This window comes from Mytilus californianus, unplaced genomic scaffold (assembly GCF_021869535.1).
Source record: "Mytilus californianus isolate M0D057914Y unplaced genomic scaffold, xbMytCali1.0.p SCAF_6, whole genome shotgun sequence".
In the NCBI taxonomy this organism is placed as follows: domain Eukaryota; kingdom Metazoa; phylum Mollusca; class Bivalvia; order Mytilida; family Mytilidae; genus Mytilus; species Mytilus californianus.
In genome coordinates this window covers 47,347,417-47,635,774 of record NW_026262712.1, presented here as the reverse complement: position 1 = coordinate 47,635,774, position 288,358 = coordinate 47,347,417, and the positions used below count along the sequence as shown (strand labels likewise).

At 32.8% G+C, this 288,358-nt stretch overlaps 3 protein-coding genes, 3 long non-coding RNA genes and 1 pseudogene across 9 annotated transcripts; 4 read left to right on the top strand and 3 right to left on the bottom strand.

Annotated features, from left to right (window-relative positions):
• The first annotated feature begins 40,332 nt into the window (after positions 1 to 40,332).
• On the top strand, positions 40,333 to 40,836 carry LOC127705749 (putative nuclease HARBI1; annotated as a pseudogene).
• Positions 40,837 to 49,989: 9,153 nt separating this feature from the next.
• Positions 49,990 to 65,482, top strand: LOC127706386 (uncharacterized). Of its 2 annotated transcripts, XM_052210966.1 has the most exons (8): positions 49,990 to 50,078; positions 53,144 to 53,494; positions 59,302 to 59,574; positions 61,187 to 61,477; positions 62,025 to 62,333; positions 62,907 to 63,017; positions 63,745 to 63,793; positions 64,990 to 65,482. In XM_052210966.1, exons 1-8 carry the CDS (start codon positions 50,042 to 50,044, stop codon positions 65,180 to 65,182), a joined length of 1,614 nt encoding a protein of 537 aa, XP_052066926.1. In that variant the 5' UTR covers positions 49,990 to 50,041; the 3' UTR covers positions 65,183 to 65,482. The 2 variants fall into 2 exon arrangements, with proteins under 2 accessions (XP_052066926.1, XP_052066927.1); XM_052210967.1 differs by lacking the exons at positions 49,990 to 50,078; positions 53,144 to 53,494 and having other exon boundaries at positions 59,260 to 59,574.
• Positions 65,483 to 89,913: 24,431 nt separating this feature from the next.
• Positions 89,914 to 92,630, bottom strand: LOC127706391 (uncharacterized). The gene is made up of 3 exons (XR_007984443.1): positions 92,584 to 92,630; positions 91,322 to 91,365; positions 89,914 to 90,041 (listed from the first exon to the last, which is right to left on the bottom strand). It is a non-coding gene; the product is annotated as an uncharacterized LOC127706391 (long non-coding RNA).
• Positions 92,631 to 106,862: 14,232 nt separating this feature from the next.
• LOC127706390 (uncharacterized) lies at positions 106,863 to 128,201 on the bottom strand. The gene is made up of 5 exons (XR_007984442.1): positions 128,092 to 128,201; positions 120,153 to 120,263; positions 115,959 to 116,045; positions 108,051 to 108,125; positions 106,863 to 106,895 (listed from the first exon to the last, which is right to left on the bottom strand). It is a non-coding gene; the product is annotated as an uncharacterized LOC127706390 (long non-coding RNA).
• A 6,933-nt stretch (positions 128,202 to 135,134) lies between these two features.
• LOC127706392 (uncharacterized) lies at positions 135,135 to 150,746 on the bottom strand. The gene is made up of 3 exons (XR_007984444.1): positions 150,618 to 150,746; positions 139,392 to 139,444; positions 135,135 to 135,455 (listed from the first exon to the last, which is right to left on the bottom strand). It is a non-coding gene; the product is annotated as an uncharacterized LOC127706392 (long non-coding RNA).
• Positions 150,650 to 200,726, top strand: LOC127706387 (uncharacterized). Of its 3 annotated transcripts, none has more exons than XM_052210969.1 (13): positions 150,650 to 150,699; positions 151,665 to 151,720; positions 169,446 to 169,508; positions 171,578 to 171,868; positions 172,957 to 173,328; positions 177,701 to 177,784; positions 181,995 to 182,078; positions 187,705 to 187,761; positions 190,911 to 190,961; positions 193,890 to 193,976; positions 195,186 to 195,272; positions 197,145 to 197,249; positions 200,129 to 200,726. In XM_052210969.1, the coding sequence occupies exons 2-13, from the start codon at positions 151,690 to 151,692 to the stop codon at positions 200,197 to 200,199; spliced, it is 1,383 nt and encodes a 460-aa protein (XP_052066929.1). In that variant the 5' UTR covers positions 150,650 to 150,699; positions 151,665 to 151,689; the 3' UTR covers positions 200,200 to 200,726. The 3 variants fall into 3 exon arrangements, with proteins under 3 accessions (XP_052066929.1, XP_052066930.1, XP_052066928.1); XM_052210968.1 differs by having other exon boundaries at positions 150,651 to 150,699; positions 172,954 to 173,328; XM_052210970.1 differs by lacking the exon at positions 197,145 to 197,249 and having other exon boundaries at positions 172,954 to 173,328.
• A 25,750-nt stretch (positions 200,727 to 226,476) lies between these two features.
• Positions 226,477 to 272,654, top strand: LOC127706385 (uncharacterized). Its single transcript, XM_052210965.1, has 15 exons — positions 226,477 to 226,525; positions 233,660 to 233,711; positions 240,907 to 241,236; positions 244,970 to 245,320; positions 246,334 to 246,423; positions 250,071 to 250,160; positions 251,614 to 251,703; positions 255,352 to 255,444; positions 257,284 to 257,376; positions 258,265 to 258,357; positions 259,541 to 259,633; positions 260,018 to 260,110; positions 261,862 to 262,300; positions 262,872 to 262,944; positions 267,982 to 272,654. Exons 2-14 carry the CDS (start codon positions 233,669 to 233,671, stop codon positions 262,921 to 262,923), a joined length of 1,950 nt encoding a protein of 649 aa, XP_052066925.1. The 5' UTR covers positions 226,477 to 226,525; positions 233,660 to 233,668; the 3' UTR covers positions 262,924 to 262,944; positions 267,982 to 272,654.
• The last annotated feature ends 15,704 nt before the right edge of the window (positions 272,655 to 288,358 follow it).

The window sequence follows — 288,358 nt, the reverse complement described above, 5'->3', positions numbered from 1 at the left end:
TTGTTGAAATAAGGCCTTTAAAAATAGTGGAATTAATTACTCTTAGAGTGTCAAAAATTCGTTGGAAGTACTTGATAAATTGCATGCTCATATTGTTGATTTCGAATCTGTTCAAAGTTTTGATTTTTCTACCCTATATATCACTTTGCCCCGTAAACTCAACAACAAAAATTCACACACCTAATTAAAAGGACATTTAAAAAATATTTTTAATAACAACAAACAAAAGAACTGTGTCAATTGGACCTGCTTTGATACAATAACTGCACTTGAATTTTTACTAGATAACATTTTTATTCGCTATGGAGATTCCGTATATCGTAAAGTTATCGGAATTCCAATGGGGACTAACTGTGCACCACTTATTGCGGACATGTAACTGCATTGTTAAGAGTTATGAATAGAGTCAGCAAAGACCCATCGAAACAACATCTGATACAAAAATTCAATAACACTTTTAAATATTTGGATGATATATTGGCTCTCAATAATGATGACTTCAGTATTTACACTAAAGAGATTTATTCTGCTAAACTGACTTTAGATAAATCTTATACTAACATTGAATACTGCCCTTTCCTGGATCTTGATATCTATATCTTTAACGGGAAGCTTAATACCAAAATGTACGATAAAAGAGATGATTTTTCATTTCCAATTGTTAATTATTAATTTTTAGATGTTGACGTTCCCTTGTCGCCATCTTATGGTGTTTATATATCTCAACTTGTTCGATTTGCTCGTGTATGTAACAACGTATTTGATTTTAACGAAAGAAATCTTTGTATTACTGAAAAATTATTACACCAGGGTTTTCGATATCACAAGCTTGTCAAAACTTTTACTAAATTTTATCATCGGTAGAAGGACACCGTTCGTAAATATAAATCAACGTGCACACATCTTATACGTTCATGTATTTCACATTTAAACATTTATGGTAATATTCCATACAAAGTACAAAAATGTCGTCATTCACCTCAAAAGCTAACCAAACCTTTAAACAGACTTATTCAGACAGGATATAGTACCGATATTGTTGTCAGGTCATTAGAGATGACATTTTGTTTTGATTAATATTGATTCACTCATATGGTCTTTGCATCGGAAATAAACACATATATTGTAAAACCAGTTGTTGGCATGATGCGGGTTATGTTCTTCTCGTATATTTTATGATGGTATAATACTAAACCCCTGACGGGAGGATTTTGCTTGATTTTTATATAATGAAGACAATATCTTTCAGTCAGTTTAATTGAGGTCTGGAGCTGGCATGTCAGTAACTGCAGAAGTCCTTTGTTAATTTATGTATCATTGTCATTTTGCTTAGTTTCTTCTGTTACCTATTATAGCATTGGACTCTCATTTAAACTGAGTTTTACTCTGCGTATAGCTGTGTGTTTGTTTATACTACATTGGTTAGATGTATAGGGGGAGAATTAAGATCTCACAAAACAGGTTGAACCCCGCCGCATTTTTGCGCCTGTCCCAAGTCGGAAGCCTCTTGTATGTTTTTTTTTTGTTTATTTTGGTTCATATATATGTTTCGGAGTTTAGTATGACGTCTATTTTTGCTGAACTAGTACACATTTGTGTTTAGGGGCCAGCTGAAGCCAGTCCAAGGTGCGGTATTTTCTCGCTGTGTTGAAGACCCATTGGTGGCCTTGGGCTGTTTTCTGCTCTTTGGTCGGGTTGTTGTCACATGGCATGCATAACACGAATGTTTTGTGCAATTGAACAATTGAAGTGTAAAACAAATTTGAAAATGGTAAAGATATTCTGCCGTTAAGAATATAAACATATTTCTGAAGAACATAAACCTTTTATTATTATTATATCATCAGAAAAAAACAGTAGAACAGTATCATTATCGTCTTCATCGTCGCAGTCGTGGTTGTTCTGAATTCTTTTGATAATGCTGTTTTTTTTTATTCTTGTTTCGTAAACACATGATGGCGAGATATCCATAGTCGTTACCATACTCATAATCAACATACATCAATCAGTTAATGTAAAAAGAATTTAACCTTAAAAAATGATAAAATAAACAAAGAAAAAACTCACCACAGCTACAGAGTAAATAAAAACCAAGTCAATGTTCATTCTGAAGATAAAGGATACACGAACCACGCAATATTATATAATCAGTCACTCATAAGTTTTTTTGCAGTTCTGTTCTTAATTCTTTATTTGATGTCTTATGTGTTATGCATTAAATTGACATCATACAGTATCTCTTGTATTGTCAATCATTTCTTGAAGAGTTTCTGTGATTATTATAATACTTTTGTTGAAAAAGAATGCTGATTGCCATTGCTTTAATAGTAAAAGTTTAATCACATTATAACCAAATAATCTGTTAATAGATTGATGCCTAGTATAAATGAGAATTAACCTTTTTCTTTACAAATATATATATATATAACTTATGACAAACTCGTTAATCACCAGATATGAACACATTTTAATCTAGTTAAGAATGTAAAGAATTCTCTTACATTTTCTTTGAATATAATTGTCCAAGGTTCTCTAAAGATTAATGATTTTAGATAGACAAAAACGGTTTTCTAAAGAATATGGACATTGATTCTTAAAAAAGGAAAAGCGATTATTTTAAGGCTCAAGTTGAGAATGGAAATTGGGAATGTGTCAAAGAGACCTACATTGGACGAGACTTATTTTTCGTCACGTATATTTCCATATGACCTTACATCTTCAGCGATACTTTTCATATTGCTCTGCGCGCTCGCTACTATGACCAAAAGTGTTCCAATATGATCCGTGTGTTCCATTTCAATACCTTACACTGTCGACGATTTGTAATGGTTCAATGAAAATGTAAAAAACCTTTAATTCTTATATCAAAGTTAGACAACGTTTTCTACACAGCTGAACAAATTACCTGTATTGCAAATCTTGTGTTAGATTTTCTGCAAATGAACTGGAATCCCTGGAGTATTTCCCTCTCACTTCATAAGTTACAAAGAAAAATTCCGATGACAAAAACATCTTATGGTACATAAAAACATTTTTGGCAGGAAATTATTCTTATCAACAGTGTATTTTGAAACTGTACATTTGCATGGTTGTCTTGGAATTATATAAGTTTTTTTTTATCACAGCCAGTTATGGTCAGTATGATCATCTCGTGATCAGGGTCAAGATTAATTACTATGATTATCATTTGTTAATGATATCTAATTGACTAATGAGGATTAAGGGCGTGTTATTCTTCAGATGCGTTTTGATGCGCCGGCATTCCCGCAATTGCACTGAATGCTAGCGGACGCCATTTTTGTTTATTAAAAAACAAAAGTGAGAAATTTAATTTGGACAACAATGTTGTGTGCTGAAAAGAGGCGTCAGCAGATTTTGACCGAAGAGGTATCATACAATGGTTTTCTTAGCATTATTTCGTTTTTATTTTTATTTTCAATTTTTTGGTGATAGGAAATGAGATAAGGTTGATATCTTTTATTTTGTTGTTTGGTGGCAAGAGGCTATACATGTATGATATCTCTGGAGAATTAGTATTTCTCTCGGGAGTGCGGTTAACTAGTTTTATAAATGTATGTTTTTTTTTAATTTGTAATACTTTTTGTTTGTTGACTGACACTTTGAAAAATATAATTGATGTGACTGCTTTTTTCGAATTATGATTGACTTTTGTTCGTTATCTTATTTTTGATCGTGTAATCATCGAGCATTGGTCACATCTGTTTTCATAGCATGAACAAGCTAATGAAGCATTTTGTATTTCTTTTACTTAATTCAATTAAATGCGTACAGACATTTCAAATATGATGTCTAAGCTTACGGCGAGGGATCTATAATAAGTTCTATGCTATCTCTGGGGATTCAATTAATATTTCCTTTGGGAGTAGCTAACTATTCTTTAAATTGAAATAACTTCTATTTATCTTATTTTGTTTTATTTTTCATCTTTTTAAATTGATCAATTTTTTTATAGTTTTTATTTGTTGACTGACAGTCAATCATTTGTTATGATACTATATGCTTGTAAATTTGTCAATTGTCGTCTGAATATGTAAAAACTAGAAAAGTTATACTCCGAACTTAATCTAAATTCCTTCTTTTTAATGACTGGTCTATACATTTTGTTCCCACATTGCATATATGCAACGTAATTTTAGGCATGTTACAATTTGTAATAACTATTTGAATAGAACAGACATGACATTTTGTAAACTTAATTTATTTAGTTACAGATTGATTTAAGATGTTTCTTTTCTATTTTTCCTCTCACGACCTCAAGAAAAAGTTTGATATGGGCATTGAGGTCTATGCCTCGTGAATGAAGACTCCAAGTTATATGCACGTTAATAATGAATCCGTTTGAATCGCCTCTTTGGGGGATTATTTAGGTGGCCTATTGCAAGGCTACACGTATTGCCCGAATTAACATATCCTTGTTTTCAAGAGGCATTACGCACTTTCAAAACTGCATACATTCTGCACTATTCACTTTGTTACATAGTTCGTAAACTATCAACTTGCAGACATTTTTCTTATATGTTCAGGTATTTCACATCCCATCTTTTATGATAACATTCTATACAAAACACAAAAATGTCGTCATTGACCTCAAAAACTAAACAAATCTTTTAACAGACTTATTCACAAGGGATATAATTATGATAATATTAATATGGCAGAATTTATTTCATCCATTACTGCGCATGCGCCAGTTATCACAGCTATGTTTTAATTATCGTTATAAAGGAATATATAGTAATAAATTTGTAGAATTGAAATTTTAACAATTTATATTTAAGTTTGACTTTTTGCCGTGATATATTTGGAAAATTTAAAGCCAGATCTCTGAATTGATATTTTTCAAAATTAAATTAACTGAAATTTTAGCCGGTCATTTTTAAGTTAAAAATTAGTCTTGACATTTATGCAGAACCCATTAGTTATTTTTGTTGGATTCATTTTTTAAACAATTTCTCAAAGGAATATTTTGTTTGCCGTGATATCACAAGCAAGTTCAGACTTTAAATATTTAGCATACTTTTTTTCTTAAAAATAGCTTTTAATTTAGTGTTGTCATTTTGTAGTTGAAAACGTAAAATTTTACACCTTGTAACTGGAATTTCTTATCCAACGATACAAAAGGCACAGTGCATCAAACTATGTAAACCAATAATTACTGTCGTTTGCAATTATAAACATATGAAAGCTGCCTTGGAACTATAATCTGTGTTTTGTTTTACAAATGCTGCAAATTACTATATTGACACAATTTTCAAATTTGAAATCTGTATAACAAACATTTAGCATCATGTAGTTGAAGAGGAGAGAATGCCAGATCTCTAAACGTTGGCCCAAAAATGTCATCCCAATAAAATTTAAATTACTTAAAAATTCGGAAATATGCCCACTGTGATCACTGTTACCTATATTCTGCTAAGCTGCTTGTAAGAATTACACTGCACGGTGACAACAAAAATCCGCGAAACTCAGCTGATCTGCAAAACATTACATCTATATATAAATAAAAATATATATAACCCCTCTATTAGGAAATGAGTTTTGCATGCACACGTATAAAAACCGCGGTTTTTATTCAATGCAATCATAGGTTTGAACGTTGTTTTCAATTTAGACTTATTTATATTTTTTCGTTTGGGCTTGTATTATATTTGAATTCGGGTTGATATGATCCGTTCATCCTATTTCGACTCTTCAAAATTCAAGAGTCTATCCTAAATTGAGGTAAATTATATGGCCTTCTAAATACCGTTTCGATTCCTAACATCACTGAAGAGACATTAATTGTCGAAATCCGGATATGGTGTACACATTTTTGCACCTCATGTTTGCGGTATACCATCTTTTCCGCAAGTTTGTTGTTTTCTGTTTGGTATTAGATTAATGATAAAGATCCATTTTGTTACATCTTGTGATCCGTTTATTTGGCAATCGCCAATGGCAGTCAGCAGGGTTTAAGAATATCCGTTGTTAGTCAAATGCGTTTTGTTTAAATATACTTTTTCACTTTTTTGGTCTTTTGGAAAATGTTGTTTGTGCTGTATTTAGACCCCTCTCCCAAGAAATTTGTTTTGCATGCACACGTATAAAAATTGCGGTTTTTATCCAACGCAATCATAGGTTTGAACGTTGTTTTCAATTTAGACTTACTTATAAATAAAAATATATACGTACATTGTACAACCATACATCATGTAACAATGGCTATATGTTATATTACTTTGTTAGCCAACTGATCTAGGGCGCTGTACACCGTATAAGCGGGATTACCACGATACCAGAGGCATCGGGTTACACCCAATAAGGGTATGACATAAAATTGCTACCTCAAATTTGAGGTCTTACACATTTAAGATACATATACATGTATACCACCAGTGGTTTTGTGATAGCGTGTTCGCATCGAGTACGGGAGGTCGTTGGTTCGAACCAAAGATTTAACTCTGAGTACGTGTACGACTACAAGTCGTACAGGTAAGTTAGTGGGGTGATCTCAATATAATGTGTGTGCTAATTAATTTTACCGTGTTCAATCTTTGTGTGGTGATAGGACAAAACCATTTATCAAATAAATTGACTTTTATCTTAACTAAAGGATAGAAAGTGAGCTTTTTCGTTTAAGCTCGATAACAGATAGGTTCAGAATTTAAAAATTTTCACAACAAAAATGTATTACTTCAGTTACATTAAAATAAACCTTTTCAAGTTTAAAGAAAGTTCCTTTACTGACGAATTATTTAAAGGGAATTGGATACTTATTGTTCAGATTTGTTTAATTATTTTTTAGTATTCAAGGCCATTTGTTTCCACTGTGTATAATCTTGGAGAATAGGACGGAGTCCCTTAAGTGCTATGTAAATATAACTATTTTTGTTTGCCGGAGATTTAATCTGGTGCGCACAAGTTTGAAAAATCTTGCGCACGAGTATCAACGACTTTTAAACTAGTGGGCATGACTTTCAAACTCGTACGTACTACTTTCAAACTCGTGCGCACGACTTTCAAAATGGTGCACAGGACTTTCAAACTCGTGCGCAAGTTCGTATAGAGTCAGTCAAACTTTTTTTAAAACGTGCATACCAGTTTTTGAAAGTCGTGCGCACAAGTTTTAAAATGACGTGCACACCAGTTTTAAAGTTTTGCGCACCAGTTTTTTATATAATTTATACTTCCAAGAGACATATAACTAAAAATAGTTGATGAACGCTGATTTTCGAAGTGTCCGAGACATTCCTGATACAATCCTTTGATATAAATTTATGAAAATCTGGCAAGAATTGTTCATACAGGCAAAGAAAATGTTATTTTATTTTTTTAATATGGCATTAAGTTTTGTGTATGATTGTTTTACGGGTGCCACATGTGGAGCAGGAGCTGACATCATTGAACCAACACAGTCTAATCATTTTCAGATAAATCTAAATCAAATCCGAAGCTTTTTAACAATTTTCGAACCTGTTTTGTAAAAAATGTTTTATATCTTTCATGGTTAATGCGAACCAATTGCATTAAAGATTCTCTGGTTCTTTTTTTTTCGGGGGTTTCTTTTTTTGCAGCTTAATTTACAAGAGCATTATAAATATTAGCTGCAGTTCTGACTGTAGCATTATTTGTTGCAATTTCTTCAGCTTGTACTTTATCATTGCTTGCATGACATCTCTAATGTCAGGCCTATTATCCATTTTTTGAAGTTCAGTTTCCTCTACTGCTTATACAGTAGTGGATGGTTCCTGGTCCTCGTCACAAGAAAGAGGTTGAATTATTTCCTCAGCCATACATGACATACCCCAGACCGCAGACAAGTAGAAAGCCGGAACACATAAAAAAAGAGAGAAAGTGTAGGAGACTCAACAGATTTATTGCAGAATACAGTCTCATACATGCTATTGGCGAATTGAAATGTTATAAAGTCATTGGAACCCGTTAAAGGCTTCTTCGTCACACTCTTAAAACCTTAGTTAAAGTTTGTGGTGATCATTGTTTTGTCAATCGCCTAAAACAACTTTTCCAATACTAATATAATGATTAAAGTACAATGTTTATAATGACTTTATTAGTTTGAGATCGCCCCCATCATTTAAACTGTCTTACTATGAGCCGTATTCGGACTCGGGTCGGATTCATACACTTATTGTAAATCTCTATTAATAGCCAGTGCTTTGGTACTGATTAATGACATACTTGCCCTAAATTCTATGTAATAACTTTGAAAAAAAAAAAAAAAATATTAAAATACTAAGGTTCCAAACCTCTCAGACAAAGTTGGCCTTGGTGAATTTAATATTTTTCTGTTCTTTTTTATCAAATTGTCCCAACTGTATTTAGGTATTTATACATCCTTCAAGTTTGCTATCATATCACTTTCGTGTTTTTGAATTTGAGAGTTCGTGATGTAGAGTATTGATCTTTTTTCCGACGGAATCATGGGTCGAATCCAGAATAAAAATTGACAAAAATCTGATGCATCTTTGTAGAACCTATGATCATTAAACGGTAAAATTTAATCTAAGTATTTGTTATTTGTGGCGTTATCAATGTATAACCCTACGCCTTGAAAATAGTTTTTGTTTTATTTCGGGACATTCTTTCGAATGTATTGGAAATGTTGTGTGTTTTTTTTATCTGTTTTGTTGGCCTTATTACATTTGTATTGCTCATTGACTCAACTTTGCGGGTCCTAGACCAAATTCATTTTCATTTGAGAACATTGTAGTGCGTTATTGTTCGAAATTTTGTGGTGTTTTTATACAAATCTTTTTTTCTTTTCTTCATTTAGGTATGCTATGGTGCGTTGTTGTTTTAATGTGTTGTTTGGTTTACACAGAATATGAAAGTATTGCCATAAAACCAAACCGGATGGCAGAAGGGACACTCGGAAATGATTTGTGTTTGCCAGTTCATTTCCCGGATGCTGAAACGTGAAGAAAGCAAACTACGCTCCTTTTTTATACACTGTCATCCTAGTTTCGGACACATAGTGGTACTGAACTTTTCAATCTGATAATTGTATCGACTCACAAATTTTTAAATAAAAATATGTAAAACTGACTCAGAAGTATATTGCATTATTAAGCATATTCTAGGGTAAAATAGAAAGCCACTGTAGTATGATTTTACTAGCGTACCTTAGATGGCGATGTCTTTAGGAAGTTGCTTTACTTTAAAGGGTAGTTTTTCTTAATAATTTTACTGATTCTCTCTGTCATAACGTTCCAGTACCAGTCCATATTCCCAACCATGCATCTATCAGCAGAATCTATGCATGAAATATTTGCCACTGATGTTATAATAAGCAAACTATTGATTGATTGATTGTTCGTTGCTAAACGTCTAGTTTCAAACATTTTATGCATGTTTAGGACGTGAACAAACTAACAATAAATAAAAAAGGAATGTCCTGTAATAGAGGTCGTCCGGGATGAAGGTCGGGAAAATTAAGGCTGCCACTGAAAAATGAAAGTAAATTGGATAGGGACAGAAAGTTTGACTTGTAACAGGTCACATACGGACTCCTCAAAGAGTTGTTGCAATGGTTCATAACATCCAAAGAGCGTGTCACTCTCTTTACGCGCGACATCGGATTTAACATCCCATTCTAACCAGACGTGGCTGCGTACTTTTACCTCCCGCACAGCAAAACGGTCACCCACTTTGGAATGGGCTTTACTGCCTGTCGGAAGTCGACCTAAGTGACTATTTTTCTATACTTAAGTCACCCTTGGAGGGGGTCTATTAATTAAAGAAGAATATAAATCAATATATAATTATACTCAATACAGGTTTTGTTAGTAATCACTAAAAGTTTACCTTTTAAAAGTAGAAAGTAATTAAGTTAAATTTTATTGTCTCCAATTAAATAATAAAATGTATTAAAACACTCGTCTTTAAATAGTTTTTATTATAAACGAACCATATTTTGAACAAATATTTACTTTCTTACTCTGTCCTCAAACATCGTCAATTTCACCAACTTATACAAATATTTATTATTTTTCCTCCATCAGTCTATTACAAACAATAAGTAACTCTATTGTAAAATGGTATTCAACATTGTGTTATTGCTGAAGGTTGTAATTACTTGTAAATATTTACACATACTTCTGTTTTCAAAATAAATGACATTCAGCAAAATATATATTTCTATTACAGGTTCATTTATTAAATTACATAAATATTTCAATCACATAAAGCAGTCCACTAAGTTACATAGTTTAAATATCTTATTGTTGTCAGATATCTATTGTCCCTCTATTGCCCATGCCAATCAATACAGTTTACCTTGGTTAATACACAAGATAAAGTTCTCAAAAATCTTTCCTCACTTTGTTTATTTTTTCACCTTGAAAATGAATTGAAAAAAGTTGACAGCAAAATCAAATAATTTAATTTTGGATGTAACACGTCCTCTGATTGGCTGGAAGTGTTTTGTCTATCAGCTCATAGACATAATTTTGTCATGTGACCGCGACGTCATCAACGTTTTTATCATGATTTACTCCTTTTTAGAATGAAATTATAAGAAATGACTTTAATATTTTTTCTGTCTATTCGAAATAACATAAACAATGTGGTGCACACTTTTAAATAACCCGCTACGCGGGTTATTCAGTGTGCACCATATTTTTTATGTTATTTCTTCATAGACAGAAAAAATATTACAGTCATTCCTTAAGTAAAGTTTTTAATTTTCTGAAACATGAAATGCATTTGAATTACATATATATATGTATATATCTAGGACATGCTGTGCCTTAAAAGTTCCCCAGATACACAGGTCTGTCTGCACTCAGAGTAAATTTTGTTGTGTAAACACAGCCATTTTAGTCAAAGGGTCCACATGAACCTTACAGTATGTATTGTTCAATCAATGTAACTTTAACATATACCTAATTGCCAGTGCGTCGGTAGTGACAGTGTTTAGATGATACATTTTTCTCGTATATTTTTAGCTTTTAAATTATTTGTTTTGATGCTACACACATGCCTGATGAGATTTTTTTTTTTTTAAACACAGAAACACGGGTCATTGACTCTGGTACCGATACCATTCATGTATTTAAGATTAAATATTATATAACCTTAGCCATGACAAATCCAAAAAATAACAATCTACATGTACATTAAAATACAACAGTAAAATGCTGTCAAAGATGTTATAACCGTTTCATACAAATACGTAAAATTAGATCACCATCACAATGAGCATCATCTAGTCTATTGATCGTTGAGCCACACCAAGTTTCTGTTTGATCTGTCATAAAGAGGCATATAGAAGTTTGGTTGAGTTGGTCTGGACAGTCTGTACAAAATCTCTTGCTATTTACTACCTGACCATTGTCCCAGTAGGGTATGCTGCTGACTAGTACACCATTTACAGCAACTCTTACGTCTGTAACGACGTAAACTTTATTTGAAAGAATGCTTAAAATTATAATGATTCTAACTTATAAAAAAAAGAAAATGTGGTATGATTGCCAATGAGAAAACTCTCCACAAGAGACCAAATGACACAGAAATTAACAACTATAGGTCACCGTAGGGCCTTCAACAATGAGCAAAGCCTATACTGCATAGTAAGCTATAAAAGACCCGAACTGACGTGTAAAACAATTCAAACGAGAAAACTGACGGCCAAATTTATGTACAAAATAATAAACGAAAAACATATATGTTACACAGCAACAAACGACAACCACTGAAGTACAGGCTCCTGACTCTGGACAGGCACATACATAATGTGGCGGGGTTAAACTAGTTTGAAGGCGCCAACACTCCCCTGACCTGGAACAGTGGTGTAACAGCTCAGCATAAGAACAAACTATAAAAATCAGTTGAAAAAAGGTTAACATTTACTAAATTTTATCATCGGTACAAGGACATCATTCGTAAATATAAATCAACATGCAGACATCTTATACGTTCAGGTATTTCACATTCAATATTTTATGGTTATATTCTTTACAAAGCACAAAAATGTCGGCATTCATCTCAAAAGCTAACCAAACCTTTAAACAGACTTATTCGGAAAGGATACAGTTCTTTGCATCGGAAATAAATACATTTATTCTAAAACCAGTTGTTGACATGATACGGGTTATGTTCTTCCCATATATTTTATGATGGTATGATACTAAACCCCTAACGGGAGGGATTGTGCTTGATTTTCATATGATGAAGACATAATCTTTCAATCAGTTTAGTTGAGGTCTGTAGCTGGCATGTCAGTAACTGCTAGTAGTCCTTTGTTCATTTTTGTATCATTGTTTTTTTGCTTAGTTTAGTTTGTTACCTATTCTGACATCGGACTTGTAACTGAGTTTTACTGTGCGTATTGCTATGTGTTTCTTTATTCTACATTGGCTAGAGGTATAGGGGGAGGGTTGAGATCTCACGAAACATGTTTAACCACGCCGCATTTTTGCGCCTGTCCCAAGTCAGGAGCCTCTGGCCTTTGTTACTCTTGTATGTTTTTTAATTTTAGTTCATTTATATGTTTTGGAGTTTAGTGTGGCGTCCATTTTCACTGAACTTGTGCACAATTTTGTTTGGGGGCCAGCTGAGGACATCCTCCAGGTGGGGGATTTTCTCGCTGCGTTGAAGACCCATTGGTGGCCTTCGGCTGTTGTCTGCTCTTTGGTCGGGTTGGTGTCTCTTTGTGTTCCCCATTTCCATTCTTAATTTTTACTCATCAGATGTATACAAATAGAAATACATCTAACAAAACCACAGAATGGACGTGGCAGCGTACTTTTACATCCCCACAACAAAAAGACACCAAGTACAGATCTGAGAGAACTCGCAGTTATTGACAGCAAGTTCCTAGCCAATAACAACTTATAAAAACAATCATGCATCTAAGACTAAAATATCAATCAGTACACATCCAACATCAAATGGATTTAGTGTAAAGACCTCATTAACAGCAATCTTGTGCAATGCCAATATACAGGTATCGACAGATTGTAGAGCCATGAATGTACATATGTATATAAAAATAATACAAAAAAGGTACAACAAAACGTCAAAACCAAATCTTTATATCTATGGAAGAATTTATTAAAGGTTTAAAGTTATTTGTGGTAACAAAATCCCTGACTTAATTATTTACCAGTAATACATAGATTACGTTCATTGAAGTTTAAAACGTCACAACAGAAACGGGCATAGAGAACGAGTTGTAATATATAAACACCGTAAGATGGTGCCAAAGGAACATCACCGTCCAAAAAAGTAAAAATAACAACAGGGAATGAAAAATCGTCCCTTTTGTCGTAACTTTTAGTGTAGAGTTTCCCGTGTAAAACTGGCACGATATCTAAATCTAGGAAAGGACAGTTATTACCGTTTACATTTGATTTATTTAAAGTAAGTTCCTTTTGGGAAATTTAAATTTCGGCAGTATATTTAAAATATTCTTGATTATTTAACGAAAAAATGTTATGAAGATAACGGTAAGTGTTGTTGAATTTATCAATTGAATGCAATTTAGACGGGCCTTTACTGAGTTTGGTCATAAACTGTGATTCATAACAGTACAAGAACAACTCTGCTATTAAAGGGACGCAATTGGTGCCAATTAATTCATTTACAATGATCATAAAATAATTGATGAACCAAACAAAAAAACGAATCATATAGTTTGCTTCTTTCTATCATAAATGGCAAAACAATAATGGTTACAATAAGCTTTAAAATGCATTGTTTTGTATTAGAAAAAGAAAGGATATGGGTTATCCATCCATGACACAAAATTAGTAAATGATTATACAAAAACCCCAAAAGCAAAGGAACATATATTGATTGCAAGTACATACATGTATGTTTTACAAAATGTATTTCTAAGTAAGCCCATATTAATAGAACATAGTTAGTATTAGTAATATTTAAGTTTTGAAATAGCATGCCAAAAAAGATGTTTCCTGTTCCTGCCACCGACATCTAGTCTAGTGCTAAGTTAAAAATTTATCAAAATGCTGAAATGAACTAATCCTAACCTCTTCAAGTAAGATGCATATTTTCTGTAACCGCATTGTTGTGGCCAATTGAAAATACAATGGTTGTCGCCTGCGAAAGAGGATATTCATGACGACACATCAGATATCACTTCCGATTATAAGAAGAGTTCGTATTTCAAAAGGCAAAGCACGTTATTCATTGTTAGATGCGTTTGTTTGTACTGGTCTGTACATCTGTCACATTGCTTTTTATATGTCTCTTTTTTTGTAATGGTCGCTTGAATTCAATATTTTACTTTCGGTCTAAGATACAGAGTTCCGATTATACTGTTACAATATTAGTGTATAACTTACCAAGGCCTAATGCATTGTCCATGTAGTCAAGGAATTCCGTGTATAAGGTGTCAGAATTAAGTACTGCCAAATCCGCCCCTAGTCTGATACAATCTTGTCGACTGTTTATCCATGTCATATAACTGTCAGGAATGTGTTTGACGCATGCACAACTTTCAGATAAAATATCATACCCATATGGGCAATCTGCAATATTAAGTTTCAATGTGCAAAACTGTGTTTTGAAATAATGTCGTTTGAAATTTAAAGTTAAAAGAAATTGCATTTATGTACTTGCATAAAAAAGCTTTTCAACATTTAAACATTCAATTAACAAATTAAGAATCAACATATCAGTCTCGAACCTCCCAATGTTCCACTAATCTATGGACCACTTCCAAGTACTATCTATACTTTTAACACATGTTATTGTTAAACAAGGACAACATACCGGGTAAGATAAAAGTAGCGTCAGTTCCAAGCAAGAGGTTGTAATGTTTCTTAGTTAGGCATAAAAATTGAAGTGCGTAAAAATGAACAACAAATCGTCTTGACTTTAAAGTCTATTTAAACAACATCGAAAGACTAGTGTATTTCGCTAATATCTCATAAAAAAGCGATGATTTTTTACTTCGTTGTTGAATTTGGTAATCTGTTTGTACGAAGATGATAACAGCTCTTATTAACTAAGGCCGTGTACACATTGAGCTAAACTTAGTGTGCTGTTGATGATCTCGACACAAAAACTAAATTCCACTATTTTCTCATAAAAACAAATCAATGTTTACCTGTTGTTTAAATCATGTTTTGATTACATGCAGTCGATAGTCAATGTAGGTCTATTCTAACATCGAACTCGGACTTCTTTTAAACTGAGTTTTACTGTGCGTATTGCTCTATGTTTGTTCATTCCACATTGGCTAGAGGAATAGGGGGAGGGTTGAGATCACACAAAATATTTTAGCCCTGCCGCATATTTGCGCATGTCCCAAATCTGGAACCTCTAGCCTTTAATGTGTTAGTCTTGTGTGTGTGTTTTTTTTTTTTTTTTATTTTGGTTTATTCATATGTCAGGATGCCGGATTTTCGCTAAGTTGAAGACCTATTGGTGGCCTTGGGCTGTTTTCTGCTCTTTTGTCGGGTTGTTGTCTCTTTGACACATTACCCGTTTCGATTCTTTGACATATTACCCGTTTCAATTCTCAATTCTACTTTATCTGGTTATTAATAAGTGTAAATAAAACTATAGTTATTCAGAACGTGCATTGTATTACTAATATTTCAGGAAGACAGATTTACTAAATGAAAACAATGATTATCATAATATTATATATCAGTTATTTACCAAATTGAATTTATTCATTCAAAACTAAAATAAAAATGCTATGTTATCAAAAATAACATTATTAACCGAAATCTAGACTCCCAGCAATCATCATATACGTATTTATTTGAAATGACTAATTGATTGATTGTTGCTTTTACGTCCAATAGCATATCATGGTGGAGGGGAATGCCATGAAAAAATACTAAAACTTGCAAGTTTTTTACGATAGACCGACTCGAATGAAAGGCGTGAAATTAGGACAACCGTATGAAATGAGAATGTACTGGTAGGGTCAGAAATGTAGCTATGTAACGAGACACATTAAATTTTGCACTTCTTTCTCTTTGCAATGAAATAATCTTAGTTAACTCGTGTGTTTAATTCGTATGTAAATGTAATAAAACCTATAGACAGATAAGTAGAACTTTAATGTGAAACCAGTGCTCATTACATGAAACTAATTGTAAACAGGCTTACAAAAAGAGACGTTTAGTGTGAAAAAGGTCTAAGTATCTCGGTCAGATTTTGTATTATACATCACAGACCATGAAGAAAGGGTTGTTCTAAAGGCTCGTTTAATCATATAACATGGCATCTATAACATTTTACTTTTTACTCCACAAGATATAGACAGCAAAGTATACTCACATGTTTTATATCTGACCGGACTTACATGTGCCTTGTACAACTCGTACGGTCAAATTGACGTCTCTGAACAAGAGTTGTTGCAGATGCTCATTCACCTATACAGAGAGTCTGACATACTCTCAAACATGTATTGTAAACAGTCACAGCCTCAATGAGACTGACGGTCATTTGATTTTTACATTACACAAAATGTGTGGTCATACCGGGCCCGCTTAATATAGTGTTATTGATACCGCTATGAACCAGTAGTCTCAATGAGTAAAATATAGTATTACAAAATTAAAAAAAAAAGGAAACTAAATTCAACTTAACGCAAAATACGTCAATTTCGAAAAAATAATAATAAGATTTGTCAAAAAGAAGTTTTTCAGGTAAAAAGTGAGAGAGTTTTGTATATTATTGAAGAAATCACATATGTCCGTTGCCATGGAGGACATTAACATCGTCTTATCTTTGAAAGACATCAATGACCTAACGAATAGCTGGGTAAGCCAATCGAACTAACGCAGTTTTTAACACTTTTTCGTAACACACTCCGTGCAGTGTGATACGAGAAATGTCTTTTCATGCAAGAAACTATAGATGACAGGTCACAACCATAAGAGAATCCATCTAACTCTCATACTGATAATAGGATTACCTAGTGTGTATTGTACGTTTCTTGAACAATAGTTTCGTAAAAATGACGACCATAACAACAAATAACGTTAAGATTAGTACTTTTTGATTAGTTAATAAATTTGATTGCATGACAATGTTTACAATAAAATCGTTTTTAGGCTGTAAATTTGTTCAATCAGCAACAAAAACAAGCATTTTAACCCTTAGAGTTTATGAGGTTGTTTCATTTTTTTAATGGGATTTGTAAAACAACTTATATAATTTGAACATGATATATAAACATCCAACTCAGCATAGGTTTTTTCTGTCTGATCGGAGAAATCTAGTTTGTAATATTTCTATAATTAAGTCCCCTTTGGGAATGTTGGAGAAGTTAAATTTGGTTGCTTTACTACATATGCAACGAATTTGACTTTGAATGGAATTTCAAGTCCTCATTTATGTATAGGTTTTTGCACAACATTATTGTACAATATTGGACTTGCTACAAAATGTAATTCTTGGATTCTCGTTCGCTGTAATCAATCGTTAAAAAGAGCCCAAAACTGTAATCAACAACTGTAGTCTTGCAATTATATATATGCATAAAACTAACTATTTTGAAAAAAGACAAACATACATTGTTCTAATATATTACTACCTCAAATACTACTAAGGAAAATTAATGATAAAATACAACTGGTTGCATTCTAACATTTGAAGCAGGTTTAATCAATTTTCGTTTTCAAAAATAAAATGTGTATGTAGTAGCAAAATTTCGTTATATCAACTATGCCGACTAAACTTGCTAGTGAAAGTATATATATAATTGGCATTGCAAAATTTCATGTTGTTTTTTATTCAGACTGCTTGTGATCGATGTACTTTCAATTTCGTTCGAGATTGTTGAGTTATGTTTTAGTCTGGGAAAACATGGTTTATCCATTAGCTTAAATTGGGCTTTGAACACTAGTTTTCAGCACCTTCGAGTACTGTCAGATGGGTACTTTGTGTCTTTTGTCTTTTTAGTGACTGTTTTCTGCATAGTTCCGATCTGACACGTCAAGCTCTTTAAAACAGAGTATTCCTTTGTTGTATTGTTACTCTACTGTCCCAAAAATGGGAAGTGTTGAGGGCTCACAAACACATTTAGCTCCACTTAATTTCAAATGTGCCAATCTAATACAGCTTTCACCTGTATTCCAGTGGCTATCGTTTGTCTGTCATAATTGTCTCATATTTTGAGTGTTAATTAGGCCAATTTTGTTTTTCTCGTGTGCCTTTTAAAACATTTTGGCATCCGTTTGCCTTGCATAGCTTACCATAGGATATGATTTTTTTCTCATTATTAAAGGCCAAACTGTGATCTATTATAGTTGTTAATATCTTTGTCCTTTGAGTTTTGGCGGTTAGTTAAATCATTGACAATCATACTAAATGTCTTTCTTGTTGTGAATGCTAGTGTTTACAATGAGGTTCAGTTTAATATATTCTGATTCATGAGGTGTTATGACCGCTAATTAGCTTACGTGATACTGAGCATCTTTTATAATGGAGAATGTCATTGGTGGAAGAAACAGGTCCTTGTTGATCGCTTGTAGAAAGTAGAGTACACCTGGTCAATTTAATGTCAAACAGATACGATTGACAACCAGGGATGGTGTTACACATGACCGAACATTCGACTTTTGATCTTGCTTTTTGTAAGAACATTACTTCACTTGGCGGATTAGTGCCTACTCCGGTGGATTTGTACCATTTTACTGGCAAAACAAACACTGAAAAATACAGCATGTGATCAACATTCATATATGAATCAAACTCTTTGAATCCCGATATGGCTGTGTTTGATATTGATTTTAGCTTTAGTCGTGTCCAATTTTGAAACCCTTCCAGCTAGCTAAAGAAATATAAAACAAAAATAAAAATACACCAATAATAAAATATCCATTTAATATGGGGCCATTTTTTTATATCAAAATTATTCTGGTTCAAATTTTTTATTTGGCAAACCCACATCGGTATAGATAGTATTTATCTTTAACCAGTATTCATACATACTAAATTTCAACTGTTCTTTGAAATTACAACCTATATACTTTTATTACAATTCAATAACATTTTTTAAATTCTCCATTCTATACACTTATTTTCCTCATTGTAAACGTTTCGACATAATGGAAGAATTGTTTCAACTTTCTTTTATAAAATAAAAGGAAAATGGTCAACGCAGATTCAAATTTTGGTTTTAAGAAAGGACAGATTAAATTTTGCAAAACAAATACTGATTCAAACACAAAATGTTCACTAAAACTGAAATCATCAATATGAATGTTTGTAACGTTTAGAGGACGTGTTTTCAACAAGCAATCGACAGCGTTATGGAAACCAACTGTGTCCTTCTGCTTTCTGACTTGCATCTTTATCATTATGAGACATACTTCATTCAAGAGCTTAAAGAAGAATAAAAACAGAAACTGGCATAATCATGTTTCTTCGATTTCTGCTATATAGTTGATGTCATTTTATTAAATATTTCACAGTTTGTTGATCTGTCCCAATGAACTTAAAATTACGAATACCAGATGTACAACTATCTCTGAATCATATCTTGACACGTCTAGAAATCAAAAAAGGAGATTCGTTAGGAGCTACACCTAACAACAAAAGAGATTTTTCCAATTTTCGAATTGTAAACTTTCCATTTCTATGAAGCAACCTTTTCTACATTGGCTGCATATGGAGTACTAATATACATCTCCAAGTTAATACAATATTCGACGACTTGTGTGTCCTATCATAAATTTCCTGGTAGAGGGTTACTGCTTACATGGAAAAAAGTAAAATAACAAAATTACCGAACTCCAAGGAAAATTTAAATCGGAAAGTCGCTTATCAAATGGCAATATCAAAAGAGTTCAAAATGATAAATGAAAAGCAGAAGATACCAAAGGAACATTCACACGTATAAGTTAAGACAAACTGAAAACGCCATTGCAAAAAACGTCTTCTTGAATGTTGCTAGATAAAAATGGAAGGTTCACAACTGGGAAGCTAAAATCATCTCAGTTTTGTTCTCAACTGACCCTTATTGACATTTGCTAGATTAAACTCATGATATGAAGAAGACTGACTGCAAATGTAAAAAATATTTGTTTGCGTTTATTATTGCGATTGTTGAATCAAGATCTGCTTACCCTTCCACACCATATGAGATCACACTGAATGTTGGTGTTGTTCGTGTTGCTAAGTCGTTAGTTTTCTGTGTTGTGTTTTGTTAACTGTTGTTTGTCTTTATGTCGTTTTTTTACCATTGAATTGTCAGTTTGTTTTCGACTTATGAGTTTGAATATCTTTTTGGAATCTGTCTACTTAAGTTGGAGTACATCAGCTATATAGCGGAACTTAAAATGAAATGATAGTTCTAGCTTCTGTAACTATTTCCTAAGAAGCGCATGTATGAAGTATGCTGCATATGAATAAAGGAACAAGTTTGCAAGAAGAGCTACGCAGTTGGTTCTTATTGTAATGCCAATTGTTTGTTTAAAAAGACGTCCTGTAAACGTAACACATATGTAATGTTTAGGTTATACGGAAGCCATGACGATATGATATGGCTTGCCATTATGAAATACCTACCATAGGTGACCACGCATATGTTAAATTAACGTACCTACAATCCCGACCTCATTTTTTCGATTTTGACATTACCAAATGCGACTTGTCAACGGGGTTTTACTTGCATATAACGTTAGATGTCGCGTTCTGTACATCCACCTCTAAATTCATTTTTTTACATCCAAATTTAGTAATTTCCTTACGATCCATATACATATGTCACAATACAAGTTTTTATTTATATATATTTCACTGGTTGATTATAATATTTGATACGGTATCAACAAATCTTTTTACCAACTAAGTAATTGGTCAGTATAAAATACAGATAAATCTGGGAAAAAAAGTGAAATAAATTTTCATTGACAGCGAAGAGCCAGGGCAAAGAGCAAATTTGTATGTGCATAGTGTGTGTAATGTTAAAGTTTTAAAATCTTTTAGGTACATTTCATATTTTGTTTAGCTAACAAATTTTGAAATAATGGTTACATGTGTGTACAACTAGCAAAATACTACCGTGCATCATATTCAATCCGCTTATTTCACTTTGGAATTGTTTTCAAAAATTGAAACTTACCGAAATGCGAAAATAAAATGAAAATCCTGAATAGTATTTTGAACATTATTAATAATTGCTTAGTATATGTCTTCTGTATCTCGAGAGAAAAATTATACCACAATGACATATCTTGTCTTTTCAAATGAACTATGGTAATTTGCTTTTTGTAAATATTTGGATCCAATGAAAAACATGTCAATGCCAAGACCTATTTTTCTTTACATCGATTATAGTGGGATTATCAATAATTATAATAGTTTTCTCCTTAAAGATATAATCTTTTGAAAAAAAATTGTTGAATTAATCAATCTTCACTTATATTGGCACTAAATTGCATATTACAAAAATAACAATTAGCTGGAAGATATATAAAAAATGTAAAAATGTCATTGAACCTCCCACCACAAATATATGGAATGAAATGTTGAAACCTTGATTTTTATATACGATTTATGCATCACAAGCAAAAATCAGCGACAAAATGGTAAAGTTAATATTTTTGTCATTGAAGGTTGGCATTTACTTCACGCTATCATTAGTCACTGACAGTCAATTTCCATCACAAATATATATTAAATATCAAATATCAACACTTGCCTTACCTCTTTTCATTATAAAGAATGTACATATTCTCAGAATATTATCTTAATTAGACTGTGCTCTTACATTGCGTCCTACCGCATTAGCATTGCTAGCTGTCAGTTTGACTACATGTATAATGAGCTACCTGCATGAATATTTTGACAGACAAAAAATGAAAACTAAAGCGGTTGTGTACATGCACAGATCAATCATAACTACACCATTTAGGCAATTTTGGCACAAGATAAAAAAATACAGACCAGCTCATGCAGCACACATTTCAAAATATGAATCGTATTATAGGTGTATATACATGCTTCGGTTTATACTTTTCACACAGCTTTGTTTGTAACGTTTAAGATAGGTTGGTCTCTTACTACATTATGCTGCCAGGGAGGCAGACAAGCAGCAAATGCCATTTTTTTTTTAACTTTGTTTAAACCTGCTAGGAATTTAACAAACGACTTTAGATTTCCGAAGCGAAAAATCTACCATGAGACAACATAGGCGGTTCGTCTCTATTGAGAAACCTTATTCATCACGCTGATGTAATTGGTTGTATTAAATATTGATATAATTATGATTACATTTTTAGATGGAAGGATTAAACTTTTTTTAAGGGGAATAGAAAATTGTGGTGTCAATGATTGAGATAAATAAATGTTCATTTTGTAGGACTAACACGTGCCCAATGTTTATGCCAATACTGGTTTATTGTAAGCCATTCGAGGGTATCATTTACAATTTAGCCATTGACTTTATTCTGGTCATATATTATATTGATACTGAGAATTGAGAAGTTAGGTTTTAAATCAAATATGTTTTATTTAAATTAGTGTTGTCAGTGGTTTTTCGCGATCCTGTCAATAAGCATGATAAGAGGGTGTGCATATTTTCAATTCTAGCTGTTCTGGTTTTACACCTTTTGGTCTAGAGCATACCTTATACACGTTATTCCATATAATATACGGTAGTTCACTGTAAACTAGTATCATTAATATGACGTTTCCGCTGTTGTCTTTCTATTTATTGCAATACACCAATAAATTCTGCCTTCATACATCGATGATGTTTTTAATGTAAACCTGTTGCAAAATCGTATAATTTACAAAAAACTAAGATTGTGACTGTAACGTTTACGCTCGGTATTTTTTTATGATCTGTTTAAGTTCTTATTTGCTTTGATTCCCCAACATGTTGTAATGCGTGTGTCTTTTGGTCGCAAGCGTTCCAGACAAAGGTTAAAATTATTTGTTTGTGCTTGATTTTTGTCCTTTTATTCTGTACTGCTATTTAGTTACCTTTTTCTTTTTTTTTCGATAACTAAAGAATTAATTGATCAAATTTAAATCAGAAAGAAAAAATAAACAGATGCCCAATATACTGCCCTGAAAAATATATAAACTGGATACTAAATTTCATTAGAGGATAAAATTGAATTTGAAAAAGTATTAAGAAACTACGGTAGCCCAATATTATGGAGATACACTCATGATAGATACCAGGCTTGAAATTTTGTACACTTGGCGATCGTTTCGTCTACAAAAGACTCATCAGTGACGTTCGAACGAAAAAAGTTAAAAGGCGAAATAAAATATGAACTTGAAGAGCACTGATTAGTCAAAATTCCGAAAGGTTTGCAAATAAAGGTAAAGTAAAATATTCCTGTGGTAAAAAATCCTTCTTATTTCGACAAATTCAAATTTGTGAACAACTCATTTATAATTATGACCATATGAATGGTAATTCATGTCAAAAAAGAAATGTTGACCACTGGGCTTGTGAACAGTGCATTAACATTTAGCTGAGTGTTGATTCGTGTGGCAAACAAACAATGAAAAGCAGGAGGTACTTCGGACCGGTCTCTTTTTTGCAGTTCAATCGATTCCCTATTTTTGTTTTGTTCTCTTAAATGGGATATTCCTAATAGTCGAGTTAAGAAATATGAAATAAACTTTTATTGCCTCATCTGTATTTTTCGTTTTATTCAAGGCCATTTGGAGACCTATAGTTGCTTATATTTACGTCTTTTGGTCTCTGGTGGATACTTGACTCATTGGCAATCATACCACATCTCAAATGTTAGATACAGCCATGGCTTGATAACCATTACGTATACCAATTGTTTTTTCTGATTGCTGTACATTTATGCAAATAAAATAAGATATAGAATATATGCCATTGATCAAGTGAATTTGGCAAAGGAACTCTTGACACTTATTTTCATCCACATTCGGTTCCAATGACAAATTATTTTAGTTTAAAGAACAACTATTTACATTAACTAGTCAAGAGTAACTTTAATTGGATGTTGAATAACACAGTACAAATAAGTTAGAGATGTATAAAAGTCTTAACTACTGTCCATTATAAATGTATGGCATAGAATCTTAAAAAAAACAGTATTTTTCTATGCCTGTCATATACACCAAAATCAACAACCAATTACCAAAAGTTGTTTAATAATGATAGTTTGACATTTACTTTTTGTCACCATTTCTTCTAATTTAAAAAGTTATTGTAATAATTAGAACCAGACTGACTGAGTTTAAATTGATTATAACAAGAATGTACATACTTCAGTTTGGTTTCTTAAACATAGAATAGTTCTCATTTTAAATAATAATGCACAATTGATCAATTGTAATTTTGTAATCCTAGTTGAATAGCATTACAAAAATAAAATATTAAATAGCATTACTTAAAAGTAAATAATGTCAGGAATAGTCAATATGCCATTGTAACACTTGCTTTACATCTTTTCATTGAGCTGGGAAAACAGTTTTCAGAATATAAGTCTGTTAGTACTTAAACTGAGGGCTGTCTGATCGTTTATAATGAACTGACTATATATATATATACATTGCCAGTGTTTAGAAGAGGTTAGACGAACCCTATAACGACTGTGTTATCAGGAAACTCGATTCCAGTTGCGACAACACATTTACAGCATATCATGAAACTTGCATTATTGTAGAACTACAAACTTGGCCGGAAATACAATGTAATTGGTAACAATATTACAGTCCATATATAGCTATGCCACCAAGCCAAGTACATTGCTATGAAACTGATCCGATCCTGTCTAAACGATACGTGCGTAGCGTAGAGGGGGACAACAATGATATTTGATGTAGCCTCATATCCATAAGACGAGTAGTCACACGAATGTTAAGGATGTACTTATGTGATATAAGGTAAAATTAAATAAATCAACAATTCAAAATTGATACTTTAAGCTGGAAGAGTATTAGTTAAGGATCAAAATAAGCTAAACATATTGATAGGTCATGCAGCTCCTTTTCGAGATATTTGATTTATAAAATATGGTGGGAAAAGGCTGACTCGGACTTTTACCTTATATTTGTATTGGTATTATTTGGGTCTCAAATCAAAAGGAAGAAAATCAAGAATCTGCTTATATTTTGTCAAATGACATTTTATGAGCTATTAAGTCTTATGTTAAAAGATAAATAGGTGTTATGGGGCAAAATATTTTACCTTGTATCGTATGGAAAAACACCAAGGAATCAGAACATTTGACACTTATTCCAAAACCTCACCTAAGTACATCCTTAAAGCTATTCCATCGAAAGAAATGGTTTGAAAGATGGAAAAAAAAATTTCTGAGGGAAATTGTTTTCTGATTATATAAATAAAACTGCATATCGGTTCCAAAGATTATGAAAAATTTAAATCTATCAAAAAGAAAACTGTTCTAAAATAAACTATTTTTAGAAAATAAGATAGCCCTACGCAATGTTGGGATAACAATTGCAAATTTATGATAAAAACTTTGTTAACTTATATCAAATATTGTGGTAAAGATTTCAACAGAATTAATATTAATTTCATGTGAAATTTTTATTCAAAGTAGGTAAATCTATAGTGTGACTTCTACAGTAAAACAACCGAGTGTCAAAATACATTATTTTTGAAAACACCATTTTGGGGAACAGCAATATCATGAAAATTGAATGGACAACCCTTATACATCCGTTTCTTAACCAAGAGCCACATCACCAAAGAGGAACGGAATAATAAGACAGAATTTCATATACTAGTAGTTGTCAATAATACTTAGATAAAGAAATACATCGACTAAATTGCATAGATTGTATCAGAATATAGGCTGATTAAGAAATCCATTCTCACTATTCGAATAAATAGAGTATAAGCTCTACTACTACTACAACGCATTTCAAACAATTAAATATCCGTATATTTAGTATAAGGGAAAATTAATCCTTGAGAAAAAAATAATGCTTGATTCAAAACAGTCGAGATTAGTTATTAAATGGAACAAACCATTTTATTCGTGGTAAGATTGGCTTGTTGGGAAATGTTTTTAAAAAGCTGCTTGTATCCAACGACATTTTGCAATGGCAATGGAAATCATTATTCTATAAAGAATTGGCAACACGAGACCCAAAGTGATCATTAATTCACACAACAATACTCATTCAGAGAAAAAAAAATTGACTCAAATATTGCAGTTGTGTTTCATTAGTCATATGTCTATTTGTCTATGTGTTAAACTCTATTACTCATGACTAATGAAACTAGGGATGGATAAATCCTACTTTGTAAAAAATCACTCTGATTAAAAAAAAAATCTCTGAAACTGACATTATCAAGATGCTTGCTTTCTTGATTGACAACATATTTGTTACGTTTGGAGGACGTGTTTTTTTTCGACAAACAATCGGCATTCCCATGGGAACAAACTGTGCCCCTCTTCTTGCCGACTTGTCCCTTTATTCATATGAGGCTGACTTCATACAGGAACGTTTTAAGAAGAAAGAAAAGAAGTTAGTAGTATCTTTTAACTTTACTTTCCGCTATATAGATGACGTTCTCTCACTAAATAATTCAAAATTTGGTGACTATGTTGAACGAATCTATCCCATCGAACTTGAGATAAAGGATACAACAGATGCATTTAAGTCTGTCTCATATCTTGACTTACATCTAGAAATTGACAATGAGGGTCGGTTGAAAACAAAACTTTACGACAAAAGAGATGATTTCAGGTTCACAATTGTGAACTTTCCATTTCTATGTAGCAACATTCCAGCAGCGCCTGCATACGGAGTATATATCTCCAAGTTGATACGATATTCCAGGGCCTGTATTTCCTATCATGATTTCCTTGATAGAGGGTTGCTGCTCACAAGGAAGCTATTAAAACAAGAGTTCCAAGTGGTGAAGTTAAAATCATCCTTTCGTAAGTTTTATTGAAACCATCACGAGTTGGTTAACCGTTATGGAATATCCGTTTCACGGATGATAGCGGATATGTTTTTAATGTCGTTACTACAATCCTGTCCCCTTTTCCCGAATGTGACCTACCGAATTAGACTTATAACCGGGTTTGTAATAACATGAGCAACACGACGGGTGCCCCATGTAGAGCAAGATCAGCTTACCTTTCCGGACCACCTGAGATCACCCCCAGTCTTGGTAGGGTTCGTGTTGCTCAGTCTTTAGTTTTTTATGTTGTGTTTTGAGTACTTTTGTTTGTCTGTTGGTCTTTTTCTTTTTTAGACATGGCGTTGGCAGTTTATTTTCGACTTGTGAGTTTGACTGTCCCTCTGGTATCTTTCGCCTCTCTTTTACATTCAATTGTCAATATGTTTCTCTTTTTGATTTCATGTTACAGTACTACGTATATTAATGATAGTTTCATGGACATGATCTTTTCTTCAGAATCTAAAATGTCACAATAAATTTTACCGTGACATATTTAGTGCTTGAAGATCGATAAGGAGCTACACTTCACAACACTGGAGATTTTTCATATTTGTTAGTTGTAAACTTTCCATTTCTATGTAGCAACCTTATCTATAGTGCCTGCATATAGAGTACTAGTATACATCTTAAAGTTAATATGATATTCGAGGATTTGTGTGTCCTATCATGAATTTCCTAATAGAGGGTTACTGCTTACATGAAAGTTATTGCATCAAGAGTTCAGAATGAATAATGAAGAGCAGAAGGAACCAAAGGAGAAGACAAAACGAAAACGACATGAAAAATAAACACTTAGAGACCAAGAACAGTCTACAGAACAAAATAAAAATATGAAGATTGAGAAACACTTCATGATGGTGCCCGTACAATTGTCGAAGGGATGACTTAAACTTCACTACTTGGATTACTGGGCTTAATAGCTTCCTTGTAATCAACAGTCCTCTATCAAGGAAATTATAATATTAAATACAAGCTCTGCAATATCTAATAACTGGCAGATATAAACTCAATATACAGGCGCTTCTGAGTGTTGCTAGATCAAATGAAAAATTCACAATTGTGAAGCTAAAATCATCTCAACCGACCGTATTGTCAATTGCTAGATGAAAAAAGACTTACTGTAAATGTCGAATTATGTGTATGCATCTATTTTTTTGTGATTGTTGAACAATGGACACAAATGCGAGATATATAATAGCAATTTGAGCAAAATTCCGAATACATATAGTGCTATCGAAATTTAAAATTCTAATTTTTATTTTTGCGAAACACATTCCATCGTAATTGTTGCAATTTTAAAAACATTGCAAAATTTCTGACTTTAAAGTATCTATATGTGTTGTATCCTTTTTTCAAGTTCCATGGTCTAGATGAAGTCGAATGTGAAATTGTTCCCGCCTCTCTTTTTCAAATGTAACATACCGAATCATACTTATCACCGGTGTACTTAATTGTTCAACACGATGGATGCCATTTTTGGATCAGGATTTGCTAAGCCTTCCATAGACCTAAGAACACCCCGGTTTTCGGTTTCTTCGTGTTGCTCAGTCTTTAGTTTTCGGTTGTGTATTTTGTGTTATGTTGATTGTTTTTTGTTTGTTTTTCTTTTTTTTTACCGTTGAATTGTCAGTTTGTTTTCGACTGGTGAGTTTGAATATTCCTTTGGCGTCATTCGCCTCTAATTTAGTCAGAGGATAGCAGCTATATAGCGGGACGTGAAGTTAAAGGATAATTCTACATCTTTTTCTTCTTCCTAAGAAGCTAATGTATGAAATATGCCGCATATGAATAAAGGACAAAATGGACAAGAAGAACAACACGGTTGGTTCTCACGAGAACGCCGATTGTTTGTTACTGGTTATTTATTATTGAATACAGTATCTAATAATATATTCACCAACTCAGTATTTGGCCGTAATACAGATACATTTGGAAAAAAAGGGAAATGAATTTTTATTGAGAACGGAGAGTTAGCAGAAAGAGTAAACTTTAATCTGCCTAGTGTGTATTATGTTAAAGTTTTTCAAATCTTCTAGTTACATTTACTGTTTTGTAAAGCTAACAAATTTTGAAATAAATAGGTATATAAAATAAGCAAAGTATATAGTACCGTGCATCTTATTTAATCCGCTAATTTCACATTGATATTGTTTTCAAAAATTGAAACTTACCAAATTGCGAAAATAAAAGAAAAATCCAGAATATCATTTTGAACATTATTAATAAATGCTTAGTATATGTCTTCTGTATCTCGAGAGAAAAATTATACCACAATGACATATCTTGTCCTTTCATATGAACTTTGGTAATTTACTTTTTGTAACATTTTGATCCAATGAAAAACATCTCAATGCCAAGACCTATTTTTGTTTACATCGATTATTGTGGGATTATCAATAAATATAATAGTCTTCTTCTTAAACATAAAATCTTTTGAAAAGATATTGTAGAATTAATCAATCTTCATTTATATTGCCGTTAAATTGCATTTTACAAAAATATCAATTAGCAGCTGGTTCATAAGAATGTCATTAATACTGCTCACGACACATATATGAAATTAAAGACAAAGTTTTTACATAAATCACAAGCAAAACCCAACGACACAATAGTCTATATTTGTCACATGTGTACGTCTTTTTGTAATTAAAGTATGGCATTTACTTTATTTCAAAATTTGAACCAATCAAAAACGATATTTCAATTGGAACCTGTTTACTGTAAAAATATAAATGTTGCATGTCTGTTTCATTTATAATATATCAAACGGTTTCTTTGCTATATTTATGATATTTTTTTTTGTATTAAATTTCAACATGTGTTCAAAGAATTTAACATAAATATAATACAGTTATTTATAAAGAGACGTCACAGAAACTTTCAATCGCTTATATAATTAATATGATATATCAATACTTCTTGTCATTGTGAAGAACAAGGCATGTTCTCATAATATTATTTTTATCAGACTTACAATACGTCCTATAGCACTAGCATTGCTGGCTGTCAGGTTGACTACATAAATAATGAGCTACCTGCATAAATATCATGCCAGCGTTTATTAAAGACTATATGAAAACTAAAGCGTTTGCGTACAGGAAAAAACATAACTAAACATTTAACCAATACATGCACAGGATCCAAAAATATACAGACCATCACATGCAGGACACATTTCAAAAAATGAAATAAATTAAATGTATATGAACATGCTTTGGTCTATTAATTTTCACACAGCTTTGGTTTGTAACGTTTACGATAGTCCTGTTTCTAACTACATGATGTCGCCAGGAAAGCGGACATACAGTTAATGCCAATTGTTTATCTTTGGTTTAATCTACCAGGTATTTAACCACCAGTCTCTGATTTCCGAAACTACAAATTTTACCACAAGACAACATATTAGGCGGTTCAACTCTATAGAGAAACCTCATCCATCACGCTGACGATATTTAAGTATTGATATTAGGATGATATTTTTAGGTGGAAGAATAAAACATTTTCTTATGTGCTTCAAACATTGTGGTGTCAACAATTGAGATCGATATATTTTAGTTTGTTTTATAGGACTACCGCGATCACGAGGTTTATGCCAATACTTGTTAATTTTAAGACATTCGAGGGTATCATTTGCAAGTTAGCCATTGGCTTTGTTCTGGTTACATTGATATTGACAATTGAGAAATTTTCAATTGACAAGAAGATATAAAATGATTCAAGTTAGGTTTTAAATCACACATAATTACTTCAAATTAGTGTTGACAGTAGTTTTCAGCGATCATGTCAATAAGAATATGAGCATATTTCTCTTTCAATTGTAGCTGTTCTAGTTTTGCATAGTTTGGTCTCGAGCATACCTATTACACGTTATTCCAGATATATGTTACTAGTAGTTTACTGTAAACCGGTATCCTCAATAGAACAGTAACGTTGTGGTCGTTCTATTAATACTAATACAATAATCAGGTCTGTCTTGATACATCGATGATTTTTAAAATGTAAACCTGTTAAAAAATCTTATCATAAACTACAACTATGATTGTGACTGTAGCGTTTACGTTAGGTATATTGTGATGATCTGTTAAAGATCTATTTGCTTTGGTTCCTTAAGATGTTGAATGCATTTGTCTTTCGGTCACGAGCGTACCAGATGAAGGTAAGAATTATTTGTTTATGTTTGGTTTTTGTTCTTTTATTCTGAACTACTTTTCCTCCTTCTCTCTGAAACTAGATAATTAATAGATCAAAAACAAATAAATTTCCGAGCTAAAATAAATAGATGCCAAAATACCAGAAAAAAGGTATAGACTGGATACCCAATTTCATTGGAGGCTAAAATTGAGTTTGAAAAATATGAAGAAACTACGGAAGCAAAATTTAATGGGAAAGTGTATGGTTCACCACTGACCCCTACGGATCCATTTAAGGTTAGTAAAATCCATAGGAAAATCGGTCTTTGGCCTAACCACCCATAGATTTAAGTTACCCTCTACGGATCCGTAGGGAGTAAGTAGCAAACCATATGGTTTATAACATCCACGTATTTTGGTCTCTTGTGGATACCTGTCTCATTGGCAATCAAACCACATCTCCAATTTTAGATACAGCCATGGCTTGATAACCATTACAAATACCAATTTGTCTCATTTATAGTAATAAAATTAGATGTAGAATATATGTCATTGACCAAGCAGCCCAAGATCAGAAATGTCATCAACTGCATTTGGCAAAAGAACTCTTGATTTTATTTCCATCAACATTCAGTTCAAATGACAAAATATTTTAGTTCCAAGACCAACTATTTATATTAACTAAAGTTACTTGTATTTGGTGTTGAATAGAACAGTACAAACAATTAAGAGATATAAAAATGTCTTAACTACTGTCCATTATAAATGTATGGCACGAAATCTTGGATTTGTTTATACCTGTCCAGCGGCGGATCCCGCCATTTTAAAAAGGGGGTTTTCCAACCCAGGATAAAGGGGGGTGGGGTTTCCAACCATATATCCCCATTCAAATGCATTGATCGTCCAAAATAAGGGGGGTTCCAACCCCCGGAACACCCTCCCCCTCCCCACCACCCCCCCCCCCCCCCCCCCCCCCCCCCACCCCCTTCTAGATCCACCACTGCTGTCGTACGCATCAAAAGCAGCAACTAACAACTTACAGTTGTTAAGTAATGATAGTTTGACATTTACTTTTTGTCAACATTACTTACAATTCAAAAAGTTATTGTAATATTTAGAACCAGATCAAATTGATTATAACAAGACTGTACATAGTTTGTTTTCTTAAACTTAAAATAGTTTTTCATTTTAAATAATAATGCACAATAAATCAATCGTAATTTTTATTCCTAGTTAAATAGCATTTAAGAAATTAAATGTTGCATAGCATTTTCTTAAAAGTAAATAATGTCATGGTTCCTTCTTTCTCAAATATTCAATATGGCATGGTAACACTTGCCTTACATCTTTTCATTGAGCTGGGAATAACAGTTTTACCGAATATTTTCCTAATAAGGCTATGTACTTGTCGTAAGTCCGTAAGTATCAAAACTGAGGGGTGTCTGATCGGTTATAGTTCATTGACTGTATATATCTGCATTACTAGTGTTTAGAAGATGTTAGAAAAACACCATAAAGGCTGTGTCATAGGGAAGAAGTTATTCAGCTTACGACTACATATCAACATGATATCATCATGAAGCATGCATTGTTGTAGAACTACAAACTTGGCCGGAAGTACAATGTGATACCTAGGTATCAATTTTACAGTCTGTTCGAAGATATGGCACCCCAACTGGGCACACTATGATACAATGAATGTTAAAACCCCTTCCCTCCAAAGAAACGTTTTAAAAGTTGGAACAAAACTTATTGTGTAAACTTGTTTTCGGATGATACCGAAGTTATGAATAAAACCGTATATAAGTTCCAGAGCGTTATGAAAGATTTCAAATTACAGATTTATTGTAAACATATTGTGACCAAAATTTAAATATTGTCGTGAGCCTGTCAAGATTTCAGCAGAATAAATACCAATTGCATGTGAAATTTCTTTTTACAGGACGTTTATCCATGGTTTAATAGTAAAACATCCAAACATTGAACGCAGTATTCTTGATGAAATAGTTTTGGTAAATAAATGGAAAACCATCGTACATCCCTTTCTTAACCATGAGCCACATCAGCAAAGATGTACGAAATAATGAGACAGAATTTTTTATAGCAATCACATAATATTAGAACAAGAAATAGATCGACTTAATTGGGTATAATAATATAACCTGATTAAGAAATCCATAACCACTCTGTGTATTAATTTGTCTAAGCTCTACAACTACTACAACGCATTTCGAACACTTAAAAATCCCGAAGGATATCATATTCGATATATGAGAAAAATATAATCCATGAGAAAAAAAAATATACTTGAATCATAACAGTCGAAATGAATTATCAAAAAGAACTAAACATGTTATACGTAGCTCCATTGGCCTTTTTGAAAAGGCTAAAGAAGATGCTTGTATCCAACAATATTTTTCAATTGCAATGTAAATCATTACACAATATCTTTTATGCAGAGTTTTGATTGCACCAAACTAGAAAACCAAATAACTTATCTAACTGATATAACATGTTTTGTAAACTGAAGAATATTTGATTTCATTCCGATAAAATTCAAAATATCTTTGAGAAAATAAAAAAGAATGTGTTTTCTCTCATAGATGAAAATCTTAACTCTGAAGCCGTTTATTTTTGTTTAGCATAATATGCGAAATGGGTAAAATCATGAACTGAAATATAGCGGGGAACAGTTACCAAAAAAATGTGATTAAAATACTACAAGTCATAGAAGCCAAACACCACGGTAAAATGGAAAAAACACAGATATACATCATGTCAACAAAACACTTAACATGTAAGTTAAGATTGAAAATTGGAACCCAAACTGATCACTAATTAACACACACAACACTCATTCGGAGAGGCAAATTATGAACCCTTGAATCAAATACTGATGTTGATGTTAATTGATCATTTTGTCTATGTGTTAGACAGTGTTTGTTTTTCTTCGTTTTTGTATTACTGAATGCTTTAAAACATGAATTTGTCTTTCGGTTAATTGTAATTTTTAGTATTCCTAAACAAACAAATGTCATTATTTTTACATTTTTATATTTCACTTTTTGGAATTAAGTGTAAAAAAAAAAAAATTCTAGAAAGAAACAGTAATTGTTTGAAACACGACAATGACTTGGTGTATAAGCAACATCTCTTTCTTAAATATATTGCATCAGTTGGCACAACTTTTCGGACCTTTTGAATGCTCTTCAACTTTGTATTTGATTTGGATTTCTAAATCTTTTGATTCGAGCCCCACTGATGCGTTTTAGCCTAGGTAGACGAAATGCACGTCTGGCGTATACAGGTATAAGCCTGGTATCGTTAAAAAACATTATTTTCTTTTCCTTTTGAGACACCGGCTATTCAATCAAATTGTTAGTCTACTTGTGCATCCCCCGTCCACACAAAACATACATCTTTTGAAATTTAACTAGTTATTCTAAACGATTTCGTTGTTTTATAACTTTATGACGTTATAGCTATTTGACTTTAAAGCACATTTGGTCTCCGAGTGTGTATACTGAATATTATTGCAGTTGTAGTGCATCCTGATAATTACGTATACAGACTGGTTAATTTCTGTGTCATTTGGCCTCTTGTTGAGAGTTGTCTCGTTGGAAATTATACCACATATTCATATTTAAATTTTTTTATAACACATATTATTACATTGGAGTTCAAAAAAATACTAAAGTAGAACTATTAACCGTTGACGACTGTAGATAACAAACAAATTCTGATTTTTTTAATATTCTTTAAATTCAAAAAGAACATTTGTTAAGCTTTACTCTCAACGATACGAACAACCGATACCGACTTTAAAAATATTACTTAAATAGCCAATTATCACATTGTGTTTTGGACCCCTGAATTCATACATCATTAAAGTATTATAAATCTACAATATACCAAACTCAAAAATCAAATAACTTATCTAACTGATAAAACATGTTTTGTAAACTGAAGAATATTTGATTTCATTCAGATTAAATTCAAAATATCTTTGAGAAAATAAAAAAAGAATGTGTTTTCTCTCATAGATGAAAATCTTAACTCTGAAGCCATTTATTTTTGTTTAGCATAATATGTGAAATGGGTAAAATCATGACCTGAAATAAAGCGGGGAACAGTTACCTAAAAATGTGATTAAAATACTACAAGTCATAGAAGCCAAACACCACGGTAAAATGGAAAAAATCACAGATATACATCATGTCAACAAAACACTTAACATGTAAGTTAAGATTGAAAATTGGAACCAAAACTGATCACTAATTAACACACACAACACTCATTCGGAGAGGCAAATTATGAACCCTTGAATCAAATACTGATGTTGATGTTAATTGATCATTTTGTCTATGTGTTAGACAGTGTTTGTTTTTCTTCGTTTTTGTATTACTGAATGCTTTAAAACATGAATTTGTCTTTCGGTTAATTGTAATTTTTAGTATTCCTAAACAAACAAATGTCATTCTTTTTACATTTTTATATTTCATTTTTTTGGAATTAAGTGTTAAAAAAATAAATTCTAGAAAGAAACAGTAAGTGTTTGAAACACGACAATGAATTGGTGTATAAGGAACATCTCTTTCTTGAATATATTGCATCAGTTGGCACAACTATTCGGACCTTTTGAATGCTCTTCAACTTTGTTTTTGATTTGGACTTCTAAATCTTTTGATTCGAGCCCCACTGGTGCGTTTTAGGTAGACGAAATGCACGATTGGCGTGTATAAGTATAAGCCTGGTATCGTTAAAAAATATTATTTTCTTTTCCTTTTGAGACACCGGCTATTCGATCAAATTGTTAGTCTAATTGTGCATCCCTCATCCACAAAAAACATACATCTTTTGAAATTTAACTAGTTATTCTAAACGATTTCGTTGTTTTATAACTTTATGACGTTATAGCTATTTGACTTTAAAACACATTTGGTCTCCGAGTGTGTATAATTATACCACATATTCATATTTAAATTTTTTTATAACACATATTATTACATTGGAGTTCAAAAAAATACTAAAGTAGAACTATTAACCGTTGACGACTGTAGATAACAAACAAATTCTGATTTTTTTAATATTCTTTAAATTCAAAAAGAACATTTGTTAAGCTTTACTCTCAACGATACGAACAACCGATACCGACTTTAACAATATTACTTAAATAGCCAATTATCACATTGTGTTTTGGACCCCTGAATTCATACATCATTAAAGTATTATAAATCTACAATATACCAAACTCAAAAATCAAATAACTTATCTAACTGATAAAACATGTTTTGTAAACTGAAGAATATTTGATTTCATTCAGATTAAATTCAAAATATCTTTGAGAAAATAAAAAAAGAATGTGTTTTCTCTCATAGATGAAAATCTTAACTCTGAAGCCATTTATTTTTGTTTAGCATAATATGTGAAATGGGTAAAATCATAACCTGAAATAAAGCGGGGAACAGTTACCAAAAAATGTGATTAAAATACTACAAGTCATAGAAGCCAAACACCACGGTAAAATGGAAAAAAATACAGATATACATCATGTCAACAAAACACTTAACATGTAAGTTAAGATTGAAAATTGGAACCAAAACTGATCACTAATTAACACACACAACACTCATTCGGAGAGGCAAATTATGAACCCTTGAATCAAATACTGATGTTGATGTTAATTGATCATTTTGTCTATGTGTTAGACAGTGTTTGTTTTTCTTCGTTTTTGTATTACTGAATGCTTTAAAACATGAATTTGTCTTTCGGTTAATTGTAATTTTTAGTATTCCTAAACAAACAAATGTCATTCTTTTTACATTTTTATATTTCATTTTTTTTGGAATTAAGTGTTAAAAAAATAAATTCTAGAAAGAAACAGTAAGTGTTTGAAACACGACAATGAATTGGTGTATAAGGAACATCTCTTTCTTGAATATATTGCATCAGTTGGCACAACTATTCGGACCTTTTGAATGCTCTTCAACTTTGTTTTTGATTTGGACTTCTAAATCTTTTGATTCGAGCCCCACTGGTGCGTTTTAGGTAGACGAAATGCACGATTGGCGTGTATAAGTATAAGCCTGGTATCGTTAAAAAATATTATTTTCTTTTCCTTTTGAGACACCGGCTATTCAATCAAATTGTTAGTCTAATTGTGCATCCCTCGTCCACAAAAAACATACATCTTTTGAAATTTAACTAGTTATTCTAAACGATTTCGTTGTTTTATAACTTTATGACGTTATAGCTATTTGACTTTAAAACACATTTGGTCTCCGAGTGTGTATAGTGAATATTATTGCAGTTGTATTGCATCCTGATAATTACGTATACAGACTGGTTAATTTCTGTGTCATTTGGCCTCTTGTTGAGAGTTGTCTCGTTGGAAATTATACCACATATTCATATTTAAATTTTTTTATAACACCTATAATTACATTGGAGTTTTAAAAAGTACTAAAGTAGAACTATTAACCGTTGACGACTGTAGATAACAAACGAATTCTGATTTTTTTTATATTCTTTAAATTCAAAAAGAACATTTGTTAAGTTTTACTCTCAACGATACGAACAACCGATACCGACTTTAAAAATATTACTTAAATAGCCAATTATCACATTGTGTTTTGGACCCCTGAATTCATACATCATTAAAGTATTATAAATCTACAATATACCATCTTTCACATGTTTATAAGATATCAGTCTGTAAGAAATTAGTTTTCATATTTTTTTTAGAATATTTTCTTTTGATATTTCGATTAGGGCTTCAAACGTCTTACTTTGAGTGCAGACATCTTTAAAAAAAACAGTCAGAATAGCCCTAATTTGAAATCTTGTTATTAATATTTAGGTATGAGTCAAGTCTTTACCTATTTATTTTTATCGATTAAAGTAGGATTACCAATAGTTTCAATTAAGTCTCCCTCTTCACATTATATTATAAAATCAATCAATGTTTTTTTTTTATTTGGGTTAAAGTGCATACAACCACATATCAATTAGCTAATTAATGAAAACCTGAGATATAAAATGTCGTAGCAACCTCTCGATCATCACAAATATCTGATGTGAAACCCTGAAACATAATTATTATATACAGATATATAACCTCACAAAAAACAGCCTGCACTTACATTTTACTTATATGTCTTATTCAAATAAAGTTTACATTTACTTTCCGTAAGCATTAGTTTCCACAGAGCACGTTGTAATAATAAAAACCATTTTACATTGTGTACCATATATGTTAAATCTATTTCCGTCTCGTATGATAAAAACTGATTCTGTTTTAAATTGTTATTCAAAATAAATGACTTATATGATTTTGTATTAAAGTTGAATGCAAATGGCGCAGTTATTTCCGATCACTTATTCTTAATACAATATGTTTAGTGTTTCTGAATATTATACTAAATAGAATAGTGATGTATTTATCATAACTAGTAAAATACCAACATTGAAGGCTGTAAGATTGGCCATTGCGAGCTTATTGTATAAGTATTGTGCAAGCGATGAGAAAATACAAGAAAAGCTAAGCGGCTGCGACACAAGTTTTGGAAAATACTTGACCAACACAATGCAAACTACAATTTTTATACAAAGATCGAGAAAAATCAATAACAACAACAAATGAACATATATACAACTGAGGATTTTTGGTTACCATGACATATATCATGCCCTCTTGATTGCTATAAGCATTCATTGTTTCGAATGTTAAATTCTTTATAATTATTACACTTTGTGTTTGATAGCAATAAATATGTTCTTGTTTGTCTTATCGTCTATTTTTATAATTACATACAATGTTAAAATTCAAATTGAAACTATTTATTTATGGGTTTTAACAATATTAACAATTTAATGAAGCAGTGTCAAATCATGTTGTCTTCTTAGTTTATATATATATATAAATATATATCTATACTATTAAACGAGAAGACCTCATTTTGTGTCTTATAGGTACCATGCATAGTCGCATTTGTCATTCATTCTTATTATTATTCAGTTTGGGTTATTTTGGGAGAAAAGCGAAGAAAAAGGCGTCCGGATATTGTTTCCGTCATCAGACCGACTTTTAAGTCGTACCCAAGACTTCCGATTTTAAACTTTAAAAGAGGGGTAAAGGGTTATTATCGTGCAACGTGTTTTGCAAGTTTTTATTTCACGTGCAGCTGTGAAAAAGGTTCGTTATTCATCGTGTTTCTTGAAATCGATAAAAAGATCAATGTGCAAGAAATTTTTAATTGTTCGCTCATCGTGAAATGGCAATTTTATTTCGCGTTCCGTGCAGATACCCCCCTTTACTCCCCTCTTAAAACACAGTTTTCATAATTACGCGGGGACAGGACAATTATTTTCGCGTTATTCTGCATGTATACTATGTTTATAATCCTAAAATATATAGAGAATCTCTATATAATATATCAGTTATCGCCGTGGAGAAGATACTTGGAAATGATAGTTAATAGCAAACACACTTTATTTATATTATATGTATGTTCATAGTATACAGAAACGCGAAAATCATGGAATTTAACAGAGAGCAAAAAAAATAACGGACTTTGGAAAAAAGGAAGAGGGCTTAAAATAATTGTCCTGTCTGTAAGTGCCTATGACTCAGTTTGATACCTTTTCTGAATTTCTCCAGACATAAAATCTTTTACAAAAATTCATCCTACAACAGTTTACATACTTTCAACCAAGCTCTAAATACCCGCGATTTTGCGGGTGAGTTCTAGTATATATAATATTGCAATACATGTACTGGTGAGTTAAGTCCCCCGTGTAATGATACAAACGGTTTCAAACAGAATATTTTTGAGTTGATTCGTGAAGGTTTTACCTTGTGTGTATAATGTACCAGAATGTATTAGCATATTAAAACAGAGGTCTTATGAAAAAGATGTATCATTTATACAATTGCAAAGTAGGTCCATCCAAAGTGTTGTTCTCTTCTTCCTTACAATGTAAGTTGTTTTGTAAGATTTATGTACAATTCAATAGACTATGCAGCTCGTCAATGCCGACGTACACAACATTTCAATCTCGAGTGTTTCAAGAATTACCCGTGATGTGACAGTGTGTTTGAAAAGATTATGCAACCATTATATTAAAATGCCAAATGATCGAGCACAGCTGCATAACATGATGGAAGGCTTTTATAGCATTGATGACTTCCCAAATATCGTCGAGGCAATAGACGGGACGCACATTAGGATAAAATCTCCATTAGAAGATGAACATGAGAACAGAAATAACTATCTCTTTATTAATGTTCAAGGAGTTTGTGACTCTAACATGAAATTTCTGAACATTGTAGCTAAATGGCCAGGTGCAACTCACGACGCCTTCATTTGGGCTAATTCTAGCTTATGTGAAATGTTTGTGGACGGAACAATTGATCATGGATGACTGATAGAAGATAATGGGTTTCCACTTAGACCATGGCTTCTCACACCTGTGCTAAACCCAACAACGAGAAATCAACAAAGATATAATGCTTCGCACATGAAGACGAGGAGCGTTGTCGAAAGGAGTTTTGGAGTTTTAAAATCACGTTTCCGTTGCATAGATGCAAGTGATGGCACATTGCTTTACAAACCTTTAAAATGCTGTGACATTTTTATTGCTGTGGCTGTTTTACATAATATGTGTATAGCAAATAGAATCCCATTGCCGGCAGACATTGACGGGAATCGCCCAGACCAAGGACACTTAGACATACAACAGTACGTCGGCCATTTGAATGATGGTGCAAATGTTCGAAACAGGCTGATAATGGAAGATTTGGACATTGAATAAATTGTATCATCTAAATACTTTTTAATGTTGTATTTTTTACCATTTCAACTATCAGAGATTTATTAAATCCTCTACTCTTTGTGCAGCAAGTTTATTAACCGTTCAATGCATGCTTAGGTTGACAACTTTGAAAAAAACAACACTAGACTCATTAATAATTCAAAGAAATAAAGAGTTACAAAAAAGGTGTAATATAACATTATGCGAGTTTTATATAATTTTAAATCTAGGCATCATCAGGTGTGTTCAGTGTTTGTTAGTCTAACACTTGGACTCCAATTTGTGCTAAATTAATGTTCATTTGTGCCAAATACAGTTGGTGTTTCTGTTGTTCAATGTTAAATCGCTGTCTTTCTATATCAAGTCTCCATAGACAATCTCTGTTTTTTCGACACAAAGCCTTTCTTCTTCTGTTTTTAGTCGTCTCTCTTCGATGGCAATCAAACTCTGTGTTGTTTTGTCCTCAAGTGTCTTGTTAGATTTCATTGTCGATTTGGTGATTGGTGCCTCTCCTGTCATACATGAATCCTTTGTGCTCTATGTCCAGAATGAGTAGCTTGGTTGTAAAATAGAACGAACTGATTAATATTCATGGTTTTTACATTGTAATAGATTGAAAGTGACAGACAAAGAGTAATACGAGTCTGAATGATACAATTAATTTACCGCTGGACGTTAGGCAGCCATTCATCATCATTCATCTTTGTTATACATTTATAGTTTAACGAGATACTGTTAAAACAAACGAGTTATCGTACCACATTTGAAAAAAGTGCACATGATGCACTAACTTTGACATTTTAAACACATGACTAAGGGGATTGTACTAGTGTATACGTTAAACGGTTTAACCGCGCTCATTTTTTATGTATTTGTCCCAAGTCACACGTCAGTGTGTGGCCCTTTAAAGATTGTTGTTAAATGTGAACCTAAGCTCCTCATTAACGGCCGTCCCGTAACATATAATTGCGTACAGTAATGACATTGTGTATTGCATGGAGAGTTGTCTCATTTACCCTCCAGGGGGTGGATCCAGCCATTTTAAAAAGAGGTTGCAACACATGCAAGTCATATAAAAAGGGGGGTTTCAACCATATGTCTCCATACAAAAGCATTAGGTGTCCAACAAAAGGGGGGTCCAACCCCTAGAACTCTCGCCCCTTGGATCCGCCACTGTTCTCATACCACATCTTATCATTTTTTATAAAGAAACTTACCGTTTTCCATAGACGAATTTGAACTCCTTCTAGAATTCGGACAGGTAGGGAAAGTGAAGTCCAAGACATCGGTTTCACTTCCATCACCAGATGGTACAGATCCTGTGTCAGTTCCTCCTTCTATGCCTTCTATTGAGGTTTCTCCAATGATACCGACGACTTTATCTTGTAGTGGAGTCAACTCCTCTGGTGGAGGTCCGCCGCCCGTCTTCCGTGCCTTGCGACGGTTATTTGAAGCAGCCTTCTTTACACTGATCATGTAGGTCGTCCACTTCTTCCTTATCTCCTCTACCGTACGTTTATAGTCAGTGTGGTTTGTTGTACTGCATATTATCTCCCAAATCTTCTTTTTAGCACTATTTGTAATTACATTTGACAGTTTACTGAATAGTACTGACTTGTTCTTTTCCACGGCATCCAGAAGAGTTTGAAGCTCTGATTCTGTGAAATTGGGACTCCTTTTCCTGCTCATAACTAAATCTTTATAGGTTGACGGATTATCAGAATGATTTATCAGCAATGAACATTCGATGTATTTATAGCAAGAATGCACGATTTTATCCTTTAACCTTATTATAACCGATACAATGACAAATTGAATTCAACTCACTTGTACATAAAAAATTGTCATTATTTTATTCTTTTTTTTCGCCATTTTGTATTTGAATTTTCATATGTATGTTGGTGTATTATTTATATACATTACACTTATTTTTTATAGTAATTTTGCAAATTATCTAATTATGGAATATTAATCAATACGTTTAGTAATTTATGGGAAACACATACTACATTTACATATATTTTCGCATAAATCCATGTTTATATTGAAAAATTTAAAGAACTTGCGACAGGTTTAGTATATCTTTGCTAAGATCATCCTATTAAGACAGCTTCGAGACGAGGTCTGAGATATGTCCTAAGATAGTCATAAGAGGATTATAAGACATTTCCTTAGATATGTCTTATGACAGGTCTTAGGATAGCTTCGTGAAACCGGCCCCTGACTTATAGTATCAATTTTAAATTCTAGATTTTTCAATTTTAATTGTCGAAGTGGAGAAGAATAAATCTTTACTATTTAGCACACTGAGCAACACATCAATAAACAGTGCCATAAAGAGAGCATTGGAGGATGCATGTATAAAGATAAATGCAGTAAATGACACTGCTCACCTAAGAACAGTGGAAGATATTCGAAAAAAAAGTGGACCTGCTACGTTAACAGTAATAAGAAGAAGCTAGCAGAAAAAATAAAAGAGAATACCGCTGGACTTGCGATGTCGTAACCTTTTATGATAATCATAAGACCATCATAAGTCATGTCGCGAGGGGTCTTAAGTTTACGATAAAAATTATGACATATCGTAACTTGGGATACTTTTGCAAACCTATCTTACGACTATGACATGTCCTAAGACCATCGTAAGACATGTCTTAGTCATAAGATACTTTCGAAAACCAGACCCCTGGAGCCGTGTCATCGAAAGTGTCCTAAGATTTGTCTTAAGATATATCTTAGGACAAATTATAGGACTGTCTTAGGACTGTCTTGTGATATATCTCAGACTGTACATCGAAGGTATCCTAAGATAATCTTAACAAAGATGTCCTATCGTAGTCCTAAGTGCAATTTTCTCGTTGCCGTATAATGATGCAATTATTTTAACAAGAATATACAAAAATTGTAGGATTTCTGTATGCTACATTAGATTTGCACACATATTATGCTTAAACTTAAATCTTATATTCAAAATATAAGGATAAAAAGATTTTTAATCAAGTAAAAGGAAGAAAATATAGAAGAAAATGTCATTGAAAATAAACACAATTTATACCGTTAAATTGTGTACACATGCATATACGGTAAAATATATGTTTAGTTATAAATAATTAGATGAGACGAACTCAAATTGCCAAACTGTTTAGATTTTTGAGTTCAAAGGGGAACCTCGTGTAATCTTGGTATAAAAACTCAGGAGATAAATATTTTATTTTGTATTCCTTTACCGTAACCCTACACAATGAGTAAGAAGAGAAGTCCGAATTTTACAGACACAGAAGTTCAAATTCATGTTTGTTTATATGCTAGGACATCATAAAGTTATCCTAAAAGTTAAAATGGTCTTAAGACTATCCTAAGACAGCTTATTAGTAGTCCTAAAGTTGGGACCAAAATTATGACATATTCTAAGATAAGATCTTTTCGATAACACGGCTTAGAGCAAAAAATTCTCCTAAGATGATCTTAGGACATAGCTTAGTCCTAATACACCTTCGACGACACGGCCCCTGTGTCTTTACGAATCTATTTCATGCTTACTGACAGATTAAAAACTTAAAATATACATAACAAAAAGTTAGAATTCAAAAATATAAATTTAGCCCATAATTCTAATAAACTATCCTCTGCTGTTAATTTAAAGTTACAAAATTTATAATAATTAAATAATTAAAGATGCACTACAATTCAATCGGTTCATTTTCGATACAATTAGGTAATTGTTATTTGTATATATCAATCTGAGTACTGTTTAACTATAAGTAGAATCCGATTTAGACTCGTCCATTTTTGGGGAACTAGGCTTCTGCAACTGCTTTTTGGTGTACTTTTCTTACTTTTTTGACGGTTTGTAAGTCAGTAAAAGTCCAATGACAAGTTAATATTGACATTAAAAGACCTCCTCATAAAAAGGGCTGTTCAAATATACCTCCGGGTTCGGGGATCTTAACATCTGAATTTTTTGAAATCACCAAAATATATCCGTCTGCTTCCGTCGAATGTAGCTATTGAAAAGATTGCATGCGCAGTCATACTGCGCGTGATCAATCAGATAAGGTATAACCCACATTAGACAAAAAGTAGAACGGCCAATGACACACATAGCTTATACTAATAACCGAATTTATGCTGAATCATAAATTCTATTATGTTCGGAGATATCTCAATATCAATACTAACTTATCATTGAACTTTTACTATTACTAAAATGCAATCTATAATTCACTTATTTAATAAACATTCAATTCATTTGATAGTATATATGTGTGTTGTTGCCAATACGGATTTAACTTTTTAATTTTCTATCTTTGATAGGTTTAAGGCAGAAACTATCCTTTCCTCCGTTTATTAGACTGAAATACCCACAATCGTCGTTGACACACGTTTTGACTTTCGAAACAAATAATGTGTAGTTTTGTTAATTTTTCGCTACAATAAAGGGACGTTATGTGAGATGAATTTAATAATTCAAAACCTTTCCTAACACATATAAAACACGCCGAATTTTAACACATTCGTGCGTAGGACTTTTAAAATTTCATTGATTTGGAAATCATACTTTGACCTATGGATGTTCGTTTTTCGTATTACATATACACCAATATTTCGTGTCTCTTCGTGCCAGTTCTTAACTTTTTACATTTAAGTATACCAATTGATCAAATGATTAACTATTCTCATTTTCTATAGAATAACAGCCACGTACTCTATGGAGGGAGGGGGAGGGTTATAATATTCAATCCTGGTTCTCATTTTTTTTAATTGTATTTCCAGAAAATATAGAAACCAATTATTCTGAAAAGTTCGTTAAATATTGTTGAAAAAATAATCTGCTTTTTCGCGATTGAAATGTCATGGTGAAAAAGAAAGAAAAAAACACAGTATCCCCCTTTCATAAATAAAGTTGATACAATAAACTACTTACAAAGTGAGTTGTATTTTTCATACACCATAACATTTCATTTGTGTCTTGCTTCATGCAGGTACAGTCTTTTTTGTTTTTGTTATTGTAACTGGTAATAATATCTAAAGTTTATATCTAGATTAATTAGTGAGTTTTATTTCATATTATAAATGAGACGTAGGGTGTATTTAAACCTATATTCCACTTTAGTTTGATCGGGTAAATTGGATGCAAATCTGGGCAGAAAATAATATTTTTTGGCGGTATAGAAGTCAGATAATGCATATTTTAAGGTTTTTCTTGTTGTAGAACACACTTCGGGGTGTCAGGATTGCCAAAGAAAGACCACCCTACGGTCGGTCTTTCATTTGATCAATCCTGACACCCCGAAGTGTGTTATACGACAAGAAAAACCTTAAAATATGCATTATTTATATCATACTTATAGACGGGACCATCTTTTCATATAAAGCTTGATGTCTAATTAAAAAAAATGTATTTGTTGAAATGCGCTTATGTTGTACGTATTAAAATTGGTACCGTTACAGGCTGATATTCAGTCGAAATTAAACAAAAAGAAATGGAACTCTTTATTAAAGAAGGTAAAATGGACGAAGTTGGTATATTTGAATTGTTTACATCTGTTTCTATGGGTTTTAAACATTTTCCGGTAGCTTTATTTCAGTAAAGAAGCTACTGGAACACAGAAATTTTTGTTCTGAAGCTAATTTAACTGGTGCTGATCACGTGTCATAGTCACAATCATTTAAACAAACGTTTTTTTTTTTTGTGTACCCATCTATGTTGACAACAGATATATGCAAACAGAATGAAAGCCGTCAATGACATTGTCTTGTACATAAACGCGGTTCTTTTTAAATATATTAACTGCATGTCATCGAGTATAATCATTTGAAGGAACTTTTTGGGTATATTAAGAAATTCAATGTTCTCTCATCTTATTTTTGACTTTTTCTCAAATATTCGGAATCTTCTTGTATTATTCATGTGTTGCCATTAAAAATTCTGCCATGTAACCCATGGTTGTCTTTTCATAATTTTATAACATATAGTTTAAAAGCATTTTTTGAAAATCTTATGAAATCCTTGTTACTTTTTCATTGTTTTTAAAAGAAAAAAGGTACCAATGTTAAATGTATGAAAATCAAGAGAAAATCTTTTTCCAGCAAATATTCGAAGACTTATATCTCAAAAACCAGGACACGAACTGCTCTTTTAGGTTCGTTATATATATACTATTAATGTAGAACAGTCTTTCAAAAAGCTTAACAGAGTAGTGAACATCCTAAATGGTAAATAAAATGTTTAATTGGAACTACCATAATACGGTAGCTGTTTTAAATGTGCTACATGCTAGTATTCTTGGGATGAGGGGATCATTACCCTATGTGAAAAAGGTTCACTTTAAACGGTTAATAAATTAACACAGAAATATTGATGCGTGATTATAATTTTAGTTTTAACGAAACGTGTTCAAAGGAATAACTTTCCAATCAAGTATAACTTTAAACAAAACTATTACGTGTTTAGCATTACAAATAAAAGGAATATGATCAACATAAAAATAGCCTATCAAAATTGATGTATAGAAAAGTCAAACTTTGTATTAATTGATTGATTCTTTGTTGCTTAACGTCCAGTGACAAATATTTCATGCGTGTTCAGGACGAGAACAAATTAACAATAAAAACAATAGGTAGATCCAGTAATAGAGGCCGTCTGGTCGGGAAATTTGGACTGCTACAGGAAAATGAGTATATTGGATCGGGACATAAATGTTGCCTTGCGATAGATCACCTATGGACCACTCAAAGAATGGAAACTTGCCAGAGTTATGGCTTCTTTAAAAAAAGAGGATACATCAAATCCTTCAAATTATAGACCAATATCTTTATTGAGTTCTGTAGGGAAGGTAAAGGAAAGAGTAGTGTATAAACATATTTATAATTATATATTAGAGCACTCATAATTATATGCATACCAGTCAGGGTTTCTAAAAGGCCACTCAACTATTTACCAACTCTTGGAAATCTATCATACTAAGGTTTTTCAACACCTAGACAAAACGTTATCTACCATTATAGTATTTTGTGATATATCAAAAGCCTTTGATAGAGTCTGGCATGTAGGCCTTATTCAAAAACTGCTTTCGTATGATATATTTGGTAAGCTATTAGACAGGATTAAGGACTATATCAGCAACAGACAGCAATTTGTTTTTATAAACAATGAAACTTCAACTCAAGGCGAAATCAAAGCAGGAGTTCCGCAGGGCTCTATATTGGGTCCCTACTATTTTTATTATATTAATGCCATTTCAGATAATCTCCATAACCTAGCCCGTTTATTTGCAGATGACACCTCACTGTCATATTCTGGTAGCAACTTTCAAGCAATTGAAAGTGATATTGATAAAGACCTTTTTAGTTTAAATGAATGGACCAAAAATGGTTGGTAGATTTTAATCCAAAGAAAACCAAAGCATTGGTAATTGCAAATGTTAAACCACCAGTAATGACTATTTTATTTAATGGTGAAAACGATGAAACTGTTAAATTTCACAAGCATTTAGGTGTCACACTTTCATCAGATGGAAACTGGACCAGCTATATAAATAATATTACAAAGTCTGCATTAAAACAAGTAAATGTACTGAGGAAACTAAAATTTACACTTTCCAAAAAAAGCTTATTCAATATCTATGCCACTTTTATAAGACCACTATTGGAATATGGATGCGAAGTATGGGATGGGTGTTTTAAATATGAATCTAATAAACTAGAAAAAATACAACTGAAAGCTGCAAGGATAGTAGTAGGACTTACAAAATTTTCAAGTTTAGAATCCTTATATTTTAAAACCGACTGGGAAACTTTAGCAGAAAGGTGTAGACAACGAAAATTAACAATTTTCTATCAAATGCATAAACAAATTTTGACCCCAATATTTAATCGATAGTTACATATGATGTCTGTGGATACAACCTAAGAAATAATGATAATTATATACCCCCTAGATGTAAACTAAGAATAACTGAAAAGTCATTCGTACCATGTACTGTCAGAATATGGAATAAATTAAATTCATCTACAAGAAACGCACCAACTATTCCACAATTTAAACGAAAAATAAAGAGTGAACCATTAAGACCTCCAACATAATATGGTAAAGGGTCTAGAAAACTAAATATCCTGCATACAAGACTATATAGCTAAGGCACCAGTGAAGTTCATTAAACGCAGACTTAAATAAGATAAGTATAGTGAATGATTCTACATGATCCTGCGGTTCTCTTGTTGAAGATGTCATTCATTACTTTCTAGAATACCAATTATATTATAATTAAAGAATATCTCTGGTTAATGATCTTATAAATATGAACATACACATTGATATCGAAAAGCTATTATATGGAAAAGATGCATATAATTAAGAAATTAACTCTAAAATGTTTGATAAAGTTCGTTATTTCATTAAACAGACAAAGCGATTTTAACATTCCAAGTCAGCAGCTTTCTTTTTTCTGTCTGTCCTATTTGCTTATTTTGTTGCCATGCCAATGTGTGACTCCTTCCTTTATTTTCTATAACTGACACTATATTATGTATGCGTTTGCTGTCATCATATATGTGTATTGTATATGCAAGGAGAGGACTTAATATAAGTTGTAATAACTTGTGTCCAATCATACTGCTTGATTATATAGTGCAATAAAATATTATCAAATTTAAAGAGTTGTTGCAAGAGTTCTTAACATGCAGCGTAACGCTCTCTCTTTCTTCAGTAGGCATCTGATTTATCGTCCCCATTATGACCGGACGTGGCTGCGTACTTGTACATACAAACACAACCAAACACGCGTCTCATTTTGGCAAGGGTTTTACTACCGGTCGGAAGAAGACCTGAGTGACCATGTTTATATACCCCAGTCACCCTTTTATCCTAAAACTATATAAATATATGTAAAGTTTTATATTGTCAAATATATGGTTAATTGTTTTCGATTGTGTCTATCTTTAGCATTAATGTATCGGTAAAATGTGAGTTATTAGTATTGCTGTTGTTTTGTTTTTTTAAGAGGGAAAAAAGGGGGGGGGGGGGTGTAGTTTTTTTCTTCATTTGTTCTTTTTTATTTAGAATTTGTATAGAAATAAATGGTAACATCACAGATTGACACGGAAATTGTTTTAAAAGGAAATGCCTATTTATGTTTTGAAGTTTATCATTTACAGGGAAGAATTGAAATTATTTTTAAATAGAGATTTACTTTTGGTTAGGATCATGTATATTGCAATACCTCTTTTCATTTTAACTCAAGGTAAGGTATATTTTACTGTTTACTGTAAGTCACGAACGTTTTGTCACCATTCCATTTGTGTATTTCTTTTATTTAAGTTCTTGTGAGTATGATAGATCCTTGTCTAAAATCAGGTAGAATTTGCTATTTCCACAAATAAAAACAACACAGGTACACTGTGTTCTATTTATTTTTATGTAATTTATGAAATACTTATAACAGTTAATCACATCTCGATATAATCAATAAAACAAATTGAGATTTTAGTTCGTAATTTAAGTCAGAGCAAATTTATTGAAAGTACGGGCTTATTATTTATCCTTTAAATAGTAGTATACCGCTGTTCAATAGTCATAAATCGATTAAGCGAAAACAAATCCGGGTCACAAACCAAAACCAATGGAAACACATCAACTATAAGCGGAAAACAACGGAACAACAGAAACACTGAACTGCAACAAAAACAAACGCCAACATACATAGAAACGGACTATTTGATAACAACTGTCATATTACTGATTTGGAACAGGACATTTTAAGAAAAAATGGTGGGTTAAACCATTTGGAAAGACATGGTAGACATGATGATTTTTTTTTTAAAGAATGAGCATTTGACCTGAGCGGTTAGAAAACGTAAAGGTAGTGGAGTCATATATTTTAAAGTTTCAATTACTCCTTTGGTGACAAAAGGCGTGGCTGTTCTTGTTAAAATATTCCAGTGATAACACGAATTCGTTAAGATATCTTTTTTACTATGGAAAATTGATAGTTACTTCGATGCATCACATTTCAAAGCGAAAAACAAAATGTCAACATCATATAATCTTAGGTATGTTCGGCAAATTTAATGTCAATATTTGAGTCAATAGGATGTGTAACACCCTCTCTTCCGGTACAGTTCCATAACACGGAGTCTCATACTCTGTACAAGCCTTCTGAACTTTAGTTGAGCAAATTTATTCCATTCAGCAACAATTTCGCTTCTTAAATCGCTAAGATTTTGCTAAAGTGGATCTCTGCGATTGAGATTTCTGCCAATGGCATCCCAGACATGTTCGATAGGGTTCATGTCTGGAGACATGGAAGGCCAAAAGATAAGTGTCAATGGCTTCTTGCTCTTTGTACTCTTTGTACTCGATTACAACCCTTGCCCTGTGTGGTCTAGCATTGTCGTACATGCACAAGGGTCTTGAAGCAAGTGGAGGATTATCAAAATGAAGGACTACACTGTTTCTAAGCACCAAATCCCTGTATGTCTGTCCGTTCATGTTACCCTGCAGAATATGCATACTCACCTTACAACAGTATGAGAAGAAACCCCATACTGTAACACCACCAGCAACGTATGCAGTCGTTGGGCAAATGTTGTTTTGGTAATTAGCAGTTTTATTTCCACGGCAAACTCGTATTCTGCCGTCTATTGGTCGTAACAGAAACTGACTCTCATTTGACCAATGAACATTTTGCCAGCTTTTCATGTTCCAGCGTCAATGGTCATCAGCCCTTTGAAACCTGATTATACGGTGCCTGGCTGTTAGAGCAGGTCTCTTGACAACACGACGTGCTCTTAGGTAGCCTCTATGAAGTCGACGGACCAATGTTCGAACACTAACATGACCACCTTGACGCCAGTGGTGTCTAAGTTGTAGGGTAGGAGTAAATGGGTTGGCTTAAGCGCAACCAATAAGGAGTCTGTCATCACGATCTGTAGTTAAACGGGGTCTTCCGGACCTTGCTCTATCATTTACAGTTCCTGTGTCAACATGACGTTGTAAAAATCTGACAATGACGGTGTGCTTAACATTGAAATGGTTACCTATGCAACTAGTTCTCCTACCGGCATTTGACATGTCAATTGCTTGTCAAGGTTCAGTAACATATAACTAACCCCTTGCCATATTTCACAGTAACTTGGTGAAGGTCAAATTTCACCTGTACGCGGGTCAGTAGGAAGATGATTTAAAGGCATCAAAACAGTGTATTCGAAAAAGTGCAGATGACCTTTAATAAAAAAATTGCTTAGCGTGTTGATCGGAGTTTATTTTTTTTTGTCGTAATGAATTTTCTTTGTGTATGTTATAGGCAATTCATAACACCAAACATATATATTTTTTTCGCAATTGTTAAAAAAATATTGCCATTTATATTTAGGTGGTGCTTAAGTTTTGGCGGACTGTATAGATAAAGGTGAAAATAGTGACCTATTTTAGCGGCTCATTCCAACCACACATTACATTTGGCAATTATTCATGGATTATTATTTATAATAAGAACTAAAAGTAAATACTTACATGTGACATACCAATTTCATGTTAAAAAAAACTATACGGGATGATTAGTATAAATTAACTTTACTTGTTGATATTTTTCCAAATGAAATAAAAACTCGTGATCAATTTTATTAAAAAGTTTTCAAATTTCATAAAATAGTGCAAAACACAACAAGAATTATGCATTGCAAAAAAAACCAAAAGAAAGCCGCACTGGTTTCAGCCAAATTGCATTTTTTCATGTCATTTTACAGTTTTGTAATAAGATTAAGCATACAACTTTTACATGTTTAACTTTAACAAAAATTCGAAAGACAATATTGTATTAGAACAATGGTTCACCGTGTCGGTAGTGAAAAACGTCATTTAGCATTTTTGTGTGAACAGAAGGAAAACTTAACGATATAATTTAAAGATAAAATATAAGACAATAGCTCTTATATTGTTCTTTCCATAAATGAAAAGTAATGTAAACAATTGTTTTACAATTCTTGATTTCTTGCTCATTAAATCCCAATCGTTTATAGGTCAATATTTGTGTAAAACATCCCATGTCTGAATAAGAAATTGAAATAGCCTGATATAAGTGTCTTCTTATTGTGAAACAAATCTTACGTTAAAGACTGTATCCTTGTTTGTGTATCTCAGACAATGTCAAGTACATGTAATTTTGTCACCAACAAAAACATACTGGTTAAATCTTAAATATGTTCAATTCAATTGAAGCACATTCTTAAAAACAAATTTGCTGACAGACGAGAATCCATATCTTAATCATCTATTAATTATGTAGAAAAATATATACTTTTCTTTTAGCGTGTGTCTCCTGTATCAATATACATTTGTATGGGCCACATTATGTAAGAAATGGAGAACATGTATGGGTTAATTGTTCGTCAGATACCGTGCCGTCAGGTCAGTATACCGAATTTATCGTGAATGGTGAAACACTCGACAGCTTAGAACGGCGAACAATCGGATGTTTTTCGGCTATCAAAAGAGGAAGATGTTCTTCAACTGCGTGCCACTGTTCCCAAGATGCCAAACATTATGCTATTCGAATTTACGTTAATCAGCAATTCGATGACTTAACAGTTGAATGTTCGATGAAATTCAAGTCAAAGGGGCCATTACCTGCGAAAAAGACAATGACAATTCGTGTTCTGAGTAAGTCAATCTGTTTACATTACACAACAAATTTCTTAAGATAAAATTTCACAGGTGAATATTTACAGTATGTGTTCGATGCGTGCAAGTACTGATCAGTATTGGCTGAAAGACGAATCATATGATTGCGTCGTATGGTTTCTTTTTGAACGAAATCAAAGCATGAATTTCGGAGAAGACGTTTTGAAGTTGAACAACTTGTGTCTGCTCCATTTGTCCTTTTGAATAGAATACGATTAAGCAAACCCGTACCATATAAAAGTAAAAGAGAGGCGAAAGATACCAAATGGACATTCAAACTTATAGGTGAAAAATTAACTGACAACACTATGGCAAAAAAAAGAAAAAGACCGAAAGACAAACAACAGTACACAAAACACAACATAAAAAACTAAAGACTGAGCAACACGAACCCCACCAAAAACAGAGCGTTATCTCAGGTGCCCCGTCGTGTTACTCATGTAAGTACACACCCGGTGATAAGTCTTATTTGGTATGTCACATTCGGGAAAAAGAGGACGGGATTGTGTAACATATCCATCGTCATCTGTGAAACATATTTTCCATAACGGTTAACCAACACGTGATGGCTCCGTAAATTTGCAACGGGATGATTTTAACTTCACCAATTGGAACTCTTGGTTTAATAGCTTCCTTGTAAGCAGCAACCCTCTATCAAGGAAATATTTTAGGAAATGCAAGCCCTTGAATATAGTATCAACTGGGAGATTTATACTCCGTATGCAGGCGCTACTGGAATTTTGCTACGTAGAAATGGAAAGTTCACAACTGGGAAGCTGAAATCATCTCTTTTGTCGTAAAGTTATATATTATACCGACCAACATTGTCAATTTTTAGATGTAAGTCAAGATATGAGGCAGACTTCATTGTACTTGTTGTATCCTTTGTCTCAAGTTGATGAGGTAGATGCATTCAACATGGTCACCAAACTTTGAATTATTTAGTGAGAGGACAACGTCTATATAGCGGCAAGTGATGTATACACAGGCCAGAGTCTGATCTTGTTTTGCCATATGATATAAAAACTAAATTGACGAAAAAATGTCATTTATTCAAAACCATAAAATGCAAAAAATACATTTTGCAAATAAAACATTTGACATAAAAGTTCATTATAAATATGAAATTATAAAACATAATTAATACGAAATTACATCAACTAAAATCATACCAATTGAATAAATGACAACGAATAGCAAAAATGGGGAGAAAAATCTGCCACAAATCCACTCTTAGGTTGAAAGAGTGGAACCCCCACCCGAGGACTCTTCCGACGTGAATACAATTTATATATAACTTGTTAGAATTTGGAAGCATGACAATTACATACACAAAAAAAAAATAACATTATATCTTTGTAAAACGTTTCCACATTGAAATGAAATATTAAAAGTTCATATTATTATGAACCTACATATATTACTTTTAAATTATCTCTTGCTGATAAACATGATAAATTGTGTAAATCTTATTCCATGAACACAGCAATACAGCTACAATAATCATCATTATTAAGTATATTTATTCACATTTCGTCTTACATCTAGACATTCAATAACATAACCCCATAAATATTTTAGTACAAACAATTTGTATTTGTACACTTATTAACCAAAAGCATTTTTGCCTCATTTGAGAGATATGAAAAATGTCTCCATAATCGTTGTATACTGGACAACTAATAATAAAATGTTGTTCATCTTTAATCTCCAAACAAAATAAAAGTACATTTTACAAAGCCCTTTCTACATATAAAGTTTTATATCTGACTCTTTCTATTATTGGGTCATGGCACTGATTCTCATTTTACCGAAATTGTAAAAAGATGGATAAATTTCTTAAGGAAAACAAGTTTTTAGTTTGGAATAAGTAAATAAGTATCTAATTTAGAACTTTTTTACTCTCAGTTAATTTCTGTTGTGTTCCCAATTGATATAAAACTTTTACAGTTTTTGCCTAACTGATGACTTGATAAAAAAGTTAAGCTTTACATCTGAAATTTGAATATTCAGCTTTTTGGAAATTTAATGAATGGATGAATACCAGCATTCGCTATTTATAGTAATATTTCATATTGATAATACCACTATAAAATATAACAGGAATCTACCAAATTTACTTAGCACAGCTAAGGTAGAGGACTTTTTATTTACACTTAAAATACACTTCATATATCTAGAATTTGTTTTTTTCTAAAAATAAGAATTAAAAAAATAATAATAAAAATAATTGCTATGAATTATTGAAATAAATATTCATTTCCTTCCTGGCATACTGCAGAGCTAGTTTTGAACATACCTGTAGTTTCACTGCCAGACATTATTAAAAAATGTTTTTATTGTATGGTCGTAATTTAGTTGAAATACTTGGATTGGAAGATGAAAAATATCTTTGAAATCTAAATACAGCTTTAAGTGATTTTTTGTATAGTTTTTCTTTACCTTGCGTTAAAAGTCCATGAGATGTAAATGTTATACCTAGTAAATATTTATAGCTGTTTAACACATACTTAAATATCTTTCTCGAAAGAGAACTATTCGTTTAAATATTTACCAGGTTAGGTAAATATAATAACTTTGGTTTATGATAGATTGACCTCTAAAGACCATAGCATTTAGATTCAGATTCAGATTCTTTATTAATATAACTAATAGTACATTTAGTGTTCTCCATTACAAATCATATGATAATAAACAAAACAACATTTCAAAGTTTTACATGTAGTATATAATAATACAATTGTACACATTATTTTGTTTCTTATTTCTAATGCATCTCTAATAAATTTTCCGTATATCTTTATATTTATGACAAGATATCAAAACATTTTCTTCTGTCTCTTATTAAGTGCAGAATTTGCAAAATCGTTTTTCTCTTGGAGTTTTGGGTTTATTATATCTACCTCGTTCTATATTTAAACAATGAGCACAGATACGTAGTTGTGTAATTTTACTTTTTATATTTTTGGTAAAATTAGTACAAAATTTGGATAAACCATTAAAGCTGTTATCCTAATGCTAGCAAGTTAAAGGTTTAGTTGGCTTGCTTGCTTTTTTTGTTTAAATGTTTACTCAAGCATTATAATTAAGATTGACATCTGCAATCAATAGATAGGCGGGGCTTCAACTTGTATACATAGCTGAACTTCCAATAACATTTATAAGTAGAATGTATACAAGCTGAAACCCCGCCTATATATTGATAGCAGATGTCAATCTTAGTTACAATGCTTCAGCAAACATTTATACAAACAAAGCAAGCAGGTCAACCAAACCTTCAACTTGGTAGCATTAGGATAACAGCTTTAAGTCGCTTTATGAACAGATATATCATGTTAAGGAGGGGTATTTGCGAAAAATACCAGTCGAGAGAGTGTTTAATTTCGCGAGCCGTAAGGCGAGGGAAATTCATTCTCAAGACTGGTATTTTTCGCAAATACCCCTCAAGAACATGATTTATCTGTTTAATTACACCGAATGTTAACGTTCAAAAACGCATTGATGATCGTGACGTTACAAGCGTCCAGTCGGATAGAGTATTTTTTGGCAAATACCACGGCAGAGAGGGTAAAAAAGGCATATCCTTTTTGCATATACCCCGGCGGCGTTAAAAAATGAACGATATTCATTTGATAACAGTAAATTGGTGAAAAATACACTGGCTATCAACCAATCAAAACCCAGGGTTCTTACATAAGGTGTAATTATATATAAAATTTGAAACTTTGCAAATTGCAATTAACTAGGCAACGCTGACAACCATAACACGATCTAAAAACAATTCATGTATACATACAGGAAGTTAAACTGAGCCGTAAAATTAAAAAAAAAACAATACAATAGTAGCTTATCAAATCTTAACATTGACAGTCTTAATAATGTGTAAAGACATCAGGAGGGTAGGCAATATTGACACCGTCCAGACACCTATATACAATTTGAATTTACCAAAGGCAAAGCTATATATTTATAAACTCGACAATGATCATAATTAAATTGTAAATACTATTTCTCCTTTCAATATTAAATGTAAACCAAAGAACAATGTTTTTTCCTCGACAAATCAACAGATAGATGTAATTGTATGAAATAAAGATCATAAACGTTTTGGCAGGCAATACTTACCCAAAACAAAAGCATAGCATTTTATTACTAAAGATCATATAAAACATTTTGGCAGGCAATACTGACCCAAACCAGAAGCATAGCATTTTATTACTAAAGATCATATAAACGTTTTGGCAGGCAATACTGACCCAAAAAAACAGCTGAAGCATGAAATTGTATTACTTACTTAATCCTTTTTATCCTTAAAAATTCCATAAACGCATTCGACTTCAATCCTTGAATCACGGAGGCGTGAATTCCATCCACTAGCTGCAGCAGAAGTCTTTATTCTAACACTAGGTGCTGTATAGTACCGGTAGTCGACAGAGCAAACTTTAAAGAGGTGGTGAAATAAGAGCGTGCAACTGGTGCTTCAGACTTACATTGGGTCCAGATGTGTATCAAAATGCTGATCGAAGACACCTTTTGTAAATTAGTATTGATAAAACAGTCAAAGTAGACTTTGGCCCGTCAAGGATTATTGTTGATACGACTCGCACGTCCAGATCAAAATTCTAATCTCAAAATTAAGTATGTATCATACACGTCAGTGAAACAGCAACCCATCAAAATTCGTATGTTTGTATTATCGGAATTATGACATACCATTGATAAATAAAAGTATATGTAAGCTGTTGATTTCACGCTTTATTGCAATGGGTGAAAATTCTTACGTAGATGAATGCAAGACTCTTTGTCGATAGTTAAAACATGAAATAAACAAAATTAAAATGTAAAATAATGAAAAACAAAAATTGTCATTATAAAACAAACTCAATCTAACTCTAGAACAATAAACATGTATTAACACATGTTAAGGTATAATATGCGATATTTTAATTTTTTTTCTTCAATCAATCAACCATAAAACATATATATCATGTGTTAAACGGAGAGTATGAACTTTAAACTATTATCATTGTATTGATAACTTATGTCTTTTCCATTGATATTCTTAATAGTAAAACTATTATAAATTACAAGCAAACGACCTCACAATGCTTTAGTATTGGTATAAAAATTATCTATTAAGTTCATCGCAACCCAAAACTACATGAATTATACTAGTAAACATAATTTAACTAATACATTAGCAACATGTATTAAAATACTGGCAAACATGTGAAAATAGCTACATGTCTTAAAATACTGGCAATTATAGCGAATAGGCTTAATTTTTCACAAATTGTTTGATAAAAATTACAGGTTAACAAGTCAAAAGCTGATGAAAAAAGGAAGTGCACACAAAGCACATACACGTGAACTCGTGCTTGCCCCAAAAGATCAGTGACCAATAGGAAAGATGTAATCCAATCATGCACTGGTCATAAGTGAAATTTCTCTACACGTGAAAGCATGTTATCTAATTTCAACAATGTATCGTTTACTTAGGTATAACAAATCTGACCTATTGACTAATACAGAGACATCATAAATTTACAGTATTAATAGCTCCCTCTTTATTTAAGTCTGAGTAATAAACTGTACAGAATTATCTTTCCTGCTGCCTAAAATGAATTTATTCGGCTATTCAATTAGCACATAAATTTGGTTATCTAACTGCTGCGTACAATCATTGTTTGATTTTTAAGGTGATCGATGCCGTATTCATTGTACATGTTGTATAATCATTCAAATGTATATTGTTATAAATGTCCATGGTGCATCTTTTATTGTAGATATGTCACAGCCTAAAATCGAGAAAAATGGAGAAGACGTCCTTGCTGTCGGTACTACGAGAAAACTACGATGTAATGTTATAACACCGTTAAACTTACAAATGTATTGGAAATGTCTGAACACCACATCAAATCCTCCGACACGTTATAATACCAGTCTTTCAATATTTGCGTATATAGAAGCACAATCGTCAGATCATGGAGAAATTTGCACCTGCATTGTACAGTTTGAAAATTTTGAGACGTCAGCATCAATTGTGCTTAATATTTCAAGTACGTAATAAAAAAATAATTATATTAAACCAGTAAACTCAATGACAAAAGACGGGTTTTAAGTTATTCTTGGGAAAATTAATGAAATGTATCTTCAACTCGACAATATATGGAAAGATTATTTTCTGAAATAGCCATGACATCATTTGGTCTCTGGTAGATACTTATACCACACCTCCTATGTTTTTATAAGAAAATTGCCGAATTTTTTTTCATGTTCAGAAAATCATATAATATGCATGAACATTAAAAGAATTCTCTTCACGCATTTTTGTCAGTATTGAGGAGATTTCTGATTTTTCTTCCCATGTTCTTAGGCAATACAAACGCACTTTATTTTTATGATCGCTACTTTTGTCAGATATTCGGAATCCTCTTCTTTTATCCATGTAGTGACAATAAACATTTTGCCCGCTTACACCTACTTTTCCTTTCATAATTCTATTACACATAGTTTAAAAAACCATTTTTGAAGATATAATAAAATCCTTGTTATTTTATCATAGTTTTTGAAAGAAAAAAGGTGCCAATGTTAAATGTATGAAAATTCTAGAGAGAATCATACCCGCTAAATCTGAAACACGGACACAGACATGTCAAAGTTTCTACTTTTTAAGTTTTGAAATTCTTATTCTTCTTTTAAAAAGCTTGTTATTTTAAATCGGAGAAGCGAACGTCCTTCAGCAAATTATAAAAATCAAAAAAAAGAATCAATCAGTTGTTTAACTATTTCGTTCAAAACGTCCCCGTCGTGCAGTTTCTGATCGATCTAACAGTGCTAAATATCGATATTAGTGAGGTGTCAACTGAACTAATGTAGTGAGTGAATCAATTGCCATGTTTATACATTCATACACTACTGAGTTTGATCTTTTTTCTTTAATCCAATCTTGGAATATACACGTTAGAAACCTAATTAAGCACCTATAGTGTAGAAAATTCCGTGTATTTGTTTCGCGTCGAAATATATGGAATCGACAAGGGTTATCCACAATGTTTTGTTAAATTGGTTACAAAGTACCTTACCACAAAATCCCAATTGAAAGTGCGTGTCACCCATGGTTCTTGAAGATTTCATTATTTTAATAATTATTTTATAATAAACCTCCGAATGGTTATTAGAAGAATGGGTCTTCATCGGCTTACGGAATGGTTAACTTAGCACATATTCACTAATAAACAGCCTCTATGGTGACTGGGGAATGGACATCTGGTCACTTAGGTCTTCTTCTAACCGGTATACCACTGTACGTTAATCAACCAACAATCATCCAATCTGACCGGTATTAAAATCGTTGCCTAACAGGGACGTCTATTTGGCAGTGCGGGATGAACAAGTACACAGTCACGTCCGGTCAGAATGAGGACGTTGAATCCGATGCCTCGTGTAATGAGAGTACCACGCTCTTTGCATTTTAAGTACCCTTGCAACAATTTTTTGAAGGGTCCAGGTGGCCTGTAACAAGGCAAAATTTCTATCCCTTGCCAATATACCCTCATTTTGCTGTGGCAGTCCAAATTTCCTTGACCTTCATCCCGGACAGCCTCTTTCACATGAACTACCTATTATACCTATTAATCAATGAAAAGTAACATTTGTTTCTTTATTTAGGTCCACCAATCATTCAAGTTAGACATTCAACTGTATGCAATCAAACAGCAGATGCTTATTTACAATGCATACTATCAGGCGATCTTCAGTATTACGGATTTAGTCAATGGACTCATACAGTTAACGGAAAATTCATCCGAAAGCTAAATGGCAGAAATCATGGCAACACATCCTCTTTGTTAATTCAATCATGCTCTTATGAGGATGTCGGTAACTATACATGCAGAGCTTGGAACGAAAACAACCACAAGAAGTATTGGTCTAACAAAACAACCATACTGACAGTTAATGGTAAATATAATGAACATTCTTAATAGATATATACGCGAAGGGTTTTTGTTGCATTTTAAAGAAAAAAAAAATGTGAAAAGTACATTTACTTAAACGTTTGTCTGCATTTAGATCACAATTCACTGAAGCTAGCATTCAGTGGTGATACATAATATTTAAACGTGGTACAAGAACTAAAGACATCACCTTATTTTTTTTAAGACAACATTGTTAATCATTTTTATTCAACAAAATGTTTTTAAACATTAAAAAGATGTATTCATAGTTGTAACTTGAAAATATTCAAATCTTCATGTGGACTATTAATCTCAACCTCGAAACATCGTACAGCTGACTGGGTAGTTGACCGTAGATTGATTAATTATTAGTACTTTTAATATATAATTAATACATTTTACATAATTAAAAATATCGATACAATATTCACATGTCGTAGTGAGAATTGTTTGTGACACGACGATATAAATGCACGTAAAGTGAACAAAGAAGTTTAATAGAATTTCTTTAAATTGAAATACTTTTTTCTTCACAATTGTTTATTCCACAGATCTTCCTGTGATAACAAACACAGATACAATTACTAATCCAGAATTACATTTTGTTGTATCCTACTATTCCGTACCTACTCCAGTTTACATAGAGTGGTTCCGATATGGAGAGAAATTAGAAAATTCGACATTATGTTCATTTTCCTCAATCGAACAGTCTGTTAATCTACCTATACATGGAATAAAGATACTCTGTGAAGGATATAGATCCAACTTGAGCATTGTAAAGCCCTTTTATGGAGAATATATAGCCGTTTTGAAGAATAGTATTGGAGAAACTAAGCATTATTTTAAATGGGAATCTACAGGTAGGTCAGTGTAAATTGTTATTTAAAACATGTGCAATACCATTCCGGAATGGCCAACGTTATTAGGTTGGACTCAATAACGTCCAACCACGTGATTACCGACTTAAAAATTGTTCAATAAAGCTTAAATAATATGCGATATATACTGAAAGGTATTTCAAAACATAAGAGAAACTGACAATCATAGGGAAAAACACGACAGTATACAAAATATTACATAGAAAACCCAGAAGTGGGCAACACGAACCCCAATAAAAACAAGGGATGATATCAGTTGCTCCGGAAGAGTATCTTGCTCAAAAGGTTGTACCCATCGTTTCATGTTATAGGTCCTTTTGTCATCACACATGTAACCATATTGAATGTCAAATGTTTTGTATTGATTTTTTTTTAATTTCTTTCATTGCATTAACGGTTCCAATTTTACTGCACCAAACGCCCATTTCGACAATTTATGCATATTCAGTGGTGCTCGAGGCCAAAATATTTTATTGACTCATAAAAAATTGATATTCTGTTTTTTATTTCTTCTTCTTCAAATTGTAATATCATAAGCTTGGTATTTAATTTCAGATAAGAGTGCATTCGACTTTCAGAAATTACTGTGGGGTTTAACTGGTGTTACCATATTTATAGCAACAGCTGGAATAATGGGAGTTTTCATGAAAATAAGAACTGCCCAAGGCAAGTAAACGAATTGGGAAAAGCAAAACATACACTCACAAAAAAACATCAAAAACAAGACAGTACCCTCGCACATATTATCGTCATAAACGACACTGCATGTACGTCCATGTTTTTATGTTACCTAAAGAAAATCTGATTGAGGCTTAAGAATCTGAGCAGATGTATTACCCCTGTAACTTCCCACTAACGGTCCTGCGTATTGTTATGCGTTTACTTTTCTACATTGGCTAGAGGTATAGGGGGAGGGTTGATATCTCATAAACATGTTTAACCCCGCCGCATTTTTGCGCCTGTCCCAAGTCAGGAGCCTCTAGCCTTTGTTAGTCTTGTATTATTTTTAATTTTAGTTTCTTGTGTACAATTTGGAGTTTAGTATGGCGTTCATTATCACTGAACTAGTATATATTTTTGTTTAGGGGCCAGCTGAAGGACGCCTCCGGGTGCGGGAATTTCTCGCTGCATTGAAGACCTGTTGGTGACCTTCTGCTGTTGTCTGTTCTATGGTCGGGTTGTTGTCTCTTTGACACATTCCCCATTTCCATTCTCAATTTTATTTTGGAAACCATTTTATGACTAGTACAGTTATTTTGTATTGACACATCTTCGGATTCATTAGTGGTTATATATGTTTATTTCATACCATCCGAGATGTACCATTAATTTTAATTGAGCTTTTATAATTATGGCATTAAGGTAAATTTTTATAGCATGAAATCATTTTCAGGAAATCAACTCGATACCAATAATCACATCAATACAAAAGCTGCAGCAATGTGAGTATAAGTTTTCCTTTTATATAAAGCCATTTGCTCTGTTATCAGAACTCTTACAGTTAGTTCCATTTCAGATATATATCTCATTTTAGACAAAGTTAGTAGTTGTAATTTTTTAAACGGGTTTCATGTAATTATATTGTTACCGAAACTATTTCATATTGCAGAACAATACTAAACTATCTCATCTGACTCGCTTTTTTACGTTACTTACGAATTAATCAAGAATGTATAATCGACATAAAGTATTGCATTCGGTTATTTTTATCGAAACTGCCTGTAACTTTTTCTTGCATCAAGATGTTTCCCTTTGCACTTGTACAGGGTCATTACCGAATAACGTACAGTCGGCGAATAAGATAACAGAAAGACAATAGTTCAATAGCAGTACCTTCCCGAAGATTTGGATTAAATAAAGGATGTTCTTTAAAAGAATGTTTGTTTTAAGTTTCAAAAGTTAGCCAATCAGTAATATAAAGCACGTGTATCTTCTTTTTATCAATTTGAAGTATCATATGAGTTTAGAAACGATTTCTAAAAATATATTGTATTATTCACCACCAAATAAGAAGGCAGTTTGTATATACTTTATTACCAATTAGATGCAACAATACAGGTAGTTTACCGATGTTCCATTTTAAGGTAAAAACAAACACGGAAAACGAACAAACTCTCGAAGGAGCAAATCCGTTCACAAGGTTAAAAGCGTATCAAATTAGAATTATTGCAAATGAGGCTAATGCCAATTATTCGCAATATTGTTTCTAAAGCATGGAAAAGAGAGCATTTTCAAATGTATATAAACTTTTGTTAAAATATGTCATTGCTAGGTAAAAAAACCTCTAGTGTCAAAAAGTACTAAAGTAATACATTTAAGAAATTGATGATTTAAGGGACTTTTAGGATTGTTTGTCTATGCTGCACCTTGTATAATGTCATCCTAGTATATATATTTTGCTTTGATTGTTCTATATGATTAAAATGTAAGCGTATAATGTAACAGAGCTGCTTTTGATACTTTTCGACATGTACTTGTATGAGATCACATATTGTAGTTTAATGACTATTTGTCAGATAAGGTTGACGGGAATAAAAATTAAAAATATAGTTTTTGTACATTTTGGCTTCTTGACATCAGTATTATTATACGATACAATCCTAATAGTAATCGGGACTTTTCTCTTTAAATCTCTTAGATATTACGCAGCGCCCGAAGAGGATAACTACGTCCACGTATACAATGATACAGAACATTGTTACAACCAGTCAATGAATTCATCCGCTGGACAATACGAAGAGATACCTGAGAATAATATAGATATCAGCAGACGAGAAGTACATGAACGACATTATGATGTTTCGCACCAGTACAGCGAGATTGATACGTGATATTATAAATATTTTTAATTTGAATGATTATTTTTTTTTCTTATAAAACGTTTGATATTGTATCGATCTCTTTCGTAAAGCCAGGCTTTACACAAGAAAGAATTTGACAAAAGTTAAGCAAAACAGTTTGAATGTATAAAGTTTAACTATTGTGCATATCGTTTGAACTGTAAGATTACATTTCAAAAATACAAAAACTTCACCCAATCATGATCACTTTTAAATTTTCATTTTATCAAATTTAAGATTACAAAAACATACATTGTTTTAAATCATTTGTTTAATTAAATCGTTTTTTTTAATTTTGCTGTTGTTGTCAATCCTGACAAACATATGAATACGGATCCAGGAATTTGAAAGAGGGCGGGGACCCCAAACTAGGCAACGTTTAGAGTGGGATAAGTAAAATGTCTATGCATTAACAATATATGTAGCTTCATTAGGGGGCCCGGGAACCATGCCCTCCCTAAATCTGCATCTGAACACATATGATATACAAGTGAGTCTATACTTGAATTTTTACGATTTAAATAAATACATTTTTTTAATGTTTCAGTGTTCGGTTTAACTTCATATTTCAGCTGAAACAATTACATGTGTACCCTTCGTGCTTGAAACCAGCAACTCTGGCATGAAAAGAGCCTGTATCAAACCCAGATTACTACATTTTAAATATGTTTGGTGTGATGTTTTCAGTTTTTATTACTGGTTCTGAATTTCCATCTTCAACTTTTAAAGATCTTGTGGAGAGCATATGCCACATCTATTCTTTAATTCGTTTTTAATTTATTTTTTTTTATTTATGGATTTCGTTTTGTCAGTAAGCTAGTGGATCTAAATATTAGCTTTTCATTCTTTTTTACAACTGTTGAAAAATTTATAAAAACAAGAATGTGTCCATAGTACACGGATGCCCCACTCGCACTATCATTGTCTATGTTCAGTGGACCGTGAATCTGGGGTAAAAACTCTAATTTGGCTTTAAAATTAGAAAAACATATCATAGGGAACATGTGTACTACGTTTCAAGTTGATTTGACTTCAACTTCATCAAAAACTACCTTGACCAAAAACTTTAACCTGAAGCAGGACAGACGGACGGACGAACGAATGGACGCGCAGACCGAAAAATATAACGCCCCTCTACTATCGTATGGGGGGGGGGCATAATAATATTTGAACTAGCTTACAGTTACTGCGAGATACATAGTAATTATATTTTGTTTTGTTCATTATGTCGATCTATTAAATCATGATGAGACAAGCCTTTTAACTGATTTTACATCCTACAAGCACGTTTTACTTCGCATATGGCAAAATTTTGGTACTTTGCTAATTTGCATAGCGGCCACATGACGACAGCCATTGCATAGGATTATACATGCCCTTAAATAAAAATGCAAATATGCCTAGGTCGAAGCAACAATTTGTTCGGATTTGATCGCATATAGGTGAATTATACATGTTTTTTGCCTTCTGTTCATGTACAAATGAACATTGTCTACTTTGAAAACTTTCGGCCTTTTCATTTTTAAAATCGGAAGCGTGGCCGTAGTATAATTGCTATTTAGAATAACGAAAAATCGTAAAAAAGCAAATTTCAACATATAAAGAGGTTGTTCGAGGGGGGTGACACACTTTTGGGATGTGGGATATAGGGGGTAAAAAAAAGTGGGATCTGGGAAAAAGAAGGAAAAAAAAGAAGGAAGTGGGATATGACCATAATGTGGGATGTGGGAAAAACCCACAAACAAAAAGAATGGTGAAAATGCATGAATGGTCATGATGTGTCTGATTGGTGGTGTCCCCAGTCATGGAGTCGAATACAGCATAGTGTATTTAGAATAAGATCTACATTTTTTGGCATATATGAATAAGAATGTTTATTGAATCCAATTAAAGGGCCCGTTTCCGAGCATATACATATATATATAGTAATTTTTAAGATATATTCCATTTAAAATAAATGACTATACTCCATACCAGATGGTTTTGAAAATAAATAAAATAGAATATTAACCCTCTCTAATACATAAAAAAAAAAATAAACTACATCATTACTACATGTATATTTAGTTTCTGGAATGCAAGTTTTCTCTTATTTCAAAACAAGTACTAATACATCTTGAAATTGACATATCAACATTTTCAGATTCACAGGACATCAACCAAATAAACTGTTTATACTTTGAAATATAAGGGAAGTTTTTACATTGAATGCATGCTTCATGAAGAATAAAATTCCTTTCCTTTTCGTATGCAATGCATTCCATTAAAAATGAAACTCGTCTTAAACCTGCATATTTTTACACTGCCTACAAAATCTTTTATCTTTATCGATTTTTTTATATCGACCTTTCTCAATAGCTAACTGATGAGCACTGATTCTAAATTGAGTGAAGCTTTTTCGATACTGAAATTTATTAACTTGACATAAATATGCTTCCCTTTTGAAGATGTTTTTAAATTTGAAATAAGTACCCAATTTTCCTTTTTATGTGTGATCGTTACATTCCCCTGTATTGAAGATCCCATCAACAAAAATTGGCTTGTAATGATGATTCTGATGGGTTTGAGGGAACGGTTGTCCCGATTTATACACTCTTTTTTACAAAAGGGCTTAAAATGCCTTATCACAGGCAAGTTATAGACATTGAATTAAGAAAGAGTGACCTTAACCTAAGAGAAATAACGAACAGAATACTACAAGGCGAAGGCATCGACAAGAGTTCGGTCTGATGAGGACAAAGTATGAAATAGGGTATTCACGCAAAGACAGTTCCAGTTCAGCGCTAAAATTAGAAGATTTCAAAGCATCGTTGAATAATGACCAATGGATCATTGCCATCGACAAGGTGGTCAACGACAAAGATGGATATGTTATAACAGGTATGATATTGACAGTTAATAATATCTGTCTGTATGAATTTCCCACTTCTTTATATGGATGGGTACGTCACAGATTCCTTTCGGCTAATGTGTGACGGGTTGGTCTGCGCACAAGTTAGTCGCGCTTGCTGAGGAGTGCTGATTTAAACTCCTCGGTTGTAGTGAAGCACACTAATGAGTCATCCAGATGGTTCCAATCTACTGCAGTGCGCACAAAAATAGAGTTTTTGAACTGGTCAGTCTTACTAGATGGAACTATGACCGCTAGTTTGTTGTTACGGACTTGTTGGTCTATAATGTTCTTAGTAACTAAGGTATTATAGGTTGTTGCTCTGATTTGTCGTTTTGGTCTATGGAATTTAATCAGGTCGTCAGGAGGGAGCGCTGGTATCTTCCCCTCAACCACTTTGAAAAGAAGATCAGCCGTTGTTGATGGCGTCTTGATTGTAGTGATGGAAGCTGAAGTTCTGATTGCATTTTTGTCATACATCCTTCCTCTCTCGATTTGTAGTCTTTGGTGATAAATCTAGCACCTCTCTTTTGTATGTTTACCAATTTATCGATGTCTTTTTGCGTATATGGGTCCCAAATAATTGATCCATACTCCATAATTGATCTTACGAGTGCTATATAAGCTGTTTTACGGCATTCCCTAGGGCAGTCTTGTATGTTCCTTCTAAGGAAGCCTAGCGTGAAACTGGCTTTGTTACATGTATTTGTAGCCCAAGATATGGGTTGGATGACACTTGTTCAAGCGTGTGGTTGTTAAGGTTGTAGAACCGCTGGCTTTTACTTTTTAGGCTTGGCATATAGCATTTTTGTGACGTTGAAGCGCATACCCCAGTCGTCGGCCCATTTTCCAGTGATTTGAGCTCCTCTTGTAGTATGTTGTGGTCGTTTTGGTTTTTGATTTCCCTGTACAGCAAAAAGTCGGACTGACAAGTTTACTGCATCTGGTAGATCGTTTATGTGACACAAGAAGAGGATGTCTCCTAGCACCGTTCCTTGGGGACTCCGGATTCAACTGAAGCATTACTCGAGTGTTCTCCTTCAAGTTAAACTCGCATTTTACTTTCAGTTAGGAATGAAGTTAGCCATTTGTGGATATTTCCTCTAATTCCTTATTGGTTTATTTTGTGCAAGAGTCTATCATGAGGTACAGTATCGAATGCTTTGGAAAAATCCAGAATCGCAATGTCTACCTGGTTTCCTTTGTCGTATGACTGGAGCATGTCGCGGATTGTGATGGCAAGTTGGGTCTCACAGGAATATCTGGATCTGTGAAGCCATGGATTAGCAATGACAATACATTATGCTTTTCAAGATGTTTAAGCATATGTCGGCATATGATGTGCTCAAGGAGCTTACATGTTACTGATGTGAGACTGGTCTATAATTTTCAGCCGAATGTCGGTCTCCTTTCTTGAAGATGCTAGAGATGTTGGTATTTCTCCAATCCTCTGGTAGGGTATCCCTGTCTAGGGATAGCTGGAATATGGGTGTTAGTATTGGTGCCAGATGTTCGGCGCATTGTTTCAGTACTCTCGTTGGTATGTTATATGGCTCGATGCTTTGGATGGGTTGATATTTTGTAACAGCTTTTTCACTCCTTCTGTTCTAATGGTAATTTGATTTATGGAATCTTTTACCCTGATGTTTGTTTTTGGTAATGTTTGTGTTGTTCCTAACATTGTACTTGACCAGATAAATATAAAATAGCCATGATAGCCATTACTTGTCTCAAAAAATAAAATCTATTTGTACAAGGCTTAGAAACAGGAAGAATAAGAGGCTTTGCAGAGCATTTCTATCCTGTTTCAAGCTGAGTACAAATAAAATCTATATATTGAGACAATGTACAAATCATGTATGGTTATTCTCTTTATACAGCAAGTCTAAAATTTCTTAAACATAAAATATTTTGGGTAAAAACCAACATTTTGAATTTGAAACGAACGATTTCAAAATTCTGTGAACCTGTATTCTGTATTGAAGTCATAAATAAAGGTCTACGGCAACACATTGTCACCTTCACAAACAAAGTGATATACGGTCAGTGACTGAATATCACATATAAATATACAGTCAACGCAATTTGACTGCTCAAATAAAACGATTGCAGTATAAAAAACATTTGATACGAGCACGTGACCAACTTCAATCAACATCAGAAAATTGCTTTTTTTCAATAATGTTTCCAGATGATTTTATTGTTTGGCCTCAGAATGGCCTGGAACTGCAGCTATGCAGTAACTTTAAATTTGATATTTGCTGCTAGACACAATTCATTAAGGAGTAAACTCAAATAAGTATATCTGAACTTCTTTACGAGGAACTTATTGGAAAAACCCAGGACAAAAACAGCAGTGGAGACGAACAGGATGAAGACATCAACGCAGTTATGGGGATTACACAATCTTCCGGGACACGACAAAGACGGACACCAAGTTATTTAAAAGATTATTTTGCTTAAAAAATAACCAATGATCATCAATCAATGCTATTTTAAATTTATTCTTAGCCATTTCAGATCACTTTATATATTATCTTGTCCCGGAAGATTGTTATATCTCCATATCGGTGTTGCTGTCTTCATCGTGTTTGAATTTACTGCTTTTTTGTACAAGGGTTTTCCAATTAGGGTCAATAAGTTCCTCGCAAAGAATTTTAGAAAAACTAACAGTGTTTCATTTGAATTCACATTTAGCTTCGCATTCAGATATAGTTCCTTCACCACATAGTCCTAATTGTCATACAGTAAATATAGTGTTACAAACAGAGGGGTTTCCTGGAGAATTCACAAACTTCGTCCGATCTAAGAGGTGTTTTTCCATGGTTTTGCATATGTTAAGGTGGCATTTTTCTATGTATTTTTTTTGTTGCTTAAATTCCACACTTTAACAGACAGTAGTATCAACGTGCCAATTGGAATCATTATTGGTCATTCTTGTACACCAGTAATTCTTGTTCATCAATTAACAATTGTTCATCAATTGTATCACACTTTGTGTCTGATATGAAGATTCCCTGCTTTTTGTGTTCTGTTGGTTATGTGTTCAGTTAAGTTTTGTGTTCTGTTAACTAAACAGGAGTTGCTTTAAGCATTGAAGGCAATTATTTTCATAGTCATCCAGGAGTGCTTTATCACCTTTGGTGGGTTTTTTTTTCCTATTATTTTTTTCACAAAAGCCATAAATGACATTGTTTCTAGAAGTTGTAGTAAGAATCTGGACCAGTAAAGTATAGGTAAGGCAAATATGTGTTTATTCATAAGTTCTGTACATACTGAAGAACAAACAAGACAAGAAGACAGCTCTGGATGTCTAGGGCATTATGGAAAACCAAAATCTGGGATTTTGGAGAATTGGGAAAAAAGTGGGAAGTGGGAAAAATGGTCTAAGAAATTTGGGAAGTGGGAAAAATTTCCCAAAAAAAGAAGGATTTGGGAAATGAACACCCCTGTGTCACCCCCTCTTGTTCATGACTTGTTCGCATGTAGGAAAACAACTTACAGAGTGAATTTTCAGGTTAAACATCTTTTATGTTACCTGCTTTCTTAAGTTTTCGGCCAAATTCTTTTAAAAACATGATGATTTCATCCTGCCCATTTCGTAAATAGTCAAATTTTAGCATTTTCCATTAGAATTAATACACAACATATTTGTAAATATCCGCCAAAGGAAGCTTTCAAAGACAGATTAGTTTTAGTTACAAGACGGAAAAAGACTGGATTATCCGTAATTTTGGTATAATTTATATTTTCAATTTACAACTAAGGAAAGTAATTTAATCAAAAGGGCCCACGTCACGCGTGGTGCAAATCATATGCATAAAGTACCTAGGATTTTGCCATACGGCCATATTCCGCATGTGTCTGTACTAAAGCAGGAACCTGCAATTCAGTCGTTGGTCTCTTCAATGATATTTGTTTTAATTTTCGTTTATTGTTTTTTCATCAAATTAGGCCATCCGTTTTCTCGTCTGAATTGTGCATTTTGTCATGTAGGGGTCTTATACAGCTTATAAAGTAAAAATGGCATTGTTGATGTTATAATAGGATTGTTTTCAAATATATCAAATAAAATGAAAGTATGCAAATGTCACCTTTGTCCTTATATGTATATGAAATGTTTTATTTGTCATTCATTCATTTCATTCATTTCTGCTTCATAATACGCATTATGACGTTTAACTGAGACTGACGACAATTCAAATCCATATCACTGCACAATTCAAATAGACTTCACTGCACACACGAATGCGTCAGCTAGTTTCAAAATATGATTGCACGCCCGCTGGAAAATAAAAGTTACGCCTTACGAATATACGTTTTTGTATTTTTATTAACTGCTTACCCGCCTTACTTAGCGGACGCTTTCAGATGCGGATCCAGGATTTTGAAAAAGGGGGGCTGCGGGCCCCCTAACTAGACAAAATTTGGAGTGGAACAGGAAAAAGTCTGGATTAACCATAAATGTAGTTCTATTAAGAGGGGCACGGGATGCCCGCCCGCCCAACCCCCCCCTTAAATCCGCCCCTGGCTTTAAAGCTGGAATATTATTTGTAGGTCAGTTAATGTTATTTTTCAAAAAGTCTGATTTTCAGTTTCCCAAAATTTTTTTTATTCAGTAAAAGTTATATGGATAAATATATTTGATAGTTTTATAAGGTTTGATACGGATTTTCTGTACTTTTTATATAGTTCTCTAGTAAAGTACAAAATTACTGAACTACAGCTATTATATATTGTCTTATCTGCATTATCAGTTCACGGCGTATTTTGTAGTGCTTGGTCGAAATTATTAGTTCGTCAGTTCTAATCCTTTATTTAGCTTGATATATTATATTTGGTTTATAAATGATTGTATTTGTTCTCCAATTTTTTGAAAGATTTGTATATGTCCAAATAGATAATTATGTCATTGCAGTTAATAATGCGAATTTAGAAAAAAAATACCGAAATTGATACATATTTTCATATTAGACTAAGTAGGATCGAAGTCAATATTTTGTCATAGTTTGTAAATAAGTTACGTTAAGTATTATACATTCACAAGAATTTACAAAAAAATAGAGGCGAATTATGGAAGTTGTCAAAATATCATCGGAATATAACATGTAAGTTTACAAAACCAATTCTTAAAGTATCTAAAACTGTTGCCTTGTGTAAAGCAATAAGAAGATACGGTATTATTGCCAATGCAACAGTTATCCAGTAGAGAACAAATCACGTAGATAATTAAAAACTATAAGTCACCGTAAGGCCTTCAACAATGAGCAAAACCCATACCGCATAGTAAGCTATAAAAAGCCCCGAAATGACAAATATATAACAATTCAAACGAGGAGACTAACAGCCTGATTTGGGTATAAAACAATAAACGAAAAACAAGTATGATTTACATCAACAAACGACAATCAATCACTTTAATACAGGCTCCTGACTTGGGACAGGCACAAACAAAAAGTGGCGGTGTTAAACATGTTTGGAGGCGACCGACCCTCCATTTAACCTGGTTATTATACATAATGTTTGATTTAAAACATCAAATAAATATAACAAAACGAACAAAAGTGGAAAAGGAAATATGAAATAAATATTTAAGCATGCTTATAGACAGGATACAACACATTTTATTTTCAAAACTAATACAACAACTTCTAATGAAAATTAAATTATTTTATAATTACATCTTCCTGTAAGCTTGAATTGAATACCAATATGAGTCATAGTAAACACTTGATATATATATAGAAGTCTATAAAAAGGATCAACCAGCCAATTTAATATGTACCGGATCGACTAGAATAGACGACACTGCGCAGATAGGGAAAAATTTAGAAACGTTTAACAAATAGCCTTCGTTAGAGGCAAGATTGTGTGTTATAATAAAAAAAAAAACAACCGTAAGACATGATCAAATCAAATCATCATTCATGTAATTTTCTAACCTTGAAACTTGACAGAATGTGAACAATTGAAATACACAATGTACCTTTATGACGAAGGATAGACATGACTGTTACCGGTATAGCCATACAGATATAACAATATAAAAAAAACACAAAGAACAACACTCAAAACTAATGAAAAAGCAGCACGAACCTTTTAATAAAAACTAAGGATGATCTCAGATGCTCCGGAAGGGTAAACAGATCGTTTTCCACATGTGGCACCCGTCTCTTGCTCATATAAATACAAACCCAGTGATAAGTCTAATTCGGTATGTCACATTCGAGGAAAAGAAGACGGATTGTGGTTACGACAATTGAAATATAGTCGTCGTCATTTGTGAAACAAACATTTCATAACGGTCAACCAAATCGTGATGGCAACCGAAAGTTTTCCAGGGGCAACTAAAGATAGCAAACACAAATTTGAAATATTTCGAACTTTTCATTTTCAACATCCAAAAATAAAAGTCTATCATTAAGGATGTTTGACAGAATTTAAAGGAGCGATTTCTCTTTTTGTAGTTCATTTTCATGAACAAGGCTATTGATAAGATTATTCACCAAATAAATGAAATTGATTTACAAGTACAATGTAAGACGTGCACTTTTTTAACAGCACACGTCTTTTTTTTCAAACACACCTGCCCTTGTTTGATGATACAAAAAGTTACAGTTTTTTCATTCACTAGCACAGGGTCGCCACCTCTGCTGGTGGACTACTTTAGTCGCCGAGGATTCATCAGCTTAGTAATCAGTGCTTTGGTACTGATATAATATATACCATTTTCTGTATTTTCACAAATCTGTTTTCGCATGCTAGACAAAAACTACAGAGTGTCTTCTTTACTTGTCTTACTAATAGTCTATATTATGTTATTTTCAAAAATATAACAAAACGTATAGCTAGTTCACCGATCTTGTGCATATCAGTTTTTATGATTAAACCTGGAACATCATTATTAAAGGAAAAGAAGGAATTAAAAGACATTTGGTTCAAAATCAAGATAAAATAAGGGTCCTCGTACTTTTTTGTTGCTATGTGACAAAAAGATAAATGCTCTGTTCATTTTTTGTCGAACTTGCGACATGTTTATGTCGCAAAAGCGAGACATAGCGATCCTAGATTCCGTCGTCGGCGTCAATATTTAGGTTCAGTCTGTGGTTAAAGTTTTTTTAGACATCAATAACTATGTCAAACCTTATCCACAGCAAAATTTTGAAAATATTTATTTTCATTTTTCCATATTTTACTGATAAATGAACTTAGTTTTTTGTACACTTAACATTCAGATTCAGTCTGAGGTTAAAGTTTTTCAGTCTTCAATAACTTTGTCAAACCTTCATGGACGTTTATGAAATTTGGACAGAAGCTTTTGAATGACCAAAATACAGTATTCAAAAGAAAATTTTGAAAATATTTATTTTCATTTTCCGTATTTTACTGATAAATGGACTTGTTTTCTTTTTACAGTTAAAAAGTAGATACAGTCTGGGGTTAAAGTTTGTTACACATCAAATACATTGTCAAACCTTCCAGTGGCGGATCCAGCGGGGAGCCTAGAGGGCGTACGCCTCCTCTTTACTTGCACTTTTTTTTTTTTTTAATTAAGACTGTCAAATGATTAATCAGACTAGATTTCGTTAACTTTGCCATTTCCCGTATATTTTATGTGACAATTCGTTACTTATAAAGATATTATTCGCTCGTATTTACGTGTAATATATTATTGAGTATGTCAAAGTCACGTGCTTCGCTACCGTGGAGTTGACCAGTACATCGAAAAAAGGTCACTCAGTCATTTTGAAATTCAAATTACAGTAACACATTGCTAAGGCTGAGGATGACAAGCATGACGCCTTCAAAGCGACAAAGGATGGAGCAAGGACGTATTGACTCCTATTTCACAATTCCACCCAACAGAAGGTAATACTCTATTACACTCACATGATAAAAAAAAGTTCCACAGCTATAATATTTACCTACGAAAACATGTTTAACCCCACACGCCCCAGCCCATTAGTAACATTGCTGAATATTGATTCCCAGTCAGTAATCTCTAGATAGATTAAAAGTCTAAGGTACGGACCATTTGATTTTCGGGGGTGGGGTCTGAGATATTTGAGAGAAACAAAATTCTGGCCCTGATTTTTGCCTTTTGGCCGTACCTAGGTTGAAAACAATAATCTTGCCCATATTTTTGCTATTAGAAAAACAAATTTCCAACAAAATTATTTAACATTAAATGTATAAAAAACGGGCGTAATTTTTTTTTTTTTTAGGTTCGCATGTTAATCCGAGGCCACCCTCAGAAAATCAAATGGTCCGTGTCTAAATTCTTGTTGGTATTTGAATTAATATTCTTGTGTTTCTTAATATTTTTAAACGGTGTTTAGACTAATAGAGGGATGTGACCGGAATGTCTGTTTCGCCGAACTGGTATACCGAGTACTTTTTTCAAGGACCGACTGCAACCTGCCTGCTGGGTGTGGCCTTCAGGTCTCCATTTCTCGATCGTCGTTCACAACTTCATTGTCATTTCAGACTCATTCGTAGCCTTTGGTTGATTTGGAACCACTCACTTCCCTTGTTGGGTGAAACATTTCAACCATACATTTGGATAAAAATTGCCTTTTTGTCTTTCTTCGTGTCGGTCGTCTTATATCTTGTTTACAACAAGAAATCTGTGATGTTATGCTAAATAACCATACAACAAATGTCAGTCACCGTTGCAATTGTTTGACTCCCCTGCGACTTCTGTCGCAAAAAGCCAGAGTTAGGGATAGTGATCAGGCGGCTCTTGACTTAAAAGCTTAGTATTTCAAGGCAGGAGACCTGGATGCTTCATACTTTGTATATAGATGCCTTATGTTACAAACTTACGGTCTGTCAGATGAACATTGTCCTTGACCTCATTTTTATGGTTCAGTGACTACTTGAAAAAAGTTAAGATTTCTTGTTATGCTACTTTCTCTCTTATTATACGTAATAAGGTAACTATATTTGGTATGTGCGTACCGTGCAAGGTCCTCATGCCTTTCGGATAGTTTTCACTTTACCTAGACCTCATTTCATGGATCAGTGAACAAAGTTAAGTTTTCGTGGTCAAGTCCGTATCTCGGATACTAAAAGCAATAGGTCTTCTATATTAGGTGTATGAAATTATTGTAAGGTGTACATGTCCAACTGGCAGGTGCATTCTGACCTTGAACTCATTTTCATGGTTCAGTCCTAAAAGTTAAGTTTTTGTGTTTTGGTCTATTTCTTAGATGTTATAATCATTCAGTCAATTATATTTGGTGTATGAAATGGTTTTTGAGATGTACTTGTCAGTCTGGTGGTTATCATCTGACCTTGACTTCATTTTCATGGTTCACTCGTCAATGTTATTTTTTTTTGGGTCTGTTTTTCAGATACTATAAGGAATAGGTGAACTATATTTTGTATATGGAATAATTATAAGGTGTGTATGACTGTCCTGCAGGTGTCAGTTGTTCTTGACCTAATTTTCATGGTTCATTGATAAAAACTTTTTTTTAGATGAAGTTGTTTCGAGATACTTTTAGCAATAGATTAACTAAATTTGGTGTATGGAATGATTGTACGGCCTATATGTCAGTCCGAAATGGTTTATCTCACCTTAGCATCATGTACATTGATCATTTAAATGTAAATTTAATATAATGCTTGAGGTATAAACTTCTTTTTTTTACTTTCAACATAAATTTAGTTATGAACACTGGAACAGGCGAGACATTTCAGTGTGTTTACTCTTGTTAAAAGGGGGATAAGTCTAACATTATTTAGAGGTTCGAATTTTTTGTATACCAGAAAACTGGACTCGCTACTTTTCTAAATATCAGCTGATCGACGTTTAACCAATAAGATGTAAGAATTAATTAATGATATGCAATAAAATATAATACTGAATAGAACAGACTAGTTGTATGTTTTTTTTTTAAATTTAGGCTGGTGTGTAAAGGCTCTTTACATCAAGGTGAAATATAATCCGGTGGACGTCAATGCACGTGTATAGCTTTAGCATTCTTAACTCTAAATGATATCCCAAAGTCAGTACAGGAAGTTGATAATACACTCCATAAAGGAACTAATACATACCAAAATCTTGCTCGCGATGATAATGTATACTTTCTCATATCAGACTTTCCAGACAGGGTCAGCATTGAAAATGAAATTTTCGATCTTGTAGTCAGAAATTCATTAGTGGTATGGTATTGCAAGAATTTGATCATTTAGATTCATTGACATTCAAACTTGATTCTGCTTCAGAGCAATGCTTTAATATCACACCTACATGTTTCCTGACCACTGGAAATAATCCGGGATATACGATCGGGATTAAAAAGATTGATGAGCACTACTATGTTATGGATTCTCATAGTAGATATGATAAGGGGCTATCTTCACCGTTGGGTAAAGCTGTAGTGTTACAATTTAACTCTGTTGGACAATTGGTGAAATATATTAAAGACATGTGTCATTCTATATCAAATACCGACATGCAATATGAATTGACTCCTGTAGTTATCAGGAAGACTAGTGCATTGACACCCTCGTCAAGTCCTCAACCCTCCGACGATACGAACAAAATCAATCAAAATAATCCAAGTCCTCAGTGTTTCGAACCCACGGATATTTAACATGTCGCGGACTCGAACTTACATCAAAACTTTGAGGCGATGGATGTTGGAATTTAGACCCACTTCTATCAACAGATGATCAAAAACAAATGCTTATATGTAATAGGATGCCAGAGTCTACATTGAAATTTCCATCAAAATTATAGTTGGATAGTCGTTGCAAATCAGGTAGTTTCAAAAGATCTTGTTGTCGAGAATGGTTTACGAAGTTTGAATTTATTTCCTACTCAAAGGATAAAGATGGTAAATGTTGCCTGGCTTGTAAGTTCTTTCCAGACACATCTGGTCGCCGACCACGAAAGCTAGTTTCCGAGCCATACCAAAACTGGAAAGACGCTATAACTGATTTAAAGCGACATGCATCATCCGAAACACACTTTAACTCTATAATTAGACTATCTGGGTTCCGAGAAACGTATATGAGACCAGAGTCCAGAACTGATATTAACACAAACGTAATGAATGACACTTTAACTGCGAAAAATCAACAGATTTTGAAATCACTCATTAATTGTCTCGAGTTTTGTGGGAGGCGCGGATTGGCTCTTCGAGGCCACCGAGATGACGATCAAACTGGCGATAAAACACAAATTTATAATCTAGGAAACTATAAGGAACTAGTTAAAATTCGCGCAGAGGCAGGTGACTCCGTCTTGGATGACCATTAGAAACAATGTGCTAGTAATGCATCATATACCTCAAAAACTTCTCAAAATGAATTGTCATCATGTAACAAGAGGTTCATCCAACAGACAATGGTTGATGAAGTAAAGGCTCAACCGCTTGGTCCATATTTCGGATATCAATGTGATGAGGTGTCGGATGCTAGTAACTGGGAACAACTCTGGCTTGTTATATGATATCTTAAGGACGGTAGTCCAGAAGAAAAGTTGCTTGAATTTGTCCAAGCAGAAGAGACCACAGGCACAGCACTTTGCGGTTTGATAGTCAAAGCTTTGACGGATGCTTGATTGGATATCTAGTTTTGTCGCGCGCCGTCAATATGTCTGGTAAGAATCTTGGTTGCGCGGCGCAGTTCACCCGACTGTCACCAAGGACAGTTTATCATTACTGCGCTAGACATAACCTCAATCTAGTACTATGCAAATGTTGCAATGTATAAAATGATTGATACCGTCAAATCTTTGGTCAAATCAACACGAGACGACGAAAAGGAATTTGACACCGTGTTTGAAAAAGCTACGACAATGGTGGACATTGGTGATATCAAGGCACCAAGACGATGTGGGCGCCAGACCCAGCTAAGTAATGTCCTTGTCGACAATGAAAAAGTGTATTTTCGACGTGCAGTTTTTCTACCATTCTTAGACTCCATGATTCAGCAGTTCAATATTCGGTTTGGTGAACATGCTGTTTCCGTTATAAGGGCATTGGCTTTGATTCCAAGCAACATTCACCAAACATCAGATGATACTATCGAAGACATTGTCGGTTATTAAGAAGTTGACATGCCATATCCTGACTCTTTTAGACAGGAGTTTCAACTCTGGAACGAGTTATGGCGAGACCAGACCGACAAACCGTCTACAATAACGTCTACGGTAACAGACCCAAGAGTGTGTAGCACGATTTTTCCAAACATCGTTAAAGTTCTGAGCTTACTTTCATTGACCAGCGTAACATCCAGTTCCACAGAAAGGGCAAACTCGTCGTTAAAGTATATTAAAACTTTCTCGCGCAGTACAATGGGAGAAGAACGCTTAAATGCCCTGTTACTTTTGTATGTCCATTAAACATTGAACTTGACCATGAAAAAATCATTGACGATTTTTTTCGACGAAATCCGAGGAAGCATGATGCTTCTGGTGAACCCTATGGCTTAGACGACAGATTTGTACAGAAGTCATCACTAGAAACTCTCAATAAATGTTTTTTTGGATTTATTTTTTATTGATAAGTGAATAAAGTAAAACATCAATTATATTAGTAAGTACGATCAGATGCATCTGGGGTGCGAATCACAAATTCGCAATGCATTCTTCAGATGCTAGTTGTGACCTCTATTTCAGTAACTGACTTGGCTAGGAAGAATTTTTCCATGTCCATTTTTTACTTACAAATAACACATCAAATATATTGGTACATAGCTTTGGATCCATCCAATCATTTTATAATAGACAATTAATGGGGAGAATACGGCATCAAAAATGTCCGACCCTTACACTTTAACTTTAAAATATACATGCTCCACGTCAGGAACCGTTAAATTAGTGCAATTTTCACTTATTTTATGTTTTTTAGCCAAAAAAAAAAAGGCTCGGCGAAAGATTATATTCTACGCTAATCTTCAAGACCAAGAAAAAGCATCTAAAGACAAATTTGATTTTTTTTTTAATTCTGTATTTTACTGATGAATGGACTCACTTTTTTAGTCAACATTACACTTTAACACTGACAGCAGCAATCGTAGGCGAGACACAGGGTTCCGCGGAACCCCTTACGAATTTGTTATCAAAGCAAAATTTCATTTTTTTTTTTTCAATTAATCAAACAGTTTCCTGTCCTGCACAAAACATTTTTCAGCTATTGTGTGTGTCTTATTTATGTTTAACAAACTCAAGGGATGAACAAAGATACATTTAAAACGAAAATACTAAGCACCCCATAAAGATGACTCCAAAAAATGTAATCCAATAAAATTTTAAAACAAAAGGTGTAAAAGGAGTAGGGGCATTTAGGCCTGGTTTGGCCCAAGAGAATAAAGTTTTTGAGAGCTATTTCAAATTGGCACAGAATGCATAAAATCAAGAAATATAAATGAGTTACATAAGATGTTTGATGTTACGACGTCATAATTACGTTATAATATGCCACATTTTCAGGAAAACAAAGAAAAATGCATAGTTTATGCAGTTTTACATCAGTATTTCATTTGTAGAAACATCGTGCGCAGGCAAGAAACAACAAAATAAGTTAAGAGAAGCTTTACTATAACTATTAACATATTTTTTTTAACCAAATATAAAGTTGTTTCTTGGGTGCGCCCATACTTTTTTAATAAAATATATACTTAAAAATTGACGTCTGTAAAACAAGGAAACAAGAACTTTTACAAAATATACAAATTTTGTCATGGTTTTTTGCCTTTGTTGCTCGATAAATGTGAAATTTGTTTTTTTTATTTTCTGAACACCTTGTACCTTAGTGTAGTTAGGACAAATTTAGGAATATGTTTACATGGTAACTTTTTAATTTGCACTTATATTGGGCCAAATAAGTGCCTTATTGCCCTACTCCTTTGCCTTTTTAACAAAGTCCATATTGTTAGTAGTCCTTAGTAAAATTAACGTCAATATCACGTTATATTCGAATTCCTTAACAAAATACTAGAAGTCAGAATATATCTAGAGACCGCTAGAGTTTTTTTTATAAACATGGTACACTTTATTTTATTTATTTTTTTTTTAAGTAAATGACAAATATATCAAATCTGCAATAAAAGTTTGAGCATAATTTTATATTGAACTGGGTTTAAGAGAAGAAAATTTTGTTTTCAGGTAGTATAAAAATGTAATGTAGTAAAAAGAAATACAATATAAGTACCATAGTTAGCTGAAAATTTAAAAGGTGTTATTTAACAGCTATTAGAAATTTCATTGAATTTGTTTGTTTGTTATGCTGTATGGGTAAAATTGACATGAAATGCTTACATCCGGGAAAACTTTTTTAATTGTTAGAGATCAAATATGACTAGAAGGGTTTTTACAACGACGTCAAGCGATTTGACTAATATATCACAATATGTTTTATAAGGTATTTATACTCATAGCACTGGCTCTAGAAAGGGATGTGATATAATATTTTATATTTATTTACTACCAAGTTGTCGTTCATTTAGAAAACAAGTTGCCGTACTGTAAATTTGTCAAGACGAGCAAGTTGCCGTACTCTTAGTCTGAGTCTATTTCACCGACATTCTTATAAAACAATGTGTTGTTAAATAATTTCAGACAATATGAAGACATACTGTCATATTAATAAAATTCGATGCGGGAAAAAGAGCGAAAAAAGTGGCATAGCGAACCTGCTAGGCGACGGAAGACGATCGACCTCGAAATTTTCAGGTACTAGGTGTGCACATTTTACATAACACAAATCCTAGTCTTGGTTTGGTACTGATAGGCATAAAAAAAGAAAGTAATATTATAATACATAAGACAAAAATGTCAGAAGCGTTAACCTCATTAAACCTCAGACAATATGAAGACATACTGTCATATTATTAAAATTCGATGCGGGAAAAAGAGCGAAAAAAAGTGGCATAGCGAACCTGCTAGGCGACAGAAGACGATCGACCTCGAAATTTTCAGGTACTAGGTGTGCACATTTTACATAACACAAATCCTAGTCTTGGTTTGGTACTGATAGGCATAAAAAAGAAAGTAATATTATAATACATAAGACAAAAATGTCAGAAGCGTTAACCTCATCAAACCTCTAGAAATGGTTTAATTGAAAGAAAACCCTAACTTATATATTTGTTTTAGTACTCTCTCTCTGCTTCGATAGTACAACCGCAGTGTTTACATACTGCTGTTCATTGTAAAAGTGCTTCTTAGACTAATCGGTCACCGAGGCCCCATAAATATAGATCTGAATGACACCAAATTTTACAAGATACAATGATTTTGAACATATGGCCTTTACTGAAAAATATAAGAGAATTCATCTCAATTATGATAAAAGAGGTTCTACGCCCTCTTCACATTAGGATAAAAAAAAAACTCAACGAACATTTACACCAGTCTTAGATCATGATCCTGACTTCACGAAATGTTTAGACATTACCATACTATGTTATGTCTACATGGCACACATCTTTTTGTTGAACCACAACATACACCAATATTTCATAAGTCATTAGTTCTGAGTAAACATATGTCCACTTGTATTTGTAGTATTTGTATTTTTATCCATCTGATGAGTTAAGCCTCTTTCAACTGATTTTTATAGTTCGTTCTTATGTTGTACTGTTATACTACTGTACCAGGTTAGGGGGCGGATTGGGATCCCGCTAACATGTTTAACCCCGCCACATTCTGTATGTATGTGCCTGTCCCAAGTCAGGAGCCTGTAATTCAGTGGTTTTCGTTTGTTTATTTGTTACATATTTGTTATTCGTTCATTTTTTGTACATAAATTAGACCGTAAGTTTTCTCGTTTGAATTGTTTTACATTGTCATTTCGGGGCCTTTTATAGCTGACTGTGCGGTATGGAGTTATTGACCTACAATGACAACTCCCCCCCTAATTCCTCTTATTTGGGTGGATAAGATTAAAAGGCTTCAAACACCTAATAATAAATCCGTCCCCTTTTCTGTCATTTAACGCTATTCAACCCTTCCTCGTTTTTATTTTAGAATTTATTTAGTAAAAATACTAAAAATCCAAGTGCAATTTCATCAAAGCACCGTTTTATTTAGTAGTTTGAAATAGTCATGTGTATATTTAGTACCAAGCAGAAATCGTTTCGATCGTTTTGGTCAAATGTTCAATTTTTTTTTGTATTCAGCCATATGTAGGATACCCTTTAATTGGAGTTTTTTTCAACCCTCCATGTATAAACAAATTCCAACTTAAACTCGCTTAACAATTACATGGCTGAACAGAAGAATGTTTTGATTGTAATGCGACACTTATCCATCCATTACCTGTCACTCTTTATGTCCAGACACAAATATTTCTTTTGAGTGATCAGCGCTCACAACATGTTTAACCTCGCCACATTCTATATGTGTATGTCTTAATGGCTTTAACATTTTACAATTTCTTTTTATACAATCTTTATCCCCGCCACATACTATATTTGCATGTCCCAATGGACCTGTTATTCAGTGATTGTCGTTGGTTGCTGTCTGTTATATATGTTCATTTTATGTGTGTTTGTTGTTACGTAATAAATCAGACCGATGGTTTAGGAATTGAATTGTTTCACATTTTGTCATGTCGGGGCCTTTTAAAGCGGACTATACGGCATGGGTTTTACTCATTGTTGAATGACGTAAGGTGACCTATAAATGCTTAATTCCACGTCAGGTTTGACACTAATGGATTTGTATTATACCTCATCTCCTTTTTCATATTTTCAAATAACTTAGTATTGCATAATGGAATGACCGGAATCAAACGATTACAAACTTTGGCAATAGGCATAAAGTATGCCTTTTAATAATAAAGTTGAACATATGCCCAGACCTTAAGGTAAGCTATTAACCCTCTTCTACTGAAAGTGTGTACATGTGTCTATAATCCACATAAAAATATGAAGATGTGGTATGATTGCCAAATAGACAACTATATGAAGTGTATGTAAGTAATTATAGGCAACCGTACGGCCTTCAACAACGAGAAAAAAGCCATACCGTATAGTCGACTATAAAAGGCCACGACATGAACGGCTTAATTTATAACAAAACAATTTACGAAAAACAAATATGATAGACATGCACAAACGACAACCACTGAACTACAGGCTCCTGACTCGGGACATGCACATAAAGAATTTGGCATGGTTAAACATGTTTGTGAGCGCTCAACCCCCACCCCCTAGCCTGGGACAGTGGTGTTACAGCACAACATAAAAACAAACTATTAAAATCAGTTGAAAAGGGATTAACTCATCCGATCGATACAAAGACATACATGTCCGATTAACTTTAATTTTAGTAAATGCAAACTCCACTCAAAGGCCTACTGCATGTCAGTAAGTTTGGGTTAAAAAAGGAAACAAAATAGATCTTTTATGAACTGATATCGTTCTAAGTATCTTTGACAATTGTTTTGCATTTGGGTTGTTCAATTGCGTTAACATTTTACCATTCAATTTAAAGCTATTATTGGTATGCAATTTTTAATTGTTTTACTCTTAAAAAATGCTAAACATTAGAAAGCACATGTAAAGTGACGTATTCTAATTGGATTAAAGAATTTGCGTTCAAAACATTCGATAATATGATTTTTTTTAATACAAATCAAACTATAGAGCTAACATCTATTTACTTTCAGCAAACATTATCTTTCTTGAATTATAATAAAAATCAAGTGAGTATAAAGCGACATTATTGTATAATACCTTTCTACCGAAAACATAATTATTGAAGAAAAAAAATGTATACTAAATCAAACAAATAGTATTGCCAAAAACTCAGCATTGAAAATAAATACAAGATAACATGTTCTCTATTATTTACTATATTAAAAACAACACTTTTCAGTAATATATTATTAAAAAGCATTGAATTCCACCACAGTATTTTATTTTTTTAATTATCGTATTTAATAATCTTACGTTGTGTGTGTAAAAAAAGGAATCACGAAATAATTAAAAACCAATTGTTCAGAGAACAATTGAAGGTCTTTCCACCAGTAAGGATCTATTTTGATATGAAAAACATCAAAATTAGGTTTTAAATGTCAATTCCAGCTTCAAATGACAGCTTAATGTACGCTTATTCCAAAAAATATATGGTTTCTATAAAAAAAAGATAAATAAGGGAGATAATTTTTGACTTCCGGTTTAAAAATGTAATTCCGGTATTGTTTGATAGTTTATTTGACACTGATTCCAAAAATATATCGTTCTATATACTTTTACATTAATTTAGTACAATAAATAGCTACTTCCGGTTTACAAAAGGTCACTTCCGGTTGGCTTTTTCAAGGTCAAATGGCTTGCAACCTAATGCAAAAAGTCCCATGGCTTTATCATGTACATATATGAGGTAAAAGCAAAGGTCAAAAGATAGAACGTCGAATCAACCTTTGACCTTGACCCCAATTTCAAGGTCATGAAACAAGGGCTTCAAATCAAAATACCCTAGGTCTCAATTATATATGATGAATGAGTTATATCACCATACGTGTAATTTTGAATATGATAGGGGAGAAAACTCCCATTAAATGTCTCCGTACCCTTTCAACTCAAATTTACGTGTTACGACATGTCGCAACTAACAATTCTGTAAAAAAATTTGTCGATATCTTATAAGATTTCTGAAAATAAGTGATAACAAGCCAAAATCAAAAAATTTTAACATGACCTTGACCTTTGACCTTGACCTCATTTTCATTTTTATGGACCAATGACCTCAAATCAAAAGACCCTAGGCCTCTATCACTTATGGTTTTCCAGTTACAAATACATTTCACATTTATCAAATACAAAAGGGGAAATAACTCTCATATGGACTCTTCGTAAAGCTTCGGTCTAAATAAAACCTAACAACCTGAGGATATAACGAGCAATTTGGAAAAATAAATTTGTCGCTTTCTTTTACGGTTGCGGAGGAGATCTCATAACAAGAAAAACAGTGTGTGGGGAGATAACTCTTACAAAGAAAAGTGTTCGTTTAAACAGGATCAGTTTCAAAAGCGTATAGACTGTATGACATCATATACCAAAAAACTAAGCGACATCTTTTGAAACAAAAATACACCGCAAGAAAAAAATTAGACGGAAGAAAAAAAAAATAGAACGTCAAATTAAACTTTGACCTTGACCCTAATTTAAAGGTCATGAAACAAGGGCCTCAAATCAAAAGACCCTAGGTCTCAATTATATAAGATGGATGAGTTATATCACCATACATGTAATTTTTAATATAAAAGGGGAGAAAACTCCCATTAAATGTCTCCGTACCCTTTCAACTCAAATTTACGTGTTACGACATGTCGCAACTAACAATTCTGTAAAAAAATTTGTTGATAACTTATAAGATTTCTGAAAATTAGTGATAACAAGCCAAAATCAAAATTTTTAATATGACCTTGACCTTTGACCTTGACCTTATTTTCATTATTATGGACTAAGGACCTCAAATCAAAAGACCCTAGGCCTCTATCACTTATGGTTTTCCAGTTACAAATACATTTCACATATATCAAATACAAAAGGGGAAATAACTCTCATATGGAGTCTTCGTAAAGCTTCGGTCTTAATAAAACCTATCATCCTGAGGATATAACGAGCAATTTGGAAAAATAAATTTGTCGCTTTCTTTTATGGTTGCGGAGGAGATCTCATAACAAGAAAAACAGTGTTTGGGGAGATAACTCTTACAAAGAAAAGTGTTCGTTTAAACAGGGTCAGTTTCAAAAGCGTGTAGACTGTATGATATCATATACCAAAAAACTAAGCGACATCTTTTGAAACAAAAATACACCGCAAGAAAAAAATTAGGCGGAAGAAAAAAAAAATAATCAGAAGAAAACCAATAGGTCTTTCCACGGAAAGGTGGAAAGACCTCATAAGGAGATATGATATATCATTCATACATAATTATAAGTTTTGAACATAAGGTAGTATGGGGAACTTCTACCATCTTGGATCTTAAATAAGCAAAAAACGATCAGTGTAAGTCTTTAATGAAATAAGCAAGTTTTGATGCAGGAACGCAATTTATTTTTAATAAGAAAAAAATAAGTGAAGGGAAAAGAATACTAGATTTGGATTCAAGGAAGACGCAGATCCATAAGAGGGGGGGGGGGGGGCTTTTTTTTTTTTTCTTCTTAGTTGGCATCCTTACTATTTTATTCAGATTTCTTTTAAGTTATACATCTTTGAGCTTTTATTATTTCAATAAAAAAATCCAAATCTTGTTTGATTTGAATGGTCTATCATGGTAGATACTCTTTTCAATAATGACTATGTTCGCGTTAGGTATACAGTAATAACAATAAATGTAATCCTCCCGGAACAGTCGCTTCTATGAGAGTTATTTTGATTATTTTTCATATTGGTGACGAATTGGCAATTGTTTATTTGCCGACATTTAGACCAGTGAATGGTAAGTTTAGTGAATAAGATATCACTGAAAATTAAATTAGATGCCGAAATATACTTTGAATATGGACGTGTCCATAAACTCATTTTCTATGCGTTGGTTAATTATTTGACTTAACTTAACTTAACTCTTCCAAACGTCACTTGTCGAAGTTAACATAATTACAGTTTTATAAAATGTTGAATTCTTCGAAACACTACGCATGTATGCCCCCGGGCAAATATTTCCGTTGCCTTATTTGACTAAATATTTCGGAATGCTTTGTCTTTAATGCTCTTAAACTACGTTTTGTTTTGGTAATCCAACTGTTTTTATTCATACGATACTATCAGTAGTCCTATACATGTACCATGGCCTTCGTACTATGTTACTGGTCGTCTGATACATGTACCTTCACGTCTAGTATTGTAATTCAATGGATATTGCACAGTCGAATGATTAACACAGTTAATTAGAATGCACTATATTCTGTTTTAGTCGAACCCCTTTGATATCAAAAAGCGAAAATGAATTGAACCAAAATAGTATGACCACAATTCTTTCAGATCAATACGATATACAATAAAATAAAGAACACTTATCTATGTCTAAGACAGTCTCGTACAGTAATTCATACCATTAAATTGAACAGTAGTTTTGAAGAAAAAAGATTTGGAAATTGTATCACTTGAACATAATCAACTCTACGCCTAAGCAACACATCGTGAATAAAAGAAATATACAAAGACGGTTACTTATGATCTGACCAATTGAGATTCCCCGATTTTAGGTGTTGGTGATGTTGCTAAGTCTTTAGTTTACTATGTTGTCTTTTGTGGACTGTTGTTTGTCTTTTCGTGCTTTTTTTTTTTGCAATGATTTTGCTGGTCTTTTTATTTCGGCTTCTTTTGCACGCTCGTTATAAGATATTACAATTGTGTTGCATTTCCATGATATACTTTTGGACACACACGCAAAGCAAAATATGTTTATATGCAATAAAAGCAATACGGTAAAAGGGGATGAAAAGCAAAATTAAGATGCTTAACTTCGCCGCTGAAAGTCCTTGAACATATCATACTTAAACAATGAACATTTCCAATAATAGTTGTTTTAAAAATAACATGTTGTTCAAGGTTGAATTCACCGAATTTCAATTACAAATTCAAATAACGATTACCATGATATTTACTATCATTTTACCATGTCTCTGTCTTGTAGACATTTTTATATAACGACATTCTTCATTAGATGTATAAATTAATTACCAGTCTCATGTTTTATAATCCGCCAAACAAGTTAATAAAGCATTTTCTGTAATATATGTGTTGATATTAACACCACATTATCAAGCCAAATCGTAAATTATTACTTTGTTTTAAATATCTTTAACAATAAAGTTAGAACTACATGTCATTTCTGCCTTATAAGGCTATTTATGTGCTATTGTTTTTTTTTTTTTTTTTTAAGAATTGTGCTTGCATTCCATTTGCCATTACTTCTTGTTTATAATCTAAGTCATTTGATGCACTTCGCGTTGGTCTTGCAAAGTCCGTAATAAACGCTAATGTGTCCTGTTGGAAATAAAAAGCAGACAGTAACATATCACAAAATAAAGAAGTAATTCAATTTTTTTTTTCATAACATATTGAATGTAAATCATAGAAATGAAGCAAATGATCGCAATGTAATCAAGACATGTAAGATAACAAAAATGCTAGTTCTTATGCAAACAGAATAACATCGTATAAATACTCTGATACAACTTTGTAGATAATCCCAAGTTAACAAAAGTCCGTACGGTGACCTATAGTTGCTCACAGTCATGTCCATTGGTATCTGGTGGATAGTTGTCCAAATGGCAATCATACCACATCTTATTTTTATTATTATTATATCAATTGCACATGGTGGGTGTATTTATCTAAAAGTACTTTTTTATTTGATAAATAAGACTCATAATAAATGTAAATATTTGCAGTATTGTAGACGAAACTATAAAAAAAGTACAAACGTAAGGCGATTCCAACACAAACGAGTTTCTCTAATAAAGCTGACTTTAAACAGGGTTAATTGACATTAATTTTGAAAGTTCCAAATTAAAAGTACAAAGTCACGTTAACTTTTTTTTTGTATATGTAGTGTTTTTCGTAATAATTGAAATTCGACTTTTTGATATTGTAACTGAGTCTCTCTTAGTTAAAAATGGTTCTTTCTTCTTAATGTTTATCTACTAGTATTTTACAAATACCTCGGACCATATATATTGTGACCATTCCATGATTAAGGGAGGGATCATGCATTTGGAAACCTAGCTGTTTAGATTATTAATTAATGTTTAATTACTCGACATATTGTCTTAATAGAATAGAATGAAGTTTTTTAAATATGTAAAACTGATTACACCACTACATGTTGTGCCTTAATGGATTAATTATAAAAAAGAAGATGTGGTATGATTGCCAATAAGACAACTCTCCACAAGAGACCAAATGACACAGAAATTAACAACTATAGATCACCGTAAGGCCTTCAACAATGAACAAAGCCCATACCGCACAGTCAGCTATAAAAGGCCCCGAAATGACAATGTAAAACAATTCAAACGAGAAATTTAACGGCCTAATTTATGTACAAAAAATGAACGAATAACACATATGTAACACATAAACAAACGACAACCACTGAATTACAGGCTCCTGACTTGGGATAGGCACATACGTTTACTTATGCATGTATAAAACGTGTTATATTCTTTACAAGAAACCATACACCCTTTTATGTATTTGTATAATTAACATCGCGTTTGAATTTTCCGTATGATAAATTATGTTGTAAAAACAAATGTACTTACGTCTATTCCGTTAACTATTTATATAGTAACACGTTTCCTTTGTTCTACAAAAAGTATACGGCGATTTCTTATTCTTGAAAATTGTTAGTATCACATTCAATAATTGGAATTTATGAAAAAAGTTTTCCCGTAAAAACAACTAATGAGTTCACTGGTATCGTGTTAACTATCATATATCGAATACTATTTTGAAAAATAAATCTTTCTCTTTTTCAATATGTTATCGTTTTGGAACCTTACATGATTATGTACATTTTACATGTATATTTATATATTTTATAACATTTTTGATTCAATCTTCAATAACACGAAATTGAACAGATTTATGTCAAAAACAATTCAGTCCAAAATCTGTCTGCTTCCATTTTTTTTAACGTTTTGCAGAACGACATTATCAGTTGTTATTTTTATTTCGTTTAAATGTTATTACCTCCGGCCGTTTTTTTTTTTTTTTTTTTTTGTCTTATAACATCGAGCATCACTGAAGAGACATTAATTGTTAAAATGCGCAGCTGGTGCTGTAAAATTGGCACGGTTAAGTATATATCACTATACGGTAATGATTTTGTGTATTTTTTTCAGAGCCGTGTATTCATGTAGTTGTTTCGAATCTTGTCTCTTGGCCGTTGATGGATTATTGTCAGTTTTATCCCATCAATGAACTGATATTTTATGAAGAATTCATTATTTGTATGATTGATCATGTGGTGGAACATGTGCAGTGTTCTTATACACAAATGAATAATATAAAGTTCTACGTATGAGATGTTGGCATTTCTAATTCAGCAAATACATATAGTTCTCATTGATCAAATCGGATAAAATAATAAAAGTCCGGGTAACAAATTCCTGTTAAGAAATTTAACTGCAATACTCGTGGCGCAGTAGCTTAAATTGGCAAGATATAGAAATGTTCTTTTCACATTGCTAAATTTATCATAAAGTATTGAACTGTGTATAGTTGTTTTTTTATATAAATGTTTGGCCTATATATCAGATTGGCGATATGATTATTATTTGCTGATAAAAAGAAGATTTAAATTCCAAATAAATGGTGATATCTTGTATTTTGGTAACCCTTTCAAAGGAAGAGGAATATACTAATCCGTATTTTTGAAAATTAAAATGCTTCGTTACAGTTTGTATCCTTTACATGATTTATTCATCTGTGATTTTTATTAGGATCTTCTTTACAAAAGTTTGAATGCATGACTGTTTGAATGCATGACTGTTTTAATTACAAATACATATTGGCACATTACCTGAAGAATCTTCCACATTCAGTGGTTGTTTTGCTTGTGTTTCCTCTACAAAACAATACTTACGTTATTACAAAATGATAAAATTCATCAAAATGAAAAATGTACTTTTTCTTTTTTCTGTGACATTAAGAATTCAGGCTTCTAGTTGTAAATATGACATAGCATGCATACATGTACCGTCTGTTATTTCTGGTATAAGAATTATTTATAAGTACTCATTTAGAATTTAAATCAGTACAATACTCTTTCGACGTAGTTCTTTTTTGGATTTTGAAAAAAATACATATTTGTGATACAAAGGTCAGAATGACAAACTATACAAAAAGTGAGTACCTTATTTGTTTTGTGAGGAAGATTTGTTTGAAATTAAAATATGGCTCTCAAAACACATTTAAACCCGCCACATTCTAAACGTAAGGAGCCTGTAATATAGTGGTAGTGTCTTATCATAATCAAGCCGCTAATTTTCTCGTGTGAATGGTTTTACATATTTTCAAGTCGAGCCCTTGTATAGTTTACTATATTGTATGGGTTTTGCTCATTGTTAAAAGCTCGAACGGTGACCTATAGTTGCTAAAAATTGATAATTTTGTCACTGACAGTCATATAACATCTCCTTATTTCATATATATCTATAATGAGAATTATTCATATACGGAATAAATATAAATATAATATAGTTAGTACGGAAAAGTGGGTCGACCGGGATCAAACGATAAGACAATTGAGTTTTTATTTGTCCTTAGGGGTGGATTTTTTTTCCAGCTAGACATCACTTAAGCTGCAACAATGCACGGCAGAATACAGCTGTGGGGTAATATAAACAAATTGGGGACCGGTCAAAATTTAACAAGGCATGGGACCGGTGCAAAACTAAAATGAACTATAAAAAAAACTTGAAGTCCCATGTTTATGCAAGTGAAGAAAAAGTGATATCCCATTCTATTTTGCAACAAAACAATTTGATGTCCCATGTTAATGCATACAGTATAAACTATCCTTCAAACCAATGTGCCAGACACGTATACATCATTCAAATAAAACTGACATGTGGTATGATGACATTTTTTAAAGGTGTTTCACCAATGTTGAAGACTGCCATGTTTTATATTGCTGTTTGTTTAATTTAATTTTTGAAGACATTATCTGTTATTTTTTTTTGTGAGTTGTTTACTTTATCGTGTCCCGCCAATTTTGTTGTACAGCACTTAAAAAATCTTTTTGCCACCCTTACAATTATTATAGAAAAAGTTCTTGCTCCGCAGCAATTTATTGAAAAAAACAGTTCTTGCCCTGTTATCAAGACTTCTACAGTGCCTCCTCGCGACAGCACACGGTTAACTAGGTTAGATTATCCTAGGCGTCATCTGTGGAGGATCTCGGAGCAGCAAGGGCCCAGAGATGCAGTTTGTAGGCATGTGCGGACATGCCCTAGCACTTATTATCCTTGCCCCAGCTATGGGTCAAATAGTATCACTGCCTTGTGATTGGATTTTTGAATCAAAGGCAATGGAAGTAAATCAAGACAGAAAATCCGGGTAGATGGAACTCGTTAGCAACAGCAATCGTCTAAGGGATGGAAACCCTCTACAAAAAAGCTGCCGGTCATCCGGGCCCAGGGGGTTCAGCGTAGGGTTAATCACCCTGCCTTGTAAAAAAATATTGATTACAGAAACGACCTGTTATCAAATAATCAGAAAACATATATATATCAAAACTGAACATGATAATTTATTTTAACTGAAATGTGTATATACTTCAAATTAAATAAATGTATAAACTATTCTGATTGTATTCAGAACCAAGTTATTACTCTTTTAACCATTACTGGTCGTCAAATTACAAGAAAATCACCAATAACATACATTTGGACCTGCATCTAAATATACTGTATTCAGATTGTATCATCAGTACATATTCTTATAGGGACTGTTTATTTATGAGAGGGATTGGCCGTTCCATTTTCATTTTCATTTTCACTAAATTCTATATTAATTTGTGTACATGTAATTCAACAACATTTTAATCAAGTAATCAAATCTTCTATTCTTTTTATTTGTCCCAATACACTAAAAGAGTCTTTGTATGCAATATGTTGTTTCATCTTTCCTGATACATGATACTTAATATATCACTCTGTGCTATCATTTTAAAATTTATTTGAATGCATCATACATGTGACAGAGTTGTCTTGTCACAACTGGAGATTTGAAAAATTTCCCCGTTTTTTGTTAGATTACAGCATTACCATTAATGTACTAGTATTCTCTTAACAAGATAAAATTTGTATGCAGAACTTTTACATTTGTCTGGTTTTTTTTTGTGATATACATTTGACGTGACTCTGTACTTATGTATCCCGTCATACTTTGAACCACACAATTATTTTATTTATTAATATTACTTTTACGGTTAAGTCTGTTTTTTTGTGATATCCAGTTTACGTGACTCTGTATTTATGTATCCCGTCATACTTTGAACGACAAAATTATTTTATGTCCAGCTGTGCGAATTTCAAACGCGTGATTTTACGCCAGTACTTAAAACCTTCCATCCTTTATGGGTGGATTTTACATAGATAAATAAAATCGTATAATATAAACAAAATGATGATGTTAAATTTGATGTATGCCTTTTTGTGCTTCTTCGTTACATTTGTTTGTTTTTATAGTGATTAAGATGATAACACAATGTTGACTGCTGTGCCCCTATTTTTGACATTTTTACCTATTGTGTCTGTTTGTTTTGTTCACGCATCGTTGTCAATATAATGGAGTTTGATGCGACTGTCATACAAGTGAGAGGTTTAGCTAGCTATAAAACCAGGTTCAATCAACCATTTTCTACTTAAGAAAATGCCTGTACCAAGTCAGGAATATGACAGTTGTTATCCATTCGTTTGATGTGTTTGAACTTTTGATTTTGCCATTTGATTGGGGACTTTCATTTTTGAATGTTCCTCGGAGTTCAGTATTTTTGTGATTTTACTTTTTTGAACTAAAATCAAATTATTTAATAAAAACATTCTAGTGTCATCATATAAACAGTTCAAAACCAATTGCATTAATAGTGAATTGTACTCCCCTCAGTCTAAATTTTATTTATAGAGTTATAATAACAATGACTACTAAGTTGTAGTTAATGGCACTGCATCATAAAAATTAAAGAAATTCTACACGAGTGGGGTTCAAGGAGGGTCTTGCATGGTCGCAGTATTGTTGTTGATGATGGAAGTGTTAAACGACCTTGACTGGCTATACAGCCTTCGCACGGTCTGAGGTGATAGACGTTAATTAACGGTTTGTTTGAAACACAATCTGTCAATTGAAGCCAGTGAGTTGTCCATTGAATTTGCTGGTAATGATCCCCTTGATTAATGACACAAATCGATATTGATTAGGGTCCACAAGTGAATGACATCGATTGTATAAATTTTCGAAAAATGCGGAAAATTTAAATTTTTAACATGAGGGACGGAAGAGAGCTTAAAAATCGAAAGATTTTGACTCCCGCCGGAAGAATCACATGTATGATGCATAACAAACTATTAATATGAGTATAAAAGCTAAATTTTCTCTGGTTTTAATTTAGAATCATGGATGGAACAAAGTAAATTTCAGACTTTATTAAAATTATTTTCTGATCATCTTGATCATCAGTGGTGAATCTTTAATTATGTTTTCCTCGTCTTGACTTTGTTCCAAGACCCCCCCCCCCCTCCCCCCCCCCCCAAAAAAAAAAAAATATCAAAAAAAATTAGTAAATTCCTTTGAAATACTGTTCTAAGAACCAAACAAAGGAAAATATTTCTAGATATACAATCTTGTTCATAACCTTATTTTACACCAATTAAGTGTCAAAACAAAACTCCCTATTCACGGTGTTGTGTAATTGCCCTGTAGTACAAGGGGGTTTCCCCAGCCTTTCATGAGGGTATTGGTACAGCACAGAGGGATCCGAAAGGACACATGGCACAAGGGTCACAGTTGGGTACTCGCAGCCTCTTCTTCGATTGCATCCCTCTCTTACTGCGGAACGAGCAAGGCAAGGTGCCATAGATTTAGGATCTGACGAGATTAGTAGGGATTGAAACCTATAAGAAGGTAAAGGCGCATTTACACCAAGCTTAGCTTGACTGTATAAACCCTTGGGGTAACCGTAGAGCCCAACGAGACAGGCCAAGTAACACTTTACTGGTAGTTGCAGGTGGTTTAAGTATTGGTCCTGCAGGGGTTTGGACGCCATCTTGACATCACTCCAAAATTTTGAGTGCCTACGGTCAATCCTGACAATTGGTATTTCGTCTGAGGGAGTCATACCAGGTCCGGTGGTTTACTTTCTGGGTGAAAGCCAGTGAAAATACGTATTTGAATACTTTTATGGCTTGGAAAAAACTTTTTGAAAGTTTGCTATATTGATAGTGAGGTCACGCGAGGATTTTGACGCGAGATTTGGACGCCATCTTGTATTCAAGAGTAACGGATGTAAACAAAAACGCGGATATTGTGTGCATATTGTATAACTGCTTATACGATTTTATATTGACTTTTTTATTGAATAAAGATTTATTGTTGCTTTAGTTACATTGAATAATATATATTGCTTTGTAATTTATTTTGAAATAAAGTAAAATAAATTGAATAATTTAAAAAAATATTAGAAAGTCATTATGGAGAGAGAAGGAGGGCACAGGATTAAAATCAACCCCTGTCATGAGGTAGTTTTGAAGTGCATGCCTGGCATAGGTGATGCCATAGGAAGTAGAATTATGGATATGAGGAACAAGGGAATTCATATTGATAGAGATGTTTTAGAACAAATTCCCTACCTGAGAGTGACAGAGGGTCTTCTCAGCATGATTGATTTTGGGTCTAGTCCAACTAGGGAGAGTGCTAGTGCAGGGCACCCAAGCATTCCAATATTAGACAGGGACAGGCAGTCATCGCCTATTTTTAGTCCGTTGTGTGCGAATACACCTGAGGATATAAGAGACGCGCCTTTGCGAAGAGTATGTTCTGACCCAGATGTGGGTAGAACACAGGCAAATGGAAATACACCATATTTCAGACCTATTCTTGTTCATCAACAGGAGGAGAACAAACAAAAAATTGAGGATATGTGTAATTTTGGAACAAAAGTTAGCAATTGGATTGAGGAACATCATACCATTAAAGCGATCACACCCACAGGTTCCTATGAATCCAAGCCGTACCTGAAATCTATAGAACAGCCCGATTTCGGACGAACAATCTCACCAATTGCAATGCAGTCAGTTTTAAAATCTGAAATAGAGAAGGTGTCCAGCGAGATAGAAAGTTTGCTCTGTGAGTTTGGCCATTTCAGTGACATATCTAGTAGGAAATGTCTAACGCCTTCACCTCCAACCAATATGGTTGTTCGACATCAACCAGAACAACAGGATTTTGCTGACAGTCTACAGCAACAACAAGTTATAGACCTTACTACATCTAGCCAAGACAACAAGCGGCATTTAAATGTTGAGAAATAACAAGTACCACCTGTGGCAAGTTTTCAACAAACGAAGTCAACAGGTTATCAACAGGCCTCAACCATTCATCAACAGCCACCTACAACATAAATTACCTGTCACGACTGATTAGATGCCAAGTGACCATGTTCCCCTCTTTTTACCAAGTGTTCAACATGAAAACCTCTACCGTCAAGAAGAACAACCGGTAGCCAGCCAACTTCAACAGGCTTCACAGGCATATCACAGGTCGTCACCAAGTGAAATTCCTTTACAACAACATATGGGTATATACAAACCTGACACACCAACAGTTGAACGTGTTCAACCATTCTCACCACTTATTCAACATGAGGATTACCACCGTCAACCAGATTTCAGCAGTCCTGTACAACAGACATCTGGTGTTCAAAGCCGTCCGCCGGTATCCCCTAACTTGTTGGAACATCAAGAACCAATTTATCATCTAAGTCAACAGCAGGACTTCAACAAGTATCAACTACCAGTTGTACAAACGCAGACTTATGTACCGAGTCATCAACAGGTACCCAAACAACAACAGCATCAGATGGGTTCCACCAACCAACAACCAGGTGTCAACAAGGTTCAACAACCTCTGTTGCCGGCTCAAAAAAGTGTGCAAATGCAACAACAGGTACAACGCCTACAACAAAGGCTAGACCAGCTTCAACTAGGAGTCGACAACTATGCACAACAACAAAATCGAGCCGCTGTGCCGGTTTCTTGACCTCCACAGCAGCCACAACAACAACAACCCTCTTATTAACAACCAGGGTACCAACTAACCAGTTTTGTACCAAGGACCCAACCACCTACCCAAAATCAATGTTCTAGCCTCCTAGAGGTGGGCCACCGCCACTGGAACCAACAAATTTACAGTCCTATAACCAGCAACATATGTCTGGCTTAACATACCCAGACATGGGTCAGCCTAACCTTTCCAGGCCTCCAGGTATGAGTAACTATCAGCCACAGTTACATGCATTACCTGTGCCACAGCAGCAACCTCCGCCATCAGGATCACAACAGACACATTACAACCAACCGTAAGCTAGACCAAAGGAATATCTCTATAATAGTGATTACTATGAGGGACAACGCAGAAGTGATTCTGACACGTCAGATGCTTCATCATACCGCCAGACCAGGAATAAGCGAAGGTCAGTCCCTGCTTACTATAGAACTAGATCATTCAAGCCAAGACTTTTCGCCAGTTAGAAGTGTAAGGAACTCTCCAGCACATAGTAGACATAGTCCTAGTACAAGCCTTACGATAGATAGTCTCAATCAGAATCTGAGACAGACAGTCAACATTGAAAGAGTCGGAAAAAGAAAGAGAAAATTGAAAAAAGGCAATTTTTGTCCTCGATTCCAAGAACGCTCCGTTATAGTGGGGAAGGCAACTGGAATACTAAGTTTTCTGGCTATGCTAGAATTGCCGAGTGAACAGACGAACTAACAAGAAAACAGCTATGCTGGTGTTTAGAAGACGCAGCCAGTGAATGCTACACCTTACTCCTGGAAAATAACAAAACAGCGAGCAAATGTGAACAAGATATTTGGTTTTCAAGAACTGCCAGAAACCTCACAGGTTCAATTCCAGACAAGTGCCCAAGGAGAAAAGGAGTCCTTGGAGGAGTTGTCTGGAAGAGTCCTGTCTCTCGCAACTAGAGCCTATAGCAGATATAGTGAACAACTAATGACTGAACACGCTATCATGAGATTTTGTCAGGGTTGCAATGATACAGTGGCTGGAACAGAAGCCTGTATATCAAAACCTAAGACCACGGATGCAGTCTTGGATATTATAAGATGGGTCAGCACACGAGAAAGGCCGTCTGTGCCATTATAAAGACTGGCAAGATGACAAATGAGTCTCCTTCGAATAAGCCAGCAAACCCACCAGTGGTTCATGGAGTAGGAAGCTCAAGATCCAGCATGGACAACTGTCGCTCACGGATTGAAGAATATATGGAAAAAATAATTCCAACAGTCACCAGTTTGGTTCAGGAAAAACCAGCCAAACAAGGAACCAGTCCGAATTCTAGGCCACCTAACCAAGACAACAGGTCTTTCAATTATTCGCCTAGACGTTATATATTGCCGAGGACGTGGTCAGAGGTATGATTCAGGTGACAGGAGATATACCAGACGTGGTTATTGTAATAATTAATGCTTTACTTGTCATAAACAAGGTCATTATATCAAAGACTGTACATGTACAGACCTACAAGATACAGGAAATCGACAGTCAGTGCAAAAAGAGCCAACATCTTGACAAGTGTCTTTTAATGAGAATAACAAAGATTATTTTTATGAATCTGAATAGTGTCAGGAATAAGTACAGTGAGATCACTAGGAGCAGCCAAACTCTTCAGAGTTGAAGTAGATATAGCAGGAAAGAAATTACTTGCTCTAGTTGACTCTGGTTCTGAAGTTACTATCCTAAAGGACACAATTTTTGACACTTTGGAGCCTAAGCCCTATGCTATCAGGGAGAACACCATGCACGGTGCTGGTACCAACATGACAATGCCATACAGGCTTACTACTCCTACCAAGTTCAAGATTGGAGATCTGCACTTCAATCAACAACTGTATGTAGCTTCAGTTTCATGTGATATGATCCTTGGATGTGACTTTATCATACATGTACAAAACAAAGTGGTCATGAATATTGGAGAATTAATCATAACTGTACAGAACAGGAACATGCCACTAGTCATAGGAGATGAAAATACTGCTCATGAACCAAATATCAACATTGTCATGGACCGAACACCTCAGATTCATCATCTGATGAGAAACCCAATACCGAAGATTCAACACAGAGGTTCACAGCCACACAACTCAGCAGGCAAAGTGCTGATTTTCATTCTAAAATAGTCATTCCTCAAGTAAAGTCCAACCTGGGCATGATGGCCTCGACATCTACCCATGAATCTGATGAGAGAGAAACACAAGAAAAACCTGCTCAATGTAAGGAAAGATCAGTGCCGTACTAACAAGGTAGAATCAAGAGAAACCTTGGGTTTTATACTTGTCCCAAAAGTGGGAAAAGGGACCGTAAATTTCCTGTAAAGAACTGCCCGGTAGTGGTAGATATACGAGACTTAAAACAACTTTGTTTTAAAGAACATCATTTCCTATCATTCCAGAACACTCATGAAGGACAGTAGATTTCACCAACATAGAGCTTATGTGGTTATGCTCATAGGAAAATGGTTGACCAGGCAGGAAAAGGTGACTGCAAAGGAATTTGTGAACTTCCTTAATGAAAAATCTTATACCCCGTTCTACACATGTTACAGGGATACAGATGCAAATCCAACGTTCAGTATGTAAAGAGATGGGTGGACAGAGTTTTGATACCAGTAAACAACCCTGCTTGTTTACCCAACTGGAGAGTCCTAACTTCAGTTCCTCACTTTTTAACCCCTAAACAACAAGAAATGGTAGCCCAAGGATTCAACTGCCATCCTAGGAATCCTCCAGAACCTGATGAACTTGCTCAGATGAATGCCAGTTTCTGGTCGGTGTTTGATAAAAATATTCAAGATGAAACAGCAATCCTTCAAAATGAAGGGGAGGAAGATAATGTTGGTTCTGAACCAGAAGAATGTCCCATAATAATGGACGAAAAAGAAGAAATTCACTGTGAGAGTGAAAATTTGAACGTGGACTATACGGACACAAAAAGAGAAAATTCCATTCTAGTATGGCAGAAAATGACACAGATGCACGCCATACTCCGGTGAATGAAACCGCAATTCTCCTGGGACATCAAGTTTCAGAACTAGCTGAATCCCAGGTAGAGCCTTCTTCTTCGCAGCTCAAGTCCAGCCCGAGCCCTCAAGTTCCAACACTTGTGTTATACAGTATGAAGGTTTGCAGTGTATGGCAAAGGTAAGTTCTATGACAGAACTGTGTGATGTGGTAACAGAACGGTTCCCCGAAAGTGGGAATGTTACACTGATCTGTGAAGGAACAGTCTTAGATGACAGTGTATGTTTTGAGCTGTTGGGTCATCGTCCTCATATTGAGGTGAGGCGCTGTCAGTAGTAGGGAGGTCAAAACAGAACAGTTTTTCCAGATTGGGATTCACCGCCATTGGTATGGTGTTGAGTGTGAACCATAATTGTATTTTATGTGATTTTTATTAATTGTTTGCTTCACGCTCTCACATGTTAAGTGTACAAATATATTCAGTAGTTGCCACCGAAATTAAGAGTGGTGTCATGACTATTGTATAAAATGTATATTGTAGTTAAACTTTGTTATATAATAGTAAATATATTCTTATATAGAGGCCCTATATAGGTGGGATTTTTGACAAGAGTCATATCATTAATGGTCATGTACATCCTTCCCAGTTTTGGGATTATAGACATATAGTATTTAGTCGGTTGAACATTATGTACATGTATAGCGGTATACATATTAGTTAGTTTCATTTGGAAATTCAGAGCGGTATTAATTAACTTGTCATTAGGACTTTGAAATTGTTTTATTAAGTGCAGTTATATTTTGAAGTATGTTTTCGTCAGTTCAGGTCTGAACAGTTGCTACATGTACATGCATGCTAAAGTTTCAGAGAGTCAGGGATTTTAGACGTGTTAAGCACGCAGTTTATCGTCTTGTTGTGAAACCTGTTTCCAGGACATTATAAGTTGGAATAGCATATGGCTATGGTCGACGTGGAGTTCGGCTGTTAATTGTGCCGAAGAACCTGTTTAGGTTAGAACCCTGTGACAACTCTGGTGTGTAAATTGTTGGGGGTTTGATTCTCAATAGATAGATAGCTGCTCAGAGCTGAATTGTCATTTGTATGCTTATGTTTACATGGGTAATTATATTTTTTTCTCCTTAGGGAAAGATTATGTTCAATTTTCCCCATATCCAGGATTTATGGGGGTGGATATATTAGATACCTTGTGTCATGGTTGAGTTAATAAAAGACGCTGCCAGTCTTCCACTGGGGAGTTTGAGATTTTACAGTCGTTCTTTGTCGGAACTGTAGTTCCTCCTTTTTAAGGTGGAGGGTTGTGTAATTGCCCTGTAGTACAAGGGGATTTACCCAGCCTGTCATGAGGTTACTGGTACAGCACCGAGGGACACATGACACAAGGGTCACAGTTGGTACTCTTAGCCTCTACTTCAAGTGCATTCCTCTCTTACTGCAGAACGAGCAAGGCAAGGAGCCATAGATTTAGGATCTGACGAGATTAGCAGGGATTGACACCTAGTAGGAAATTAAAGGCACATTTACACCAAGCTTAGCTTGTATAAACCCTTATGGTAACCGTGGAGCCCAGCGAGACAGGCCAAGTAACACTTTAACATTAATAACACTCATATGTGCAGCTCCCTACAAAAACAACCTAACAACCCTCAAATTCATTAGACTTATCATAACCATTTACTATTAGATATTTGTATAAGAAGAACTACATTATTTAACTAAAAACAAATGCGTTTTGAAGTGTCAACCAAAATAAAGCACCACATCCTGTATTTGTTTTCCTGTTGGGGGATGAATAGGTGCATGGGAGTGAAACATAGGCTCTGCCTTAGTTTTATCTGGGACTACTGTTGGTTCAAGGCTTTATGCAGAAGAAATTGGAAAAACCAATTGTAAAAAAAGATAAAAAAAAAACAAGTGAAGAAAAAAAACTTATTGCATTCATTTTATTTAGATCAATTTGAAGTGTATATAAATCCATCATAATTTGAAAGTGAAATTAGTGTTAGAATTAACCAGACAGTCATCCTTAAAATTTCCTTTACTTTTTCAAAGCAAATGGGATTTTCATAACACGTTAAAGCTATTTTCAGTATATACTGTTCTTCTAAGTAGCAAATTTTATTTTCATTAAGATGTTTTGCTCTCAAATGTTATAAACTTAATCAATATGTAAAAACATTTGACTTTTCAGTTGGAATGAAATTCATATAGATGACTTTCTTGAACTGTTTCATATCATCTGGGATTTTCATAAAACTTGACCGCTATCTGTATTTATACTGTTCTTACAAATGGCAAAATTTGTTTTTTCATGTACATTTATAACTGTCATATTTCATGCTTTAAAAAAGGTGAAAATTTCAGTGGGAAATAATTTCAGATACCAATAGTCAACTTTCAGAACATATATATCTTTTTAAAATGATTTGAGATTTTCATAAAAAGTATGCCATTGTGTCATTTATATACTGTTCTCACAATACGCCCAATTTCAATTCATTTGGAGATCTACTGTGTTAAAAATATGCAAATTCTAAAATTGTTTTCAGTAAATCATGATTGTCAATGATAGAAATTATCATTTTCTTTTCAAATTATTGTCATAGACCTTTACAATTATACTCGATACACACTATTCGTATATACATTTGTACTACATTTACATCAGATTTGATAATTAAAATACACATGGACTTAAACTACTCTTGATAAGAAACAAATATTGTTACAAAAAATTGTTGAAATAGTTATTGTCCCAGTCCCATATGGACATGAGGAATACAAACGAGGTTGAGTCCATCGATCCCCCATTAACTGCATGAGTTTTCCTCGTTAAAAAAGCTACTGCCCCGCCGCTATTCTTAGTAAAAAAATATTTTGCCCCGTCAAATATATACCGCAAAAAAGTATTTGCCCCGCCCCATCCCTCAGATAAATATTGAACGGTCCCTAATAAAAACAATAGTCAATGTCCAATGCACATAAGTTGAAAAAAATCATGGTCCCAAGTGTATGTCCCATGCTAATTTGCGCCGGTCCCATGCCTTGATAAATTTTGACCGGTCCCTTATATAATATATAACTGACAAAGACGTGTAAAACATACTGTCATGAATTACCCGCCAAATTCTCATTAACAGAAAAGACATAATTCAAACGTTTAGACAATCATGGGGCCCGTCAATTTTAGGTTAAATGATTTGGCAGAAAATAACGTATGAATAGGGTATATTATTCGGGTGGGTGGACTGCAAAAACCAATTTTTAATTACAAAATGCCAGAAATTTTATAGAAAAGTAGCACCAATGAGTTATCTCAACAATAAATACGCTTTTATGTAAGATAAAGGATAGTTCATCTCAATGAAAGGAATACTTTTCTACGATAACCACACATAACTAGTGCCAAACTATGTTAATGTAACTGAAAAGAAAGATTTCATGACACGAAATCACTGCGCCTATATATTTTATAATTTAGTGAAATACACAGTTTTTGAAAACCAACAAAAGGTTATTGAACAGGAACATGTCGGATATTCTTGTAGTAGGATATTCATAAAGTTGTGGTGTTATGATTTTCGAAGTCATTTATTGCAAGTTTATGCCATTGGTAAACGCCATGTTCAAGAAGAAATCAAGGTTCTCCAGATTCATAAAAATTTGGAGAGGAGCATATTTTGTTGCATATATGCCGCACAATAAATTCATCCATGTGGTCTTGTCATGGTACACATCAGTAACAACCCTTCACTTCCAGTCACGTTTTATTTTGAAAAATATTAACGATTCTAATTTTGACTGCACTGGATATGTAAAAGAAAGGCGATTTTTTTTAAATTTGACACTTAATGTCTCGGTCGTGAAGTACACGGTCAAAACATTCCAAAATCCAAACCCTAGTACAGACGTTGAAGAGCAGACATGATCAAGAAGGATCAAAATTATTGACTAACCCGGACACCTATATAAGAGCCAAATAAATCTAAACTTTCAAATATTTTTCTTAGTGATAAATCATCAAATTTTAATGGTATATCTGTATTTTCATGCCGTTTATACTTGCTTCTAGGCTGTTGATGCATGAACTCAGTTATACCTGTTATGTATGTACGCCTTACATGATTGCAATAAAATTCATTTAATGTATCGACAATACATATTTTATACGTTACTGCTGATATGAAAATAACCCCTTATTTTAATTGCAATAGCTTGTTTAATGGTGTCTGCAAAGTATGATATAGCACAGTGTGAATAAAACCTTTAAAAACCAGGGAAGTGGCAACATTCAAGTGTTAGGAAGATTTATGAAATACAATTGCATAATATGTAATTATATGCAGCTATTTTATATACTTCCATTACTATTCAAACTATGCACTTCATAAAACATAATTATAAGGAAAAGTAGTTTACTCGTAAATTTATTAAAATTATATTGATCAAATCTAAAAAAAATCGAAAGAGAGGACAAGTTATTAAGCATCTTCAGGTATGCGTACATCAGCTGCAATGCAAATGCACGCTTGTCGGATGTCACAAGTGAGCAAAGGACACTCCTTGTTAATGTATAGAAACAAATAATTGTTATCCACGATACTGAATTGTAAACCTCCAAAATTAATACTGTCATATTCTTTCATACTTTTTTGTTGTTGCTGAAAATTATAATCAACATCTACATCTGCTTTGATTCTGAAACCATTAATGACCAGTTTGACAGGTAGGCTGTATTTTTCTTTTCTTTATTTTACTAATTTGATATTGCCTGTTTCACTCTTTGAACACTCTAAGATCTAAGTTAGCCTACATGTGAAAATCCACAAAGGCAATATATTAATTTGTATTTTACGACATAGATCAGAACAAATTCAAAAGTAATTTGGTGACAGAGAAAATACAAATATATATATGTAAATTACTAAATTTAACTCGATCAAATATATGCTTCTTTCGAAATTATTTCATAATAATTTTGCTCATAAACAAATGTGCAAAGGTTTGAAATATAGTGTTACTTACCATGTTCAACAATAGTTTTCGTTTCTTTTGCATCTAAAAAATTAATGTGCTTGCAGTATACATATCTTTTTTCTGTTTGTAATTATGATTTAAATTTGAGGATGTGAACGCATTCAAATGACCCAAGAAAAAGAAAATAATGTGTCCATGTGAACATAAAATAACCTTATCATAGGCTTTGATTAAATCTTATATCAAACTTGGAATAATCTCTATAGTCTAGCCAAGTTTTTGTTTCACTACGGGGGAAGTTCTGAATAATTCTATAGCCGTTTCATTTTATTTTGAATGTACAGCCGAAGATGAAGAAATAGATCTCTCTTCACCCGAAAACATAAATATAGTGGTTTATTCGTAATTCATTTAAATATATTGATCACGGAGCAAGACAGGAAAGGTTGACAGAATAAGCGTCTCCGGCTACGCATGCATTAATCGCAAAGCAAATATACACTTTGTCTGATATCAACGAATCTGAATTGTAAACCTCCGAATACTGTCCTTTTCTTTCATCTTTTATTTTTTTCTTGCTGAAAAGTATTTTAACGCAGATTTACAGTCAAAGATCAAGAAATGGATCTCTCTCCACACTACTTGATACTTAAATTACACGACTATCTTCACAAACAATACATACAATTTGATGGTTATACTAACATCAATGAACAATTTTCCATTAACAATTTTACTGGTTCATGATGTTCTGTTTTATAAGCAATCCAAACAGGGCTTCAACATCTCTTAAAAAGAGTATATTCTCTTTGGGCGGCGTGAATCATATATGCAAATTAAAAGTCCCCGGGATCTGTGAGAGTACATATAATTCAAGAACCTCTCATGATGTAATAACATATTAAATTATTTACGTCTGTTCCACCCCAGTTTGTTTTGTTTTTAAAGTGATGCTCTATCTTTAGGTTTCTGCTTAGTGTATTCTTGATGCGTGTTTCTTTTTCGTCGGCTTTCGTTTGGTTATGGTGTTGTGTGTATGTTTCTACTATTACCACGTTCTCATTGGTAATATCTACATATTCTATCATTGTTATTGTTTTAATATTTCAAATAATTTCTGCGATACATGATTTAGTTTACAAAATTATGTACATTCGGCATTATGTTAAACTTTTAAATGCGTTTGCTTCCAAATACATTTATAACGTGATGTTCTAATTTGATGATTATGATTACCTTCCTTGTTCAAACACAAAACAGCAATTATAAATCCACATATCGGTACCAAAACACATAACACATAATACTGGTCTAAAATTTTCAAATACAGATATATTAATATTATTTTAGATAATAAACATGTTATAGTAACAATAACTTGATTAGCATTTGCACGAGACAGCTTGAACTTAAAATCCAAATGATAACACTATGTTTGGTTTTCTTTTTACTCATGGAGTGTTCTTTATTTCATGTTCAATTGAAAGCCCTAAAAAAAACCAGAATAAATATAAAGTAAAAACTATGAATATATAAATCTATGATAAATTAATTAATCTATTAATTGCTGCTTTAACCAAGATATTTTTCAGAGGACCTCTAAAGTAGTTGGAATCTTGTTACATCCGGATCTCAATTATTAACGAATTTAAAAATCAATACGAGACTTCGATATTTGGTATCATAAAACAAAATTAGAATAATTACATTACATGTATGTTTCACGAGAATCCATTAGTTTCATTGGCTAACAACAATTGCGCGTCACTCAAAAATTAAAAATTAACCTTCATATCAAAATGAAATGTTACATTCGTGATGACACGTGCTTCCACAAAAAAGTGCACAGGAAAATAAAAGAAAAACTTGATAAAACTTTTTATTCGTGGTCTTAACATAAAGATGTAATTATAAGAAATGAATGTTTCTTTTAGTAATTTGATAGGGTTGTAAAAGTGTTGATCGTGCACACATTTTTAGAATGAAGCACTTCCGCGCTTCCAACAAAATGTGTTTCGGTCAACACTTTTACATCCCAATAAAATTACAAAAAGAAGCATTCATTTCTTAGGTAAACGTTAACACATTGGTTGAAGAGATATATTATATGACAAAAATTGTGCAACTTTTCAGTGTTCAAACTAACAATATACGCTATGACCTTGAGCTCTGATATATTGACCTTAAAGGTAATAGGCAATTCTCTTCCGTTTGACCGTTTTCAAGTCTAGTTTGGTAAGCATGGTTCAAAATAGTTTGTCAGAAAACTGAAATATTAATGAATGGACGTCTGAACCGCATTTTCATATCATATTATACAATGTCAGCGCACACACACACATTCTAATATGCAACACTTAAGCGTATCAATGTATACAATGAATGTCAACTGACATGTCCAAACAGAAATATGTTCCTGAATTTAAGACAAATTGCACGCCACAAAAAAACTACGGCATAGTATAATTGAATTGAAAAAAGTAAAATAACAAAAATACCGAACTCCAAGGAAAACTCAAAATGGAAAGTCCTTTATCAAATGGCAAAAGCTCAAATACATCAAACGAATAGAAAACAACCGTCATATTCCTGACTTGCTACAGGCATTTCCTTATGTAGAAAATAGTGGATTAAACCTGGTTGTATAACTAGCTGAACATCTCACTTGTATGACAGTCATATAGAATTCCATTATATTAACAACAATGTGTGAGCAAAACAAATAGACATAATAGGTAAAAATGTAACAAATTGGTGTACAGCAGTCAACATTGGGTTATAATCTTAATCACTATAAAAACAAATAACTCTTTCAACAAAGAAAAAAATAAATAGCATAAAGACACTCTATAGACAAAGTACATAAGCAAAAAAGAAAGACAAGAATGCAAAAATAACCATAGCACAATAACACAATTGCGGGATGTATAAATACCTAGTCACGGCAAAGGTTTATTACCAAGAATTGACTAAACAGTAAAGGTTAAAAATATAAAAAGACAAATAAGAAGAGCATTGTAACACGTAATTAGAATGATTAACAACGTCAGTACCTACAATCTAAACTTCTAACTTTGTTATTTGTGAAGTTGATACAGATTATTTATCAACAAGGTATTGATACCTCCAAATGATTTTTTTTTAGAAAAAGGACGAGACGTTCTTTGACATTACCCTGGTTCGTCAACTTTCTGCTTACACACTGGTGACGTTTTATAAAGTCTGGGTAGAAGCTGCAAGCTCTTGAATACCGCATGAGTTGGGAAATGTATATCTCATATGCAAGTGAAGTTGGTATATTGCTGCTAAGGTGGGGCGAATTTATAATTTCAAAATTAAAATCGTCTCGTTAGTCATACATTCTGATACTGAGATGACTACTTATGTCAAACTCGACGTATAAGTCTAACTAGAGGCTCTAAAGAGCCTGTGTCGCTCACCTTGGTCTATGTGCATATTAAACAAAGGACACAGATGGATTCATGACAAAATTGTGTTTTGGTGATGGTGATGTGTTTGTATACCCTGTATACCAACATTCCCCATGTGAAATTATAAAATTGTTTTGAATAGACATTGAATGACAAACTTTTTTCTTATGTGACGTTTACATTTTCTGACGTCAGACACGCGAAGCAATGAATGTGGGTCTTAATTTGATAGATGCTTTTGTGCTTTTTTTGTAAATAATTGTTTGTTTTGATATTGTAACACAGTGATGACTGCTGTACCCATATTTGACTATTTTATTTATAATGTCTGTTTTGTTCACGCATCGTTGTAAATATAACGAAATTTGATAAGACTGTCGTACAAGTGAGAGGTTTAGCGCTATAAAACCAGGTTCAATCCACCATTTTCTACATTTGAAAATGCCTGTACCAAGTCAGGAATATGACAGTTGTTGTCCATTCGTTTGATGTGTTTTGTCATTTGATTTTGCCATGTGATTAGGGACTTTCCGATTGAATTTTCCTCGGAGTTCAGTATTTTTGTGATTTTACTTTTTTTGTAGATCTTACTTTACTGAACATTCTTGCTCCTCACTATTATCTCTATCTATAATGAACTTGGCCCGGTAGTTACAGTGGAAAATACTTTGTAAAAATTTACAAAAATTTACAAAATTTATGAAAATTGTAAAACATTGACTATAAAGGGCAATAACTCCTTAAGGGGTCAATTGACAATTTTGGTCATGTTGCCTTATTTGTAGATCTATCTTTGCTGTACATAATTGCTGTTTACAGTTAATCTCTAACTATAATAATATTCAAGATAATAACCAAAAGCTGCAAAATTTTCTTAAAATTACCAATTCAGGGGCAGCAACTCAACAACGTGTTGCCTGATTGGTCTGAAAATTTCAGGGCAGATAGATCTTGACCTATTGAACAATTTTATACTCACCAGATTTGCTCTAAATGCTTTGGTTTCAGAGATATGAGCCAAAAACTGCATTTTACCCTATGTACTATTTTTTATCCATGTCGGCCATCTTGGTTCGCGGGCGGGGTCATCGGACACATTTTTTAAACTAGATACCCTAATGATGATTGTGGACAAGTTTGGTTAAATTTGTCTTAGTAGTTTCAGAGGAGAAGATTTTTGTAAAAGATTACAAAAATTTACAAAAAAATTGTTAAAAATTGACTATAAAGGGCAATAACTCCTTAAGGGGTCAACTGACCATTTTGGTCAAGTTGACTTATTTGTAGATCTTACTTTGTTTAACATTATTGCTGTTTACAGTTTATCTCTATCTATAATAATATTCAAGATAATAACCAAAAACGGCAAAATTTCCTTAAAATTACCAATTCAGGGGCAGCAACCCAACAACGGGTTGCCTGATTGGTCTGAAAATTTCAGGGCAGATAGATCTTGACCTATTGAACAATTTTATACTCATCAGATTTGCTCTAAATGCTTTGGTTTCAGAGATATGAGCCAAAAACTGCATTTTACCCATTGTACTATTTTTTATCCATGTCGGCCATCTTGGTTCGCGGGCGGGGTCATCGGACACATTTTTTAAACTAGATACCCTAATGATGATTGTGGACAAGTTTGGTTAAATTTGTCTTAGTAGTTTCAGAGGAGAAGATTTTTGTAAAAGATTACAAAAATTTACCAAAAAATTGTTGAAAATTGACTATAAAGGGCAATAACTCCTTAAGGGGTCAACTGACCATTTTGGTCAAGTTGACTTATTTGTAGATCTTACTTTGTTTAACATTATTGCTGTTTACAGTTTATCTCTATCTATAATAATATTCAAGATAATAACCAAAAACGGCAAAATTTCCTTAAAATTACCAATTCAGGGGCAGCAACCCAACAACGGGTTGCCTGATTGGTCTGAAAATTTCAGGGCAGATAGATCTTGACCTATTGAACAATTTTATACTCATCAGATTTGCTCTAAATGCTTTGGTTTCAGAGATATGAGCCAAAAACTGCATTTTACCCATTGTACTATTTTTTATCCATGTCGGCCATCTTGGTTCGCGGGCGGGGTCATCGGACACATTTTTTAAACTAGATACCCTAATGATGATTGTGGACAAGTTTGGTTAAATTTGTCTTAGTAGTTTTAGAGGAGAAGATTTTTGTAAAAGATTACAAAAATTTACCAAAAAATTGTTGAAAATTGACTATAAAGGGCAATAACTCCTTAAGGGGTCAACTGACCATTTTGGTCAAGTTGACTTATTTGTAGATCTTACTTTGCTGAACATTATTGCTGTTTACAGTTTATCTCTATCTATAATAATATTCAAGATAATAACCAAAAACGGCAAAATTTCCTTAAAATTACCAATTCAGGGGCAGCAACCCAACAACGGGTTGCCTGATTGGTCTGAAAATTTCAGGGCAGATAGATCTTGACCTATTGAACAATTTTATACTCATCAGATTTGCTCTAAATGCTTTGGTTTCAGAGATATGAGCCAAAAACTGCATTTTACCCATTGTACTATTTTTTATCCATGTCGGCCATCTTGGTTCGCGGGCGGGGTCATCGGACACATTTTTTAAACTAGATACCCTAATGATGATTGTGGACAAGTTTGGTTAAATTTGTCTTAGTAGTTTTAGAGGAGAAGATTTTTGTAAAAGATTACAAAAATTTACCAAAAAATTGTTGAAAATTGACTATAAAGGGCAATAACTCCTTAAGGGGTCAACTGACCATTTTGGTCAAGTTGACTTATTTGTAGATCTTACTTTGCTGAACATTATTGCTGTTTACAGTTTATCTCTATCTATAATAATATTCAAGATAATAACCAAAAACGGCAAAATTTCCTTAAAATTACCAATTCAGGGGCAGCAACCCAACAACGGGTTGCCTGATTGGTCTGAAAATTTCAGGGCAGATAGATCTTGACCTATTGAACAATTTTATACTCATCAGATTTGCTCTAAATGCTTTGGTTTCAGAGATATGAGCCAAAAACTGCATTTTACCCTATGTACTATTTTTTATCCATGTCGGCCATCTTGGTTCGCGGGCGGGGTCATCGGACATATTTTTTAAACTATATACCCTAATGATGATTGTGGACAAGTTTTGTTAAATTTGTCTTAGCAGTTTCAGAGGAGAAGATTTTTGTAAAAAATTACAAAAATGTACGAAAAATGGTCAAAATTTGACTATAAAGGGCAATAACTCCTTAAGAGGTCAACTGACCATTTTGATCAAGTGGACTTATTTGTAGATCTTACTTTGCTGAACATTATTGATGTTTACAGTTTATCTCTATCTATAATAATATTCAAGATAATAACCAAAAACGGCAAAATTTCCTTAAAATTACCAATTCAGGGGCAGCAACCCAACAATGGGTTGTCAGACTCATCTGAAAATTTCAGGGCAGATAGATCTTGACCTGATAAACAATTTTAACCCATGTCAGATTTGCTCTAAATGCTTTGGTTTCAGAGATATAAGCCAAAATCTACATTTTATCCCTATGTTCTATTTTTAGCCATGGCGGCCATCTTGGTTGGTTGGCCGGGTCACCGGACACATTATTTAAACTAAATACCCCAATGATGATTTTAGCTAAGTTTGGTCAAATTTGGCCCAGTAGTTTCAGAGGAGAAGATTTTAGTAAAAGTTAACGACGACGGACGACGACGGACGACGGACGCCAAGTGATAAGAAAAGCTCACTTGGCCCTTTGGGCCAGGTGAGCTAAAAATGGAGCGCAGGAAGCCGTGTCTGTTGTTTCTTTTATTTCTAGTTCTGGAGGATATATTAATGGAACTCAATCAGAAAAGTTTGGATTGTTAATGGAAAGAACATCATCAATATATCTGAATATTATACTAATTTGATTCGTTTAGAAAGAGTCACATGTTCAACTATATTTTTAAAGGAAGACTGAAAACAGCAGATAGAAAAGTGATATTGCACGGTTATTTTTAGAAAAGTGATATTGAATGGTTATTTTTAGAATATCTGATACAATCGACCAACCAAATGAGGTCGATACGAGGATATATCGACTTAAAGCTGTGTATCGATCTCGGACTTCGTCCTCAGTCAATATACTTCTTTCAGCTCATACAAAAGCTATAATTGTATGATGTGAAATTAAATGATCTGGCTTCTTTGATCTTTTTGTTTTTGATAAGTGTCTGAAGGAAAGGTCGGCAAGGAGAGGCACGCAGTTCGTTTCCATAGAAATGACGACAATTTGTTGAAAAGGTCTACGAATATGTTGTCAATAAGAAACTCCAGCATACTGATGATTTGTTCCTCTGTGTTTTACCTTTTTGTTCACTATTTACAAAATATGCCGTAGTTTATCCCAAAGCAATGAATTTATAGCGTTTGCTATCATTTTTATCTTGAAATGCATTCTGGATTATTTCTTTTAGACGATATTTCAATTTCACATGGGGAATGGTGGTATACAGGGTTGAAAAATCAAACGTTTTGAAGAATTAATATCAGAGAAAGACCGAGATTTGAAATCATCCAGAAGTTCTTTGGAATCCACAAATCGGTAATACCACTACGGGAGTAAACATTTCACAGTATTTCGGAAGACCCTATTTCACTTCGGATAGAAGTTTTGTCAATCTAATGGAAAATTCCTCTGTAGAACATGAAGATGAGCCGGCAATGTACCATTTGTTGTACGGAATTTTGTGAAGCTTAACCTTTTTCTAAATCATGCAAAGGCAAATCAAAGACCATTCATAGATTTCAGATTATCAATTTTACAGAAAAAACATTTTTTTCCACAATCACTTTGGATCTAGAAGTATTTTAACTTTAACCTTATGAATGCTCAATAACATGCTTTGTTAATCCTCGGAAAAAAAATCTATTTTCAAGGAATCACTTTATAAACATCAAGTATCATGAAAGTTTGCTGACCAAAATCAAATGGAAAGTATCATCATTTGTGAATTAATGAGTACACAAAGAACCAATCCTTATTGTTAGTCTTCCTTTCTAAAAAGTAGAATACATAAAGGTAACAGTAGTATACAGCTGTTCAATAGTCATAAATCGATTAAGCGAAAACAAATCCGGGTCACAAACGAAAACCGAGGGAAACACATCAACTATAAGAGAAAAACAACGGAACAACAGAAACACTGAACTGCAACAATAACAAACGCCAACATACAAAGAAACAGACTATTTGATAACAACTGCCATATTCCTGACTTGGTACAGGACGTTTTAAGAAAAAATGGTGGGTTGAACCTGGTTTTATGGCTAGCCAAACCTCCCGCGTATGTGGCAATGTTACAAATACCGCTCAAATGACAACATTAAGTGACAGGAATACAGTACAAATAAACGCAAGAACACTCAGGACAGAGAAATACATAAATAAATAATATAATAGTACATTAAAATATGTAAACCACAGAATAACAACGGACACCTCGCAGGAATTTACGACAGTACACCAGGAAACCACAATAGAATTATAAACTGTGCGTCACACGAATGTATCAACACCACAAAAAGTGACGTATTTTTTGTGACGTTTATTTTATCACATGCATCTTAATGATGAATATTTTATGTAAACGAAAAGGGGAAGTTTGAACAAGGGGTAAGCGATCAAAATTTTAATTAAAAGCTCTTAAGATACACATAATACGTACTTTCACAGTTGATGGTCGATTCCGGGATGCACCATACAATAATCAAAATTAAAACTGTCAGCACACACAAAGACACACCTCTAAAAACTGCAATACAATTTATATAATATCCTCATAATGTTAGTTTATAAGCAAAGATATATTGCGATGATACATTTCCAATTCAACTTCAAAAATAAGTAATACACATAAAGGAATAAAATAAAATCGTAAAAAAAGACACTGCTCAGACCCAATCATTCATTAACACTAGATTAAAAACACTTAATACCCACACAAACAAGAAAAACAACAAAGAAGAACACATGGTCCAATTAGTCTGACCTGGACTTTCTTATCAAGAAATTATGTCAAAAATTTCAAACATATAATGTCATACCTACCTTGTAGAGATTGCAACAGGACAACCGATAGCTTGGACAATAACATCAAACACGGTACGTTATACGGTTGAAAGCAGGGGGAAAAGGTCGTTACTACAGGATCTTCTTTATCTAATTACAGCTATTACATTTTGTGAAGTTGGATACTACCACTAAGGGACAACAAACCAAAATCAGAAGAAACACTCCTCTTAGGTTTTATGAAGTATCATAAGTTTATAGGAAATCGACATATATCAAGGTAAATTTATAATTTAAAGATAGCAATTTCGTAATTATCATGACATAACTTATAATCAGTCTTATCGCCAACAAACAGAGGTTGATGATAACAATAAATGGATGTGATATGATTGAGATAAATTAGAATTACAAAGCTGAAAAGACCCAAATGTAGCTGTGCACCTGTCCTTCCTCCATGACAGATATGATTTTGTCCCCGCAGATAAAGCCCGAAACAACATCGTTTCTGTGTGTAAATCACATCATATAAACTGCTTGATAAAGGATTATGTATTGACAATTCGCTTGGCAACTCAACATATACCCTCTTGACACTTACCAAGGACAAATCCTGAATAATAAATAGTTCTGTTCTATGCTCCTTGGAATTTCAAATAAAGATGAAGAACTGTATCTTCCATCACTGACATTGGATACCTAAATTACATAAGTGTCCATACAAACAACGTTATAATTCAAGTGCTCCAAGAAACCTCTATCTTAAATATTAACATCAATTGTATCAGCAAAGCCTGGCTTCAAAGTTATTGTGAAACTACCTACTCTAGGAGCGGCTTCAAACAGATATGGATACTAGAAATTCGAAAGATCTGTTGGAGTACATACAATCAAAGTCTCTTGCCTCCTTTGATGATATTGAAACATTTGATTTGTGTCATCAAAATGAATGGTCAAAGTTGTTACAAGTACCTTGTCGTAGGGAGGAATAAATCGAATTTATAAAATCACTCTTATTCAAACAAAAAATTCTCTGAAACTGACATTATCAAGATGCTTAATTTCTTGATTGAAAAAAAAATATTTGTTACGTTTGGAGGACGTGTTTTTCAACAACCAATCGGCATTCCCATGGGAATAACTGTGCTCCTCTTCTTCCCTACTGGTTACTTTATTCATATGAGACTGACTACATACAGGAGCTTCTATTGAAGAATGAAAAGAAACTAGCCTTGTCCTTTAACTTCACGTTCCGCTATATACATTTGTAGATGTCCTCTCAATTTATAATTCAAAGTTTGGTGACTCTGTTGAACGCATCTATCCCATCGAACTTGAAATAAAGGATACAACAGATGCCTCATATCTTGACTTGCATCTAGAAATTGAGAATGAGGTTCGGTTGAGGACAAAACTTTACGTCAAAAGAGATGATTTCATCTTCTCAATTTCCATTTCTATGTACCAAAATTCCATCAGCACCTTCATACGAAGTATATATCTCCCAGTTGATCAGCAGTAGTCTAAGTAGTCGAACTATTGGATCACTAGCCTAAAAACACTGAGATTGTGAGTTCGAATCTCGATCGTGGCAGGAACGCTCGACTCCAATGTCTTTTGACTTGGATTGTCAGTTTTCTCACCGAAGGTCAGTGGTTCTCTTAGGGCACTCGGTCGTCCTTCACCAATAAAACTCTGACAGCCATGAAATAGTACAATATTTCTGATAGTGACGTTAAACACCAATCAATCAATCATGTTTTACGAATAAGACTTTCCACCAGGTTTATACGTTCAGGAGCAACACGACGAATAACACATGTAGAGCAGGATCTGCTTACCCTTCCGGACAACCTGAGATCTCCCCCAGTTTAAGGTGGGATTCATGTTGCTCAGTCTTTAGTTTTCTATGTTTTGTTTTGTGTACTGTTGTTTGTCTTTTTATTTTTTTTAATTTTTTTTTGCCATGGCATTGTCAGTTATGACTTATCCGTTCTATCGCCAACAAACAGAGGTTTGCATGTTTCAATTATGTCGTACTCAGTTTTGCAATTCTTGTGCGACCGAACTAAAACTGCAATTTATTATTCATATTGTATATGACTTCTTTCCGTTGTTGCCGATGGCTATTATTATATGTTCTTCCTGGAGGGACCATTTGTCAAATAGCCATCATTTGTTGACTGTTAAGAATGTCATAAAGGCAGGTTTTCCGTATAATTTGTTTCCTTCATAGTTTGTGAACTCAAACAAAAGATGTTATAGTTATATTTTATGGTTAGATCTGCCCCGCTCGTGGCATATGCGATTAGACTCCGATCTTAAACCTACTTGAAATTGATCTCGTTTGCTTGCATGCAGTATATTAACAAAGACATCAAAGTCAATTTCTTTGACAAAAAATCTCTTTGAAACACATTATTGACTCATTAAAAATATGTTCTTTATCTGCTTTTCTAATGAAAGGGTATCCCAAATAATAACACATTAAATATAATTGTAATCTATAACAACAAATATGTTTTCATTTGAAAATGACGTACCGTTTCTTAAGTGAGGGTTATAATTTTCGCACAGTTGTTTGGTTCGAATGCTTATTCACGCGTTACCATACTGTTGTTACAATTTGATAGTTACCAAGCATTTGTAACATCCCGGACATGTAGTTCAATGACTTTTAAAAACATCCATAAGTAAGAGAGTTTAATGCACACGCCTTCGGAAATAATGTCATATTGATTACCATTAGCAGGCTTACTATTTGTTCCTTTTATTTGCCTAGTCGTACAACCGTCATGCAATGCAATTTTGGTTAAAACATGGTTAACAAATAAGCATTGGCATTCATTTTTATTACATGCAATCACAGTCAATGTCTTTTGTAATATCGTTTATCATTAAAGTAAATATGTTATGTAAATCTGACAGGATAATATTATTCCTGTTTGAATCAGTCATGGATTCGGTTGCATAATTTCGTAAAAAGACTATAAAATCATAGTTTGTTCATATATTGTACTGTTACAACACTGACACGGGTTAGGTGGAGAGATTGGCGCCCGCTTACATGTTTAACCCCGCCACATTCTGGTTATGCCTGTTGCAAGTCAAGAGCCTGTAATTCAGTGGTTGTCGTTTGTTGCTGAATATCATATTTGTATTTCATTCATATTTTTTTACATAAATCAGGCCGTTAATTTTCGTTGAACTGTTTTACATTTGTCATTTCGGGGCCTTTAATAGCTGACTATGCAGTATGAGTTTGTTGAAGGCCGTACGGTGATCTATAGTTATTAACTTCTATGTCATTTGGTCTCTGGTGGAGAGTTCTCTCATTGGCAATTATACCACATTTTCTTATTTTTATCTAAAAATCTTCTAGAAATGATAAACTGCTGTTAAAGTATAACATATCAAAGTGAATTAATACAAATGACATACCCTATCCCGTCATCATATCAAATTAAAACGTACATTATCAAAGAGCAATTATCTTATACAATATTGTTAACAACTTTTTTCCAAAAAATATCTTTTCTTTTTATATGAACATATACATGACTTTTGTCATACAACGATTTAATTCTAGAAATCGTGATTTCCATAACTTAGAGTACGAAAAGGTATATGCGAGGTATATACAACGATGATAGGATGAATGACTAAGTTGACACAATCTGCTGAGCTCGTGAGGTTTAAATTTTCGTTAGCATTATATCAACGTACAAGATGTAATCAATATCTGTTTTACAACTTCAATTGCGATCGTCATATCCCTAATTCACGATAGTAACTTTTTCAAAAACAATACTCTTTTCCTTTTAGAAATATTGAAAGAACGTCATCTTACCTGAAATTGGCCTCGGTTTCCTACATACATTATATTTACAACAACTCCAGTCAGAAATCATTTTCGATATACCTTTATAACAACGCCATTCAAAAATCTTTTTCAATACACCTGACAATATAATACTTAAAAATCATTGCAATATCATTAATACACTAGTAACGTGGAATTTATGAAAAATGTTGTTGTAATGTGTTGTAAGTTAAGAGTCTCTTACCTAACCTGCCATACTGTATCATTGTCTCTACTCAGACAGAAACAACTCCAAACTTGCCATTTTAAAGTAAGACGATTTGGTATTATTGCCAATAAGACAACTATTCAACAGAGTTCAATACGTGTTTCCTTCATATAAAAACGACAAGTGATTATCTGTTCTTTTTTTTTTTGACTTGTCATTATCTCGCACGATTTATATACTTCTCGTATTTCAAAGTTATTAAAAGAAATACTTGAATCATGACGATCGGGATACAATTGTTATTTTCTTCGTATCGTTTAAGTGCAATTACATACTTTCTGACAAAATAAAAAATTCTTAAATTCAAAAAAGTATTCAATCGCACGATACACTTTACCTCATTCCACCATTTATTACTCAATCTTAAACAAAACAAAATTGTTAGGAAGTTTCTACCATTTCATAACCCGATATTCAGTCGTAATAATCTGCTGCTCTACGGTGGTTACATTAATGCCTAAAGGCCTGGTCATTAAAACATCGTCAAACAATAATTCGGAATTCGTTCGGGATTTATCAATCTCGATGAAATAAGGCTATCAAATGATTGGATCTCCTCTTTTTCCCAGAGACCAACAATCTAAATCATGGATTCGAGACGCGTTTTTTATCGTAAAGAGAGTTCAGGCCCTCGCGAGTTGGAGAGTCGACCACGGGGAGGGACTGAATTATTCGGGTTAACTATTTTAGGACTGTTTGATTATTCAGAATCAAGTGTTTAGTAAGTACATGTATAAAAGTACAGCAATTACTGTGAAGAATACACTTTATTAATTGTATGCTTTGTAACCGTTCGGCAGATTGTTCATGTTGATGAGAAATGAAAATATAAGACATACACTTTGAAATTATAAACCTAAAGAATTAAAATAGGACATGGTTTTTCCCATAAAGACTGAGGATATGAGAGATTATATTATACTAATGGATGACCGTTATGCAATATCTGTGTGACAGATGACTACGAATATGTTCCAATTCTTGTAACCATAATTCCGTCCTCTATTTGGAATAAATCTTATCAACAAACAAGTACTGACTATGAGCACCACAACGGATGCCTAATGTGGAGCAGGGTCTGCCAATTTTCTGGAGTACCTTGGATCACTCCCGGTTTTTGGTGGGATTCGTCTTACTCAGTCTTTATATTCAGTTTTCTATGTTTTATAGTTTGTTCTTATGTTGTACAATTTTGACCAATGTCCATGGTTAGGGGGAGGGTTTGTAGCCAGCAAACATGATTAACACTGCCACATTCTGTATGTTTCTGTCTCAGGTCAGAAACCTGTAATTCAGTGGTTGTCGCTTGTTGCTGTACATCATACTTGTTTTTCGTTCATTAATTTGTACATAAATCAGGCCGTTAGTTTTCTCGTTTGAATTATTTAACATTTGTCATTTCCAGCCTTTTATAGCTGACCATGCGGTATGGGTTTTATTAATTGTTGAAGGCCGTACGGTGACCTATAATTGTTAACTACTGTGTTATTTGGTCTATGACATCTTCTTATTTTTATATTATGTAGACCATTGTTGTCATTTTGTTGTTTTCTATCATGGCATTGTCAGTTTTCCTACAAGTTATGCATTTTGAATGTTTTTTTTTTTATTTTCTGTCTCATTTTTGAATAAAGAAGGTCCGGTAAGGGCCAATTTTGGCCTAAAGTTTTAAGTTCATTTGATGAAAGAGTTTTTGACATTTTTTAAACACTTAAGTGTCTACTTCGTTCGATTCAATGAGTTTATGTGAAAGACTTGAACTGATTTAGTCATTAAAGACGCTCACATTCAAGCTTAGTTATGCAAAATCTATCAAATATGCCATAAAACGTCATTTTTCAGATGGTTTTTGTCTAAAATGTATGTGGCCGCATTCGTGTTAAGTCTCAACCTTTATATATGTTATGTATAATCACCAAATATAACACACATTTCAATATTATGACTGAACACAAATGCGGCCACTTCAATTTTAGACAAAAACCGTCTAAAATGCTAAAATTGTGAAGATTTCAGTAGTTTTGCATATTACCTGATGCATGTGCATTGTATTGTAAAAATAACAACCCATATTTATGTAACAAACGTATACTACTTTACAATAAAAATAGCTAAAAGTTACATTTGTTACAAATTTGTAAAACTGCTATATTTTAGGACCGAAAAGGGGTCTTACCGGGCCTACTTCTTTACATGAATCTTTATTAATATATACGGCCTCTATTAACAACATAACTGTACAATAAGGGTTGATATCACGTCTACAATAAGGTTTGTACAGGAGGATCTAAATTCCGTACCAATTGTTTTTATCTTTGAAAGAATAAATTAATAAAGGTTTTAAGGAATTTTTAATTATTTATTCTCTAACTTTATAAGTTACCTGTTCGTCATAGAGATAGTGTTCATTAAAATCTAAGACGTACAGACACGACTATAGTTAACGAATGTGAAATATACACAAAGTAAGAAGGAGGAAATGAACATCCGGGTGCGGGATTTTCTCGCTGTATTGAAGACCCATTGGTGGCCTTCTGCTGTTTTCTGCTCTTTGGTTGGGTTGTTGTCTCTTTGACACATTCCCCATTTCCATTCTCAATTTTATCACTGTATAAAACACGAAAATTACAAAGAGGAAACGACAACTCGTTTCTTTTATCGTAAAACTTGTTTTTGGTTATAGCAAAATGTATGTTATGTCAGTTCTCGAGTGGTAATTTCCACAGTATTATTATGCAGTTTAGAAAATTATATACGTATTTTTATTTTGATGCGGTCTATAATTATATCAAAAGTAAATACATATTTACGTGTAATGCTTCCTTTTGATTTTTGAGAGGGGTGCATTTCCGAACAAGTATGACTGTTCGTATACAGGTTTTGATTTAATATGCTTATTTAACTTAAATCTGTTTTTTAAGAAATGAATGTTGTAGAATTTATAAAATATGGTTTAATAAAACATTATTTTCTGAATAAGAAAATTTACAAAAAAACATATTAAGATGCTTGCAGATGAGAAATGGTATTAACTGTACATTCATCAGCTATATTCTTTAGTCTTCCAACCTCTATCCTACCCTTAAGACAACTATCCAGCTGATGCCAACGATGCAAATAAAAGAAACTATAAAACACCGTACAGCCTTCAACAATAAGCAAACCCATAACGCATAGTAAGCTATACACGACGTGTGTCATACGTTCAGCATTATCTTCTTACCTTTCTGTAGCACCTGAAATCACTCCCTGTTTTTATAGGGATCATGTTGCTCGATTGTTTTCGACTTATGAGTTAGAATATTCCTACGGTATCTTCCTCCTTTCTTCCATTCTTATTCATGTACAAACAGCCCAGTCTATTATACTATGTATCAGATTCCCGTATTACCCATTTTGGTTTTATTCATCCTTTTTACATCTCGCTCATAGTTAACTTAATGTTTCTTATTCAATTTCTTTTTGAGGAAGTGTGGTAAATGTCATGACCGAAAAGTCGAAATTTTTATGGCATGAACAATTAAAATTTATAAACAGCCTCAACGTCCATCATGTTCAATACACCTCAAAATTTCAAATGCACCGACGTTTCCTTTGTTTGAAAACCTCAAAACTTGCATATAAGTTTATATATATAAACTGCTCAGGTATCCCCACTGTCAGAATAACTATTTAAATAAAGGAAATTATTGACCTGTAAGTGTGTTCCCTTGTTTTTATCTAAATTTATGAAAAAGCTATACATGATCAATTAATAATTTTTAATACATTCTCTTCCTTTTCTTTCCCCATTAAAGTCTGGTTTCTGTTGCCAAACAGCACTTTATTTAAAGATAATAGAAGAATGGGAAAAGTTTCTTGAAGACAACAATTTAATTCGTGCAATTCCGATGGATCTAACTACAGATTAAAATTGGAGCAATATAGTCTGTCCAAATGTTCTCTAAAATTATAACAAAGTTATCTAGAATACAGGAACTAGGTATCAAATTTGACATTCTTACAGTGAACTTGATTAGATGTTTTAAGGTGTTCCAAAAGGGTCATGTCCAGTTTTTTTAAATTTCTTTATAAATGTCACATATTTTTTTTTTTCTACAGAAATCACAGTTTATAATTATGCTTATGATTACACTGTATCATCTAGTGATTATGACATAGGTTAGGTTTTCGACATATCTAAATTTAATCCTGACAAATTGCATGTTATAGCTACTAAACAAAACATTTAAACATAAAAAAAAACATATCAGTAAAGCCCGTCTAAATTGCATTTAATTGATAAATTCAACAACACTCACCGTTATCTTGATGATATTGTTTCGTTAAATAATCAAGATTTATCTATATATACTACCGAAGACTATCCAACGGAACTTACTTTAAATAAATCAAATATAAACGGTAATAGCTGTCCTTTCCTAGATGTAGATATTTCAGTTTTACACGGGAAACTCTACACTAAAATTTACGACAAAAGAGATGATTTTTCGTTCCCGATTGTTAATTTTCCTTTTTTTTACGGTGATGTTCCTTTTGAACCATCTTACGGTGTTTATATATCACAACTCGTTCGCTATATCCGTGTCTGTTGTGACGTTTTGGATTTCAATGAACGTAATCTTTGTATTACTGGTAAATTATTCATTCACGAATTACCACAAATTACTTAAAACCTTTACTGAATTACTTACGGCGATGTTGTTTATCAAGCCCGAAAATTTAGATACCATCTGGTTAAACTTTTCGATCCTTCGAATAAACTTATTCTAAAAGGTTTCCAATTCAACACTGCAATGAGTTCTTTGGATATTGTTTTTATTGGTATTAATATTAATTTTGTTATCAGTAAATTAAAATCAGACTAAATATTATTTTTATATACATATATAGATATAAGAAGATGTGGTATGAGTGCCAATGAGACAACTCTCCATCCAAGTCAAAATTTATAAAAGTAAACCATTATAGGTCACAGTACGGTCTTCAACACGGAGCCTTGGCTCACACCGAACAGTAAGCTATAAAGGGCCCCAAAAAATTACTAGTGTAAAACCATTCAAAGGGGAAACCACCGGTCTAATCTATATAAAAAACGAGAAACGAGAAACACTTATGAACCACATCAACAAACGACAACTACTGAACATCAGATTCCTGACTTAGGACAGGTGCAAACAAATGCAGCGGGTTTAAACGTTTTAATGGTACCAAACCTTCACCCTTTTTCTGAAACAATAGTGTAACATCACAACATAGAAAGACACACTATAAAATATCAACTGAAATAGCTTAACTCAATCAAAGGACATATTAACACCATTGAACATACACTGAACAAATAAATTTGACCTATGACACAATGTAAAAACAAAATAAATAAACTAAGGGAAGAATAATAAAAGTAACATGTTATATCGGTAAGAAATGTTAAACAATTAAAGAAAAACAATATGCTCGAACAAAAATACCATCCATTTGCAATAACTTTAAACACAGGTAAATGAAAATAATTTTGTTGTTATGTATACCTGTACAGTACCAATAGAGAAAGGAAATATTTTTACAAAATAAATAATTTTGAATACAAAATAAATAAAGTAAGGGAAGATTAATAAAAGTAACATGTTATATCGGTAACAAATGTTAAACAATTAAAGAAAAACAATATGCTTGAACAAAAATACCATCCATTTGCAATAACTTTAAACACAGGTAAATGAAAATAATTTTGTTGTTAGGTATACGTGTACAGTACCAATAGAGAAAGGAAATATTATTACAAAATAAATAATTTTGATGTTCATAGTACGAAGTGAAAATTTATAGTTATACCAAACACTTATCAAAGCTGGTATATAGACCAGATATAACCCTGAATAACATTAAATAACAAGAAAGCAATACAATTATTATCAACAGGTCAAATAAACAAGAAAGTACGATTTGAGAGTACTCGCAGTTACTGACAGCTAGTTAAAAGCCAAAACAATTAATAATAAAAAATCATGCATCAGAGACTAAAATCAACTAAAACACATCCCAGGGATTTAGTATTTTAACGTCATGGACAGTCAAAGAAGACATGACTAGTGCAATGCCAAAAATAAATGTATCGACAGACAGTAGAATAGTTAGGAGTTTAACCTCTTTATAGATCTAAACGAACGTGGGTGTGTCTTTATACATCCCACTTGAAAAAAAAAACAAATTTAGTTATGTTTTAATTTGCTGATGACAAAATCGATATTAGTGACAATGTAAACTATATTCAAAGATTTAATTACGACATTGGTAAGATAACCTTTACTAATAAGCCTGTTTAAAGGTTCGATGAGTTTACACGGATCACATAGTGATTTCCGCGCTTTAAGTACAATATTACCGTAAAATTTAGGATGTGAAATACCGTTTTTAATCAGTTTTCTACAAGTACAGCCAAATTTACTAATCAAATCTTTGTATCTATGAAAGAACTTAGCAAACGTTTTACGTAATTTATGGTAACGAAATCCTTGATTTAATAATTTACCAGTGATGCATTGATTACGTTCGTTAAAATCTATGACATCACTACACACACGGGCATAACGAACGAGTTATATATGCACATTCATGGCTCTACAATCTGTCGATACCTGTATCTTGTCATTGCACAAGGTCATGTTTTTTCTCTGACTGTTAATGACGTCTTTACACTAAATCTATTGAAGGCTTGATGTGTACTGATTGATATTTTAGTCTTAGATGTTTGATGTTTTTTATTGGTTGTTATTGGCTTTGAACTAGCTGTCAGTAACTGTGAGTACTCTCAGATTTGTACTTAGTGTCTTTTTGTTGGGAGGGGGGGGGGGGGGGGGGAGTTGTATGAGTACCCTGCCACGTCCACTCTGTTTTTGTTAGATTTATTTCTATTTGTATCCATCTGATTAGTTAAGCTTATTTCAACTTATTTTTATAGTGTGTTATAGTTTTGTTCTGTTGCACCCCAGGTAAGGGAAAGGGTTTGGCGCCATATAACTAGTTTAACCCCGCCACATTATGTATGTGCCTGTCGCTAGTCAGGAACCTGTAATTCAGTGGTTGTCGTTTGTTGCTGTATATCATACTTGTTTTTCGTTCATTATTTTGTACTTTTATGAGGCCGTTAGTTTTCTTGTTTGAATTGTTTTACATTTGTCATTTCGGGGCCTTTTATAGCTGACCATGCGGTATGGCTTTTGCTCATTGATGAAGGCCGTACGGTGACCTATAATTGTTCATTTCTGTGTTATTTGGTCTCTGTTAGAGAGTTGTCTCATTGGAAATCTTACCACATCTTCTTACTTTTATAATTTGATATTCAACTTAATCATGTACAAAAGTTCTTATGAAACATCTTAGAGTAGCAGCTATAGATTTGGACTTAAACTTTAAAAGTCATAGTTCTGAAATCAGAAATAGATATAAAAAAGCCTCGATACAAATTCAACAAAAGAAATATTTTCATCGATTATACGTTATGGATTCGTAATAACATTTCTTTTAATCGTGCATAAAACACTTTAGTTTAGTTAATATACATGCATTGGTTCAATAGTTTCCTAAACATTATATTTACTGACCCCATGTATAACTAATATCTTTAATTTTACAAATTAAGAGGTAAAATCAAGGAACTGTTTAACTTAAAGTTTCAATAAAATAATACATTAATACCTTCAACAATATAAACTTTGACTGGACACACAGACAGAAATGCTATCCAAAGTGTAATTACTACAATGTAGCCAGCTATGGACCAGAACTTCGCTCCACATTTTCGATCTAGAATAAATAATCAGATCCTCATCATCATGGTATTCTTTGAAATATATAACTAATTTAAGCATTTTAACTTATTGTTACGAAAAAAGGTATGGTTACAAAACTGCTGTCAGTTATATAAGTTTTCTATTGAATCATTGAAGACCTATCAAACCACCTATGAATCATTGAAACAGCCAGAGAATGTGCATTTCTATTGCTGAAACATGTGAAATACACGAAACTCATGAGAAGGCAACAATTACTATAAAACCTTAACTCTATAAATTTTTCACTAGTAATTATGTTACTATTTTACAAAGTTTCATAAGGATAATTATGATGATGGATGACTGTTTAACATCTAGCGGCAAGTGAATATGAACTATGCTGTGTACTTAAACGACGCGCTGAGCAATGTCACAATTTAAAACTTCACAAAAAGACATGTACATTTTGTAACTTAACACGAACACATAATTCTGATTTAAAGCCGACCAGCCTTTTTTCGTAATCATGAATGCTGCATGGTTAGTGGGGAAACCGAAAATACCAGTTTGTATACATGGTTCAAACACACATTTACTAAAGCTGGAAAATTAACGAACAAAACAAACAATAATATCTTGAACAGCAATCTTTCCTAGCAATTATAATGCATTTGATAAACAAGCCAACAGTGTTTCATTCTAATAATCAATTAATACCATATGGAGAATTTACCTCTGATCTTTAAATTATGACCAAAAAAGTATTTGTATAAATCTTTAAATTCATGATATACAGTAAAATCAAAAGAATTGTGCAAAAATACTGATAAAAAATACCAATTTGTGTAGTGTTTGGTTTGACTTGACCGAGGATCGATCCAACGACTTCTCACAGTTTAAGCCATCGCGATACCACAGGACCACTGATACGGATATATTTCATTATGAAGACAAAATAAAGATATAAGAACAACACATGAAGATAAAGATTGAGTGAACATTAAGAAACTTGTGCATAAGGGGAAAATCATATTCTTTCCGTTTTTAATTGTCCGGTTCAATGAGAAGAGTACATGAAGGAAGAAATGACAAAATTCATTTAAATATTTGACGCCTTGTTAAACGCAATGTTAACTCTCCAATAATCATGTATTAACAATCACGTTTGTAGACATTATCCTCCCTAAATGACATTGTTCATGACAATGCAATAGTATTGACAAGTCACAAGTTGAATGAAAGCGCTAGAGAATGTAGTAATTTACTGCAATATTTGTAACTTTTCTAGATGTTTAAATTTTATATATACTGCAACTGTGTTATTTGCGCAGTCAAACTGCATTGACCATATAATCATTTGTGATCTACAGTCACTGACCGTATATCGCCTTGTTTATGACGTTGACAATGCCTTTCCGTAGAGTTTTATTTATGACGTCATTAAAAGGTACAGGTTCGCGGAATTTTTACGTCGTTCACTCAAAATTAAAAAAACGATGGTTTTTGCCCTAAATATTTCATTTGGAACAGTTTTAGGAGTTGCAGTATATAAAGAATAACCAAACATTGTTGAAATATAAATTTTATTTGTACTCGGCTCAAAACAGGAAAATTGCACGGCAAAGCCTCGCTTTCTATCTGTTTCTAAGCCTTTTTACAAATAAGATTCATATTTCGAGACAATGTATGGTTATTCTATATTTACACATATACATATAGTATAGGTATATGTGTATATTACAACGATATAAATAAACTTCGTGAAATGTTTATTACCAAACAAGTTATCTAAAACAAGATATCAGGGAACGACCATTTAACTTTGAGTTGTAGGGTTATATTTCTTTTTTAATTCATTTTTAGGATTTGTTTCGTACCACTTAAAATTCAAATAAATTATATTTGTTATCGTTTTATGTTTCTTACTTTACATTTGAATTTATATTTCCTTCTCGCTGATCAAAACATTTATTTCTTCAAAGTTGATTGGTCGTTCCCTGTGTCACAGCAAGGTCAAGGTCAGCAAAAAGTCCATGAACACGGTAAGTTAAACAAAATGTGTTCAGCAAGATGCCACTTCACCGCTAGGCGTATTGTTATGCATTTGGATCTCTTTGAATTTGTCAAATTTGAAATTTCTTATTATTTTTCGTTAATAATTATTAAATATAGCTTAGGAATTAATTTATTTTACCAACTTTTTACAGAAACATTGCAAAACAGTATATGAACTTTATTGGAACTTTGATGCATAATTGAAAATGTTGTCAGGAAGTAATTACCCAAAGGATTAAAATATACTTTGATGAAAAAAAAATGACATGTAGAACGTTTTTATAGATACACTCACAATAAATTATATCTCAAAATAATGACTACCTGTAACGTACATTTAATGTTTGTCGTTTCTTTGAAATCGTCAAATAATATAAAACTAAATAATTATTTCCTTGATAGAGGGTTGCACCTTACAAGGAAGCTATAAAATCAAAAGTTCCAAGTAGTGAAGTTGAATTCATCCCGTCAAAATTCTATGAAAGTCATCACCAGATATTTAGCAGTTCTAGAATATCTGTGTCACAGCCGACGACGGATACGTTCCAAATGTCGTAACCAATATCTCGTCCTGTTTTTTCGTATGTGACCTACCAAACTAGACCTTACACTGGGTGAAGCAACACAACTGGTGTCGCATGTGGATTAAGATCTGCTAACCCTTCCGTAGCACCTGCGATCACCCCTTTTTGTGTTTAAAAAGGGTATTTGTGTTGTTCTTGCTTTTGTTTTAAATGTTGTCCTTTCAGTTTTTTAATTTTTCCGTGTCTGTGTTGTTTATACTGGTACCTGTCTTGTCATCTTTTGTTATGAATAAGATGTTCAATTCCAATTCTCACATTCGGTCAGGGTTGAAAGATAAACATGACCGATGGTTTAAAAATTGGTGATGTATTGTGGAAGATAAGAATCAGTAACCATTTGATATAACTTAGTATCATAATTCATAAGAGTAACACGTAGGGTGTCACTTGTAACGCAGGATATGCTAACCCATCCGAACCACCTGATATCACCCCTGGTTTTTTGGCGGGGTTCGTTTTGCTCAACCTTTATTTTTGTTTGTTGTGTTTCATAAAATGCTGTTGTCTTTTCTTCGTTTTTCATTTTTGGAATGGCATTTTCATTTTTTTTTTTCGACTTATGAGTTTGAATATCCCTGTGGTATCTTTCGCATCTCTTTATCACATATAAGCTATAACTAGAAATTATCAAACTGAATTCAATTACAAAAAAAAACCGATTTTAACGATACATTTTTGAAGAGAGAATCCTTAACATTATTGAAATTGTTTTGTCTAAATTGGTTTCATGGATAAATATTATTATCCTTACATCATATATGTTATGTTTAGGATTATATTTTTTGTTTAGGAAAGTTTTTGCAGATATTTTCATGTCAGATTGAGACATGTGGTTAGCTGGGATCCATTAGTAGTTTCTATGAGGGAAACTATCAGACCAATCTATTTGATGTCTAAGGGTTTGAGCTGTTTCCAAAATGGATCTGAAGTTCCTTCCCGAAATCCTTTATCGTAGTATTTTCGTCCTTCTCTACCAGGAATACAGCAATGCATTTTGCGGTATTGGTTTGGAATCCAACAAGTCCTTACCGGTTTCCTGTTCGTCGCCATGGTATATGCGCGGCATCCTGGGTGACTTTTTCTCTTATTTTATATATATTTTGCACTTTTATTTTGCACTTTTTATATTTTGAGGATGACCGAATCAGGTGAGTTGGTGTGTTCGTAGGTTTTATTTCATAGCATTAATTCATGTTTTGGAAAGGTTGACTTTCTTGAAGTAAGTCCCGTCACGGCCAGGCTGGGGAACTGGGTACGCAAATGCTCTCATTAAATATGTGCCGATACAGTGTGCTATATGTCCTCCTTTACACCATTACTCATTGTGGTGATCCTTATGCAACGAAGCTTATACGTAGCATACATATGAACTTACCTCCATTGTCTGAAAAAGAAATCACGATTACAAAAACATTCAGATAAATAGTGATAATGAAAACACTTAGTTTCAGTATAATGTACTTTCCATCTAAGTCGGGCAAATGATGAGAACAGTAGATTATGGTATTGCATATAATCGGTTTTAACTGTATTTTTGCATATATATAGATACATAACGTAGTAATATTTAAGTAAAATTTTGTTTTATAGTACTTGCTGTATTTGCCAGTTGATGGTCGAACTCGTCGTGTATATACTTGTATGTAGCTATACCATAGCACCTCAACGTGTTCAACAACAAGAACAACATATCAGCAAAATCGATTAATGTGCACATTTTTCAAATTTAGTAAGCATTCAACATTCAAATGTTCCTCTTCTGATATAAAAAGTAAATGCTATGTTACGAGAAGACCGCTCATATTTGCAAAGGCCCCTTAAATTCCAAATTAAAAGGGACATAGGTTTACTCAATTGTCAGTTGAACCACTACCTGCTACACGAGTAACAGTTGTCGATATAAGGAACTAAGATGATGAAAAGGTTATAAAATGGTGCCTGTTACATGAGGTTTACATTTGTTTCTTTAATATTATAGAAAACATGTAATGAAAAGTGTGACAAATATCTGGCAAATACAAATTGAACAAATTATGCCACATTGAAACGTTAGTGATGTCAGTATGACATAATAAATGTGCACTCTCATGAAGGATATCATAATTTTGCCTCATTATTGACTAAATTACATTTTTTGGCTTCAGACGACTTTATTGGCTACATGATTGGATCATCATATTCTTCCTAGAATGTGTATTCCTATCGCATACATCTCTTTATAACAAAGTTGTTTTGGTTGATGGGTGTAACCATTTTTTTCATAGTGAAATGTGCCTTAAACATTACATTCACACACAAAAAACACTTAAGATTTTAATTGTACACGTTATAAGTTGCCGATAATCAGTTTATAAGGTTAATACAGTTTGAACATCGAACAACTTCTGTCGCCTTTTTTTTTTAAATTACTTTGATAAACATTCATAATTCACACTTTATGCATGTTCATCCCGACCGCTAACCTTCATTCAACAGTTATTGCAATGTACGGCATTTCGATAACTGAGCAATACAAAAATAACATACAATAAATTCCAAAATCATTTAAAGTAAATAATATAGCCATGTGTAAATAAAGGCAACAGTAGTATACCGCTGTTCAATATTCATAGTTCGATTAAGCAAAAACAAATCCGGGTAACAAACTAAAACCGAGGGAAACACATCAACTATCACACATGTAAGAAGGATGCCTTGAACGCCGAAAGTATTCATATCATAATAAGACATTGAACAACAAATCTAGTAGGGTAGATTTTGTTGGACTGGATAAAGTATACAAATACGATTTGAAACAAGCTGTACTTTGTCAGTATTAATATTTTTTCTTGAAACACGAACTATAACAACAACCTCAAAAAACAGAGATGATACTTTTTGAAATTGTGAATATGAAATGCCATTCTATCAAAAATAACAAATTACTAATCATGTAGATCCCTTTAAATTTATTTGGAATTTTTATACTTTACAACAATATCCTTGTTCTGGTCTTAATATAAGTATTTGAGATGATTTTGAATTTTAAATAGAGAATATGATTTCAATACACCAAGCGTCATATTTTTTTATTAATTCAAGAAAACATTTACTGTAGCCTCCATGAGACACCAGGAGGTATTCGGTGATTTTACTAGATTTCGTCTGAACAATGTACATTTAAAGAACTACTGTTCACTCTAAATTATATATATGGTCCCCATTTTACTGTACCAGAAACGAATTTCGACAATTAACCTAGCAAGTAATATCAGACCAATTCGTGTTCCATGAGTGTAGACAGTTATGGCAGTTATTATCTAGCTTTTCATACGACTTTCGAAAAAAAAAATGCAGACTTCCTACTTTGTTCCGGTAAATTATTCTGTTTTTATAAAGACAAAGGAGTAGCCATTGGTTCTAGTACGTTGTGATTTATTTTGAGTATGATAAGTAAACTTCTTATGTTTAAATCACTATTTTGGTTGGAAACAAATTTAACAGAAAGTATGGAGTTTCTGTATTCGTCATTTTATAAAACAAAGTAAGTTGTGCCCTTCTATCTGAAAGTGTTTTTAAACCTCTGCTATGGAAGTTACTGTATATTCAGACATTTTTGCAATGTTTTTTACTATTGCCAAAAATGGGACCGTTTAGGTTTTGCATAATAAAAACTCCCTTTTTAAATTATTTGCATTCCCTGAAATCGCAATAATCTCACATTTGTTTTTATTGTTGAACAATCGCAATCATTGAAGATCAGTGTTATTCATTTTTTATATTATATGACTAGGTTGATGGGTTCGACTGGCCTATTTACTCTTGTTGCAAGAAACCATTGACATGCACAGTAAATGAATCCATAATATTGGCCAATACCACTGATCTATCAAAATGATCGTGTCTAGGGATGCGATATACACATCGGTGCATTTTAAAACAAACCATTTTATTTCGGACGTTGCAAAAAGGTTTTCTAGAAGCTTATAGGTTCAAAAATTCATCTACAAAATATGTTGTCTTTGTAGCCAATGGTGTACTCTGATGAAGTTATTTGTTTTACCTACAGATTCAATTAAAAACCAAATTGTGCGTTCGTTATGTATATATTTCACTTTTAAGTTGAAATATAAAGCAAAATATCTTGGAAAGTGAAACTATTTTTTTTAAATCTGCATATCTATCAGACAAAGACTGAGTTTTGATGTACAATGTTTACATTTTTTTTTTTCATTAGTTAAAACACTTGCTTGTTTAACGTTGATTTCGAGCATGTTTTTATTATTGATTAAATGTTGTAAGATGATATGCTTAATTTAGTATTCAAAAATATTGAATATACCTTTAATTCGCAGAACTGTGACTTCAACATCAGCTAAACCTGTATTTGTACCATGCAGACATTTCCATTTGCCATTGAGATTTTCGTCTATTGTTCCAGTTATCAAACAAGTAGTCTCATTTGTTGTAATGTTTTGTGCAATAGCCACATTAGTAATGTAACTATCACACTCTCGGCCGGGAATACATTCTCCAACAAGTTTATTAAACGGGTCTTTAAATTCAACCCGAAAAAGTAACCTATTGACTCTGCACTTTAAATTGAGTAATTGGTCATTAACTGTCCATGTAAGGCAAACGTGGAATTTACAAAAACTGCAATCCGTTCCTGTTAATAAGAAGTTATATTATTTCATTTAAATTTTACGCCAATGGAAACGAAGTATTTCGATAATTCTTATATATGTTATTGATATAGAATGGCGTCAATATTTATTTTTAACTACTTTTAACATTTACATCATTTTCAACTGGTTAAACAACTTTATTTACATGAATAATATAACAATAAAAGTGTCTATTACAACATGAGAGTAAAAAAAGAAAGTAATCAGGCAAAATACTCTCGTATTGCATTAAGGTGTATGTGAATTGTGAGTTCATATGTATGTATACACGTGAACCAGCCTTGTGTTAAAACCATAAATAATTCAAACATGCAGATCTGTTCGCCGAACACAAGTGCATTGACAGACGTCTCCTACACTAAGTATTTTGAAACGCTAAGAGATATTATTGCAGCATTCCACTTCCGTGTAGCAACATTCTAGCAGCGCCTGCATATGGCGAATATATCTCCTAGTTGATACAATATGCCAGAGCTTGTATTGCCTTAATACAAGACTGATTCTCAGAAGGAAGTTATTGCACCCAGGCTCCAAGTGATTAAATTAAAGACATCCTTCGAAAGTTGTACGGACGCATCATGAGTTTTTTTACCATTATAAAGTATCTGATCAGTTGACGATGGATTTGTTCCAGTTGTTATAACCACATTTTCCTCGAATTTGACTTCACCGAATTCGACTTATTACCGAATTTGTGCTGACACGATCATCAACACTTGTACCACATGTGGAGCAGGATTTGATTACCCTTCTGGTGGACCTGAGATCACTCCTGGTTTTGGAGGGATTCAGGTTGTTAGGTCGTTTAGGTTTGTAGACGGTTATTTGTCTTTTGGTCATGTTTCGTTTTTGGCATTTTTGACTTCTCGCCGTCAGTTTGCCTTCGACTTATCAGTTTGAATATCCTTTTGATCTCTTTCGCCTCTCTACAAAATTCTTTGCCATTAACATGATAATGGCATAATTAAGTCGTTTGGGAAGACTTATTGTTTTTGCTCAGTTCTTCTTCTTATTATTATTATTCTTCCCTCTTCCCTCTTCCTCTTCCGCCACTTTTTTAAATGAACTTGTCCGCACCCGTTCTCCAAAACCGCTTGTCAGATTAACTTAGGGTTCTACAATATGTAAGACTAACATGTCTAGTGGTGCAATCAGGGTTTTGTCTGTGCAATGGGGTTTGTAAAGGGGTACTTTGAGGGGCAAAAAGAAAGGAGGGTTTTACTATAGAACCCTATGGGATTTTATTTTAAAAACATTTCAAATGATTATAAATTGAAAACCGTTTGTGATAGACCCAATCTTTTTACTCGAAAATGTTCTAAATAATCAAGCACATTAAATGAAACAAAAGGTTAGTCCTCAGGGGTTATCCCCACCCCCTGCCATTTGAGAAAGTTTTAATATCTTCTAAGTGGTCAAGATCCCCACCCCTATACCCTATATATTGTGGTTTGTCATGATAAAGCACATCAAATGAAATACAGGGTTAGTCCCCAGGGGTCATTCCCACCCCCTGCCATTCAAGAAAGTTCTAATATCTTGTAAGTGGTCAAGATCCCCACCCCTAAACCATATATATTTTGTTTTGTCATGCAAAGATGGTTTGAATGATATACAGGGTTAGTCCCCAGTGGTCATCCCGACCCCCTGCCATTTGAGAAAGTTCTAATATCTTGTAAATGGTCAAGATCCCCACCCCTAAACTATATATATTCTGGTTTGTCATGATAAAGCACATCAAATGAAAAAAATGGTTAGTCCCCAGGGGTCACCTCCAGTCCCTGCCATTTGAGAAAGTTCTAATATATTGGAAATGGTTGAGATCCCCTACCCTGAACCATATATATTCCTGTTTGTCATGTCACAAAGATTCCAATGATATTAAATGGTCCAGATCCTAACCCCTAAACCATATATATTTCTATTCGTCATGTCAAGAAGATTTGAATGATATGTAGGGTCAGTCCCCAGAGATCACCCCCACCCCCTGCCATTTGAGAAAGTTCTAATATCCTGTAAATGGTTGAGATCCCCACCCCTAAACCATATATATTCCTCTTCGTCATGTAACAAAGATTCGAAAGATATATAGGGTCAGTCGCCAGAGGTCCCCCCACCCCCAATGAACTTATATCTTGTAAATGGTCGAGATCCCCACCCCTAAACCATATATAGTCCTATTCGTCATGTCAAGAAGATTTGAATGATATACATGGTCAGTCCCCAGGCATCACTAATGCATATAACTATACAGGACCAAACCAATTTTCACTGGATTTTGTGATTTCAAGTGACTCTGGGAATGACGAATTATGGGAGCTTCGTTTGGGTGACTTCGTAACAGCATCCCGTTACAATCATTTCTTGTTAAGCAATCAAATTCATAAAGCATCTTTAATTTAACTTTCAGATATATTGATGATGTCCTGTCAAACAATAACCGTATTTCAATGAGTGCTTCTGACTCATATTTACCATTGAAATTAATTTTTTGAAGATACTACCGAAAGTAGAAAGTCTGTTCATATCTTCATCTTTTCCTCGATAATGGTACAGGTGGACGACCACTTTCGAATCTATGACAAACTTTTGTTGAATTGCCAAAATTGCAAAACAAAATTGTCCTCATCCCATTTTTTAGCAGTAACATGACCTCTACACTGTGATTTGGTGTTTCTATATGTTCGTTTATCCGTAACACTCGTGAATGTTCACACTATGCGGACTTAAAGGAGGTGTGCTCCTACACAAAAACTGCTACAACAGAGTAACGAGGACGAAGGACGGAAATCGACACTACGAATTTGACTTTACCTTGTCAGCTCTTCAACGTTTGAATTAAGTTCTGGATTTTCAAGTATTGTGGCATCGAACAGAAATGAAGAGACAATATTTGTTGAAATGAGAATTTGGTGCAGTAAAATTGGTACCATTATCTTTATAAAATACATTTGGTTGACCGATTAGCTATCACGGTGTCTCTACTAACGACGTATTTTATTCGATCAGAGCTTTAAATACCAGTTTAGTCGTATGATCTACTATTTTATCGATGTTGTCCTATTTCTGATTGTGACAATTTGACAGTATCTGGATTTGCATAGCAGAAGTCGTTTATTCGGTAGACGGATCCGGTCTTGCTCCTTTTTACGTTCTTGTGATCCCCTCATATTTTGTTTGTTATCTTGCATTGATTTGTCTCTTCTTGATCCATGTAAAATTTTACTGTTGATCAATAAAACATGTTAAGCCCATCAAACTCAAAAAAAAGTTATTTCCGTTTTACATGTGGATCAGACACTTGTCTATTGTTGAAATCGTGTCCTGCCTTAGATGCTTATTGTTCAATTTGGTTGTTGGTTTGCAGTCGATCCTATAGTGTACAAACCCACGCCAAAGCAGATGGAGAATTAAAAAATGGGATGCAGTATCACGTTTTAAAGGCCTACTTGAGAAAAGATCATTTATGTGCAACGTTTTTGTCATTTCGTATCAATAATATTTTGTTAATTTTGCAGCTGACTATAAGGTTTGGGATTTACTCACATTTGAAGTCAAAACAGTAACTTGTAGTTAATAACATTAATGTCATTTGGTGGATAGCTGTCTCATTTGCAATCATACCACATCTTCTTTACTCTTTGTAGACTGCAGAGAAAGTTTCTGACCTTATCAAGGACTTACCAGATTATAGTTTAAAACAATATAATAAAAAACAAACCTGCTTTACTGACATAAGGGCGACAATAACTGAGTAATATCGTTTTTAACCTTTTCTGTTGAATGCTTAATAAAGTTGAAATCACCATGCTGACGTCTTTGACGCCCAATTCTAACAACATTGTTATTTAAAATAAAGATGGGAAAGTAATATTGATTGACACTGTGTAAAATTAAAAAGTAAATTGTTAACTTACCGTTTGTCAAAAAAACAATAAATAACCACATTGCCTGGTGTAAAACATTGTTGCTGAAAGAATAAAAATATATATCCACCACAAATTATCAGCTAATTCACTCTTACTTTAAGCTTTACTCTAATATAAGTATGACTCAATGATACATACATGATTTAGAGCTTGGAAAAAGTAAAATAACAACAATACGGAACACCACGGAAAATTCAAAACGGAAAGTCATTAATCAAATGGCAAAATCAAAAGCGCAAAACCATCAAACGAATGGTAAACATTGTAATATACCTTACTTGGTACAGGCATTCCTTTTCCATCAGATGCATAATATTTTAAAGACGTGTCATGTTATATTTGTATTTCGCTACACCTCTAACTAATTAATTGTGAACTTATAAATTTTTATTTATTAATGCATCGTTGAACACGATAGCAGGGTTATTTAAACTCACTTTAATACAAAACTTCTAATCAAGAAAAGGTTTTGATATTGAAAAGACATCAACACAATAGTTTAAGTTAGAGACACAAGATAAACGTTCATTCATGAAAAACAAACCATTCGCCCTTCGTGCTCATGGTTTCTTTTTCAGGAATCAACGAGTATCCATTGTACGTATAATACTCCTTTAACGCGAATAAATATTAGCATTTTTTGTTGTTTTGGAATAAATGACCTTCAATTAGATTGAAACATGTATCTTAACCATGTTAACCAAATAAATTGTATAAACCGAAGCTGTTGGCTGCGATAAGTATAATATTTTCTAAAGGCAATAAATCTTTGTCAACGTAATTATTTTTTTAATTGATCGTATGTTTCGCCATATCATGCGAAAATAAAACAAAAGTAGATGTGGTATAATGACCAATGAGACAACTCTCCACCAGAGACCAAATGACATAGAAATTAACAACTATAGGTAACCGTACGGCCTTCAACAATGAGCAAAATCCATACTGCAAGTCAGCTATAAAAGGCCCAGAAGTGACAAATGGAAAACAATTCAAACGAGAAAAACTAATGGCCTAATTTATGTAAAAAAAAAAACAATGAACGAAATATAAATGTGATATACAGCAACAAACAGTAACCACTGAATTGCAGGCTCCTGACTTGGGACAGCACATACATAATGTGGTTGGTTAAACATGTAAGCGGACACCCAACTCTCCCCTAACCTGGTACAGTGGTGTAACAGTACAGCATATGAACAAACTGAAAAAATTAGTTGAAAGGGGTTTAACTCATCAGGATAACAGAAAAACATCTAACAAAAACACAGACGGACATGGCAGGGTATTTACATCCGTACAACAACAAAAGACACTAAGAACAGATCTGAGAGTACTCGCAGTTACTGACATCTATAGCTAGTTCAAAGCCAATAACAACTTATAAAAATAGCATGTATCTAAGACTAAAGTATCAATCAGCACGCATCCAACTTACAATGGATTTAGTGTGAAAACATTATTAACAGTCAGAGAAAAACATGACCTTCTGCATTGCCAAAATACAGGTATTTTTATAAATTATTAATTGATGCCACGAATTCCATGGAAAAAAAGGTAAAATAACAAAAATACCGAACTCCAAGGAAAATTCAAATCGGAAAATTCCTTATAAAATGGTAAAATCAAAAGCTCAAAAACATCAAACGAATGGAAAACAACTGTCATATTCCTAACTTGGTACATACATTTCCTTATGTAGAAAATGGTAGATTAAACCTGGTTTTATAGCTAGCTAATCCACTCACTTGTATGACAGTCGCATAAAATTCCATTATATTGACAACAATGTGTGAACAAACCAAACAGACATAATAGGTTAAAAATGTCAAAAATAGGGGTACAGCAGTCAACATTGTGTTATAATCTAAATCACTATAAAAACAAACAAACAAACAAAAACAAAATGGCATATAGACATAGCACATAAGCAAAAATGAAAGACAAGAATACAAAAAATGACCACAGCACAACAACACACTGGCGGGATGCATAAGTACCTTGAGTCACGCCAAAAGTATATATCCAAACATGGACTAAACAGAAAAGGTTAATAATTTACAAAGACAAATAAAAGAACACTATAACACGTAATTAAGATGATAAACAACGGCAGTACCTAGATTCTATACACAAGACCATCATGTTTTATTTGTGAAGTTGAAAGTTGATACGGAATATGTATCAACAAGGTCTTGGTATCTTCCGATGAAATATTTTAGAAAAAGGATGAGACGTTCTTTGACATCAACCTGGTTCATCAACTTTCTGCTCAGACACTGGGGACGTTTTATAAAGTCTGGGTAGCAGCTGCAAGTTCTTGAATACCGAATGAGTTGGGAAATGTATATCCCATATGCAGGTAAGGTTGGTATATTGATAATTTCAAAATTAAAATCGTCTCGTTTGTCATAGATTATGGCACTGAGATGACCGTTTATGTCAAAATGAGGCGGAGGAAACCGTGTCTGTTGTTTCTTTTATTTTTAGTTCTGGAGGATATATTAATGGAACCCAATCAGAAAAGTTTGGATTGTTAATGGAAAGAACATCATCAATATATCTGAATATAAAATTAAATGATCTGGCTTCTTTGATCTTCTTGTTCTTGACAAGTGTCTAAAGGAACTCCGACTCATATGAAAATAAGAAGAGGTTGGCTAGGAGTGGCGCACAGTTCGTTTCCATAGGAAAGCCGAGTTTCCCTCCCAATTCAACAAATATGTTGTCAATAAGAAACTCCAGCATACTGATCACTTGTTCCTCTGTGTAGCATGTTTTACCTTTTTGTTCACTATTTACAAAATATGCCGTATTGTATCCCAAAGTAATAAATTTATAGCGTATGCTACCATATTTATATTGAAAAACATTGTGAATTATTTCTTTTAGGAGATTTTTCAATTTCACATGGGGAATTGTGGTATACAGGGTTGAAAAATCAAAAGTTTTGATAGAAATCATTTCAGAGAAAGATCGAGATTTTAAATTATCCAGAAGTTCTTTAGAGTTTTTTAGAATCCACATATGGTTAATACCACTACGCGAGTAAACAGTTTCACAGTATTTCTGAAGACTCTCATTCGCTGCGGACTGAATTTTTGTCAATCTAATGGACAATTCCTTTGTAGAACATGCAAATGAGCCGGCAATGTACCGTTGTTTGTACGGAATTTTGTGAAGCTAAGATATCCAATACAAACAAGGTAAGTCCTTATACTTTTCTGTTCAGTGTAATGTTCATTGAAGGCACGAAGGACTGATGATTCGCCAAAATCTCATCTGTCAAATGATATATTTTTTTTTATGTGGGACTACATGCGTGCTCATTTATTCCTTATTCTTTTACAAGACACTCGTAGTAGTACGATTTACATACAAAAACAATATTATTTGAAGCTTTGTCCGCAGGAACAACAATATATTTATCGTGACGAGATGATAGACATTTCACAGCGTCTTTGTCTCTGAAAACGGACTTTGGTTGATCATTCACACAGTTTTTTAACTTATAAATTCGACGTTTTATCAGAGACCTGATTGTTTTGACCCATTCTGGCAAAGTGTCAAGTTCAACTTCTTATCGTTTATAGATATAAGAAGATGTGGTATGAGTGCCAATGAGACAACTCTCCATCCAAGTAAAAATTTATAAAAGTAAACCATTATAGGTCACAGTACGGTCTTCAACACGGAGCCTTGGCTCACACCGAACAGTAAGCTATAAAGGGCCCCAAAAAAGTACTAGTGTAAAACCATTCAAACGGGAAAACCAACGGTCTAATCTATATAAAAAACGAGAAACGAGAAACACTTATGAACCACATCAACAAACGACAACTACTGAACATCAGATTCCTTAGCCCATTCTCTGGCGTAGTCCTCAAATGAAAATGTAAGTTTTTCCATCAAAAATGGCATTTAAAGCATAAACGATAGCATAACACCTAGTTCAATACACAGGTTTCATTAAAAAATATATTTATTAAAGTTATTGGTCACATGACAAAGTAACGGTCAAGTGATTGTTTACTATAAACACGTGTTTGTGTTTATATCAAGCACATGGTTTGTGTTTATGTTAGATATGATTGGATGGCATATAACCGCAATGTGGCTTTTACGGGTATATACAGCTCATGAGATTCGTGAAAACCATGATTAAGTATTACTTAAGGGGTTCGTTTGAGAAAATAAAGTTATTCGAAGTTTGCTTATAGTTAACGTAGCAGCAGATCGTTATTGTGGTATGTCTGACTCCGAGAAACTTCTATATTCTGACCATGAATCTTTGCCTGGTCCTAGGGTAATTCGTTGCCTGATGTTAATTCTGCACATCATACTGGTAATAAAGACTTGGTGGATACATTCTCGCTGTTTAAAACTTACCTTGACGGGAAGATTGCTACTCTTCATTAAGACTTGACCGTTGGTAATGAGAACTTTGCAACCAAACTTAAGCAAGAAGTGTCAGTCAAACTTAAAGGTGTGGGAAACCAAATACAGTTCTAGTCAATTGTGACAATATGGCCGATCTTGTTAAGCTTCAGAAGCGTATTCCTGATGAAGATGCAGCATGTCTCAAATTGGTATCTGGTGCTATCATCAAAGTTAAGAAGCGCAATAAGCTCATCCGCATTGCAGACAAATCTCCCACAGTCATTAAATATATTGTAAGCTAGTAGAGTATAGTAGATTATATTTCTATTTTGATATGCACTTTTTCAGATATTTTTTCATGTGGAGTCTGTAAATCCTTACCTAAGCCATTCGATCAAGTTAAACCTTTACCAGCTTCAGATTTTTATGTTTCATTGTATTTAATACATATATCAAAGACATTTAACTCGTATGCTAAGGTTGAAGAAGCATATTATTCAATAAGCTAGGCTTCCAAATAGCTGGTTATTCTAATTGTGAAATTCCTAGTTGTGTATATCGGTTAAAGAAGGGGCTCATAGACAGATTGGGCATGTTATTGTAAATAAAAAAGAACCAATTACGCCAGATATTTTAAAGAAAATTGTTAATAAACATGGTAAAGAATGCAATCTTATAGAAATTAGAATTTGTTGTATGTGTCTTATAAGTTATGCAGGGTTTTTAAGATTTTCTGAAATGGTTAATCTAAAAAGATCTGATTTGAAATTTAATGATACACATGTCTCTTTGCTCATACAGAAAAGCAAAACTGATCATTATAGAGAAGGCACGCAAGTTTTAATTGCTAGAACAAATACACAAACATGCCCTGTTAGTATGTTGGAGAAATATTTATTATTTTTTATCTGATATAGATGTATCATCTTCAGATTATATATTTAGGTCCATGTATTTTTGTAAAAAATCTAGATCTTATAGATTGAGAGGTCTTAAATTAAACCCTTGTCATATACTAGAGTTAGAGAAATTATATTATCAGCTCTGGAATCTATCGGCTTAAATAAGTCTAAATTTGGATTACATAGCCTGAGATCAGGTGGAGCTACTGCAGCTGCAACAGCTGGTATTCATGATAGATTATTTATGAAGCATTGTAGATGGGCTTCAGATTAAGCAAGCAAAAGACGGCTATATAAGAGAAAATATTAAAGAAAAACTCACAGTATCTAAAAGTTTGGGAATTTAATTTTTATAAATATTATTTTTTGTTCAGATCTACTTAGCTTTCTTTGTCTTTCGAAAGGCTGCTACACCTGTAGGCACACTTATCCTATTTATGTGTTGTTTTATTTATTAAATAATTTATATTCGTTTGAGCTTGGCCAATTAGAATATAAATATATTTATTAAAGTAATTGGTCACATGACGTAGTAACGGTCAAGTGATTGTTTACTATAAACACGTGTTTGTGTTTATATCAAGCACATGGTTTGTGTTTATGTTAAATATGATTGGATGGCATATACCCGCAATTCGGCTTTTACGGGTATATACAGCTCATGAGATTCGTGAAAACCATGATTAAGTATTACTTAAGGGGTTCGTTTGAGAAAATAAAGTTATTCGAAGTTTGCTTATAGTTAACGTAGCAGCAGATCGTTATTGTGGTATGTCTGACTCCGAGAAACTTCTATATTCTGACCATGAATCTTTGCCTGGTCCTAGGGTAATTCGTTGCCTGATGTTAATTCTGCACATCATACTGGTAATAAAGACTTGGTGGATACATTCTCGCTGTTTAAAACTTATCTTGACGGGAAGATTGCTACTCTTCATTAAGACTTGGCCGTTGGTAATGAGAACTTTGCAACCAAACTTAAGCAAGAAGTGTCAGTCAAACTTAAAGGTGTGGGAAACCAAATACAGTTCAATGTCAATTGTGACAATATGGCCGATCTTGTTAAGCTTCAGAAGCGTATTCCTGATGAAGATGCAACATGTCTCAAATTGGTATCTGGTGCTATCATCAAAGTTAAGAAGCGCAATAAGCTCATCCGCATTGCAGACAAATCTCCCACAGTCATTAAATATATTGTAAGCTAGTAGAGTATAGTAGATTATATTTCTATTTTGATATGCACTTTTTCAGATATTATTTCATGTGGAGTCTGTAAATCTTTACCTAAGCCAGTCGATCAAGTTAAACCTTTACCAGCTTCAGATTTTTATGTTTCATTGTATTTAATACATATATCAAAGACATTTAACTCGTATGCTAAGGTTGAAGAAGCATATTATTCAATAAGCTAGGCTTCCAAATAGCTGGTTATTCTAATTGTGAAATTCCTAGTTGTGTATATCGGTTAAAGAAGGGGCTCATAGACAGATTGGGCATGTTATTGTAAATAAAAAAGAACCAATTACGCCAGATATTTTAAAGAAAATTGTTAATAAACATGGTAAAGAATGCAATCTTATAGAAATTAGAATTTGTTGTATGTGTCTTATAAGTTATGCAGGGTTTTTAAGATTTTCTGAAATGGTTAATCTAAAAAGATCTGATTTGAAATTTAATGATACACATGTCTCTTTGCTCATACAGAAAAGCAAAACTGATCATTATAGAGAAGGCACGCAAGCTTTAATTGCTAGAACAAATACACAAACATGCCCTGTTAGTATGTTGGAGAAATATTTATTATTTTTTATCTGATATAGATGTATCATCTTCAGATTATATATTTAGGTCCATGTATTTTTGTAAAAAATCTAGATCTTATAGATTGAGAGGTCTTAAATTAAACCTTTGTCATATACTAGAGTTAGAGAAATTATATTATCAGCTCTGGAATCTATCGGCTTAAATAAGTCTAAATTTGGATTACATAGCCTGAGATCAGGTGGAGCTACTGCAGCTGCAACAGCTGGTATTCATGATAGATTATTTATGAAGCATTGTAGATGGGCTTCAGATTAAGCAAGCAAAAGACGGCTATATAAGAGAAAATATTAAAGAAAAACTCACAGTATCTAAAAGTTTGGGAATTTAATTTTTATAAATATTATTTTTTGTTCAGATCTACTTGGCTTTCTTTGTCTTTCGAAAGGCTGCTACACCTGTAGGCACACTTATCCTATTTATGTGTTGTTTTATTTATTAAATAATTTATATTCGTTTGAGCTTGGCCAATTAGAATATAAATATATTTATTAAAGTAATTGGTCACATGACGTAGTAACGGTCAAGTGATTGTTTACTATAAACACGTGTTTGTGTTTATATCAAGCACATGGTTTGTGTTTATGTTAAATATGATTGGATGGCATATACCCGCAATGCGGCTTTTACGGGTTTATACAGCTCATGAGATTCGTAAAAAGCATGATTAAGTATTACTTAAGGGGTTCGTTTGAGAAAATAAAGTTATTCGAAGTTTGCCTATAGTTAACGTAGCAGCAGATCGTTATTATGTTTACCCGCCCACCCACCCTTTTTGAGTTTATTATTGTTAATGTGGGAATATAAATTTATCAAATTATATATTAATATGTATTTTTCCTCTTTTGTAGATAGATTTTGATTGTATATTCTATTATATGATTGGATTGAAAGTTTCTTGCCTAAATTTATAGCGAAGGACTTTAGTTTGAAGAATTTTGATTGTAATTAATATATTAAAGGCTGCTACACCTATAGGCACACTTATCATATTTATGTGTTGTTTTATTTATTAAATAGTTTTTATTCGTTTGAGCTTGGCGAATAAGAATATAAGTGCCGTTTACAAGTCATGATTATGAACTAACAATCCCCAATTGTGTCATTGATGATCCCTTAAAAGAATTTTGCGGAACTCTGAATGTGGTCATTCATAAAAATCTGTATTTCTGCACTGTTTTACATATTTTCTCTAACATTCCACTTTTTATGTGATTCTTCCCAGTTGTAATGCTTTCCTTTCGCATTCCATTACAACTCATTTCCGTTTGCTATATTCACAGTTTGCCTTTAAAATTTCTTCTCTTAAGCTTCTTATAATTTTCATTTTAAAGGTCGGTCAACATATTTTAAAACTGTATTGCATCGCTTCACAATTTTGTTGATATAATAGGGAATGGAAACAAACGGGAAATGTTTCAAAGAGACAACAACCCGACCAAAGAAACGAAAACCGCCCAAGGCAACCAATGGGTATTAACGCAGCGAGAAAATCCCTAACCCGAAGGCGGGCATCAGCTGGCCCCTGAACAATAATGTAAACTAGTTCAGCGAAATGGCCACACTAAACTCCGAACCATACAAATGAGCTAAAATAAACAAAATCACACAAGAATAACAAAGGATAGAGTTTACTGACTTGGGACAGGCGCAAAATGCGGCGGGTTAAACATGTTCTGTGAGATATCAACCCTCTCCCTATACCTCTAGCCAATGTGGAATAAATAAAACACACAGCAAAACGCAGTAAATTTCAGTTTTAAAAAAGTCCGAGTCCGATGTTAGAATATGTAACAGAAGACACTAAGTAAAACTAGTGATAAACTTAAATTAACAAAGCATTACTAGCAGTCAGCTTCAGACTTCAATAAGGGGACAACATTTAATTCTGAGGGGGGCTGGCATCTTTTAGAAATAAATATTATGGTCCCCATTTAATTGGAAATAAATGATCTTGCCTTATCACGCATGAAAATAAATATTCTGGACACAATTTTTCAAAATGTTCAAAATATGTTTGGCTCGCTCCGCCCGCCACATTTACAATGGTTTCAAATAGTTACAGATAATCCCCAAAAAGTGGAGGAGGTACACCTTTTGTGAGTTGATGAAATCTTTCCCCAAAAAAATTGACTAACTACGCTCGTCAGAAATTTTACCATTTTGGATAAATGTGGACCCTGAATTCACCCATAATTTAAATGCTATTATATGTCTATATTACTGTGACTTGACTGTAAGTGTTACTCTCCACCTATTACAGTTCATTAAAAAATTTGACCAAATTAAATTTTGTTTTACCGAACTAAACTGTTCAATTGGTCAGAAATTTTAACGATCTGCTTTAAAAAAAAAACCTACAGTCAAGTCGTGGTGAAAAAATAAAGCTATAATTAAATATATATAGATTAAATAATTATTAAATAATTGACAGTTGTTTAGACACGAAGTTGAAGGGAAATATCGATACAAAATGTATTTTCTCCCTTTGATTGATCAAATTTGTTGTGTAATGAAATAATTTAAAGGAATAATATGTTTGTCTTCAACTTTTGCTGTTTCAATTTTTTCCCTCATCTATTCTAAGATCAGCCATCAAAATAACGTACTGAATATTCAGTAACTAGAATTTCGTTGTTTTCGTTGTTTTGAGGAAAACAGTTTCTTGGATACTTATATTTGATTTCTTGGTTTTATAGTCTTATAGAAAGTTTGTACTTGTGTGAACATTAAATTCTTTGTTCAGTTTTACCGAAAAAATCTTAGAAATTGATTTCCTATGAATAATAAATTAGCGGGAGTTTCTCGCTGCATTGAAGACCCATTGGTGGCCTTCAGCTGTTGTCTGCTCTATGGTCGGGTTGTTGTCTCTTTGACACATTCCCCATTTCCATTCTCAATTTTATCCACAATTTTAACAAACACTTGAAATTAAAAACAAATCAATATTTAAGGACAATAAACAATAAAAATAAATTGTCTATGAAAAAGGGAACGAAAATATAAAGGTCAATAGAAGGATGATGATATGTTGCAAATAAAATGAATATTCAGGACGAAAACATGTGAATGTTTTATGAATATAAACCCTATCTTGTATTGGACTGACACGCTGAGCCGGATTTTGAACGTGGTAGTTCACAATGAAACAGTCCACAGGAAGACATGTCATTCTACCTAGATACATTACTCTGACTCAGAACCGACCAGTCTTTCCCCTTACATCTCAATGCCTAGTGCTTAGCAGAGGGGCAGCAAATACCTTCTTTTTTTAAATCTTTGCCTTGGCCGGCTGGGGTTCCAACCCACGATCTCCCGCTCTCGAGGTGAACACGTAACCACGATACCACCGATGTGCAGTTAGTTAAGCTAAGTCGTTATAACGAGTTACTAAGTCGTTATACCTAGTTACTTAGTCGTTATAACGAGTATGCTAAGTCCTCATAACGAGTATGCTAAGTCGTTATAACAAGTTAGCTAAGTCGTTATAACGAGTTAGGTAAGTTGTTATAACGAGTAACTAAGTCGTTATAATGAGTTAGCTAAGTCGTTTTAACGAGTTCGCTAAGTCGTTCTAACGAGTTAGCTAACTCTAGCTAAGTCGTTATAACGAGTAAGCTAAGTTGTTTCAACGAGTTAGCTAAGTCGTTATAACGAGCTAGCTTAGTTGTTTTAACGAGTTAGTTAAGTCGTTATAACGAGCTAGTTGAGCTAAGTCATTATAACGAGTTACTTAGTCGTTATAACGAGTTGGCTATGTCGTTTTAACGAGTTAGCTAAGTCGTTATAACAAGTTAGCTAAGTCGTTATAACGAGTTTACGACTTAAAAGTAAAACTGCACCATTGTCTTAACTTTGCGAGATGTCGTCCCTATGGAATGCTGGATAATTCCTGTCACAATATGTTAATTACCAGTAATATTGGTTACAAAGTCTTATCATATACCTTCGTAATTCTCACTCGATAATTATATCATATTTGAATCGAACTTCCTTTTAAAGCAATATTTCATTAACTTCAAGAATAAAGACAAAATAATGTCAGCTTTAATAAGAAACACCTTGAATTTAAAAGAAACTTAATGTGGTTTAAAAAATTATGCAAACTTACCTGTAAACTACCATTGCAGAAATGTAGAAACAGTAATGTCATGCGCGTAAAAGAAAACGTGACTACTGTGTTGGACATGAAGGTAAAAGTTATTTCCTTTTTTTAATATTTATTAAGGTTTATCTATACGTTGCCCATCCGAATTAATATTGTCTAATTGTTTCTATATCAATTCTGTCTTCTGCAATTAGTGAGGTTTATCGTGATAGTTGTTTGAATATATTACTTTTTTTGCTCTCAACTGAAATTTAAATGGTTTATTTACAAACATATCGATTTGATAAACTGAGTGAAATTATTACACAAGGAAGATTATATATAGTTATGATTTCCGCATTGAAATTATGTACAAATTTACTATAAGCATTTCACAAGGTTATGTCTTTCTGAGCTGTATCTACTCTAAAGTACGATATAGAACGTAGGACGGCATGACAGGCTGTTTACTATCGTCCTTCTCGTCGCCTATATCACCCTGTTAATGCGCTCCGCTTCAAGACGTGAGCTGAATTTATCAGCGACCTCGCAATGTCTGAGGAGAATGTATCAGCGATGTCGCAATTTGTGAAGAGATGTATTTAAGTTTTCGTTGAGCGTAAAACTGTCTTTTGAAGGGCATAAGGGAGCAACTATTTAACTTCCAGAGAGGGGTTATGGTTTTTTGTCTGAGTCAGAACTTTTTTTTAGTTTTTCGACGCTATCAATCAAATTATTTTTTTCAAAATATAACACTATAAGGTATGGGGAAAATCTGGATTCAGAATATTTTTTTAGTCATCTGCTTGACCACAATATTTTTTTTCAATTAGGGATCAGAATATTTTTTTAGGAAAAAAACCAAACCCACCCCCCCTCCCCCTTTGAAATTAAATGGTCGTTCCCTAAAGACTGAAAACGGAACGAATAACAGATTATCGCATTTTCTGCGCATTTATATAGTACAATGTTAGCCGCTCGACACAATTATAAAGCATTTCAGCCATAACTATCTTAGAAACAAGAATCTTGTTTGCTCGTTTCACTGTCTTCATTTTATTTTTTTGACAGTTTGCTTGAGTGCAGTTTATCTTAGATGTCAGAATTATGTATGCAATTTACATCTCGTAAGTTTATGACTAGACTGATAGTAATATTTTTAAAAAGAAAAAGTCTTCTATGTTGATTAAAAATTCATAATTCGGGCAGTTTAATTTTGAGTGCTTAAAATGATACAGTTGATCTAATTATGTGTATGCCGAAAGTTTTCCGTTATTGACTTAAGTAGACCAGCTTATTGACTGCTAAATCAGTATATACTGCAGCTGTGCTATTTGCGCAGTCAAATTGCATTGACCGTATATTCATTAGTGATATAGTCACTGATCGTATAACGCCTTGTTTATGACGTTGACAATGCATTTCCGTAGAGTTTTATCTATGACGTCAATAAACAATACAGGTTCGCGGAAATTTTACGTCGTCCGCTCCAAATTAAAAAATGATGATTTTTACCCTAAATATTTCATTTGAAACAGTTATAGGAGTTGCAGTATATAAAGAATAACCATAAATTGTCTCGAAATATAAATTTTATTTGTATTCGGCTCAAAACAGGATAGAAATGCTCAGCAAAGCCTCGCTTTCTACCTATTTCTAAGCCTTGTACAAATAAAATTTATATTTCGAGACAATGTATGGTTATTCTATATATACATGAATATATACTTGGCATTAGAAATTTTCTTAAAATTATATACTTAGACTTCAAAATAAGGTTGATTGACTTGGTAAAGGGCATTTAGGCCCATATTGTCTTATAGTTTTAATCAGTTACTTTGAATTATTATCTTTACTTTACCCGAACATAATATATTAAGCCAAAGGTGTTAAAAATAAGATAATAGACAAAGAAGCCGAGAAGCCATGACGATAAACTGAAATGTGTTTATTTATAAAATGTCTTGACTTTTTGTTTTTATTATATGTTGAGTTTTTTTGTTTATTTGAAAAGTATATTTGCATCCAGGAAATACGTTTTTTTCATTTATGATATTATGTTAAATTCCATGAGGAAGTTTTCTTAAATAGTTTGTCGCTTGAACGAAAAATAACATTAACAGAAATAACCATCCTCCTTCCTTTTCTTGATCGCATTGAAAATCTTGGTTAATTCATATATATTTCTTAAGTTAATTTGCAAATTTGAAGTAGTTTCTATTCCTTCAGCCAACAATCCGAGCCTAAATATCCATATAATTTTTCGTAAAATCTAAACTGGTGACGTGTTTTAGAATATTATCATCAGAAATTAATTAATATTTCAACAAACAATTAAAGAGCTGATAAATTGGAAACTTATTACCAGTTTCTTGTCGCAACGTTTCAGATTTTTGCATTTACATAAATTATTTACATAAATTCTATTTACATCTGAGTAATGAAATCGCTTAAATGTCATTACGAATGAGAACGAGGTCTCAAATATATTTAAATTAATAATTCATACAATTGTGTTACGACAATCTAATTAAAATGTATAACTCTGATTTCGTTATCTCCATAAGAGATCTAACACCGATGCGTTTTAGAATATAGTTTCAGTATCGCGTTAATTATCTGAATGATAGACCAAACCATAAAAATAAATGTCGTCTATTGAACCATGAAAAAAGGTCAAGGTCAGATGAAAACTGCCAGTGTCGGACATGTTCACCTTACAATCATTCTATACACCAAATTAGAGGCCCTATTGCTTTAGTATCTGAGAAATAGACAAAACCACAAAAACTAAACATTGTCCATAGAAATACGAAAAAGAGGTCAAGGTCAGATGAAAACTGCCAGTCAGACATGCACACCTGACAATCATTCCATACACCAACTATAGTGGACGTATTACTTATAGTATCTGAGATACACACTTGACCATAATAAGTGAGAATTTCACATGAGAAAGAGCATACTTTTATTGAGATAACGAAATCAGTGTTCTATATATTAATTAGATTGGTGTTACGATGAAAGCTCTATAAGCATTCTGTATGATATAAATCTACACACACGACTTTCATACCATCTTTGTCAACACACAACTGTTCTATTTATTCAATACCGATGTGTCTTTTAACAGGTCGGGAACTCTAGATTTCCTGACGTCAGAATATATTTGCATAGTAATTTCCCAAATCAACAGATATTTGACACACTCTAAGTCTTCTCCTTTTTCACGAACCCAAAATTCAAGGATCCCTTATTTTTTTTAATTATCTGAATGAAAGTTGTTCTTATGGGTAATTGTGTTTTTCGCTGTTGTTTCGTTGCTGTCTTGTGGACGAATACCTGAAATCTCCGTGCAATCATCAATCATATTAATGGCTATATTTCGGGTAATTCAAACACTCATTTCTTCGTATAGCAACAACTCTTCGTTAATCTGAGCATGGAACGAATACTTTATATCACGGATTTTAAATGTGAATACAAAAAAAATGAAAAACTAAGCGAAATTGTTAATCCCACAATGCATGAAAAAATGTGTTGTATTTCAGTATATAACACGTGTTCTCGGTTGATTGTAAACACGTAGTAGTCCATCATGCATTGTTACTCATTTAGTGGATTGGTCAAAAACCCAGGTAAAAAAATTGCGTCATACGTAAATAAACAATTACATGTGCGAGGACATAAGTATGCTAATTTATGCATATCCATATAAGGTAGTGTTCCCGACCTGTTTAAACATTTGAGTTTTATAAATGTTTCGGTTCGACGTAATACTATGTTTAACTGGCAAACTGTGCCATGATCCCAAATTATTAAATGAAACGACTTTGTGACTCGAATTATTAATGCAATTATGAAATTCTTTGCAATTTATGATCCATTTAGAAATTATGAAATTCCTTGCAGGTTATGGTTCATTTTGAATTTATGACATTCCTTGTCGGTTAAGACCCATTTAGAAATGATCAAAAGAAATAAGAGGTAAAAAAGAAAGAGTAAAAGTACTGTCTTACTGGAAATGAACAAAAGGTTTCCCTCTTACATGTACTACCTTTTTCAAATTGGTCATGAATAGATCACATTTTTTGAAAGACAGATACTTATAGGAAGGGAAATTATAGTGGGATTTAATTTCAATTCTGTTCCATCTTCTGGTTTGGTCTTTCATTAGAAGTAACTGTTGCAGATGTACTGTATGTAACAGTTCAACATTTTATTTTTTTAAAACTAGGAGCTTATATCTTAATTTAGGGACCAAAGGGAGTCATTTCTTTAATTAAATATGGCGATCATTTAAAGATGACGAGTGTATTTTAAACAGTATTTAGTCTGGAAAACACGATTGTGTCTTTAGTCCTTTTTTAATAGCTTGGTGTCGATCTGAGGAGTCAAGCCTTTTTAACAGATTTTAACGGTTTCTCGTCATGGCTTCTCGGCGTATAGACAGTTTGTTTATTATGTTGAGCTGTTATACCACTGTCCAGTTAGAACAAGGTCGGGTGCTTGCAAACATGTTTAACCACGCAACAGTATGTTTGTGCTAGTCCAAAGTCATACGTCTGTAATTCTGTGGTTGTCATTTGTCGCTGTCTATCATATTTTGGGGGTTTTTTTTTTTTTTTTTTTTTTATTGTATTGTACGTATATGATGTCGTTTTTTTTTTTAAATTGATTTTCAGTTTGTCAATTCGGGGCCTTTCATATCTTACTTTTCATATAGATTTTGGTCATTGTTGAAGACCGTATGGTCACATTAAGTCTATATCAATTTAGTCTCTGATGGATAGTTATCTCATTGGTAATCATATCAAATCTTCATATTTATATCATAAGGGCAAGCATGGATTTTTGGCGACTTTTGTCAATTTTAAGTGATATTCGTAGTTTTATTATTCATTTTCTTCAATTTTCAACCATTTATTCGTCCGAACATTTTAGGATATTGACTTGCTATTTGTTATGGTGTTAGCTATATATTTTTAGTTTTTATAATATATTTAAACCATCGTTCCTTTGCAATGAAGTTTAAGATCTGTTACGCAGTAAACAATCCCTTAAGAATACTGATGCATTATTAATTAAAAGCAGTACTTAATGTATGCTTGTGTGTAAATACATGTTAGGGATAATTTTCTATTTGCACATGCATCATAATTATTCTCAAAAAGATTCCACTTGAAAAGTTAAATTTAAACGAAGTTAAAATAGCTTTATGACAGGTTGCATTATTGAGTCCCGACTTTTCAATAATGTAAAGTTCAAGATATGATAAATAGTGCAGAGAGAATACTTAGTCTAGATACATTATTCTATAATTAGTTATTGGCTTTGAACTAGCTTTGTGTATCTGCAAATGCTCTCAAATCTGTACTTTGTGTCTTTTTTGTTGTTGTTAGGGATGTATAAATACCCTGCCACGTCGGGTCTGTGTTTTTGTCAGTTGATTTTTCTGCTGTTTATCGATTAGATGAGTTAAGTCCTTTTCAACTTATATATAGTTTGTTCTTATGTTGTGCTGTTACATTACTGCCCCAGGTTAGTGGGAGGGTTGAGCGCTCACAAACATGTTTAACCCAGCTACATTCTTTATGTGCGTGTCCCAAGTCAGGAGTCTGTAATTCAGTGGTTGTCGTTGGTTATATTCTGTCATGTTTGTTTTTCGTAAATTGTTTTGTTATGAATTATATCGTTAGTTTTCGCAATTGAATTTGTTTCATATTTTTCATGCCGGGGCCTTTTATAGACGACTACGGGTATCAGTTGTTCTCGTTGTTGAAGGCCGTACGGTTGCGCATAATTACTTACATCTTTTTCATTTGAACTTTAAATGATATTTGTCTCGAGCTCATTGGCATTCATACCACATCTCCTTATTTTCATTTTTATTATGATACTAAAGATATCATAAACATATTGATGGGGACATGATAATTCAATGATCAAACTAAACTACGTCTGTATTCGCTAAACTTGAAACGCTTAATACCGGTATTCACGCTGTCCAACAACCTTTGCACATGGTCATATGGTTTAATACACTGCAGTACGGACTAAGGCATCGTAATTGTATTATGACGCTTAAAATGTGGTCTTTTCTAAAAAAAAAAACGGACAAGGAAGACTTCGCTTTGTTTTTTTTTTTTTGTTTTTTGTTTTTTATTATTATACGACGATAAACAAATGACCCTTCTCCAGGACAGTATAAAATTGAGAATGGAAATGGGGAATATGTCAAAGAGACCACAACCCGACCAAAGAGCAGACAACAGCCGAAAGCCACCAATGGGTCTTCAATGCAGCGAAAAAATCCCGCACCCGGAGGTGGTCCTCAGCTGGCCCCTAAATAAAATTGTGTGCTAGTTCAGTGAAAATGGACGTCACACTAAACTCCAAAACATATAAATGAACTAAAATTAAAAAACATACAAGACTAACAAAGGCCAGAGGCTCCTGACTTGGGACAGGCGCAAAAAAGCGGCGGGGTTAAACATGTTTTGTGAAATCTCAACCCTCCCCCTATACCTCTAGCCAATGTAGAATAAAGAAACACATAGCAATACACACAGTAAAACTCAGTTTAAAAGAAGTCCGAGTCCGATGTCAAAATAGGTAACAAAAGAAACTAAGCAAAATGACATTAATGAACAAAGAACTACTAGCAGTTACTGACATGCCAGCTCCAAACTATGAAAATCAAGTACAATCCCTCTCGTTAGGGGTTTAGTATCATACCATCATAAAATATATGAGAAGAACATAACCCGTATCATGCCAACAACTGGTTTTAGAATAAATGTGTTTTATTCCGATGCAAAGACCCTATGAGTGAATCAATATTAATACCAAAATATGCAATCCTTAATGACTTGACAACAGTATCGTAACTATAATTATCCTTTCCGAATAAGTCTGTTTAAAGGTTTGGTTAGCTTTTGAGGTGAATGCCGACATTTTTGTGCTTTGTAAAGAATATTACCATAAAATATTGGATGTAAAATACCTGAACGTATAAGATGTCTGCATGTTGATTTATATTTACGAATGATGTCCTTGTATCGATGATAAAATTTAGTAAATGTTTTGACTAGTTTGTGATATCGAAAACCCTGGTGTAATAATTTTTCAGTAATACAGAGATATTTTCGTTGAAATCAAATACGTTGTTACATACACGAGCGAATCGAACAAGTTGAGATATATAAACACCATAAGATGGCGACAAGGGAACGTCACCATCTAAAAATGGATGATTAACAATAGGAAATGAAAAATCATCTCTTTTATCATAAATTTTGGTATTAAGTTTCCCGTTAAAGATAAAGATATCAAGATCCAGGAAAGGGCAGTGTTCATTATTTGTATTAGCTTTATTTAAAGTCATTATATTATAACCTGACGATATACGGAATCTCCATGGCGAACAAAAATGTTATCTAGTAAAAATTCAAGGGCAGTTTTGGTATCAAAGCAGGTCCAATTGACTTAGTTCTTTTATTTGTTGTTACTAAAAAATGACCTAAAAGAGTTTGAACATATATATTCGCATTCCGACTTTTTAAATGCCCATTTAATCAGGTGTGTGAATTTTTTCTTAATAAGATTATGAGGCAACGTGGTATATAGGGTAGAAAAATCAAAACTTGAACAGATTCGAAATCACCAATATAAGCATGTAATTTATCAAGTACTTCCAACGAATTTTTGACACTCCAAAAGTAATTAATTCCACTATTTTCAAAGGCCTTATTTGAACAATTTATTACCAGGTTTTTGATTGTACCAAGTGTACTTGTAAGTAGAATATCTAGTTATGTATACATGGATGATCAATGTTATTTTAAAGTCGGATATTAATAATTCTGAAGTAAGAAATTCTATCTTTATCGTACGATAAGTAGGAAAAAAATTGAAAAGAAAGTCTACTTTATAGTAATGGTCTGATGCATCCATAGTTAGAGTTAGAAAACATTTTTCATATTAAAGGATTTGTATCTAAGGGATTTGAATATCTTTTTATTTTGTTTTTGTTATAACATCTAACAGTCTTATCCTGGCTGTAGTTATCTAAATCTGAAGTAAAATTAAGATCAATGTAGTATAGAAATGTCGAGGTTAAGCGTCTTTTAAGTATCGTTTATTTTTTTAAGAGATAATATTTCATAATTATGATTTTTTATCAACTAGATTGAAAAGGGTGAAATAAATTTACATTTTCACGGCTGTTTCTTAAATGAATTTTTAGTCAGTGTTGTTACGTATAAATTGAATATACCAGTGTATACGTCAATCAGCCAGCACTCTCACAACAACAATAACCAAAAGGCATATGGAGGTCAACATATAGTGTTGAACAATAGACATTTATCTATACAATGTGTCAACATATGGACCTTTTTAAACCTGATTAACATGTCTTGCAATCTAAATTTGATGACCGTTTATTGAATAAATTTCATCCAATTATTACGAACTGCCAGTATTGCTATCTGTTTGCATGAATTGGTCAATACGAGGACATACTTTACTTTAATTAAACAACGTAATTTTCGTCTTATATCAGCATAGCCTTTACTAGAACTGACGGAAGAATGTTTGGTTCATGCTTGTTTTATTTCCCTTATATCAAAGATGTTTAAAGACAATAAAGACAGCACTGGTAATCTAAAACATGTCAAACATCTATCTTTTAATTTCCAGAACTTGTTATTGACTTTTATTACTTTGCAATTGCAGAAATATAAAATACATTACATGTCAAAACATAAAAAAGATTTGTAATGTAAAAAGTAAGAAGATGTGGAATGATTGCCAATGAGACAATTCTCCATTGGAGACTAAATAACAAAGAAGGTTAGCGACTACAGGTCACCGTAAGACCTTCAACAATGAAAAATACTCACACCGAAGAGAAAGCTTTAAAAGGCCCCGAAGTGACAAATGTAAAACAATTAAACGAAAAAACAATTAACGGCCTGATTTATGTATAAAACAATACTCAAAAAACAATTATGATAAACAGCAACAAACGACAACCACTGAATTGCAGACTCCTGACTTTGTAAAAACATTTAACGGATAGTTGACAGTATTTTACGAAAATACTGAAAAATTCAGGAGGCTGCCGTTTTTAGGTATTTCAAACATTCTTTTCTTGGGACAGAAACAATGTTCGTTTATCTGAGCATATAACTTACACTTTTTATCATGGTCTGTAAGAAGAAAAATTCAGATGAAATATTTTTCCGGCAAGCTGTAAACAAATTGCGTTGCATGTCATAATAAAGCACTTGTTCTCGGTAAATTGTAAACACGTAGTAGTCCATCATACATTGCAACTCATTCAATTGATTGGTCAATGACCAAGATAATACAAAAAGTTTTATATTTGAGGGACGATTAGTATGCTAAATTATGCATACCCGTATAAGTTAGTGTACCCGACCTGTTCCATTCTCTTTTTCAATCATATGATATAACTTTGTTTTATAAATGGAAATGTTTTATATACTGGGATGGCTCAATTTTACTAAAAAAACACATGTACATAGACTTTCCTTAAAAAGTAAATCTTTCATCTTATCAAAATCTTCAGAAATGTACCGCTTTTGAATTATTGTCTCTCGTACTCTAATTCACCGATAGCTTTTCCATGCAGTGGCTTTAACCACGAGAGCTCTTGTTAGTACTTTAACAGCTGCATAGCGCAAGTACGAGGGGGGGGGGGGGGGGGTTCGTTGAAATCAAATACGTTGTTACATACACGAGCGAATCGAACAAGTTTAGATATATAAACACCATAAGATGGCGACAAGGGAACGTCACCATCTAAAAATGAATGATTAACAATAGGAAATGAAAAATCATCTCTTTTATCATAAATTTTTGTATTAAGCTTCCCGTTAAAGATAAAGATATCAAGATCCAGGAAAGGGCAGTGTTCATTATTTGTATTAGCTTTATTTAAAGTCATTATATTATAACCTGACGATATACGGAATCTCCATATAGCGAACAAAAGGGTTATCTAGTAAAAATTCAAGGGCAGTTTTGGTATCAAAGCAGGTCCAATTGACTTAGTTCTTTTATTTGTTGTTACTAAAAAATGACCTAAAAGAGTTTGAACATATATATTCGCATTCCGACTTTTTAAATGCCCATTTAATCAGGTGTGTGAATTTTTTCTTAATAAGATTATGAGGCAACGTGGTATATACATGATATAGGGTAGAAAAATCAAAACTTGAACAGATTCGAAATCACCAATATAAGCATGTAATTTATCAAGTACTTCCAACGAATTTTTGACACTCCAAAAGTAATTAATTCCACTATTTTCAAAGGCCTTATTTGAACAATTTATTACCAGGTTTTTGATTGTACCAAGTGTACTTGTAAGTAGAATATCTAGTTATGTATACATGGATGATCAATGTTATTTTAAAGTCGGATATTAATAATTCTGAAGTAAGAAATTCTATCTTTATCGTACGATAAGTAGGAAAAAAATTGAAAAGAAAGTCTACTTTATAGTAATGGTCTGATGCATCCGTAGTTAGAGTTAGAAAACATTTTTCATATTAAAGGATTTTTATCTAAGGGATTTGAATATCTTTTTAGTTTGTTTTTGTTATAACATCTAACAGTCTTATCCTGGCTGTAGTTATCTAAACCTGAAGTAAAATTAAGATCAATGTAGTATAGAAATGTCGAGGTTAAGCGTCTTTTAAGTATCGTTTATTTTTTTAAGAGATAATATTTCATAATTATGAATTTTTATCAACTAGATTGAAAAGGGTGAAATAAATTTACATTTTCACGGCTGTTTCTTAAATGAATTTTTAGTCAGTGTTGTTACGTATAAATTGAATATACCAGTGTATACGTCAATCAGCCAGCACTCTCACAACAACAATAACCAAAAGGCATATGGAGGTCAACATATAGTGTTGAACAATAGACATTTATCTATACAATGTGTCAACATATGGACCTTTTCAAACCTGATTAACATGTTTTGCAATCTAAATTTGATGACCGTTTATTGAATAAATTTCATCCAATTATTACGAACTGCCAGTATTGCTATCTGTTTGCATGAATTGGTCAATACGAGGACATACTTTACTTTAATTAAACAACGTAATTTTCGTCTTATATCAGCATAGCCTTTACTAGAACTGACGGAAGAATGTTTGGTTCATGCTTGTTTTATTTCCCTTATATCAAATATGTTTAAAGACAATAAAGACAGCACTGGTAATCTAAAACATGTCAAACATCTATCTTTTAATTTCCATACGATGGATGAAGGTTCTTATAAGTCAAAAGAACCGAAATATGTTATATATCTTATTAAAGGTATCATTACCTCACGGTCGAGGACAATTACATGTCTCTTGTAACAACGTGGTTACAAGAATAATTTTTAAGCTTCTGATGATCAGTCTCCGAAAATAGAAGACGAAGTGGCGCTGCAAGATACTTCGGCTGTAATAGGTGCATAGTCATATTTCTGCTAGATATTTTGTAGTTGTTAGATAGAATATGTAACTTAAGCACACATTTTTGAACATTGACATCATAAACAAAACAAATCGACAATACTTTATAAAAATAATCTCTCAGGGCATGCAGAAGTTGGTTTAAGTTTTGTGGACAAGAACTTGTTATTGACTTTTATTACTTTGCAATTGCAGAAATATAAAATACATTACATGTCAAAACATAAAAAAGATTTGTAATGTAAAAAGTAAGAAGATGTGGAATGATTGCCAATGAGACAATTCTCCATTGGAGACCAAATAACAAAGAAGGTTAGCGACTACAGGTCACCGTAAGACCTTCAACAATGAAAAACACTCACACCGAAGCGAAAGCTTTAAAAGGCCCCGAAATGACAAATCTAAAACAATTAAACGAAAAAACAAGTAACGGCCTGATTTATGTATACAACAATACTCAAAAAACAATTATGATAAACAGCAACAAACGACAACCACTGAATTGCAGACTTCTGACTTTGTAAAAACATTTAACGGATAGTTGACAGTATTTTACGAAAATACTGAAAAATTCAGGAGGCTGCCGTTTTTAAGTATTTCAAACATTCTTTTCTTGGGACAGAAACAATGTTCGTTTATCTGAGCATATAACTTACACTTTTTATCATGGTCTGTAAGAAGAAAAACTCAGATGAAATATTTTTTCCGGCAAGCTGTAAACAAATTGCGTTGCATGTCATAATAAAGCACTTGTTCTCGGTAAATTGTAAACACGTAGTAGTCCATCATACATTGCAACTCATTCAATTGATTGGTCAATGACCAAGATAATACAAAAAGTTTTATATTTGAGGGACGATTAGTATGCTAAATTATGCATACCCGTATAAGTTAGTGTACCCGACCTGTTCCATTCTCTTTTTCAATCATATGATATAACTTTGTTTTATAAATGGAAATGTTTTATATACTGGGATGGCTAAATTTTACTAAAAAACACATGTACATAGACTTTCCTTAAAAAGTAAATCTTCCATCTTATCAAAATCTTCAGAAATGTACCGCTTTTGAATTATTGTCTCTCGTACTCTAATTCACCGATAGCTTTTCCATGCAGTGGCTTTAACCACGAGAGCTCTTGTTAGTACTTTAACAGCTGCATAGCGCAAGTACGAGGGGGGGGGGGGGACGTGATGAAAAAATGATAAACAAACGTGGAAGTTATATAGTGTTTTAATACATCAAATCATTTAACAACTGTTATGAAAAAGTTTAGTTAACAAATAGAAATACTAAAATTATAGAAACTCATACCATAGTGCGCTATCGATTTTCATATTTTTACCTTGTTTTTTTTTTGTTTGTTAAAAATCTCATGATTTATTCATTTAAGTGATTTAAATATCTGATTACAACTTTGATGTTGTTTCACATAAAAAAGATCCGGTTTCCTTAATGTTGGATGATTGGCAAATCAATATGCGTTATTTGTTATCAGTTAAACATTACTTTTATGTAGGCCCAGAATTTCATAATACTTTCATTTTTATCGAAATCAATGAGTTTGTATCAGTTATTGTCAACAAAACACACTTGCTTATTGATACTCCGATAAGGCAAACAATTGAAAGTCGGTACTTCCCTGAATATTATATCGATTTTGAATTTGTTTCAACAGTGAACGTCACCAGCGTCTGAGCACAAAGTTGACGAACCGGGGTTATGTCGAGAACGTCTTGTTTCTTTTCCAAAAAAAAAACCTTGTTGATAAAAATTCTGTATCAACTTCACAAATAATATATGATCCGTGTAAACTCATCGAACCTTTAAGCAAACTTATTAGTAAAGGTTATCCTACCAATGTTGTAATTAGATCTTTGAATATAGTTTACATTGGCACTAATATCGATTTTGTTATCAGCAAATTAAAACATAACTAAATTTGTATTCTTTTCAAACGGGACGGATAAAGACACACCCACGTTCATTTTGATCTATAAAGAGGTTAACTCCTAACTATCCTACTGCCTGTCGATACATTTATTTTTGGCATTGCAAAAGTCATGTCTTCTTTGACTGGCAATGACGTTAAAATACTAAATCCCTGGGATGTGTTTTAGTTGATGTTAGTCTTTGATGCATGATTTTTTATTATTAATTTTTTTTGTCTTTTAACTAGCTGTCAGTAACTGCGAGTACTCTCAAATCGTACTTTCTTGTTTATTTGACCTGTTGATACTAATTGTAATGCTTTTTTGTTATTTAATGTTATATCTGGTCTATATACCAGCTTTGATAAGTGTTTGGTATTACTATAAATTTTCACTTCTTTGTACTATGAACATCAAAATTATATTTTTTGTAAAAATTAGTCCTTTCTCCATATGAACTGTACACGTATACCTAACAACAAAATTATTTTCATTTACCTGTGGTTAATGTAATTGCAAATGGCTGATATTTTTGTTCAAGCATACTGTTTTTCTTAAATTGTTTAACATTTCACAGCGGTATAACATGTTACTTTAATTATTTTTCCCTTAGTTTATTTATTTTGTATTCACATTGTATCATAGATCTAATTTATTTGTTCAGTGTATGTTCACTGGTGTTAATATGTCTTTTGATTGAGTTAGGCCATTTCAATTGATATTTTATAGTGTGTCTTTTCTATGTTGTGATGTTACACTTTTGTTTCAGATAAGGATGAAGGTTTGGTACCATTAAAACATTTAAACCCGCTGCAATTGTTTGCACCTGTCCTAAGTCAGGAATCTGATGTTCAGTAGTTGTCGTTTGTTGATGTGGTTCAAAAGTGTTTCTCGTTTCTCGTTTTTTATATAGATTAGACCGTTGGTTTTCCCGTTTGAATGGTTTCACACTAGTAATTTTTGGAGCCCTTTATAGCTTGCTGTTCGGTGTGAGCCAAGGCTCCGTGTTGAAGACCGTACTTTGACCTATAATGGTTTACTTTTATAAATTTTGACTTGGATGGAGAGTTGTCTCATTGGCACTCATACCACATCTTCTTATATCTATGATGTTCTTGAAGTATAAATTCTAGGTACTAGCGTTGTTTGTCATCTTAATTACATGTTATAGTGCTCTTTTTATTTGTCTTTGTATATTTTCAACCTTTACTGTTTAGTCTTTTTTTGGTAATATCCTTTTGTTTTGGCTCGGTATTTATAAATCCCGCCATTGTGTTATTGTGCTATGGTAATTTGCTATATTCTTGTCTTCGTTTTTGCTTATGTGCTATGTCAATAGTTTCTATATGCATTTTGTTTTTCTTAGTTGTCATAGTTGTTTGTTTTTATTGTGATTAAGATTATAACATAATGTTGACTGTTGTACCCCAATATGTGACATTTTTACCTATTATGTCTGTTTGTTTTGCTCACACATTGTTGTCAATATAATGGAATTCTTTGCGACTGTCATACAAGTGAGCGGTTTAGCTAGCTATAATACCAGGTTTAATCCATCGTTTTCTACATAAGGAAATGCCTGTACCAGTCAGAAATATGGCAGTTGTTAATTTCTATTCGTTTGATGTGTTTGAGCTTTTAATTTTGTCTTTTGATAAAGGACATTCCGTTTTGAATCTTCTTTCTTGAATCTTTCTTTGAGTTCGGTAATTTTGTTATTTTACTTTTTACATTAAGTTTTTAGTTTGATCATTTCTATGTATCTGAACTAAGTAAGAATAAAATCATGTACAACTTACGAAATTTCTATTTTTTGTATATGTTTTGAGGACTTGATCTGTCGACCTATGCTTGTATGCAGTAACATGAAATAAAAATCCGCTGCTCAAGTGGAATACGGGTTTATTGAGAGTAATGTTTATCAATAATACTTCAGACTGTGATGATGTGTATCATTTAAAAGTATTCATATATTTTTTAAAATAATATCAAGTATCTAGCAAAATGATTCCACATTGGAAAAGAACAGCTGTGATACATGTGATATTGAGATTCAAATATTTTTGATGATGATGAATATCTGTTTACATGTTTTACGTCTTACGGTGACAAGAGGTTCCTTCTTACTTTCATCGCGGCCTTTTTACAAATAGCGATAGCAATTGTTGGAGTGAAAGTTACGGAAAATGTGCATCAAAATATGAAAAGAGCAATGCAAAAAAGTAATGTGGTCATAAAATTCATAAAATTTTCAGAGAAAACAAAACAACATACAACATATTTTCATAGGTTCACAAAAAGACTGTTGATGAACATTTAAATGTTGAGCAGTTAACCTAATTTATTTACAATTTGCAACCATCACACTTTCGGATTTGATATACCAATTTCGTTTTTTCTACATGTTTTAAAAGATTAAATTAATTCATATTAAAAAAGTAACATCTAAACTACATTAAACACTCTGTGCGTTTTATTAAAACGCCGATTTCATCGGAAACGATTTGAATCAAGTGTATTGATACATCAAACAATCGTACTCAAACTATGGAAACTACTCTCTCATGTAAAATTGACCTTGGTCTATGTCACTTCTATTTGTCCTAATTTATGACGAATTATGTATACATATATTAATAGATGATCATATAATATAAAAAAAAGAAGATGTGGTATGATTGCTTTGAGACAACTCTCAACAAGACACCAAATGACACAGATATTAACAACTATAGGTCACCGTACAGTCTTCAACAATGAGCAAAACCCATACCGCATAGTCAGCTAGAAAAGGCCCCGAAATAACAAATGTAAAACAATTCAAACGAGAAAACTAACGACCTAATTTATGTACAAAATAATGAGCGCAAAACAAATATGATACACAGAAACAAACGACAACCACTGAATTACAGGCTCCTAACTTGGGATAGGCACATACAGAATGTGGCGGGGTTAAACATGTTAGTGTGCGCCCCCCCCCCCCCCCTAACCAGGAACAGTATTGTAACAGTACAACATAAGGACACACTATAAAAATCAGTTGAAAAAGGCTTAACTCATCAGATTGAAAAAAATGAAATACATCTAACAAAAACACAGAGTGGACGTGGCATGGTACTTATACAACCCCACAACAAAAAGACAAAGTACAGATCTGAGAATACTCTCAGTTACTGACAGCTAGTTCAAAGCCAGTAAAAACTATTAAAAAAATCATGCATCTAAGACTATATTGTAGTTGACTTTTTTAAACACGAGAAATTCAACGGATATCTCAAGATACTTATGTCTATTTAAAGTGGTTTCTGAATGCTCGAACCGATTTTCATGTTTGCTTCCAAAGAGAACATTTGCACCACACTGAAAACCTAAATTAGTCAATTTGACCAATTTAATTGGTCATTTTGACTGTCCTCTAGATGACAATGCACTTTAATCATTTTGACTATGCTCTTAGTCGTTTGACTAGATGGTCAGTCACATTTGACTGAGTAGGGTGGTAATTATGACTATGTTAGGAAGTCAAAATGACTATATGTTATACTCGTTATGACGAATTGGATTGTTCAATTGACTATGCACATTTGTCAGTTTGACAATTGAATTCAGTCCATATGACTAATTGAAATGTTCGAAAGTGACCATGTTGGTTAGTCAACATGATTACTGTGAATAGTCACGACTGTTAGACTGTTATTTTAATTTGTGTTGTGTTTTTTGTTCTACCATTTTACTTTGTGTGTGTTTCTATCCGTTCTGTACTTTTGTGTTTCATTTCTTCTGTTATTCTACTTTATGTTGTTTCTCTTCCATAGGATTGAAAAATGCATCTGGAATATAATATCAAAAAAATACCACAGCAGCAATACTAACAATGACAACAGTATAGGACCACAAAGTGCTCAATGTTCAAAACCTTCCTATATCTTCAGTTTCCATGAGTTACCATTACTCAGTGACATATATCAAAAGTCTAAAAATCAAATAAAGAAAATGTATTTATTATAAACTCATTGTTACATACATTATGATATCCCAACTTTAATATATATTTTATACATTTTCAGTATGTCAGAATTCGAAGTGTTTATTTAAGATATTTTGTCGGTATCAACTCTGCATGTGTCTGTGTAATATTCTCTCTGGTCAAAAATCTCTCAGCTGTGCTCATACAAATAGCAATGTCTTCATTTGCTGAAAAATATAATTATATCATTTTAGAAGCTAAAATATAACAATAAACAAGTATATCAGTCATGTTAAAAGTTAAAAGAAAAAAAACAAATTTTAAAATCTTTGATCTAGTGATGTAGTCACTCATCTTTTACAATTATTTTGTAATGTAAGCACCGGGATCTTGACAGCCACCCATCCTATATCACAACATTGTAATGTAAGCACCGGGATCTTGACAGCCACCCATCTTATACCACAACATTGTAATGTAAGCACCGGGATCTTGACAGCCACCCATCTTATACCACAACATTGTAATGTAAGCACCGGGATCTTGACAGCCACCCATCTTATACCACAACAGTGTGATGTAAGCACCAGGATCTTGACAGCCACCCATCTTATAACACAACATTGTAATGTAAGCACCAGGATCTTGACAGACACCCATCCTTTATAACAGCATTGTAATGTAAGCACCAGGATCTTGACAGCCACCCATCTTATAACACAACATTGTATTGTAAGCACCAGGATCTTGACAGCCACCCATCCTATATCACAGCATTGTAATGTAAGCACCAGGATCTTGACAGCCACCCTGAGGATTTTTTTTTTAATTTATTGTTGTGAATATCGATTGCAGTGTTTATTTTTAACAGTTTTTGGTCAGAAGAAAAAAAGATATCGCTAAATACTCTTTTCAATCGACAATACGTTGAATGTGTATCAAAATTGATATCCCGTATACATATCTCCCCCTTTTTTATTGTCATTACGTCAACATGTGCCGATATTACATTCATTACACTTCTCTTTCTTAAATTTAATTTTTGTAAGTTAGAATTAAAACATATATACATGATACTTACGTTAAACAATTGGTTTAATTGACAAAATAACAGTTTCGTGCCTCCTGGTTTGTTTACATCTACACGATCTAGGGAACAAAGGGAACGCGAAAGAGTGCGCGTGAAAACCGATACACTACACCACGTGGTGCTGTGACCACTTACATAGTCAAATTGACCGCGCAGGTAGTCACGATGACTAGATAAGTAGTCATATATGCTGTTGACTACCTTTCGGCTAATATTTGACTAACTGAATAGTCATAGTGACTAATTTAAATTTTCAGTGCAGCTTTGTGCTAAGTTTCAACTTTCGTGGTTGTTTATTACAATGTGTTACAGAACGATTTGTGTTATTAAATAGTTTTTACATTTTTACCACAGGAACAAAAGTTATCAACATGACATGTCGAATTTGTTCATTTTTTTTACTTCTATCAACGATAGGTATGTATAATAACCAAGTGCATGTCTTCATTTGTTTTTTCTTTCAGAAATTTAATGTTTTAACAATTGTTTTAAACGAATTTCACTGTAAACTAATACGAAGAAAGGGAGATGTTGTATGATTGCCAATGAGACAACTATCACCAAAGTTCAAATGAAGTAGATGTAAGCAATTATAAGCAACCGTAAGGCCTCCAACCATGAGAAAAACCCATACCGTATAGTCGTTATAAAAGGCCCCGACATGACAACTATGAAACAATTCAATCAAGAAAACTACAAGAACTAACGACCCAATTTATAGCAAAACAATTTACGAAAAACAAATATAACAGACATGAACCAACGACAACCACTAAACTACAGGATCCTGACTTGGGGCAGACACATAAAGAAATAAGCTTACTTATTTATAAATGTCTTGTTTGAAGCATTCTTTTCTATATATTTTATGACAATATCTACTCTTCAGTCAATTTAAATTGTCCGTTTATAAACTTGGAAATTTCAAAGAAATAAGGTTTTAACTCTCTCTGGCAAAGTTCACCTTAGACGGATTTGGCTATTAGTTTTATGTCCGTTTTTTTTTTGTAATATAGCTCTACAACTAATATTGTTCTTATACATCCTTGTTTTTCAAAGATTCGGCTTTGAATGTTCTTGATGAAGGTAAATCCAGAAAAACTCTTCTGATGCATGAACTTTTTAGCTCACCTGACCTGAAAGGTCAAGTGAGCTTTTCTCATCACTTTGCGTCCGTCGTCCGTCGTCCTGCGTCCGTCGTCCGTCGTCCGTCGTCCGTAAACTTTTACAAAAATCTTCTCCTCTGAAACTACTGGGCCAAATTTGACCAAACTTGGCCACAATCATCATTGGGGTATCTAGTTTAAAAAATGTGTCCGATGACCCCGCCAACCTACCAAGATGGCCGCCATGGCTAAAAATAGAACATAGGGGTAAAATGTAGATTTTGGCTTATATCTCTGAAACCAAAGCATTAAGAGCAAATCTGACGGGATAAAATTGTTTATCAGATCAAGATCTATCTGCCCTGAAATTTTCAGATGAATCGGACAACCCGTTGTTGGGTTGCTGCCCCTGAATTGGTAATTTTAAGGAAATTTTGCCGTTTTTGGTTATTATCTTGAATATTATTATAGATAGAGATACACTGTAAACAGCAATAATGTTCAGCAAAGTATGATCTACAAATAAGTCAACTTGACCAAAATGGTCAGTTGACCCCTTAAGGAGTTATTGCTCTTTATAGTCAATTTTTAACCATTTTTCGTAAATTTTTGTAATCTTTTACAAAAATCTTCTCCTCTGAAACTACTAAGACAAATTTAACCAAAATTGTCCACAATCATCATTAGGGTATCTTGTTTAAAAAATGTGTCCGATGACCCTGCCCGCAAACCAAGATGGCCGACATGGCAAAAAAATAATACATAGGGTAAAATGCAGTTTTTGGCTCATATCTCTGAAACCAAAGCATTTAGAGCAAATCTGATGGTATAAAATTGTTCATTAGGTCAAGATCTATCTGCCCTGAAATTTTCAGACCAATCAGGCAACATGTTGTTGGGTTGCTGCCCCTGAATTGGTAATTTTAAGAAAATTTTGCAGCTTTTGGTTATTATCTTGAATATTATTATAGATAGAGATAAACTGTAAACAGCAATAATGTACAGCAAAGTTAGATCTACAAATAAGTCAACATGACCAAAATTGTCAATTGACCCCTTAAGGAGTTATTGCCCTTTATAGTCAATTTTTTACAATTTTCATAAATATTGTAAATTTTTGTAAATTTTTACAAAATATTTTCCACTGTAACTACTGGGCCAAGTTCATTATAGATAGAGATAATAGTAAGGAGCAAGAATGTTCAGTAAAGTAAGATCTACAAACACATCACCATCACCAAAACACAATTTTGTCATGAATCCATCTGTGTCCATTGTTTAATATGCACATAGACCAAGGTGAGCGACACAGGCTCTTTAGAGCCTCTAGTTTAAGTGTAGTTTTTATTTTTTATTAATCTATTTTGTATGTGTTTACAGGGGCACATCGTTTGTCATGCCAATTTGCAGACTATTCCGTTAGTTTAAGTTGTAACATTAGTGCAAGTATCAAGACAGTGTCTTTGATTGATAATCATGGAAATGATGTTGCAAGGTGTGCATTAAAGGGAAGTTCTGGCAATTGTTCTTCGAAAGATTTCGTAAAGTCAGTCATTAGAAACAATGTAGTGATATTTCATGTACACAGAAACCGGACGACTGACTTAAATGGGAACTGGTTTTGTTCACAGGAAAACATTATGTACAGGCCAGAAATCTTATCATCAAAAGGTAAGTCTGTCATAACTTAATTAAAAAAAGAACTGTTAAGTCAACATTGTTTATTCTAAGCACATATTAATGCATTGAATAAACGAAGATGTGCATTAAACGTCAATACGACAAATGTCCTACGATGGAAATACCTTAAGGCATATAGAGACTACACAGTTTTCAAAGAAAGTTTTTTAAAGGTACCAATACAAATGTCAAGGTCTTAACAACAAGAGTGAATAAAAGTTGCGAATACCTTAAAAGTATATTATCAAATAAAAAACATAAAGATGTTACATAATTAATACTAAGGGAAAGAACATGCATATTTCATTGTGTTATATTTTTTATATATCAACCCTCCCCCTTTGACATCCCGAACCGTGAACTGTTAATAAATACTTACAATCAAATCAGTACAAAATCAGTACATAAAAATCACTGAACTTTAAGATAACACTACAAAAAAAGTGCAATGGATGACAAAACCTCAAGCAAAAAATATACACCATGTGCACTATTACATATTGATACGCATCAAATTGTGCAAAATGCTCACTCCGTTAATTTGGTAAATAGAAACACTATCCGCTACTAAGACTGGAACTAAAGTTCAATGCAAAAGGTGATTATTATGTCAAATATAAATGAGGAGAGATTTGTATGAAAATAAAAAGAGTGGTATGACTGTCAATGAGCTCAAATTGTACTTCTATACGATAACACGTGTCTCCTACAAAAGTAGACGTCTACAGTTCAACACATGTTCACCAACAAAAGAAACGTGTTGCTGTAGTAAATTAATCTCCAAGCTACCCCATGTTTAGAAAATTTGTGAAAAAGACAATTAAAGACCTGCAGTCAACTCTTTAAATATTTAAGGAGAAAACAGTAAGGTTAGCTGATAAGGGTGTTCTACCGGGTTTACTCCGATTGTGACTTATGACACACATCTAATGACGATGACTTTCAATTAATCAAGTCGACAATTTAACTGAGAAACCACTTTTACAAAATCAAAACAAATTAACCGTTTTCGATAGATTTGCGTGATAAACATATGTACTTTTCTACAAAACATTATCGTTATTCTTGTTTTTCAGCAGATAAAACTGCCTCTACGATCGTTAATCTGGTTGGTAAAATCGTTCAAGAAGACGATACTCAAAGGCTGTTGTTGACTTGTTCTTCATGCAGAACACCTAATGAAAATCATGCGGAGTTTCTAATAAACGACAATTCAGTGGACAGTATAACTTATAACAATGCCACAGGAAAATGTACCTATTCGTATGGGGAGTGTTCTAGACGTGAATGCAACTGCAGTTCCTCTGGAAATGAGTTTTCACGCTTTTTTGTTTTGAAAAAACAGTTGAACACTAAAACATATTTTTCATGTGACATAAGATTTCATATTAAAGACGAAGAACAATTAGTAGTATTCTCTAAGGTGTCAACTTTGTCTTTTAATGGAACAGGTAATACAATATTTAATATTTGAAATTCTTTTGCGTACCAAATCTTACATTTGCAGCTTATTATTTTCTTTTCTTTTCTTTGCTTGTCTTATTTTTTTGCTATGTCTATGGTGTATTTTTAGAGAATAACTAGTACAATCATTTTAGACGAATATCACATAGTAGTCTGGCAATCCAATTTATATATTGGATCATTATTATATTTGTTAATCAATTGGACCAAATGTTACCTTTTTTTATATGCTGTATTTATATTAAGTTTGAATTCGAATGATGGTTCATTTAGCCAAAAGCTGAAATATCATTAGTGGCCATTTAGAGCTTTATTAATATACCCTCTCTCCGTCCGTACGTTCGTCCGTTCATCACTTGGTGATAATTAAAGTGCCTCTTGACCAAGTCCGTGACATTATTACTCAATGTCAAGGACATAAGATATAGGTCAAATTTGGTATTGATATTTACTGCTCAAAATGTATGCCCTGATGACCTCAAGATCAGGTACCTTGCGAATCAATCATACACATTTCCATCTCCCTGATGACTGCTAGAAGTCACTTGCAGTTATATTATATTTAGTGTCAAATATTTGAATCGTACCAAAACTTAGAACGATAACGTATATAACAGATAATCGATTTGGTAGGTTTTGTTGGTACTGTTGGTGAAAGGGAACAACTGAATACGAAAAACGTGCTTGTCACTCTCTGAGCGCTGGCCAATCAATGCAATACAAATGTTTGCATTACGATTGGACGTGACTGTATTAAACAGCCAAATCGACACCCTTCCCGACGTAGGTCTTCCTACAAAACTGGAACAGTTCAAGGAACTATAACTCTATACCCTTGTGATCTTTTCTTTTTTCATACATTTTCATACAATGGTGATTGTCACTTTTCCTTAATAATCAGCAGCGTCGCCAATTCTCATTTTCAACACGGTCTTCTTTTTTGTTTGTTATTTAACTAGTTCTGAATAGTTCAAATATAAAAGCAAACTTTATACAATGTTAAAATAACTAGAGATTTAGTATTTGGAATAACTGATATAAGTGTTTAATCGAATCAACAACCATTTGAAGACACTTACGTATACCTACAAACCCAAAACTAAGAGGTACGTATAAAACTGAGAAGATTTGGTATAATTGCCAATTAGACAACTCTTCACCAGAAACCAAATGACATAGAAGATAACAACTATAGGTCACAGTACAAGTTTCAACAATGAGCAAAACACATATACGAAATAGTCAGCTATAAAAGGCCCCGAAATGACAAATGTTAAACAATTCAAACGAGAAAACTAATGGCCTGATTTATGTACAAAACTATGAATGAAAAACAAATATAATATATAGCAACAAACAACAACCACTGAATTACAGGCTCCTGACTTTGAGCAGGCACATACAGAATGTGGCGGGGTTAAACTAGTTTGTTGGCGGCAAACCTTCCCCTAACTGGACATTGGTGTAATACGGTGGCTTTTATGTTGTTTACACACATACACACGGAATAAAGTAAAAAAAAAGATGATATGAGCAAATTTTCTATTAAGATCAATATTACATCAAAGCTGATTGATTGTGTACCAAATTATTAGAATGAAAATAACGCAATGAGTTTTCTGTCGTTGGCATCCAGGTCGACAGATGAAAAGTCATTCACTACATCTTCCATGTTGATACACTGACATCTCATTTTCACGTAATAGGCGCAGTATAGTGTACATGTTTCCGAAAAGTCGGGTTGAATTTGACATCGAGAAAAACGGAACTGGGGTCCGTTAACGATGAGAACATTTCTAAAATGTTGCTGGTATGTCTCTGGTGCTCCTCCTAGGGAATCAAAAAACTCGGGCGGTCCCGATATAGGAAAATAAAAGGCCACCCAATGAGTTCCCTCCTGGTTACAGTTGTCCGTGTTGACCACGTAGGTTTAGGTCTGTCACTCACATAGGCTGGTAAGTCGTCTGCACAGCAAACGGTGGCCGACGTTCCTCTCAAAATTCCCTCTAGTGCCTCGCCAGACATTGGTAGGCGAATCGATTTCATTCGACAATTATGGTTCTCTAAACCCCGATAGTGTGCAAAGACCAGTCCGCAATCTCGATAAGCTATTAGATCATTTCTGTCATCCTTTATATCTGACGCTGTACTTTCAGTGTCGGAACTATCGTCGCCGTCCATTTCTTCAAGGTGTCGACTCCATTGCCCGTCTGCAATACATCAGTTCGCATTCTTGACGATTCTGAACTATCGTGGCCCTTCATTTCTTCAGAGATGTCGACTCTATTGCCCGTCTGCAAGACATCAGTTCGAAGTCTTGACGATTCTGCTGTTCCGGGTTTCAGATACAAAAATTCTTGCGCCTCTTTCAGGGGAAGGCCCTGCTGCTGATGCTGCTGCTGCGACTGCTGCTGCTGCTGCTTAGGCTGCTGCTGCGACTGCTGCTGCTGCTTAGGCTGATGCTGCTGCCACCCAGAAAATTCGTATACCTCTTCCGGAGGAAGGAACTGCTGCTGCTGCTGCTGCAGCTGCTGCGTATGTTTGTTTTTCATAGGTCTTCGAAGATCATGTGGCCAAGCATACACGCTTCGACATAAGTTGCACTGAAACATGTTCACCTTTTCTGCATGTGAATACAATCTCCTCTTATAGGTTTCTTGCGAAAATGCAGCAAGAAAAACAGGTGGTCATCCTTCGAGCGACATACTTTGAGATTAGTATCTCTCAAGACGAATTCGATTCGGTGCAATTCGTTTCCGGTGACTTTGAGGTAAATCGGTTTTTCCTATACGATATCCGCGATATCTTAGTTCAAAACCCCTGCCGATTGAAGTATCGACAGAGACATTTCCCGGGCGTACGTGTCGATCACATAGTCCGAGCAAAAGGAGACCGATCTCGTTGGTATTGGAAATTTTGGAACGAACGATAACTCTAGCAGTGCACATTCCCATTCTCCGTCTAATGTGTAGCTTTTATGAAGTTGAATCGTGAATGCGCCACCGTTGTTATTTTCAAAAAAGGAAAGAGGATCCTCGCTCGATACGTACAGGTAAATTCATCCATCGTTTAGTAACAAGCGTTGCTTCAGGCATTCTTATAGACGCTAAAAAAGGTGATCAGTTTCAAGCAGTGATTTTTTGTCGATCCATTTTCTTTATTGAGAATTTTTATTTTATTTTTTTTTTTGAATTTTTAATTTAATTTTGATTTTTTTTTTCGATTTTTGAATGTTTGAATTTTTGTGATTTAATTTTAAATTTTAATTTTTGAATTTTGAATTTAAATTTAAATTTTTTTAATTTTTTTATTTTATTTTCTAAATTCAAAAATTTTTAAATTTTTGAATTTTCCAAATAGGGAGACATACTCTTGTTTAATGAACGTACCTATAATGTCGACACGTCCTGAAGTGGCGCGCGTGCATTCGGTATGACTCATCGTATTGGCATGGTTCTACGTGAGTCATACTGTTATATTCAAATATGGTGAACATGCATCCGTCGTGATTCGTCTTCCTTACTTCCGGTGACGTCATTAGGGCCATATATAATATTTGGGGCAGGTCATGCTTTTTGTGGGGGGGGGGGGGCAAAACTGAACCGACAATACTACTCAATACACTAAATCCATTGATGTTGGATGTGTACTGATTGATATTTTAGTCTACAATACATGATTTTTTTATTATTATTAGTTATTGGCTTTGAACTACCTGTCAGTAACTGCGAGTACTCTCAGATCTGTAATTGTTGTATTTTTAGTTGTTAGGAATGAGGGATGGATAAATACCCTGCCACGTCCAGTCTGTGTTTTTGTTTGATGTTTTTTCTGCTTTGTGTCGATCTGATGTGTTAAGCATTTTTTAACTGATTTTTATAGTTTGTTCTTATGATGTGCTGTTATACCACTGTCCAAGGTTAGGGAGAGGGTTGACCGCTCACAAACATGCTTCACACCGCCACATTCTTTATGTGCGTGTCCCAAGTCAGATGTCTGTAGTTCAGTAGTTGTCCTTGGTTCATGCTGTCATAATTATTTTTCGAAAATTGTTTTGTTATAAAACAAGCCGTTAGTTTGAATTGTATCATATTTTTCTTGTTGGAGCCTTGTATAAAAGACTATATGGTATGGGTTTTTCTCATTGTTGAAGGCCGTACGGTTGCCTTTAATTGCTTACATCCACTTTATGTGAACTTTGGTGGATAGTTGTCTCATTGGCAATCATACCACATCTCCTTAATTTCATAACTTGATAAGTTAACAGACATAGACGAAAAACTGTGATATCCTGTTATAAAGCAAATAGTGAAATCAAAACATGTTTTGCTCAATGTTTCTTTACTTTATATTTCATAGATTTTACAGACAGAGGTACCCGGACAGTTATCATCAAATTAACTGATATCAACAACCGACCAAAAGACAAAGACAGTAATACAGGTAATTATTGAAAACGCATTAAATTTGCTTAAATTTTTCAGCTCCATTTTTTTATTTAGATTACTGATTGTTATGCGTTACTTGTCATAAAAGATACAGGCTTATAGAGAAAGCACGCCATTGAGAGAACAATGCCGTTAACTATGGACGTTTCTCCAAATTGTGTATGGGAACATACACGTTTATACCTATCCTGAATTTAAGTTCTGGATGCTAGCTTCAAATATGATTTTTTTGTAATTTAAAGCTTTTAGCTATAGCTCAAGAACTAATCATGGGCGTCAACGTGCAGATTGGACAAACTATATTTTACGACATATTTTTTTTTTATTTATTAAATAACATTTAATTTCAGTTTCTTCACTTTTCATTCTATGGGTGTATTATGATATTATTACGTGATTATTTCTATATTGGTCTTGTTATTGGTCCGAGGCTTGCTGTATTGACCTGAGGCGAAGCCGAAGGCCAATACAGGTGGACGAGGACCAATAACAAGGCCAATACAGAAATAATGACGTAATGAAATCTTTATTAATTAACTACAGTATTTACCTGTTGTTTTTTTTTTGTGTTTTATTTCCTTTCACAACAATTCAGCATGTTTTATTTTGAAATTAAACTATCCACATCTAAGTTACTCAGTTTCCTTCAATAAGCTGCAATTTCAAATGATCTGGTGCTGTTTGGAAGTGTCTTTTATATTTTATGATGATTTGTTAACCCTTTTCAGTCACTATAAAGTGTTAAAATACATATTTAGACGCAACACATAAATACTAATTGGAAAGGTACTGTCATTGCATGAGAGATTCAGAATCAAAAGGGTTTAATAAAACTAGGAGTTGAATATGATTGCCAATGAGACAACTATCCATAGACCATGACAAAAGGCAAAAAACAAAGACTTTAAGTTAAACAATAGATTACAGGTCATTCTTCAACAATTCATAGGCCTGATTCGGGCTGAAAAATATATGATACCTAACAAAAACATGAGAAGCGAAAGTAAACAGTATATCGAAATGCGCCCATTAAACTGATAAAATCATGTTTGAAATAGTTATTAGGTCGACAAGAAATGAGCTTTGTGATAATCTACAGACTCGTTGCCCAAACTTGAAGTAGTGCGATTGTCTGCTAACAAAATGCTTTTTTAAATGAATGTGACCGTCTTCAGCCTGAAATATATGTCACTCTGAACGTTTCGGCATGTTTATGGTGTGTAAATAAAACAGCGTCTTCCAAACGACAGTTTACATTGACTCCCTGATATCTCGGCCCATATAAACAAACTTGGACTATAACAAACTCGGCTTATAACACAATAGACCTCAATAAATCGGCCTCACAAAATCGGACTATAGCAAACTCGGACTATAACAAACTCGGACTACTACAAGAATATAAGTATGATAATGGATGTTATTTTTTTTATTTGAAATTAATTAGCAGTACTTTATTTTAAATTAATTATGAGTCAAAATAATTGAATGATTTATTTTTGAACACTTTACAAGCAAGAAATGTAAGTTACGTTAACTAGATATAAAAAGAAAAGTAAGACTAATTTCAGTTGACAATGAAAAGTAACCACTTATTTGGCTTTTCTTTTCTTTTCTCTTATTTTTATATCCTTTTTATTATATGCTTGACTCATTTAGTTGAACTGGGAATATGACATATATCATACTGCCACGTGTATTGGTGACACCTTTTTAATCACCTTAATTTTTAAACTAATAACTGGCACGTGTACTGTTGACTACCTGTAATTACATGAAATAGTAATTAACCAAACACCTAGTGACTTCACAGTACATAGAATCAAATTAGTAGCAAATAGTAATAAATGTGAAAACTTGGCAACTTGTATTAATACACTGTTACATGATCTTGGTATGAATGATTATTGGGACAATTAATGGGTACTTTGTTTGGATAGTTCATTTTACAATTAACCAAACAACGGTTATAAAAGCTAAGCAAGAGCTACATTTTATGCTTGAAACATTACCAAAGTGTAGAATATATAAATATATTGTGTCAAATGTAGATCTATATATAATTACAATTTTATTTACGAAAATGTATTCCTCTATATATAAATGCCTCTTAAATGGATAACAAAAATTTGTCTGTCCTCACACAATTTATGTATTGAAACTGGATGTTTTTATGGAATTAGTAGATAAAATAGAATGTGTGTATTATGTGTGATCTAAATGTAATAGAGGATGAATTTCATTTTATTTTACAATGTCAAAATTATACTGATATACGTAAGAAGTTTATCAAGAAATATTAATGGTCTAGATCGTCAACTTATAAGTTAGTACAATTACGTATACTTTCTGTTGAAAACATCATTTATATGTTAGTTATACGTTTCAAGCCATTCACTGCCAATCTAATTTCTCTTTGCTTGTATACCAATTATGAACACTTAAGATTAAACACAGTACAAACATACACACAAGCCAATCATTTAAACACCATTTACCAATAAATAAAACATACTATCAAGATAAAAGTACAAACGAGAAATACATAACAACATTCCAAATAGAAGTTTTTTATACTCATTTTAAAGTATTAAATTCAAACATATTTTTCAATTAAACTGTACTTGTTATAAACACATATTTTATCTTAAGTTTATTTAAATTCATTTCTATATTTTTTTTCAAAAATATTTATCATTATCTAATAAATTCGTACATAAAGTTGTTATAAATTATGTAAAATTATGTAAAAAAGTAGAAAAAAAACCAGTAACATCACAATCTACAAATCATAGGCCGATTTTGTTACCTTTATTTCTTTATATAAATAATGGTAGACCGTGTTTGTTATAGGCCGAGTTTATGATAGTCCGAGAGTATCTGTTACGCTCCGCATGCTATGTGTGATAGAGAAATGCATCATGAATTTAATTTAAAAGACAAATTAAATAAGTTCTTGAAGCGTTCATTGAAACAAATTTTATGCAAACTTTATAACAACACGTTTAAATTACATTTTCTAAAAAAAAAAGCAGAGAACTGTGTGTATTGTAGAAAATTTAATGAGTTTGAAATTTGTATTCAAATACGCTATTGGAGATCAATAAGTGCCAATAAAATACATTGATTTTGACCTTAGTACATTTTGTAATTAGTGCGTTCGTTAATTAAAAAAACGAAATCCAATACGGAGTCTTTTTATACCGATATTCAAAACGACTCGCGTCATTTGTATTTCAACATTAACGTGACAGATAGTTTTGTTTCAGTATGTATTGGATAAATATGCAATAAACCCACAATAGACTAGTTTCCCCCATCAGCCTGGAAATGACATGGCTAGTTACATTTCATCTTTGACTCTTTACTATTACAAAATTCGGAATATAACAAACAACAATAAATGGTATTATTTTCGTTTTTATATGCCTACTACATGTACTTCACAGGGGTTTTTATATGAATACTACTTCACAGGGATTTTTATATGAATACTACTTCACAGGGATTTTTATATGAATACTACTTCACAGGGATTTTTATATGAATACTACTTCACAGGGATTTTTATATGCATACTACTTCACAGGGATTTTCTCACTGTGTTGAAGACCCATTAGTGGCCTTTGGCTGGTGTCTGCTCCTTTGTCGGGTTGTTGTCTCTTTGACACATTCCCCATTTCCATTCTCAATTTTACTGTGTGTTTTTTTTTTTGGGGGGGGGGGGAGGGGCGGGGGAGGGTTGTTTGTGTGTTCTTTTTTTTTTTTTTCTTTCGTTTTTTACAATAACTTGCATCCTTTTGTTCAAGAGTTCGGCCGAAACCATTATCGTCGCTCTTTTTGTGTTTATACATGGTATACACATACAGGTTCGAGTAATAAGTATATGAACTAATGGATATTTTCTGCGGTTAAGTCAGACTCTTGGAATTCATTTGACATTATTTTTCCATTTATATTTATCACTCGTGATTGTAATGGTGACAAAAATAATGTATAGATACATAACTTATATGATGATGTATGCATATATATATATATATATATATATATATATATATATATAGCCTGTTATATCCCTCCAGCTTTGTGGGATTCGTTTTGCACAAAAATTTAATTTCTGCTCGTTATATAAGTCAGCTTATGTTAATCAGTATGCGCGACATTTTGCTTGAGATTTATTTCGATCGTGTTTTTTTTTTTAGCAAATATATTGATACCTGTAATAAGTGCTTCTGTTATTATGGTAACCATACTACTGACTGTAGCAGTATATTGCAATCGAAAAGGTAAGTACATGTAACTCTTTGTGTGGGGAGGGGATTGGCGTGATTAAAAAAAATACACGTGCATATCCACAAATATTCCAATGCAATGCCAAAAATAGATAAACCTGCTCCACATTATCTTCCAATAATTCTGTTAGGTTAGCAGTGAACGGAAGAGCTTTTTCGTTCCTCTTTTTCTGTAACATTAATTTTAACAGTATTTATTAATGAAATAATAACTATTTTACATAGAAGTCAAATGTGGAATTCTGAAACCAGTTTAAAACTTTTAGAAATCTGCCTCCCGAAGAAACACACATAGGTTCTTACGCTAGCGCACGGAACCGGAAGATACTCCAGGCCGCTTACATCCGTAGAAAACAGAGTTTGTTTGTTTTGTGAGACTTGTAGGGTAGGGACTGAAAAAACATTTTCTGATGGAATGCCCGCTTTCTGACGATATTCGATATAAAATTGAGAATGGAAACGGAGAGTGCTTCAAAAAGACAACAACCCGACCAACGACATCTAAAGTACTCTTATTTCGGAGCTTTGTGTCTATTCTTCTTATAATAGTAGTTGTGTGTGCCTTGTGTTGATCTTTTGATTTAAACCAATAGCGAATGATTTTTACAGTGTGTTCTTATGTTGTGTTACATCACTGACCCAGGTTAGGAGGAGGTATGATCGCTTTCACACTAGTTTAACCTTGCCACATTTTGAATGTGCCTGTTCCAATTTAGCAGCCTTTAATACAGTGGTTGTCATTGGTTCATGTCTGTCAAACAAGTGTTTGGTATTTTTTTTTACGTAAATGGTTTTGTATAAAAAAGGCCGTTAGTTTTCTCACTTGATTTGTTTAACATTTTTCATGTCGGCTATACTGTATTGGTTTTTCTCATTGTTGAAGGCCGTACGAAGGCCTTAAATTGCATACTTTCACTTAATTTTTAATCTGTTGGATAGTTGTCTCATTGAAAATCATACCACATCTCATCATTTTGATATTAAAGGACACACACATTGTTCTCTAAGTATAGAGAAACAGATTACTTCCCTTAAAATTGTTTTGATATACTAGTAAACAATTTAATAATAAGTGCATTGTTTTGCTTTAAAGGCTTGAATAAAATTATTAAGTATTCTCACGCTTTAAATTTGGGATTCCAATACAAAACACCATAAAGCATTTAACTAATAAGGCGAACAAAGAATAGACTATCACAGTTTATGGCCAAACTCAGTAAAGAATCGTCTAACTCTCATTTAATTGGTAAATTCAACAACACTTACCGTTATCTTGATGATATTTTTTCATTAAATAATCAAGAATTCTCTAAATATACTAAGGAAATTCATCCTAATAAATCAAATATTAACAGCAATAACTGTCCTTTCCTAGATTTAGATATTTCAGTGTTACACCAGAAGCTCTACACAAATATTTACGACAAAAGGAATGATTTTTCTTTCCCTATTGTTAATTTTCCTTTTTTGGACGGCGATGTTTCATTGGCACCGTCTTACGGTGTATATATAATCCAACTCGTTCGCTATGTCCTTATCTGTAGTGACGTTTTGGATTTCAATGAGCGTAATCTATGTATACGTATTACTATTAGATTATTAAGTGAGGGACTTCGTTACCACAAATTACGTAAAACCATTCCTAAATTCTTCCAATGATACAAATATTTGGTTTGCAAGTTTGGCTGTAGCTGTAGAAAACTTATTTACAACGGTGATGTTGTTAACCGAGCCCGAAAATTAAGATACGATCCGGGTAAACTTATCAATCCTTTAAATAAATTTATTCTAAAAGGTTATCAATTCGAAACTGTAATTATATCTTTGGATATTGTTTTTATTGGTATAGATATTGAATTTTTTATTAGTAAATTAAATCCATACTAAATAGTATTGTTCTACACATATGTACTTTCATGGAACTACAATCTGTCGATACCTATATTTTGGCATTGCCCAAGGTCATGTTTTTCTCAGACTGTTATAGATGTCTTTACAATACATCCGTTGGATGCTGGATGTGTACTGATTGGTATTTTAGTTTTAGATACATGATTTTTTTCTTATTTGTAATTCGCTTTGAACTAGCTGTTAGTAATTCTGAGTACTCTTTTTTGTTGTTAGGGATGAGGAATGGATAAATACCCTGCCACGTCCCGTCTGTGTTTTTGTTTGATGTTTTTCTGCTTTGAATCGATCTGCTGAGTTAAGCCTTTTCAACTGATTGTTCTTATGTTGTGCTGTTACACCAATGACCCAGGTTAGGGGGAGGACTGAGCGCTCACAAACATGTTTAACCCCGCCACATTCTGTATGTGCATGTCCCAAGTCAGGAGCCTGAAGTTCAGTGGTTTTTCGTTGATTTATGACTGTCAAATTTGTTTTTCGTAAATTGTTTTGTTATAAATTAGGCTGTTAGTTTTCTCAATTGAATTGTTTCATGTTTTTCATGTCGAGGCCTTTTAAAGCCGACTATACGGTGTGGGTTTTTCTCATTATTGAAGGCCGTACGGTCGCCGATATTTGATTACATCCACTACATTTGAAATTTGGTGGATAGTTGTCTCATTGGCAATCATACCATATCTCCTTATTTTTACATAGGTAAATTGTTTTTGGTCACAGTTATCAAACCAATATCAATCGTACTAATAAAATTTATAATTAGGCCGAACAGCACATCAGATGTATGTTGATGACTCAAGATTAGTAATAAAAGGTGCACAATAAATCCCGTAACCACGTAATCTTGACCTTTCCGCGACTGGTCGTCACAAACTTTAGAAAATCATATCTAAATAGTTTGGTGTCCGGAAAAAGATTTATCTTAATCTTAAAAAAGGTAAAGAAATCACCAATTCACCAACATTCCAACTGACTCCATTTTCAGAAAACGACATATGTAACAAACATAAACTTTTAGTTACCGCTTTACAAGCAGAACCAAATACAATGAAAGTCCCAACTATGTATTGGCTTCCGAAGCTACACAAAACACCTTACAAATATAGATTCATTTCGTCTTCAAGCCATTGTTCCACTACTAAATTGTCTATTCTTCTTACCAGTACACTTGGTACAATCAAAAACCTGATAATAAATTGTTCAAATAAGGCCTTCGAAAATAGTGGAATTAATTACTTTTGGAGTGTCAAGAACTCGTTGGAAGTACTTGATAAATTGCATGCATATATTGGTGATTTTGAATCTGTTCAAAGTTTTGATTTTTCTACCCTATATACCACATTGCCTCACATTCTCATTAAGAAAAAATTCACACACCTAATTAAATGGGCATTTAAAAAGTCAGAATGTGAATATATATGTTCAAACTCTTTTAGGTCATTTTTTAGTAGCAATAAACAAAAAAACTATGTCAATTGGACATGCTTTGATACTATATATGCCCTTGAATTTTTACTAGATAACATTTTTGTTCGCTTTGGAGATTCCGTATATCGTCAGGTTATCGGAATTCCAATTGGGACTAACTGTGCACCACTTATTGCGGACCTTTTTTTGTATTGCTATGAGTTACAATTTATGACAAAAATCAGCAAAGACCCATCGAAACAACATCTGATACACAAATTTAATAATACTTTTAGATATTTGGATGATATTTTGGCTCTCAATAATGACGACTTCAGTGTGTATACTAAAGAAATTTATCCTGTTGAACTTACTTTAAATAAAGCTAATACTAACAATGACCACTGCCCTTTCCTCGATCTTGATATCTATATAATTAACGGAAAGCTTAATACTAAAATATATGATAAAAGAATTGATTTTTCGTTTCCTATCGTTAATTATCCATTTTTAGATGGTGACGTTCCCTTGTCACCATCTTACGGTGTTTATATATCTCAGCTTGTACGATTCGCTCGTGTATGTAACAATGTTTTAGATTTTAACGAGAGAAATTTATGTATTACTGAAAAATTATTACACCAGGGTTTTCGATATCACAAACTAGTCAAAACATTTACTAAATTTTATCATCGGTATAAGGACATCATTCGTAAATATAGCTCAACATGCAGACTTCTTATACGTTCAGGTATTTCACATCCAATTTTTTATGGAAATATTCTTTATAAAGCACAAAAATGTCAGTATTCACCTCTGAAGCTAACAAAACCTTTAAATAGACTTATTAAGAAGGGATATAGTTACGATACTGTTGTCAGGTCATTAAAGATTGCATATTTTGGCGTTAATATTGATTCACTTATAGGGTCTTTGCATCGGCACTAAACACATTTATTTAAAAACCAGTTGTTGGCATGACACGGGTTATGTTCTTCTCATATATGTTATGATGGTATGATACTAAACCCCTAACGGGAAGGATTGTGCCTGATATTCATATGATGAAGACATAATCTTTCAATCAGTTTAATTGAAGTCTGGAGCTGGCATGTCAGTTAACTGCTAGTAGTCTGTTGTTATTTATGTATTATTGTCATTATGTTTATTTTCTTTGGTTACATCTTCTGACATCAGACTCGGACTTCTCTTGAACTGAATTTTAATGTGCGTATTGTTATGCGTTTACTTTTCTACATTGGCTAGAGGTATAGGGGGAGGGTTGAGATCTCATAAACATGTTTAACCCCGCCGCATTTTTGCGCCTGTCCCAAGTCAGGAGCCTCTAGCCTTTGTCAGTCTTGTATTATTTTTAATTTTAGTTTCTTGTGTACAATTTGGAGTTTAGTATGGCGTTCATTATCACTGAACTAGTATATATATTTGTTTAGGGGCCAGCAGAAGGACGCCTCCGGGTGCGGGAATTTCTCGCTGCATTGAAGACCTGTTGGTGACCTTCTGCTGTTGTCTGTTCTATGGTCGGGTTGTTGTCTCTTTGACACATTCCCCATTTCCATTTTCAATTTTATGATATAAAATAGTGAACAGGACAAGCCAAAAATATACTTGCAGTATACACACAGCATTTTATAAAGAACCTAGATAAAACGGCAAATTCTCTTACATTGTAATAGTTTTCAAAAGTAAGACATCAAGTATAATTGTAACAGGCAATCTGAAGAATAAGGAATATACATTTGTTGTAAAAACAAAACAAAAAAGACATCAATCGCCACATTTTTGTTTTCTTGTGGAGTATTTTTACACCCAACATATATAAAACAAGGAAATGTATATAACGTTCATTGGCCGATAATAGATTTTCTTTCAAGATGTTAGTGTACCTTATTTTGCATGGCATACTCCGTAATATATGAAAACATTGAAAGATAATTAATACATGCTCCCGTTACAAAAACGAAACTTCTTACTAGAAACCTCTAGAGAAAGAAGATAACGTATAAATAAAGTTCAGGTTAATATCGGACATAAAATGCATGATCGATTCGCGATGTTCAAATGGTGTTATTCCCGTTTACCAGACAAAAACCCTAATGTAAATATTGTCCATATCCTGTTCTATTATACCCGAATTTTTACATTATATGCATGTCTGATACTTCAGTAAAGAAGATATGGTTATGCTTGTCTGGAAGTTTGTATCAACGACCATCTATATTGTGAAATGCACAGTTTTTAAAAATTGGGGACTCTTTTTAACTGTTGTATCAATGTGTATTCAAAAAAGGAAGAAGAAGAGAAAAGAAAAAGAACATTGTATCAGATGAAGACATTCCATTATTAGGTATAGTAATTTATGTTCAGCTTTACATCAATTATCCTTATTGAACGAACAACATTTACTAACAAAACACCATTTATTTAAAAAAAAAGCATTTTTCAAACATATGCTCCAACCAAATCCCTGAAATACTATACAAGAAAAATTATGTTAATATGCGTCAAAAACAATAAACGAACTTGCATCTACAGAAAATTCGTTTTTTGTTTTATTGACTGCAAACTTAATCAAATGAGTCAGAAAAAGAGTAAAAGTTAACAACATAACATAACAGCATGAGTTTCTAGATGCGAAAATATTGCAGCAAAGACTCATGGACTACTTAGTTTTACTTTTTAACTAAAGGCAAGTCTCATATTTGTTGCTTTATGAGAAATTTTCAGTATTGCTGTTCAGTTATAAAAAAATAATTGGGCCTTCATGATATCAATACTTATATTTTGACATGATGTTGGGTCATTCTTTTCTTAGAACTGTTTATCACTAATTTCACTAATCCGTTGGAAGTGTACTGATTGATATTTAGTATGTGAAAACATATTATTTATTTATGAGTTGTCTAAATGGACTTTGATCTAGCTTCAAGTACTTAAAGATTCGTAATTTGTGTCTTTTTTCTTTTTGATATTTGTTTTGTTGTGCTTTGTGTCAATCTGATAACCCTTTCCAACTGATTTTTACAGTGTTTTGCTGTTACACCACTGTCCAAGGTTCATGGAGGGTTAAGCTTCCAGAAACATGTTTAAATCCACAATGTATCTGTACAAAGTCAGAATCCCTGTAATCCAGTTGTTGTCGTGAACTTTCTGTCTGCAATATTAGATTTTGGTTTATTGATTTAGCATAAATCCTGTCGCTAATTTTCTCATCACATTTTGTCATTCTTGGGCGCTTTATAGCGTAGTATAAGATTTTTCTCATTGGTTGTGGCTGAACTGACTTCCTAGTTGAATCCTCAGACCAATTTTTTTTTCAATATATGCCATTGTCTGTAGGATGGTACAAGTTGTCTCTATAGATGGTTCTAGTTGTCTCTATAGACTGTACCACTTACCTTTTTTATAAACCTTGTGAGTTGTACTGAACCAGGGCATCACTGGTTTTCATTTCAAGATGTGGATGAGTACCAGTAGGGTGTGTAAAGTGAAATGATACAATTTTTACTCCCAAAAAACCTAAACATTTCACAGAATTGATGATTTTTTGCGTTTTTTTCATTTGAATGACTAAACGCCCCTATATTATTGAAATATTGAAAATGAAATTACCAAAATTTATAATTTTTTATCCTTCCAATATTTCTTTATTATTACAGTTTGTAAAACAAATATATAGATATTAGCCATTTAATAGACAAACAACAAAGAAGAAATGAGTGATGTAGATTCATTTCTATCATTCCAAGCCATTCCAAATCTTTACATCAACTTTTAATCCGTATGAAATTCTCTATCGTATGGTTAAATATATTTTACTACTGTGATAAGAATACTTTTTTTTTCAGATAATAGTTTATTTGCAACAATCCAGAAAAAAACGCTTGTTCTTATACATATTACTACTTCAATATAGAATTTAGAAATGCAAATTTCTTTAACTTTCCCATGACTCCATTTCTATCATTTATTCCTCGTTAATGGTGCTAAAACAAAATAAAATGTATAAACCCAAATAAATCCCTAAAAGGATACCAAGACAAGCTCATAAATACCTGTGTTTCAAGAGAATAAAAAAAGAACTCAACAAATATTGATTTTTTTGCGATCAGCAAATTTGTCAAGTATAAACGTTTTTTTAATCAAATAGTTGTGTAAAAGCACTTTTATTAATCTATTGGGTTTTATGTTGTGGTACTTTCGAGGACTTTCAGTGCCTTCGACAAATTGTAAATCATCTAAAACAAAGACCGCATTCAGTGTGATGCATGCAACACAGAAACAGATCGTAACACTTTCATTAAGTAATTTAGGGCTTCAGGTTAACAAAATTGAGTATGAACTTCTCTTTTCCCATAAGGCATTTATTATGAACTGATGAAATGTCAAATTTTTCTTCTGATTGTAATGTACCTAAGCTAACTCAATGTGTTTTATTAAGAAAATGAAAAGTACCTGGTATGTTCATCTCTAGGGAAAATTATAAAATGAATGTGAAATATTTCCATTTCAAAAAATAACAAGAAAAAACAAAAAACATAATTTTTACTTTTTCTTGACTCGTTAAGGAAAATGATATGATGAAACTTGATTGTGGCATTTGATTATGGTCAACGTCTTGCGAAGGGTAAAAAAACACATCCTTGGCCACAAATGACTTTTTATACATTGTACTGTTTCAATACTAGTTTACATCTCTACTGTCAAATGGGACGAAGAACTGTGTTAAGGAATATGATAGTTGTTTTCCATTTGTTTGATGTGTTTGAGCTTTTGATTCTGCCATTTGATAAAGGACTTTCCGTTTTGAATTTTCCTTAGAGTTTGGTATTTTTGTTATTTAACTTTTTAAATATATAAACGGGACATAATCGTCTGCAAAATGAATTATTTGAAAATGGTAGTTGCTAAAAGTTCATAATGATAACAAACGACTTCTTGTTTTTAAAATTTACCATATGAATATAACCGGGTTTTGTGATGTAATCTCAGGTTTTTGATTCCCAGTTGTTCAACAGCTGGATTGGTGTGTCCATGCAAACCGATTCGATACCATCCAATAATTCGAGGACCTTTCAAATCATACTTTTGAATTTTACTATTTTGTATCGTCGGACATATTTAAGGTCACACATGAAATTGAAAATGTTCACTAATTCTGTTCAGACGCTTTAATAAATGTAATAGGTTTTCAGTATCGTCGATAAAAACTGTAATATTTTAAGATAGATTTGTTATTATGAATTGAAAACAAATGTCGTCTACACAAACGAATATCCGATCAAAGAAAAGACATTGATAAAAGTGCTAATGACATTGCTTATCATAACTCATATGATTGCAATATTGTACAGATTTTAGTTCTATATATGTCTTATGATTTTCTTAATGATTATAGTACTTGAAATTGTTTCAATTATTTTCAGTTATTGTAAAATCCTTTGCTATATTTCTGCTATGAACTACGTATAATGTTTAACCGTAATTCTTTTACAGACACGAATGACAAGACAGTTCAAGTACACCCTAAAGAATTAGACTCTTCTGGTAACAGATTACAATGTATTTATTTATGTAAAAAAAAATATTCTAGAACTGGTATTTATCAAAAGTTCTGTGACATAGCTTTCATATGAGACTATTTCTTGCATCAATTACTTGATCTATAGCAAGCAATAATCTTGGTACTTTCTATAGGTATCATGTCATCAACTAACATATCAGACACCCTTACACTATAGATTGTACATTATTACTTAAAATCATGTTTTAGTAATGAAACCATCAAATGTATTTCTAAACTAATAGTTGTCAATTCTAAAATGCGTCGATATAATTTTAAATTTTAAATTTGGGAATCTAGATTCTTGTATCGTGATCTCAATTTTACGGTTAGGACTAAATGTCAATCAATGTTTGGATTTTGTCAATTGCAAGATGTTTGTACTGCTTCAAAACCTTCAAAATATAAAAAGAAATACAGATTGTTTTTGATAATAAAAAAAAAGCAAATGAATAAATGTAAACCTTGTTATGTTTCAAATTTAAGGAATATTAATGAGAAAAATATAGAGTATTAAATAAGGAGATGCGGTGTTATTGCTAAAGAGACAAATATCAAACATATAACAAAGAAAAAAGAATGTAAGCTCCTCTGAAGCCAAATTGTCGAAGGTCGTCATCGTAAGTTTTAGTAGGTTGGTACAAAGTATGATACATCTAATAAATACGTGTATATCTAATAACAAATCAAAAACAATAGATGTGTATGAGTTATTTAAAAAAAAATTGAAAATGCAAGCACAAAGTATGTGCAATTGAGTTGATGTTTCAAGAACACATAGACCCTAATATTCATCTTCTTTTCTTCATTAAAATGAAAATAAATAACAAACCACAACATTTATACAAAAGTATAATTCATAAACTTGACAAACAAGAAATGTAAATACTTTTTTAGAAGACATTTATTCGTTATTGGCATTGATTGTATTGATTTATATTGTGTACATAAACTTAATCACTCATATACTGAAATAAAATGATTTAGAAAAGAAATAATCAAGCATAAAATACAAAACTGACCCTGAAAATGAATATTTAAAGTCAATTCCATAGAACAGAACGTTAATAAAAACTCCTGTACGTGTCTAACCACTTGATTCTCCTGTTCACAGGTTTATTGGATAAATAGGTCACAAGTCAGGAGCCTCTGGCCTTTGTTAGTCTTGGATGTTTTTTTTAATTTTAGTTCATTTATATGTTTCGGAGTTTAGTGTGACGTCCATTTACACTGAACTAGTACACATTTTTGTTTAAGGGGCCAGCTGAAGCCCGCCTCCGGGTGCTGGATATTCTCGCTGTGTTGAAGACCCATTGGTGGCCTTGGGCTGTTTTCTGCTCTTTGGTCGGGTTGATGTCTCTTTGACACGTTCTCCATTTCATTCTCACTTTAATTGAATTTGAAATTACCAAAACATGTTTATATATTTTCTACTATTATGCTGCAATAATTTAAGGATTTGTATAACTTTTTTTATTACTTTACGGAACTTTTATTCCCAAAAAGTGCAAGTATTCATTAGAGAAGTTTGTCAAATCAAAATGAAATGTAGTACAGCAGTTGTGCAATAAAATAATGTTTAATTAGTTTAAAAAGGACAACTCGTACATCATTCATTGCTAGTTTCATATAAAACATGCTATTGCGTAAGCAGTAGATTGTACAAAAACATAATATAATATTTTATCAAGAAGATTTTGTATAATCTTAATGGTTTCGAAGTTAATTTGTTTTGTGCCTTTTCGTTTCATTGCAATCAAGTAAGAAGTCGTTGACTTGAATGTTGAAAAACTTCAATTGTTTCCTGGAAAAGTTGCTTTTAGTCACTATTGATATTAAACCTCCTGCAAAATTATTATAAATTTCTAAATTCCCGAAACGAAATGAATTATTTCATATTCTTTTGACATAGGTGGTTTTCTGAAAGTCTTTCAATGTATCTATTCATTCAAGAAGTACTTAGAGAAGGAACATGTACTAATACAAATGAATAGTCTTTAATGGAGTCGTTTTATCATACCACGAAGTCAAACCTTAACCTGCGTGGTGTTACTTTGATGAATTCATGATATGCTGTTTAAATTAATTTAGTTCAAAATTTCCTTCTAATAAATTTGAAAGTTCTTAGCAAGTTTTATGTCTGTTCCCACCGGAAATTAAAAACTGTCACAAGCGGGTGTTAAATCTTATATTCAAACCTTTTGGGTCATTACATTTGCTCATTTTTTTTTCTGTAACACAAACAGTGAATTGAAAAACAAAACCACGCAGAAATGATTTTTAGAAGGTTCTACTCAGCTTAAGTGCTAACATATTTTATTGTTCATAATGTATAAGACTCAAGTTTTACAATTTAATAATATCTTACGGATGTGTTGTTACTTTGGTCTAGATGAAAAAACAAATATTGCTTCAAGGGACAAAATATTGGTCCATTGATCAAAATCATAATATCATCTTAAGAACCAATAGAGACAAAACTTGACAGGTATGTTCCTGCGAAGGCCTGTAGCATGTTTTGTTTCTTTACAAAATCATTGATCGTGTGATCGTCCAACTACAGTAATCACTAGCACTGAAGTTGTGAGTTCGAATTCCGCTCCGACAAGGTTTTCAGTTTTCCTGCCGAAGGTTGTTGGTTCTCTCCTTAAACTCAGGCTTCCTCCACCAATGCTGCCTAGTCGCCATTGTTTACCCATGTGTGCTGAAAGGGGAGTTAAACACAAACCAAATAAAAAATAGTCAATCAAAAAGACAAAAAGGTTGCCAGCAAAGCTCAATATTTACATTAGAATGTACTGAAAAACAGCGGATGCATATACTCATCAGGACTAAATGACGTGACAAATCATGTTAAGCTAACACAGTGTATTTTAATACAAGTGTGCTGATGAAAGTTTATTCACTTACAGGAACTCATGACCAGTATGTGCAGGTCAACTTTGATGCAGATAACTTTTTGTTTAACAGCACTTTGCCAGAGTCAAATACTACGAGAGGTATTGTATAATAAAAAAATTTCGAAATGTTTTTTGCAAATTGCTTTTCATTATCATATTAACGTTTGGCGTTCCTGGTGATGGTAAATCCAGAGTCGGACGCATAACAATTATAAAGTGTTATTTTCATTTTCTAATATTAATGAAACGAGTTTTATACTTTTCTTACAATTATTTTGCAGCGAATTACAATTATGAAAATAACGTTTATAGCTGAAAACAAGGCACGTATGTTTATCGTTGGAATGCCGTTACTTTATTGCCGTTTCTCGGTTGGAATTATTTCCTTATACTGCACATTGTACAAAAAAGAGATATCCGAATGTTATATGTAAACTGCGATAATTTGTCATCCCTTTCTACTTTTACAAATATATTATGATTTTTAATTGTCATGATCTTGTTTTTGATGAAATAAAAACGGAGACTTTAGATATAAATTGTATTGAACACACAAAGATCGTACCTTGTCAACTACAAACAATGAAAAGTTTGTGTTTTTGCAAAATAGCTATAATTTTCGACGTCTACATAAACATCCAACACAATGACAATCCTCTTCTTTTAAAGTATACAAACTTAAGAAGCTTAATGTAGAATGCCAAGGGAGTGATTACGTATGCCTTGATTGGACAAAATAATGTCACTGATTTTTTTCATATTTTCCATTTTGCAATTGCTTTTGATCCTTAAAATAATAATGGTTGCTTTTGATCCTTAACATAATAATGGTCACCCCTTCACCCTATAATTACGTTTATCTGATTTGTCAATATGATAAAGCGGTTCTTGTTATATCAAGTACGCACAGTTTTACTTAGTTACTCTATATTTATTACGTATGGTCATAACGATCAATATGTGTTATTCAATCCTTACGATGATTGTGCATACCATGTTTTCGATTGCAGTTTATTCAATTTTTCCCATGTATGAGGATTGAGCATGAACGTTGGTTTCAGCTTCTCAGCGGATTAAGTTTAGTTTTGGTTAGGGCAAAAATCAAAATAAGACTAATGATTTCATTCGCAAAGCAAACTAACAAAACAAAATATATTTTTTTTCTTGCTTTACAATTTGTTTGCCATCATTTGCAAAAATAATTGGAATATAAATATCATGATAGGCTCACACGGAATGATGTTTTCAGTTTACAATTGTCTATACTTTTATATGCATATGCATTGATGAACAAGTATTCACTTACAGAAACTGATAACCGGTGTGTGCATGTCTTCTGTGAAGCAGATAGCCTTTTGCCAAACAGCTTATTTCAACTATCAAATATAAAGACAGGTACTATATATATTTATCATGTATGTTCCAATCGTCGTAACTACAACATGTACAATCCCGTCCCCTTTTCCCAGAATGTGACCTACCGAATTAGACTAATTACCGGGTTTCAACTAACATGAGCAACACGACGGGTGCCACATTTGGAGCAGGATCCTATCACCCCCAGTTTTTGGTGGGGTTCGTGTTGCCCAGTCTTTAGTTTTCTATGTTGTGCTTTGTGTACTGTTGTTTGTCTGTGTGTCTTTCACTTTTTTTTTGCCATGACGTTGTCAGTTTATTTTCTACTTCTGAGTTTGAATGTTCTTTTGGTATCTTTCGCCTCTCTTTTAAAACCCAGTATTTTTTATTACAAGCTTTGCAGGATATTTTTTGTTTTCATAATAACTTTTCATATGATTGGTGCATTTTTGATATTTTCTTTACAACCAGTTGGCAGCTGATTACATTTATTTAAAGGAGGTCAGATTGGTGAAGGTAAAATTAATATCTCAATCATTGGATTGCTGTAACTATACTGTCGCGTTTCAGTTGAAACTATTTTCTCAAAGCTTTAGTAAATGGGTTCAATTGATATATGCCTCAGAGCTGGAGATTAAGAAAACCAAAGACACAATTTCATCCGCCCCATGTTTTGACATATACCTCGAATTTGACTCCAACGGTCACCTCATTACCATATTCTATAACATTGTCCTCCCTTAGCAGCAATATTCTAACTTCACTCGCGTATGGAATACACCTGCCTCAACTCAAATGGATATTCAAAAGCTTGTAGCTGCAACTCAGACTTTGTAAAAAGTTATCTATGTCTGAGCAAAAGGTAAGACTTATATGCAGTCCTTGACGATTGTTATTGTTTGTTTATTTGTATTGTTAAATTTAGTTATTTGTTATATCTATGATGTATGTTTACACAAATTAAGGCGCTGGATCCCAATTGTTGTCACGTTAGCAAATCATTTATGATTGGGTTGCTCAACCTATTCATGTCAGAATATTTCTGCCATTCGGAACTAATACCATAAGGGAACTTCTATTTATAACAACTAACAATAGTCAACTGTGATCATTCTCGTCCTTTGCTTCCTATGCGTTTTATGATTTGTCCTTTTTCATGATCCAATGTTTAAATGAAATAAGGACATAGGCTAATTTATAAAATTGGGAAGTTTTAAATATCCATCTTACTGAAGAAAACAAAGATAAATACAACATTGAGGGTCCTTTGGCAGTTATTGAAAAAATAAATGGTTTTATATTTTGCAAATTAAATATATTTTTTGTAAACATTTTCAACCAACATTATGACAAACCTTTTAAGTGTACACATTCAAACAAATTCAATGAATATTGAACTAGGGGATAGATAGGTGTGCAATTGTTGGACACAATATTTCTAATGACCTTTGACATAATCAGCTTTGCCTTTGCTTTTGATTCTTGATAATGAAATCATCCAATCCACATCGAAAATTAGGATCAGCTAGTTTTTTTTCAATATGGTAAAGTGGTTTTTCCCATATCACGTAAACGCAATATTGTATGACATCTGACAATGGAAATCACAGTGTGTCCTTTATCCATTACGATGATTGTGTATACTGTGTTTTCTACCGCAATGTAGTTAAAGAGAATAGTTTAGAAAGATTGAACATTGGATTTTGAATTCTGATTAATTTTCTATAACTTTAACTGAGGCATTTGATTTTGCATCTGAAGGGAAAAAACAGATTAATGATTATGTTTACAAAACAAACTAACAACAATCAGTTTCAATTAGCTGACTTTGATAGGACAATTCAAACCGTTATCTTACAAAGCAATTTATAACTTTTTAAAAACATCTTATAACAAAGAATGTATTTACAGAAAATCACGAAGAGACAGACGATGAAGATTACGTACAAGCGCCAGATGATTTAACATCGGAATCTATACATGACCGCATTGAGACAGAATCAAAACAGAACAATGGTACTATTTTATCATAATTCAACTAAAAATTACTGTTACAACACTGTCTCATGAATAGGGAGGCCATACACAAGTTTAATCCCCGCCTATTCTTTATTAGTCAAAAGTCAGTATGATTCCGATGTTAAATCGTAAAAACATTTACCGAAAACCAAAATATGAAAAGTGTGTGATTCTGTAGTAGTAGTTGGTTGCTGTGTGTCATATTTTTGTTTTCGGTAAATGTTTTGTCATCAATCAGACCTTTGTTGTGTCTAGTTTGAATTGTCTCACGTATTGTAACGGTGACATTTCATAGCTGACTTCACGGTATTGTCTTATCTTGCTCATTGTGATCTTTAGTTGCCTAACATACGTCATGAGAATCTATCATGTAGACACGTATTTCTAGACACTTTTTCCACTGAAATCCTGAAACATAGTGGTTTTTTGGTATAAAAAAGCCTTCAGCAAAAATGATTTTGTATGTATTACATGTTATATCATGATATATCAATATAGGCTATAAAAGAGATCAAACAAAATAAATGAACTAGCACATCAAACCGTGGTTAATTTACAAAGCAAGCAAATATTATCATATGTATTGAAATAATTTTTTGCTGAAAAAAAAAGCAGAGGTGCATATCTTTTTTGCCAAGGAGATTATATGAGCCATAATATAAGTTTCAATGTTTGCCTTTCATTTTGGAAATAGATTTTTGAAAACGGGAAATATTCAACAGTTTCATCATTATAACAGAGTGTACTATGATTTTACGATTTATCAGTATATCTTCAACTATCTTTACTTTCAAATAAACAATCTGATGATAACTGATTAAAGTACAGTTTTTTCAAAACCAAATACAGACTTGGATATTTTATAATTTAGACATTTAAACATGTTAAATGAATTTATTATACTTCTATTCCAGCTATCAATGAAACTATGCGTTGAAGTTTTCTTGACAATCCTTTTACTATTGTATAACAGTCTGCTAATTTGTCAAAAGTGAACCAAATCAACAGTCATGTACTATATTTTCTATCCAAGTAATTAGAATGATTAAAACTTATTCAGCTCAGCTGATATGTTAAAGAAAAAAAATGTTTTTTACCGCATGTAATTATTTGGCAGAGTTCAATCATTCTTAGACTTGCTTTTACAAGGATTTTCAACGAGATTATGCCCAACTCTTAATGAAACGTTGTTATTGTATATAAAAAAGTTTTATCTAACTATCGAGACAAAAGCGAAATACTAAAAAACCAAGGACAAACAAACGTGTACACTTCATAAAAACTAAGGATTAAGCAACAGGAGCTCCAATTAAAAAACAAGGGTGTTGTCAGGTGCTCCAATAGGAATAGTATATCCGATTCCACATATGTCTTCCGTTATATTGCTAATAGCAAGTAAACATTCCAAAATATGGAACATACAAGATTTTTCTTTTCAACCCAGAGAATACTAATAGCAATGTAGTTAAAAAAATCAATGATACAGGCATTTTTATAACTCAACTGTGAACAAAAAGTTTTATTATTCGAAAAAAACGTTTTTCTACCCAAAGGCATAGACAACTTTTGGAAGTTTTTTTGTTTCAAAAGTTTTTGATTCAAGCGAAAATGGTGAGTCCTATGTGGACGAATCGAGCGTATGGTGTACCTAAGATAAACCTGGTATCTTTGATGAGTTTTTTAAAAATACCGCCTAGGGCGATGGCACTGCAGCTTTTCTATGTTAAAATAAAACAACATTGATACGATCATATAAATTATTTGTTTAGAAAATGATGAATTATTCCAAACACTAAAGATTTTTTACCGCTGGCATAGTTGACAATAGCCGTATTTGAAACAACTGTAAGATTTTATTTCAATGGTGTTTAATTTGGTACTTGATTTGTCCTTCCAACTACTTTTATTCGAGCACCACTGATGAGTCATAAGTAGAGAAATTGCGACCTGACAGTCAGATACTAGTACGATACGGCTATGAAAATCAATGTTTAACAATCTAACAAATACAAGCATATTCTTTTAAAATATTATTCAAAAGAAGATTACCGTGAAACATTTTGTTGTTCTATATGTGATTTTACAGAATTTTAGGCCCTCAATGCTCTTTAATTTTGTACTTAATTTTGCCTCTTAACCGTTTAGATTCGAGCGTCACTAGTAATATGTTAATGATCGAACTCATCATTTAAAAAGGTAATAACATAATTGGATTTTTTTTTATTTCATTTATCCATCCACGTGCTTTATAAACTACTCTTTAAACTGGTTTATTCTGCTGTTATTTATGTCCAATTTTGGTTTATTCGAAACTGGGGATTAAAACTCATCAACGGTCGTCGTTATTACATATGTGTCACTTTGTGATATAATCTTTAATTTTACCGAGTATGTTCTTATCCCTATTGTGACATTCAAATTTTGACTTAGTGATGATTGGTATTGCGAGTGATTTAAGACGCTTACCCTGTCGACGCACCCAATCTCGCTACTAAGTTTGTGTTTCTTGCTTTGATTTGAACATCGGTAAACTACCGTGACCTTAATTTGCTGTCTTTTGAATATTAATGTTTTATTGATGACCTTTTTTCAACTTTTTCATTTTATGCAGATCTACAATAGACATATTGTAAATAAAAGTGTTTACTTTCTAAACAACAGTATTTCTGTTCCGTGCATTCTTGTAGAAATTATTTGTCAAACACTCGATTGATCCTTCATATTTTCTTGAGGGTATAAAGTAGAACAAGAGTTACAAAAATAGAAATGATCAAAGTCTTTATGATAGTAAAACTACTCATTATTTGTGAAAATCATTAGATGTCAAACGCTTTGTCATGATATTGTTTCTCTATCGAGTTTTATTTTTATTTTAGATACTATAAACAAGAGTATATCACCTCAACCAACGACAGGTTCTCAGAGCCGCATGAAGAGACTAGACTAGCGGCATTCTTCAAAAACTCGTATCAACTCTGATCACCAAAGCATGATGTATGTTATACATGACAACTGCGTATATTTTTTAGAAGTCTTAACGTGAATATTGTTGTTATTTTTAGTAGAAAGTTAGAATATAAAACATTCAAACACGAGCTCGTCTTGCAATTTTCTTCAAGAAAGATCTTAACTTCTAGGAAAAATATGCTGTATTTTAAATAAAATTTGTGGTTCGGATTTTTATGATTTATTTGTGTCACACTTGTGCCGCTTTATATGCTGTATTACGCAAATGTGCTACTTCGATCTGTAGAATATCTAATGAAGCTGTCCCAATAGTAGTTTATGAGATGCATTCCGTTGTTGAAAGTTCAAACTCTTTTAAATAGAACATTATTATTTAACCACCTAATGATATTTTTTACAAGTGAACAAAATCAAAATAATTAAATACCTTCTTACTTGAAATAATTTCTTATTTTGTATACTGCAGATCTATATTAAACATCTAGGTAAACTTTTTGTTTCATTTTCCCCATGAAATAGGGCTATGCAGTTACTTGATATTTTAGATTATTTCTTTCCGCTTATAATGCCGAATAGAACTGACTCAAAAATAATTTCTTCTGCATAAAAACCAGAGCTGGCCCAAATATGCATAAATGTTGAATCAATACAGTCAAGTGTTAAAATTCCAGATCTAATGTTGAATTCCCTTGCAGTATTTTATTATATATCACAAATCTGATAAAATAGCCTTACTAGATCATAATGATAATTCAAAGAAAGCTAAAAGAAATAACAATTGTTCAGAAAACAACTGTTCATAAAGTCTAGCGGTCAGTATATCAAGTTGAATTTGGCTGATTTATGAAGAAATGTACACATATATTTAAAACATATCGTCAATGATCTCAATAAATTGAATTGTTTTTATAGGCATATTTGGTCAATATTTGTTAGTAACACACTTTGGTTTTGATCAATATATGTTACTTATAGACCATGTATTTGTTCAATAGAATATGATTTTGAGTTATATAAATTTTATATAGATCAAGTACTTGTGCAAAAGAATATGATCTTTAGATACATACATGACCTTTGTTTACGTAAACCATGTATTTGTTCAATAGAATATGATTTTTAGATATATACATTTTATGTAGACAATATAAATTATTTGTTAAATGGAATATGATTTGAAGTTACATGTTAATAAATTTTAAGGTAGACCACGCATGAGGGTAATAAAATATAATTTTCAGATACATGCATTACTATTTTACTTTAACCATTTATTTGTTCAATATTATATGATTATTAGATTTATACATTTTATGTAGACCATGCAACTGATCAATAAAATATGATTTCAAGAGATGTACATTTTACGTTGACAATAAATTAGTTCAATATATTATGATTTTATATATATGCATTTCATGTAAACCATGTATTTGTTCAATATAATATGATTTTTAGATATATACATTTTATGTAGACCATAAATTTGTTCAGTAGAAGATGATTTGAAGTTACATGTAAATACGTTTTAGGTAGACCATGTATTTGTTCAATAGAATATGATTTTTAGATATAAAAATTTATCTAGGTCATGAGAGTACATACAAGGTCAATGGTGGTAATACTCCTAAATGGAAGCTGCATATGCACCTTTGACCTTGTACGTACTCTCATTTTTTTTTTTAATTTCATGTTATTTCACTCAAATATAGCAAACTTGAAATATTCTGAGTAGATTGAGTCTCAAAAACATATTTTAGGGGAAATTTCCTTGAAATAGGGCTATACCATGAATATAAGTAGACAGAGCAAGCCATACTCAGTCTTTTCGGGAGCGTTTTCTGACATTATTCTCCTTGTTTCCTATGTTGTGCTATACAAGAAAACTGTTTCCCAAGTAATTCTTTAAGAAATATACAGTAATAAGTAAATGAAATGTTTTTGTGAAGCAGTAACAATAAATTATTTACTGAAAGGGAACCGTTTTATGTCCCTCTCTGGAAAACGGCGTAACTTTAAGTTTTACGTAAGGACTTATTGAAATCTCCATGGAGTCAGTTAACTTTTATATGGATAGTTCATTCAGCTTGAACACTTCAATTACTCATTTATTATCCCCAAAATTTTGATTTATTATTCTAAAAAGCAAAAAAAATTTAGGGAATAAGAGGTACAAATGGACCAAAGGGACCTTATAATAAAGACAAAGAGGTACATTAGTGGTTTTCATCATCTCATCATCTTAAAGTCATCTTTTGTATCATATTCAACTGTTTTTATGCAGATGAGATGAATATTGGATCATTTATTGGCGATATTATTGGCCCACACTATATTCTATCATGATGCGGGATGATTTATTTTTTGAAGAAATTTTGCTCAAATCGCTGTAGATGTCGTCTTACGTTATATTAAATTTCTCTCAATCTATTGCACTAATTATGACAAAACTTGAAAGTAATGCTTGAAATAACCAGTATTTTACAGAGAATTAATCACATTTATTTTATTCCACAAAAATGTCTTCCATATACATTTTTTGTAGCCATGTATTTGTCAATGGATGTTGCTTTAAGACCATGTATTTAGTTAATAGATGTTCTAATAGACAATGTATTTATTCATAGATGTTACTTATAGAACATGTATTTGGTCAATAGAATTTGATGCTTAGCAATATAAACCGTAAATTTGGTCGATATAATTTGGTGTTTAGATATGCGTTTAAAATAAACCGTCCGTGTATTTGGTCAATAGATGTCACTTATTAACCTTGTATTGGGTCATTAGATATAAGTATCAGATCATGAATTTGTTCAATTTATGTTACTTATAGAACGGGTATTTGTTCAATTTATGTTACTTATAGAACGTGTATTTGGTCAATAGATGTTGGTAATAGAGCTTGTGCATGTATTTGGTCAGTAAATGTTACTTATAGAACATGTATTTGGTCAGTATAATTTTTTTAATGTTTAGATATACCTTGTATACATAACATGTATTTGGTCATACATGTTACATATTGACGAAAGATCAAAATATAAGGGACATAATTTTTAAACATTTGTACAGCTGAGATATGCTGGTCTGAGTCACAGTTATGCTCCAATATATGCTTTCAAAAACACTTTAGATCTCATTTAAAATAAAAGTTTTGGTAGTACCTGCTTTCGCTGGTAAAATACTTTAAAGGATCCCTCAATAAACACTTTCTGGGGCATTTCCGATACAATTACCTGCTTGAGTCGGTAGTTAGAGATAGTAGAACCTCTTTTGTTTTCACAAATTCTCCAAAAAGTAGGCCTTTTATAAACATTTATTTTTATGCCCAAGTTAAATGGGTCATAGCAGTACGATATCATGCTAATTAAACTAAACTTATCTGCTCGGGCCGGGAAGTCTTTATTACAAAATGCATGCTTGATTTAATCTCCTTGCCATATATTTGCTCATATTTCTTGCTCATCTAGTTGGTTTTATTTATGTGAAAGCAGCTTCTTATTGAAATATAATTATTGAACAAATGTTGACAAGGACATTGTCATGTTTATTTTGCAGTACTGTACTTGCGTGGGCTGGTATTGTATCCCTATGTATAGCTATTCAAATATTATTCATCACATTCAGTTTTTCACTGTTAGTTATAAACATAGATAGAGCTTGAACTAATATAGCTAATACGGCAAACTGTACATTCTGTGGTAGCATAAATCGCTTTTAAACATCAGTTATGACGAACGATTTTCTTTTTTTGCCAAGTGCTCGGCCTTTGTGGAATAGGAATTATTTATTTTATTGCACTTACTGGTGGATTAGTTGACCCCTTTCTTGGCCAAGCTATTGTAGTCTGTATTATTTTATTATCGTTTAATATTTTGCATTCATTATTATCTTGTTGTTTATTTTTGTATGAGAAACATTTTTTCTCTGAAAAAGTAAACATTTCGCGATTCACCTTTTTGTTTCTCTTTTCATTCATGCATTGCCCCTATGGACCAATAGAAAGTAAAAGACATGAGCTAATCGCTGATTCATTCAAGTGAATGATAAATCTCTGGTTGTTTGTTTGGATTGAAGCAGGAAAGCATAAATAATGTTGTAAAATTTACATATTTTGATGCTTAAAAAATGTAGAAAGAAAACGTTTTTGTGTTTTGTTTTTTTTTTTTTTTTGGGGGGGGGGGGGGGTGTGTGTGTTTAATATTTATATCCTTTTATTAAAGGCAAATATCAGTGATCTCATTAACTTGAATTGCTTTTATAAATTGTTGTAATATTCTTTATATATCTTAATGTTTAAATAAACGTAAAAAGAAAAACGTTTCACTGTCTTTAGATATCAATTCAAATAGTTGCTGTTCATTCACATGTACACGAAAATTGTATCGTTTCTATTTCACACTAACAAACAAGATAGATGTGTACCGGATAGGGTGAACGCTGTCTATTCCTTCTAAAACAATTGCCGTCGTGCACTGCAAGAATGTTTTAACGTATTTTTTAATGAAAATGTTTGTTTTAACTCTATATAAGTTCAAGTACTATAAAGTTGTTGTGCAAAATACACATAACCAATTTTATTTGCTAATTGAAAATTCAGCTGAATAAAATAATTTAAGACAGCAGAGAAGATAATTATGTTTTAATTGTTTATTACTAAGACTTAAATAAAGAGTGAGCTATTTATACTGTAAATTTATGATGTCTCTAGTCTGGTCAAAGGGTCAGAATGTCCTACTTAATTAAACGATAAATTGTTGAAATTAGATAACATGTTTTCACGTGCAGAGAAATTTCACTCATGACCAGTGCATGATTGGATTACATCTTTCTTACTGGTCAATGATCTTGCAGGGTCAGCACGAGTTCACGTGTAAGTGCGTTGTGGTCACTTCCTTTTATCATCAGCATTTGATGTGTTAACTTGTGATTCTTATCAAACAATGTGTTAAAAATTCCCACCCACTTACCTCCCTTAATGTTATCTTTTGAAGTAGATATGTATATATGTTTATTTGTGGGGCAGATTTTTCTCCCCACCTTTGCTATTTGTTGTCATTTATTCAATTGATATGATATTAGTTGATGTAATTTCGTATTTATTATGTATTATTATTTCATATTAAATATGAACTTTTATGTCAAATGTTTTATTTGCAAAATGTATTTTTTGCATTTTATGATTTTGAATAAATGACCTTTTTTCGTCAGTTTAGTTTTTATATCATATAGCAAATCAAGCTCAGACTCTGACCTGTGTATACATAGTATGTTTATGGTATCTAGCTGTCTGTCTTAAACACAGATAATATATCAAACGGGACATTCCAAATCTCATAGTCTCTTTGTTACTTTTTGCAGTTGTTTTAATCTGGTAGTATGGTCAAGTTTTCAGCTTGTAATTTGACACAGTTAACTAACAGTCAGTCATGTTCTTTTTCAACTACCTTAATTTGGTCGATTCCAGTTTCACAACATGCACGTTGCCATCGAATGTCTCTTTATTACTATTCTGTACTCACAATAGTTTGGAGTCGTTGATGTATAAATAGAATTGGGTTTGATTCAGTACATTCACTAATCGCAATTTGGCTTTAACTAAGGGACTTGATTAATATCTGTAACAAAAATTTTACAATGCATGTAATAAACTACTGTGGATTCATTTATTTTCGTGGATACCAATTTTCGTGGATTGAGGAATACTAACATTTTCGTGGATATTTGATTTCGAGGTTTTTTCCACAGTCTATGAACAAGCCTACAGAAAATTCGTTATTTGTTGACATTTAAATTCGTGGTTCATCTGTGTCCACGAAAATTGGTATCCCATGAATAATGAATCCACAGTATCAAAACTAGTACCAGGTAGTCTCCCAAGTCCAAAACTACAGTGCAAGTCCTGTTTATTTGCAATGCAAACGGTAACACAATTATAAGTCAATCGAAAATCTAAACGCAGTAGTTGTTATTTTGAAATAAAGAGCGACATTGAAAATGTTTAAACAAATCTTTCTACAAAGTTATTATTAATTTGCTTGGAAGAAGTATTTATCATCGACATAATTACTAAATGTACATAATCTATTCATTTCAAGATTAAAACTGCAAACTTTTAATGCTTCAAATGGCATTCTTCCTAGTTCACTCATTAATTGAGGCGAAATATTTGTTTGCCCGCCAAATTTTACAAAACTATATAACGTGACTCTACCCAAAGTGCACCTATTATGACAATTTTGTCACCTACGTTTATTTATGATCTAGACAAAATTTTCCATTCTGTGTTTATTTTGTAGATGTATCATTATTTACCATATAGTTCCATCAATTTAATTTTGAATCCCTTTTGAATCATTAAAAAAGGGTTTGAACCGACGTCCAAACGACCCATGATTCCGTAATGAGGCGTACCCAAATTGCATTCATGCTTAAATTCACATCCGTAAAAATCAAATAAGTAATAATTTGTTCTATTTCTCAAAATAATTAGAACAATTGACAATAGTCCATGCTTACTGTTCATTTTTTAAGAAATGGATGCCTGCAACGTATTTTTATTGCTCACTTTTAAAAGCTGACTTCTTGTGGACGTCGCATGGCGACGTTTCCGTAGATTTTATTTTTTTACTGAAAACTTCTTCTATTGATACATACTGTGACCGTTTTGTGTATATTTAAATATATTTAGCATGTTTAGCTATGTTGAAAAACATGCATAATGTCAAATCATAAAAATACAAATTGTTTAGTCTCTAAGAAAACTTGTAACATTTCCGCTGCTTTTTTTTTTCGGAATGGGTGCAATTTTGGGTACTCGGTGCAATTTGGGTACGGTTACGTTATATTAATGAACGGAGAATTTAAGAAAAGGTATGTCACAAATCAGTTAAGAGTTGAAGCAACGATTACTGTGTTGATGAAACTTCGGCAACTCTCAGTCTACCAGCAGAGGTGCCGATCCATTGCTAATAAATGAAGAAAAAAAAAACAAAGAAGCGTCTGAAGCTCTTTAATGGTTTAAACTGTTCAGAAACGTTGAAAGCCAACATTTTACATAAAAGGCAAATTCCACCAATGGTCACTTAACTTTAGGGAGTTGAGGTCTAGTTTCTGAGTAATTTCTATATTTATAAACGCTGAAATTCAGAGCGTGTTAGATATAAATTATACCAGTACCAAAGCGGTGACTATTCAGCAATTGATACCCTTAGGGACTGCCAGTCCACCAGAAAAGGTATCGACCAAGTGCTAATACATAGAATTAACACTTTAGATCTCCGCAGTGCTCTTTTGGATTAAACTTCCACAGGACTGCTAATAGCAAAATATTTGAAAGCCAATGAAGCATACATTATTTAAAACGTGAGCTATATTTCAAGAAGGGACTTGAATTAAAACTTATCCTTCTTAGGTCAACTTAACCTTAGGGAATTTCAACTTAGTTTCTTAATAATTTCTAAATGTATGAAAAGAGAATTTACGAATGAATCTGCATGACATAAATCATGTCAGTACCGAAGCTGTGACTACTAAAATGATGATGCACTTGGTGACTATCAGTATGTCAACAGAGGTATTAATGAAAGAAATACTTTGATACGTTCAAAATGCTGTCCTGGATTAACCTTCATCATAAACCTTTTTAAATAGAGTTTTATCTTTAAAAAGATTTATCAATGTTTTTATTATTTCGACCATTTCCGATATTACAAAAATGTAGCACTGTGTTATTAAAACTAATAATGCATACATGAAATATCTGAATTGTCTAAACTGGCTGTACTAATGAAACTCAGAGATCATTAAATACTTGTATTGGAGTATTTGATAATGAAGTCACCTTAGCAGATTTCATTGAAAACACAACTTTTCTGACTTTGTTTTATATAAACATGATAAATGTATTATCAACGTTTTTTTTCCTTATATTTAAAGTGAGCTGTTAGTTTTCACAAAATCTGTAAAGTTAATTTATAATACTGTGAGGTCTTTCTTAACTCGCCAATGATAAAAGAAGATTATTCGCAAATGGCAAATGGCAAATGGCCCATAGATTGGAGGTAACTGTTGCTAGGGCCGGACACTACATTCAAAATTGTATTTATGTCGCTCATAGCAATGCTGGCTGATGAATTCCTTGCCTTACAACTCTAAAGATGTCAAAGAAAGGGGAGAAAGTATTTTTCTATTTAAAAGTAGCCTCAATATTCAAGAACTGGTTTTTTAAAACATTAAATAAGCTATTGCCCAATACCGATTGTTGCTACTTTGTTTTAAAAAAAAAATTCAACACTGAATCAATTGCATACTGGATGTATATATAAATAAATTTCTATCAAGTTTATGTATATATCAATGAATCAATGTCGTTAATAAAGACATCTCTGTTTTTCTGTAATTTCACTGATTCGAAAATGTGAGTTTAAATCTTCATTTAAATGTTGCATAACTGTTTACATACTCTCATTTAGGTGTTGTCTTAAATATTTTTGATATACAATTAGTTAGATAGATCTCTCTTGAATTTGATGGAATCCACTTATAACTACATGTTTTCAGTACGGTAAAATATGATTTATTCCACTGAACCTGATATAGTCGAGTTATGAATATACACGCGTGAGCACATTTTGATCTGAAATGGTAATTTTGATCATTACATGTATACATCAGTATTATACTAAATAGTCTGGGCATATTCAAACTAATATAAAAATGTATCAAACACTGTTTTTCTTGTTATGACTACTCTTTCGCAACTATAAAAGATAGCTACAAATTTATTTTCCAAATTGCTCGTTATATCCTCAGAATGTTACGTTTAATTTTGACCGAAGCGTTACGAAGACTCCATATGAGAGTTATTTCCCCTTATGTATTTGAATTAAGTGAAATGTATGTGTTACTGGTAAACCACAAATGATAGATACCTAGGGTGTTTTGATTTGAGGTCCTTGGTCCACTGAAAGAAAAATAATGTCAAGGGCAAAGGTCAAGGTCATGTTCTAAATTTTGATTTTGGCTTGTTATTACTTATTATCAGAAGCCTTATAATATGTCGACAACATTTTTTTATTAAATTGTTATATGCAACATGTCGTAACACATACATTTTGGTTGAACGGGTACAAGTTTTCTCCCCTCTCATATTTAAAACTAGCTGTATGATGATATAACTCATTAACCATATATAGTAAAGACCTAGGGTCTTTGGTTTGAGGTCCTTACTTTATGACCTTCATATTTAGGTCGAGGTCATAGGTAAATTTGACGTTCTAGATTTTGACCTTTACTTTAACTTTATATTTATACATGATAGAGCCATGATAATTTTTGAATTAGGTTGCAAGCCATATGACCTTGAAAAAGCCAACCAGAAGTGACCTTATGTGAACCGTAAGTAGCTATTTTTTGTACTTATTTAATGTATAATTATATAGAGCCATATATTTTTAGAATCAGTGTCAAGTAAACGGTCATTTTATACCGGAAGTTACATTTTTCAAACCGGAAGTAACATATTATATCCCTTATTTCAAACAAAAATGTATAGAAACCATATATTTTTGGAATCAGCGCACAGTTAGCTATCATCTGACACTGGAAATGACATTTTAAACTCGATTTGAAATTTTCATATCAAAATACATGTTTTTTTTGGTGGGAAGACCTTCAATTGTTCTCTGAACAATTGGTTTTTAATTTTAAAAGGTATCACTTTTTCCCTTTCTTTTGTGGAAACTTTATAAAATTACCTTGATTGAAAATTATCATTATATGCATCCTTTCTGATCTGGCTTAAAAACGAGTTTGTAACTTTCTTTTCCACGGGTGCAGATAAATCAGACCACTTTTGTTTTATGATTATTATCTTGTTTATGTAATTCTATAATGTATCTATTTGCAAGATGTACCTGCTATATTTCTTAACACTTAGTTTAATTCTTTTGTAGCATTATTTATTATTCCTGAATGATATTCAGTCAACGAATTCGCAAAACGTAAAATCGTCTTGTTGTTTCACATGACATAGTGTTTATTGCTTCGCATCACAGTGCATCAATTCATGGGTTACGCTCGTTGTGTACTTTATTTGTAGTATGTTGAGACAACAACCCTAACTAATAAGGGTGTGCTCGATTATAAGTCATATCGGAAACAAAATGTGATTCTATATTTCAAACTATTCTATTAGATGAAATAAAATAAAACAGTGTATTATGCATAACCCATCGATTTTTCTTTCCTTTTGCTCATTACAACGAACAACAATCTTATGCATTTTTTAGATGAGTCTTAAATAGCAATACAAGCAAACTAAAAGTATTTTTCATACTTCCCTATTATCTGAAAGGAAGCAAAACAGAAAAATAAAACGTATGACTACAAACATTTCATTTAAAGAGGAAAACTACTTTTTAATTCAATTTAAGGTGGCTAGGGTGTCTTCCTCCATCTTGGATTTTGAAATAGCAGATAACAATCGGTCTAGATTTTTAATTAAATGTGCAAATTTCTAATGTAGTATGTAATGCATGTGTAAGACTTTTCATACTAATATGGAAAATTATGGGTTTTACCATATTTACGGCTATATTTTACAAAAAAACAAACTATTTTTACTTGATTCGTTTTTTTTTTTTTTCAACTTTGCCAAAAAAGGGAGATAATAACTCAGATATAAGGGGAGATAACTCAGATAAAGTAACTTTTATAATAGAATGTGTTGTGAATTTACCTATTTTATTATGCAGCAAGAAAACGAGTCCGGTGACCCCATTTTTTCTTTTTCTTATCTGAAAGCATATTATTAGAGCTATCTTTTCATATTTTATCTTAAAATTCTATGATTTAGTTTTCTTTTTATCACACAAAATTGGGTTTTCCATACATAATCTATACAAAATTTGACAATTAAGCACAACCTGTAGCGTGAAAAAAAGCCCCGTGACCCAACTTTTTATTATATTTTTGAAAAAAGCATGATATAAACTACATTTTGACAAATTATGAAAATCATCTATAGATTTTGATTTAGACACCCCATCTACCTGCACGTTGATTTATATTTACGGATGATGTCCTTGTACCAAAGACAAAATTTTGTAAATGTTTTGACAAGTTTGTGATATCGAAAACCTTGGTGTAAGTGTAATTATTTTTCAGTAATACAAAGATTTCTTTCGTTAAAATCAAATACGTTGTTACATACACGAGCGAATCGAACAAGTTGAGATATTTAATCACCATAAAATGGCGACAAGAAAACGTCACCATTTAAAAATGGATAATGAACAATAGGAAATGAAAAATCATCTCTTTTATCGTAAATTGTGGTATTAAGCTTCCCGTTAAAGATATAGATATCAAGATCCAGGAAAAGGCAGTGTTCATTGTTAGTATTAGATGTGTACAAATGTCATGATAATAACCTGTCACAACAGATAGATGCAGTGAAATTCTGAAACATAGATAATAAAGACGTATCTTTTACATCTCAAGCTAGAATATATAGTTGGTTTTTTTTTCACTAGAAGTTTGACATTTAATTTTTCCAACATTAGATTCAACTGAAAACTTGTGTACTAAATAGAACTATTTTGAATGAATGATAGTAATAAAATATACATTTTTCAGTTATATTTCCTTCTAAAATATGTAATGATTTCTAAATAATAATAATAATTAATCAAAACTGAATACCATTTACAAAATAGCTGAAATGAACGTATCGTAAGTTCTAGAATACTAAAATTGTCTTTCTGATTGGCCATTATTATCACACTTGTATAAATATCTTGCATGCATTAAGTAGAGACTACAAGTAATAGAAAACTAAGTAGATGCAACAACAGTTTAGCAATGTTCAAGTATAGTATATTTATTTAGAATATACAATATAGAATAACTAGATGTGACATGATCGTCAATGATACCATTACCCACCAGAGTCAGATATCTACCAAAATTACAATGTATTCAATGAAACAAAGTCGGAATACATGTAATTCTTTCGGTCTTTCAGTTTAAAATGGGAAATACTAGTGTTAAAATAAGAAAATTCAAATGAGTTTACACTATTGAAAGAGGACTTAGAATTTATATACTCTAAAAGGCTTTCACAAAGAGTCAAGCTCTTTCAATTTGCCATTTCTACAAACATTTATTAGGTCTTTCCACTTTTCTGTGGAAAGACCTATTGTTTCTGTTCTGATTATTAGGTCTTTCCACTTTTCTGTGGAAAGACCTATTGTATTTGTTCTGATTATTATTATTATTATTATTTTTTTTTTTTCTTCCGCCTAATTTTGTTCTCACGTAAAATTTTTGTTTCGCAAGATGTCGCTTAGATATTTCTTATATAATATCATACAGTTTATGCGCTTTTTATTTTTACCCATTCTAAGCCGAACAATTTTCTTTGTAGGAGTTATCTTCCCGAACACTGTTTTCCTTGTTACTGCATCTCCTCCGTAACCGTAAAAGAAAGCGACAAATTTATTTTACCAAATTGCTCGTTATATCCTCAGGATGTTTTGTCCAATTTTGACCGAGGCGGTACGTAAACTCCATTTGAGAGTTATTTCCCCTTCTGTATTTGACATAAGGGATATATAAATGTATAGCATGAATGGTAAGTGATAGAGACCTAAGGTATATTGATTTGAGTTCCTTGGTCCATTTAAATGAAATTGAGGCCAAGGTCAAAGGTCAAGGTCATATTCTAAATTTTGACTTTTCCTTGTTATTTGATCTCCTCTGTCACTTTTAAAGATACAAATTAAGAACAAGTGCAAAATGTTTGCCTAATTGTGATTAAGATATGATACATTTGGTCTGAAACAATCCGATGACATCTTATAGGAGTTATTGTCCCTGAAATGATTCAATTTAAGGTTAATTGATTATTACTCCAACTTGTTACATGATAAAGCCATAAGGTCTTTTGCAAACTGTTGGTTGACATATGACCTTGAAAAACATTAACCGGAAGTGACCTTGAGTGAACCGGAAGTAGTATTTTTTGCACCTATTTCATGGAAAAGTACCTAGAAACCATATATTTTTTGAATGACCATAGGTTAACCTATCTTTTGAGACCGGAAGTAACATTTTATAAACCGGAAGTAGCATATTATCTTCCTTATTACAGGCATAAGTATATACAAACTATATATTTTTGGAATCAGTGTGAATAAAGCTATCATATGAGACCGGAAGTGACATTTTCTTAACCGGAAGTAGCTAATTATCTCCCTTTTTACATGCAAAAGTATATATCAACCATATATTTTTGGAATCAGTATAAATAAAGCTGTCATATGAGACCGGAAGTGACATTTTCTAAACCGGAAGTTTGCAATTATCTCCCTTATTTCAGGCAAAAGTATATAGAAACCACATATTAATTGAATCAGTATGAAGAAACCAAAGCTTGGACGCCAATAGTAATTTTGAGTAAACTGGATGTAGCTTCTCATCAATAATTTAGAACATTGATGTGGAAAGACCTTCAATTGTTCTCTGAACAATTGGTTTTTAATTATTATTATTTTCTTCCGCCAAATTTTATTCTCGCATAACATTTTTGTTTCGCAATATGTCGCTAAGATATTTCTTATATAGTATCATACAGTTTATGCGCTTTTTATTTTCACCCATTCTAAGCCGAACAATTTTCTTTGTAAGAGTTATCTCCCCAAACACTGTTTTCCTTGTGACTACATCTACTCCGTAACGGCAGAAGAAAGCGACAAATTTATTTTATAAAATTGCTCGTCATATTCTTTGCATGATTTGTCCTATTTTGACCGAAGCGATATGAACACTCCATATGAGATTTATTTCCCCTTATGCATGTGATACAAGTAATATGCATTTCTAACTGGTAAACCATAAGTGATAGAGACCTAGGGTCTTTTGATTTGAGGTCCTTGGTCCAAAAAAATGAAAATTAGGTCAAGGTCAAAGGTCAAGGTCACATTCTAAATTTTGATTTTGGCTTATTTTCACTTACTTCCCAAAACCGTACAAGATATCGACAAAATATTTTTACTTAATTGTAAGTTGGGACATGTCGTAACACATGAAATTTGGTTGAAAGGGTACGTTGACCGTAAAAGAGAGTTTTCTCCCTTTTATATTTAAAATTACATGTATGGTGGTATAACTCATTTACCAAGTACAATAAAGACCTAGGTGAAATTGAGCTCAAGGTCAAAGTTTAATTTGATGTTCTAGATTTTGACCTTTGCTTTAACTTCATATTTAAACACGATAAAGCCATGGGACTTTTTTTATTAGGTTGCAATTTACATGACATTGAAAGCCAACCGGAAGTGACCTTGTGTAAAGCGGAAATAGCTTTCATTTGTACTTATTTGATTAAAAGTGTATTGAACAATATATTTTTGGAATCAGTATCAAGTAAACTATCAAATAAAAGCGAAAGTGACATATTTCAAACTGGAAGTAACAATTTATCTCCTTTATTTATAAAAAAAATGTATAGAAACCATATATTTTTGGAATCAGTTTACAATAAGCTATCATTTGACGCTGGATATGATATTTCAAACTGAATTTTCATAGTTCTATTTCAAAATTGATCTGTATGGGTGGAAAGACCTTCAATTGTTCTCTGAACAATTGGTTTTTAATTATCTGAATAATTCCTATTTTAGTTATAACAGTTATATGACGATTATTGACTTATTTTCGCATATTGTCTATTATATATAAAATTGTCATTGCCAAAAAGAAAGCGCTATAGTTAACGTAGCCAACAAGAGAGGACCTATAAAAATCACATTTGACTAAAACCATCTAATGACTGTTTATATGAGTTATTGTCCTTACATAAAAAAAATTTTGAACAAAAATAACCAAAAAACATCCAATAGGAATAGAGTAATCAGTATTTGGGCCTTTTTAACTTTTTTTGATTCGGGCGTCATTGAAAGGGTTTTGAAGGCGAAACGCGCGTTTGGCGTAAACAACTTTAATCCTGGTATCTATGATGATTTTATCTAAGGTAGTATTGGGGTTTACATTTTCGCGCCTTCTGTGCATGTTGTATCGACATAGTGCCAAAAATCAGACTTATTGTCGTATTGACAGTTATAGATAATTTGTATCATTATTAATATTAAATTTTAATTCAATATATGAACAAAGAGTTGAATAATTAAAAACTGCAGGTTTTATAACTGTATATCGTGTTAACGTGTATTATTGTGTTTTTCTTTGCTTCAAAAGCACTTTTGTGTCGGAAAACATATATTTGAGGTCGGGTAAAAAACAAAGACAAGGAGATTCATAATAATCAAACATGTCAAATATGTGGACTGTGTTTCATAAATACTGTAATGCAGATGATAAATATAGACATCGATCTTCATTGGAAGCTTATGAAGCAGTTTCACATTTAATTTACGAAAGAAAAGGACAAGTAAATACACGTATCCCAAACGGGTGTGTAAACACAAGAGGCTATACTGTCAAAAAACTAAGTATTAAAACCCTTCTGATAATGATTTTGCAATATACCATGACTATATAAGATAATCATGGCGATGTGATGCACAGCATAACAAAAATCATATAGAAGCATAAATGAATTCACAGTAGAATAAGTGGCACCCCTGAAATGTAACCGAAGCTTTTATGTGGTACTTGTGAGTTAGTTATCAAAGGTACCAGGATTATAATTTAATACGCCAGACGCGCGTTTCGTCTACATAAGACTCATCAGTGACGCTCAGATCAAAACATTTTTGAAAATATGTTGACAAAAGTGTTCCGGTCTGCATTTCTATAATGGGAAGGCCATAAGATTTTCTGGTTGGGGGATACAGGAGATTGTTTTGCAAGAATAATTTATGTTTTCCCAAGCTGCTAGCCTTGCTTATCTTTCCCGCTCAAACATTTAATTTCCCTTTTGTACAACCCTTTTTATACACGTTTGGGTACTTTTGAGTATTCATTATCGTCCTCTCGTGCTTGGGTCTTGATAATATTCTTTTAGTACTTACATGACCAGAACATGTATGTTGAAAATCCATGACAAACCTAAAAGACACATACCTTACAGTCATAACAGTGGGACAAATACAAGAGTAGTAATCGTTGCTATATGTAGCTTTGGACATAAACATAAAAGCTGCTACAGTTAAATCTTGATAGCTCTAACACCAACCATAACCTTTATAAAAGTCATAACTGTATTTCTCAATTTTTTTGAAATCAATAACATTAACTATGCATTTCTTAAACTTATGCAGACAAGTTACCACACATTACTTAAAACCTTAACTAGATTCTTCCATAGAAACAAAGATTTGGTTTGCAAGTTTGGCTGTACCTGTGGAATACTTATTTCAAAAGGAATAGCACATCCTAATTTTTACGGGAATGTTGTTTTCCGAGGTCAGAAATTTAGATACGATCCGGGTACACCTATCAATCTTTCAAGTAAATTTATTCTAAAAGATTACCAATTCAACACAGTAATTAGATCTTTGAATATTGTTTTTTTTGTTTTTTTTTTTTTTTTTTTTTTTTTGTAAAAATATTGATTTTGTTATCAGTAAATTCAAACCATACTAAATATTATTGTGATACATATTTGCACATTCACGGTACTACAATCCGTCGATACCTTTATTTTGTCACTGCACTAGATTATATTTTTCTCTGATTATTAATGACGTTTTTTATTGACTGATTGTTGCTTGTTTGCGTGCGGTCGGTAGTAAAGATTGCATGTATATTTAGGACGGGAACAAATTGATCATAAATCAAATAGGTAAATTCTGCAATGGATTGACCCGGATAAAGGATAGAAATTTTGGCTGTCGCTTTAAATGTTAAATGGTGATAGGATTGTTGCCTTCCAACAGGCCATCTATGGAACGGTCAAAGAGTTCTTAACGTGCAGAAAGCTGGACACTCTCCTTGCACAAAGTATATCATTTAATGTGCCCATTCAGAAAAAATACGTATTGATACATCCTACACAACAAAACGGATTCCCCTCTATAGCATGGGTTTTAACCTTACAAGGCTATCTGGTTGTGATTCGAAAATATGAATGTCCTCACATCACTGCCTCAAGGTATTTTTCGGTGCTTAACAATCTAAAGAATTAAGGCGACAGTACTTTACTGGGTTTCAACAAATGTGGTTGTAGTGTTAAGACCAAATTTTACGCCAAACGATGTACAATGAATGCAAAAAATCATGACAAATGAGTAACAGAACCTGATATCCAAACATGTTACGAAATAACAAATACTTGTCTAGTTCAGTCCTTATGTGAATTTTAGATTATTCATTAGAATTTTTTTTACTATTAAAATCTTAAACTGCAAGCGTTTATATTCAGCAACTATCATGGATAAAACTGCATTGTTTTTAATACTTCCAATACATCAGTTTTTGTGAACATATCATTCTATAAAAAAATTTAAGTTTTTTTTTAAAATGTCTTCAAAAATTGGTGAATGTCTAGAATGCCTGAATCTCACAGGAATTTTACAAAATGCCTAAATGGAAATTGCTTATAACATATATATACAACTAAATATTTATTATTTATATTAACTTGTCATATGACAAGAAAACAAATGAATGTATTATGTCTACATAGGTCCAATATGTTCACTTGAAGTTATTTGTCGTGTCTTTGGATAAATACCGTTTGTTTTTATTGTGTAATACGTTATCGAATTACATTTATCTGCATGTACAACTTATCACAATTACGTGTATGCATATTTAAATTTTTGGAAACTACTATACCGTCAATTCTTAAAATAGACAAACTTTTATATCCGTTCCGTATTCGATTTCAGAAGATCTGGTAAGATTTAATCTATTCTATTTTCGTTTTCCAACTAAGTTTGAAATTAACAATTTGATCACTGTGCATTCAGCTAATTGTACATTGTATACTGTTTGACGGTATGATATAAATTACATTTTTCTGCATGAACAACTTATCACAATTACGTGTATATTTAAATTTTTGGAAACTACTATATCGTCAATTCTTAATATAGACAAACTTTTATATCCGTTCCGTATTCGATTTCAGATGATCTTGTAAGATGTAATCTATTCTATTTTCGTTTTCCAATTAAGTTTGAAATTAACAATTTTATCACTGTGCATTCAGCTAATTGTACATTGTATACTGTTTGACGGTATCATATGCTTTAACTCAAACTCTTATTGTTTTTTGTTGTAGCTGAATAAAGGAGGTATATGTCAATGATATAACAACCAAACCTTTGGTCCTTTGTGTTTTTCAGGATACCTTAAAGCTTTCAAACAGTGACATAATTGCTTCTTCTTTCCTACTTTTTTTTCTGAAATAATAACTGATGTTGTATATCATAAAATTATTAAAGAATACATTCTTGCATCAATTTAAAGAGATTATGTCTACTCGTTGTGAACAGTTATACGAGTTTTATTAACTGGCTTTCTTCTTTATCGGAAATTTCTGTTTTTGTTATTCCAATAACATATGTTTTGTTAGACTTTAATTTGCATTTAGCAATTCCATTCCTATTTTATTCTTATTTAAGTCCATTTTGACAGAAGGTCTACATTTGTATTACACGCATCAACATTATTATTCATTACAGGAATTGTGTTACTGCTAGCATCTTAGGTTGCATTTTACTATTGACCTTTGTTAATTTTACTCAGTGTTCTTCATTGTTTATTTGAAGATGTAATTCTAGTCCAACTTTCTTGTTTTTTATTCGGTGATTTTTTTACATTTACTTGTTGGGCTAGCTATTTAACATAATAATGTTCACTTGAAGGTATTTGGCGTGTTCTTGGATAAATATCGTATGTTTTTATTGTGTAATTCGTAACCGAATTACATTGTTCTGCATGAACAACTTATCACAATTACGTGTATGTATATTTAAATTTTTGGAAACTACTATATCGTCAATTCTTAAAATAGACAAACTTTTATATCCCTTCCGTATTTGATTTCAGATGATCTGGTAAGATTTAATCTATTCTGTTTTCGTTTTCCAATTAAGTTTGAAATTAACAATTTTATCACTGTGCATTCAGCTAATTGTACATGGTATACTGTTTGACGGTATCATATGCTTTAACTCAAACTCTTATTGTTTTTTGCTGTAGCTGAATAAAGGAGGTATATGTCAATGATATAACAACCAAACCTTTGGTTCTTTGTGTTTTTCAGGATACCTTAAAGCTTTCAAACAGTGACATGTTTGCTTCTTCTTTCCTACTTTTTTTTCTGAAATAATAACTGATGTTGTATATCATAAAATTATTAAAGAATACATTCTTGCATCAATTTAAAGAGATTATGTCTACTCGTTGTGAACAGTTATACGAGTTTTATTAACTGGCTTTCTTCTTTATCGGAAATTTCTGTTTTTGTTATTCCAATACAATACGTTTTGTTAGACTTTAATTTGCATTTAGCAATTCCATTCCTATTTTATTCTTATTTAAGTCCATTTTGACAGAAGGTCTACATTTGTATTACACGCATCAACATTATTATTCATTACAGGAATTGTGTTACTGCTAGCATCTTATGTTGCATTTTACTATTGACCTTGGTTAATTTTACTCAGTGTTCTTCATTGTTAATTTGAAGATGTAATTCTAGTCAAACTTTCTTGTTTTTTATTCGGTGAGTTTTTTACATTTACTTGTTGGGCTAGCTATTTAACATAATAATGTTCACTTGAAGGTATTTGGCGTGTTCTTGGATAAATATCGTATGTTTTTATTGTGTAATTCGTAACCGAATTACATTGTTCTGAATGAACAACTTATCACAATTACGTGTATGTATATTTAAATTTTTGGAAACTACTATATCGTCAATTCTTAAAATAGACAAACTTTTATATCCGTTCCGTATTTGATTTCAGATGATCTGGTAAGATTTAATCTATTCTATTTTCGTTTTCCAATTAAGTTTGAAATTAACAATTTTATCACTGTGCATTCAGCTAATTGTACATTGTATACTGTTTGACGGTATCATATGCTTTAACTCAAACTCTTATTGTTTTTTGTTGTAGCTGAATAAAGGAGGTATATGTCAATGATATAACAACCAAACCTTTGGTCCTTTGTGTTTTTCAGGATACCTTAAAGCTTTCAAACAGTGACATAATTGCTTCTTCTTTCCTACTTTTTTTTCTGAAATAATAACTGATGTTGTATATCATAAAATTATTAAAGAATACATTCTTGCATCAATTTAAAGAGATTATGTCTACTCGTTGTGAACAGTTATACGAGTTTTATTAACTGGCTTTCTTCTTTATCGGAAATTTCTGTTTTTGTTATTCCAATAAAATACGTTTTGTTAGACTTTAATTTGCTTTAGCAATTCCATTCATATTTTATTCTTATTTAAGTCCATTTTGACAGAAGGTCCACATTTGTATTACACGCATCAACATTATTATTCATTACAGGAATTGTGTTACTGCTAGCATCTTAGGTTGCATTTTACTATTAACCTTGGTTAATTTTACCCAGTGTTCTTCATTGTTAATTTGAAGATGTAATTCTAGTCCAACTTTCTTGTTTTTTATTCGGTGATTTTTTTACATTTACTTGTTGGGCTAGCTATTTAACATAATAATGTTCACTTGAAGGTATTTGGCGTGTTCTTGGATAAATATCGTATGTTTTTATTGTGTAATTCGTAACCGAATTACATTGTTCTGCATGAACAACTTATCACAATTACGTGTATGTATATTTAAATTTTTGGAAACTACTACATCGTCAATTCTTAAAATAGACAAACTTTTATATATCCGTTCTGTTTTTGATTTCAGATGATCTGGTAAGATTTAATCTATTCTATTTTCGTTTTCCAATTAAGTTTGAAATTAACAATTTTATCACTGTACATTCAGCTAATTGTACATTGTATACTGTTTGACGGTATCATATGCTTTTAACTCAAACTCTTATTGGTTTTTGTTGTAGCTGAATAAAGGAGGTATATGTCAATGATATAACAACCAAACTACTATACAAATCAATGCACCAAACGAAACTCGAGGGAACAACATGAATTCAAAAAGAAGCTAGACTAGGCGCGTCGACCGGGCAAGTGCCGCCCACAATGTAAGCACTAACCACCATGCAAGCACCCACCCGCCAAAATGTCACAGCCGGTAATAGGACACAATTGGCAAAATCATAAATTAATCGACCATAATACCATTCAAATACCCAAGCCTGCAAAAACATGTAGCTAGTGCGATGAGGCACAGACATGTCGAATCGGTCAACCAACTCGAAGAAGGAGATCGATGAACACTTCATTTTTATACTTCTCTGGTTTTCAAATACACGTGTTTTAGCGTTCCGGATAAGGTTTAATCCAGAAAAGTGCTTCAGACTCACTTAATTTATCAAGTATTATTTTCATGTACGGGCTGTTCGCGGGTCTATACATACATTTCATATAGTGTACTATATTAAAACATTTAGATACTACTGCCTTCTCAATGGAGTGCTCGCTTTTTCCTTTATTTAAACCACAATGAATTAAACAAATATGAAGACCTTTAACTACACTTTTTTATTCATTAATGCATCTACTGGTATTTCAAACAATGAACTTCGAATATCAATGTCATATTTTGAACCTTTACCATTCGATACAACTGTACAAAGATAACTTGTATAAAGGATTTTACAAACTTATATCTTCTGTCATAATTTCAATATGTGATGGTGTAAAGGGATAATTATTTTTTCTTTCGGGAATTCCAGTATCACATAGTAAATTGATAATACAACACATATTTTGATATTGCCTTGTATTTGAACAAATCCATTGGTCGAAGTATAAATTAGGGGAAATCGCAAAAGTCTCAAATGAAGCAAGACCCAGTTCGTCAACAGAGTAAACATTTCCGGATGTTCTTTCATCACCCGCCATGCTCACCTACACTCAATTAAAATGACACAATTGGTTAATTTACAGATCAGATGACTAAGACCACGACAATATATTGCTAGTGTATTAAGACTCAGACATCGTATTGGTAAACTAATTCATGATGTTGACCGTTAACGTATGTTGTGTAGATTAATTGTCGTTTTTCTTCACAACTCTTTTGACACAGTTTTATGTAAGGAGCACACCCCTGTTCTGTAAATGAGGTCTTTTTAGTGTTAACCGGCATGTGCGTAACCTACAGATATTCTAATGATATAAGTCCTTAATGGTTCTGCAGCTTTAATAATGGTTACTGCAAAACAAATGGAGTAAGTGAATTTCTAGGAGCAGGGGAGGGGTAATATTAATTGTTCTAACAGAATGACAATTATGCAAAAGGTATCAAAATATGATTCATTAATGTTATTTGAATGATAAACTTCATTTTAATTTAGTTTAACATTAATTGTCATGAATCTTTATATATTTCAAAAAATATCCCCTAAACATTTTGTCAAAGGCATGTTTTCCTTCCTAAAGCTATATTTATACATAATTACTTATATTTTTCATTTTTCCTTTCATGAGCAGTGGCTAATTTCTCGAAGTAGTTCCTCTACAGTGATACTTAGCCTAGTCGGACTGAAATTGTGAGTTTGAACCCTTCTGGCGTCAATGAGAGTTCAATCTCTACGATTTGAAAGTTGGTATGACGTAGGTCGTTAGTTCTTTTCCTAAAAAAAACACTGGCCAACAAGTTTGCTGAAAGTGGTGTTAAAAACCTTCAATCAATCTATTTCTGTTATTTCAAAATCTTTGTAGTCACAAACATTTCCTTCTGTGTCGAATTGCTCATTTTTTTTCTACTCATACAATATTTCATAAATCATCTGTTATCTTAATTCTAATGTTTAAGGTTATCAGCCTGTTTTGTATATTTCATACGCATGAATTGATTTGTGCCCTCTTTTGAAACACCCAAACTGTATATCACAGTTTCATATGTATTCTGGCTTTGTCTTTACAATGATAAGTGGACAGTCCATTCATCTGATCCCGTCGTTCTGTGTTATAGTAAATAAACTCATCATAGATACCAGGACAGAAATTGTGTACGCCAGACGTGCGTTTCGTCTGCAAAGAGTCATCAGTGACGCTCGAATCAAAAAGGTTAAAAAGGCCAAATAAAGTACGAAGTTCATAGTCATTTTTAAAGACATGACTTCCTAGTCGTCTTATTAATGAAAAGATAGTACTACCTTTTGGACTCTTGTAACTTGTAGTGGTATTTATGTTATTATGATTGAAGGTATTTTGACATTTTATTATACAGCCGCACAGTTTACACTGTAACAAAAAATGCATGTATAAAAACATCAAACTCCAAGGTAAATTCAAAATAGGCGAAGTCTATAAACCTTACAAAACTAAACGCTCGACTATCTCAACCAACGAAACGACCGAAAAATATATTTCTGACAAAGAGCAGTAATAACATCATTAGAACAAACTAAATTAGACCAAACATAGATACATACATTTTACGTATGTGTTACATGTAACAATACAAGCAAAACAGATAAGACGCATTTGACACATGTTCAGTACAATTTAACCATTGTTTATATGTGTATATTTGGATTAATTGCTGTAGTTGTTATCAAATAAAGTTGTGGTAACAGCGTTATGCAGACCATGCATTGAAAAAAAAGTTATTCTCTTTTGAGTGTACCACTGCTTTTGTGTCATCGTTCAGTGCAACATCTGTACTTTTACGAACAATTATATATAATATAATTTGTTGAAAATACTGACTATAGGCACAAAAATGAGATTGTCTTAACACCGTTGTTAGGAAATATTTGCATTAGGTCTATGGAAAATGTCTATTCGAGGTTCCAAAAGTACAGATATCTAATTCTGGCTTGCACTTATTTCAAAGTCACAACTTTGTTGCAAGGCATATTCAAAATTGAAAAAAAAATCTTAATGTTTCGCAAAAAAGTAATATTTTCAATGATTTTATATAAAAAGCCTTATGACAACGGACTTTGTATTGTACTTAAAATTATGACAGAAATTGGTCCTGGTCTAGTTTTAAATAAAAAAGAATCTTAACTGCCTTTGGTCCTTTGTGAACTTCAGGATACCTTAAAGTTTTCAAACAGTGACATGTTTGCTCCTTCTTTCTTACTTTTTTTTCTGAAATAATAACTGATGTTGTATATCATATAATTATGAAAGAATACATTCTTGCATCAATTCAAAGATATTATGTCTACTCATTGTGAACAGCTATATGAGTTTTGTCAACTGGCTTTCTTCTTTGTCGGAGATTTCTTTATTTGTTATTTTCAATAAAATATGTTTTGTTAGACTTTGATTTGCATTTAGCAATTCCATTCCTATTTTATTCTTATTTAAGTCCATTTTGACAGAAGGTCTTCATGTTGACATGAATTATCATTGATATGGTCATAATTATAAATTACTAGTAACTGTTTACAAAACTTTGAATTCTTTTATACCTTAAGGAATAGATTACCCTAGCTGTATTTGGCGAAACTTTTAGGAGTTTTGGTTCTTAATGCTCTTCAACTTCGAACTTTTTTTTTTTGGCCTTTTTTACTTTTTTTTTTATTCGAGCGTCACTGATGAGTCTTTTGTAGAAGAAACGCGCGTCTTGCTCAAATACAAAATTTCAAACCTGGTATCTATGATGAGTTTATTAGTTATACACGCATCAACATTATTATTCATTACAGGAATTGTGTTACTGCTAGCATCTTAGGTTGCATTTTACTATTGACCTTGGTTAATTTTACTCTGTGTTAATTTGAAGATGTAATTCTAGTCACACTTTTTTGTTTTTTTTATTCGGTGAGTTTTTACATTTACTTGTTGGGCTAACTGTTTAACATAATAATCTTTTCGGCTAGAACTTGGATATATAATATGTGTATTCGATTTGTCTTTTTACGTGTGTCTTTGACAACAAAAGTCAATTCGCATTGTACATTTTTATTTAAAGTGTTAATGTAAGTACTAAAGGAGATTTTTGTTTCATTTCAAAACGATATTCATTAAAATAACATAGTATTAAAGATATTTTGAAGGAGTGTACACATCAAATAACTTTCATCACTTATGATTACAATAAAACGAGCTGGAAATTTTGCATAGATCAAATATTGAATTACCACTTACAGAGTTTAATACTAATGATGTCATAAAAAGATTTTATATATGTATAAACGTTTTGGTTGACATGTTAGATCGTATAATTACAGAATAGCCGTCTGATCTGTTGATTCACAAGCTCATAATTTTGGCCCTAAAAGTCTAATTTTTTTAAACTACGATAAATATAACGTGTGTTAAAATGTCTAATTGTTTCAGTAAGAAAAAAAGATTTTCACCAATTGCGTCATTAGTGATGTATTTGTAGCGTCATAAATGTGGGTGACTTTCATCAAAACCTGATATATAGCATAATTTGGCAAAATGTATGACAGTTTGACCAAATTAACAGTGGCGCCATCCCTCGCCCACAAATATTATTGCAAAAATATTCTTTACATACCATATTCTTTACTTTTCAACCAAATTGTCAATCGTTTTCTATCTCAGGCTAATATATTTATAATATATGAAGCAGACATTCAATTCTTTTATCATGCTATCAGAGGAGTGTGGATTTGCAGTGCGGGTGATCCATGCCAAACAGGAGATGCTTACCCTTATAATGCACCCGAATGTGTTCTTTTTTTTTTAGTTCGATTATTGTGATTTGAATCTTCTTGATAGGTTATGAGGTTTAAAAATCGGTAAAATACTATTGCATATAATTTATCAACAATTTAATTTTTTGTCTTAATTTTTCTTATTTTCTATCTATTTGTATTGCTTAGGCTTGGCTTAGGCTATTCGCTTTATACTTTACAATAAACAAATAACTATTTTAAGCAGCTTGTGACCTTAATTTTGATAACTATAAAACTAGGTCGTTACAAATCATGAACATGACAAAATTCAACCTAGTTCAAACTCTTTTCGATTTAAAATAAACGTCAACCTTTTTAAAGATCAATGCCTTATTTCATTGATATGTTTGTACAATATATTTTTTTATAATTACATTGTGAATAGAATATGCGTGTCTTTATTTTTAGAGTTGTTTAAAAATAAATAAAACGATAGAACATTACCTGGATCAACCTAATTAACTATAAAATGTTTTATGTTAAAATTAGGCCAAAACTTTATTAAAAGCACGGATCATGTGACTGGGAAATGCATAAATCACTGATTCAAGGTTAGAAACATTTTACATCGGTAGTTTACAGAAATCATAATCTTATGCACTAACATTGCCAAATTATTTAACAGTTACACATTACAATAGATAAGAAGACCTCTAAGATTGTCTCTTCTAAGTCAACAACAAAGTAGTTTGGGATATGTGTTGACATGAGACTCACGATATCTACGTGTTTACAAACACAACCATAATTAAAAACCAATTGCTCAGAGAACAATTGAAGGTCTTTCCACCCTAAGAATATAAAAGTTGGATAAACGATTCAGAACATTTTGACTGAGTGTGGATTCGCAGTGCGGGTGATCTATGTGTAACTGGGGATGCTCACTCTGACGACGCATCCAGTTGTGTTCTTTTTGGAGTTGATGCGAAAATATTGATTTGCATCTTTTTAATATGTTATGAGGTTTAAATATCGGTAAAGTACTATTGCTTATAATTTATAAACAATTTAATGTTTTGCTTTGATTTTTCTTATTTTTCATCTATTTGTTTTGCTTGGGCGATTTGCTTAATACTTTTTCTATAAACAAAATGACTATTTTAAGCAGCTTGTGGCCTTAATTTTGATAACTGAAAAACTGGGTCATTACAAAACATGAACATGACAAAATTCAACCTAATTGAAACTCCTTTCGATTTCAAATAACCATGAAAACGTCAATCTTTTTAAAGATTGATTCCATTATTCCATTGATATATGTGTACAATATCTTTTTTCTATAAATACATTGTCAATAGAATATGTGGGTTTTTATATTTTGAGTTCTTTAAAAGAATAAACTGATAGAACATTACCTTGATGAAGCAAATTAACTCATAATGTTTAAAGTTGGAAAAATACCAAAAACTACATTAAAAACACGCGATCATGTGACAGGGACAAAACGATGATTTATGTATGACATAAGACTCATGATATCAACGTGTTTACAAATACAAAGTTTTTAACATAATTAAAACCCAATTGTTCAGAGAACAATTGACGGTCTTTTCAACCTTATACAAGAGCATCTGAATGAAAATAGAGGGTCTGGTGTTAGAAGATATCTTATCTCCAAACGATTCTGAAAATGCAACGTGTATAGAACTTTTTTCTTGAAATAAGGGATATATTTAAGCCTTTTCTGGTAATTAAAAGTCACTTTCGGTGTCAAATAACAGCTTACTTTACCCTGATTCCAAATATATATGGTTTCTATATACCTTTGCTTGAAACAAAGGAGATAAGTTGCTACTTCCTGTTTACAAAACTTCACGTCCGGTTACATATGATTGGTTAGTTCACACTGATTTCAAAAATTTATAGTTTGAGGTACATTTATAAAAAAAAACCTGCAAAATATGGCTGCTTCCGGTTCTATAAAGGTCACTTCCTGTTGACCTTTCTCATATTTCCTCAACCTAATGCAAAAATCCTATGACGTTATCATTTACTAATATGAAGTAATAGCAAAGTTCAAAATCTAGAACGTCAATTTAACTTTGATCTTGACCTCAATTTCAAGGCCACAAGGCAAGGACTTCAAACCAAAAGACCCTAGTTCTTTACTATATATGAGTTATATCACCATACAGCTAGTTTTTTTTTAATATAAGAGGGGCGAAAACTACCATTAAATGTCACCGTGCCCATTCAAACAAAATAAATATGTTGCGACTTGCCGCAACTAACTATTTAGTAAAAACATTTTGTAGATACCTTATACGGTTTCTTAGAATAAGCGTTATTGACCTTTGACCTTGAACTCATTTTAGTTTTTGTGGACCATTGACCTCAAATAAAAATACCATAGGTCTCTATTACTTACGGTTTATACACATAATGAGAAATAACTCTCATATGGAGTCTCTGAGTGGCTTCGGTTATCCTGAAGATATAATGAGCAATTAGGAGAAAAAAAAATTGTCGGTTTCTTATACGGTTGCGATGGAGTAGCAATAACAAAAAAAAACAATGTACGGGGAGATAATTCCAACAAAGATAATTGTTCGCATTAGCAGGGTCAACTTTAAAAGCGCATAAACTGTAAGATATCACATACCAAATATCTAAGCGACATGTTACGAAACAAAAAGAACACGCAAGAATAAAATCTGGCGGAAGAAAGAACATAATCAGAACAAAATCAAAAGGTCTTTCCACGAAAAAGTGGAAGTGGAATGACCTTATTATGGTTACATTCGTTACAAAGACAATAACCGTTAAACTACTCTAAACAACGTTCTGCTCCCTTAGTATTGTTCCTTCATCTAGCTGTGACTTTCGAGAATTTCAAATTTCAAATGGAAACATCGTTCTTTGGTTGCATATATTTTTCTTTCCTTTTTTTGTTAACTTTATCAACTACTCCTTCAAAAACAAACTAAAAAATAATGAACATCGATGACTTCTACACACATTTAGTTCACCACTGAACCATTTTTTGAGTTATCTGGACATAGGTTATAATTAAAACTCTTAATGCTAATGTTGCCATTTATAAATGGAATATACAATATATAGCTTAGATCGATATCATCAAAAATAGACTAGAACAAAAATGCAAATGGTAGATTTCAATTATTCAATTAAGTGAATGGTTCAAAGGTATTAAATAAGTTAAAACTTTGCACTAAAAATAATTTGCTACGATTTTCCTTTTGAACTGTTAAAAAATTATTTAAACTACATAATACTTAATCTAGCATTAATTATCACAATGCTCATACAATATGCCGATTAAATAAACTTTAAACATCAATGACAGATCCAAGATCAGGTAGCAGAAATATTAGGTTAAACAATTTATCTAAATCAAATAAAAGGCTTTTCAAATATTACATTGTGTAAACCTTCTGGCTGACATATAATATATGTCTCCCATTTAAAATAAGCTTCACAATCATAAAATGAAATCGTGAAATATTATACTTATCACTGAAACACTGTCATATTTCAAACGTTCCTTGTTCGTTTACACGATATTCCAATTGTAATAAAAATACCTATATAACATGAATAATTATTTAAGGGGGAAAATGAAAACATGTCGGGTTTTTACATTTCTGGAGATACTTCCTATGCGAGAAAGTTGCAATATCAATATTGAATGTTTTGAATATGAATCGAGACTAAATTAATTTGTGTGTCCGGCTTGAAAATTAGCTGATCACTTCTGAAATGTGTGAGTCCATTATGTATAATTTTACAGAGCAATAGTACGTGTATCATTTATTTTTAAGGTAGCACAATACAAAGATTTTATACCTCCAATTCCCCAGTTTAAAAATGCTGTAACTTTCTTTATAATGCTTGAAAATTTATAAAAGTGGTATTTATGGATAGCTAACAGATTAATCTTTCAAATTAATGCAATGTTAGTATTATACAACAATTATGTAATCAATTATAATGTTAACTGTGTCTACAAAATTTTACAAGAAATTTCCACTTTCAATTGAAATTAGCTTCTTCATGGTAACCCCTAGAAAGTTGATTTTATTATATGTTGTTCCTAGAGCCATTATCTACAAAAGGGTTTCTCAGATTTCGGATAGAATGTTTAGATAAAATTTTACACCTAATCAAACATTATCTACTTTTATGTGGTAAGGATGTTTACACTAATTACAGATTTATGAGAGAATGGAATACCATAGCAATAATTTGAGACACCCTTTTGTAGCTCCTGCTGTGTTGATTATGATTTCGTTAAAATTTCCTGTATAGTTATAGAGATGAAAGAGCTAAATTCATTCAAGTAAACTGACCAAGATTTTGCCATTAATTGCATGATAATTGATTACATAATGATTGCATAACAAAAATATTGCATTCATTTAAAAGATTAATCTTTTATCTCTCTATATATACCTCTTTTATTAATTTATATGCATTTTTAAGAAAGTAACATCTTTTTAAAGGTTCGAGATTGGAAGTAAAAAAATCTTTGTATTGTGCTACCTTAAAAGGAAACATCTAAATATTGAATTGCAAACATGAATTGGTTATAATTAAATATCTCTTCTTTTTCTATTAAAAGCAACTCGTGCATATTGAATGATTCAATTTTATATCTCAAGACGTATTATGTACTATTTCATTATTCAAAAATATTGTAACAACTTAAAATCTTTCGGTCAAAATTTCCGTTGGGAAATATAACGATAAGTGCCAATAACACTGCAGGAACTATCTATCTTGTTGTGACCTCGTGAACGTATGTAATGAATAAAAACAAAGATACAAGAGAACAGGTAAAACTGTTTCCTGGCTGTCGGAACAGTCCTGGCATAATTAGAATTTATATTTGCGGACTGTTTCCTTTTATTAATGCATTACAAACTAGGCTATATGTTGCCCTTTGTAAATACAGTTGTTTCACAATCCACGCCTCTTTAGGGAGATACTTAATATTATTAGATATTTTGTTTTATTTACCTTCTGGTTCCCAGATATGATCTCCATGTTCATATCATAGAGACACAACTTTGGAATTTTACCAGTATAAATACAGTTGGATAGTAGTAATATTAAATTCTCAGGAAGACTCAATGTACAGGGAGGGTAGTGCAGTATTTAAGTACAAGTTTTAACGCTTAGAAGTTAGAGGCATATCAAGGTTAAACATATGCCCCACAAATCTATTTTTTTACCTTTGCAAAACATAGAAGTGCATGTGACATTTCCATTGCAGGATATTTTTATTTTTATACAACAAAGTGGCAGAGTTTCAGCCCTTAAAGGAGTTCTTATAGAAAATTGCATTGTCTAGATTTACAAAAGTGCAACCAATAAAGGTGTCGATCTAAGGAGTCAATATAAAAATAAGCAGATGTGGTATGATTGCCAATGGGACAACTATCCACCAAAGTTCAAATGAAGTGAATGCAAGCATTAATAGGCAACCGGACGGCCCTCAACAACGCGAAAAACCCACATCGCACAGTCGGCTACAAAAGACTACAAACTATTTCAACAGTTTCTCATAGTTTTTTTAACTTATGTTGTGCTGTTACACCACTCTGATGGAGGGTTGAGCGCCCTCAACCATGTTTTATTCAACCACATTCTGCATATGCCTGTCCTATATTAGTAGACTGTTGTTTGTTCTTGTATATCATACAAGTATTTGTTTTTCGTTTATTTTTTGTTCATAAACCAGACCGTTAATTTTATCGTTTGAATTGTTTTACATTGGTTACGTCGTGGCATTTTATATGTGTATGCGATATGACTTTTGCTCATTGTTGAAGGCCGCACTGTGAAAAATATAACTTTAACACCATGTGGCCTCTGGTTGAAAATTGTCTAATCCGTAACCATACCACATCTTCCTAATTATATAAGCATGCAATAAGCCATGTTATCGTATCATTCGTTTGTGTGATGTCTCACTCGTTATAGTAGGTGAGGTCCAAACACATTTTTTCTTGAAATATACTTTGCATTATCTTGGGATATACATATCTTCGGATAGAGGTTTTTCTTAAAATAATTTGGGATAATTGTATCGCAATTATACACAAATTAAGAAAGATTTTTGTATCAGAAATTAATATAAATTTAACATGAAAATAGATAAGATTTTGAAAATTTTGTTTTAGGGGAAGTGGCAAAGAAGAGAGGAGCAAACAAAAATGTCATACAATTGTGAAACTATAGTGTCAAATAGACAAAATGATCTTTCGGCTTTAAAATGAACAATTTTGAACGAAAACTATTTTTTTTATGTAAGAAATCGTTTGTTGAAATATCAGAATATGATAAAGATTCTTTGATAAAAAATCATGAAGTTTTAAATTTCAGTCTGGTTAGGTACCTATTTTTAACAGATGTTTAGGTAGGAATTTGAATAAGGAGTACATAATTATAATAATAATAATAAAAAATCTTCATCTTATACATTTATTTTAGGACGGTAGCTTGTTTGTGGCTAACCAATCTTACACGATGCTCAAACGATCGCTTACTTTGGAAGTATATTTAAATTCGGCTACATTAACTTGATTGATTATTTATTTTCTTCGGTATAACTTCAATTTACTCAATTGTTTTTGTAATATATATATACATATATTCTTCTGCTCATTATTATGCAATGATATGCGCTAAACACTCAAGCATTTTACTTTGCATTCAGTACAAAGAGTGATAAATTTTAATACATGATGCCTCCTCCATTTATAACGACTGCTTTCCTTAATTGAAACTTAAATAAGAAATAAGATAAAAACATATGATCGCGTTGTAGCGCAAAGGTTTGCGTTATTCCGCAAATGTTTACGTTATAACGCAAAGTTTTGCGCTATTTCGCCAAGGTTTGCGTTATAACGCAAACATAGAAAGAAATATAAATGAAAAGTTTGTATGGCGCTAATACGCTTCCGTAACCTGGTGTCAGACCACCAATTCAAAATCCCTATCTATTCAATCAAATTTTTCAAATTTCACAGCTTTCTAAATATTAAACCTTAAGTTTAACGTCGTAGAAACCAGGTATATCCTGAATTGGACATGTATCATCTTTCTACATGCCAATTTTCAACCTATGTTTAAAGTCTTGTAAGGATATACTAACGTTCGGAAGACAAGTACTGCTAAAGATAACCCCTTTTTTGGAAATCTTAAATAAATATACTATGGAGCGCATTAATCCTCAATGTTTAATGCAAACTCATTGACAAGTAAATTTTGGCTCAAAATGGTCTACATATATTTCTGATTTCTATAAATTTGTTGGTTAGTTTAAGTAAACAATGACATCAAAAGCACTATTTTTTGTCAGGGAAGGGCTATTTTTACATACGTTCTAAATTGGAGTGGGTGAATTAGTGGTCTGACACCTAAACTGCTGTTATAAAACAATAATTTATTTTTTTATGATTGATAACTGGCGTCCATGCATTACCATGGGCTGTCGGGAAATTGGTATTTATATTCATAAACATGTATAATAAAGCTAAGTCCCTTTTATCTTTGACCTTACATTATAGATATTTCCTGTTGCTCTTTTGTCTTGCTTTAAATTCAATAACGTGCTGGAATAATGAATTTCATGGCCTTATTCTTATTTTCTTCATCATCATTTTATATTTCTTAAAATGTTATATTTACCTGATTTAACCATTACATTTTCATTTCAGGCTAAGAATATGATATTTGAGAGGAGCATTCCCATATTGATTCTATTTTCAAGTAAGTATTAGAAATACAACTATTGAAAACAATCTGGTACATTTTAAAAAGTGATAACACATTCTTTAAATGACACAATTTTACTATGTTGACAATGGTAGGCAAATCTATCAATAGAAAACTTACAAAAACTGCATTAAAGAACATAGTATTGCAATAGTTTCGCGTATCCGAAGCGCTTTTCTGTAAGCGCATATGTTCTTGTTCTCTAATATGTCGAAAAATACATTTTCTAAGTAGAAAATAATTATGTTATTGAATAGTTTGCCCAAAAAGGAATGGGCTTGTGTTTGACTTTTATTATATCTTTTAGAGATATTGCTAACATTTTCAGAATTTTTTTACTAGTATGCACCAATAACGATTGTATGTCACATTCCGTCGTATTATCTGACCTGTGCTTACCAGTGCATTAATATATTTTTCATGGGTTTTAATATCTCCATTGTGTATCGAACATTCAAGGCACTTAAACATGCTAACACCTTTGAACATGCAATGCTTCTTTGAAGATTGGAAAAATAAGCACGCTTTCTGATATTTTTTTCAATACTGTCTATCTAGCAAAAATATCAACGAATATTGTTATTAATTTTACAAAGAATTCTACAAGCAAGACCAGGATGTTTTCAGTACGGCATAAGTCTCGGTTGATATGATATTTGAAGTTTTATAATAATAGTAATATTTGTATTGTTCGTAAAAGGTTGATTTTGATTCTTTCAAAATTCGTTAAAAAATCACATTTACCCATAAGAGGAACTTTTATTGTTTTACATGTGCAATAATGCTTTGTCAAACGAATAACTGCTTGTCACAAACTAATAAATCAGGCCGTTAGTTTTCTCGTCTTAATTGTTTTACATTTGTCATTTCGGGACCTTTTATAGCTGACTATGCGGTATGGGTTTTGCTCATTGTTGAAGGCCGAACGGTGACCTATAGTTGTTAATTTCTGTGTCATTTTGTCTCTTGTGGAGAGTTGTCTCATTGGCAATCATACCACATCTTCATATTTTTATAATAGTAACAGTTAAAGAAATTGTGCATGTCAGAAAATGTAAATGACCTTTCACATTTCATGAGGTCATTTATGAAAACGCGATCAACTTTATTGTATTCAGGACCCACTTTGCATACGACTTACGGTTTATATTGTTAACTAAGAACTGATTGGTTATAGCGTTTTGATAAAGACATAAACGCAAAAAGTTTGTGAGAAAACAAGGAATAATTGTGATCATCTACAACCATATTATATAAGATAATATTACGTGTACGAAAATAACACCTTCAAGAAAATTCATATCATTTCGGGCTAATTCAGTTACAGAATAGACATTCAGAACCAATTTAAAGGGTATATTTGAAAGCCAATTTTAGAAGATTGTTTTGTAATTTAAAAAAAAAATCCGATAGGTATTTCGACATGATACATTTTACTTATCTTTTATTGACTTTGAAAGGATAGTAGGTTTGGGAAAACTTGAGTGGTAATGTAGCCTTGAGGAAAGAAATACTAAATATAGAACTACCCCAAAATTTCTGTCGCCACTCTGGAATACTAGTTGATCTAGCAACAGCCATACTTGTCTCGAACTGTCCGGATCGAAACCAAAAAGGTGGTCTTCGTTCCCTTCCAGAACGTCTGAGTTCTACCGGTGGTAATCCGTCTGTATCCTGAGGTACATCATCATCAATCGTAGTATCTTCTGATGAAATACTCTCAGCATCCTCGGAAGCGCTTCCAGTAGGTTCAGTCTCTTCAATCTGGGCGTCCCCAGAAAGACTGGTAACCTCATCAATGATATCTATGTTGGCATTGGAGTCTTCAGCAAGAGATGATTCGCTGTCCACTGTCAACACAAATCCAACCTCGGAGTCCTCTGGAATAGTTGATGCTGTGTCATCAGCTGAATCCTCCTTGGTTGCCTGAACCACTGGTATTTTCTGTTGCTTACTAGCACATGGGCGTGGAGTTGGTCTCTGTTTGGTAGTTTGTAACTCTACTGGTTCCTGGTCTCTGATGTAGCCAACTGGAAGAAGTAGATTTCTATGGAGTTTCTTTATTTTTCCCTCTCCATCTTCACGGATGACGGTAAATACAGGAATGTCTTGATTTGGCTGATCCAAAACAACGTATGGTACATCTTCCCATTTATCAGCCAATTTGTGTCTGCCATCGAAATATACGATCTTCACCTACACACGGTCACCCTTCTGTTTAGAGGCTCCTCTGACTCGAAGATTGTATGCTTCCTTCTGAGTTGCTTGTGCTTTCTTGGATGCTTCTGTTGACAGTTGGTAGGCACAGGCAAGTCTATCACGAAGACCTTGGATGTACTTTGTGGCTGGCATCTTGGTGTCTTTGTGAAGTCCAAAAGCTAAATCAATCGGTAGACGTGGCTGTCGTCCAAACATGAGGAAATACGGTGCAACTCCTGTTGACTCGTGACGAGTGCAGTTGTAGGCGTGAACCATGGGTGCAACCGAAGCTTTCCAGTTAGACTTCTGCTGTCGGTCTAATGTACCAAGCATCCCCATCAAGGTGCGATTAAACCTCTCTGGCATACCATTTTCCATAGGATGGTACGGCGTTGTTCTCGATTTCTTCATCCCAGTCAAGGTACATAACTCTTTGATCACTTTGCTTTCAAAATTCGCTCCTCTGTCAGAGTGGATACGTAGCGGAATTCCATAGTGAACGATGTAGTTGTCAAAGAGTGCTTGGGCAGTAGTTCTAGCTGTTTGATTCCGCGTTGGTATAGCCTGGGCGTATCTAGTAAAGTGGTCCATGATGATAAGTACATCTTCGTATCCTCCTTTAGAACGCTCAAGTTTTAGGAAATCAATGCAAACTAGCTCTAGTGGAAATTTGGTAGTATTGCTGACCAAGGGTGCAACTTGACTGCTAGCTGGTGTTTTCCTTTTCAAACATCTACTGCACTGTCCTATCCAATCATCAACTGCCTTGTCCATTCCTGGCCAGTAGAATCTGTCACGCAGTAGTGATAGTGTTCTATCCTTGCCTGGATGGCCCATATCATCATGCAGTGCCTCAAGGACGATCTTTATATGTGCAGATGGTAATACCAGCTGTGATTTACTGTCATCATTAATCATCACGTCTCTGTATAAAACGCCATCTTTGAGAATAAGGTGTTGAAACTGTCGCAAGAGTAGTGATGATCCGATATCTGCTGTTGTAGGTTTCCTTCCTTCTCTAACATATCTCACAAACGGCGCTATCTGTGAATCCATGGCTTGTGCTTGTTTCCAATCGATGATATCTTCATCTTTGTATTTTTCTTCATCATCATCAGATTGCACAACATCTGGGTTAACAGCTAAACTCTCGATGAATGTGTTCGGAAGCTGTGAGTTGCAGATAGCCTGTACGGACTCTATCGATATGATTTCTTCACTATCAAAATCTGTACTTTGTACATCTGGAATTCGGAGTCCATCTGCGTCTCCATTTTTCTTTCCAAGTCGGTACAAGATGTTGAAGTTGAAGTCTGCAAGGCTGTTCAACCATCTGTGACCGGTGGCATCGAGTTTAGCTGTGGTCAAAACATATGTCATGGGGTTGTTGTCTGTCATGACTAAAGTTGCTGCCTAAGAGGCAATCCCTGAACTTCTCACAAACAGCCCACTTTAAAACGAGGAATTCCAACTTGTGTGGTGGATATCTCTTCTCAGATTTAGATAAGCTTCTGCTGGCGTAGCTGACAACCCTCAAATGCTTTCCCTGCTTCTGGTACAATACAGCTCCAAGTGCAAATCCTGATGCATCTGTATGTAGCTCGTATGGAAGATTGCTAATGGCATATCCAATATAGGTGCTGACACAAGCCGTTCCTTCAGTGATTCAAACGCCTTTTCTTGGTCTGGACCCCAGTGCCATGGTATCTGTTCGTGCTTCTTTACTTTCTTCTTCATTGGATTCGGCATCAATTCTGTAAGTGGCTTACTGATCTTGCTGAAGTGTCGAATGAAGCGACGATAATATCCGACGAATCCAAGAAATCGTCGTACATCTTCAGGACTGGTGGGCTTTGGCCAATTCACAACCTTATCTGTCTTGTCTGGGTCAACCTCCACACCTTCCGCTGAAACAACATGGCCGACGTACTTCACTTTTTTCTTGAAGAATGAGCACTTTTTTGGTGCAAGCTTCATGTTGTGTTTTCGGATCCTGTCAAATACTAGGCGGAGATTGTCCAAATGTTCTTCATATGTTCTGCCAAAGATGATGACTTCGTCTATAAGGATGAAGCAAATCTTAAGGTGCAAATCTGATAAACATTCCTCCATCAATCTTTGGTAGGTTGTTGGCGAATTGGTCAAACCAAACGGCATTCTGTTGTACTCGTAGAACCCGAGTGGACCCACTGTGAAGGCGGTTCTTTCTTTATGCTGCTCTAAGATCTCGACTTGGTGATATCCGCTCTTCATATCAACGCATGTAAAGTATGAACTGCCTGCAAGAGCATCAAAGAGATCTTCTATCCGAGGCAAAGCATAGCTGTCTTTTTTCGTGATTCTGTTAAGTTGACGATAATCTGTACATAGGCGCAGCTTGCCATTCTTCTTTCTTACCAGAACTACATTCGAAGCATAAGGGCTATGTGATGGTCTGATAGTTCCGTTACCTAATAACTGTTTGAGATGTGCCTTCACTTCATCATACATGGCTGGTGGTATACGCCTGTATCGTTGTTTAAACGGGTGTTCCTCTAACAAGTCTATTCGGTGTTTCACTGTAGTGTTGCCAATGTCTTGATCATTCTTAGCAAAGATGTCTTCATATGACTTTATAAAATCTTTCCCCATCTTCAACTGCTCTTCTGTTAAGTCAATGGTGTTGATTTCCACTTGATCAATAATGGGTATCTTTGCTTCAGTGTCTTCTGTTTGATGTTCAATACAGACTGGTTGTATTTCGCATAGTACTGCACTTGGTTGAGTGGTAATTGTGCGTGATGTAACATTGGCAAGTTGTACGTCTATCTGTCTATTACTTCTGTACTTGAATTCTATAAGTGATGGTTCTACTTCAAGATCGTTGCAGTTGGGTTGTAAAGTTGATGGAAGAAGCATAGCTGGTGTTGTACTATATGGTAGTTCTTTGTCGATGTAACCTGGTATCTGAACCGTTGAATTTGGCTTGATGGTAACTGGTTTGCCAATAGCATTCTTGATAACAGCTAATGTGTTGTTGTGACGTTGAAGTTCCATTTCTCTTAGTGTGATAGTTCTAAAGGTAAGGTACCATGAAGTGCTGAGTTTAGATGTCTGTAAATACCTGTTGCCATGTTGATGTTGTAATAAGTTCATGATGTGTTGAAGGAAGTTGGTGCCAATAAGTAGTGGTACGTGGATGTTGTAGCTACTATCTGGAACAACCAATATAATGCATGGATATTTTTCAGTCTGAAGTGGTAGCTGAAGTTCTGTTTCTATATATCCTTCATATGGCAGTTGCTGTCCATCTGCACACTCTATGTCTAATAAGGTGTTAAGCTGTTGAAGTGGCAAATCAATCAAGTTGTTGTTGTAATATGTGTGGCTGACTGTTGAAACTGTTGATTCAGTGTCAAAAAGACTCTTAACTGTTTTACCATGTAATATAACCTCAGTTTCTGTAAGGCTTCCAAATAATCCTGGTGGTACTTGTGTTGTGGGACCTGTCGTAGTTGACTAACATAAGCCTAATGGTGGTCCTGACCCATAGACTTCTTGTAGTTTAAATTCTTCTTTCCATCTAGTATTGCTGTACAACCAATCTTATAGTGTCCTGGTAATCCACATCTAAAGCATTTCTTTTCTTCCTTGTGTTGATAATCTAAAGTAGCTTGTGGTGTAGATGACTCATGATATCCCTGTTGTTGTCCTTGTCCTCCTTCTCTGTTGTACTGTCCTTGGTTTCTGTTGAAATATCCTCTATTGTTCCTATAACCTCGACCTCTACCTGATCCTCTTCCTCTAAAATCTGTTTCCCATCTATCCATCCTGGTAGTAAGTTGATTATTCAATCCTCTAAATTCATTCATCTGTGATTCCTGCATTTTGATATCAGAAATTGCAGTTGCTTTGGCTGGTTGTGGCTTATGAGCTGATAACTTCCTCTCCTCATGATCTGTTTCTATCTGTCTAAGTACAACTCTGAGCTCATCAAAATCCTTTATCGTGTCAAACTTGTGGCCTGATATATCCTTTAATTCTGTCTTCAAACCAGTCCATAGCATAGAATGTAGCATGCCGTTTCTTTTTTTTTGTTGTACTAATCCTCTATCTACTGCTCGACCAATGATGTTTTCCAATCTAGAACTCCATTTAGTAACTGTCTCAGTATCATCTTGTCTGGCTCGGTAGAATTGAGCAAGTAAATCTTCCTTTTTCTCCACAGCTCCATATATACTGTCAAGCTTGTGCAAGATATCTGGTATGCTGGCTTTTGCTCCAAGTGGCAACCATTCCTGCATCTCCTTTCAGTGATCGTCTTACAGCATAATTGATGTTCTCTTGGTCGTACAATTTATCAGCCATCAATCCAGTACCTTCATATCTCCAAAGTTCATAGCTGGTTTCACCTTTGGTGTTGTTTCCAGAGAAGTTGGATATCCTGGGTGGATCTCTGTACTTGGTATGTTTGGATGGTTCATCTTGCACTTTAGCTTTAGCCTCCTCACCTTTAGCAGCCAAACATTTCATCATCCATTCTTTGATATCTTCTGGGTGTTCTCCTACCTCTTTCTTCAATAATTTCAACAGAGCAATATCTTCAGGTGCAATTGCTTCTGGTTCCGCCCTGTTGATATGTGTTTCACTTATAAGTGATTTATAAATAAAAATGAATAAAGAAAATGAATAAAGAAAACAAAATTTCACTCAAAAGTGATATAGGAAAACAAAAATTTACTCAATAGTGAGAAAATGAAATAAAGTTTTCACTCAAATTTGATAATAATAAACTAAATATTCTGAAAAGAAAATGATAAGTAAAGTAAGCAATAACCAAAATGTAAATAATGAAGAATAAACTAAGATAATTTTCACTAAGAAGTGACTAAATAAGTTTCACTGATAAGTGCTTAAGTAAATTAACTAATAAGTGCTTAAGTAAAGAATATAATCAAAATTCAAATATAAAATACAAATATCCTAAAATACCACTTTACCACACTTTCAGTTTATTTAGCATGGTTAGTTTGCAAGGCCGTTGCTTTCAACTGCATCACCTGGGACGTCATTCAAGATGACTTGAATCTAATCTATAGAACTGATGATTTTTTAAAACCAGTATCTTTAAAAGATAACAATGGAAACGAAACAATGTGCAGTTTCGAAAAGACGACATATCATTGTCACCATATACCAATGTTTGGAGTGATCAATCCAAACATAAACAGGAACGAGATCATATTCACGATAGAAGACGTTAAGAGTAAGGACGTGGACGGAACATGGTATATTTCACAAGGAGGCAAGACATTTAGCACAACTGTTTCATTAACAAATGGTAAGGTAACAGAGATAACATATAATGTATTGTAGTATGCGATTGAGAGTAAATAAATTGGTAATAACTTAATTTAAGACTTAAATTTGTTAATGTTTTTGTATACTCGATAAACAATATTTGGATGTTTCCATTTACCATTGTTAAAGTTGACACTTTTTTTAATTCCATGTAATCGTTAACTTAAGAAATGGAAGTCCGTGATCTTCTATAGGAAAACCCCAAACATGTCAGGTGAAGGAATCAGTTGATAAGTTGATTGCGTCTAAGGCTTTAGATAATTCAATGAAAGAATCATTAAAATCCAGCCCATGGTTTATTTTGAGTTTCTGGTATTCAATGCTGCATACCTTTTATCTTATTTTGATATAGAAACAAAAATAAAAAAAGAGGTACACAATTGTATCATGTATCAATGATTCACTATATGTGAACGTTTTTATTAATAAAAAAAAGTCATTTGGTAGCCTGTTTTAAAATGCTCCGTCCTACGTTTGCGGAAATGACAAGGTCAAAGTTTAGCTATTAGCTCTTGGAATGTTTTAGGTCAAATTGAAACAATAACGGATGTTTAATTTTGATTTAGATAAGGAGAGTTATAAACTACTAGTTACTACGGTGATTAGCTTAAGAGAATTAACGTACGGACAAACTTTCGAAAGTGCAGACACAATGAGACCTAAAAACCTACCGATTACCTCTTCCTCTTATCTATTGTATTTATAAATCATGTGATATGATATTCACGGCTATCAGGGTAGTAAGCATAATTTATGTTATAACATATCAAGAGAAGAAAAGGAGATAGACTGCTTAAAGCATAGGAATCTTACATGCCCGTACTCCACCGTTTTTACAACAATAACAAGCACAAAACCCTATTAAAGCCTGAGATAAGATACTGTTTGCAACAATTCCTCTCATCGGCTAAAAACAAAATAAGTCTAGCCGGAGTGTGAATAAAACCAAAAAACCTCAAGGTATCCAAATATGAAAAAAACATCAATATAAAGAGATTGCATTCACAATCGACAGGATGCAACATGTTGTACAAAGGATATTAGTGTTTTTGTTTTGAACGAGTATTTAGGTACAACATCGAGCGCACACAGGAACAGCAGACACAGTTGACATGCCTACAAACAAACCAATCCGTAAACAAACTCAGTTATATCGATTACAAAGATGAACACAACATTTGAAAAATTGGATGTTGGATGTGTACTGATTGATATTTAAGTCTTAGATGCATGATTTTTTTATTAGTTGTAAATGGCTATGAAATAGCTGTCAGTAACTGTGAGTACTCCTAGATCTGTACTTAGTTTCTTTTTTGTTGTGGGATGTATAAATACCCTGCCACGTGCGGTCTGTGTTTTTGTTAGATGTTTTTCTTCTTTGTATCGGTCTGATGAGTTCAGCCTTTTTCAACTTATTTTTATAGTTCTTATGTTGTACTGTTACACCACTGTCCAAGGTTTGGGGGAGGGTTTTGCGCCAAAAAAACTAGTTTATCCCCGCCACATTCTGTATGTGCCTGTCCCAAGTCAGGAGCCTTTTACTCAGTGGTTGTCGATTAAGTCTGTATATCATATTTGTTTTTCGTACATTGTTTTGTACATAAATCAGGCCGTTATTTTTTCGTTTGAATTGTTTCACATTTCTTAGTTCGGGGACTTTTATAGCTGACTGTGCGGTATGGGTTTTACTCATTTTTGAAGGCCGTATGGTGACCTATAGTTGTAAACTTCTATGTCATTTTAGTATCTCGAGGATGAATACGTGTCAGATTTCTGACATCAAAAACATTGTGTGGTAGCTATGATATTTAAATCATCACAGTTGTTATTCTGTTATTGGCACATCAACTTCTGCTATATGAAGAAGATATTGATTGTTATATCATAAATTGGTTGATATTCAAAGACAAGTGTCACACTTACGAAATTTTTCTAGGGAAAACATTTATATGGAATATATTTACTGATAAATGCATTGATACCATTTTGTTTATGTTATCTTTACGTTTGTAATATAAAATGTGTGAGCAGTGTGACAAAAAACTGAACAGAGGATTGCTATAAAACGGTAACTTTTATTTGGTATTTTCATTTTTGGTATCTGTTATATAGAATATAGGTTATTTATGAAATAGTGATTTGATTGAATAATCTGGAACAAATGTATTTTCTATGAAGACTTTTATCACCAGCTGATATAAAAAAAAATTCAAATTGATAGACATAAAAAATGAAAGTGTGTTTTTGAAATGTTCCTTATTATCTTGGTTCTAATAGGAAACATGTATATACATTTTTTTTTAATTCTGTGTTGGTGGGAAACTTGATTATACGTTTGGTTGTCTAAGTTCAAATTACTGAATTGTTTTGTCATAAAAGTTAAATTTACTTTTCACTTCCTCGTGATTCTTTTTAACACTTGGTTCCATCAGATATATCGTATGGGATATGTGATTCCTCAACCAAACTAGCAATTAAAAAGAAGATGGAATATGATTTCAATGAGACAAATATCCTCCAGAGACCGAAGGACGTAGATGTAATGTACTATAAGGTAACAATGCGGTCCTCATCAAAGAGCAGACCCCATAATGTATAGCAATCAAAATGTAAGTCATTTCAAACTAGAACACAAACGGCCTTATTTTTTTAAAAACTATGGAACAAAAATTGCATACAGCAACTAACAACTACAACTGAATTACAAGCTCCTTGCTTTGGTCACGTAAGCAATTAAGTTGATGTAATTAAACATATCTATGAGCGCTCAACATTCCCAAACTTGGTCAGTGGTGTATTTGAAAATCAAAAGCACAACCTGTAAAAAGCAGGTATAAAGAGCGTGCCTCGTCAGACAACAACCACTCACAAACAAAAACAACTACCAAAAAGCAAATGACGCACCGAACCGTTCTTAAATTGTTTCCAGTAACTGAAAGCTAGTTTAAAGCCTATTACAACTTATTCATAAATCATGTTTTATTCGACTAGAATATCAATCAGTACACATGCCACAGTTTAAGTGTAAAAAGGTCATAAACATTCTGAGAAAAGGATAAAATATCATAAGTGTTTCCAGCAGTTCGCAATTCATATTTATTTCATAAAAAAAATTAATGAAATAACCGTTTAAGATCTTACTGCAGTGTTTAATTGATAACTTTTAAGACTAAATTGATACCAAGAATCAGTACGTTGACATGGTTTTTTTTTACCATGCTCTTCACATATTTGTCTCTTTTTAAATCATTATGTAATAGCTTTGTAGAATGGCAATCAAATATCGAAAACGATTGTTTTTTTTCGATTAAGTTTCTGCAGTTGACAGCAGTTTGTTTCTTTTGAAGCTTTCCAACTGTGATGCGTATACGCTACACACATGTGTATATTTCTAACAAAACGGGACGATGATTTTTAAATGTTTATTAAGATAAGCGCTATATAAGCACTGTAAATAATAATAATAATAATGATTTACTAGAATATGAAAACAAAAGTAATCATGCACTTTGTCCTTTCGTCTTTGTGGTCTGATGATAGATATAAACTAAGACTATTGTATTGTCTTTAATATCGTAATGTTTTGCCTCCGTGTGATGAAAAAGATGTAGGAATTATTGTATCTGTTTAAAGGGACAAATGAGATTATATCACTGGGGTACCATCACTTATTCTGTATTCCTTATAAATATCTCACTTTACCTGTTTTATAGGTTTTATAGGATCTACAGATATATATATCACAGGCGAGGTTAATATTTCTAAAGTCACAGTGAGATGTTTTGCCTGTAGAGCACCTTATGGAAAGAATGTTGAGTTCCTTATCAATGATAGATCAGAAGACAGCTTAACGCTGAATTCTACAACAGGCAAATGTACACATCAAGCAGGAGAGTGCAATCCTGAAATTTGCTCATGTAGTCCATCTGGAAACGAGTTTTCCCGTTCATTTCATCTAAAAAATACCAGAGAAACTGTAAATTTTTCATGCGATATGATGTTTGTGGACAGAACTGTAACGTCATGGTTTTCAAAATATGCAACCTTATTTTACGATGGAACAGGTAAGAAACAAGTTTCGTTAAGAAAGAGAGTCAACAAGGGTCCGTTCTTCTCTGGGTTTTCTTCGGTCTCAAATTTCAATTAACATATGGAGGTAAAATCTTTATCTTCTGAACTAAAATGGTGACATGATGTTTTTCAAATATTGCATCTTTGTATCAAATGAACAAAACGAATCAAGTTCAATTTAACATAAACAAGGCTAAATAGTATGGAAATATTGAAATATGAACGATATATATAATAATAATACCGATATCGGGATACCAATCAGAGCAACTTAAATAACACAGAATCAAAAATATAGTTGGAAAAATACTAAAGTGTCGTCTTTTAATAAAAGCAATTTTCCGGTCAAAAATATACACATTTACGCCTTATTTAACCGTAGGTTTTCAAGTAAGATTACTAGAGTTTCTGAATATATGAACTTAGCTCTGTCTCCTGAATGAACAATTAAACAGTAAACAAAGGTAAAAATTTAGAAATTACTAAACTGAATAAAAGTTAAATTTAAAGCAATCCACATAATATGTGTTTGTAATATCAGTAACCTATAAGGCCTAAAACCACGGTTAAGAAGCCAAATTTGTAAATGCTAGGTACCATCGATAAAATTTTAAATGCCATACTTAATTGGTTGATAAATTATTGATTTTAGGTTACCAGTGTTAAGCAAAAGTAATTACATGCTTTAACGGATATTAACAAACAACAAAGTGCTTTCAAGTAACTACGACAAAAGTGTTACTAAACTTGAAAGGAGAGCAATCAATCACGTCTCGGAATATCGTTATTTGCTTCAAGTTCAACATGGCATTCTTCCTTAATTTACCTTCAAATTTCTGTATCGTTACCAATACAAAAAAAATCAATATATTTCTGTGTGTGTATACACTACCTATGAACGAGCAATTTGTCGCATATTATTGTGATGATAATTACGGTTTCAAATCGATCATGTTTTATTTGCATCTGGTGTAATTCATTGATGTAATTTTTTTTCCATTATTAGACGTTCACTCTAAAGAAACAAAAACAAATAAGAAGAATTCATCTGAAAATAGTAATAAGACAAAAGACTATGCTGGAAAAGATTTTACAGGTAGACTCAAAAATGTTTTATGAATTTAAAGTTACACATATGTGAATTATGGTGCATATTAGAATATCAACGCTATGGGCGGTACATTAAACTGATGAATGAAATGTAAACGTTAAGTATGAGGCAGTAATGAACCTAAGTATCGATTCATACATGTAAATAACGTTTACAAGCGTATGCATAGTCAGTGTCTGAGGGTTTAACCTGTATCTCTCAAGTGTAAGTCAGAGTTATTTAACTGAAAAACGGGGATGGGTCTTTTCTCATAGATTTATCCTTATATCACATTCTACATGTTGTACTCAAATGTAAATTGTGATCAAAATCACTATTTTATTATTAAATACTACCATTCTGCCCTAGATAGCATTTTGCATCGTGCAAACTGTATATTTCTCGGTATTAAAGATCTGAACTTAAAAGCTTGCTGATATTATGTTAGCCAAAGTGAACTCCGTCTAGATTGAAGTTACTTTACTTTTCTGTCATCATCGTTTCGTCACATAATAGTAAAATGTTTCCTAGTATCTGCAATTCAAAGATGCAATTCTTAACTCACATTTCTGAAGCCTAAATGTACACCAGAGTGATTTAAATTTAGGTTCATATTGTTGTTTTTCGATTGTTTGATATACGTCATGTTTTATGATTGTAAATTATCTTTTATTTCACATGATTGTATAACTAATTTTGTACCTGATTACATGACAAAGCCATTTGGGTAAATATGATTCATGTTACCTTAATTCTACGTTTCCTGATTGGTTTGTCTGTCTAGGGATGTATAGCCATTCAAGGTCGTTAAAAACTCCCATAATCATGTCTGTCTAGCATAAAAACGAAGTTTGCCGGTTGGTTGTCTAAAGCATCTGCGATCTAGCTGTGATCAGGAACTGTGCTGTCAAACATACTAAACTAGTCCACCTTTGAATAGTTTAGGCAAATTTAGACGAAAAAAAAATACATCTTTGATAAACATTTTCTTGTCCTTTTTTTCATGTTTGTCAGCTGTAAGTAAAATGTGCTGCAACGCAGTATTTCAACTAAACTCTTCATAAGCCTAGTACTGACATGCTTTATAACAAACTATTCTAATATTGTCCATTTATAGATTTAGAAAATATTTTAAAAAACTGAGGTTTCATCTCTCTCAGGCAAAGTTAAACTTTCATGGATTTGGCTATTATTTTTAGGTCCTTATTTGGTCATACAGATTTTTTGTACTGTTTCGGATCTTATACATCCTTGACTTTCAAATATTCGGCATTGAGCTTTCCATATGAAGGTTATTCCAGAAAATCGCTTCTTCGGAAGCATTAAATAACTTAAGTGTTATCTTTCTTTTTTACAAACGTTTCAAACTTTGATGAGGATTTTCGAAAATAGTGTGGCTGCTTGTGTTAAATCTTAGTCATTTCATACAGAAACGAAAGTCTCTGTCACCACCAATTGTCCATATTCATCCGTTATCAAATATTTAACATTCATAATTGCAACAAACTTTTAAATGATCTTAATCATGAATTGTTGCTGTATATTCTTTTCAAAATTGCTTTCGATTACTACTACTACTACTACTACTACTACTACTACTACTACTACTACTACTACTACGTTGTCAAATAACTTATTTTGTAGCTGCCTTTTTTTGCTACAAACGGACAAAGCATCCTTATTATAACAAATATGTTGTTTATACAGCTCTTTGATTATGATATGATTGATGTTAACCTATTGTCCATAAGAACAGATTTATTTAAAATGATCAATTTCACATTGTATTAGTTTCTTTTTTTTTATCAATCATTTGATACGTACTAATTTATAAACTGATGTTGATATACATTCATAAACACATATGACTTGGCATTATGTCGATACATATATTTTGCATTTCACAGAGGTGTGCTTTTCTGAAACTATTGATAACGCCTTACCAATGGAGATTTTCTTATTCGTATTTTCATCAAAGAAAACATGGTCAATTTATTAGTTAAGATAGGACTAAAACTTTTTTTGAGTAACCCCGAGTTCTCTTAAATTGGCTATATGTGTCTTTTGTCATTTTGTTAAATGTGTTTTATGTTCAGTACCAGTCAGTTTAGTCGCACTCTTGTCAATTGTTTTTATTATGTGATATAATGTTGTACTGTTACACATTGTCCCAGATAAGTGTTATGATTGAGTGTTTAAACGAATTGTTAAGGAACCTGTAGTCAAGTTGCTGTTGATCATAACTTATTACCATAGTGATTGCATTTAATTCAATATTATCATTAGTTTAATTCAGACAGTGATTTTCTTTTGTTTCATATTTTGTTATATTCCGGCATATTGTATCGCTAACTTTACAGTATGTAGTTTGCACATTGATGAATGTCATACGATAACATGTAGTTGTCATTGTTCCTTAGTTTTTTGTGGATAGATATCTCATTTGCATTTCACACCTCACCTCCTTATTTTTTAAAGTAATGTTTTTCCCTTTTTGTTTTCTAGAATCTCTCTTTCATTGATGTTAGCAATACTCATTTATGCTACGACATTAACATTCGAACTGGTAACCTTTATGGTTTGTTTCATAATGGCATCATTTTCAGAACTCATTCGTCGTGGCATTGTATCCGTTATCATGAAAACATTATATATATATTACAAACGACGGATAGTAAACGATAATTTCATATTAAATGATAAGATATGATCAGAGTCAGTATTTAGCCCTTGAAATTAAAAAAAAGTAAAGTATTCCAGCTTTCCATTATAATGTTACTTTTATTGATAAACGACCAATACATATTCTTATAGTTTGATATCTACATCTATGCGTAGGAACTATTTGTTTTAAATATGTACTACTTTCCGGTATGTTTTTTTTAACCGGGCCCGAGCTAATGGTGTTACAACTTACAAAGTCTACCCTGATTATTTTCCTATACATACTTTATTTCCTTCCTAGTTATCTAACACATATATATATCGATGTTCCCCGTGGTTGTCTTAATGCTCGTATTGTTTTTGCACGCTTCATTGTGATTGTCGGGCTAAATTATAACAGTCAATGTTTGATTTCTTTACCAGATTCATTTTATTGATATTACTCCATGGGTTACATCTTCAATTCACATTTGTGTAGTGATCGTCAGTTTGCAATGAATTCTGCTCAAACCGGCGTTAATGGCCATCTTAAACTTGCAGTGAGATGAGAATTTTTGTTCCTTGTTGAAGGCCTCACTATGACTTTTGGCAATCATACCACATCTTCTTTAATAAATGAGAATCTTTCCTTTTCGAAAGTGTTCTTAGTGTAGTCTTCTAAACTACAATTCACATGGACAAATTGTGCAATTAAATTATCGTTTCTAATGTAGGTACTCTTAATCCTTCCGTTATAAAACTAATATCAGTATCACATAATCTTTTACAGCATTGGTTTTACCTGTTCTGCTTTGAAAGTAATATCGGACATAAGAAATCCATTATTTCTTTATTAAAATATGTTGTGTCATCTTGTTTTACTTTTTAATTTATGTTATTTGTTTGATTTGATGCGTTTCCATCATAATAAAGTTTGATAAAGTTGCTAGTCCATACTTATCTAAAACCTGCATACACGGTATTCTGTGAATATGTTTTTTGTTTTCCAGGACCGTTGATAGGAATTTGTCTACTTGTGATAGTTTTTATAACTGTGGTTGCAGTGATTGTTGTGTGCAAGAAATCAAGGACCAAGCACAGTAAGAAATATCATTATCATAATTTTTATATTTAATTTGTGAAAAAAGAAAATGCATCTCCAATTCATGAACATCCTTTCGAGTTAATTGTTTTATGCACTTCGAAATTGAGAAAGAAGCAAAACACCATTTACTCATCTTTAGTTTTCCACATTTAAAGATTCAAGTGACAACAAATGTGATTGAAACAAGTATATGACAATTACACTTTATGAATTATATGCATACGAAGCGGTGTTTAGCATTTACCTTCAGGACTGCTCAAATCTTAACATTTCAATCCAAACATTAAAAAAACGGTCAATATGTTGATTTGTTTTAATCAAATGAAAATCGGTTTCTTTCGTCCTGTTAACATAATATATTATATTGCTTCTTTGCTATTAACTACATCGTTCATGATATAAAATATGGTTTTATAAAAATTAAGCAATTCGGGTTTTTTTCCTCGAATTATCTGATATTTTCAAAACATGTACAATGGACGTCACTTAAAAGTTCAACGGAAAACTTACGATGGTAATTAACTTAAATAGAAACGTGGGTGTATATCAACCAGACAGAATCACAACGACAAAAGGATCAGAAGGCGTATAGAGATATACATACAGCCTCTTCTGAAATATAGTTTTTGTATACAGTTGCAAGCTGTAGGTCTACGGGTGTCTTAAAAAAATGTTGTGAATAAATCTAATAAGAAATAGCACAAATAAAAGACAACATCTTACAATGTTCTTGACTTAGGCAAAAGCACATGATTGAGCATTTACTAACATGTTTATCCCCACCACATTAGTTTTGTACTTACACAAAACCTGTTATCTAGTGGTTGTCGTTGGTTGCTATCGACTATATTTGTTTTTCGGTTATTATTTTTGAATACATTGTAAATCAGGCCGTTGTTTTTCTCTCTTGAAGTGTTTCACATTTGGCCGTTTCGGGGATTTTTCTAAAAAAAAAACATTACATAAACTTATGCCGTCCTAAACTCTATTATCAAAACAGTTGAAATGCAGGAAACAATGTTTGACGTTTTCTTGATAATACTTAATTTCTTCACTGCTACACATAGAGTAATTTAACTAGCTTCGTTGGAAAAAAGAAACAAACGATCTGCTAAATAATCAAATCTTTCTTTGTATATCAACGCTATGGCGTTGTGGAAGTGATGATATTCGTTACGTTAATATTTACCAATAGATTTTAGAATTTTGTTAGGACAAGGCATAAATATGATAAAAGGTAATTAAAAAAATACTAGCTATCTGTGTAAGTGTTAAAATGCCAATTTTCAAATATGGGTGGCATTGTTTAATACGAAGCGTTACAGTATCAAATTATATAAAACAGCTATTGTTATCAAGGTGGAAAAGCGAAAACAATCTTTGGGTTATTTTCTGCAAATATAACACATGTCGTACAAAATTAGTTGTTTATTCTCAATTTATTGCAGATATGAAACCAGTTCTTCACAGGCAAGAAGAGGCTACACCGTTATGTTCCAACATCTCTCAGTCTAGAGAAGATCTACAAAGTTTAAAAGGTAAATTCAAAGCTAACAATGTATGTCTTAGTTTATAATATTATTTGTCTGTATTGGTGCTGCAAAAAACAACGAAACAACTGAGAATCAGTCCTAATTATGCTAATTTACAAAATACAAAGTGATACTATATTATACAAAACAGTTACAATGTAATCCTTTAACATGGTGGGAAAGCGGATACAGCGTTTGTTTTCCTGTGAATATGGCAAATGTTTTATAATTGAGTGGTTAATGCTCAACTTATTGCTGATGATATGACGTTAGATCTTCACAAACGCGAAGAGGCTAAACCTATATGTTTCAACATCTAACAGCCTTGCAAGGGTCTACAAAGTTGAAATGGTCGACTTTTGTGTAGCAGAATCTGCCTTCCCTTCCGGAGTACCTGATATCACCCCTGGTTTTTGCTTTTTTTGGTAGTGTTCGTGTTGCTCAGTCTTTTAGTTTGCTATGTTGTGTTTTGTGTACTGTTGTTTTGGCATAGTTTCGTGTACGCTGTATTCTCTACTCTAATTTCTAATTTTGAGTACATAAAGGAGTATACTCAGAGCATCTCATCCCGAATCACCAGATGAAATAAACTGTTCGACTGCATTACTATTCCGAGGACAATACCTTACTAAACATTCATCCTCGTGTCGACATGTCCCTCAGAAAGACTAATACATTTTAGTATACTTTATATCAAAATGCCAGATTTTAATTGGTTAATACGAGGGAGATCAATTACTCTATCCCATGGCAAATATTCTGTTACCCTTCACGGAGACGCTTGATTACTTGTGCGCTTTATTAAATACGGATGGTTGTTATGTACAAGACGTCATAGTTTATTGCTTTGAATTTAAAATTTAATAGACAGTTATAACAGAACATTCTGTATAATAAATTAAATAAAACATATCTGAGAGGGTAATAAAGCAGTTTGTTACCTCTCGAAAAGAAATTGTCAACCTTGGCTTTGCCTCAGTTGACAATATTTTCTCGGGGTAACAATTTGCTCTATCATCCTCTCAGCTATGTGTTATTTATATAGTATATTACCCAACTAGTCTAGGAATAGCGGTTATCCATAGACTTATTCAAACCTCTAGTTAAAGTAGAGTCTCCGTACTGCTGGATAAATAAATCAGCAGCTTCGCCCAGTTGGAACTGGAAATTCTGGAAATATCAAACATACCTTCAGTAACCAGTGACGGTTCAAATTTCCTACCTTCTTGTGTATAACCTACCTATTGTATTGATCATTAATATGTTTTCGTCCTTAATATGCATAAAATATTTACCATTGGATATTCAGCAAGCAACAATTAACCAATCTATATATTCTACAAAAGGACTTTCATGCATCGTTGTGACATTGTAAATGAAAATTGCCTTCGGCCTAACATTTTATCAAATCTGCATGAGCCAATCTTTTATTATTTTATGATATATTTGATTTGAGGTTCAACGTAGACCTTGAGTATAAGACAGTTGTCATATCTGTAAGACCCAATGAATCAATTTTGACAATGGCTAATAAGCAGATTTGCTGGTGTACTTTAAAAAATATTGATTTGCCTTTCAACAATGATAACTGCGTTTGGCAAATCCTACTTAACAACACTACATAATGAAATATGTATTTTTTTCAAAATAAAACGCTCACAAGCAAACAGTGTTACCTATCATATCTTAAATACAAACGAGAAGTATCAGGATATTTTCCACTTTTTTCCAACTGTGACTACATATTCTTTAATACATGTTTGAGTTTTTTAAGTTGTTGGGTAATTGTCTCTTTTATATATATTCTGCATATCATTTTACTCATACATGCTACGCTTATAAAATATGAAAAATTTGATTGATCATTTTTTCCGTCAGATAAGTAATCTTTAGAGGGTTTTATAAACGTTTATTTCCATATGGTAGATTGAATTTAGAAGATTTATCAAGCATAATTCAAAATGTAGCAATTCTCCAATCCTAAAATCGGATATATGTTTAAAACTGTCAGGCATTAGATTGTTCCCATTTCTATTCTTAGAAACATTTGCGAAAAATATTTAATAGTTATCAAGTCATAATTAGGGTAAAAATAAATCAAAATGTATCATTTCCTGGAAGCTTGTTAGGATTAAGTTTATGTTTGATTTGTAAACCAATTACCTGATGTAAATAATTTTAATCATGGTGATTGATGATGAGTTTGTAAAACAGCGAAACACCATATTATACATGTAAACCCTATAAACCCAATTCCCAACTGTCACAGTTGATTTCGACTAACGTATATGTATTATTTCTGTTTTGTTTTTTGTTATTGTATTAGTGAACTTAAAATACATATCCTTTTATCCATAACAGACTTTAGAAACTGCTACTGACTGGCATAAAGATGAACAACAAATCCCAAATGATAGAAATGTTTCAAGTTGTCGTAATGGTCAGTTGTCGAATGAGGTTACAGATGTGGGACATGCAAGAGCATTTCACACAACTCACATGTGCTAATATGACTTCCGAAATAAGCAATTCTCTTCCGCTTATTATTCTTAAATCAATGAAGATATTGCAGTATATTTATGAAGCAAAATTCACAACAGAGAGCAAGAAAATAATTAAAAACATCTCTTAATAGATTTTATAACATTTCTTTTTTTTTCAAAATATCTTCGAGTGTTGTAAAAAGTAAAATAACAAACATACCGAACTCCAAGGAAATTCAAAACGGAAAGTCCTTTATCAAATGGCAAAATCAAAAGCTCAAACACATAAAACAAATGGAAAACAACTGTCATATTCCTGGCTTGGTACAGGCATTTCCTTATGTAGAAGATGGTGGATTAAACCTGGTTTTATAGCTAGCGAAACCTCTAACTTGTAAAAGACCATATTAAATATTGTTTATCTTTGGTTCTTATAGTGATTCTGACAGTACGTTCCTGTAGTTTCGAGGAATAGGTGATATTTGGTTCTCACCTTGATTCTGACATTACTTTGCAAATAGCTTCCAAGTATAGTTGGTATTGGGTTTTTATGTGCATTCGAAAATTACTTTAATTTGCAAATAGTTCCCAACTGCAAATATAGTTTAACATACTAGAACAATATACAAAAAAAATCACTTCTTCCTTTCTTATTAACCAGTATTCATATTTAAAGCCTGAAATTCAGAGTAATTCTGTCACAAAACTCAACCAGGAGATAAAACGAAATAATTTAATTCATCTTTAAAAAAATAGTATCAAAGTTACAATGTATGGTGATCATAAATAAATAAATAGAATTATATTTATAGGTCGGTTATTTTGTGATCAGACACCTCTGGAACCTAGATCTGAGACATAAACAAGTCTTTTTGTGATTTACAGAAGTTTAATTAAGTATTATGATAACTCAGAGAAGTAAAGTTCTGTATTTTAATGAAAAATTTGGGACTGTTCTAAGTTAAGAAATGACAGACTTGTAATATGTCAATTCATGTTTTCTCGAAACAAGATGAAATCAATGTATTTGACTTTGTGGCTCAAATACAACATCTATGACAAAAAACGTGTCTGAAAATTTAAAAAGACCAAAGCTATCCAAAAGTAGCGATCTTAATATTGATGAGTTACTATGAATAGTTCATTTATAATTACAATTTAACTGTTACAGTTGCGACGGGTCCAGAAATTCATACTCAGGTCGAGAAGCACGTTATCGGAATGGAAAATGATCAGACTAACAAAATTGTACAAGAATCAGAAGGTAAATATTTTCTTAAATCCATCATGAATATATGATGAAAACACAAACAGATTCGGCCAGATGTACAACCTCCATAGTTGTATTTTGTAAGCATAAAGATACATAAAATGACTGCAACAGGTTTGATAATATCTTCGAAATCTAAATTCATTTAAGAAATACAAACGATAATTGTCCTTACACACAAAACAGAAACATATTCAGGTATGTTGAGAGTACAAACTAAAAAACAAAGAAAGGACATATTTACACTCTTTACGATTCACCAAGAGTGCTTTTATAGGAGCATGTATTGCAGTGAATATAATAATACATTGTCATCCCATTTTATGCTTTAAGTAGCTGATTGAAATGTAATGTGTACCCGAAATATCTTTTTTTTCTAAATTGGCGTTACAGGACAGCCTTTTATAGATTCTTTGTAGTGTCGGCGTTCTCAAATTCCTGAATTCAAGCACTGAGAATATGTTTTGACACGTAGCTTTCGCCGGTGTATGACATTAAGCCATCAGAACATACTGAATCAACCCATTGGACAGTTACTTAAGTCAACATTATCTTCAGAAAGTACATTGAAAACGGAATACCGACCCCTTAAATGCCGGCTTTCATTTAAGGATTATACGAACACCAAGTAACATAGATGATCTACTATAATCTTCAACCATTGACTACAATACCAATCACTGCACCTCAGACGTCATTTACTTGATAATTTCACAATGTCAACATTTAAGTAAGAAAAGTACAAGGAACCATTATGTCATAACTGAGCTACTTAACAATGTGAAATCGTCTAAAAGGCAAATACTGATAATGGGTTATTTATGTACCAATGTACTCAATATTGAGACATTCTCAATACCAACAGTCGTATCATCTGTAATTACTTCGATTCTGACATTTCAACTTAAGAGTGTATCGCGTGGCGGATGTTGCATGCATATCATTGGACGCTTACGCTGTCGACACAATTGGTCTCTTTCCTTTGGGGGTTCATGTTTTAACCAGCTTTTGTTTGTGATCTTAATTTGTATCATCTTAATAGATTTATATATTTTAAACTTCTGTTTCCTAAAATTACTCAAGTACGAAAGGGTACACGTATTAAGTCAATATCCTTGAGTATGTGTTTGCTTATCATATATATGTGATAACTGCAATATTCAACAGATAATATCAATAAGATAATCGAATTTGACAGCCAAAAACAAAGTTGGTCGTTTTGATTTTCCACTTTCCTTCACAAGAATCCCAAGTAACTTCAAACCTACACAAGTGCTAAAAAACAGATTTAATAATATTCAAAGGAAACTGTATCACAAAGATAATCGTAGTTGTCACTAAGCTTTTTTAATAAAGCAAAGCTCGAATGGTCTGTTTTATTTTGGCCATAAATTGCGATTGAGGCTTATGAAGCAATAAATGAATAATGAATATAAGATCCACTTTTGTTACACATTTACATTTTTACAACATGTTTATTAATTTTATCCTGGTAAGGAATGTAAATTTTTATAAGAAGAACGTTTGCTAAAGAAATCATTCTTTTTCCTAAACCGTTTAATAAGCTGTTAATGACGTCTTTACACTAAATCCATTGGATGTTATGTTTGAAATGTGGGGTAATGTTTTACGATTATTGGGTATGAGTAAATATCCCTTTTGTTCGCCAAAATTGCAACTGAACTATTTTTTAAATCCTCTTCAAGTTTAAATGATGATTTCCATACATCGAAACATCTGACCCATGGGTCTTTTTAGAAGTCCATATAAGAAAAATAAATCAGTTATATCATTGATAAGTTGTTATAAACAATTTTAATTTCACAATTACAGAAGAATTAGCTCCTCAAATAAACAATCAGGGAGTTAAATACATTATAGGGAAAGAAAGTACTCAAGCTAATGATATTATACAGAAATCAGAAGGTAAATATTTTTACAAATGTTGAGCCTTAAATTGTTTTACTTTCATTTCTTTGCTTTCAATCTAGTCTGTATATTTGAAATTGATTATATATTGCAAGATGAAATAAGGTGGTATGTTGAATTAATTGATTAATGATATAGTTAAATCCCAAGCAACGACAGTGTGGTTGGTAAAATGTTTTCTGTCCGTCCGGTGTCCATCCGATTGTCATTCTGTTTTTATATACTTATCAAATTGAACGAAAATTTCCACTTACCGAAGTCACGGAAGAGTTTTTTAATAACACGGAAATCCATATACATATACATTCTTGTCTCATTTTATCAAATACTCCTCAACTTTCAATGCAGTTTCCACTCATAAAAGCCGTGGTTAAAAATAAATATAAGGGTATTGTTTTATTGCAATTTGCAAACTAAAGAAATCATTTGCAACAAGGGATGTATCTCCCTCATGTGTAGCTTTGATTTCTTGTTCAGAATTTGGTAATACTTTTGATCCGTTTTAATAACATCACCTCTATAACGTTTCTATAAGATTTGGTTTTCAAAATTGTGGTCTTGAGCATCTCCGATGAGACATACATTTTCAAGCCGTGTATCTGAAGTGGTAAAATGAATACCGTTTAATGCGATGACTCGATAATCCAAAAAATCTGAAATCATGGACCATTTGTTTTTCAATTGTGGGGTTTGTATAAATACCCCTTGTTTTAGACTAAATAGTAACTAAACTTCTTTTCAGATCATCTTCAAGTTTTAATGATATCCACTCTTCGAAACATCTAAAACTTATATTATTTTAGAATTCCATATCAATAAATCTTAGTTATGATATTGATTAGTTGCTTTTAACCTTTAATTTATAATTACATTTTACAATTGCAGACGAAATAGCTCTTCAAATGAATAATCATGGAGAAAAACACGTTATCGGAGAGGAAAGTACACAAGCTAATGGAATTGACCAGAAATCAGAGGGTAATATGCTAACAAATGTTGAGCATTTGTATGTTTCACTTTTAATTTCTTGATCTCCAGTAATAAATTTCAAAACAATGTGGTTTGTTGAGCTCTTAGATGAATAGTTTAGTTACACGCTAAGTAACGACGTTGTGGTATGTAATAGTTGCTGTTCCGTTCTTAAGTCTATTCGATCATTAAGTCATTCTTCATCTTTTTTTCTGCCATGCTAGCGCCTTTATTAATTGCCAGATCCTGTTAAAATTGGAATTAAGGTTTCCACCCAGCAAAACCAACAATTTTTGAGGAGGGAGACTTGTTAAAGTATTCTTTATTAATTCTTGTCGCCTTGAAAAGTTTTCATTTTTTATTTATCCTCATCCAATTTGAATGAAAATTTCAACTGACCTAAACTATGTGGGAGTTTGATGAACCGGAAAATCTGAATGAGATACATTGGTGGGAGGGTATAAATATCGCATATTAGTTCTTGTTGCCAACTGAGCTTTCATTTTTTCTGAGACCTTCTTCAAATATGTAAAAAGGTGTCCCCTCATCAAGCAAAACATTGAATGAATTCCATAACAAAATAAATGTTAAAAGGTGGACCCTTTTGCTTGGGGGTATTTATTAAGGAAGAGGGACTTGTTACAATATCCCATGTGCATTCTAGTCATTTTGATAGTTCCTTTATTTTTTATCAAATTCTCTTCAATTTTCAATGAAGTTTTCACTCATCAAAATCGAGGATGAAAATAAATGACATGAATACAAAGATATGGTCAATTGAAATGTGCTGTTGTCACTAAGGAAATCATTTTCAATTGCGGAATGTTTCTCCCTTGTAAATAGCTTTGATTTCTTGTCCGGGTATGGCAATATGTTTGGTCTTATTTATAATAGTAGCTCTGCAACGTTTCTTTAAGGTTTCGGTTTTCAAAAATTTTGGACTCGAGCATCTCTAATTAGACATAAGTTTTCGAAACGCGATATTTTCGATTGTGGGGTTTCAATACATATCCCTTTTCTTCGACGAAATAGTAACTTATCTATTTTACAGATCATCTTCTAGTTTGAATGATGATGACATCGAGACATTTAATCAAAAAGTGGGGGTTTTTTTTCTATAAAAAAAAAACAGTTATGATATTGATAAATTGCTATGAACAGTTAATTCACAATCACAATTTTACATTTATAGACGAATTAGCTCCTCATAGGAATAGTCAGGGTGAAAAATACGTTATCAAAGAGGAAAGTACTCACGCTAATGAAATTGTACAGAAATCAGAGGGTAAATATGTTTACAGATTTTGAGCCTTTGTTTGTTTCACTTTTATTTTCTTGATTTCCAATAATAGCTTCAAAATAATGTGGTTTGTTCAGCTTATTGATAAATAGTTTAGGCACACCCTAAGCAACGACGTTGGGGTTGATAAAATGTTTTTGTCCCGTCCGTAATATGATGGCTCGAAATTCTGAAAGGAGGGATCATTTTTTTATTGTGGGGTTTGTATAAAAATCCCTTTAATTTTTCGCCAAAATCGCAACTTCGTTACTTTTCAGATCCTCTTCAAGTTTGAATGATGATTATCACTCATCGAAACATATTATTCAATTATGATATCGATTCATTGCAACAACCAGTTAATTCAAAATTACAACTTTACAATTGTAGACGAGTTAGCTCTTCAAATGAATAATCATGTGGTGGAGAACGTTATCAGAGAGGAAAGTACACAAGCTAATGAAATTTTACAGCTACCAGAAGGTAATTTTTATAATAATTCTCTAATGAATTGGATATGCTGAATGAAACCATTTAAGCGTTTTGGCAGATTCAGCTTCATCAGAACGCTCAAACCAAACCCTTCGAAAGCTACAGATGTATAAATACCCCCACGACGTAAGGAAATGGGCCTACAATACACTTACATTTATGTAGTTGGCAAGATATATAACACCCATTCTATTTTAGCATAAAGAAATATTAACAAACTCATCATAGATACCAGGATTAACATTTTGTACGCCAGACGCACGTACTGTCTTCAAAGACTCATCATTGATGCTCTTATCAAAATATTTAACAAGGTCAAACAAAGAACGAATATGAAGAGCATCTAAAACACAAAATTCCGAAAGGTTTTGGCAAAAATAGGTGAGGTAATCTATTCCTTGGTCGCAAATCACTAGTATCCAAGATCTTAGTTTTGTTAACATTTGTGATTGTAAATAAAAGAAAATAAAAAGGCCAAAAAAGTACGAAGTTGAATGGCATTCAGGACCTTAAATACATAAAGGCTTTGCCTAATAGCTATGGTAATCTATTCCTAGGGTAGAAAATCCTTAGTATTTCGAAATATTCAAAGTTTTGTGAACAGGTAATTTATAATAATGACCATATCAATGATGATGCATGTCAACACAGAAGTGCTGACTACTGGGCTGGTTTAACTCTCAAGGAGGAAACGTCCACCAGTAGTCGTATCGACCCAGTGGTTGTTAATAAACTCATACATACCAGGATTAAACTTGTGTACGCCAGACGCGCGTTTCGTTTACAAAAGACTCATCAGTTACGCTCGAATCAAAAACGTTTTAAAAAAGGCCAGATAAAGAACGAAGTTGGAGAGCATTATCAATATGCTTTCAACATGGTTCGATTATCTACTGCTGATTTATTTGAACTTTCAGTTGTGTTTAGAAATATAGTTTATCATCAAGACAAATTATGTAAGTCCTTACACGAAATTAAAACGAAATGGTATAATTGCAAATAAAAAGCCAAAACTCTTAAAAGTGAACTTGCATACACTGTACGACTGAATGAATGTGCTTGCATAGGAGTGTAAACTTATGCGACTATATTTCAACTTTTGTCTCCCTGTTTTATGCGTTTAATTTATAATCTTGATTTACTTTCTCCCCGTTTAACTTTCATCAAACATGTTTTATAGGACAGCCTTTTTTTAGATTAATGTAAACTAACTTTTTTTACAAACACTTCATTTCGATTTAATTTTTAATTGTCTTTATATAATAGAGTACACAAGTGTACTTATTCACGACGACTGATAGGTTAGTCATTATTTACTCGAGAAGTCGCGACAAATTATCCGTTAGCGGAATTAGTTGCTTGTGGTGTCAACCTTCTCAAATTCCTGCAGTCTGAACGTTAAGATACGACTTGACACGTAAACCTCTCTTCTTTAAGACATGAAGACAATGGAGCACACTGTTTGAAATGTACTTGATTCAATAAGCCATTACAAAATAAACCAAGGTTCGTTGTTATAGTCTTCTAATGATAAAAAGCGTTCCCGTTCGGTGAAAGTCCAAAACATGGAAAAGCAACCAAAAACGAGGGGATATCTTGAACAATATTTATTATAATTGCTGCGATCTTCGTTGATGTGTCATTGTTTCGGATTTTTTTTTTGTAGTTAAGCGTAGACAAACTATGTCGAATATTTTTGCACAAAGGTTGAATCCACTGTATAGTGTATTCTCTTTTTGCAGAAGAGTCGTACATTTATCATGTTAACTCGAAACAAAGGCCAAAATTACCCGCAAGACCATTTGATGCTGTGTTCGTAAATTTTGATGTCGACATTGAAAGAACGTGGGTCGAGAGAGTTGTGGATATGCTTGAGAAGATATATAACCTTAATTGTGGACTTATTGGCAGAGACTTTTTACTTGGTCTCCAAATGGGAAACAGCTTTCAATTTATTGAGAAGCATACGCCAGTTGTTGTAACCTTCTCAGAGAAGTCAGGCAGAATGCATACTACAATTAGAGATTTCGAAGATATTGAAAAATTGGTTGTGGTAATGGTGGAGGAATGTTCTCTTCCCATTGTTCGTACTAATATGAAATGTATTGACGCTACAAAGGATATAGAAATGTGGTTGGAACAACTGTTATATGCTTTACATTGCACAATAGATGTAAAAACGTATGTATCATTTTTGGTTTTTTTAGCAGACATTTATTCATTTACTTGTCTTGACATGTTATGACAGTACATTTAAGTTAACTGTGTAAATATGCCTAAAAAGAAATATAAGTTTTACGCCGTTGAGACAACAATTCAACGACTTAAACGACTTTAATTTAGAGGTCAACATATAAGTTCTTAGCCAATAGAAAAATGAATCGACAATATCAAGCGTCGAATCATGTAGTAAAACGATTTAACGACGATCACAAATCTGACATCAATATGTACATTATTATCATATTGAGAATACATAATTGTAATCTTTCATTCGACCCTTTGTCTTTGTGGTCGATATGTTGTAGAATATTTATTACTGCAAATGAATTAAAATAATGGAATGAAATTTCAGAAGATTGGTTGATCATCTTTTAAACATTTCAGTTGGTTCATTTTTGGAAAATTAGATAGGTCTCCATTACTGACGAATTGCTATTTTCGAAATTGTTAACAGAATTTTTTTCAGAGCACCAAACGATTCTCTTTGGACCATTCCAATTTTACGTGTCAATCTTTTTGTTTAACACAGCTTTAAAACAGGAAAAGATTCATTTGAAATAGGGATAGCTTTGAATGATTGAGGAGTTATTACTAGAAAAGCGGTAAGTATTTGGAAATTTTAACTCAAGTATTATCAACCTTAAACGTGTACAGAATATTGATACGATCCTGGGGTTTTTTTTTTCTCAAGTTGGCTGAAAATTTTGATACCTCATTACATTGAAATGATATAGCGTCCGCCATGAAGGTATATAATTGGGATATTTTGGATCTCAATTAATTAGTCTATACAACATTTAACAACTAAAATCAACCACTGGTTCTTAAAAATTATAATCTTGTAATTTTTAATTTTTTTTTTTGAAATAAACTTCCAAGATACAAAACTTTTTAAATGCTGAATTACTTAATATTTATTATTTATGAAATAAGTCATCATATTATATGTTTGTATGTTGTCTTTTTTTAAAATGAAAAAACGGTTTCGAAAAGATTATATTAAAACTTTTAAGGGAGTTCGCTTCTCAGTTTCAAAATAATAAGCTTTTTAAAACACTAGTTTATATTTATAGGGGATAAATAGAGGAATCAAAAGAGCAAAAAAAATATATAGGTCAAGGTGCTTGTTTTCGAGATATTAGCCATTGAAATTTTGGCGGGAAAATGTTCTCTCTTGACTTTTCATAGCTTTATCATTGACAAGTTTAAGTTCTCAAAAACTATTTGAAAATAATTAAAATTTTATAAGACTTTTACAGATGGCTTATCATTATACATGTAAAGGATTTATAAAAAAGAAAAATGGGTGTCAATGGGCAAATTTGTTTAAGGCATTCAAATGGATAAAACCAGAGGATTCCGAAAATCTGACAAAAATTCCAAAACATGACAAGCGAACATCCTTCAAAGCAATGAGTGAAATATTGGACATTTCGACAGACACCACATACCACAAACATCCGATTCCCCCGAACAAATAATAGGTAAAAACAATGACAAAAAACAGAGAACATCACAAGGGTCAGCTAGCCTGACTTGGTACAGACACACACTGTGATGGGTTAAACCAGTTTTAATTGCCCTCCCCCTCTACTTGTTTTGCATACCCAGACTGTTTATCGTGAAACTAAAGAACTTAATACAACACCTGCACAGTTGTGTAATCAATTTAGCAAGATATAATTGAAAACAGCGTAAAAATGTGCTTGCAACTGCTGGAAACTTGTTACAGTTTAAAAATAAGGAGATGTGGTATAGTTACCAATGAGACAACTTTCGACCAAAGGTCTGTGATATCTGAAGCGCTGTGAAAGTTTTGTTTGTGTTAACGCAAGGATACATTCAGTCAAGTCAGCTATATTATGACATATTTCAGAAAACAATAGTTTTGAAAATGCGACAAGAAGAACATCGCCATCTCAATTTTGTACCAATACCGTTATCTCTAAGAATTGATAATATTAACTACAAATAGAAATGATATTCAGCTGAATATTGTTTTTATTTTTTTTTTTTTTTTTGTAAATATATTTCTCTTACCCGATTTATCCTTTTCCTGACCTGTTGATTATTTTTATTTAATCAACGTGTAGTTTGTTTAATCTCAGTTCTTTATTGTCAATATTAGATTATGACGTCAAATTTTCTTGTTCTTCTTTGAAATTACCATTGTGACGTCATGAAAAAAGGCGACCCTGCCTGATGACGTCACATATAAAGAACACATCTTTTTTGCAGATCATTTGAAAAGAAGGATTAAATTTGTCTGTATATCGTCTAAAAATCATTAGAGAAACAGATTCCACCACCAAATCTCGTGCAAAACGATAATAATCCGCTCTCGACAGTTACATTTTAAATATTTAAAACGCTAGACGAGCCTCGCGTTTTAAACTTGAATATTTTACTGTCGCGAGTTGATAAAAATTGTATCACACTTGTTGCAGTGGTAGAATCTATATTTAAGGGCATACGATACAGTTTCGATCCCACGGTGAATTTTTTACGAAAATTTGCATACAAGCTATTTTTCACTTGGTCAATTCAAATATGTAATGAAAAATATACCTTCATGTGCTAATTTTAGAGATAAATGGTGTCGAAATTTAAGACATTTACCTAAAATGTTGGTTTCTTGGACATTTCTATTCTTTGGATAGAACTACTTAACTTTTTTGTTTCAAAAGATAAATACATGCGGATTTTTGTAAAACGATTTGGAATATCTTCTTTACAAAAGTATCTTCTTAATTTGTGTAACAATTCTTTGGATATAATTCATTTTTATTAAATTTTCATGATTTTAGAAAAAACCGGCATTTTTTGCTGTATATTTATCTAATTTAAAAAAAAAATCATTGGTGATTTTTTCATAAAAATTGGAATAAATAACCTTCATACAGTATCAAGTCAAATGTCATTTTAAAAAAGAGGGGTCCATGTACTCGTGTTCAAGCTAATGATAAAAATGCATATTTCATAAACTCTGGTTTTATCAACGAGTATTACTATTTTCCTTTAAAGAACATTAATAACGATAAAGAAAACGATTTGTATTTAGAGGTGCTCAGTCAGTACTCTTACGAATTCAGATTATTTGACGATATAAGCATTTTCATAACGAACAAAATTATTGTCAAGCAAGAAAGTTAAAGCCTTAATCATTTCCCGCAATAAATATCTTTTATAGCTACAGAAAAAAACGATTATTATTAAAACTTATTTAGTCAAGAGCAGCACATTTTAAATATTTTTTTTTTCGTTTTTCCGTATTTTACTAGTAACTAGAAAAAGTTGGTTTTTGCAGCTAACATTAACATACAGACTGGGGTTGATATTTTTTTTTTTTTAAATAAATGACTTTATATAGTCCCTACAATACTAAATGAGGAGACCTGTTTTCATTTGTCGCCACTACGATTGACAACAAATTTGTTATGTTTGGAGGACCTGTTTTTCAACAAACAATCGGCATTCCCATTGGAACCAAATGTGCCCCTTTTCTTGCCGACTTGTTCCTTTATTCATATGAGGCTGACTTCATACAGAAACTTCTTAGGAAGAAAGAAAAGAAGTTAGCAGTATCCTTTAACTTTACTTTCTGCTACATAGATGATGTTCTCTCACAAAATAATTCAAAATGTGGTGACTTTGTTGAACGCATCTATCCCATCAAACTTGCGATAAAGGATACAACAGATACAGTTAAGTCTGTCTGATATCTTGACTTACATCTAGAAATTGACAATGCGGGTCGTTTGAAAACAAATCTTTATGACAAAAGAGATGATTTCAGCTTCCCAATTGTGAACTTTCCATTTTTATGTAGCAACATTCCAGCAGCGCCTGCATACGGACTATATATCTCCCAGTTGATACGATACTCCAGGGCTTGTATTTCCTATCATGATTTCCTTGATAGAGGGTTTCTGCTCACAAGGAAGCTAATAAACCAAGAGTTCAAAGTAGTGAAGTTGAAATCATCCCTTAGTAAATTTTACGGACGTCATCACGAGTTGGTTGACCGTTACAGAATATCCGTTTTACAGATGATAGCGGATATGTTCCTAATGTCGTAACTGAAATCTCGTCCCCTTCTCCCGAATGTGACCTACCGAATAAGACTCATTACCTGTTTGTTCTAACATGAGCAACACGACGGGTGCCACATGTGGAGCAGGAGATGCTTATCCTTCCGGAGCACCTGAGATAACCCCCAGTTTTTTGTGGGGTTCGTGTTGCTCAGTCTTCAGTTTTCTATGTTGTGTTTTGGTTACTATTGTTTTTCTGTTGGTCTTTTTCTTTTTTAGCCGTGGCGTTGTCAGTTTATTTTGACTTATGAGTTTGAATGTCCCTTTGGTATCTTTCGCCTCTCTTTTCCAGATTCAATCAATCAATATGACTCTCTTCCGGTAAGGACGTAAGCAAATTGTTTGGTTCCGCCCTGATGATTATTCATTATGGGTTAAATGGGGGGTTGGAAAACAAAAAAAACAAAATGATTTCTAGTGTACTTTCCGTCATTACACAGGTTTCGGATTATGTGTCCACTGCTATGCTTGATCCTTGATTTTTTAAACTGCATTATAATAAGTTTGAGGATTGGAACATTTACTTTGGCGATGGTTTATAAATTTGGTGATGTCTTAGGGTTAGGAGAGAGTCAATTACCATTCCTCTATTTTGTGATATAATTTATCAACTTATTTTATAAGAGTAACACGACAGGTGTCGCATGCGGAGATAGAACTGCTTACCCTTACATATTTCATATACAAAATCTCAGATCTAGAGTATTGAATTACTTATATATTTCGTATAAAAATGTCAGATTCAGGGGAATTGGTTTTCTTTTATTCATATAGAGCATGTTAAGATATTCAACGCACGTTTAAAATAGGTGGTTTTGTAATTTTTTTCTTGTTTCAAATTTTGCGCCAACCATGTGGCATTCATACACGCCAATAAATCTAGAGACAAAAGTAGGTCTAAGGTAGAAAACAAGGACGGGTGCAGACAGAAAGCTATTGTAAGCACTGTCTGATTTCATCAGATGACAATGCGAATATCAAAAATCACAGAAAAAAATAGACGTTCCCGATGTCATGGGTGTGTTCTAGTATCTTAACAAGATAAACATAATCTTGAAATTTTGTTTTCACTTTTTCGCAATTAAAAAGGCGATACATAAAAGAGCGAAACCAAACCTTTTTCTAAATGATTTTCATTTTTAGAAAAATACAAAAGATTAACTAACAGTCAGATATGATAGCAAACTCTATGTTATTCTACGTGATATATAGTTTAAATAAAAATAAGAAGATATGATATGATTGCCATTGATACATTTACTCACCACATCCCAAATGACGTAAATTTAAACAACTATATGTCACCGTATGATTTCAACAATGAGCGAAAGGCAAACCATAGACTTTTTGAATTATAAAGAAGCCGGTAGATTCGATCAAACAAACCAGATAAGGCGGAACAGCATGCTGTAACAATGGTTTTGCTAGGTTCTCATGATGAAGATGTTGAGGTTAATGTATCCAAATACCTCCAAAACAACATCCTATGTAAAACAAAACGCATCGCTGAAAAAAAATACCCAGGCTGATTTTCTTTCTTGTTTACAGGTAGATTCTTTTTTGCCGTCAGCTCCAAGTACCCAACGCAGGGCAACTTTAGTACCATAACAGTTCCTTCCACAGAATATCGATCAATTTCTTGAGTACATCAACATTTAAGCTCATGATGATGGGTACAATCAACTCAGGCAACGTACATGGTGCGGGGAAAAAATAGAACTTATCCTTTCAGACATGAACTTATCAATTCACCTCTCGTTGTTTGTCTTATAAGCTATCTCATTATTGGTTGTGAATAATTATGTTTTAAAAATCAAGTGGACAATCAACAATATTTACATATCATTAGTGACAAATCAAAAAAAGGTTGTTTATTTTAAGTGTTTAAAGGACCGAAATACCTCACGGCTGAAAATTCACATGATGATAGAGTAAACACTATACTATCATTTAGTCCTGTCGTAGAGTTTTCCCACGGTGCAGTCTGTTTGTAAAATCGCGATAAAGAATGACTTTCCGATATTTTTTTTTTTTTTGTTTATCAAACACGGGAACGTTTATAATGTGTACTATTGATTGTCCTTTTCTTTTTTATCCATGGCGTTGTCAGTTTATTTTCATCCGATGAGTTTGAATGTCCCTCTGGTATCTTTCGCCTCTCTTTTATAATAAATTACTGTATAAAGATATCAGCAAATATTTGCTATAGAATGAAAAAGTAATGCATCAGGTGTATTCAATATCAAACTTAAATATCAAACGAAAATACATATTGAGTGAATCAGAAGAATTTCAATTGCATGTGAAATTGTTTTCAATCTTACCGTCTGTTAAAGTTTGTTAAATTTCTTGCATATATCACCCGTAGTCAATTTTGACAAAAAAAAAGTGGAACAACCAATACGTAAGAAGTTTTAATATATCAAAGTTTGGGAGAACATACAAATAATCTTTTACGATTCTTTTTTTAATGCTCATCATATAGTAGTTTTATTATTCAATGTTCACCTCAATAAGTCAAGTTGAACTCATTATCCTATGTTTCTCTGACTTATGATTTGCTGTGTTTTTCACAATTAAATTGTGCATTTTCCAAATTATTGTAAATAAGAATATAGATTGATATCAATGTTTGTGTCTAGATGTTTGGCTTAATACAGTTGTTAAGGTTTAACTTTTGAGGTGTTTTTATCCTTGCTGAGTTTTCGAATAGACATATCTTAAATAACATTGGAACACATCCGAATTTATCCGGAAAATGATGTGCTGTCCTGATTCCATCAAATTATAACAAATGAATTATCATAGGTCGTGTTAAAAAGCCTATACATGTACAAGAAGAATAGATGGTGATACATTTGAATTACGGAAAAACCAATGCTCAGCAACGTGTGCATAACGTTCCGTGGATGAATCAACTAATGTTGAAACACGCTTCGTGGCATTACCATTCGACTGGATCCAAATATTTATTCTGCAGAAAATAGTCATACAATGAGATAAGCATAAAAAGCATGTCGAGTCGATTGGGCGAGCCGATTATGTTTTAAAAAGTAAAATAACAAAAATACTGAACTTAAATGTCACAAAGCACCAGTCCGACTATCAAGTGGTACGTTTACTCTCTATAGATTACTTCAAAAACAATGCGCTGCCTTATTCTTGCTCAATGCATTATAAACTATTTGTTGAAATGAAAAATTGAACTTGCCTCTGATGCTTCAAATGAGTCGGAGCATGATGTTGTGTTTTAAAAAACTAGCAGGAAGTCTACACGACAATCTGTTTGTGAAAAAACAAACCATTTTCATTGCCGTATCATTTGCTAGATACATATTGTTCCTTTCTTCCAGACCCTTCGTGGTGCGGTAAAAATTGTGAAAAGCAGTTACGATCGTTCAAAATTTCAAATGATTACTATTCATCTCCGTCACAATGTTGTATTCCTACAGCTTTACAATTTATTCCTACCTCTCTGATAAATGTGTTGCCTGATATCCCTGAATTTAAAACCAGTACACCCCTGATCAGAGATTATATGGGTACTGTACAAAGTTTTTATGTAAAACGGTACAATAACTTTTGGAAATTTGGCCAAGGACGACTTTAAAACCCTAATAGCTTGATTTGAAAACTTCTGTCGTGTCGTGGACGTGTTTGATCGGAAAGATGTGGATCATTCTACAAAATCAGCATAGGAATTAGGAGGTATATTCCAAATGGTGGTAGATCTAAGGTTTTCCGGGTCGTTGAAGGCAGATTAATTAGTGATTGTAAGAAATTTCTTTGTTCATCCGAAAATAAACAGGAGTTGATAAGATTTTTATGTTACTGTGCACTCCCGCACTACAATGATTTTGATTTGCAAGACCATGACGAAATATTCCTAGCGGGATATTTTAAAGTACAAAGTTATTGGACCAGTGATATCTGGTACACTAAAGGCTACTCACGCTCTTACGGGATACAACACGACGTCTTCTTTCTTCTGAATTGGCAAAAAGACAGTTTATAAGGCGTCGAAACAAAACCCATTCATGTGTCGAAGTTTGTCAATTTAGCTGGTTCTAATATTGACAGATCGATTACAGTGGAAAGTCAATTCATTGCTGATCTATATGACCCCAGAAGCAATGCTCCATCAGTACATGTTCATCTCAATAAACTCAAGAGTGACGTCGGCGCTAACTAATGATGCTTCCTTGGTGAGACTACCTCCTTCAGAGGCATCATTCATACAGCACATTCTCCGAGTTTCACTCTAAGTGTACGTCTGGATGAAAGCTCATACCACCACCTAGATCACCTTTGGAATATAGATGGAAAATGGGGAATAGCTCCAAAGTTCCAGTACATTTTGAAAGTCCAATGTCCTCTGACATTTTATTGAACCTGGTTTTTACATGCAAAAGCAAAACTATTTGTAGCAAATCTTGCGTATGCTACGAAAATAATGTTTGTGCAAAACAATTTGTTGTTGTCACGGCAGTCTTTTCGTCGTTTTCTTTTGTTTTGCTTTATTTTTTTTTTTTCATGGCGTTGTCAGGATTTTTTTTACTTCATTTATTACTACCATTGAGTGGATATCTCTGCTGGTGGACTGTTAGTCCCCTAGGGTATCACCATCCTACTTGTCAGTAATTAGGTATTGGCATGAAAATACGTATATTGATTTATTTTAATTTGCTGTAGTTTTAAATTTCGAAATCATTTTAGATTAAGGAAGCGATTATGGTGTAATAAAATTGAAAGCGTTAATGTTATTGATATCTTCCGCCTCTTTTATATACAAACTGATAGCCTTGCAAGACAATTCTCAAATTTTTTTCGATGATAAGCTTATTACAGGAACATACTTATAATCAAATGCAGTTGATAGTTGATACAAATTACTAGAGAATTTTTTATTAGTGCTCATGAATTCTTGCTAGTTAATTTTTTATTAGCCTTCTCTGTACTTTCTATAGTAAGGGAATAAGATGCTACAAAAATGTTGCAATGGATCCTGTTTGCCTTACAGGCCGTATCAATATGTCACTTTGAAGGCATAGCTACAGACGTTTCAAAAATCCTCAAATTTTCAACTGGATCTGCAATTGATTAAGCAGTATGACCTATTGTATATATCATACAAGTTAGACCTCACACACCACCAGAAATTCTTTTTTTTATATATATATATATATGGACGGCTTTCCGTTAAGACGATCATATTTTGATAGAATATTAAACAAATATTTGCCATCATGTTGATGAGAAGTCTCCAGATATAAGGTCATAGTTTAAGTATACCATGTATGTCTAACAGCTATTTATAGAGACAAACGAGTCATGTCTGAATAACAAACGCGTTTCTATACATCTTACTGTATGAGCTATCAGTAACATGACTGGGGTTTTTAATTTTGTTTGTATGGTGTATTCTTTTTTACTTGCCTTATTATCTTTAATTATGGAAAACATGCATTGTCTTATACGTTATTCTTCACATTTGGTTTAAATCAAATGTTCACGACTATAGAAGATTCAAATTATTGATGCAAACCAATGAATGGTCGGGTCACAGATCATAAACTTTCAGTTCCTCTCACTTGAGCTGGTAGTTTTTTTTATATTTGATTGCTAGTGCCTTGGACTAAGTTGTGTAGTATATGTGTTATCGCATGTCAAATTATCTGGTCCATATGTAAATAGAAATAAGAAGATGTGGTATAATAACACCATTTTATGTTACATAATGGTTTTTGTAAATTTTATTGTGTGATTTACTAATGGTAGTTAAGGACAGTTTTTACTGATAAGTTGTATGTTGCACAACGTGTCATTAGTAAATATTCACAATTTTGTCTGTTCATTGTGCATTTACATATGTGACTTGATTCTTCAGTTCAAGCTTAACGTGAAACAAATCATTAATAAGGTAAATGACACAAATTGGAGTGAATAAATTGGCGGTGACCAAAAAAGTGGTAAAAATTGTTCATGTGACTGTAACAAAGTGATGGTATAAAAAGGAGCTACCAAACATGAACTGTGAATTTTTTATATTATATTTTTGAAGAATTATAGAACTGACACAGACTATGCATAATGGTTTTTGTAAATTGTATTGCTATGTAAGAACATTTTCACTTATGAAATATATGTTTTACATAGTGTGAAGTGTGCTGTTTCTTTTGATTTGAAAATTTTCCTTTAATGAATAAACATTCAAATTCTGATCTTGTCTTTACATAATACATATGATTTGTGACTTGACTTTTAATTAAGAGAGCTTATTCACTTGAGGAGGTCTTAAGCTAATGGGTTGTTGTCAGTTGTAGGAATACGCATAACTACATTTATTTAGTAGCATACATAAACATGTTAGGCTTTCAGCCGTTATACATAAAACAATTATAGAAATTGTGAATCAATTTTGCTTCATAACCAGTTATGATAAATGATACTGTATAATATTTAGCTAACATTAGTAACAGTAACTAGTGGTTTTAGCAGTTGAGGGTCATAGACCAGTTTAAAATCAACAAGAGCCGATGGGATATAACGCAGTAGTGTTTTGTACTTGCCTTCTACGCAAAAGCCATAACTGCAAAAGGGCGTAATTTTTTGAGTATTTAAAGCCAACAATACAATGAGATTAGAGTCCTAATATATCAAAAGACACGATAGTATTAAAGTATTCAAAATTGTCAGGCCATGGGAAGAAAAATTCATTATTATCGAACTAATGAGCCCATCACGCCTGACAGATTTATGAATTTTTTTCGAGCTTGAGATATTTTGTCGTGGAAGCGAAACATAGCGATCCAACATTCCGTCATCGGCGTATGCGGTGTCGTCATTATATAAGTCAATATGTGGCTAAAGTGTTTTAAACATCGACAACTTTGTCAAATCGTCTTTGATCAAAATGAAAGTCTCTTTCAAAAGGATAAAAAAAATAACACGTCTGAGTTGAAACAAATAATCTAGCTGTGTTTATGTACCCTTTTGTTGTTTACAAGCATTTTATAGAACATTTACAGCCTTCCCCGTGTTCTCTTTTATTTGACTATTTTGTACTTAAAGATGGAGAATTACTACATGCAGTGCTAGAAATTATTCCCTTAACAAGTTTTTAAATAAAGGTGTTAGTTAAAACAAGTATAAATATGGAATTATTCAAGTACACATTATAGACTGCGTTCCACTTTCTTGAATCAGCAAGTTTTTTTTATTTAAAGGTTGTTTATGACTTTTTGTAAACAATAAACGCTAGCACAACATGGACAAACAAGTGAGTAATCTATGTTTCAAATGTTACAACGAAAATCTCTGTAGTAAAGTATGTTGATTTTCTGTACAAATTTTGAATGCAATGAAAAACTACATGTTATTGCTGTTAAAGAGAGGCGAAAGATACCAGAAGGACATTCAAACTCATAAGTCGAAAATAAACTGACAACGCCATGGCTAAAAAAGAAAAAGACAAACAGACAAACAATAGTACACAAAACACAACATAAAAAACTAAAGACTGAGCAACACGAACCCCACCAAAAACAGGGGGTGATCTCAGGTGCCCCGCAAGGGTAAGCAGATTCTGCTCCACATGTGGCACCCGTCGTGTTGCTCATGTTAGTACAGACCCGGTAATAACGACGTGTCCCCGTGGTATATCTACAAAATGGCACGTCCCTTTTATTCAGCATTTTTGCTGTTTATATATTGTTACATTTTGAATATTTCGTAAAACACAGACCAACAGAAGTGGTCATAAACCTTCAGCAGAGAAGTTCGACTTCCCTGAAAATTTTACACGCCATTATCTGCGGTCAACTGCAATGTAGATTTCCGGTTCATAAAAATGGAATAGATCTGATATGAGTATATTTATTTTAAAATATATTATCAAGGTGTCGTTTAATATAACAATAAGAAGACGTGGTACGATTCCCAATGAGACGACTCTCCACCAGAGACCAAATCACATAGAGGTTAACAACTATAGTCCACCGTACGGCCTTCAACAATGAGCAAAACCCATACCGCATAGTCAGCTATAAAAGGCCCCGATATGATAAATGATAAACAATTCAAACGAGAAAACTAACGGCCTGATTTATGTACAAAACAATGAACGAAAAACAAATTTGATATACAGCAACAAATGACAACCACTAAATTACAGGCTCCTGACTTGGGACAGGCACATACAGAATGTATATAGCGGGATCAATCGAGTTTGCTGGCGCTAAACCCCCCCCCCTTTCTAACCTGGGACAGTGGTGTAACAATACAACAAGTTAACCTTGCTTTTAACTAAAGCGGTTTCTGAGGGTTACGGAAATATGCAAGTGTGACGGGGTCTGTGTGGCAAATTTACACAATCTTTCGTTGTTATTCATTGACAAATAAGTAGGTGCATGTGTTCATTAAAAAATCATGTAGCAAATAGGTCTGAAATCAAGTTTAAGGAACAAATATATCATGTTCCAGAGGAATCAAGACTTTGTCAGAAACATCTGTATTTAATTAAATGCACAAGTCAAGCGCACCCTAAAAGGTTTTGTTTTAACTAAATATCTTTATTTAAAAACTTGTTTTCGGGAAATCATTTTAGCAGTGCATGTAGTAAATCTCCATCTAGTACAGAATTGTCAAATATAAGAGTACTCGGGGAAAGGCTGTAAATGCTCTGCAGAATTTCAATATGTTTAGCATTGAAACAACAAAAGGGTAGATAATAATTGAATACAGCTCGATAATATGTTTCAACTCAGACGAGGGACAGAATAAATTTCATTTATTCAGGACAGAATATATATTAACTGAGGTTTTGAGCGTAGCAAGGTGCGTTCTACTCCAATCGTAATTGATTAAGAATATCAGTTTTCCTTCCGGAGAGTGGTAGTTTTCTTCGGGTACTCCGAATTCCTCCATCACTAAAAACTGGCAGCAATTATATAGCGTACAGTGTTGAAAGTTGCGTCAACACAACCAATAAATAGACTCATTCAATTTTCAAAAGAAAACTGCAAGGCCTGCATTCATAATTTAAATTGCCGTCCGCTTATTTATCAGTAATATAAATCATTTACTTTTTTTTTAAACATTTAAAACTTTCTTATTTCGCAACTCGACTTTTTTTTAAACTCGCAGTTCGACTTTTGAAACCCACAACTCGACTTTTTTTAACTCGCAACTTGATTTTTATAATTCGCAACCCGATTTTTGTAACTCACTATTCGACGTTTTAACTCGCAACTCAACAATAAGAAATCCTCCTGTAGTGTAGGGGAATTAATCAGATATAATCTTAATGATTCTAGTATTTTCACCAATAAATCTACTAGGTATAAATCACGTCTAGTCATCTTTGATAATATTGACTGATTAGTCGCCAATTTTTCATATATTGCTTTGGTTTGTCACCTTTACGGATGCAAGTAATAAAACCTTGTTTTTTTGTAATAGACATTTCACTTGATTACAACCATATTTTATTGATCAATGAAAACAATTACCTATTATATCTATCCAAAAAATTAAAATTCATATGCGTGTCCATCATATCAAGGTTTTTTCTCAGTATTCATTCTTTTAATTGCATTAGTCAACTCTACAAATTTTATTTTTCCTTCTATGGACTCTCTCATACTTTCTGGATGTTTTGATATATCATTATGGGATATAGCATTATTCAAATTAATGTAATGTATTTTCTCTTTTTTCAAATATAGATTTAAAAAAACATTTGGGCCTCAGTTAGAATTTGTTTTTGCATAATTTTCAATTTTATTTCCCCGATTCATCAACTAATTTAGGAATTGCTTTATTTGCCTAATTTTTTGTCTCTAAATTCATGAAATATTTTGATGGTTTCTTTCCTTCCTCTATCCATTGTGTCTTTGACCTTAAATATTGACCCCGCAAATCATTATGTCCGAGAATTTTTAGATCTGTTTTTTTTTTTCAATCCGTTCCAAAATTTCACCTGTTTGAGATATTTGTTCTAATGTGTTTATATCTTCAGCAAGTCAATGTACTACAGGCTCCTGACTTGGGACAGGCACGTATAGAATGTGGCGAGGTTAAACATTTTCGAAGGCGCCAACCATCCTCCTGATTAGGGACAGTGATGTAACATTACAGCATAAGAACAAACTATAAAATCAATTGAAAAGGGCTTAACTCATCAGATCGAAACCAAGTAGAAAGACATCTAACAAATAAACGCAGACCGGACGTGGCAGGGTACTCATACATTCTTAAAAACAAAAAAAGACACAAAGTACAGATCTGAGAGTACTCGCAGTTACTGACAGCTAGTTTCAAAGCAAAAACAACTAGTAAATCAATCCTGCATCTAAGACTAAAATAGCAATCAGTACACATCCAACATCCAATGGATCTAGTGTAAAGACGTCATTAAAGAGGCATTAGCTACGAGATATACAACCAAAAAAAATACGATTTTTGTTTGTTCAATCATTAATGAAAGTGAAATAGTGAATTATAATAATTCGCTTTTAGCAGCCAGTTTGGTTCAATTTTGTCAAAATAAGCTAAGAAACATCGCTGAGGAATTATTCACTTGCAAGTTAATAATTCGACCTCATTCGAATCTGTATTCATCTGACCTTTAATTTGCCCCTTAGCTAGAGATAGGTTAAGCATACATTAGGTGTGTTCAGCTATTAAAAGGAAAAGGATATCAACTTTGAACGTGACACAAGGGTTAACCATTTGATTGACAGATTCAATCAACAAAAAAACTCAAACTTATACAGGTAAAAACGATGATTAACATATTTTTTAACCTACAATATGAAATCAAACAGACCTAGAAAAATCCAATTGCAAGTGTTTGCTATCTATTTATATCTATATTTATGTTTTTATCGGGTTAAATGACCGTCGGTAGTCTTTTGAGGTCACCTTGATGTTTAATTAGATGAGGTCTAGACTAAAATACACATGAAATGCTGATACATATTGTCGAGTCCATGCATCGTAAATTGTTTATTTTAGACTTTTTATATTTTTGACATACATTTTAGTATGTTATAAATCAAATATGAGAATTTCAGTCAAACTGGTGAACATGAATTTGACAGATAATGCCCCTTTAACAGTCAGAGAAAGGTTTGACTGTGTGCAATACCAAATTAAAGGTATCGACAGATTGTAGTAACGTGAATGTGCATACATTGTATGTGTATAACAATAATATTTAGTGATACATTGTTGTAACAAAATCAATATTCATACCAATAAAAACAATATTTAAAGATCTTATTTTACAGTGTTGAATTAATAACCTTTTAGAATAAGTTTATTTAAAGGATTGATAAGTTTACCTGGATCGTATCTAAATTTCCGGAATCGGAAAATAACATCATCCCTTTTACTTACTGGATATAATTCTGTAACAGGAGTCAGTTAAATTGTAAATTTCCTTATGATCTGGAATTTTTATTTCGGTAATTAAAAGTATTAAGGTCATGATTTTGCACTAAATAATAATCTCCTGTTACAATGACAGTCTGATTATCAAATTTTCAGAAACGTTTGTATCTTGTATGTCTTTTAAGATAATCTAAAACATATCTTCGTTTTTCAATTGAATTAAGTACTTGTCAGTTATATTAGTCAATCTGAATAAAATCATTTTTCATTTAAAGTACAAACATGGCACATATAATTTAATACTATAATTTTAAAATAATATAATAATTGAACTATGTCCCTATAACTGACAGTAAGTAATGACTAGCTAACACAATATATATTCTGTAGTAATGGTCTGGTCTGTGATTCAAACTTAATATTTTGTTTGATAGTTTAAATATAATAGTATTTTTTTTGTTTCCAAAGTTTTGCAATTTGCATCAATTGCAATGAATAATTTTTGAATTATTTCCCTTTGATTGGTAAAAGTTATATTGTTTTATAATCGTGAATCATTTATGAGTTTGATTGTGTTGAAAATTGCTTCAATTATAAACGATCAAAAAGTCATTGTATATTTATGATCGTGTTTGGTAATAAAAGTTCAACTTCACTATGAGCATAAGTTCAATGAAATATCAGTAACTATGACAACATTTATGCATAAAACAAAACACCCTCGAAAATACGTAGTACATGTTTCATTACAGATTTGTTGTCATGTCTAAGATTATAATAAATTAAAGAAAATTCGTATGTATTTATTATGCTCTGTGATATTAAATTCTAGTCGTTCATTTATTTTTTTCCTTTACGGTTTGTTTTCAATTCTTTTCAATTTGTTTTTAGAGTATTTTTCGTGTATCTTAAAGTTTGGTTTTCGTTTCGATATATTGCATAGCTAATTGCTTTTTTTAAATTTAAACATAAGAGAAGTATTTCATTAGTCAAGAAGTAGTCTATACTTTGTTATATTTGATGCGTTTTCCTAGATGTAGAATTTTTAACTGATAACAATAACACATACTGAAAATACTACCTGTATTTCATGAACAATGTATTAGAAAGATTGACTTTTGCTGTGATTTGAAATACTGCGATTTATGGTAATGCGTTCTATTCAGTACCTAATGTTAGGACTTAATTAACAATGTATTTTGAACTTTTCCATTTTCTTCACATTGGATACATAAGTCAGGTTTTTAAACGAAATTTTATGTACATCACTATATGTGTACATAAGTGAATCTAATTTCTATGCTACCTATCATAGAAAACAATATAAAGTCAAATTTTCTCCAATTAACAAAGCAACAACAATTTTGTCAAATTGATACCAAACATACCAATGGCAAACATAGAAATACTCAAAATAAGTCAAATTCAAGCAGAGTAAAAGCAAAAAATAAAGAAAGCAAAATATTGGTTTTATATAGCTTTAAACTTTTTTGTCTAAGCAAATTCAATTTTTAACACCATCCAAAATTACTGGACAATTATATCGGTTTTAATTTAGACCCCATTCTACCTTAAGTACATGATGAATAACTACGTGTATTTCAATAAAAAAAAATTGCTATAATGAGCATGATTTTTTCCGGAGAACGACGTTTGCCCGGTATACATTTTTGAAATCTCAATTAACTTCAAAGCTCTCATAGGAAATTTTTTGAAAAATAATGCGGTCGAGATATATATTAACTCACGACATATTGGTTAGTTGGCGTAGAAATAATTTGGATATAATTTTTCGTTTTTGAAGTTTAGAGATATTCTAGACTTCGGCACCTTTTTATAAAAAGTTATTCTAGACTTTGGCACTTTTTATAAAGAGTTATTCTAGACTTCGACACTATATTTCCGAGTTACAGTACAACAGTTTTTAATTTATATATTTTCCATAATAGAGCCTTCCCATATAGATAAATTATTTGAGCAGATATCAGTAATATTTCAAGAAATCAAACTGATAATATGAAATTTTAAGTTTTGAAATTCATTACACTTTACACTCTTAAAAATCGATTAAACTTAAACGGTTTTGCAAGCCGTTGATTGTACACGCTCACTGTATCTTCGAGTACCTGTTTCAAGTTTACTTTGACGTTGCTTTCACGTTACACGTTGTGCTCGAATTTCCCTAAAATTGCCAGATTCGAACTAAGACCGAGGATAAATTTGCTATTCACGGATATGAACGTAGATAACTTATAATGTGTTAACGTCATATGCGTTATAGTTTGAATTTGAAAATTTAAAAAAAATGATTTTGTAATATCAGATATGTAAACTTAATGTTCTTAACGTCAAAGGTATCAACGACGGCAAACAAACTCAAGTTTGCGTATTCAAAATATGCGGAAAATATGCGTTTTACCTCGGAAATTTTTTTTTTTCCAGGTATGAAAATGATAAAAATTTTAACTACCTAAAATGTCCATTCTAATGCGATGTAATCCAAATTTGAAGCGTGCAAGTAACGGAATAACATTCAGCTTGAGAGTTTTTCTTTTCGTATGACGTCATGTTCTGCCATGACCTTAATCCGCCAATATCATTTATGAAATTTCGCGGCATTTTATTCCATTATTTTAAATTTGATACATTTTTCCAAGCTCTAAAGCATTAATTCTTTTTGTTATGCATTAATATAGAACAGTTCTGTAGTTTTTTCTTTTGTAATTTTCCATCAAAAGTGACAGTTTTCCAAATAATCCACTTTGTTATAAGAAGCACCGTATCTTATGTTTGAAAATGAATATCTGCATTTATGACACCTGAAATGATACTCATATCTGATTGTTTTAAAGAAGTTTGATTCCCAATTTCGTACAAAATTCCCATATTTCTCAAAATTTTCCCGCTAAACTTCTTCCACCACTTTATAATGTACATATCGATGAAACAATGTTTTTTACATTACAAAAGTTATACTATGTAGTAACTTCCATTGAAGTTATTTTGCATTTCTGTTCGCAAAATTTTTATTCAATTTGTCCCAAATATCTCCCATGATAGTTCCATCCCAAAATGTAAATCCCACGAAATCTGGCTAATTGGAGTTGTATCTTTTTCATAAAAGTAATTGATATCTTTAATGCGCATTTTATGAGGTTTAATGACAACTCGGTTTTTTTAAATTGATAAGAATTTATAATTTTCATAGATCCACCAGATCAAATAACACATTTTTGAATAACTAAGCATATTTCTTGGTTTTGCCGTTTGGTTTAAGAACTGCGTGCTTCACATAAAAAATTAAGATATGAGAACCAATATCATAAAAATTGGAGATGCATCAACAAAGTAAACGCCATCACATGGTACACATCAATAAATAATTTTTTTTTAACATTAAATTACAGTAAAACATTCATAATTGTATCACGCTCTGTAAAAATGCTTCCCTGTTATACGTGAAATATCATGACTGCACTAATAACAACAATACTAATTTATAACCTATTTTCTCATTTATACGAACGATTTTGTTTGATTTTTGCTTATGGTTGCCACGAAGAAGGTCCACTGTTCGTCAGAATCATATTTCTCAGAAATTCCTCCAGCTGTTGATGTTGTCTGAATAGTTAACACACTTAAGAACAGTTCTACGTTTTCAGAGAAATATCATGGTGTAGGATAGGACAGCAAACAATGTTTTATTTTACTTATCGTTCTGATCTATCATGAAAACTTCTACATGTAGGGGATAAATGTTGCAAACCAATTGTTAAAGTAGTTTTCTGTTTTTAATTCTAGTGGCCATTCATATCTGATACTGGCACATTTATATTATTGTATAAATGAATCATATGTTAATATTTCAGTAGAACTGTCTTATTCCGCAGAAACAAAGAGTTTGTACGAGCTTTAAAAATAGAAAGAAACATTCAGGAGACTTTTTGACCTTTTCTCTTGTTTCGAAGGAAGTACAAATACATTTTATATTTTTTAACGTTCTGAATATAATTATTTTAATTGTTTTGGTGTGCAATTTAACACTGACTCATTTCAACTTCAGTTTAATTCCTTACCATTATCTTTGATTTTTAAAGAAATCGAATGTGTAATTTGAATATCACGGTTCGCTCAAAATAAAAGCATGATGCCAGCATTCGATATTTTCATATTTCAATAATGTCGCTTAAATTTGCCAATGAGTCACCTATCCAACGGAGTCCAAATGAATCATTTTTGGATACACTGATTTTCATTAAATGAATTATTTGTATGCATATATTTCAAATACTTAAAGAGTAATACAGTGTAATCCCGAATGCAATCACCGTGTATTTATTTATCTATCATGATTATTAAAAATTAGAATTTGATTGAGTACGGTACTGAATGTTACTATTCTTCGTTGACATTAAATTTCAAAGTATTAACAAACTACTGAACATAAAATGTGATGAACCAAGTATTAACTGTTTCTGTTTTACCTTTACATAATACTTTCATATAAGATTATATAACATATTACCCACTATTATAATTCCAAATTTAAAAGGACATCAAGAATATATAACACAGATGTTGGAATATATATATACCTACTAGCAAATAGAATATAAAAACAAATACAAATGCATGATGTTGCCACTAGTGAACGAATTTTAGTGTTTTAAATGTCATTTTGTTCTGCAGAACATCTGAAAGGTTTTAACTTAAAAACGTTGAGTTATGTTTCAAGTTTTTATTTATTTTTCAGTTTGTTTTTTTTTTAATTGACATTTGACTTGTAATCAATTCAGTACTGTTCAGAGATTTTTAACACCTTTTAGTATGTAAGTGTATTTTACATGAATATATTAACTACTATTAGCACATACTTACAACTTCTCGTCCAATCAAATTGCTTATATTTGCCTTCTAATTTTCATAGTACATACTTTTCCTGTGTACTAAGTAACTACGCATGAATGACCACAAGGGTAAGATTTCATTGTATCGTAATCAAGATATTTAAAACAAAAATTGCCACTGGCTATTTTGAAATAAAATGCTGTGTTCCAAATTAAATTAAATAGTTTGTAATTAGTTTTCACGTTGATTTTTAAATATCCTGCTATTAAAATCTTTGGATCTAAAAAATGTTTTTGACAATTGCAAATTTTATCATTTAAATAAAGGGTAATACATATGGTTCTTTATATCTTGATTAGAGTACAACGATATCTTAAAATTATGATAATGTATCATCCATGCAATTACTTTGTACACAGAAAAGTGTGTACTATGAAACCTTGTGAAGGAAAGTTAAAGCAACTTGGTGATAATTTTTTAAACTTTTTTAAGGAAGGTAATCTATTTCGTCATGAATTGATTGATTTATTGATTATTGGTTGCTTAATGTCCAGTGGCAAATATTTCATGCATGTTCAGGACGATGTCATGAATTGAAAAACTGTGATTATGTCTGAAGATAATGTGCCACCTATATAGATATATAAACATATTCTGATAAATCTTTTAGTTTTTACTTTGAAATAATAAAAAAAAAAACACAAAACACAAAACCTATAATTTCTGATCTATTAGTAGTTGCTTTTTAATGCCTATCTGCTAGACTATATCTATGGGGACAAACTATCTATATGTTTCAAATCTATTATAGCTTTAGTTTTACTGTGAAATTAAAAAAATGTTTTCAAAACATGTAAAGCTTCCACTGCAATTTAATTATTGCCTGCTTTTGGTCAATTTATTTTGTCATCTTACCATGTAAGAAGAACATGTATAGTAAAACGCCGCTTTATATCAGTATACATACTTACACCAGCAGCTACCATCTTTTCATTCTGGAGTGAAGGGCCTTTTGAAATCACATATTTTACAATGGTACTAGTGAGTAGATTTACAAAACTTCGTTAATGAGCTCCGTTTTACAAACACCTGTGATACAAGTAGTCAGCCAAAATAAACTATCAATAGACCAATTAAAAGATAACTCGAGTTGTAAATATGTGCTAAATTGGATAGTCTATGAAAAGGTATATACTATGAAATTAAGAGCTCGGGGCAAGCCCCTCGCTCTAAATTTCATAGTATATACCTTTCCATAGACTAACCTAGACAACAATCTGAACAGATCTTAATTGGCTGCATGCAAATTATCTGAACAGTACCAAATTTACCGCAGTGGATGAGTCGAAACATGACTATATATTTTTAAGTCTTTTATCAGCTATTAAGATTAAAATGGCCGTTTTAATTCCCAATCGGTTTATACGTGAGCTATATATATAGCTATTTCCGAAATATCCATGATAAAAATGATATAAAATAAAGTGAAAATTATAATAAAACTAAAGTTCTAATTTTCAGGAAACAGATTTAGGGCAAACTAATCAACTTTAATTTCCGAATTACAGGAAAACAATGTTTTTCCTGCAAAAATACTTTTAAACAATTCTCAACAATTATCAATTCCAGCTTGACAACATCCTTCTCGTTTCAAGGTCGGTTACGATGAATCATATAAAAAAAAACAATATAAAGGAAATATTTTTAATGAAATCAAATTATGTGACATGAATTAATAAAACAAAATGGATTTAATATTTTACCATACAGTTATTAAAAAAAAACCTTTTGTACTGACATTTTCATATTGATGGGTTAAGCTAGGTTCACACTGCCGATCAGATCAACTCGATAATCCCGATTGACCAAATTTCCACGACCAAGCGTAACCAAATCTTTGATCGGGCCTGTTTACGACTGCTATCCGACCGCTATTAGATCGTACACGACTCCAACTCGACCATTTACGACTCCTTAAGGACTTCTTCACGACTTCAACCCGACCACTAAATGAATATCTATTCGATGATCCCGACCAATTCATGATCTCTACACGATTGGTTTCCGTTCTTTAACTTTAGTTTGCTTCAACCAAATGTTATGAAGCTTATACACAATGCTTATTACCAGAAAACTCAGATCAAGTTCGAATTTGGGTGGCGTCACTTTTACAGTCCTTGAGTAATGTCCCTTTAGTTGCATTTGTGGGCAAGATGGTTGGAGCTTAAGAGAGACAGATTCATAGCTGTGACAGAACTTGAAGAGAAGCGTACAAAACGGACAAAAGGGCGTTGACAGCAACGGCGCCTAGAAATCCGGATGAGGCAGTGGCTAACACGGCGACCACTGTACGGGCAGTATGAGATACTGTTGCAGGAGCTCAACAGAAAGGACCTAATGGTTATAAAAACTTCCTCAGAGTAGACGTTGATATGGAAGCTTTTAAACCGTATCCCACACAGAATAGAAAAAAAAACAGAACACCAATTTTGTGTAAGCTGACATGTGTATGCATTGATAATTTCATCCGAATGAAACCAAGGTAACAGTATAATATCATTGCAGGAATGACATCTATAAATTTTCAACTTTTTTTTTTATATTTCAGAGAAGCCTTAGAGCCTGTGGAGCACTGGATGGCAACCACGTGAGGATAAAGTGCCGAAAGGAATCAGGTAAACTGTACTACAACTACAAAGGATTGTTCTCAATCATACTACTGGCCCTCATCGACGCAGACTACAAGTTCATATACATTGTAGGTCAGTGTTGGTGTTAATGAAAGTGCGTTAGACGCCCAGCTATTCAACCAGTCTGAATTAAGGACTTTGATTGAGGAAAACTACCTCGGTATGCCGCGCCGTCACCTGACCCACTGTCCGGCGATGACAAAAACACACAAAACTTCATGATTGGAGATGATACAATCCCACTGAGAACCTGGATGATGAAGGCATACTACAGACGTAACCTAACCGACGGAGAGCGCATATCCAATGACAAATTAGTCTTTAATAACAAAGTTAATAACTGCCTTTAGCAAAATTAAGTAAGTTATGAAATATCTTAATCCTTACGTATGTCTTTTGCTGTTTGAGGGTATCAATTTTTCATTTTTTTTTTCAAAACAATTTTTCATCATGGTATTCCTTTTTTAGTCTCTACCGGTACTGATGAAATGCAAAAGAAAAGGAATTCTATTGATTTAATATAACAACGGAATTCAAATTGTTTTATTGCTATTAATTTGCGAAATAGACGACAAAGTCTACAGAGACCATTGATTCCACCGTTCTTTCATGCATTACACAGCTTAATCTTTACAGAAATTGGAATCATTCTATCGTACGCCAGGCCATCGACCATGAGGATGAGCACAATCAACTACAACGTGGTGAATGGCGTCAGGGAAGGCAGATGGCAGATGGTGATCATACTCATGTAAGGAATGCTGTGAATCTGCTGGAGTCCGTCAATGAGACTATCCTAAGCACTATTTCAATTCACCAGCAGGTTCTGGATCAGTTGAGTGGCACGCGAGTATTTATTTAATTTAGTTCAGCAGTGTAATTATACAGTTACTTGTGGTTTCATCGTGAAACCGCCGATGTAGTTATTTTAGTATGACATCTTGTTCTCATGTGTTATAAAATTGCCAAGATTTTTCAAAAATAAAGGTAATTATGTTTTGTTTTGTCCAAATTTTAACTTTAGCTTTGGTATAGGTTTTGCCTTTTTTCTGAGTTTTTAATCATTTCTTGATTGCAAGTTTATAAGGAGATCCTTATAGTCAAGGAAATCCTTAAAATAATGATAATAATAATAATTTGAACCGTTTTGTATTTTCTTATTTTTAAAATTTACTCTTCTTTGTTTGAAAATGACATCACCAAATGAGACTTGTCACCGGATTGGTACCATTGTTAAGCAATACGACAGGTGCAACGTGTATTACAGGATCTGCTTACCCTTCCGGAGCACCTGCGATCACCCCAGCAAGTTATGGGTGTTGATCAGATCTGCACACCCTTTTATAGAATCTTGAAGCAGTCATGTGTACTCGTGTATGACCGAGTAGAGATCAAAAAAGGTCGAATCGGGTATTTGTCGAGTTGGTCTGGGATTGAAAACAATAGGAGTCGCAGTGATCCGGAAGCGATCGGGCATTGGTTGATTTAATCTGAACCACATATATACATGATTTTTTTATTAGTTGTTTTTGGTTGGCTTTGAGCTAGCTTTTAGTAACTGCGAGTACTCTCAGATCTGTACTTTGTATTTCACGTCTTTTTTAGTTGATAATGCTTGTATATTAAGAATTTGGTTAGTTTGTTTGCTTTGTTTGTATCAACGTTTACTCACGCATTGTGATTAAGACTAACATCTCCAAACAATATGAAATAAGCGGAGTTAAACCTGTATACATAATACTAACATTTGATTGGATGCGATCCTTGAGGTTAGGAACACCCAATTGTACATGTAAACATTACAAACAATGTTAGTAAGGTTAAACTTCGCCCAATCTATAATGTTTATTAAGATGCCAATCTTAATTACAATGCTTGAGCAGACGTTTATACAAACAAAGCAAGCAGGCCAATCAAAGTCTTAGTCTACAAGAATTAGGAAATTAACTCTAAAACGGTATCATTTGATTTAATAAAAAAATAAATGTGGTATGATTTCCAAAGAGACAACTATACAGCTGAAGAGTCAGTATGACGTGGATAAAATTAACTATAGGTCATCGTAATACTGTGAGATCAGCAAAACAATACCATTTATAGTGATCTATTAAACGACCATTTTGACATAATGCGAAACAATTCACACAAGAAAACCGGGAGCCTGATTTAATACAAAATAGTAAACGAAAAACAAGTATAATAGACAACAACCAACGATAACCCCTGAATTACAGAATTTTTAATAGGGACAGAAACATGTACATAATTAATATCGCGGGATTAAAACATGTTTGTGAGTGTTCAATCCTCCCCAAATCTGGGGAGGTATCATAACAGAACAAACTTTTAATATCAGTTGGAAATGGCTTGACTCATCAGATTTGGACGAAGTAATAAAAACAACCAACAAAACCAACAAAAAAACAACCGACTAAAAGTACCGATTAAAGAGTACTCCAATTTACTAAAAACTTCTTCAAAGCCAGCTACCGTAATAACAACTAACTAATAGATAAATGATATATATGTATATATATTTCTGGTGATTTCACATTTGAACTAATGCTTTGGTTTCCTTTTGGATAAAATCAACCTACCATTTTGATCATATGATTATATCTATGCAAGTATTATGTAAATATTAATATTGACATATGTTTAGGTATTTCATTTTCAGCAATGCTAATTTTACAATGTACGTATCTGAAAAATGTACTTTATTTTTTGTTGTCTCTGTTGCCTAAGCATAAATGGGAACATATACTATCTCGACACGGAAACTGTTTTAATAGGAAACTCCTATTGATTAAATGTATTTTAGGTTTTACAGGGAAGTTTTGAATTTTAAGCAGAGTGACATTTTTTAATGATCATGGCTGTTGCAGTTATTCTTTTCGTGTTGACACAAGGTAGAGTATGTTTTACTGCAATGTAACTCGTTACGGTCAAATAACAGTAAACGGGCTATGTCTTGTGAGTTTAACAGGTCGAAC

Bases quoted from the DNA above. Each gene is read 5' to 3' on its own strand.
- LOC127706386 (XM_052210966.1), top strand. From the start codon at position 50,042: ATGTATATTGCAATACCTCTTTTCATTTTAACTCAAG. The intron at 53,495-59,301 runs GTAAGTCAATCT...CTTTTATTGTAG, and splicing joins AATGACAATTCGTGTTCTGA to ATATGTCACAGCCTAAAATC. The intron at 59,575-61,186 runs GTACGTAATAAA...TTCTTTATTTAG, and splicing joins AATTGTGCTTAATATTTCAA to GTCCACCAATCATTCAAGTT.
- LOC127706387 (XM_052210968.1), top strand. From the start codon at position 151,690: ATGTCAGAATTATGTATGCAATTTACATCTC. The intron at 171,869-172,953 runs GTAAGTCTGTCA...CTTGTTTTTCAG, and splicing joins AGAAATCTTATCATCAAAAG to CAGATAAAACTGCCTCTACG. The intron at 182,079-187,704 runs GTAAGTACATGT...TATTCAAAAAAG, and splicing joins AGTATATTGCAATCGAAAAG to GAAGAAGAAGAGAAAAGAAA.
- LOC127706385 (XM_052210965.1), top strand. From the start codon at position 233,669: ATGATATTTGAGAGGAGCATTCCCATATTGATTCTATTTTCAA. The intron at 241,237-244,969 runs GTAAGGTAACAG...CCTGTTTTATAG, and splicing joins AACTGTTTCATTAACAAATG to GTTTTATAGGATCTACAGAT. The intron at 260,111-261,861 runs GTAATTTTTATA...CTCTTTTTGCAG, and splicing joins AATTTTACAGCTACCAGAAG to AAGAGTCGTACATTTATCAT.